The 273,368-nt window shown below is 32.2% G+C and overlaps 2 protein-coding genes across 2 annotated transcripts; both read right to left on the reverse strand.

Annotated features, from left to right (window-relative positions):
• Positions 1-24,452: 24,452 nt before the first annotated feature.
• On the reverse strand, positions 24,453-159,442 carry LOC137919753 (uncharacterized). The gene is made up of 26 exons (XM_068762933.1): positions 159,321-159,442; positions 76,902-76,966; positions 49,260-49,611; positions 47,018-47,217; positions 44,374-44,478; positions 43,615-43,697; positions 43,258-43,335; positions 42,952-43,028; positions 42,091-42,155; positions 40,230-40,407; positions 39,504-39,640; positions 37,895-38,099; positions 36,743-36,907; positions 35,184-35,377; positions 34,507-34,603; positions 34,176-34,424; positions 32,493-32,767; positions 31,655-31,803; positions 31,421-31,575; positions 30,637-30,837; positions 29,452-29,596; positions 28,816-29,017; positions 28,162-28,297; positions 27,490-27,616; positions 25,592-25,724; positions 24,453-25,141 (listed from the first exon to the last, which is right to left on the reverse strand). Exons 2-26 carry the CDS (start codon positions 76,916-76,918, stop codon positions 24,538-24,540), a joined length of 4,329 nt encoding a protein of 1,442 aa, XP_068619034.1. The 5' UTR covers positions 76,919-76,966; positions 159,321-159,442; the 3' UTR covers positions 24,453-24,537.
• A 57,240-nt stretch (positions 159,443-216,682) lies between these two features.
• LOC137920027 (uncharacterized) lies at positions 216,683-223,848 on the reverse strand. Its single transcript, XM_068763259.1, has 4 exons — positions 223,258-223,848; positions 222,610-223,108; positions 219,945-222,527; positions 216,683-216,762 (listed from the first exon to the last, which is right to left on the reverse strand). Exons 1-4 carry the CDS (start codon positions 223,846-223,848, stop codon positions 216,683-216,685), a joined length of 3,753 nt encoding a protein of 1,250 aa, XP_068619360.1.
• Between the last annotated feature and the right edge of the window lie 49,520 nt (positions 223,849-273,368).

A 273,368-nucleotide genomic window follows, 5' to 3' on the forward strand; every position in this document is an offset into this window, starting at 1 on the left:
GTTAATATTGCAAGAAAAGTGTTTCAATTCTTCATACCACCTGAACCTTCCTCGTGTCTTACTAAAAAAATAAAAAATAGCCGTATTGGTTGAGCCGTTCTCGAGGAGCTTAGCTACGTAACTAGCTTTTGAAGAGGGTGTTTTTTTTTTGGTTCTTTTGTGAATTTAAATCTGCATTGATACTTGCACTGGGACTCATCTCGACAAATTCTCGTAGTTTAAAGTATGAAGGCATTTAAAATATGTTTGTAAAACAACAAAAACCTATTTAAAAAAACATTTTCTACAAATAGCTTCAATATAAACTATACCTATTGTCGGTAATTTGGTATAACGTAACAGTTTATCCAGGGCGGGTTGGCCATTATTGCCAAACATTTCTTAGGGACGAAGCGCTATTTGTTTCTATTACTAGAGAGCGTTGCGATAAATTGCTCCGTCTTTGAAATTACACATGTCGCGTTACGTCCATTGATCTTTCGTTCAATTTACTTTTTATACTCAAAGAGCAAGGACAGTGGGTTCACCTGGTGTTAAATGAGCTTTGGAACATCTAATAAACGTGAACAGATAACATTACGACGAGAAGTCTGGAGGTCATATAAAGACAGAGGCATCTATTTTCTATCCGCGTATTCTGTTTCGTACAAGCCACTGTTTCAATTCAGTAATAACAGAGAGATTACAGAATTAAACTAAATAGGCATTAAAAAAATGAGTATAACATACACAAATATGCTAAGTCGATAATTAATCGGAACGGATAGGCAGCAACACCATCTACGTGACAACCCGCCTTCTAATCGTGGTGATTGTGTTACATACCCTCATAGATATCTTTGGAGGTGGCTTATGCCTTGTAGTGGGCATCTATTGGCTGAAACAACGAAATATAGTAATACATGCCTTAGGCAACTTGATCTGTCTTGTGCATTTCTAAATAAACGTATTTCATAAGCTGAACCATTTTATCGTTTCAACTGATTGTAAGCAATGCCTGGTTTTAGATATGAAGTTAAAAGGAAGAAATTTTTCAACCGCATTTAAATGTCATTTTTGTCAAGAGAATAAAACATGTTGTAATTAATTTCACTTAAAATAATTATGATATGTATAAATAAAAACAAGTTAAAGCAAATATTAGCAATAGATATACTCTTATGATTCTTTTACCCGCAAACCTATGTTTTCATATTCTAAAATATTCTCGGATAAAACCTCTAGTGATTCGAAATGCTGGCAGCTTTTTGTTGGTGAATGATGTATGAAAAAACATCAAATAGAACTTTTCTCTTTGTGACACAGATAGGTATTGTTTCGTAAAAGTGCTCGATAGTTCTTTTTTAATCTTCATTTTTATTCAAAGTTATGTAACGGCTTCGGTAGATTCCGATTTCTGTTTAGATATTAAAAAATATTATAACAATAGGTAAGTGTTAAGACTATTGTATGAAATACATTATAATTTACTGCGGGAAACAAATGTCAATTGTGAAACAGAATTTAAATCTACAGTAATATAGTCTTACATTATTAGAAGAGTTCATTGTTGATTGATGATTGTCCCTAAAATACAATATAGCTTAGCTAATATTAATTGTAGTCTAAAACATTTTTGTAACAACATAAAGCGATGAAACGAGTTTTAAATAAAATGGATGATAATTTATACACTTTATAATATTACTGATATAAGTGAGAATCTTAAATCCAGTAATTGAAATCTTTTATCGTCTTAAAAATCGCATCGTCAAGTTTAAATATAACAAGTCGTCTAAAATTTAAGATAGTGCGTTATAAAAATCTGCACCGAATTTAATTTTGGTTTTAAAATGTCCAGCCACATAAACGGTTAAAATAAAGTATAAATATTTTAAAATAAATTTATAAAGCTTAGAATATATAATTTATTTTGTTCAAGAAAACTGAAATCTTTATTACAAAGGACCCTGTCTGCGAAGACGAAAAGAGCTTTGATTTTTTAAAATTATTTCCAGAGGCAAAAGGGACATTGGTATGTCCCTTTAGTAAATTAGACACGGGTTTGGTTCGGAAGGTGGACAGCGTCATAATAAGATACGTGTCTGCGGAATAATTTAAAAGAATTTGCTATCCTTCGACCTCTTTCCAAGTATTTTACTTTGACAAATGTGAAAAGGCTTAATTTTTTGGGCCAAAAATCGGAGTTGTTGTAATAAAGACGTACCGGTATGTCTTCTGAATTTTAATTCACGGTTGGGGTCCTAGTTCTCGTGTTAAATCCAGTCTAGCCAAGCTGATCTAAGTTGGCGTCATGTCCAATACAAACAAGAATTTTAATTCAAGTAATGTAGACATTTTTTTCTTACTAAAAAGTCAATAAAAATTTCACAGCTTTTTTGTAAGCTACGACATTTAGTATTTCTTAACACGTTGGCCAAGTTTAGCTGACCATTGTAGCATGTCCTAATACATACAAATACAGTAGAATTACGGATAAAACTTTATCTATAGTTCTCTATACCAAAATTAAGGCTCAAAGATATTTTTGTAGCAAAATGAAAAGAATTTAATGCTTCATATATTATAATTTCAGTCGTAAGACATCCACTGCTGAACTATAGCCACCCCCATGAATTTCAAATATGATAGTTTAAAAGCATCCTGTGGTATCCGATGAAATTAAAAAGATTTTCTGTCCATCCTGTGGGAGGATATCCCACGCTGTGCTTACTGATCCGTGGTCCTCGCTACCCACAGGCCACAGTGGCTATCCGCTATGAGCGCTATGTGGCCCATGGAACTATATAATATATATATTATTAATTATATTAATATATTATATTTTCAATTTTTAAATTCTATAAATTACAATTACTTTATATTTAGTTTACAATTTTTAAAGGTTAGATAATTAAAAACCTTTATTGTACGAGCGAACGAGGAGTAAATTTACGTAATTATTTGTGAGAGCTTAACAGTGTGATATGATCCAAGATTTCGAAATTTAATCCTTACACGGTATTGAATGTCCTATTAAACTAATTATTTAATAAACAACCTTACGCTATACAAAATATGACGGATAAAAGAAGAATAGGTAAAAAATATTAAGAAGGACGCAGGACAGGTGAAAAAATTAAAAGAAAAAAAATGGAAATAAATGATTTTATGTAAGTAAGGCTATCCCTGTAAACCGAAGACAGGAGTACGACGTATGATAGAGCTCCCCAAATGCAGGGATTTAAAAAAAAAACAATATATGCTACGATGGTACCTAGACATTCTCTTTTCAAAAATCTTGAATCATGAAGTTCCCAATCCACATTTGTGACATTTATTTATTTTCCTATTAATTTATTAAAACTATTATTCACTTTATCATTTACAGCAATACACTAAAAATATATCATATGGTAAAAAAAGACCAGAAGTGTTCTTTTGTCAAGATTTTTTACACCGATAATCGAATATAAGAAGTTTCTTTGAGAATGTGTTGTATTAAGAGCGCATTGTCATCAACAAAATTATTTTAGTGATGTCGGTAAAGCTGATACCTAGCTTTTAAAAAACACTACTGAGACAATTTCTCCGACAAATGTATTACGGTATGGTATTGTATCGCGTGCCTTATTAATTTATTTATATCGTTACTAGCTGAGCATCATACAGTCGTAATTTGTATACTTCATAAGAATAATTTATTTTCTCATAGCCTATTTTGGAATAAACTGGAAAAATATTGGTATCCTTCAGCTTAAAGATAAGAAGGTTACTAATAGGCTTTGCTCTGATAAGGAACCCCAAGAGTCATATTTACATTACTTTCCATAGATAAGATAAACAATTATTTCAAATCACAATGACACAATTAAATTATATAAACAAAATTATCACAAAAATTGAAACTAAAGGCAAAAATTACAGCTACATTAGTAGCGAATATGATAAAATGACTTTAATTAAAACTTGTAATTAAAAATATATATTTCAGCATGTGTAATAGATTTGTGTCGACCTTCCTAAAGTTTATTTTTACTTAAAAATAATAAATATTAGCAAAAGAATTAATTAAAATAGTAATAAGATTTTATTTGAACTCCATAGTTACGTTTGTTCAAACAAACGTGTTACAAAGGTTACTAGAAATGTTAATTTCCGTTTACATGTTTAAGGAGATCGTTAAAAATAATTATTTAAATTTTCGCGAACAAAAATTAGGGCAAATCCTCTTATTCTCTGTTGTTACAATAAGGCGGCTTCGCTTCCGTGAACCCTGCAGGCATTACGATTTATTTAATTATATGCTAATCGAAAGTAGTCTTATTTAAATATCGTTCAATTAAAAACACACGTGATTTATATTTTCTATGAATAACAGATTATTTTTGGGAAATAAACTTTTCGTGTATGAATAAAACTAATATTCTAAGGCTTTTTTTCTTTATTTTTATATTTCTAACGTTACGAGTATTTTTTCAGTACTTATTTATCACGAGTAGAACAGAGGTGTTTTATGTCAAAAAATCACCATTAAAAGTAGTCAGCAGTCTGTGAACAAAAACTCGTAGTCGTTACTTTATAAACTTTCATAAATATCATATTCTCGTGCAAGATGTTTTCCTACAAAGGATAGATTTCAAATATAAAATAGCAGGGTGCTGTAATTAAAATACACGAAATCATTTAGACCAAAGTTATGAAACGTGTTGGTGACACCTCAATCTGTATGAAGAAATCTGCAAGAATGTAAATGCTGCGAAACAATCCAAACTTAAGGAATATAAAAGTGAAATTATCCACGACTAACTATACTTTTGTTATATTTTATTTCTCGGAATTATTGTATAGTACACATTGTTAACCATTTTACTTTAACATTCTTAATAACATTAGGCCGTTAGAACCCATGTCAAGATGAAAACCGGATCGGCCTATATTAACAGATCGTTGCTATATATTCACATACACAACAATTTATACTCACATTTTTGTTATATTAAATGAAGATTGTATATAAAATGTTATATTCATCATCGCGATTTAATAATATTGTTAATGAAATTAGTAAATGAAATTAGTCTTGTGGTTGCTAATGTATTCCCGAGTTTTAGATGACATTTTGTTTGATAAAATTACTAAAGTTTGCGATTGGATATCAATACTAACATATTTAACTTCTAAGAGCTTTAAAGCTTTGCTCTTTGTCACTTCTCCCCACCGCACAAAATTATTAAAAATAAAACTTCGGTGTACACTATCCAATTGGAAAAAACAAAATCACATGCACTCTTCTTAAAGATCTATTATGTAAGGTCTTTGTTATGTCAGAGAGATCCACCAAACATATTATGTATCTTTACAGTCATTAATAAATAATTTTATTGTAATTGCATTACATTTAGTGAAAAATAATTTAGAGATATGTAACAAGTACTTAACTGACTAAATAATAATTTTAAACCTCATGTAAGCCATTGTCATTGTTGATAATATTTGTAGTTCGAATGAAGATTTACTATGAGCCATAAAGATATTAAAGAGGCGTGAATTCTTAATATTTCATGGATTCCGCATTCGAGTGCTGGTTTCAACACGTTGTAGAAAGAGCAATGTGCTTAGAGTTGACGACACATTTAAAAGATTTATGAAGGCTCTTTGTGTTCACCATTACCGACTTGAATCCTCTTCTTACTTAATCAAATTATAGATGATTCTTCTAATTTTGGAAGCCTGTTCCTGTAGATATGGTCTGATGTTTCATCTAGACTGGTTTGCTGATATACCTCTCGCTCCACCCTTCACTGCATACAAATGAATAAAAATTTTCTACAGAAAATTTAATAAAATGGTGTACATGTGTATTTTTACATGTTAGTGTACCTTTATAATGAATAATTTTCTAAATATTAATTTACGAAAAGAAAACACAACAGATATTAGTTTGATAACAACGTTACGTCACTGCAATTTACTTTTAATACGTAATTAGCGTAACTTTATTTCACAAAATTTAAATTAAACTGCGCCGAAATAAGCCGATGAAATGTCCTTGTGATCGTTTAATTTGAATATTTTATCAGTTTATACACAAAGAGAATAAGAGCAAACTATTTATAATAATAGGTGTAGGCCAAATGAGCTTCATTTTGAATTCGTGGCTGTGTAAAGACAAAAAATCATATAAAAATAAGAAAACAAGCGAGCATAGGTTATACATGTGTATATAATAGACTTATTCATATTACTAAAAAAGGTTAGTACAAAACATAACTCATTAAAAAGTAGTAATCTTAAAATTAAAGAAGATTATAAACAAAAAAATATTAAAAAAAAAACAGTGTCATCAAAGTATCACGCAATAGACATACAAATATTATCTTAATAAATTAAAAATGGTTACAAAGAAATAAGATATTAAAAACAATTGTCATTAAGGTTTTTGTGTGACCCAATAGATAGACATATATTTTTGCAATTAATTTAAAGCTTGTATAAATAAACAAACACATTATTCAAAACAATTCATAATTAGATGTCCCACAAAACAAGTACATTTATTTTATTAATTAAGTTAAAAATTGTTATTACTAATTAAGTGATTACAAAAAATTGTCATGGTGGTGGTTTAGCACGCCACGCGTGCTGCAAAGACCGGGAACACGGTTGCACGGTATCATACAGGATATCCATGAATATTTTCGAAGTTCCGAGAATAACCATGAAGCCGTTTATATTATATACAGTCATAAGTAATTCTCTTATTAATAAAATGATGAGTATCGTTCAAAGTTCCTCCCTCTAGATAGTAAACTCAAAAATGATTCTATATTGATGTCCAAAAAATAAACAAATTTATTATCACCTTTTCCAATAGAGCAATATATCATAAGAAATCTGCCAATCGGACAAACTTGGGGTCTGTTATAACTCTACATAATAAGCGTTTATTCGAAGTGTAAAATTCGGGCTCAATTTTTTTTACATTATATTATTACATTATGCGTAACTTTTTTATTGACGCCAAGTTTAGTTAAGAATCTGTTCAGTTGGTTAATACCTCAGACCTGATAAGAACAGGAGAAAAAATGGGATTACATATATTTTTTAAATAAAATGCATTGACATGTTTATTAATATAGGTGTATATAATAATAGATGAATTTTTTTAAATCCAGCTTTCTGAATATTATCCGGGAATCTATTATAAAAACATATTAATCCATTTCTCCTCCATAATAACATCCTGTTTCCGCATTTCTTAATTTTTTTTACCTACTTTTAATCAATTACTTTATTATATAAAGAAACTAACATTAGAACTTACTACTGCCTTGTTTTATTTCAATTGTTTTTGTTGAATACTGGAGATGATAAAAAAAAATAGGCTTAAATTTAGTGTCGTAGCAGATAGAACGTTGATTTAGAACATAGAATAAATAAACACAATGTAACATAACTTAGACTAACAGAAATTTCTGCTAACCGTAACAATTCGCGTTATGCCAAAGCGATACTCTATTAAAGCGACTTGGTTATTCTTGGCCGCTACACATGTTCAAATAATATCAGTCCAGATGGTATTATTTATCTGGTGGTTTGAAAAACAATGTAGTCTCCTGTTTATAAAAAAATATATATTCATCTAGCTTTACACAATACAAGTCTATCTATTTCTTAGAATCTTTTTCTAAAAATTTAAACAATGCAACTATGATGTAACTTCGTAGGTCCTTCAATTAAGAAATAAAATATACTACTTTTTTGCTACTCGCCACCAGATTTAATACCATGATATTGGCCTGTCCCAAAATAGTTGAAAAACAAATATAAATAAAACGAATTTCAAAATAATCATTTTGTTTATTTATTTAATTACTAATAAATAACTACATGTGCGATGGTAGTCTAGCGGTATAAGACTGTGACTTGCGATTGTAAGTTGCAGGTTCGACATCCTCTGCAAACCATAGTTCCACACTCCGATCGCCTTCGTCTGCCAAACATGGTTATTATGGTTAATCCCCCAAAGATATCTTCGAGGGCGGCCTATGTCTTGCAGTGTGTATGGGCTGAAATGATGAAACAACTATATTAATAATGTATTACGATTACTTTAAACATATAATTTTCTATTTTCATTGTAATGCGTCATGGTATAAGATTTTTATTTGATTATATGATAACACGCTTTTTTAAGTTTTGTTTTAACTATTCTATACAATTTATAAGAAAAAAAACGATCGTTTTTACTATTTTATGAGATATTCCCCTCTTTTTTCTCTTTCTTTTTATCATAAGAACACTTTTTGTCCTTTGACGATATTATGTAATACGTATTATTTACTTAAAAAGGTTAAGCCGTTCCCAAGTCTTGCTCTCTACAATTGGCCATTCGTTTTTATTTGCTCGTATTAAATATAACATCAATAATTTCACTATGGCCCTCTCGAACCGGGATAAACTTAGAATGCTGTTATATAAGCATAAATATAGCATAGATGCAAGAAGTTGGAGGACCTCCCGCATATGTATCCAAAATTAAAATTATATACAACTTTGCTATTACTTAAAAATCTTTCACACTGTGATAGGATCTGTTTACAAGTTTTTGTTTAATTAACTTTCTAAATATAATCTATGAAGATCCGGGCACTACACAAAAGAATACATTTTTACAAAACAGTAAAACCGTACACGTTTGTCCACAAAAATATTCGTAATAAGTTTTGTACCTAAGAATCATAAGATATATACTAAATGTATTATAGTAGCCCTTAAGGTTAGTGTTATACCCTATAAAAGAACTATACACTACGTAACAATTCCTCACTGTAATTGGATCTAAATATCATAACTTTGCTACTCTATCTCAGTCGGTGTTATCCAAATAGATAATTCTAATTGGCGGTGACTTTTGTTTTCATCGGTTCTTTCATCAGTTTTGTAAGTATCTACCCTGTTGCAAGTCATCATCGTCACCATCATTATTCGTCTCCCAATGGTACCTATTGAATTCGTAGTAAGTTGTCTACACATAGCATCGTACGACGTACTTAACAAGATAGTCTGTCCACTTTGTGATCAAGCAACCTGCGTTGCGTTTCCGGGTCTGTGGTGGTGTGGTCTCCACTATATAACTTTAAGGCCCCAGCGGCTATCTGTTTTGCGCTATATGTGCCTTGTCCGCTGCCACTTCACCTTCTTCTTATTACCAATACGCTAGACTATCTAGGTTATTTTTTTAATTATTTCGGATATTTAAGAGTAATTGTATATATTTTTTTGATAAATATTTATGTAATATACTAAATTTAGTATATATGCTATATACGTACGTACGTATTAGAGGAATCGAAAATTAATGTCGCTTTCTAAAGTTAAGTTCACACGACTACATTTTTAACAAGTTTTTATTTCTAATCAACTATATATTCACCTTTGTTATCAATAACCTTTCGCCATCTAGTGTACAAATTTTCAACGCCGGAGCGGTAAAAATTAATCGGTTTTTGTGTAAAATATGTCGACAGAAACGTCATTACTTTCCAGTCCCTGTATATATTTGTATTTATTTATTTATTTTTTTGTATATATACACTTTAACTACCCTTTAGTTATAGTTATAATTTTTTTGCATATGGTTATCTGGAAGAAATTGCCTCGTGTAGTAAGATCGCCCATTGTTTTTATCTTTACTGTTATATATACTTATGTATTTATTTTTAGAGTGTACAATAAAGAATATTAACTAACTAATTTTTAATCGTTATTCGACCAGATTAGTAATATATTTACGACTTGATTTACCAAAAATAGATTGCTTCTTTAATACCAGTGCATTGCTCAGACGCATGTGCTTTAGATACGAATAAATAAATCGAATACTGACGCGCATCATGTCAAAAGGCCAATGACTGTTTCAATTTTGCATTCGTATTAATACATTCTTTATAAATAGAAAAGTATGTTTGCGGGAGTAAACAACTGCATACTTGTTATTGCAGTACGAGTCGCGTAATGTAAGGCTAAGTAATATATTTGTTTTCGTTTTTTGAAATACCTCACCAAGTTTACAGCATATTCGTGTACTTTAAAAGTTAATTGACATTGAAAAACAGTAGTTATTCGTAGGTAATTAGTTACAAAATATTTTGAAAGTCTACATAATAATTACACGTTGAAGTAAGCTCTAAATAACAAGACTCTTTGTGTTATATGATTTGGATATATAAAATTTATTTATTATTGAAAATTTAATGTTTGTGTTGTGTAAAAATACAATCATGGTTATAAAATCTCAATAATTACTTACTTTATTTAATTATAATACATCGAAATCTAACAATACTAGTAATTTAGTGAACTGAGAGCTAGTCGACGACAAGTCTAATACATAGTGTTTTCATTATCATCTCAGCCGTCCTTCACCCATTGCTGAACATAGGTTTTCCCCATAGATTTACAAAAAGACCTTATTAAGGTCTACTTTGTGAGTGGAAGTCGCTACGCCCACGCTAAGCATGCCGATCCATGCTCTCTACTCCAGACGTTACAATAATACTGGGTTACAAATAGTCAAATTGCCCGTTTATAGGTGATACTCAAAATATATACAGGGATAATATTTCCTCGCTAAAAGAACGGTGGTCAAAAAAGGAACTATCATGATATTTACACAATATTATAATACACAACATCATTCTAAATGAAAGTTCATATAAAACATTACGTACATATATGTGTGGACTAGAAGGTGAGGCAAGGCGCTAGTATTTAAGTTTATTTAAGATGAAGGAGACCAATCTCTACTTTAGTGTCTTTTTTTAATTAATAAAATATCGGACACGTTTCTCCCATTCGGATAAAAGAAAATTTGGTTTTTATCTAAGAAATTTCAAGAAACGAATATGATTGAAGATCTATTTTTATGAACATTTCTAATACTGGTAAATATATTTTCAAGTTGGCATTTTTGAAGGTAACTAGCAGAGTTTTAAAAGTAGGAGTTTTAAAGTTCAGAACTTCTTATAATTGAACAGAGCGTCGCTGGATGAAAATGCCAGAGGCGTTTTTATTGCTAGCAGGAAATGAAAGCCGGCAAAACAAGTCCTTTAGTTAGAAGATTTCAACGAAGGTCGATAAATTTTATTCAATAAGCATTTTTTCCTGTCACGATGGAGTAATTGAAAAATAATATTATTTATTCCAACTGTAAATAGGTCAGTGATTTTTGTTTTATGAAAATTTTTGTCCATCTCTGAAAATCCGAAGCATATCTTGTACCATCTAAGCAATATGACAAAAAAACATAACACTGTAATAATACATTAACAAGTAAATAAATTTAATAACAGCAAAAGGTGAATGATTTTTATACGACAACACAGCTTGTGAAATGGATTGCTTTAACAATTTTAAAATATTTATAAAGATGATTACAAAATATGAACCCGAATGAATTCCTATCGAATAAGGGCGCATTTAAAACTCTCGTAGCCATACTCGTATATTTTTTTTTCTTTTTATATGGTGCCCGCTATTAGGGCCTCTGGTTCTCCCATCATATTTTTGGGACATGTATATAAACTTTCACGTTTTCACCCTTTTTCTCTCATCCTTCACAATTTCTCTCTTTCATCATACGTATTTTCTATCATTCATACAGCATTTATTTACGCATCGCCTCCCATCCCTCGCGACATTTCTTGGAATTTTAATTTAAATTTGTCATTTTATACAAATTCTTTTTAAAATACATTACACAGTTTTGTTACGCTTAATTATAACACTTTTTGTAAAAAAAAAACGTTGTAAAAAAACCGCAAAAAAAGTGTGATGGCTCTCTTCCTCCTCCAAAAGGTAAGCGATGTTGTCACAAACAATGATCTTACCCATATACAGGACACCGCTGGGTCACAGATGCACGAGGCACTTTGAGCTTAAACCTATATAAACACTCTGAGAATCCCCCGTGCCCCGCGATCATTTGGACCAGACCGGTGCCCAGCTCCTTTTGTTTTAAATAAGAAAATGGTCTTTTCACACATCCTCATGACGTACACAGATAAGCACTATGAATGATTAAAATACGTATTTGAATAAATGATTAAATATTTGCATTAATAAAATAAGATTGAGCTACTTGAATACTTAATCATTGCTTTTTAATTTCATCAAGTTTTTATAGGCGTAAAAGTATTTGTCAATGCCAGCGAGGACTTTTCTTTTGCTCAATCATCAATCATAGAGTGAGCTAAATATTCATAATGTGAATTGAATTTTTATCAACTAAAATGAGATTTATTTTTGAGCGATATCTTTCTTATCTTATTTAATTATTTGGAATATTTTTTTTTACTAATGAAATTATGTATTATATTAGCATTCATCGAACGTAATATGTAATTTTTATATTAAAAGGATTTTAGAATATAATATCTTTTTCCAATATTTCATAGACTTGTGTTGTTTGGTTTCCATACAAACCAAATCTTGGCTCAAACCAATCGACGACGACTATGATCTTGCAACAATTGAATTTCTGACTAATATATATTAAAAACAGAGTCTTTATAAAGAAAATTAAGTCTAAAGCTGCCAAAAATTCGTAACGTAGTTAACGGAGTAGATAAAATGTAATAGAAAATTACTGATTTGGTTTACGTGGTCGTAGTGGATATTTAATCGATATCTTGAATTCTTTTTTTTTTTTTCATTACAGTGGTAGGTTGACAGGTTTTTTATTTTACTATTATTATATTATTAAATAAACTTGTCGTCGAAAAACCCTCAGTTGCTCAAAATCAAGTATTCCTTTTAACAACATAACAATAATAACAAGTACTTCGTTAGTAAAAGACGAGAAAAATGAACACCATTTTTCTTACAATCTGGAGTTCAAAATTTCTCCCCTATCAACAATTTCTACATAAATTCACTCCGGGTTTATTTGATTTTTCATCGCATAAAGGAAACGAATGGTAGAAGCTTAAAGATTTCTTTGAGCGGAACCGGGAATAACTTTCGGTACGCCTTTTGAATCTGATGTAAATCGATTACTCCAGTAGTTTAACCAACCTAATATCGTTCGTTATATCCTTACTGAGCTCCTTACGGTCTGAAAACTTTACGTCAATAATACGGAAAAAATGTAAAGTTCGTTTTACTTCATTATTTCTGTGCTGGCGTAAAATGTTTTAAATCATTTTGTTCAAAGAAAACATTATTGATGTATAAAGGTAAAGTCAACAATTTAGAAAAGGATAAAAACGGTGTTATAATCTGTTAAAAACATCATTTAGAAATACAAGTACTGGTTCTAATTTAAGCTATAACACGGAAGTGAAATCCAAAGGTTTCACTTCCGTGTTGGTATAGTTTTTATTAGAGAATTAATAAAATGACAAAGATTGTTGTCAATTACAACATATGACAAATTATAAACTTCTTACAGTATTACCACCAACCTAAGATAGGCTTGCAAAACTTAAGTAGTTAAAATAAAATGATTTTATATAAAAATTACCAATTTTACACACTTTACGCCAAAATGATGAGAAATATCTACACGTGAACGGGATCTACACACAAGAGATTTTTCAAAAGTGAAGAGTCCTAGCATAAAATTTGTTCAATTTAAAAAGTCAGGGAAAACTTTGCGAATACCTGTAATATCATAGAACAGCTGGGTACATAATAAAGGTAAAAAACAATATAGAGTCCAAAATTTCTTATTCCAAAGTAAGGGATGCTCTAAAAAACTAAAAACGAACGAATCAGTCGAAAAAAACATAATATTTGCTAAAGCGTTAAAAATTTTAAGACAATGTGTCCATTAAGTTCTTATTGGATCTCTGCAATCAATTTTGGAAGAATTTTAGGGCTTAAGAATAAAAAAAAAATTTAGCAGATATCATATTATTTACGTTGACGCGTAAGTTCCTGCAAAATCAAGATAATGACATCATCAACGGACAGTTGAAATGGTGTCTAACAAAGTGTAAGAGCAGAAATAAACTGGCATCAACTCTTAAGGCTTCCTAATAAATCTGAACTAAGAAAACTTTTGATTTCAATATTATAAACGCTTTACTTATATAAACCGCTTTATATATGGATAATAACATTACGTATTTACTTTTAATTAAAACTTAGTTATATACTGAAAGGAGTATCGAAAATTCTGAACAATGATTGATTTTTGGATTACCATGGAATAGAAAGCGCATTGACGCAAGCGAGCTTATAATCTCCTTAATGTAGGATTTCTACGCCGTCTGGCTAGGAGTAAATGAAGCTGTAATTGCATTTTGCATTACTATATCTAAGAGTATTAAACAAGCCAAAAAAGCAATACTTTAGTAATACACCTTTTTACTTTTAATATTTTTAAATTTGTTTTATAGAAACGTTCCGCTCGGCAAAACAAGTGAAATCTGACTTAATGACAATTTTTTTCACTTCTACCAATGGAGGTAGGTCACTAACTGGTTTCTACCTTCTAGATGTAGGAAAATAGTAGTTGACACCTGGTTACTCACAGCAAAGTTATCTAGATGACTGATCTGAGGCGATAGCTGGGTTCAGAACAGGTGGACTGCGGACCTAACGCGCGTCTGCTGCTAATAGGGTTGGAAAAGTGGTGGAAGGAGGTCGGTTTTCTTACGCCCTGCAATGAAGCGGTACCACACCGCAGTAACGGCAGCCGTGGGGATGTGACCGCTTTTCATCCTCTTTGGCCAAATTATAGTCGGCGTTGAAGCAAAGGACCGCCGCCTGGTACAGGGGGGAGCTCGTACTTGTGAGTCTTTGCTTTTTTGATCTCTTTAGCTTCTATTTTATAACTATTGTCATATCTAGAGAAATCATTAAAAACCCGATCCAGTGTTATAATATAATAAACATGAATGTGACAAAGTACAAGAAAGTCGTAAAGCTATCGTCACCTTAGGCTATGAAAAAAAATTGTAACACAAATAATAAAATGAAATGAGAATTAAAAATGTAAATAAAATAAAAATAATTGTAAATAATGTAAATGAATGTGGTGATGGATGAAGGGCCTTGTAAAGACGGAAAATGGAATGAAAGGATAAGACAGATGAAATGTAAGAAGTAAGGAAAAGAATGAAAGTAATTAAAAGAAAAATAAAAGTCCTTATCACAAACTAGTTACGAGTACGAGAGACACCATATAGAAAGAAAACAAAAAAATAAAGAGAAAAATAACAAAAATCTGGGAAACAAAAGTCAATAATAAAATTAAACAAGGCTTAAAATGAAAATAGTGGGCCTGATATATTTTAAGTTGATAAGTAAATGATAGACGATCAGGTGAAACTTTTAAAAAAATATTTGAAAGACATAACCAATGGTTGGCTAGTAATATGAAATTAAAAGTTCGGTAAGATAGCCGTAGGTAAGGATATTGAAGATAAAGGGGAAGTGTATACTCGAATAGGAATCCACAAAATAATCAACTACAATTAGTTTTTGTTTGATACGTACATGAATACTTGAATGAGTACACTTATGTCCCGAGATTCTTTTGAAAAAGCTTATGAATATGGTATTTAAACTTTACTTTTATAATACGTGCAGTTCAAGCAATAAAATCAAAGTATATAGGTATTACTCAAGTTCTTAATTTAATTTGAGAATAATATAAAAAAATTAGATCGTTTTGATATGAATAGATGTTGAGAATGCGAAGTCAGTTCACTTTATTCGTTTCGTCCAGTTTTCGTTTCGCCAAATTAATAAAACGAAATAAATACAGTCTGTCCGTATTAATGAACATTTGTCGTTTTTGCTCGGTTGAACAGCACGGAAGTTTATTACAATACTTGTTTCATTTCGGTTGAAGAGCCAATGATGGAATTGAGTTAAGAAAGTTAAAATGTTCGGGAATATCCAATACAATTTATTTCCTAATTATGAATAAATTTGTTCTTTGATAAATTAATGCAGCCATTATTATTTTCTATTTCGTGTAAGACATTTTGGGTTACTTTGAATGGAACCAATAATCTATACTAAATTTAACCCGAAATTTAGAAACGTGGTAAAGATTACTTATTTAAAAATAAACCTTCAATTTCCCCGTCGTACAATCATCTTATATTCAATTGATAATTTCACAATGAAGTCATAATTAATGTAACCATAGTATAATTGTTGACTCTTATTTAAATGTAAATATTTATAATTAAATAAAATGTCAGAGTGAATGTGCGCTATACTGCACCGGTAAAGGACTAATACTTGCAAGGCCAGAAAATCAGAGAATACATCATTTTGATTTCATTCCATTACTTTCGTTTTTTGCGCTCATGTAGAACAAAATCTATAACGTGCAGGATATTTTGACATTTTTGATTGGACATACACATTATTTTAATATAAAATTATCTACCACAACTGTGTATTTACATAAAATGTACTTTTTTTGTTTGTACTAATATTTAGTTGTACCCAGAAGATGTAATCCAGCGAGTTCGATTCCCAGAATACAATCAAAAGTATTATCATATATATAACTCACGCTTTGATCATTTATTATATAGGATTGCCACTGCTCACAAAGAAGTTAGAGGATGGGCTGCAGCATCTTTAACGCACCATAATACCACACACTGCGATCGCCAACCCGCCTGCCGAGAGTGGCGATTATGATATAACCCTCTTAGATATCTTTAGGGAAGGCCTGCGCTTTGCAATGAGCAACTATGGGCTGAAACGACCACGAGGAAGATAACAGTAATCAATATTCTCATTCTTAATCAATGCATAAAATATATATTGTATTTGATTTACAATTTGTTTTTTTCGCCTAATTAATTGCATTCTTTATTATGAAGCCACGGACAAACGATACCCTTGAGTTTGAAAATAACACAGCATTGTTATTTTGGTTACGTATAAAGTTTATTTATTGTACTACTCCTTGAGTTGTATACGTTTATGGGAACAGCGCGGAGTGATTTGTCAGCTCGCCAATTTTTTACGGCGCACAATGTGCCAAATGCCAAACGGTCGGCGTTTCTTTTGTACTTAATACGGTGCGTGAGAAAATACACAAGCGCCTCACGTCTTTATTCTTCGTCTAGTAATGATACTTCAAATTGAAGTGTTATTTTTTTTTTAAGAAAAGTGATACCTTTTGCGAATTAAACTGTTTCATGTATCCACTGCTTTTGCATAAGTATACTTGAAATATAATAAGCGTGCTCTAACGTAACTGTGCGTAACTCACTGTGCCAATTCTTCTGCCATGACTAACGTTTGACCAAGTGATACTATTCGAGTTATAGTTTTGTTAGTGATACAAGAAGCAATGGCCAAGCGTAGACAAAGGACAGTGTTGAGATCGTAGGTCGTGGGTTCGATTCCAAGGATACAATTTATATAATTCACATTTTTTTTCATTAATGAGCATTGCTCACAGAAAAGTTTCCAGAGGATGGTAGCTGCATCCTCTGAGTATCATTACCACACCACATCACCACACTGCGATCGCCAACCCGCCTGCCAAGTGTTTCGATTATGGTATATTTCACCTTAGATAACTTTTGGGGAGGAATATGCTTTAAAGTGAGCGTTCGTGGATTGAAAATAGGAATAAGAAAAGTTGATAAGTAACTTCTGCTAAAATTTATAATATACAATTAAAGAAAATAGGAAGCTTAAAAAATAAAAGAAGTAACTTGTGTTGTTAGTTTCCTAATTTTAGAAAACTCCGTTTTTAATTAAAATCTTATTTATTAAAATTATATTTAAATTATATTCATATTCAAAACGAAAGAAAATTTATATTAAGGATTACCGTTCAATGCATGTGTATTTTATTATCAATTGCTTAGGTACATAAACTGAACAAAATTATGATTGAACAATTTAAAAATTATACTAAAAATAATGTTATTTAAATTAGCTCTTTACCAATCTTTTCAGTTATATTACAGTGTTCTATTATATATTTTTGTAGATTGACAACAACTTGAATTTCAGGTTTCAGCATCACTATGGATTTAACACGTTGAAAAATTTCGTTGTCGGCTGATAAATGCCTATAAATTTTGTTGACGGCTCGAAGAATCAACGCATCGATACCGATGGAACTAGAGGTGTCAACTCACCTTTCCGCCAAATACACAAAGTGGATCTTCGAGCTTTTCGATTACGTCCAAAATAGGCGATGTCGACTTTGAAAATTTTTGATTAACATAAAAGTGGGTGTTCGTTGATCACGATGCCGCAGTAATATGCGCTGGTCTGATCAGGTTTGAACAACACGCGATAACACAGTAACTGAAGCATTACACATCGCCATTGTCTTGCATAAATGGGTGTAACATATTGCACATTTTTTTTTTCCAAAATGTGGTCACGATCCTTAGTAGCAAGGGATACGGTACTAAGAGGAATATTTATTGGTTGATTTTTTTATTATTTTCGTTACGGCATCAGCCCACCTAGCCAAACAAACAACTGGGACTTAACTAAAGCAGGTGTGGAATTTTTTATATCATTTACCTTTAAATCCAGACCATGCACCTTATTTATTCTTAAAAGTAAAGAGCAAAGTTTATGAAATAAGATCTCAAAAAGTGGCAGCTGCTTTCGTAAGTAACGTTTTTGAAGCTGTTACTTCTTGCAGTTGTAGAAAATGCCACCAAGCATAGACTATGGGTTTATACACAGTCAAATTTTTGTTTTTGTTAATTATAGCATCACGTATCTATTCGTAGTTAAATATGATTAATTATTTTAGCTTCGTTTTGGACAAATATAAATTCTTGATCTAAACACTGTTAGACCAATTTCTTGAACCGATTGTAATTTCGAGCACAAACAATTTACATGAATGGCAAATACCTTGACGGTACAAAGTTACAGCGACTGAGCGGCTGTTTCACACTTCATCACTAAAGCAATCAGTGACCGCATAGATCTTTTAAGTAAAATTTCCGGCAAAATACGTATTTTTCGTAAATGCGTTTACGTGTTTAAATAAATTAAATATTATTTTCTTCATAATATATTTAATATGAAAAATAGTCATATGAAAAGATAATAATAATTAATCATAACAAATAGGTTGGACTTGTACAAAGTAAAACCACCCCGATGATATTCCATTATTGCTGGGTCACTCCATTATCATCATCGCCCATACTCGGGAGGTGATAAATTCCCCCTTTTCAAAACAGAACAGGTTTCCTAGAATATTATTCACCTTTTCAGGTTGTTCACTTGACGCGGGTAACACCTGCCAAGTCTATCACCCAAAAGCCGTGGGAACCAAGAGAACGAGCCATTCCATATGGTCCTACTGTCACCACATTCGACCGAGCACAGTCTCGAAGTCTTGGGAGAACGGTGCATCGTAATATCTACACACTTCTATCTCTACGGTTCAACAGAAAAGACAGATGTAAGAGGTATCCACCTCTGGCCTGAACCTATTGGCTAGTCAACGAAAGGTCTTTATCTATGGCCGGTCATGTAGTTTCATTTTCATGGTCGTATAGTTGCACTGTGGATGATCAGGCTACGATTACTGAAACAAGAAAAGAACAAAGTCCAAAAGGAAAGAAAACATGGGAATATAAGTAATGTTGGTTTTTTTTAGTAACATGGACTGAAATACAACATGTTATTGGAAACATCAACATTTGTAATGTAATTCAATTTTTTATTTATTTATCGAATAAAAACTGCCGTATTTTTAAATATTGCATCATATAAATTATTCCTTTGTCGGTGCATACATTCACTTATTAGTTAAACATAATTAATATTAACGTGAAGATTAACTTACGTAAAATGAAATTTACGAAAAAAATTAATTGAAAATGAATTTTATATTTTTGGAAAAAAAATGAACCCTAAAATAGACTGTTGTCAAAAATTTGACTTGAAGTCGGTAACGTTTATAAATATTAATATTATAATTTCTAAAGAGTAATCAACAACGTGTACAACAATAACTAATGAGAATCCATCACTTAAACATTCAAATTTCAATTCAGGGAGTAAAAGCAACCGGCTTACTTTAATCGCGGTGAAAAGAGCTTCATGTTAATTAGTTCTTAGTTTCAATTTTCATTGTTCACAATGTTTTATAAATAACTCGAGGTGCTATATTTACCTTGGTCTTTTATTGAAACGCTAATGTTAATTTTTGTGCACTAGTCTGTATTGTGGACATAATTAACATTATTTTAAATTTTCATGTAAATTTTCTTTACTGCTTTATCAAAAAAATGTACTTCACTTTACGAGTGACGTTAAAATAAAATGGACACTATGTAAATAAACAACGAGAAAAAGTATGAGTTAGTTTCAAAATAGTTCGATAACTCTATGAAGACTTTTTAATATATAGCTATGCAACTTCTAAATTGTATTAATAAAATTATAATTTTAAATGGAAGGTGTATTTTTAATACTGTTAATTTTTTATATAGTAGCTTGATGAATCATTTGACACTTGCGGATGGGCAAATTGACGTAGCAGTGGGTAGATCACATAGCGTTCAGAACAAGCCGTTATGGCATTAGTGTTCTCTAGTGGAGAGCACGAAACGGGAAACGCAACGTAGAACATTCACCTAACGAGTTGATGAAAGAAAAAGACTGCATAGCCATAGAATGGCGAATTGGCGAAAGTTGAATTGGCAGACTCATTGCGTAAAAGAGATTACTGCTGTAGCCTTAAAATTCTGTATTGGATATACCACAGGAACTAAGGAAGTGCGAAGCGGACCACAAGGTAAACAAAGTCCTGGTAAATATCTTCGAAAGATAAAGGGTACGAGTCGCTTTCAACGGTCTTATTAAAAATCTGTGGAGAAGGTGAATGTTTAGCTGCGAATCTAATATTATTTTATTAAAAGAATCTTTATTTATTAAAGTCTAAAATTTAAATCTTATTTATTAAAGTTTAAAAGAATTAACGATTATTTTAATTAGACTTACACTCTTTTTTATTATATTTACAAGTAATACAAGCGCTATTTATATTATAATTTATTTTATATAACATTCACTATTAGTCGGTACCAGTTTATTTAGAATATACTTTGTCCGCTATCGAATGTTACGTAATAATAATGCCTGAATTAATTCTCAAGGAATTATTAATTATGTTTCACCGCTTTACCTAATGGATAAGTTGGGTGTGTAATTATAACGGACTTAACTGTTTACCTAAATAATTACATTAAAGTATAATTAAAATCAATTCCTTTTTTGTTAAAAATATCGATATGAAAAGATGACAGAGAATACAAAAGCAAGGCATTCTCTATCTAAGATATCCTAGAAGAAAACTGACAAATATTCTTTCGAAGTGTGTCTTACTATATTAACTTTAATATTTTAACATAAAAAATATTAATATAACATTATAATTACACGTTATTACGTATATGCATATATACATAGGCAATTTATATCACATTTATTTTTTCCCGGTCTCATTGAAATATTTAGGGAATGCCTATGTCCAACTGTGGATATCCTAAGACTTAAATGTTGATTACGAAAATGGTGATGATACTATTTATATATACCTATAGTGAACTATGACAGACACTGTCCTGGGGAAATCAGCTGTGCCAACACAGTGGTAACAAAACAAACTAATATAAGTTTGTTCTGTATCAATTATAAAGTATGAATAAATGAGAAGCAGTGTAGTTAATACTTAGTTTATTTACAGATAAAACTAATCCATACCAACTGTACCCTAAAACATACTGACGCTCTTACGAATATCTTACTCGTTTAGCAAGACGTAATCCCACATGACAGTCTTGACAACCGGCACGCAAAATGATAAATTGTTACGTTACTAAGTAAGAAACAGCGTTATGTAAATCTCTCATCATTTATAAAAGTTCATACTGGCTTATTGTAGTTTTAAATGACGTCTTAAATATAATAACATAAAGTTATAATTACATAAATAATAATACTTTAATTTTCAATACTTTTTTAAATGTGTTAAATCTTCCATATATCTTATACGATGGGTATATACCGGTTTCTTCTCTTTATTTTGTTAAAGTAAATTTGCTAACTATTATAGTTTCATATTTCTATATATCATATATATCTACAATATATAATACAGTGTTCAAAAAATAAGGTGAATAAAATGTAAATTCTCTTTTTATTCCTCCAAATCAAAATTTTTCCCCTTCAAAGTAATCGCTTTTGCCGACGCTTTTTCCAGTCCCCGACTCTGTCGGATTAGTCTTTTCCGTGCCTTCAACACTTTCTTCAAATTGGTATTTATCTCCTCGACCGTGTGAAAGCGTCCCCGCAATGGCCCTTTGAGTTTGCTAATAGCCAAAAGTCGCATTGAGCCAGGCGAATTCGGTAGTTGCGGACTGATATGAGTCGAGTTTTTCACGTTTTTTTTTCCAAAATATTCAGCTATTTTGGTACCAATCGAGATTGGTGGTTGAATTCTGAATAGGTCCGTTTGTACAAATATACAAAACGTAACGTAACATGCATACACACGCAAACATACACCCACACATACACAAGAATACCATTCCAATCGGAACAATTAAGAGAAGTATACATGTTTATGTCTATTTATTATTAGTATAGTTTTTTCTTTTATTTTTTATCTTTGTGTGTGTACTCTGATAAGTTAAATTACTGTAATTATTGAATGCAATATTCTCATAAAAATAAGTTATTTCAATAACTATAGAACGTTTTTTTGTTGTTTCAATAACTTTTCGTAAATTATAATTGCGTTAAAGGTTAGCAAATGAAACGAAATGTAAATGGTAAAAAATTTATTTGTAAATAAAAATATATTGTATTCGTTTTAACGTAAATTATAATTCGTACGTATCTTAATTATATCTACAAGATTATTTACATACAGGTGTAACTATTTAATTTATGGTCCGAAGATTTATCGTTATGGAATATGTTACAAATTTAATCATGCTTTTAAAAATGGATTGATATTAGATAAATAAAATCATATATATTTATATTTAATGACATTTAATAAGTAATCTTTATTATTACGCGTTCGACTTATTTCATACGTAGATATTCATTACACATTCAGCATAGATTTCTAATATACAATGTTTATTTTAACAGATCTCTCAGATGGATAAGTACATAGGATTGTCATATGGTTATCAATATATTTACAAAATAAAATTTTAATACTGTGAACAACAAAACAATTAACATTTGTACAGAGCCAGATAATTATGTTTAAATAATAATCTTAATTATTTAATACACATTTGTACTATGTACGAATATTACATAAAATAAATTTGACTAGATAACCATGCTAGATGTTTATAAATAATGGATAACTATTTTATAACAAAATCAAGTAAAATTAAGTTCTCTACATTTAATTATAATTATTTTAAGAAATAAGAGTCGAAATAAAATGATAGTCGTATTTAACTTTAATGAAAATAAGTACATTATTAAAAATTGTTAAATAGAAGAAAATTCAAAATTTTAATTTCAATATATGTTAAAAAATATATAACTAATATTAAGTGATGATTGTTTATTAAAAATAAGACGTGAGTATTCTGGTTATAATGTCAATCTGATATAACTTCTTTTTCTGTACATCGATATATTTATATGTTACAAGAATTAAATGTTTTAACCTATTCTTTTTTTAATGCACTCAATTAAAAAAATAAAACAGACAGTTTTGATTTCCTTCTTGCCTGGTGAAATTACGATACCAAAGAGTTTTTAATAATTTCTACACTTTATTAAAGAAAAAGCAACGTGTGCACCATCAGCACTGAATTTTAAGATTTTTTCTCATTAAATTATACGAATCATTATGATAACAATTTATGAAAACTTTTGCTTGCTTAGTAATTTACAAAATTGTAAGGATAAGACGGTTTGATATTATTATTCATGTTTTCGTTTTATTATGTCGCAAAAGCTTATTACAGAAAAAAATGAAAGCTCTGTTTGTTTTTGAAAAGATCTGTAATATTCTATAAAATGTATGAAGTAGAATACCCGACGTTATTTTACCTGGTTTTAGTTATGTTTGTTTATTTCGGAAAATATAACGCAAACTCAATCTTAAATTAATCAACTGATTAATGTAGAGACGGAGTGATAAAATCAAATAAATTGCACGGTTTTACATTTTTTTAAATTTGTACGTACTTAGTGAGTAATAGTGTAGCAATTGATAAATTTAACATTAATATCAATTTATTACAAGTTTTAACGGATATTTTATATCTTTATTTATTTACACCATTAATAAACTTCTATTTACAAATTTTTGACAGATTATGTTTGATCATAATAATGATGGTTAAATTTAAATTTTTTACAAGTGTATTTAAAACTTAAAATTAAATTTAAAAGTAAAATATTGTTTCAGTTTCTAAAGTTTACGATTGAAAACATATGTACACAAAATTTATAGTTAATGTCTTGCATAATGCACCCCTGTTTCCAAGTTTTATTACATTTATTTATTAAAACTATACTTTATTTCACAAAATCCTAAGTCGGTGCCTTTTCTATGTGATCGTTTAATGGATTTTTCTTAACTAAATTAGTCCTATTTAATAAAAAATCCAAGTCGTTAGAGATTTTACTTAGCATTTTATTGGTGTCGGGCGAATCATACGCCTTATTCCACTGTTTATTCACTTGTTCTATATCTGATTTCACTTTTGGTTCGTCACATTCCACTTCCATGGACGGGAGGGATATGCTAGAAGTGAACTCGTGATTCTTGCTGTTCTTTTTTAAACAACTCTTTATGGGCGGTGATGGTATTCTAGAAACGTCTGGATTAGATTGCACGCATATGGAGCATGACTCTTTGGATGTGTCAAATCTTTTTTCGGTGTATGGTTCGAAGTCTACGGAACATGTGAGAAGGGGCACAGGGGATTCTCTTGGTGGTGGGGTATTGACGACTCCTAGTTCAAGGCAGACACGCGCTATGTAGTCTTTCTGCGGCGGCGACTGTGGTATAAGATCGCACACAGCGTGCGTGGTTGTGATATGCCGAGACTCGAACCGGTGCGGGGTTAACATGGAGTCCTTGTACTCTACGCAACGCACTATATCTGCGCGACTGTCCGGAGTAGATAGTCTCCTGTAAGTTTTACATCATCATTACGTCATACTTTTTTTCTCATAAAATAATCCTAATAGGCCAAAATTTGCTGCTAGGAGCAACGAATGGGTTATTCTGTCCTTTTTTTTGTGTTAAAACCTTAGTCTCTCTGTGACGCAACCAAAATAAAAACGCGACAAAAACTAAACATTTCACATACTGCTGTAGTTTCAACGGTGTTACTAAGGTTCTTATTCTTTTTGACGAATCGTTATTCTGGAAAAAGGCTGCAAATTTCATTTCACATTTTATATTATTTTACGTGTATCGCTCAATCTGTTACTATTACTACTATAACTAAACCTTATCAAATTTAACAAATACATGAAGCCTTGAGAAGTGATTTATGTTCTAAGATTTTAAGAACTTTTCAAATTGCTACTGTAATTTCATCTGGTAGCATATATTTGTTTACCTTATATACTTTACCTGTGCATTCTTGCAGGGCTCTCCAAGCCCGGGGCTCGCCAGTAAGATGTGACGGGGGAGACCGGCGATGAAGATGACTCCAGAACGCCAATACCTCCTCGACTTTCCACTTCACCTCCTTGTTTAATGTACACTAAAATTTATTTGGAGTATTTTATTTCTGTCTATAATGATTGATTGTATTTTATGATGTCTCTCTGAGAAACGAAATTTATAAGGTCGACGATTCAATGAAAAATAAGCTTACAGATCTATTTTCTTTATCTTCTTTCTTTATGTTATAAATAATTATTAATTGATGATAGGAGATACATTAGTCATACAAATATCTCATTTGACAGTTAAATATTTCTAATAAAAAAAATTACATCTATATTTATTTTCTGCAATGAAATGATTATTACTCGGATAGTAAGAACTGTTTTTTTTAAGACTTGAAATATTTTTTCGCTTCAGATACAAGTCTACTATAAGAAAAATGGATAAACGCATCTATCGCAATGGTGTGGTATTTCTGAATAAGACAATCGGATATTTGTTCTCAGGTGCAATTTTCTAAGGATGCTTACATCACTATTCATGAGAAGCGGTTATGTTATGTAAATAGCACAAGTGATGCCAACTGTCGGAAGATTTTGAATGCATGCCGTTTTTTTTAATAGGTTCTATATTCCACAAATATTAGCGTCCGTGCCTTTGTTTTAGCAATAACGCCTGATATTTGCGATTTTTTGCATGTTAGAGTGTTTAAACTATATAAAACTAAGCAGATGCAGGTCGCTTGCAAGCGATCCTATTGGAAAATTATGGGGTAAGCCCATGTCTAGCAGGAGTTGATCCCCATTACTCTTGGCTACCATGGCTCTTGTCTACATTTAAGCGATTTTTGAATAAAATCTGTTTGTTCACAGGTTATTAAAAGCTAATTTTACTGAATAGTATTTACTGTAAGTTCTCTTGCGTTTTTTATTTCTGACGATTAAAAAAAGAGAAAATTACATGAGTTTAAATAGCAACTAAAGTTACGTAGCGAGAGGAGCAATAATGTATAATAATTAAAACTATAACTTGGCTGTGCTTAGGCTCTGTCAAGTTGAAGTGTACTTTAAAGACTCCTTGAAACACTTACATATAGCATTACGTTGTAGAAGAAAAAATTATACTTGACGTGGGGGTAATGCCTAACTGGCCTTTCGCAAAATAGACTTAATATAGATCAATGGGACCGGCTCTTACAGACACCCTCGAAATGCATTTTGAATGACCGCCCAAGCCGAAATCTAGTATCGTTTCGCCCGAAACCCTGACGTAGCATTCGTCTGAGCGACACATATATTTTATGGTAGACAAATGTGTATTACCAGTGATGCGCAGACGAACGAAAAAAATTTAATAGACATATCGAATTGGCGAAAGTTGTAGTCGCTGGAAACAATCGCGCAAAACAAATGACTGCTGTGACCGAACTTTAAGGTTAAGTAGTGGAAACTACGGGCCACTAAGCGCAGCGAAGGACTTTCAACCACAATGACCCTTATCAAAGTTGTCTGGAAACGCGGGAAAACTGGTCGCTTTCAACCAGTCCTACTAGAAATCTATGGAGATCTAAATCTTGTGGACGCACCACGACTGAAAACTGGCGGTGAATCCGGTGTAAATAAAAAATTTGAAGTAACCACACAATTCGAAGCTATAATAAACAAACTCATGCTTAGTCACCGTAAATATGTTAAGATTAAGAAATTTTAATGATTTCAGGGCAAACAGCATTTGAAAGACAAAAAAAATGATTAACAATTGTAAACGTACAATTCTGAGATGTTAATATTAAATAAAGAACAAAAGTTAAAATGATGAAAATAAAAACAAAACTGGTAGATTTACTCGAAATTACTGACAGCTCAGTGAAGTATCACCGGCTGGGGAATCCTCCCAGTCCCGATGCGACGGCAATGAGAGCATTCTTTTTGCAGATTGCAGGCACTCGTCGTCGTGTATCACGTAGCACACCAGCATAGCTACACCCTAGGATGTAAAAAAATTGTAAACAACAAAAATAATCATTATAAGTATAATTTAAAAGTCTATTATATTATTAACAATAAAAATTTGCATAAAAAAAAATTGCGTTGTATTTTTATTGGCTTAAGAATGTTTATATACTTAAATGTCGGTGTGACCGCATTGTAAAATCGTGTAGTAACTGAAAGTTGATTATAGCAGAGTAAACTCGTATTTTGTCAGTTTCTTGCTAGTGGATATAAATAACTACACACTGACGACATCATAAAAGAACTGTCTCGTTAAACTTTGGCGCTGTTAGTCGAATATTGGAAATTGCTCGGAATTTGTGTTATTTTCGAAGTTATTGTAATTATCGAGAGTTCTATCACCCATGTTGTTAGATGCTTTAATCGCTCAACAGATTTTGATTATGAATAATAGTTTTTGGTTTGCAATAAGTTGATTGTTTCGATCGATGTATGACATGTAACACAATCATATTGAAAATATTTGTGTTTATATCCATATCTGTTTTCCAAAAACCAGTTGAAGAAGTATAGACTTACATTGGCCAAGACGGCTGCAGAGAAAGCTGCGATTTGTGCGATGTGTCGGGCGCCCGGTTGAACGTATACCACACCCGTCGCTTGAGCAGCTGAAGTAGTGAACAAGAGCGCCAGGGTGTGGCGAATAACGCGTCGTCTGTTTTTGATATTAAAATTTAAAACACACTTTACTTAACTGATTGTAGTTTTATGGATAGCGTAGTAGATCGTAATATAGTACTGCTACGAAAATTTATTTCATAGAAAAGTGTTGTATCCTGTTAAATTATTGGATCTAAGCGCTAATAAAAATTGCTGTGCTTCACGTAATTTGGAATCTTCCCATGAAGCGTTACTTTACAAAGAACGAGTTATTCTGGACGATAATCGGACTGTAATTGCTAAAATCGAATAAAAGATCAAAATTCTAAATATCAGGGATGACTACAGCAAACTCATGTCTATTATTCTGTATCTTGCTGAACGTTTTAAACATATGTACTTTAAACTGTATTTACCAATTAAAAATAACCATAACACTGAAACAGTATATATTGGTTTATCGAATTTTTACTGTCCCCTCCCCATGCGTACTACTTAAGAACATAACTGTGTTTTGAAAAGTGACGACAAGCTTTGTTTTTATTTTAAATTGAACAATTAAAAAAAACATACCTGTCTTTAAGATAAGATCTTCTTTCTGCTGGTATTTTATGGGTAATTGTTCTAAGTCGCAGAGATGCACACAGGGCCAAAACTAAACACAGTAAAGCTAGGAGAATGCAGCCTGCTGCACACACGACCTGCGCTGCTGACCCTATTTGCAACGGTGCGCCACCCCAAAGTCGCGCAGTCAGCCAGGCAAGGGTGCATACGCCTTATAAAAACCAAAAAAATTGTTACAGTTGTATTAAGAATTTAGAAAAATAATAAGAAAATACTGTTGGAAAGCAATAGATTGAGCAAACTTGTCGTGAAATGATAAAAAACAGAACCGACTAAAAGAAGGCTTTTTTAAAACAAAATAAAAAGGCAAGATGGCTTTTTATTTTGTTTATTATTAGAATAAAAAAAAACAACGACGAATCCAAACTCGCCTAGACTTCGTTCGTTCTACTCGTCCTATATCCCTCAGTATCATAAGACAAATGTTTACGACTCATGTGTATCACCAGTGATGATTAACTTAAGCTATCACTTTCAAAATCACTCAAAGAACCATGGACAGAGCTATGGGAGGAATGTGCAGATTCACACATTCCAGTTAGAATTCTTGGAGTATTAATAAATTTGTAAAAATATTCTACATACCTGCAACTAAACCAACCGATGGTGCTCGCTGACCTCTGCCAGCCAATTCAGCTTGAAGCATCAATGGCTGTGCACATAGTGCTGCACAACCTGCACACCAGCACGCCGCACAGACCCAGCCAAGCGCTCCGGGGCACGCCTCCTCCTTCCAAATTGTATTAAAAACTTAATCATTTACTCCCGTACAATACATTTCATAGATTAGAATACGTCTTTACACAGTTCCACATGAATTTATTTTCATAATATTTAAATAAATACGCAATATTCATTTTCCGAAATATTTTTAATTCTTAATATTACGAATAAATTTACAGGTTTTAAAATACTAGCATGAAAACAAAGTATATAAAATTATTCTTGTATATACAGAATTAATTCATATATAAAGATATTAAAATTATTTATAATTTACCACATATCCCTGCACACTCTAATGCCAAAAGTAATTGGTATTGTCATTCCAATAGGAAAAATCTGTTAGTATATTATAACTCAGAGTAATTAGTTTATATTTATTAAATTTTTAATTAATTTGAAAAATTTGAATGAAAGTTGCATAGTAATTATCCCTATAAAGCTATAACACCACTAACCAATTAGCCTGTATAATGTAATTGAATTCAAATTAACTTAACACGTATCGATATTTTCTGTAAACAACAAACATTTTTTAATTATTTTAAATCATTAGTTGTTTAATCAAAATGTGTTAAATTTTAACATGTTTCTTTAAATCTATGAATATAGTTTGACTATATATTTTACACCAATCACGTATTTACAAATTACATAAAACCGCGGCTAGTGCCGTCTTGACATAAAATTTAGCGGCCATATTGATTTAGGTCAAGTTTGATGAAATATTAAATCGTGCTTGAGATCGTGACCGCTAGTTCGAGACATCTCATAACTGAAAATATGTTTTTTTAAATAACGACATTTTATTAACGAATGTGGTGTTTATGTAAGATACTACAATAATCACTTACTGCAAAAAATTTAATATTTATACTAATAGATATAATTCGAGCGAGCATATAAAGAATGTTTATTAGCACAAATTGCTAATGTAAGTTTTATGCCCAAACGCAAATTTGTTTGGTAATTTCATATGACCAATAAATATAAATCGTATGTGTGCGTATTTTAATCCTATACGTTTACTCAATGTTAAATGTTTACCTGTCGCGTATCACACTCCAGTAGTGTTAGCATTGCAGCAGAATGAGTTCCAGCAGTCGCAGCTTTTAGCAGTGCTGGCAACCTAGGTTTCCTGCCAGGAACCAGTGCCAGTAGCTGTAAGGCTGCAGCTGTGAGGCACATCGCCCCACCTAAACCCACAGTCACCTTAACCACTCCTCTTAAATCCTTTTCTACGTCAGTCTGTAAAAGATAAACTTCGTTGGCACTATTTCTTTTTTTGGTTAATATTTTTTTTATAATTAATTTCATGTATAAATGTAAATAAAATAGACATAACGTAAATATTTTCATAACTAGTCATATCCAAGTCACGTTTATCTAACGCGACTAATTTTCGTTAACAAATCGATGATAACATTTGTAAAGAGAGATTGGTCTAGGATTATATGACAAGCTATAGCCACTAGAAATTATAATTCGTGAAAATGATAAAGATAACAATAATTTATTCAACATTAGAACTTTTAACAGGGCTCTTATAGATCTTCAAGTTTTTTAAATCTATTTTTTTTACTCCACTTTGTTCCGCACGATGTTATAGTTCTGGAGATGAAGCAGAAAGATACTCCTTAATAACACACCTTTTAATAAAAGGTAACAATACCATTTATGAAAACAAAATAATCAAGTGACATCGTTGCAAAAAACTTGAGATCAGATATACGAATAGAATAAGTTAAAAGAAAGAGTTACTTAACATGATAGATAAATTACTAATAAATAAAACCGTTCCGTCTGTAGATAATATTTCTGTTATACTCACGAGTTTTGATCGGGATATCGTAAATAGCGCGAATGTACCGAAACCTCGGCACCTACAAGACACGAACGGCGACTCTGGAATACGAACTTCACACGCTTTAATATTCCACGCCCGAGGATCCGACGGGGTGCGTAATCCACATGCCAGTTTTGATGCTACATAGAATAGGAAAAGCTTTAAAAATAAATAAAAAAAAGTTCAGAAGTACGAAGAAGTACTAGAGTAAATTCTTACCAACTGCGCTATAGTTTTTCGAATGTGTGAAAAGCAAAGTGACAGAATGTTGCAAAGATTGATCCACACCGTTGCCATAAGCAGACACTTGTATTTGCTGCGACGATGGAATATATTCCAGTTCACGGCCGTTTCTTGAAAATGAGCGGCTAGAAAATAGGTTCGAATGTGGTTTAAAACTTTAATCAAGACGGCTGCTCCATTGGATTCCTAAATAAAAATCTTTTTCACCGTACCAAAAAATTAGAGCTGTTGTTTACAATTGTATAAAAAACCTCTCTATCTGGTTGATTAATTTCTTTTGTAGATTAACTAATGACAACTAAAACATACATATGCAAAATCTATCCTTGCTCTTTCATTAATCTTCCTTAGCAAACCTTAAAGATTTTCTCAGGCAATATATGTGAATATAAGAACTTAAAAAAAATTAATCACTGCAATTTAATTCATGGATATGTATATGTGCGTTTATATAATATAAAAACTTGCGCTTATGTCAACTTATATATTTATCTACGTAGACATTATGAATATCGTAATAAATCATTGTTTGGTAAAAAAGACAGATTTGTTTACTTATAAAATCAGCTTTTACCGTGCTTAAACATCTTGTAATTTGTAGCATAAATAGAATAAGCCAGCTACGTAGCTTACTTTGATTTTTTAAATATTAAACTTATTTAAAGAGAAAAATTTTAAAAATTCTTAAAACTGCCTATAACGTCAAAACTTGTTTAAAATAGGGGGAGAAAAATGCCAAACGTATTTTGAACATCAAATAAAATCTTTACGAATCGGAATATATTAAATATTAAAGAATTTCTATACAACTTACTTGAGCTCAATTGATCTCCTCAAAGAAGGAAGTCTAGAAGTTAAGTCATTATATAACACGACAACCACCGAAGCATTCCCGGAGCGTCCTATTAACTCAACACCGGCTGACGAGAGCGCCCATTCGTGATTTCCGAGGGTAGACGGAAAATTGAAGTGGGCTGCATTGTCGTCTTTTACCGATTTCGTTTGCACGGTAAATTCTTGATTCGTTATATCCACGTAATCTTTCATCCCCGCTGTTTCGACCACAGCGTTTTGGAGCTCGTATATTTTCTAAAAAACATCAGAATTAATTATTTAACTATATAAAATAATTATGATAAATGTCAGAGGTATAAATGTCGGCGTTACCACGTTGTAAAATCAGGAAAATATACGTGATACATTATTACATCGTGGTCACAGATTCGTCTCTTTGGTTCAGTTTTCACACCTATATACATATCACCTTGTTTACTTAGAATTGCTGATTTTTTATCTGCCAGGTAAGTAATTAAAGGCACTAATGGTTATTAGTTTACGATAAGTGAAAACGGATTACACTAAGTAATGGAATACGTTTGAACTCGAGGAAGAATAAACCTTCAAATTGAAATCTTAATAAGATAAAACTTGATTACTATATTAAGTTTACATCGAAAAAGTGCACCGTCATAAAAAGATCATAACGTAAAGAGGCTATAAAGTTCTCAAGAATATGTTTTTGACTTTTATTTTTAACATTAAAATCATTTTTTACTAAAGGGAAAGAATTATCTGTAGCTAAAAAGACTACAATGTTCATAAAAACAGATTCAGGCCTTTTTTCTTTATTAGCAAAATAATACATCCAATGTGATGGACGTACGTTGTTCTTTAATCTTCTCATTTCTCAACAAAGAATAAAATGCCCCTTTGCTGAAGAATAAAAATAAGTGAACTGTGTATTCGCCTACATTTTTGTGTTTTATTGTTTGCCGCTTACTGGCAGGTGAATGTCTCGACGCGTTCGTTGCACTTAAAGTTTTTAAAAAGTGAACGATGAAAAGAAATCGTTTTTGCAAGAGACTATCTGGTAGCCAACATTTATCTTTTTGATAATAAAATAACAGAATCCTATCTTAATAAATAATTTTCTAAAAAAACCATATCTTGAATATTCTCAACTTTGATATATAATGCATAAATTAGTCACTATCAGGTTTAATTAGTTAATTATCACTAGTCCTTCAATAAAGAAATTGTCATTAAAAGCAAGTGGAATATTGCAGATAAAAATACTGATTAATATTGTAGAAAACTCAACATAAAATTTAAAAACATTTAGTCTTGACTTGACACATAATCGTGCATCCCCTTGTGGTATGGCTTCTGAAGTGCTTTGGAATATAGTATCTACGTATCGTGTGGCTAATCTAATTCCATTTGTGCCGTTTGATCTGTTATCGTACGTTTGCATATAACAATATTCTACCAAAGATATTTCCATAAAGCAGCCACTCAAATTGAATCACGGCCCTCTCGGCGAAGCCAAGCTTCCATCTCAGATCCTTACCATTCAGTACCCTATAGAAGTTTAGCAGCCTACATGGTAAAATATGTAAAGTTAAATCCCAAGTTGCAGCTCCCAAGTTGGCCTTAGACCTTAATTATTGTTAACTTAAGATTTTGTCCGACACGAAATCAATACATATAGACTTACCTCTTCATCAAGGAACGCATCTGGATGTATCAGAAGAGTATCATATATCTTAAGCAAGTGTTCAATACTATCAGCTCTATCTTTTGAATTACCGGCTGCTGATAGAAGGTACTGTACCATATTGCGAGCATGCCGTAAGGGTATCGCTCCTTCACCGGGGTGTGCTGGTAGTGAACGGAGTATTGCTCCATACTGGTGTGCAATATCAGAAACATTTGACCAAGAATAACCGTAAGAAACACGAGTAAACTGAAAAAAAAAATTTATTAAAATATCACTTGGGGATTTCGTCGTTATTAATTTGAAGGTTTGAAATAAATTAAACATTTACCTGTTCGTATATGTCTCTTAATGAATCCGCAATACAACCAGAGAAATCAGGCAACATCCATTTAACACCATGCTGAGCTGTTTTTGGTTCACAAAACCTACAAAAAGTTGTTTTTATACAGGGTGATTAAGATTAAGATAAGTGTTAAAGTTTTAAAGTGTTGGCTATATAGCTTTTAAGCTTTTGCATCTATTTCCATACACTCTGTACAAACTGATCGCTCAAAAATATCACAATGTTACTTTTTTTTCTATTTGTATAAGATTGGCAAATATCATCTGTTACTACAAAGTGAGCAGGGAAAGATAGTAAACAGTAATTAATTTTTAAATGAAGTTATTTGAATTTTGAAAATTGTTTCTTTTACTATAATTTAATTTAAATTAATACTCTTTATAAAGTATAAATAGTAAAGAAACAGTTCAATGGGCGGTCTTATTACACGAAGCAATTTCTTTCAGACAACCAAAGAATGTTAACGGTAGGATAGTAAAATAATTGAAAAAATAAAAAAAATCATGCCGTTTCTTATTATTTTTAAAACTACTGATTCTTAGATAGGGTATACCAGAAATTTATTAAACATTTCACATTTAAACTTTTTATATCTGTAGCGATAAAGCTGTACAGAGATTTTCTTTAGCTTAAATGTTCATAGTAATGATATTAAACATTACCTCGTAGTTTCTCCAGCGTGTCCAGGTGGACAGGAAGCGGAAGCAAGTGCCCCAGGTGCAGTTTTCGGCCAACGGAGACCATGTGAAGCTTCAGCCGCGCATGCTTCATCTTTGACTCCAAGGGCCCACATTGTTACTCCTTTGGCATTTGTTCCCGCAACTGATGACACTTGACATCGAAATTCACTAGATTTCTGTGAAAATTTTAGCTTGTTACAGTTTTTTTTTTTAGAAACAATACAAATCTTTATAACACCAATTTGGTAGAGGACATACGCCGTCACACTGCATACGAATGTTTCTTTGTTCTCGTTGTATAGTTATAACAATAGATTAGTGGCGGTGACAAGAAACACAAGAGACTAATTATGCTATAATTACATAGCTTAGTAATAATTTTTTATCTTCAATTTGAAATCAATAATGATGTCGTCCAAACAAAAACCAGTACGAGTCTATTAAATAATGATGATTTTAGTTGAAAATATGTCTTATGGATTAATTGTTGTGTCTTATTTGTGTTAGTTATTGCAAAAAACGACTGCTTGTTGTATGCTTTTAGAACAGAACGTGTTTGAAGCCATTTTAATGCAATTCAATATACTTCTATCACTCTGACATTCTTTGTCTGAGGTACACGAGCTATCGATGTAAATAAACTATAATGGTAAATAGCTTTAAAAACCATTATAAACTTAATTTATTTTAACTTCGGAAACAACAATATGTATATTTTTAACTTGAAGTTTCTACCTGTGGTGAAAGTTGTTTATATGCATTTATATATTTTTTTCTTTATTTCGTTGAATTATTTTTCGAGTATATTTATTGTATTAACAACATTACACGGAAACACTAATTGAGTTGGCGATCAGTAGCCACCGGGTTTAAAAAAAATAATCAAATAACTGGGTCCGTTATTAAAACCAGCGCTGCGCGGGTTAAGCTATTTCGCTGTACGCAATTTTCTATAATATCTTGGTTGTAGTAATTTTAATAATTTTAGTAATTTGATGCATAATTTATATGTTATAATTGAAAGCCAATAATAACCCTAACTATACACAAGGTTAGCATCGCTTTCACTCTTTGTTAAAAAAGGTAATCAAGGACATTCGAAAGAATACCATAAAATTATGTCGCCGGTTAGGCTGGTGTGGTTCAAATCGAGCATATTCTTGAGATAAATATTCACAAAAGATAAAAGTTTTACAAAAATAATGATTTCTCCATATTTTAAAATATGAATAATCAAAGTCGAAACAAAAGATAGTACGTTTCATGCATTTCACGCACTTTTTAAACACATGTTATTTCCAAAAAAGTTGGTACAAATCATAATACTAATGCTAATTTTTACATAAGATTAGATACACAGTTATCTGTTCATTAGAACCCATATTTTTTTAATTGCGCAAACGCTAAGAAGTTGCCGGTCTATTGTATATGATTATTATGTTTTGTTCTCACACTCCTAATAATGTCTCATATATCTCTTCATGCAACATTCCTTTAACACAAGACAACCAGTCTTATTCGATACACATAATAATACTTACTTGAACGTTGTACAATTTTAATACACTGCCGGCAGGGTAAAGATCTTCCCAGACTTCTCTACCTGGAGCGAGTTTTAACAGAGTTCGTTCCCTTGCCCAACTGAAACCTAGAGCTCCGTGAACTCGACCGGCGCCAGCTAAACACGTGATGCTTACGTTATCACCCTGTTAAAACAAGAAATCTATTATAAAGACCCCATCATCATGTCCAATATCCGTATTCAAATAGATAAAATCACAGATAAATCTTAAAACGTATCTACTGTTTTATTTAATTAAAGAAGAACGATATATCACCTCTATGTTAACTAAAATTCCGCGATTTAGTAACGAATATTAAAGATAATGATAACAATCTAAAGATATCTTACTAATGAGTAGTTCATATAAATTCGCGGAATATTTAATTATTTTAGTATAATTTAGCAACAAAAAAAAATTATTTACGTTAAAAAAGTTTTAAATGTCTGCCGTAAAACTAAAAAGACAGTTATGTACAAAATCGCAAATGTTATGCTATTTGAAATTTAGAAAACGTATACCAAAAATTTCAGTACAAAATTTCGATATTCACGTTGTCATGGTGGTACTAACGCATATAAAATCCCATCCCCATCCTCTCCTCCCGAGGTTGTCATTATAGCTGTTTAAGGAAACAATATTCTCAAATGATGGGTAACAGGACCTCCTGAACATATTTTGAATTAAGGGCTGCCAAACGGCTTACCAAGTGTACCGAGAATTAGCATACGACTAAAATTAAAAAGATCAGGCCCGCAGTCCCGGCAACTCCGCTATTCCTGGCAGGAGTAGCAGCCATGGTAATGGCGGAGTAGAGGGAGCTGGGACTCTCCGACAAATTCCACTTTAATTTTTGATAGTAACATAACATACATAAACTTTATTTACAAAAAAATACGTGCAAATATCTATAGTAAACAGAAGACTTTAAAGCCAGTGTCAGCAATAGATGTTGCACAGTTGAAATGATGATAATGATAGATTTCAGATACTAGTTTTCAAGGATATTTGTTTGATAATACTACGGAAAAATATTAATAATAAATAATTTAAATTTGAATAAGAGCACGATACAAAATAGTCCAGCTGTGGACATCTTACCACTAAAATGATGATAACAATGATACTCACCTTATTAACAGTCAAAGCAGAAGGTACTAAACGTATATCAGGTGGACGGAGAACTACAAGTCTTAGAGCTCTACATCGTCGACGTCCCGCGTCATCAGCTGAACAAGACCATCTTCCGCTGTCAAGTGTTCTTGCCTCGGATACACCGAGTACTGACATACGTCTGCCTAATGCATCTTCTGCTACAGTTCGAGTCCAAATATCTCTAAAACATTAAGTATTAATTTACCCCAAAACAAAATTTATTATGTGTTAATAGTAAATTTTGTCAATGTCATGTTAATGATAATAATGTCGTCTCTGTGATTGCTTTTGAATCGACTGATGATGGACAGATGTTTAGGATGATAGGTAAAGCTTTAGATGAATGTATAGTTTATCTGTTGTATGTACACCCTATACGAAATCAATAGTTTCAAAAGTAATAAATAATACAGTAAGAAATAGCATTTTCAAAATTCGAATAACTATAATACATATTAACATTAATAATTGTTTACATTAGATACTTACAAAGCCTATCAAATTATAATAGTTTCAAAATAATCACTTTATACAAGTTTTCATGAAAAATGAGCTTGTAACTTATCACGTTGTGTTAGGTAGAGGAAGATAATTACTACTTATATATCGTTCGCTTTTAAAATTAAGTGAATTATTGACGTCTTTGCAACCCCTACCAAACAAAAATATTTTTCCTGAACAAAAGGTTGAGTTCACAGTGTCCATTTGTATGCTTTGTTTTGAACGTACAACAGTTAATCCGCTAAATTTTAACTCAAACGGACCATCAGGTAATTTATTGGAACTTTATAATTTACATTTAGGATAGGGTGTACATATATATGTTTGCTATGACTATATATATTGGACCTAAAATATGGGTCATTTCGCCGGAAATTTTTTAGTTTAGTAAAATGTTTCATCTAATGTTGTCTGTTGTATATTTATGTACAGACATGATTTCTAGTACTTACTATAAACGATTATCAACTTGGCTATAAGATTGTAGCGAAGTAGAAGTGTCTAGCATGGAGAGCCATACATTGTTCACTACTTAGTAAAAATGAACGTACTTTAAAGGTTTAAATACGGTTCATTATAGAGAAATGCCTGTCGCCTCTTTGTGATTTATTTATCCATATTTCTCTTACAATAAATAAATAAATAGATTTATTCTTTATTTAATTGTCATTTAAGCCTTAGGAGGTCCGCTGCCTGATTCCGCACAGACTTCCATTCAGACCGGTTTTTGTATATTTATGACTATATTAACATTAACTTGAGTTTAATTTTAATTTGATAAATGTTTATCGATTTTTTGAGACATTACAACATATCGTGTGTGGTTATGATAAATGTTCTAACATTTGTATGTTTATTAATCATTCCTTTTTTAAATTTTGTAATATATATATCTTGGAGGTTTTATGTAAAAAATAGCGGAATGTGATATTATGATGTTGCTAAGATGTCCAAAATTTATTTTTCGGAGATTTTCGAAACTTTTACAGTGCCATCTTATATTTATTTAGTACATTATATGCGTAATATTTTGGTTATGCGTAATATTTATTAAAAATATTTATATGTAATATGTTATACATACCTAGTTGTACCGTTGAAGTTTATTTTAACACCGTCTTTGTACCAAGTGAAATTGATATCCGGAGAGCCGTAAGCCATGCAACTGAGGATAAATTCCGAGCCTTCCCAAACCTCGGGGCGTTGGTTGACTATTAGGGCCTAAAATGTATTGGATTGCATTCGATCATAACTTACTGTGCTCGTAACGAAATTGTACAGAAGCTATGGTGGTATGAAATATATTTTACACATTTAATAAAATAAAATAATTTCAAAACCGCATCTCTTAAAAGAAGATTAAAGTTATTTACGATGTAAATTAAAATAATGATATATACTTATAGTGAAATCACATTTATAATTGAAGCTGTTCTTTTATTTTTAAATTTAATTATAACACAAACTCTTTATAATCTCACGTAAATGAATTTATGGTTTAACTATTACTATAAAAGACTAAGATATTATGACCATTTACCGATAATAAACCTAATGATAGTATTTATATAATTTATAATAAAAGACATCTATAGAGGTGATCATATCTTTTTTTATTAAAATATATTGAACCGTTGAAGTTGTCCTCGTATCATAGCATGACTAAGGGAATTAGGAATTGATTTTCATATATGTAGATGTCACTCGTTTTAATAACGCTCTCAATTGACTTTTAAAATGCTATAAATACTACTAGTAAACAAATTTGTGAAGAAAACGTATATAGCTTTAAGTAACAAGGAATACAAACGTGTAGGCTTAAAGCTGGTTGCATGTCGAAGTATAGTGTGGCGGGCAATAGTCTGAGACGATCCGTGCGTGTTCGTGTGGCTGCCAGACGTGAGAACGCTGCTCTTAGTGCGCCGGCTTCTCGACGGGCGCTCCACACCCTCAACCATACGGTTCGGGCGCCATTCGATTCTACAGAGCTAAAATAAAATTAAACACAACTTTATTAATTAATTAGCCAGTATGGAACATTCATTGTGATACCTAGTCTGATAAAAACCAGAATCAAATTTCGCTCCCCTTTGATAGCATCCTTTAACTTAAAACACTGAGACTCTGCTACAAATAGCCGCAGGCTTCTAGTTTTTTATCATGATAATTTTCACACTCATGCATTCTAAAAGATCCTTTACACTGTAATAAGGATTATTCACCGCATTTGTTAACATACTTTCAATTTTATTGCACTATAATTCAAAGGCATTTCACCAGAGTTTTATGTAACATCATACACTGTTGCCTATAACATAGTTTTTTATTGATATAATTGATACTCTCCATCGTTATATAAATATGACATGTGATTTATTAAAGGAGAGTTTTGCAGTTTATCCTTTGAGTCTCCTGCTTTATTACGTTGAAAGAAGCAAAGCGATAAAGACCCTTGACAACTCCCTCTCGTCTCGCCATGAACCTATGGCACGGTACAGTGGTGTCGGTAACTTTGTATCTCAACCTCGGTCGAGAGACCTCCTTGGATTGTGGAGTCGCCAAATTCTTCGATGGATGTATGATCTCAGAGCAGTTATAGGAGTCGTCGCACAGCCTTTTTAAAGCCTTACTACGGATCGGTAATTTAGACAGATTTGGAAGTTCGTATAACTCTAAGTTCGCTTAGGCGGACGTTCCATGAATAGACGAGTCTAAGAACTCCAATAAGGGGCCTTGAGACAGCAGAAATTTAACTCAGTTACTGTTATCGGTGTATACGCGTTCCATAGATCGTACATTTCCATAGCAATAGATGCAAGTATTCGCGCAAATACCGTTAAGGTAAATCGGTATTTGTAAAACCGGTAATTAAATCATAGTTTATATGCAAAACATATAAAATTTACATATCAATCTATAAATTTTAAAATGTATGAGTTTACACTTAACTGTTAAATTTGTCGAGTACCTCATTTAAATAAAATTAAATTATAAAATAAACTACATAATTTAGTATTAATGTTGTATAGGCCGTAATAAGTAATAATTAAAAATGTATTAATGTGGTTTGCGTTTTCCGAGCTGTACAAATATGTACGTAAACATTAAAATCTCTTAACTATTGTTTATATAATAAATTCTGTCCTTGCAGTAAATGCATTTTGAAAATGCAAACATTAATTATAATATTTAAGAGCACAAAATTATTATCATAAAATATTAAAATTAAATAAATATTCCATAAAGATAAAATGGCACAAACAAGATAAGAGTAGTAGAAGGCTATGGTTCTAAATTTTAGGCTATTTTGGGTGCAAATTACGTTTTCGAAATTGAGATCAACATTATTAAAACACTATACAAGTTTTTGGATCAGATGTATACACTAGGTTCAGTGTATTCGCCTTTCTCTGAAATATCAGATGGATCGGCATCGTGGGATTATTGCATAATTTCTTACGAGTCTCCGTATTTGTTAAATGAAAAAAGTTGATTTGATAATTAAATAAAAACTTTCTCCGAACTTTTTATACGGCAATCAAAAATATACCAAATACGTAGACTTTTTATTTACGTCTTAACTTAAGAATTACTATTATAAAAACATGAAAACAAAGAATATATTAACATAAAGTAAAAAAAATATGTAAATTGTTTCCTACACCACTTACCTCACATTTAATATTTCTATTTCGTCGTCTAAAGTGATGTTCGAAGCTCTTAAATAATTTGTTACCTGAAAAAAAGGTTTATGTTAAAAGATTAAATTTTTTTTAAAAATTATTTATAATTATTAAAATATTATAATTTTGACTCAAGTAATTAATAATAAAATATTTTATTTCATTCATCGTTTTCGGTAAATATATTTTACTAAACTTTAATATATATCGGATGCAAAAGCATGAAAACTAACATTAGCATGTACAGAACTAAATAATTAAATCATTAGTCATATTTAAATTTTAAATTCGTTTTATTTTGTTTAACTTATGTTAATCGTTTTATCGTCGTCGTCGTTTCAGCACATAGACGCCCTCTGCAAAGCTTAGGCCTCCCGCAAAGTATCTATGGGGAGATACAGCATAATCTCCATGCTTGGCAGGTCGTACGCAGAAGACGCTGCTGCCCATCCTATGGAAACTTGTTTGTGAGTAGTGACAATCCTAATTAATTGATGTACAAAGTTTGAATTAAACAAGATTGTATCTCAGAAACCGAACCCGCGATCGCAAGTCTCAGACTACTACCGCTGAGCTATCACTGCTCAATTTAAAATAAAGTTTATATTTTTAATTTACAATAATTCCACATCAACGTCATTTTATCTACAGGCCGTCCACGGCTGGACATAGACCTCCGCCTTAGATTTCTGTTAGGACCGGTGGGAAGCGGCCTGCGTCAGGAACTAAAATAATTGTTTAATAAATTGGCCAAGACCAAATTTAGAAATAAAGGATTTATCAAAAATAGTAAAACTGTTACGTCAATTTAATATAATATTAAAGTGATTACAAATTGATATACATTACCTGTCGACTAATATCTTGAGTTATATTGTTACTTCCTTGGTCTACAACCTGTAATCTTGTTTCGAAACGAGCTGACGCTAAAATAAAACGTTTTTTAATGTTTTTATTTTATTAGGAAATTATACGCTATACAAAAATAATTTCACACAACTTTAATAATAGTGTACGTTAATTTATTTATTAATTTCTCTTCTTTTAAATAACAATCATTATTGACACACTGTCAGTAATCTGGAAGCGAATTTTACACAAATAGCTCTTTGTTTTATTTAAATTAATGAATGTAACTAAATAAATGTTACTTACTGGAGTCATTTTCTCTAGGATTACAGTCGCAGCCGGTTGTTTTTTGACAACCTTCAAAACACTCCTCAATACCACATTCTAAAAAGATTTCAAGTTAGTGAATAAAAAAATATTTACCCACATTTATCCACCTATTATTTTTTAAAAATGTCTTTATAGAAAATAGATTTTAATCACTATGAAAATTATATGCTTAAAAAAACTAAAATAAATGTCATATTAAATTTATGGTTATCATTAAACAGATAGCAATGTGATTTACATGTTAAGATTCCAATAAAACATAAGATATTGTATTACGCAGTTATAAAATGGATTGATTCATAAATTCTCATAAGAAATCAGGTACATACATACCTGGAGCAGCAATCTGGGATTCGCAGAGGTCGCCTGTGTAACCAGGAGCGCAAATGCAGCTCACTGCAGCTGGACCCATCTGTCTGCGTAATGTTGTATTGTGAAGTAGATTTATTTTAATACGGATACAAATATTATATATACGGAATAAAATATTATAAAACATCTAACTATAGTTGAGAAAATAGTGAATTATCGTTTCTATTAAACTTTATTACGCCTTTTGGCTAATAACATCAAAGTAAACTAGATGAAGTAAGCCCGGCAAAATGCACGAATGCTTTTTTTGTCAATTTTTGATTGATAACAACAATTAGATACTATTTTTTGGATGTATATGCACTGTAAATAATACTTAAGGCATAACACTAAATTATTGCTTGTAAGTTAATATACCAAGGTTTCTATTTCGATCGTGGAGTCTATATCAGTCAGAAAACAGTATGAAAACTCTCTATATCTTAATTTGAAAGGCAATATAGTTAAAACATGTAACAGAGATTTACTATTTTATGTAATGTAGCCAAAAGTTGCGGCAAAAATTAAAAATACTGAGTTCCACTATTTTCTAACGTTCATTGCATCTAATCAACCATCAAGAGTACGCTAGAGCGTTGTCAAAGCGTAATTACAATAATAATATTTTTATAAGGAAACAAGTATTATTTTTGTAGTTTAGTGATATATTTAGTGAAAATTATGCCGTATATTAGCTGATAAGTCAAGACTACGACAAAACGAAATAAAAGTGCAATTTACCTGCATGTTCCACCGTTTTTGCACATATTCGAAGTTTTCGGACATAGCGGACCCATTCCGCAGTCAACTCCGGAATATCCCTCGAAGCATGAGCAGAAAAACTCCCTAATAAAAAAAACACAAATATGGAAAATTTTGTGCAAACAAAATTGAAAACGGTTTTGTAAATGTAAATATATTTTGAGCCGCATGTAGGACAGTAGCAGTCACGACATCCATTTGACTTTCTAAGCAGGTAACTATACTGACTATTTCTGATTCTAAACAACAGTATTCAAATTGTTTGCAATTTTACACGAAGACGCAGTAGACAATTCAAAAATAGTTAAGAAAGTTTACAGATCTATTTGGATTCGTATCAAAGTAAACATTATATACGATATTGAAAATCAATGAAATTCATTCCTCTTTGCATAGAATTTAAAATAATTACTACATAGTATTGGCTAAACGAAGTATTCACCAGAAAACCCACATAAGTCATTGGTTAGTAATAAATAAGGATGTGTCTATATGCATCTGTCTATTGCAACATGCGGATTTATTCTTGTATAAATTCTTGTTTATTTTATAAATCTAAGGCCCAGCAACTAAGTCGGCGCATCATTTAATTTCGTTACGCCTCCTGACGCATAACGTCAACAGTTCCGACAAGATGGCTATATTAACTCTGTCCGAAGATAAAAGCAAAATTATTTATATAATGAGGCGTGTTCACAAACATTGGAAAATCAAGGATCTCCACATTTTAATTAACATTCCAATGATTTCATCCATATACATTTATGAATATCTCAAAATCTCTTGAATGAAATATTACTTTTACCAAGTTAAGATTAGCCAAGAAAGAATCTTATAAAATTCCTACCGCGAGGGGCTTAAAAGGACTTTCATAAAAACACGCATATCTTTAAACTATAATTCTTGAATGTGTAAAACTTGGCCAGAATTTTTTTGGCATTTTAAAAATAACCAAGAACGTTTTTATGAAAATCCATCCTCATGAGGTAGCATAGGTCATATTTGTATAATTCTTTAAAAAATGAACAAGAAATATTAATAAAAGTATCGACTGTTTTTTTTATTAATTCTAATTGTGTTTTTTTTACAATATTTTTTTTTCGATTTTACTAAGCGCAGCCAGTTTGGAGAGGGTTGCCGCTATTTGATACGGATCTTTCTTCTCCCAGCTGCGAAGCACGAGAGCATTTTATAATTTTTACAATTTGTCTTACGCAAAATTCTCTTATGGGTAAACACAGCCAAAATTTATACATATTAACAATAAAATTTGTAAGTTTTACTCAATTATGTATTAATTGGTACATTATTTTATTTCAAGTCGCTGCCCAAGCGCTACAGACCGTTAAATGCCTTGAGTATCGACTGTTGATCTGAATACGGATCATAAAATAAGCTATTGCCTATAAAAAATATTTTACTGAAGATACATATTTGAATGATACAACAAAATAAAAAATTCTAAATGTTGTTACACATATATGAGGAACAAAGTTTACAGTGTGTAAATGGAGTACATTATGCATAACAAAATGCTATGGTTTCAGTTGCAATATCCAGCAATATATGTCACAATGTCATTTCCTCCCTAATTGCAGCGACGTGGGTTGCAATTTACTTGCGCTACTAAATGTCTATGTCTATAGCTAAGATAACTATACTACTATATGTCTAGAATGATAATCTAGCTATTCAAATTGTAGAAAACATCGTTTTGTTGTATAATTGTACTTATAATTGTACGATATTATCCATTTCTATTATTATTGTCGTAAGACATCTATTGCTACCCACAGATTTTGCCACAGATTTCTAATAGTCTCTTAGTTGCTTGGAAGTGGCCATCCACCGTCACTCGGCAATCTTAATAAAATCTATCCATCTAGTAAATAATTATTAATTTATTTTCGTACCAAAAAAGGATATATAACAAAAACCTCTTTTTTCATATGTAATATTATGTACTCCAAAGCATAAAATATTCATTAATTCATGCCGTGTGACATCGTCTACTATATAGGCTTCGTTAAAAGTTTTCTAAGCAAAAAAACTAGAAACTTCTTAACATTAGTAAATCTTTTGTGGGAAACAATTTACGGTTTAGAAATACACTACCGTGTAATATGTACGGATGAACAAATAATAAATTTTAAATTATGTGTTAATAATGAATAAACAATTATTAAATCATAATAAAATTTAGATGTGAAATGCTAATTATTTAACAAAAATTCTTGCAGTCCGTCCAAAGGTTGTTTGTAAGTAATATTTAAATGCAAAAATACCGCTAATATGAATAATATAGAGAATTATTATTATATTTATATATATTATATTAAATTTATTACCGTTACTATATGTTAATGAAGTCATAAACTTCGTAAAATACTAAAAACAAATTCTTAATCAAAACACTCTTAAAAACGTATCTTAAACTGTAATATTCAGATGCTTTAAGGAGCTACAAACTTTGATCTTTAATTATAAATTACATTTTAATAGTATACTTACGACACACAAGTAAACATGACGTGTTTAACGTTGTATGATAATATTTGCTTAAGTAAAAAAAGTTACAGTAAAGTATTTACTTAAAATTTAAATGATTTCAAATTTAACTTACTTATAATCATGTCGAGCGTAGCAATGTCCCAATAGTCGACACTCAATAGCGCTGCAAGATGATGGACCTGGTGGATCTTGTGGCTTTTGTACCACGTACGTCACATTGAAACCGAACACCGATAGAAGACCGAGAGCGCGCAGTTGGGTTCCTTCTAACCTGTCTAAAACTAACTCCACAACTAGAACGGGGCTTTGGACCTAAAATAAAAATACAAATTATTAAAATAAGTTTTGTTTTAAATTCATTACGTTCTGTATCCCTTAACATTGAGATCCACGAAACTTTAGAAGCCATAAAGATCACTGAACATCATCATACACCAAGAATTAAGTTATAAATTTTATTATAATTACTTAATCGTTCTCTAGATGGCTTTTTAAGGTCATCAGAAGACACTCTACGAGGCCGCTTTCAAACCGGTCCAATTTACATGCTATATGGGAGGTCTATATCCAGCTATGTCTCAAATGATGATATATATTGCTTTCGATGTTTTTCTTTTTCAGATCTGGTGACTAAACAATTTTTCTTCGAGTTCGATTAATTCTAAGCATGATTGCAAGTTCAGTTTACAGATTGGAATACGATAAATTTAGTTTTGTACTCATTGTTATCCCTAGTTCTCGATTATATGAGTATAAATAAATCCAAAAAAAAATTACTTACAATCAAACCCAAATCTTAAACTTAACCTAGAATCCGACTGATATATCTTGAGCAATTATTATGAAGTCAACCTACGGCCAGTTTGGATGGATCACATAGTCGGCCTTTAGACACATGGACACTGAATTGTCATTAATATTAAAGATATTAAAGATGAGACCGCGATATTAAATATGAAACGTAAAAACTTTTATCGCTGCATAGCTATAACAGTCAATTTACTCGTAAATAATATGACAAAAATATTAGAGATAAAAAAACATGAGTTTCAAATTTTCATTTTTAATAATTTAAAAACAAGATCTAGTAAAATCTGTCAGATTTACAATTATTATAAATGTTTGTTTAACATATGAACAAATACTACTATATCACTGCGGCCGGATGTAATTGAATTGCAAAATTATTTGAAATGTTTTAAACAAATAGAGGCGTGTATTTGTAGAGTTCATGAAAACAAATTTACTAGATAATAGTACTGGCATCAACGAACAGCCGCTTGCTGAACACACAAATGAAATTGTTTATACCGCTGATTTACCACGAATATATTGTTGAAATGAATTTAATAGACTTTTTAACAACTTATGTTTAAAATAACTACCATTTTATGATATTACAAACATAAACGGATATGAATAGTTTTAAAAGTGCTTAAAAAGAATTGTGTTCGTAATGAAATTAGATCATAATATTAACAAACATAATAACTTAATAACTTATTCTAAAGATCGTGGTATCATTTCAGATTAAGGACGTCCAATGGTACAATATAAAATATATAATGAAAACGGTAGAACGCCCTGCATACAGCGTCTTCTGACAACCTTAATAGTGTTTGTCTACGTTTTTGGTAAACTAAGTGGTGGATACGAGATATTAAGGGGGACCGGAAAGTAATTCTGTCAATATAATTTATAGAAAAAACAATTGATTTATAACGCTCCGGCATTGAAATTTTATACTCTAGATGGCAAAAGGTTGTTGGTAACGATGGTGAATATATTGGTTGATTAGAAATAAAAACTTGAAAAATGTCGTCGTGTGAATTTAACTTAAGAAAGCGGCATTACTTTCCGGTCAAACATATTAAATATATTATATACGGATATATAAAAACCAAACATTAATTAATATTATAAAATTGGTATGTATGCATTCGGTAGCATATCAGAAGGGAGTACTTTCAACATCGACAACCATCAGAAGATTATTAATGACGGTACACAGTTGACTAACTATGGAGGCCATCCTTATTACTATGTAAAAATTCTTCGTGTACACTTCCACGAGAACCTAGTCTAGGCATAAACTCTGCTACTAGCTGTTTACATAGATTTAAAAAAAACATTACTTTGAATTTCGAATAGCGATTCTAAGATTTAAAAATGGACTTCTTCCCCGCCATTATTGCATGTTTTTTTAGAAATTATCGGATATTTTATTTGTAAAAGAACTTATGGCTAGACTGGGTATATTCTTAAATAGGGCACGCATAGTCTATGCCCATTAATTAAAACTAGTATGTCGTCTTTTTTGTGAAAGTGACTTCTTATTTACTATGAATTCTTACCTGCAACCACTTAATTTTTGTAATGTTTTCCTCTGTCACTGTTAAAGCTCTTCTCTCGCCGAGTTTATAAGATTGATCGTAATACATATACTCTGTGAACGTCAAACCACTAGTGGTGTATTGCTGTGTAAAATATATTGATATGGTGCCGTTGATAACATCGTGCTCGATTACCCAACGGCACTTGATCGGCACCGGGAATGGATTTGGGAAATTAGGTGTCTGTATCGTGCCCACGTGGCCTCTTAAATGTCCGCCGCATGCTTGAGGTTGCTCCCCGCTTTCTTGTGAATAAACGCAGTTCAAGGCGATTGTTATGAGTCCAATGCTTAATATATTCTGCATCATCGACCTGTAAATAAACTATTTATTGAACTGCAATAACTAATAAATAAAAATAACGATTACGCTTTAATTTTGGAAATAGTATTATTTTTTAAACACTTGGGAACATAATATGACCAAAGTTGAAATCATCACCATCATCACCAATATTTTAGCTGTAAGATATCCCCTTTACAAAGACTTTAAATATGACCGGGTAGAAGCGGCATGCAACCAACGTCTTTCGAAAACCTTAACAAGGTCGTCTGTTCTCGTCAAAACGTTATCAATGGACGTTTTATGCTGTTCTTGTCCTTCTTCAGAAAAAAACTTATATATTTTTCTTTACACATCTTAACTACCTCGTGTGTGCGGTGGTCACTTAATAATAAATAATAATAGTTAGTAATAAAATACAAACGAACCACGTAACTCAAGAATCGAAAATAAATAATAATAAATAGCGGAACTTAAAATTAGGTGGATGTTTTCTCTTCTGTTTCTGTTTATTCTAAAAAGCAAGACTAATTTAATAGACGGTTATTTTTTTAATTAACTCTGTAAACGCCGAGCGCATTTTTTAAACATTCAAAGTACTAAGAGGTTGCTCAGTTTGTACGGCATAAAACCTTCCGGCTTTTCATTCAAAGATGTAATTCATGGTGGAATGTGCGTTATTTTAAAACGAGAATCCGCAAAACGGTTTACTCGGTTCTATTAAATATGAATAGTTTAAAAGGCCTTTGATAAATTTAAGTCTTCCGCTGATAAAATGAACGTGGAATTTTTTTTATCCTTTAAAAGAATTTATTGCTGTTAATAAAAATATAAAGCTATTTCAACCACCACTGGTTATAGAGTGCTCGGAAGTGACAGATACCGCCTTAACTTGGGATTGTGGGTCAAGGCATACGCAAGACACACGATTTTTCTTCAAATGAAATTATTCCATTTCCAAAAAAAAATGTTACTTCCTTTTACGGCTGTTATACCACTTTTTGCAAACATTTTTCTTTACTCGATTTAACTATCTCGTGTGGCCATAGTAACAATGAAAGTTTTTTAATTAAAAAAAAAACACAAATTATGTCTAGTTGTCGCTACACAATTGGGCAAACTGCCAAATGTACAACGACGCCTGCAAAAAAAAGCTAACAAGTCTATGAATTTTATATAGTGTTAATATAAAACTTAATCGTTTGAAACAACGTATTCTAAAATAAATACTTAAGTATGTTTACTTTTTTCTGTGTAGATATAATTACAATTGTTTCAGACGTGGAATCCACCATATGGGTATGTGCTAGATTTCCCCTTTATATCCCCAGCGTCTTCCTATGAATTTAATAGATTCCTCTTTAACTTTATAGGTGGATGTCCTTCGCTGCGCTTGAAGGTCCTTGGTCTCAACTCCAGAACCTTGAGGTCCCACGATCCATCTCTACACGCCATGTGGCCTACCCGCTGCCAGTTCAAATTGCCAAATCACTGGACTATGTCGATTACTTAACAAGGATGTCGCAAATATTACTTATTTATCTAGCCGTTAAATACAATTTACTAGAACGATTCAACGACCTTTGGATTTTTTATTAAGCTTAAAAGGAGGAATTTCTAATTGGCCGCCCCAAGGGTTCCGAAAAAGCTTCAGTAATATATTATTAAATTACTTGAGATATGAGAGCTCCCTGGAGAGCTTAAAACGTTCGATTATTTTTTCAAGCTTCGCAGGAAATCTTCTTTATTTTGAATTTATAAAATATACCGATCGCAATGTTTTAAATTAGTTATCGGTTTCAAGTCATGTTTGTTTGAATTTTGCCTTTTATTTTTTTTTTAATTCATTTAGTAATTTTATTTTGCAATTTCTTTTCAATTGTCTAAATGTTTAATTATTCCTTATATTCTGTTCCCAACGCAAAATCACAGCATTGTTGCTAAGTTGTGTATACCAAACCGTTTACACAAGACATGTTTTGTTTATTTCCTAACGCTTTTTTGTCCATTTCTAGTTTTTAATATAACACATTGTTGAATCATAGTAGTATCACAATTGATAGAAAGTGATCACAAAGTTTTATCTGCTCATTAAAATAGTATTAGTCAATATTTTATGGTCGTTAGTATATGGTAATAATTGTAATCGTTACGTATAGCCCTATTTTACATGCCCGAGCTATAAACGAACAAAAAGTTATTGAAATACAAAAGCCTTCGTGTATATGTACCCAAGCTTTGACCTCAAGTAGAACATGTTTTATTGCCACTTAAATTTGTCCATTTTACCATATTTAAAGACATGATTCCACTTAAATGGACTTTTATAAATTAGTGCGCTCGGAAGAGATTGCAGTTGGAAACAAGAAATTCAAAAGTAAATCAAAATATGAGTTTACAATTGCAGTTTTTAATAAAAGCATGTAACAATTATTTTTTAATACAATTTAAAATCAGACATTAGATTTCCTAGCAGATTCTCGATTTATAAGATAAAATAATGAACTTTTAAATATTTTTTACTCTTCTCGGTGACGAAACAAAAAGTGATTTTCTTTTCACAACTGATATAGATTGTCATATTTCATTAGTGTAAACACATCCTTATGTTGTTATGATTACCCAATGTAGTAATTTGCTTGTTTCCTGGTAGTACACCATGTGCATAGCTACAAAGTACGCTCCACGTTCATGTATATGATATATGATTTTGCCTATATTACTAATTGCTAACGATTTAAATAGTTTCCAAATGCTTAATAGCATTGCGATTATCATAAGAACGAACAAAAAATAATAGATTTTATATTAAAGCTACAATGATTAATTGAACTGATAGTGGTTGATGGCTAGAGTTTGCAAGTCACTCAAGATATTTATAGAAACCGCAGAAAAAACGAGTAACGAATTATGTTAACTCCGGATAATGCTGCGATTCTTGACATCGACGCGTAACCAATTTGCTTGAACCACGCTTAATTTTTCATGCAGAAAAAAACGTATTTAAAATGAAAGTTCAAGACCTTTTCACGGAAGAATTTACTCACCTTCATTCTAATTATACACTTTATGTATATGTATATTTGTTGTTTATGGATTTAGAGTGATCGGCTCTGACAAATGTCCGCAAAAACTTTTACTTTTATTGCCTTTATTTCCAATATAAAACAGGTTTGTAAAAAAAAAAACAATTTATAACTTGGGGCTGTACAGTGTGAAGGGACAGATAGTAAACAAAAATTAATTTTCATATAGTAATCCGAATTCAGGAAATATATTTGTTACGGTGTTATCGTTACTTTTTATTTCTGAAACCAATGACTTTTGGATAGGATTTACTAAATATTAAGAGAGCTAGGATATATATTTACCTATAACTATCTACCCTACATATTTTTTCAATTATTTTATATCATATTTACACATCGGTCTATTTGTTACCTCTGCATCACTCCAAGTTGACTTGTAAAATTACCCATAACGCATTAAATCCACGAGCGCATATTGTATAAAAAGAGTAATAAAACTATCCTGATAAAAGATGAAGCAATTTTTACTTGATAAATTAACAAACTTAAACAGACTTGATACTAATTAATTACAATCATTTACTCATTCTCAATATAATTCAAATACCATAATGTATTTATAGAAAACATAGTAAAGCTTTATTGAAGAACCGGAGTAACAGATGAATTCCTTTAAATTCATATATAACAATTTGTGAAAAAGTCAATTTAACTATTTTAGATTTTAATAGCTCTGTATTACTATTATTATTATCTATATTCCCATTATAGCATTACATTTTTGACTAATATGAAAGATTTTAGTGAATTCTCTATTCTTTATTAAGATAAATATTTATAGTTACCACATCTTAGACGTAGCCTATTTTTGATTTTGATAACACACTTGTATTGGTGACGATGGCATTGGTACTTTTTTCCTTGACCCCACTTCACCACCCTTTTCTAAGGCGCAGTACAACAGTTTCAGTAGCAATACAACAAGACTAATATATTCATGACAACTTTATAAGACATTAAAAGATGCGATTTGTTCTGATTATTTATTGCTACATGTATTTTTGATATGTACACATGATTATAATGATTTACTTGCAAACAACTAAAGACTGAAATCGGTAATAAATAATAATGACATTTAATTTCGTGCAAATATATAAAAAACGAGAACCGAATATCACGAGTCATTTGAGATTCGTGCTTATGATGAATCGAGACGTCAAGAAACTAAACGCCCGTCTCATTGTAAAATATCGTTTGCTACAGATATTTGTTGCTCAACCAAGCGTGTGAGTCGACTTCGTTTAAAAGACGATTTGACGCTAAATTAAACCATGGTATTACTTTTAACGGTGACATTTTTTTAGGAATTAACAAAGGAGTGTCGTACCACCAGAGTTACCTATTGGCGACGATGAATTTTTTTGAATTAATCTTATAAAAGTGTACATTTATGCTCCAAAAATAATATTCTAGTCTGCTCAGCAGATTGTCAAGTTCAAGTGTTAATGGGCAAGCCAAACAGCATACAAAATAAGTGGCTACTTAGATCTTAGCCCCACTGTCCTTCTGTTCTCTTAGCACAGCATAAGAAGTTCATCAACAAGGTGAATAGACTAGATATTGCTAAGGTCGTCTGAAAACGCCGGACGTATGCTGCATCCAACCTGGTCTATAAGGGAACATATCTATGAATGAAGCTGCGTCTAGCTGTGAACTTCCTATTAAAACCATAATGATACAGAAGACAAAAATGTTCACTATTAAAAGTTATAACTCTTACCCGGATTCACCGTGTTCCAGTTACACAGTACACCTGGAACAATTACTGGGGTCAATTTTCGTTGTAACTTTCTTGTATTATATACAAATACGATGTATTCTACAAAAGTTCTACGAAAGATGAAGGCACTTTTACTCGTGTTTCAATTATAGTTTATTAACGATACTAATTAGTTGCTCACACAGTTTGGGCACAATATTTGACCAATTAGATGATCGTAAATTAGAAAGACAGGTCCATACTTTCTAAGGGGATTATTTGGTGTAAGGAAAGAAACCTTCTGCCCTGCTTTTCAGGATATCCGTTTCAGGAGGTGATATTTCCATCAACAAAAACCTCCTCGGAAACCGCCTTATGGGCAGGTTGAGGACACTGGTAATAACATCCCTCTAGCATTATACTATTTTAAATAGCCTCTCAAGGGCTTTTTTATTCTTATTTGTATCGCTAGTGTTTTTTTTTTGCAATATTTTTTTTCGCTCTTACTAAACGCAGACAACTGGGAGAAGGTTGTTGCTATTTGATACTGATATTTCTTCTCCCAGTTGTGAGGCACGACAGCGTTTTATAATTATTTACAATTTTTCTTACACAATTTTTTGTTATGGGTAAATACAGCAACAATTTATACATATTAACAAGACAATATGGAAGTTTTACTCAATTATATATAAGTTGGTACACTATTTTATTTCAAGTCTGTGCCCAAGCGCTACAGATCGTTAAATGCATTGAGGTTTAGAACAATGTGCCGGGCCAACTCATCAACAGATTATTATAATTTAGTTAATTTTTTTTTTTGAGAAGATCCGGTAAGTTGAACGGAGGTATATTAAGGTTTTCACATAAGATCACGTGGTTACGTCTTTTGGATTCGAACCGAGAGCAGCGTCTGAGTAAGTGATGAAAAGTCTGTACTGTGACGCCGCCACATGGGCAAGTCTCGTTATCGATTATTTTAAAACAGTGCAGGTACTGCTTGCAGTACCCGTGCCCGCTTAGTAGTTGTGTGAGATGGGAAGATGTCTTGACGAGTTTTCGCAGTTTGTTTATGTCGGAGAGTTTCGAAAGGAATCCTATGGTATGTCAACCCTGAGCCGAGCTCTCGTATCGAGCCTGCCAAATTCGGCTGTGTTCAGCGCGGATTGCGCTTTTCACGAAACTCAATGGGAAGTAAACATAAGCCGCCGTAGAGTGCATTGCAGCAGCGCTCTTTGCTGCCAAGTCGGCTGCCTCGTTACCGACAATGCTTGTGTGGCTTTTGACCCAAGTAAAGTGTAATGTAGGTGACGCGCGTGCGTGTATCAGAATGTGAATTTGTGTGACGATGGGGTGGGTGTTGCTCCTATTCTGTAAGTGCGGCAATGGTCGATTGTGAGTCCGTGTGAGTAATTGTGTATGTGTTCGGGTGTGTTGAATTGGCCCACGAGCAGGCTTTCAAAATGGCGAAGAGCTCGGCTTGAAAGACCGAACAAAACGAGTGAAGTCTGTAATTTTTGGAAGCGGTGTGGCAGCCTTCCGGGAAAGCAACGAATGCCTCTCCCACGAAGGAGTCCTCCAACTTGCTTCCATCAGTGGATAGGGTGAAGTGTAATTACGATCTCTAGAAGGGGAAGTACAGAAATGGATACTCTGGTAGCGAGGTGCAATCATTTGTGTGGTGGTGTAGGGCGTTCTAGACCTGTATCACAAGGTAAAAGATGAGAGACGCCGGTAAGCTTTGTGAGTTCCAGTGCCTACACCTCCCGGACTTTAAGATTAAGAGGGGTGAGTTCTGCGAGTGCTAGAGATGCTGTGTTGGATATGGTCTTGAATGCACTTGTGATCCTGATGGCTATGCGTTGAAAGAAACTAGTCGGAGGTTAAGGGTCCCACTATTAATACCCGCGACCTCATAGTTCTCTTTCAGGGTTGGGGAACAAAAACTGGTAGGGCTTCACGATGCAGGATTTCACAATGCGGAAACGTCTCCGAGCGGGATCTGTCCTCTATTGATCCCTTTCGGCTGCCTCCATTTGGACTATAGTGGCTGATGGTCTTACTTTTATTTATCAATGTGAATATGGCTTTATATTTATCTATAGTTGTTAAATATAATATATAAGTAACGAATCTACTAATACATTGAAAACTATAATTAAGTTTTCTTAATTACTTTCATTTTTTATTCTGTATAAAAAGACACTGTACCATGCTTTAGAATCTCATATAACATTGTTATAAATCTATGACGGACAGCTTCGCTATAAAATACGCTCGAATCATATAACCAGTTTAACGAACGAAGCGCATCGGACAATGATCTTGCGCACTGCAAGAGGCGCATGAGGTGCAGAGTCCAAGGACGGGCACAAATATTAATCATCTCTTCCTGTGATAAATGCGTTTAATTTTTACATTCTTGTTTACATTTTTCGCCCAGAATTAAAAACACAAAATGTTTTGTTTTTAATGGTAGCGCGTTATTTCCATTAGGATAAAGATATATGCATATGCCTCGTAAGAGACACTATAGAACTTGACCGAGAAATGTCTTGCACATCGAGGACACAAATTTAGTATAGTCCGTAAGACTGTGATTAAAAAGTAAAATTAATCTGTTTAAAAATGTGAATTCTTTATTTATTATTCCACGTAAATTTCATCCCCAACATTGTAAAACCAGTACGATAAAACGCAGTTTTACTAACGATTTTTCCAGTCTTCGAAACAATCGGAATAGGTTTTTTCCGGCCTTTAGTACCTTCTTCGATTCGGTTTATATCTCCTCAGTAGTCTCAAAACTGCTTCCCTGTATTGGTCTTTAAAGTTTTCCGAACAGCCAAAAGTCGCACGGAGCCAAATCAGGTCCAATCAGCGATTGCGGTATAAGTCGAGTTTTTTGGAAAAAAAAGTCACAAACAACCAATGCAGTATAATATCGATCAATCGAGACTTGACGCCGTTGAGATATAAAACATCCTTCAAAATGTTTTGGGCTGAGCTAAATGATATTCCAACACTAGCAGCAAGATCTCTAATTGTCACTCGACGATTTTCAAGCACCATTTCTTTGGCCCTCGTCGGTTATAAATTAAAACTTACTTACTTTTGATACCGTATATATGATACGTAGTCAATTTATTTCTATATAGGGTACACTCAATAGGATACAGAAAATAAATGAAAATAGTATGCATCCCTAACCATGTATACACAACGTGATAGAGAAAAAACAAAATATTGTGAGTATATTATTTTATACATCATAATATTTTACAAGAAAAAATAATTCAAATTTGAGATGATTAGTTTTGGAAAGGCAACAAAATTAGGGTTAAATATATCGATTTTATTTATAATAATTACAAATAACAAGTTCTTAAGGTTAAGCACAGTATTTTGCAGCACGGTTTTAATTTTAAGTGTAAGTATTCTGTGATGAGTAAAAATGTTCTTGTTGTTGACGAATAACAATACTAGGTGATTTATTAGTAATTAAAATGTAAGAAAGTTAAAAAAATACTTTAAAATTACTCCTTAATAATTTTCATTAGAACATATATACCATCCATCAACTAAGGATCGTTTTCAATGATGACGTAACCAAAGGTTTCATAATATTCAGGAGAGCTCAATTTAATAGAAACTAGGCTTTAATCGAGCTTCCTACTAATAGTATCTTTCAACTTAAAGTTACGAAGGTTCCTAATCATCCCTTTTTTGAGAGTAAACTCTGAGAGATTTTTTTTAAATCATTTACACAAGATTTTTAAAACAGTCGTAAGTAGTTCATTTCAAAACTTTATTATCATTTAAAAACATCTTCGCAATGATGTATTGTTAGTTTATTATTTTTGTTCAATAAACAATTTTAAATTTATAACATGATAATCCAGATATATTACAAAAGAGTATATTGTAAAACTAAACAATATTTCCCGCAAAAGAGTCACTAAAGTTATAACGTTTAAAGATAGCTATAACAAGCTAAATAAAAAGTTTACAACACTTTGTCGTTTCAGTCAATAAACGCTCACCTCCAGACATAGGCCTCCAACAAAGATATCTATGGAGGGTATACCATAATCGCCACGCTTGACAGGCTATTGCATTATGGTATTATAGTTTGTAGCGGACGCTTCACCCTATCCTCTGGAAACTTGTTTGTGAACAATGCTAATTAATGGACAAAACGTGAATTACATAAATTATATATTTGTAATCGAACCCGAGTCCTACGAACAAATTTTTGGATTTCCACTACTCACAAACAAACTAGTTAGTAAGTAGTGGCAATCATATATAATTAATGTACAAAGGGTGAATTATATAAGATTGTGTCCCGGGTGTCGAACCCATTACAAACGATCACAAGTTTCGGTACTGTACCGCTGGACTACCACTGATCTTTGTTTGCCTTGTTTGTAGATTGCTACCTGTAATCAGGATTCTAATATTTTTTATTTATTTACGTAATAGCAGTCCTTTCTTAATTATTAATTTAAATATATTTATAGAAAATATTTACTTTATTGACCGAATTATTTTTTTAGAGACAGTTTTCCGTGTTTAACAAAAAATCAATGATGGTTATATGCTTTATAAATAGTAACGAAAAGTTGCTTTTTTAATGCTTTAATGCTAATTCAACATTTTCGATTTGTTGATCTTGCTATTCCGCGTCATATTTTTTTTTAACGGAACAATTTTATCGCGACCTCGTTACACTCGTGACCTTAACGTCAACACACCTCCACTACTACGCAATAAAACGAGTTTGTGCGGTGTTTTCTGATTTACGATTGTTGAGTTATGCATTCGCATATAAACCCCTCGTAATTTACGTAATTTTCTTCAAAATTTATTCGCACATTGCTAGAAACTAACAACGTCATTATCACATCAATATATCATTGACAGAACAAACAAAACAGTCGGATTATTAAAAATAAATTCAGGTTTACATGCGATATCGAAACAGTTTGTGAGAAGATCCAAGGTCATCGATAGGGCTCAAATGGCAGAGTTTTTTTTTTGGCTATAGTTTTTTGGGACTTCTCGTACTTCCTGTGTCTTGGGTACGCGGGGACTTTAATGAAAGCATTAGGAAAAAAATGAGAACGCAAAGATCATGATAAATATATATATAAATGCTTTCATTTATCACCTAACTTTCGTTGCCATCAGAATACTTTAAGTTTACATTTTGTTCTGTTGTGGTTTATATTTATTCCTTTCTTTGTTTTATTCTTACATTTATTTACCTTTTTACATCATTTGTAACTTTCCTACACTTTTAACACTACATTTATCAGAGGCATAAGTATTTATTTTGACTAATCTTAAACACCTTTAAGAGGCAGGGGTCGACGCATATCGCTCGTGAAACTGGTGGCCATTGGGGCTGAAAGTCCGCGATCACGAGTTGGGGGAGGCGGCGGTACCCCTACTGGGTAGACTGACGACGTAGTCCAGGTTGCCGGAAGCCACTGAATGCGGGCAGTGCAAAACCGATAATGATGGCGATCTTTGCGAGAGCCCTATGCTTTTCAGTAGGCGTCAATCAGCTGACGGGATTATAATGATATTATTCACAAGGTTTTACTTTCTAACACGTATTGACGAAAAACCGTGACTGTCCTACTTCATTAGAATATAAACAAATTCAGTTAACCAGATTATTTGATACGGTAAAAAACTAATAACAACTCTGATATGATAACGATGACAGGTTTTCTTGTCTACACACAATTATCTCGTAAAAATCAAATAAATCTTTCCATACTCGCATTTTTATTTAACGTGCCAAAGTATTTTTTTATTTAATATATATTTGTTATTATTAGTATTTAATATAAATGATTTGTTCTATTCGTTTAGATTTTCTCACTGGAAATCGCAATCACTCCATCTAACCACGGCCTAAAAACATATGAAACGAAAATAGAATTGCTGAATAGTGACAACAAAGTAGGACGATTGTATCTGTGACACAGATTACAATTTACATTGTATAAACAACAATACAATTGTCAATGTCATAGTTTCATTCAAATATATATATGCTGAATATTTATTTTCGATTTGTACTCAACGAGGGTAAACGTGAATCGATAAATGTATTTATCCTTTTGTTTTGACAAATCTTACATCGCGATACATACAATTCTTTTATTTTCACATACCATTTAATATTTCTAACGTAGCTCATTTTTCACCAATATTTATTTGATTTGATATAATATTATATTAAGAAGTAACAACAAGCCTCTATTAGGTAATAACGGAAAATTGGAACCCGGCAATAAAATGAATATTTTAACATAAAGAGCAACTGTCAAGTTTCTCGGCGCTATTTGCATTCCAAGCGGTAGAGTATTCGCCGTGCGAAAATCACTTTATCCAAAGTTCAACTTAGGTAAATTAATTTCTATATTATTGCGAAAAGTATTTTTGATATTAAATCGTATTCTATGAATTTACAGTACCTGAAAACCTGTAAATAAATTAATATAATATAATTTGACAATTTTTAATTTTTAACAAAAAAAATTAGGAAAGAATTTTGAAGAGATGTTTTTAATTTAAAATATTGACCATCAGCTTCTACACATTTCGTGCTTTTGGGTAATTTATGAATACCATGTCAGAAGATACACTATCTCTTGCGACAAACTATACGTAGAGCCACTTTACTACTTCTATCGTTTAATTTAAGAAGAACGAAATGGCATTTGATTCAAATTAATAGGCTTTGTACTTTTAGCTAATGTTATCTTTTAATTAAACATCTGGACGAAACAATTCAATCCTAAGCAAGATTTGTTTTGATATTCAAAATACTTCGCACTGTCATCTTCAAGCTCTTTGAATCAGATAACCGGAAACTTATGTTAAATGTAATGATTTTTTACACAGCGTGGCAGCATAAATAGACATCCCGGTAGGTGTCCTGCGGAGAGCACTGACAGAAATAGTAAACTTTTAATTATTTAAAGTTTTGTATCCTATAGATCTTATTCTAATATAAACAACTTTGGTTACAAATTAATTTCATTTTATTTATTCATTATGATGACGAACCTTCATCCAATATTTTTCTTCGCATTATTTCCTGGTTTTTCTTCATAAAAAACTGTCCAGTGCCATAATATAAAAATTAAATTTTTCCAGCCACTTTCGTTATTTAAGCTTATCTATTATTTATATAAAAAATCGACGTATATTATGGAATAATGCTTAGCAAAGCCTATTCGAAAGAATCGATATTTGTATCATTGTGTTAGAATAAGATTTTTAACATATGCCAAAAAGTATAAAACGACATAAATACATATGTATTATTTATAGCTTTATAAAAATAACAACTAAACAATGTCCATAAATGTGTAACTAAAATATTATTATTTTTCCGAACACATACAATTAAAACCGAAAAAATAAATGTTAAAAATATTGTAACAACTTGGTTCAAATACGAAATACTAACATTTCCTTGGGACAGAGATAAAAAAATATTCAACTGGCAAGAAACTTCCTTGAACATTTTTTTTTTTAATTCTTCCAATATTGATGTCGCACGTCTTGAACACCAGTAAAGTATTCCGTACAGTCTGTACGGAAGAAAAAGAAACGACATAAAACATATCGTTTCTCTAAGCATACAATAGTATACATTTTAGGATCTTTCGTCATGTGATCGAATGAATAAATTATTTAAATTTGATAAAAGTAATAAAGCAAGAATTTTATTCAATATTCCTATAACATTTTTGTAATTTATACTTTGTAATGTAATTGTAATTCACGCGCTGATAATTTTTTCATGGTTAATTAAAGACGATGTTTTATTAAACCTCATTAAAAGTCATTTCTCGCGGTGTGCAAGCGGCCTTATTTCTTTATCTGTCAATATTATGGGGACCGGAAAGTAATGTCGTTTTTTTCGACGTATTTTACTGAAAAATCATTTGATTTTTACTGCTCCAGCTTTGAAAATTTGTATAATTTTTTTTTTGAAAAAAAAAAAACAGCGAGAACTTATTCAAGGTCCTAATAGAAGAAAGTTAATGACAAAGGTGAATATATTGCTGATTAGTTATAAAAGCTTGTTCAAAATGTTGTCTTGTTATTTTAACTTAAGAGAGCGTCATTACTTTCCGGTCCCCTTAAAATTTGATTAAAATAAATGTTGGCATTTTAAAAATTTTACATGTTAAGAGTGTGTATAATACTTAAGACTTTCTTATATTCTTGTCCCCTAATTCTATTCGTAATATAGTATTTGTAAAGGCAGTTAATAATTGCAAATGCAACATTAAAGTGAAAATATGTAATCACAAACAATACGTGTAATAAAAGAATACTTTTCCATGGATCTTTGGTTAATACTGTTGACAGTTTAAAAATATATTTTATGAAATACATTATTTATATACTCTGTGCTTTCGCTCCCTTTTTCCTAGGTTTCTCGGATGGACGGGTAAATAAACCAGATTTAGGATTGATGGTTTAATGGTGCAAAGCCCTCAACTACCCTACAGAAGATAACATCCACTCGCCATTTTCCGCTACACTATCGACTGTGTTTACTACACGGACAACGGTTAGGATGCGACAGACAGATTTATCTTAAAGGCAACGTTCGCTTGTCCTGATTGTGAAATTGAGTAAAATCTCAAGTTAGCCGTAGAATAATTATTTTTTAAAAATACTAATAAGTTAGTAATTATTAGTATTTTCTTAATAATTATTTTAATAATAAATAATTCACTATAGTTAGTGGAATGGAAACGTCCTTAGTTATATATAAATGAAGATTAAAGAGCTCGTGGAGCACCGTTGACGACACATTACGAAAAAAACAGCTTTATATGACTGCGGAGAATAATAAGTGTATTAACCAAAAATAAGATGATAAATATATTATATTTACATTCAGTTCTATGTAAAGAGTAATAATAAACCGTATTTAAGAAGTACACCCTATTATAGATAAATTAAGTACTAAAAATACGTTTAGGTTATATTGTAAATGTGCTATATTCGATTATTATTGTCCTTGTTAGCCTTTCTGGATTTTACAGCTTCGTTCCGAATCCGCGAGGTAATAAATGAAAAAAACCCATGTCAAATATGACGCCTAAAGTATTGTACATGATATAAATAATCTATACCTACCCTATCAACTCCTATATTTTAATTAATTTCATATTTTAAGATAAGAATTTCATTTAAAATTAATAGATGTACAAAATATTTATTCCAATTTATTTATTACATTACTTAATTGTTACATAGTTCACAATTAACTTTACAATTACATTACAGATGTACAAATGGCAGTCTTGTGCCATTTAATGATTTTTTACAGACAATCTTTATTTATTTATTTAAACAGTTCTAATACGATATATTAATAAAGGCTTCATGTTGAAATCATTTTTTACCGGTTTATCGTTGGGGCGGTGCAGTGCTAAACTAAAGAAAGTAGGTGGAATAAGTTGTATAATATAAATATATTAATGACAATTACCAAATATAATGGTATATGAATATAATATAAACCAATTAAAATTATATGTATAATAATATGTATATGTTTGCACTCCTATGTATACTTTTTTCTATTTTCTTTTTTTAAACCCGACAGGGTTTTTATCGTATCCGTCATCTAGTTGGATTAAAAAATATCTGTATTTTAAAAAATAATTATGATGTACAGTGAATAATAAAACAATTAAACAATACACAAGGATTAAATAAATTCAACTTCATAAGGAAAATCTCTAAAACAAACTTTGTAACCATCATATTTCAAATACCGAACATTTAAACTTAGCATAAAAAATTGAGATTTTGTCACGTTTGTTATTTTGACTCTTGACACGCTCCGAGTATGTTTTATTTTTGTGGCCCCTCTGTAAGCTCTAAAGGCACGTTTATTAATTTAAAAGCTCGAGGTGCACCAATGAACAGTAAACAAGTATGACGCATCGCAGCCATTGCCCTTTTTACTTATGGTAAATGAACAACGTAAAACGAGTGTGATATGTCTCAGCCTTCTGAGAATACAATGCAGTATTGTTTCAAGCTATACCGTAGGATTTTAAGTATATTATTATTTTTAAAGCAACAAAAGTAATGTACAATTTTTTTATTACATTTACACATTTGAACACCTTAGTTTGAGTGGCAAAAAATGCCTATAAATAAACATAAATGCCTACAAAGTGCTCAAATAAAATTTGCGTATTCGTTTGAAAGGAGTCGTCTAAATTATATGAGAACATAGTCGTGTAATTCACTATAAAAATGATTAACCTTTATCTTATCTTTACAACAATTTTAAATCAATGGTAAACAACAATGATAAATGGTGCGAAAATACATTTGCTTTAATAAGTAAATTAAATACAAGAATTTGTATTTCGTATGAACTAAATTTGACATTTTAATCATTATTAATAAACCTTTATCAATGCTATCTCATGTTAAATGACTATTTAAATGCTTATCCATGCCCACGTTAGCTAAATAAAATATCAGGCAATACATAGTAATAAAAAAGAAACTAACTCATGAAAACAATTCCATGTCGACAAAATAAAATATAAATAGGGCTAATTTTAAAAATAAATGGACATTTGACAATTAATAATTAATAAGGAAGTACTTCGTGTTCTTCGCAGCGATAAGAAAAAAATGCTGATAAAAATAAACGCTGTTAACGTAACACGAGCGTTCAGTATGCAAATATTATGAAAACAAGTGATTTATCGCGCGAAAGATCCGAGTTTAGGTCCAGTAAGCGAGTTTTATCTTTCCGGCACTCGGCACTTTACCTCCAATTTGCATAAAGGCTAAACTAATAAAACTTTTCCAACTCATTGTACAAATTGTATACAAATTTTCATACGGAATGCTCATCTTTACAAACTATTTTGTCGAAAATATTCGAGGAAAGACAATTGAGAGCATACATGTACCTTTTTTTTAAATGGATAATCAAAATTATTATAATATGCAAAATCATAATTAAATACAAAAGACTTTATTGGCAATATAATTATAGATTGCTACAGAATACAAGTATCTAAATTAATAAAAATAATATAAAATTCAAGTCAGTAATATATTAACATAAATTGAAAATAATATGTAGTCTAGACCTCGCTGGCAAGCTTACAGTTGCTCAACGAGCTATGACTCTCCATCGTGCTATGTTCATGGTTTCTCTGCTAAACGAAAAGTTGTATAGACAAAAGGCAGGCCTACCTATCTATCTGCCTGTGCCCATTATAACTACAGATCACTAAAACATGCAAAGATATAAACAAATTAAAATAATGAAACTAATGATGGGATAAATAAAAATATAAACATAAAAAATTAATTAAAATCATCTTTCACGTACATTATCAAATACTCCGTTATCTGAATAGACTATGTTTTTGGTCAACCGTGGCAAATAACACATAACACAAATTACTAATATACCAAGCTCACAATGGGTGAGTATTCATCGAAGCTAGTCATATGTCGAGCAGTTGTGAATAACACGACAGACTACTGTAAAACAAGTCACCTTAAAATTGGTGTTATCAAAAGGTTCTGGACGAACAATACGCTTTTGAACGATATGCGTTATTGAGTGGAGCAGTTCGTAAACGTATCGGAGAATATATCCGACTAATATTATAAAATTAAAAATTGAATGCTGAAGCAAAAACTTTCTTTTCGTGTATGCAGTTCATAGTTATTTAAACCAGCCAAAAAGAATTATTTCTTCTCCTTGCGTCTTATTACGGAAATTAATTAAGGATTAGTTTTTAACAATAAGATTATAATAAAATGTATGTTTACTCTTCAATAATCACTTGTAAAATACATTTAAAAAAAAATCTGTTTTCGTAAAAACAGTAGAACTCGTACAAACTTGTATGAATCAAATTAATAAAAGGTGGGCGTATATGACCCGGCAACTCAACAAATATGCAGTTTCAATATATTTCGTTATCAGACCATGCACAATAACAAGTGCCAATATAGAAACTGTTTATTATAACGCGTCGTGAAATTATAGAACCAATAAACGTATGCGCATGCGGCACGTGTAGGATTACGCGAATAATGTAATGTGTTGTATTTTGTATTTATGAGGTGTGACGGCTTAGTGATTAAAAACGACGACTTTTGATCCTATATAATTAGTTCAATTCCCAAACGAAGTGGGAACATTCAGTAAGAATTATATTATATCACCATTGCTTACAAAAATGATGAAGAAAATGGTCGTTATAAATCCGCCGCTAAGAGAAACAAACATCTAAACAATATGCTACATCCACCTGTAGTTAAGCCGGTGACATTTTCTAGACCGGACTTAGTTCTATTTTCAAAGACATTTTTTTAAATTTTTCTTTCAAAAAGGCTTTGCTAAGTACATCCGAAAAGTCAACACTTTTATATAATGTATACATTTAAATATGTATATATACATATTATTATTGCTAATTTTCATTGCACTGTATCACAATCACCATTCGTTTATAAATACTGGAAATTACTGTACTATGATAAGTAAATATTAACCTAAAGTCCACGTTATTAAGGTGAACCAGAACCAGTACTACGATGTACCCGATAATATAACTAAATACAAAACTCATAGTAAATATGTATGAGATATGGGGTAGGGGTAGGTCCCCCACTATGCGGACCGCTGACATGGTCAAGGAAGTTGCTGGATGTAGGCAGCACAAAACCGATCTGATCTGACCGATTTTTGGGATAGGCGTATACCTTGCAGTGAGCGTCCACCGGCTGAAAAGAAGAACAAGATGTATGCGATACAAGTAGGAACGAGAGATAAATCAGCGGATTCTCTTTATAACCTGATGAAGGATTCAAGCCTGCCAAGACCAAACATTAGCTCACTTACAGAACTTGCTTACAAAACAGCAACTGTATTATTAAAAATTTAATTAGGAGAGAAATCTGCTCGCTAAAACTAATCAAAGAACGAAAGAAGACATCCTTAGATCTGCTAAGCGGGTCGTTAGCCTCAAGTTTCGTATCCGGCCCTCCTTACTAAACAGCTAAACCCAACCTAAAGTGCTATCAGAATCAGACACCTTTGATCATTAGGTCATCGAAATAGCATTTTATTCATCTGCAGTTTTGATAAAAATCAAAATGAAATTGAATATAACGAGCACAAAGAAAAGACCGCAAATAAATATGCTTGTTATTATTAAAACCTTGAAAAAGTAAGGTGCCAATCATGTTTTTGTTATTATTTCTCATAAAAGACATGAGTCAGTGCATTAGGAAAAAATAAATGAATCGGAGCTGTCGCCTAAAATGGTTCGATACTTTAACTGATTAATAAAACGAGGCTCAACTTTTGTTATTTATATAGTCATGCCATGTCTATAATGACTACATTATTGAAAATAAAATAAGAAAACATTAAAAGAAGGCAAGATAAACTCAAAAGATTATATCACATATGCTAAGTGACGTACACTTATAAGCTATATGAAGAAATACGAAACCTTGCACATTCTAACATTAATGCTAGCCACTAATCATTATCAATAGTAATAAAGTCATTAGTAAATAGACGTACGCCTTATATTATATAATCTTTAACTAACTAGCTTAAACTAAAATTAAATGTTCACTAAATTGAAATACAATCTTCTCATTTTAGTCACGTGGTCTTGACAAAACTTTATAATCATGGGAGATGATGCAAGGCAATTTTAAATTTCTCTCTCATTAAGATTTTATAGACGTAAGACGAAGCGTAGAAGTTCACTCCCCTAATGGACAGACAGTTAGGTTCATCAGTAGATACTAGATTCAGACCGCTTCCCACCGGTCAAATTGGAACTCTAGGAGATCTTTGCCCAGCATTGAACATCCTACGGCTTAAATAACGATGATGATAATTTTTAACCTGGAATATTTATATATACACCTTGTGTGTGTATTATGCAAAGAATGATTGTCTAGAATCGAACTCGAACCTTTTAATGTAAACCACAAACCTTATCCAGTAGACAACCATAGCTTGTAAGAAGCAGTTACAACATATATTTAATGGTATAATAAACACGTAATAACTATATTGTAAATACGCGTGATAATTTAGATTGTATCGATAGATCATATCTTATACAAACGCTTCGAACGTAAAGACGCGTATAGGTAATTTGTATCTATTAATATTAACAATGAAGCATAAACAGCCTCGGTGGTTTAGGGTACGGTCAGCAAAATAGTAAAGTTGAAGGACGTAAATCGTTATTCTGATACTATCGTGACTTCACTTTGTAATAAGAATTTATCTTGAAGTCAATAAAAAGAATAATTGTAATAAATACTTATTTTGTAGTGGCAACTTTATGGTATTTAATTTTAGTAATACAAAGCATTTAAATGAATAGAGTAATCCCATGACGATAATGGTATATGATAGATATAGGATAAAAAAAATATTGTAATAAATGGACGGAATTTTTCTTCGTCACTATCTTTTCAGCCGTACGAAGTCCACGGCTGGACATAGGCATCACTTATAGCTCTACAACCGGCTGATTGGTAGCGTAGTAGTCCAATGTCTAATGAAGACCTTGACAAGCTCGTCTGTCCATCTCTGTTCTGCGCTGTGCTTGGTCGTTGGCCGGTATGTTGTATACATCCCAGAAACTTAAGGCTCCAGCGGCATTCTTCGCGCTATGTAGCCTGTCTACTATCACTTAAGTTCAATCTGCCGGACTTTGTGAATTACTTACGTTCGTCTATACACCTCTTTATTACTGAAAGAAAAGAAATCCCAAGCATGTTCTTCTCCATGGCTAATTAAATGTTATTTCTACACATAACAATAAGTGTTTTTATAGAAACAAAATAATGTAATTTTATGTTTATGTATTCAAACGTTTTACTTAATATTTATTTTTTTATTTTTATTTAATATTCTTTATTGTACATGATAAGATACATAATATATAGATACAATAATATACAGAAAAGTACAATGGGCGGTCTTATCACACAAGGCAATCTCTTACAGACAACAATAGTAAAGAAAAGATAAAAGTACTTATAAAGGGTATTTAGCTTCGCATCAAAAGTTTTTGTAAAGAAATATATGATATGGCCTTGAAATATTATATTAAAAATAATATATTATATTTATTCTATGCTATAAATTCAAGATCTTCAACACCTTTCATTGATGTTTAACTTGCGTCATAGCGAAATAGACAAAACTAATAGTAACAAATTATATACGAATAAATAAAAATTTTGCTATAATTTACACAAACGCATACATTATTGGGGAAACTACTAATTTTCTCCCAAAAATTAAGAAAATTGTTCACAATAACTGAGATGTTTTTACTGCCACTGCAATATTAATAGCTATTTGTAACGTAACACGTACTCACTTCACTTCACGATGTTTGTACGCGTGCTGGTTAAGAATAGAACTTATCTGTACAATCACGAAACAGAACTTCCAATGAGGAGAATCGAAAATTATTACACTGAATAATTAAGGCTATTGTATTGATTTTGATAAGCTGTCGATACATTTAAGTAATACCTTCTTTTTTTAATTTCTGATAATATCTCGATGACATCTTCTAGACTGGACTTATTACTATTTTCAACAAAATTAAAGCGTATGGTACTGTCAGAATTAACCGTTACCTAACCAATATACATATATACCCAATGACCGCATAAATTAGGTGAACAAATAAAAACATTTATTCAAAAAAAATACAAATAATTTCTTAGTGAATTTAAAGAGGTAAAACAACGAAATATCTTTATAACCTGTTGAAGGATTTAGACTTATAAAGAGCATATATTTTTTTAAGAAATTGACTTCTAAAGCAGCATTTAACATTTAAAATTTTGTTAGGTTGGAGAGGACTTTGGTCGGAGAAGATGAACACCACTGCATTGTAAGGACGCTCTCTTTAACCTGCTACGTTGGTCATCAATAGCACTGTAATCGAAACCTCTCCTTGAAACGCGATGAATTCGACAACCCGTATGGTGGATCCATATAATACTGAGGAGTTAAGTCTTCTGACCGGAGTCCAAACTACAAGTTGGTTTTATTGTAAATAGGTGTTGGTTTCTGTAATTAACCGAGAGTAACATACCTGTAGCAAATAAATAACACAAACCTACTTGTTCTAACGTCAAAATAAATGCATATAAGAATTATTATAGTTAAGTATGAACTAAACCACAATACCGACCACCTTGGCGATATTAATAGCAAGCCTATGCCTTGCAGTGGGCCTCAATCGAAGAAGAAGAAGAAAGTATAAACACTCAGAGTGCCACGTTTTGATTTCGTTTTAAGATCGAAATAAAAATGAAAAGATCCGAGATTATCAAAAGTAACCAAAATAGCTCAGAAGATTTTCAAGTTGAAGCGCCAATAGGCAGGCAGTGCACTATGCACAAAACTGATGTATTCGGAGGCTTTTTGCGTTTCGATGCAGGCTGCTTTAAACCGGCCTAGTAGAAGTATGCGGTTGAGCCATATATCACGCAGTGGAAGTACTTTGGCTGTAATGATACTGATAAGATATTCAAAGTATGAAATAAAGGTAGGAATACATTCAATAGCACTCAAGACGAGTCTACGCAACAATAACGTCACATAGTGTAAATAAATTTATGCCCTTGATAAGGAATACGTTTTCCATTATATTTCATATATATGAACAAACAAGGTTTATTGTAACAATAGGTTGATAATGTGACTCGGTACATTGCACCTATTATACAAGACTCAATTATCCTCTATTTTAAACAGGTACTCATCTTCAGACGGGCGGGTTCATTCGTTTATCTTACATAGAACGCTCAGCTGTTAAAGATACCACCTTTTGGCGCAGACTCAAAAGGATTTTCTTTGACGTAACCTTTTCTTTGTACGTGTGATTTACTTGTTGCTATTTCGCCTTTCAAATGGAAGTTCTTTTATAATTATATTATGAGCCTCAAACTCCGTATCTGCTACGGCGTTTGAGGCTTCTGGAAATTTTGTAGAAGAAACAAATTTAACGCCTTTCTTTCGCAGAAAGCCTTTCGCGTCATTCACGTCAAAAGTTTTCGAGTAAGAAATCTATTGGTGTTTCGTTAACGGGTTGATGATAACGACAATGTATTATTAATTATTAATTTATAATGCGTCGGTTTATTTGTGTTATATTATTATATTACTTTTAACTTCATTTTGTAACAAGTATTATAGGTACAAAATAAAACAATAGTATTACTGTTATTATTTAATTATAATTATATTTAACCTAATGTCTATGGCAAATATTACGGTAGAAAGTCATTTTTAAAGTATAACTATAGCATGGATTAATTCGCCAATTTTCTGATTGCATACTGTAAAGTGATGTAAAAACCGAAAATCATAAACATTTTAGCGATAAGAAGTCCACCGGTGGATATAGGCATAGATATCCCAAAGTACCGAATGGAACCGGTCTGCTTCCAGCGTCTCCCGACATACTCAGGCCTACGACACGCTTGCAGAAAAGACATTAATTTAATTACATCTATGATCATAAAAGAATAAGATACGTAATGAACGTTGTGTAGGAGAAGGCACTAGAATCTTTGTTTTTTTTTTTTCTAAACGCATAATAAAAATTATTTTACTTGAGCATTGTCGAGGAACATCGGAAGAGTATTTTTGTTTTATATATTAGTAGGGTACTATTTTACACGCGTAGAATGTTTTTTATATAATGGAAATATTTAACTTCTGACCCCTAAAACACATTTCGGGGCCAGTATTTGCATTTATTACATAAAACTTTTCGACTTTGTGTACAGAAGTCCCAACATTGTGTACTTTTAATCTGGGTACAAAGGTGCCGTTAAAAAACTTCTATTGAAATATTTTTACAGAAATTTACTAACGTAACATATTTATATTGTCAAATCCAACTCAGATGGACAGCGATCGGAAATTTACTTAATATGTTAATGTCCATATTCGCTCTGTACCTTAAAGGCTGCGGCCATGCATGTCACCGATGATGATTTACGGCGCTACAACTTGGTCTCTCACTTTGTATATAATTTGCAAGGTCACTGTTACTCAACGATCAATGGAGAGGCTGCTCTCAGGACTTCTTTCGATCAGATATAGACAGATCTATAGACGAGACGAATCAATGAAGTAATCGATAGCCCAGTGAATTTGATAGTAGAAGTGGCAGTGGTCAGACCAAATAGCGCGAAGAATAGATGACCCCAATATCCACACAAAGAGGACTGCAAGCCGTTCCGACGTATTCTAAATCTATGGCGGAAGTCCAGCATCCAGCTGTAGATATGTATATTACGAATAAAAAGATGATGATGGTGAACATATTTACGTAAAAGGAATGCATAAGAAAGCAATCTCAAAACTTCACAAAAATTTGCAAATGTTTATTCTAATTTACAATATAGGAAAGTTAAGAAAAAACGATTTTGGGACTCTCTTAAATAATGATTAGAAAGAAATAACGAGGAAAAGTCCCAAAGGCGCTTTAGTGTCAACCGTCTAATGTTTTAAGTCTAAGACGAATCAAAAATGATTTTAGGGTATTTTTCGATGCACTCGGGTCAATAAATATACCCGCAAAATGTAGCCATACAAAAAACTTACTTTTACCCGTGCTATTTAATATTTTATTAGTATATTACTTTTAAAATTTCTACTCTTTCCCCTAATCTAGAAAAACTAACATTGTAATTTGGAAAACCTTGAATTTTAACGCAATATTAACATTGTAATTATCTTACTGTTGATCTACAAACCTTATCAAGAAAGATAATGTAGGTCATAATGCACGCTTACGCCTAATGTAAACAAAATATCACAATTGTTTCAAATTTTTGTTTTCATAAGGCACCTCATTGTTAACGTCATATTAATTCACCATATACGCATGTGTTAATGTTTGTACACTTTTCGAAAATAGACACTGTAATTTTTTATTAATAACAGTGATTTTATAACAGCTGAAGTCTGAAAACAAACATTATCAATTCTTAATACATTTTGTATGTAGTCATCGATAGAAATTATTCACATAAATGGTGAAGCATTTATTACATGATTGAACATTAAATGATTTCCATGTGAACAAACAGAGATTAGAGAGAGTATTATTGTTTTAATAGACATATAATCTGTACGAAAGGAGCAATGCGTACAGAAATGCGTATTCAACACTAGCTATTAATAATAACATTTAAACGAAATAGCATTTTGCGGTTGAAGACGTTACAACATTTAACGGTAATGGACAATAAAAATACCACATCCTATCGATACACAAACATCGGAATTAGGTCTGTGAATATAAATATTCGTTGTCATTTATTTATTTTTTCCAGATGCTAGTCATGGTGGTGGTTGATTAAGAGAATACCAGAAAAACCAAATTTGACACAACCTAGAATAATATTGAGCCGTCGTATTATGACATCCTTCAACTTTAAGCTACGAGGGTTCCAAATGCTCCCAGATGAGAACAACCCACAACTAACTCGGACGATTGTTTTTGTGTGGTCACTTTTCCAAAAAAATTAATACGATAGTAGAAGAACGATTCATACAGTCGGTCCACCTAGCAGGATGCCTAGTCAAAACTTTGTGAATGTATGTAATGAAAAAAGTTATCTGCTCTCACTATTTAAGTGTAGAAGATAGAATACGTAATCAAATATGTGTTTTAGAACATATTACTTCTGTAAAAACATAACTAATTTTCCTTGGAAGTGAGGTATTTACAATAAAATACAAGAAGAAATACAAGTATTGTATAACGAAGACACGACTTTATTGAATTAGTGTATCTTTCTATGAGGAGTGTATACGCTTTTATAATAGCATACCAGATTATATTTGGAAAACTTCTATTGTAACTTGATTTAACAAAAATTTTAAAGATTTTTGGAAAACATAGTCCCAATAATATTATTATCATTATTATAGCAGCCGATAGACGCGCACTGAAAGTCAAGGATCTCATCCAAAAATAGCAATGATATCCGGTATTGCTTTACTCGTATCCAGAAACCTTGACCATGTGCGTCTAACTGCTCGTGATCGCCACACATCAATCTTTCAACCCCAAATGCTATCGATTGCACGAGCAAAATTATCAGCTCTAAATTTAAATGCCATAATGGAGTATCATTAGATAAAAATAAATAGGACACCATTTACATAATAAAAAATAATGTAATTATGCAATCCAAGTTTAAAATAAGCGAATGATTCTGTGTCCGTAATAATGCGTAGAAACAAACTAGTTAGGGATTCACATTTGCTAAAACGAGAATGTGAATAAAATGTGCTAACCGTACCGTTTAATTAAAATGAAAATTGTTTAGAAGTGGCATTAATTATATTAGACGCTAGGCTCGGGTCACGAACCGGCAATTACTTAGGTAAGTGTGTTCATCGGTGGATTTGAGTGACGACAGTGTAAATATTTACAGAGCTATAAAGAGCACGAAATTATCACGGGTATAATGAAAATTACCCGAAGATGGGTTACTACAAACGTCGGGCCACACGGTTGCCACGCTACTGGGGTCGACGCAACAATAAGCCCTTGAGTGTGTTTACTGCGCGCTCTACTTTACAGCTCCGCGTTATCGTTCCAATTTACCGCTGAATTTCCATTCTATTTGAGGGTGAGAGTATTTGAAATAGAAACAAAATGTGAAAACTGTTACGAGTTATTACACCAGCTATGGATCAACGAACGCCATATAACTTACTGTTTCTATTATGTTGTAAGCGGAGTACGGTAAACCAATGACGAGAATAATAATTGAAGCGAATATTTAATACTGTTATACTCGTATTTTATTATTATTAACACTATTTTGTACACCATAGACAATAAATAGAGATATGGCACAAGAGGCGGTCTTATCGCTGGAGGCGATCTATATATCTATAGCGAATATACAACAAAAGCCTTATGCTATCCAGGAAACAGACAAGACAGCCTGATTGGATGGAGACATATGATGGTATTAAAACAGAATTCTTGATGATATGATGGTGAGTTCGTCTAGACTAGACTTATATCTTTATTCATGAACATTGAAATGTGTAGTACTAATAGGTCTTATTTCTCTCGGAAATAAAAATAAATCTATAACGAAACAAATAAGATCAATAAAAACTATATCTTGGACAGCGAAATATCAAAAATAAATTGATAGTGAATTTGTATGGAGGCAAGAGCGAGATGTATAAAAGCAAAATTTCTTATAACCTGCCAAAGGAGCTCTTAATTTTGTCAAGAACGAACATCATGTCATACCTGCGTTTCCAAAGCTAGCTAAATAGGTAGACAGAGGAGACTGGTGAGTGAAAGTAAATGCTAATGCACTGTAAGGAGACCCCTCAAGCAAGCATGTAATACTGGGATCGTGGGTTATGGATTCGGCACCGTGTCCACGTGTTTCTCATAATATCAATGAGATAAACATTACTATTTTATATATATATTTACATAACCAATTAAGAAATAGAGCAAAATCTGAATCAAAATATGAATACATAATTATGTTCCATATTCAAATTTAAAAAAAAACGATTGTTCGAAACAAATGCTTAGAAACCAACTTGGAATAAATATGTTACAAGCATTTGTTATTCCAGCCAAAGACTACGCGCTAAAAAATTTTTAAAAGATATTATACGACAACACTCAATATATTTTAAGTCGATTTTGTCTAAAAAATAGACGAATATTATCGCCTTAGATAGAAATAAAAAGAAAAAGTCTTTGTATCAATTCCTATAGGCTGTTAAAGTAGGTACTCTGCGACCTTTTTCTATCTTTACTACGGGTATAAATAAAAATAGGCTGTGTCAATAAACGGGAAGCTACACATCACATAATGAGGCCACTTCACTTGGCGTTCAGAGGAGATAACACCCTCCCATCAAGCAGTTTAATTATTTACTCTGTAAAAAACTTTATATTTACAAAATATTAACGGATATATTAATAATACTTGACAATTTATTACTAATGACAACGAACGCGAAAACCTCTACGAACTAAATAATTTTTGCATTTTATTATTTACATTTAGTCATTCCACTAGGAGCACTTAAAAACGTCATGAGAGGAATGCCTGGAGGAGCTCAATTTGACAAAAACTGGAGTCAAACATAGCAGTCTGTTATCAAAGGCCATCTTTCTCTTTTGTAATTTGTTTGTTATGTTATATGTTATATTAATCGTTAGCAAAGAAAAGTATTTCATTAATGTCTCTTAACAGGCAATGCAAGTAATTGGCTAAAGCCTTGAAGCAGGTCTGAATATAAAAGCGCCTTAAAGCCTCTTGTATTTATATATAAAAGGTACTATACATTAAGTCTTCATAATAAATCATACTTAAAATAATAATTCCAACTATACGTATTAAATTACATACCTTGTTTTTACTCCCATTGATATGATTTATTTCCAGGTCATCGGAATGATTTCTTGGAAAAAACACTGAAACAAAGAGAGGTAATCGATAGGTTAATAACGAATGAAAAATTGTGACTGACACAAAAGGTGAAACGGTAAGCATTAATTAACTTCATTGTTAAAATGTCATTTAAACTTTTTTGTTAATAACGGCAAGTTAATTTATTTTCGAGGACTTTAAATATCAATTAGACTACCCTTAATTGTTTAAAATTTTACCCAAAAAGCACATTTTTTTTTTAAGTTCCTCTCTAAATTACAGGCAACTTTATTTATTTTCTCCTAACGATCCCGTTTGGTATACACAAGGTCGTTAAATAAGAAAATGTTCTAGCTTGGTTATAGGTTTTCGTTAACTTTATGGATCGATTAAAAATACCTCTGACACTTATTACAAAATGCGATACAATACACTACGGTGTACAATATACAAAATAAATTACATTTACAATGTAAAAAAATGATTTAAAAATATTGTTAGAAATTTCATGAAAAATATAGGATAGTGTGTTTATTTCGGATATAAACTCCCCCTTTAGTGACTCTTCTCATTTCTCCTCTACGACTCCCCGTAACTGCCTTTGGCCAATCTTTTCCTGATAAGTTTCTCAGCCACTTCCGCACATGCAGTGGTAGTCATGCAACAAGGTGCACCGCCCGCCAGCCCGCTGATAAATGCGTATGCGGCAAACAACCGATGCGTATGCGGCAAACCCGCTGATAAATGCGAATCACACAACCGAGGAGATCACTAATCGGTGCAACATAACTCCTGAAGATGCCCCGTGGAGGGGTGCAACACGTGTTGAGTAATTTGGCGGTGGCGGTTGCTTAAATATTAATTTAAATAAACACATTAATAGGTAAATGGTATAGTATTCTAATATCTTATTTATAATTTCCCTATATATCTCTGTCGCTCTTTGGCCAGCCAAACTTTCTTTGCCATGTCGGTTATATCATCAGCATACAGTACTTTTGGCCGGTCTATTCCCTCGTGGTCTCTTCCATTTTGTTGCTCGTATAGTCTACTGATTGTATTTAAAACGTTTAAGGTGTCCGGCATATAGCCACTTTAGATTTAGAACATTTTTAATTTTAGTAATTTATCTAACATGACATGCTGATATTTCTTTTCATTTTGTATATAAATAAGAAACTTTTAGTATGAATGACTCCATACTTCTTTGTGTTCTTTGTTTCTTATTTTAATGCTATTTAAAAAGACCAGTAGTGTCACAGTAATAATGATATGGTTTTCTATTTATTTATTTTTTAAAAGTGTTCGAAATAATGTCCATGATATTTGCACTTCATTCAATTCTGTCTGAATTACGATGTCAAAAAAGAGTATTTATTATAATAGTGTAAATGCTTGCAGTATTTGCAAACATATTATAAAATGAAAATATAATACTTACATTCATTTTGTTTTTAATAAATTCTGTCTGTTTCATTTTTTAAATAATATAAAGAATAATCTTTACTACACGAAACGCCATATACGACGAATTAAAAATCGATTCATTAAAAAATGGTTTGAAATAAACTTAATGTATTCTGCGATCCGTTTTATCATGTCCTTAGCTGTCAGTCAGGGTGCTATGAAACGTGATATTTTTTTTGTTCTCATTGTGTTGTTTTTTCTTCTAGAACCTTATACCGTCCAATTGCAGAAGAGCTGGGAAAAAAATGTAGATGACTAAGGACTTTGTTCGCTACATTCATTGAAGGTTGTTCACCTCGCTTGCGCTTTGATATTTAATACGTTTCTTTAATGCCGTCTTGTAATAAATAGAAAACGATAAGAAATTATAAAAATTGCAATATTCAATTTGTTTAAATATATTTCTTATTATGAAATCGTATATTAAGAAATTTTAAATCTAATTGTTTCTAAAATATTTTTTTAACTTTTTATAAATTCTAAATTCAAAATAAAAAATCCTTATTCCACATAAAATGGGTTACATTTTTACTGTCGTCAACATGAGTCTACCACCTGTTCGCATGATAAATGCCTAAGATTTGAAAAGAACAGGCGAAATAAACTCTGAGTATGGGGACTATATTTCAACGTTCTTTTTCAACTTTTTTATTAAATCTTGCAATAGAAGCTTTCGGAACGTGTACACCCATAAAAAATTAAATACAATTACTTAAGTCATATTTTAGATATACATTTTCTTTGCTTCTGGTAAAATCTGTTGTGTTTTATATACATACAATACATTTTTAAACTTGAATTTTAAAAAGCTTTGTATTTTGTAGACTTAATGTGAGCGGATTGATAAAGTTTGGACTATAATAATAATTATTATTACAATAAATAAATATATATAAATCCCAATTCGGTATGGCTTTATATTATAACAGTTTCATTTATCTGGAAAACAGCTTACTTCATTCATTATGAGTAAAATACCCGCCTGTTGATTTCGAGATCAAATGTTTAAACGACGTAAAAATATTTCATTTTCAAAATGCCACGACAGCGCGGAAAGTTTGAAACATATTTCGCTTTTATAAACTCAACCTGCGTAAAAATGAGTGATCCGCAACATTGTGAAAAAAATTTTTGCTGATTTTCCAAACAGTAAAAATTTCTATTATTAACATCCAGGAGCTGGAAATACGGGCAACAGGAGCGAATTTTTAATATAAAAATACTGCTTGATTCCTGGATAACGGGTGTGAATATTCTTATTTGTTTTAAGCCATTTAATAGGATGTTTCTTTTGTTTTTGTTCACGGCCAAAATTATTACGAACTATAAAAAGACTCCTTAGGGGTTATAGTCAAAATATGGGTATTTCGCATAAAATATAATAAATATATTACTCATTAATTTAAGATTTTTTATTTTATAACTCAGAGAAAGATTAAATAATAATTCTAAATATTAGAGATTATATATATATATATATATATATATATATATATATATATATATATATATGTATATATATATATATATATATATATATATATTCACACAGATCAACCAAAAGCAGCTGAATGCTATAATAGGGTTTGTTTAATAAAAATAACATACTTTTAATTTTAGATTTAAAACTAAGAAAAGGAAGATTTTAAATACTTTATCAACTTTATTATATGTGCGAACACTCAGACCCATGAAGGATTTTTTAACTTCGCACACTGTCATCAACTTATTTTTAACAACAAAACTATATGAGAAGACAATTTAAAAATTTTCATAAAAAGGAACGAAACACTATAGCTTATGACGTTACTTTCGTTCGTATCATCGAGTACTTTAAATTAATTTCTAAAATATTTAAGATATGGTAGTAATTTATTTTATTATATAATATTAATTATTTTAATATAATTTTGTAATAAAAAAGACAATTTGGAAATTTTACTGCAGGGGTATCAAATATTAATTACGGGCGTGAAATAATCTTCTTGATTGGTATAAATTAAATAGTTTAATAAATAAATTGGTTTCTGTCGAAAGCGTCTACTTTAAAATAAACTTTCCCTTAGAGTTAGAAAGCCAGCAAAACGCTACCTGCTTTAAAAAAAGTTTCGCGATGTATTAGCGGAAAAACCGTCGTAACTTCTTTTTAAATACGTGTTACATAATATACGTATGTGTGTAATTTATGTGTATATTACATCCCATTTAAGCATGTACTATCTTAATATTTTATCATGTATATATAGTATGAACTATGTAAACAAGTTTTCTCTTAATTTTTACACCCTTGCCTTTTTTTTATCTCTGCACCTCCTTGGTTGTTTGGTAAAGAATGCCCGTATTAAACTCACTACTACACAATTTATAAAAAAGGGTATAAATAAAAATGTTTGTTCACGTATTTAATAAAATTTACATATTAATTACACTTAAAGTGAAATATTTCAAAAATGTCAATGCCTTCGAAGATAAATCGCGCGTGCTTCGTTTACAAGCCTTATCGCTACGAAAACACGCCGCGCTAGTGACGCGCGTTCCACGTACAACTTCTTAATACTCCTTTAAAATCAAATCGACTTGATCTATGATAAAAATATTAAAGAATAAGTTTATAATATAATAAAAACTTTTTAAACTTTCCATCCTTTTTGTCAAACAGTATTTCAACCGCAGAAGACCATTGCTGGACCACCCACGTTGATTTAGTATATTAAGAAGGTTATAGGACGACCACACAACCTTATGAATTTACGTTCTACCCTGGCTTGTTGAACCGTGATCTGTACTCTTAAAACTTAGGACCTCAGCAGTCTATGTGACATGCCCGCTTTCACTTCAACATGCCTGTCCACTGGGAAATGTCCTTTAAGTAGTTATATTTAAGCAAATTAAATTTATAATGCCTCATTGTTTTAGACATCGCAAAAGTTAAAAAAATTAGGATTTTCGTATCGGTATTAACTGCAAATAATGTTATCATGGATAATAAAGACTGAGACTGATTTATTCATAATTTATATATATATATATATATACGTATCATTTACAGTGAACACTCAAGAACGTCATAACAAGAATGCAAGAAAGAGCCCGTATGATAGAAATATGATTTAGATTAAGCATCCTTATTAGGGTATTCGTCAATTAAAAACCTCGAGAGTTCCGGACACGCTCTGATGTGAGAAAAGCCTACAATAAATTCAGATTTTTCTCTTTGAAGACTTGGAAGATACACCAATAACTATTCATACTAGATTACCGTATTAGAACAACACCACATCAACTATAAATCAACTATACATCAATAATACATCACCAAACATCACCACAATTTAACTTATGATAAAATATTCTCCAAGTTCACCGATAACAAAGTTACAAATGTACTGTTGATCTCTAAAACAGGGGTGCCGTACCATCACTAATTGGCCTTGGATACACATTGAATATAAATTACTATTTCACGATGGTGATATATGAAGTATTGGTCCTAATCCGCTCAATATATTCGTACCAAGGCGGCAGTATACAATTTCCTACGTATATTTATTGTATATCAAAATCTATAACACTAAAAGTTTATTACTATTTGTCAAATAATATTAATTTAGTTAAATTTTATTTCAGTTTGAATCAAAACGTTTTAACAAAATGTTTGTTTTTAATTATTAACTCGTTAATATAGCACTCCGAAATATTAAATCCTTTCAACCCATAACCGCCCGATATGTATGGGAGAATATAACATAATCACCATTCACGGCTAGAGACTTGGCGATCGCAGTGGTATTTTGGTGCTATGGTGCGGTGTTATAGAAACTTATACATGAGCAGTGGCAATTCTGTGTAATATAATGCTCGGAGTGTGAATTATGTTACTAATTTGACAGTTCGCTAGGAAGTTCGCACGTTTGACAGTTGGCGCAATGCAGTTTAATTATTGTTTAACAGCTGCATTGGTCAATATTTAAAGATTACAAAATTTATTTATTTTACATTTAATCAATAGATGAATATCATTCTACAGTATGTAATATTAATTCATTTTTTTTCTATTTTAATGCGACAGGGCAATGATTTCGGGCAGTAGAATATTTGACAGGATTGCCAGTAAAATACATATATAAACAAGAAAAGACTGTTGAGTACCTTTAAACGTGCTTTTCTTATTTAATTATTCATTAATAAATAATTTATATTTCTAATAAAACATACAATGTCGTGTGACAGGTGAATAACATTATTTTAATAAATATATCACGTGAATCCTTTACAAGAGTCGCAAATGTTCGTCACACAATCTTTCAATTAGTGACGCACTTTTAAATACAGCTGCCGGAGAATCTATTGTTACTAAGAAATTGCAAGAATGTTAATTATCTTTAACAGCTTTGTTCAAGTGAATAATTGTCGACGGCGTTCCACCGCATATCACGATTCGTGCTAAACTATTAATACTACCTATAACGCGCACTCGCGTTACGTTGTTGTTAAGGCGTGTAATCGTATACAAATACTTAACGTTTAATAATACATATAAACATATTATATTTACAATGTTTTTGCAAAATATAAAGGTATTAGAGACGCCAAGATACGAGACCAGTTAGAGATTCTCCTGATTATAAGCAGTTTTAACTTTAGTCAAGATCCAAGGAGGGTCAAGATCAGGACAAAGGCCCTTAGGTCACAATTTGGTGCGACTGGACAGGCGATCTGATCTGAACTCATCGTCGTCGTTTTTTAGCCCATAGATAGACGCCCACTAAAGAATAGACTTCCCTCAAATAAATCTCTAGGTGGATACGAGTATACCATAATCGCCACACTTGGTAGATGGGTTGGCCGACGCAGTATGATAATGGGATACACAGAGAATGCTGCCGCCAATCCTCTGGAAACTTGGAAATTCTGATTAGTTGAGAATGTGTAAATTATTTAAGACTGTATACCGGAAATCGAATCGGCAACCTACAATCACAACCCTGTTTTCTACGGCTGGGGTACCACCGCTCAATTGTGTATATTTTATATCTATATCCACCAAATCTGGTAGTAGGTGGTTTATAAACCGATCCAAGTCCCTGAAGGAGCCTTTGAGCTCACTTAGTAAGAGGTTTTAAATTAGCCTTCGGCGGAATAAGGCAAACAGTGAAAATATTATAAAGAACAACTACACGCAATCAGTATTAATTTTAGTAATATAAAACTTAATTTGGTTCATCTCACGCCGCTTATTAAAATCTATGAACGAGGTAATTGTATTTTGATATTTTCAAAAAAAAAATATTGATGCTAGTCAAATATCAAGTTGACATATGACACATTTCCTACCTCGCTGCAACTTAATATTATTAGCATGCCATATTTTGTCCAGTACTGTAGAGTAATTCATTTTCACTTATTATGAATAGAATATATAAAAATAATTGTAATATCAAAATTCTTTTTTTAAGTATAATCAGCTTTACATTAGTGTAAATAAATTATTTTTACATTGTTTTTCCCTGCATAACTAACCAAAATCTAGATCATAAAGGTCTCCGACATTATTTTTATATTAACTGGTGAACCATTTTATAATTTATTTTAACCTAAGGCCAATAGTCTTACGTCGGCAGATGCTTGATGCAGGTCGCTTTCTGCTGGTACAAAATATAATTCTGTGAGGCAGAATTATGAACAGCAGTAGACGTTCTGGAATAATAATGATGACGATGATAAATATGTTAGTTATCGTACAATTAAATAAATTGCTGTAATGTATTTGCAACCTTTATTCAGTTCGCTTGATTCATTCATTTGGCTGCCAATTTACCGAAAGCATGTGTTGTAGATAAAATTAATGAACCTTTTTGAACTGAAACTAAGCAGAATGGAAATAACTTATAAATAATCAATATTGACCTGTATTTTGCACTTTGTTTATTGATTTTAATTAACTTATTTTATCCCTATACATTGAAGTAATTTATTAATATTTTCGAGGCATGTTATTCATTCCGTCGTAGTACGAAAAATCGTTTGTTTAAAGTGGCAAGTAGGCGGAGCACACTGCCACCTGACGGCCGTTGGGGCCAAAAGTTTGTCAAAATGTGCCCACGGGTCAGATTGACTTTTATTAGGTGGATCTATAACGTTGTTAAATTAATATAAGTCGCTGAATGCGAGCTGCTTAAGATCACAGTGGAAATCTTTAAGGGAGACTTATAAGACTCCTTGCAGTGGGCGTGTATCGTATAACTAAATGATGATGGTGATGATATTATTCACAGTGGAGTCTAAAAAGTATTGTTATATCCCACTTCAAAAAAATACGTACAAAGTTGACCAGCGAGATAATAAAATATAGTCAAGAAATAACATTAAACTATGTTCATGAGCACATTTTCAGTGCACTACTATCAAAACAAACCCGAATTACTCTCAAATATCAAACGAAAAGAGAATTACATTTCTCTAAAAGCAAATTACCTAACAATTTATTTTCCGTCCAATGCGGTTAGCTGACTATTGTTCGTTGTGAAACCTCGACTGCAATGGAGCTGTAACTGAATGCAATTAGCGCCTTTTCTAAGTACGTTAATCAATACCTGCGGTGGAAGACCCGGTCCTTTGTATTTGACTATCTTCTGCGCAGAACTTTGTCTATGGAGCTTTATAGCCACAGCGTTAATAAATTAACTTAAAAGCTTGCTGGAAGGACAAAAAAATGTGGTCTACTCCGACTCTGTACAGAGTAATTGGTTATAAGTGAAGACGCTTTGAAAGGGTGAACATTTTCTATATATGCACGAACAGGCATTATTTGCCGTTAAATGAGCATATTACAAAATTATGAATCCATCATGAAATTTTTTTGAAGCTCTGGACTCTTAGTCATATTTTACAATTTTATTGTCAGATTTAAAGTTCTATATAATTTAAAAATAGATTACCTAATTTACGCCAACTCATAAACGTAAATAAACGCGCATTCTTAAAATAAATCTTTTTTTATTCAGAAAACAAAATTAATCGTTTCTAAAATCCTGTTTTTTTTTCATTCAAAGTGGTTTTTTTATTAAGCTAGCAAATTAACTTTAGATAATTGTTAACAATTTATGACCAAAAAATCATTATTATTTGCAATTTTTTTTAACGTGGGTAGATATATAGGTAATTCATGTCTGAATAATTTTAAATTTTGAAATTAATTAAATGTTTTTTAAAAAAATAATAAGGTACCAAAACCCTTGTCAAATGAATTGTTTTTCGCGTCGGCAGGTATGTGTGCGTACATACGTTCGGATTCATTAGCGCGTAATGCCTTTCATCCCTGTATTCGCTAGTATTGAAACACGGATTCCAATTAACTCGCAGCCGTATCGGCGATGAGGGTGGATCGCGATTTTCTTCGAATTATTGACATGAAATCAAAGTAAAAAGCAAAAATGTTTTTAGAAAGAATAATTAAAAGAGGAAAGAGTTTATTCGACTACTACTACAGGAAATGTACATCCGTTGAAAAATGAAATGTCTACTTGCGATTTGAAATTTAAGGACGTGAGTACGAAATCGACCCCAAGAAGATTATACAAAACAAGCCACCAAAGTTTGTTCTCATATGCAAGAGCATTTATTTCGTGGAAAAAATTATAGTCATTAAGGGTAATTTATGGACGTAGGCTGTGCGTTCGAACCCGAAAGGCACACATTAATATATAAATACCATAACACGGGCAATCAAAGCATGTTAGCAGATCTTTGCAGAAAACCACGACAGATTAAAAAATCTGGGTACACAGTCTATCTAATTGCCAAGTGTGGGTTCCTTAAAACTTATGAAACAAGGAAAAGTACCTTTGAACTTCCTACCTTGTTGTGGCGAGAGGATAAGTAGTCTTGGCTTAGTTAAAAACAGTGAAGCTAAAATGGATGAATATAGACGACTTTGAGCGGGCATGAGAGGCATATTTCAAGGCGGCTAGGCCGTCCGTTTCTCTGCTTTCGCAGCGGACAAGGCATCACGGAGAGAGAAGTTGCGACAAAGCAAGGTCGCACCGCAGGTGCACCAGTTGTAGTGGTGATGGAGAATATCATCCGCCACTGCTGAATTATATTAGGCGACGGAGCCAAAGATCGTATTCACACGGGTAGCCTTCTGTTTTTTCCTGACCTTGTTAGCACTTTGGGTTCCATTGGCATCTATGTGATGGACTCGGTTTTCCTGTTACCCATGTTAGTTAGAGAGGCCGTGATATAATGTTCTCTAGGTTTAAACGTGTCTTTATTTGAAGAGGAGACTAGATTTTGTCTCTGGCTGCTGATGTTTGAAAATTTTAGGTTCCACTATGTATTCGTTATATCGATGAAGAAACATATCTTTGCCCTGCAAGGGCAGAAATGCGAAAACATTTTCCTTTTTTTTTAAAATAAGCGTGTTAATAACAACGCTCCGGTGGCACAGGTAAAATTTGGAGATCAAACCGCCGGAACGTTCGTATCACTCAAGATGTTGTTACGCTGTTAGTCGAATATAAGATTCTCCGAAACTGTTTCATTGAACGTGGGTAATCATAAAAATAACGTTTTTGATGTAGAGTGCTCTGACATTAAGCTTTTTAAAATGCGCAAACCGATACTATAGTACTATAACAATCTGTTTTTAATTTTAACACACATTTTTACTACAATTTTGTAACTACTTACGTAATAGTGCTCGCACATGAGCCACTTCAGAATACTGCGCAAATAAATGAATAGAATAACACTGTGCTTTACCTTAAAGCACTGTCTTTGTAAACAAAATATTTCTCCCATACAACTAATACTCGATAATGGTGTTGTTGATGGCCAAAAAATAATAATTTAATTTATTGAATGGTTCCGCACATCGATCTTTAGTGAAGCTGTCATCGAATAGAGATGACTAGAAAGAATTTTAATCTTCTTTATTATTTAGACAGGAAGGGGCCGTTCTGTGGGCGCTGCGTCAAATTTTACGAGCGAGATAAGAAAAGAATCGTTAGCAAGACACGGCGATAGAGGGCATTGGCTTTATCTTCAAAGGATCCCTTTATTGCTTTTGGCTTTTATCAGATAATTAATTTTGTTTTGTTAACATAAAACATAACGTTACCACTTTTTGTTTTAACGACCAGTATGTTTTCGATGAAAAGAAAAACAAACAATCCTTACAGAAAACTATTAAGTGGAATATTATGAGGTTGATGTTATGTCGTATTACTACGAGATATTCTTCGAAGGTTAGAACAACGGAATATTTCAATATTGACATGAATTGTTCTTCAAAGAAATTTGTCATAAGATCGAAATAGATATATCTTTATAGATAGATAAGTTTTAGTAGATCGTCTTGCAAAAATCTTTTTTCATTCAACAATATGTATATGACTGAATTTAGGTACAATCCAGGATTATCTCAGCAATTATAATTATAAGATTGAATGTAAGATTAAATCCCTAATAATTTAGGTTTTGTGTTAATTATTATTTTCTCTTACCGGAACTACCTTCCTATTAGTAAATAAAAGAACATTACAAGAATGAATTGATACACATTACTATCATCAATCTGAAATATGTGACTCCGCTGGAGTCTGCGTGGTTAAATGGAACCTTTAAATAAGTTTATTTTAACAAAAAAGAACTATTGAAGAACATGAAAAACAATGAAACGAGAATGGAAAATTACGAAAATAGAAATCGTATAAGAATTAACAAGGACCAATATGTTATTAATTCAAAATAATATAATTACAAAATAATTATTAAAAATTCATAACAAAAACAAATTACGGATGGTATAATAATAAAAAAATTCTACAGACCATAAATGTAATTTACAAAATATAAATATATACTTTATTTTTTTATTGTCTCCCGATATTGGGGGCATCTCGTACTTTCCCCGTCCAGGCTACACGGGTATAACTGTTACGATCATAATTTATTTTCAAAATTTTCTTTTTTACATATTCTTCCTCCTTCTATCTTAATGTCATCTATTAAATCCTCTTTTGTTCGTCACATTTTCTTGCATTCCATTTCATTCATTGTATTCCTTTCATACCTCGCGCTACGTCGCCTTCTCTCAACGAATAACTACAGGTGGTACATTCTGTTTATTTTTTTTTTCTTTGCTTTATTATAGAATTTGTACATTTCAAATTGTGTTTATTTACTCTTTACTTTTCATCTTCTTAACACTTTATGAGAATCCTGTCTCATATTTTCTAATGTATCTATATCCATAGCTATAATTTTTTTTGTAATACTCAGTCCATTTTTTCTCTTTATACTTACTTCTTTACCTCCTGCACTCTGCAGTACTCTAGAAAGGTGTATCGTCACCTCAAGGCGTAAGTAGTAGGTACTCTGTAGTAGTAAGTATCGGTTCCAGTCAACATAAGACGCAAGCTAACCTTGTCACTGGTTTTCTATGTGCTGCGGTTCGCTCCTTCTGACGTCCACTGTATTATACAGGCCTCCCTTTGCGACCTTTGCGTCATGATAACAGATCTTGTACTCCCCGTATCCTACGACTTTTCAAGATCTTGACTAGGTTGTCGATATGTGTATAAAAAAAATAGTAACATAACAAAGACACAAAAGTCATAGACTTAAAATTCAAAACATTCAAATGCATAGATTTTGTTCGACCACACTGCGGCTGGACATGACTCATGGTTTCGCTTTTATACAGATTTATTGCCCTCCGCATACGTACTCTTCGTTTCAGGAATATTTTCATTGGGCCTTTTTAAGCGCGTCGCCGATTTATTTCCCGTTTCGAATCGATGTTTCCTACACTATTAAAGCTTACACTCCCTTTTACTAACATGAAGTGTATTGCCTTTTTTATTCATACTAAAAACCTTTTAACGGAATCAATAAGTCATGTTCTAAGTTCTAACTTGAAATCTGAAACAATGAATACAGAACTAAACAATGGCTTCTTTTATTTTGTAAGAAAGAGTATTCTTTTATCGAAAAGCTCGGTATTTCAGACACCGGAGACATACTTAATGACAGTATTACCATGAATTATAAAGGATTAAGATAAGACCCAACATCTTATTATCCTCGCAATTAATTTCCGAAAACGCTCTTGAAACTGGAACACTAAAACTAAAACATTCACATTAGTCAATAAAAATATCTGGTGTTCTAATGTTGTTTAGGAAATTGATTTAATATGTCTACAAGCACAAAAACTCAATAAAGACAATAAGCAATATACATCAATAAATCAAATGCTTGTCCCATAAATTAACGTTAAATCGAATTGAGGGTGATAGAGCTGGTAGTAGAAGTAATTATTTATAAAATGTCCCGTGGTGTGTAACACGTATGACCACTCCCTTTAATTTTTACCTGATTTTGACATGCCGTTAGTTTATGGAATGTTCTGTACAAATTCCAATATTAGTATTTACACAATTACTATGTAGGAAAAGAAAAAAAACTTCACTTGCTATCCGTAATATTTTTCTATAAGTATATACACCAATACGTCACTTTGCGTCGTGGTTACGTTCCAAAAAAAAACGACGCAAATTGAAACGCCGCAAAGTGAATTAAGATTTTCTATAGCAAACCATGTAAAGGTCGAAGATAGGTTCCACAACGACGCAACCTCGAAAATCTAACGACGCACAGTGAAAATTAGTACTAATTTAGCAGCGACGCAACTTCGAAAAAAACGCAAAACGAAACTACGCAAAGCGAGGTATTGGCATACTGTAATTTATTAAAATACGAACTACAAAATATAAAGTGGCTAATAACAAAAATTGTTATGTTCAATTATGAGATAAAACACCTATCTGAGTTATTAGCAACATAATCTTTAAAAAGAGCGCAGAGAAAAAGTAAACATGAGAGCGCGGCCAAAGCCGTGACTGATGTGTTTTAAGAATGAGTGAAATTGTTACGCGCGCTATAAAACACTTGTTCATATTGTATTTATTTAATGATATAAAAGTCGTACAGTGATTCGTTCGTTTTAATTTGTCTAAGCAGATACAATTCAATCTTGGAGAAATTATTTTAGCATTATTAAAAAGTATGTGATGAAACGATGTCAATATTTTTTGTTAAACCTAACTCCACAAATTATAATTTATACGACGTGGACTGTTAGTGAACAGCCTCTTTTTTAATTAGTGAATTCAACCGGTTATTTTAACGAATGACAGCATTTTTTACTCTTTATTAATTACAGATAGTTTTAATTACATAGATATTATGACACCCTCAGATCATTACAAAGTAAATAAAAAGGCGTTTGTTCTAATATTTACCATCATCAAAATTTATGCTGTAGGACACATTCACAGCTGAACATAGATCTCCTTTGTAGATATTCAATAGCACCGGTTGAAAGCAGCCTGTATTAAAATGTATTTAATGCCGTTCACATAGTTGGTGGATGTCTTACGCTGCCTGGTCAGGGGTCTGTGGTCTGGGTTCTCTATTCCAGAGCCTTAAACCCTTAGCGGTCATCCATTCTTCGCTTATGCTTATGCTTTTTTCTTAGCAGCAACTTTTGAACCGATATTTTGATTTGTAAAATGTTTTTATAGATTTCATGTGAGGATACATAGTTTATGCTAAAACTTAGATTTAGTGCAAAAATTGACGATGCTTTATGTGATAGAAAAATGTAACATTATACCAAACTTATATAAAAAAAATTGAATATAGATGGGAGAGTTTTTTAAAGAAATGACTTACTTTTAATATCTCAATATATTATATGTACAAGTATTATCTAATTTAATTTTTTTTAAGTATAACCTATACTAACATTAATAACCTCTATTCCTACAATAATATTTTATAAATGTAGTTTCCTTTTCGCTCATGCTTAATTAAATACGCAGTAACAAACAACTCAAAGTTTTCCCCTATCATATAAATAACTCGTCGATATGAAGAAAAGAAAGATAAGAACCTATTGATAGATACATAAGGTCGATATTAATATCGGAAAAGCAATATTCTATGAATAGTAAAAATATTGACCCTTTATGAAATGATACTTCAACATACTTCAACAATAACTTATATTATAGCTATAGGTATATTTTCAAATTGATTTGCGCAACGCACTTATAGCTTTCATTGCCTGGTCGAGTTGAGGGCAATTATCGTTGTTATTAATTACCGACATAATTTTCTACATTACCATTTACTGTGAAAATCAATCTGCACTAAATGCAAAGTTTTTGCAGAACGCCAATAATCATGTACTCGTTTAAATTCATATTCTCTTAATCAATACTTACCGCTATTGCAGCAGGGCCACGACCACCACCGCTCTACATATATAAATATATATATGTGTGTGTGTGTGTACCGCAGGGGCAGTAACAGTGACATTCACGAATTAGATTATACGGTGACGTATAAAATAAGATACACACTGAAGAAAAAAATAAAATAACGCTTAGTATTGAATTTAAGCTCTATAAGAGACAACAAATATTTAATTCTGTGTGGAAAATAAGGAAACAAAATTTTAAAACTATGGATCGCGAATGATCTTCGTTAAGGTCCAAGCTATGTACGGACCTGTGCCCTTAATGCAATTTGATAAGGTGACAGGTAGGTAACATGTAATTAATTACGTCATTTAAAGAAACGTATCTCTACGCGCCTTTTAGGGAGGAGTTAAACTTTAGAGAGCGGCAATGCAAGGCTATGACGCGACTTACAATATTTAAGTACATACATTTTTCATAACTAGAGAGTATAAAATATCTTCGTAAGCTGAGCTTTTACGGGTGATTGCCGATATTGATATAATAGTACAGTGAATGACATTTGCAAGATTTTAGTTTGCTTTCTTGTAAAAAAATTATGTAGATCTGTGGTAGGTTGCTGATGTTCTTGGTAAAACAAAACGAAATAAAATTTTAAAAAAGCTACTTATATTGCACAGTTTATTTAATATTTATATAAAAATTATATAGGATAGCTACTAACTAAAATCTTATGATGTATTTACAAATTATACATATGTTCATGTTTTTACAATTTTTTATTTTAAAATATTAGTCTACTAAAGATGATCCTGGCACTTTTCATTGAACGCTAACCTGTTCAATACGTTTTATAGTAAAGATGAAATATGACCGCCTAGACTACTGTCCATTTCAAATGTTAAATATTTTTTTATTTTTAAATTTAAAGCTAATGCAAAATTATTATCTACACAAACGTGTTTATTGTACTTTTAAATCGGAATCGAATATGGTCACCCAGGCACGAGTGTATTTTATTTCACAACTTGATGCTAGCCATGATGTTTCTTTCAATAATATTCCAATGCGATATTAATTGTATTCACGTTATTATCTGGGACAGCACACCGATGAGAAGTAAGAGATTACATGCTATTTGCAACTGTAGAACCAATGTAGAAGTGCGCTCCCTCCTTCGTCGTATTATTAAATCTTGTAATAATCTCTTTACGGACTCATATTTATTTTCTCTACGAGTTCAAAATTTAGGAAGCAAACAATGAGGTATTTTGCATCAAACGATTTGCTATTAAAAAAAAGTTCTTATTTTTTTGTTATTAACTTTACATTGAAATAAATATATATAAATTATTATATTAAATATTCATTTTAAAATTCACCTAAAACCTTTTAATTTTGTTTATATGTAACGTAAACGCCATTTTGTAATTTCCCTTGCATATTAACTAAATTAATCCATGAAATATGTTACTGATTTTATACCAATAATAAATAATTTTACTTTATATGTATCTATAATATAAGATTGCTAGTATTCTCTAGTGGAGAAAAGAAATTAAAAAACTAAAAAGTAATACAACCCCGTGAGGCCAGTGGATGTTAGTATATATTAATTAAAATAAACATTTAGTTGCATATATAAATCAATCCTATTTCAAAAAGAGTTATTAGCAAAAGAAGAGTTCAATGTTCTCTTTGTTTGATGGTCATCTGAATTTAATAACTAAGTAATTTCCTTTCTTAATACCAACTCCTGGTAAAGTTTCGCATCAGTGATTACATCTGCCACAAGTTTAAAGTAGGGCGAGTGCCAAAGCTTGATAATTGGATTTGGTAAATTCGAAATACACCGGTGACTCGATGTTGAGTGTTTAATATCTTTGTTATCTACGATTACACCCGCTTTGCGAGAGCGATACGTTTGCGAACAATAAGTACAATTTAATTTAAACTTGCTCTATTAAGCGACTTCGTTTATTTAAATTGGTTTGATGTATTTAACTGCGTTTAGTTTCATTTGTTACTAGTCTAGCTACATATAATCTTAAGGCACTAATATTTTTTTATAAGGCCCTCACTGTTTTTTTTAATATGGGCAATGCACTTATTTGAACTCTTCTTTTGAAGTCAGAGACTTTTTTTTAAATGTACAAGAGTTTAAAAAGTACATATATATTGTAATACTGTTATGGTAATAGTTTACATTGTTATAGAGTTAACAGTCATCATTAGTCATTACTTTTGGAAACTTTTGATTGGCAATATGCAGTTGCAGTGAGCAAGCCATATAGCGCATACAATTGGCAGCTCGTTGTTCTTGAGTGGAGACTTCAGAACGGCAAAAGCAGCAAAGAAAATCCACCAACAAAATGAATATAGATCTTGTTCAGGTTGTTGTTATTTGATATCCGATAGGACTAGTAAAATCGAAAGAAATCACCTATTGAACATGCTATGACAGAAATGATAATGATGATGATAAAATATCTATTACATGTATAAGTAATACAATGTACATTATGATAAATGTGTTTGTAGTGCTAGTAACATCTAACACACTATAGAGAACAAATAGCAAATAACATTTATTTTAGCAGAGTTATGATATCGATATCGAGCGGAAAACCCAACAACAATTCCCAATGAAATCGTTCATTTAAAATACTTCCGTTTGAACACATGTGGCCGCGGCGAGGGTTCAATGGGAACTGCCTACTGAAGCGTTCAATTGTGTTAGACCCCGAGTACACTCGTTTTATTACACAAGCTGTGATGCTCGTAATAAGTGGGTAAAAGGGAGTTGTGCTTAAACCGTGACACGATAACCTTAATAGGAATTTAAAATATTGCTTTTCCTTTTACAATAACTTTTAACGGAAATGTTTATTTTGCTAGGAATCTTATTATAGTGCTATGTGCTGATATTCATGTGATATTTTTGTCCAAACCCAATGTTTACTTCAAAACTTCTCGGAGGATCAGTTTATATAATTGAGGATCACAACTGCCTTTACAATTTGATGAAATAAATATTGTATTATTCTGAGAGCCCTTGTTTTTTACTATAAAGTTGCCGAGGCTATGCGCCTTGTGTGCTGTGGGCGCTTAAACCTTAATGATAAACAACATTTGTCAATCACGAAAGAAACCTATTTATTAACTTGACATCTTTGTTAAATCTCATAACTTGAAAATTGACTATGTTAAAATATCCGTTATATTTTGCAAGCTCTTGATCGATATGACTACTTGTATACATAATCAGAGGAATATCAAAAGAGCATAATAATTAGAAACGAGAATATGATTAAACTCCCCTAGCATTCTTCAACTTGAAGCAACGAGGGTACCAGGCGCCCATGTTTGAGAAGAGACAAACACAAACGGCTGTTTTATTTGTGGCTTTTATAATTTTCTTAATAAGGGTATAATATGTATAATATATTATAAACAAAAAAGAATATAAAAATTAGTACAGTGAACAGGTTTTTTTTTGGATGGGCGTGTACCACCACCTTCGTCTTCATCTACACTTTCCATCAGATGAGATGAAAGACGCCCATTCCATTATAACTATATAAAAAAAATATTAGTAGAGCAAATAATTTCCAAGTAATATTTATTATCACTCAAAAAATCTTTACACTATAATATAATTTTTAATAAACCCCATGAATTTATTACATGATAGTTTTAAGCACATTACATAGGAGTGTATTGTAATACCGTACGCTGCTGTGCACAAAAGAGTTATTAATTGAACGAAGTTACGTAAGTAATTTAAATAAAGACGGCACAAAGAGAGAGAGAGATGCCGCTTGAACCGCCAAAGCATTCGGATATCAGAAGAAGTTGCTGCGCGGTCGATTATAACAAGATTCTGTCAAACTGTATTATTTGAGATGTGTGATAATCACCAAAATTATATTAGTGATGACAGGCTATTTCTCCGTTTTATTACTTATTAGTATTGTTTAGCTTATGCTGCGTTCGATTCTCTTTAGTTTGTCGTCGCCGTTTCAACTCTTAGACGGTCAATGCAGGACATAGAGCTCTACCAAAAATATCAATGGAGAGATTTACCAAAATCGCCACACTTTGCAGGTGGTTTGGCAATCGCAGTGTAGTTTTATGGTACGTAAAGAGCGCTGCTTCCCATCCTCTGAAAACTTATTAGTGAGCAGTGGCAATCCTATGTGATTATATTATCCTATGCACAAATTGTGAATTATATATAAAAGATCGTGAATTATAAAAAAAAATATCCCGGGAATTGAACCCGCGACCTACGATCGCATGTCGAAATCCTCAACCGCTGGGCAACCGATGCTCACTTTAGTTAGTAAATTAGCATAAAAGACGAGAAAAAGGTCATGGAATAGGTCAAGGCAACGAGATTACGCTAACGGTTGCCAAAATATATTAAGTAATTAAATATATTATAAAGTGACGGAACAAGCAATCTATTTTCCTATTTGTTAGTTACCCAGGCTCTGAAATACTAAATATATTAGAGTACAGACTTGAGCTCACCGCTTTTTAGATACAGTATGTTAATTAGCCTAGTAATTTTATCAGCCACCGCGCCTTTAAAGCTGTATCACAGCGATACAGCTTACACTACTGTTTTTCGGTAGAATATTTTAAATTGGAACACTTGATAGTATCAACGCAGAGTAAACATCCTAAAAGTCTAAATGATAGTCAAACCAGATAGTTACAATTAATGAGTAACGAGGAACGGAACTTAATTAATTGAGAGAGTTTATAGATGGGGACAGAACGCGGAAGATTCTAACCCGCTAATATTATATTATATATATATATATATATATATATATATATATATATATATATATATATATATGTATATATATATATATGTACATACATATACATACATACATACATAACAAATTGACATGCTATACGTAACTGTGGTTAAACCGTGTTAAACAGTAGAACGACGACCCGCACAAGTACGCGGGTAATCGACTCATTTCCATAACTCGAACCTTACTTACTCTTAATAAGACGATAATGAATATAGAAACAGTTGTTTGCCATAAAACCACTGTATGTACTTGCCTATTTTATATAATTTATTTCATTTTTTACTTCTTGATGCACACTAAAAAGTTGCATATATTTATAAACAACATCAAGTTCGTTCATTGTTCTTATGATGACGAAGATTTTTTTATGCAGAAATTGTTTTTATTTATTTGTCTTTGTTATTATTTTGTAAAAGCACTCATGCATCCTGTCAGGTATAGCACATTCGTTGCAACTACATACAACGTATCGTTTAACTGTATTCTTAATTCAAATCAAATCAATCCTGAATCACTTTTTGAAGAAACAAACATTCAACCTACATGAATTACTCTAGTTTGTATTTTTAGCAAAGAGGACAAAATGTTACCCAATAAAAAAGGCGGCAGTGTGGATTATACGAGGCAGTATTAAATTGAATGAAATGACTACGAAATAATGACTGAAGAATGAAAGAAATACTGCTAGAGCCAATAATTTAAAGGAAAATCGTTACAGTTTCGAGATACACTAATGAATTCAAATAGAATGTCAGTGACTTTTTTTCAAAGTCTTAAACGAAAAGTATATTTTACTTTTTATTTATATTTATTTATATATATACATTTATAATTTATATTTACAACTGTCTCCCACCCGCTTCGCGTCAAATATGCAGAACTTTTACAAACTCTCCAAACACCTACCTCTCGCCACCTCAACAAGATAAATTTCGAAAAACCCGCTACTGATCTCTCTCTGATCTGAATCTGATCTCTACTCTGCGTAAGAAATGTTTCTAAATCTCTTATAATTATGTATGTAATAGACGGATACATAAACACGGAGGCGAGGGTGGTACGTTTAAAAACCGATTCGGTTGTAATTGACGTGCCGAGAGACTTAAACGGCTCATCTCGCGAGCTTATGACGTCGACACTTTTGTGTCGACAAGCTTGAATCAGGTTCGTAGTTAGCCGTCTTAATTGCCAGCCAGTTGTATGTAAGCCGATAGACGCGCTCAAAGATATCTATAAGGGCATTTATCATACTCGCCACGTTTGGCAAGCGGATTGGCAGTCCAAGTGTAGTATTATAGTACGCTGAGGACGTTGCCAATCTGCTGGAACTGTAGTAACCCTTTATAATTAATACACAAAGTTTTAATTATATAAGATTACATCCGGGGAATGAACCCATGTCGTGTTATCTCAAATATCAGTCCTCTACCACTGAGTTACTACTGCTCAATATGAAATATTGTGTCATCGACATAACGTGACATGTTACGCGAAAATAATCGGCGATGGTCAGTGGTCGAAGTCGCTGTTAATATCAATATTACTCTGATACCACCCGGCACTGCTGGATATGCCGATAAATATGTTTTTAATAACCTGTAGTTTATTTAGCCGACATTTTGATGCATAACAAATACAAAATCTATAAAAGCTAACAGCTCCTAGAATTAATCAAATATAAAGTTAAAATATGTAGAATTATTTGACCTTTTAGAAGATGTATGAAAAATGATTTTAGTTATTTGTTAAAATTGTTTCTACTGCGAGTTATAGACAAAACACACAGCTCTTCGAGAGGTTAATATCTCACGACTATATTGACCAGTGGTTTGGCGTCACTAAAACCCGATAGCGCACGCATGCTTTACAGAGAGCGGTCTGTAATTAATTATAATTAATGTTTATCTTAAAATAAAACGATTCATTAATAGATTTTTTTCTATTATATATATATATATATATATATATATATATATATATATATAATTTTACTAATATATCTATACATATATATATATATATATATATATATATATATATATATATATATATATATATATATATATATATATATATATTGACGATTGATGATTGAGAAAGACGTGCTGTCTTGGCTATGAATAATCAATAAGAACTTTAAAGCGAACTGTCAAACACGCTAAGTTAGCAAACTATCAAATGAACAGAGATGAGAACTATTAGGAAACTTATAAAAATATAAATGAAATCGATAAAGATATTTTCCATTTATACGAACAAAAACAGTGATTATTTTTTGTATTGCGTTGTATTATTATTATACGTATTAAAGGTTTTATTATTTACTAAAACACTTAATTAAATACTTTTTCATAATCTTGTTAATATACAAGTTACTAGCTTAAACCTTTGTGTTTTTTTATTTTATAGCTATAATTTATCTATGTACAACTTGATTTGAAATTACCCAAAAACATATATTTATATTCTAAGAATTTTTTGAGTAATTAAATTAAATTGAAAAACTTTTCGATATAAAATTGAATACAAGAAGAAATAATACACTTTTGATCCGAGTTTTACTAAGTAAAAGCAATAACAAACCAATTAAAAACATTCTAACTTAATTCTCGAAAACAAAATAAAACATCAACGATGACAGAAGCTTTCAGCAATAAATTTTCAACAATTATACGATTTTATTACACCGTTATGCCGACATAACTTATATATTATATGTATGTATGGTTTTCGTTGCTTCTTTTTTATAAATCCTCGACTCAAGCGAGTAGTGCTCTTCTTGTACAGTTACGTCTTGACATTATTTTTTATTAATTATAGGCAAAGAATATGAACTGTATTTCGCATGATATTAAGCGGTGACGAAGTCTACGGTGGTACATGCTTACTAATAAGGCTCAAAAGTTATATCTAGTTGGAAACAATGATGCCGGTAGATTGCTCTATTCACTGGCTGATCTCTCTATAAAAGTTGTAGCGAACGATGGAAAAAAGGAAAAGGGAGAGTCAAATTCCTCCTACGCATACTCTTCTAAATGCAGTCTATAGAACACTGATTAACTGGAAACTTTGTGCTGATGTTCCAAGCTTTGAAGATTAGCGCTTGTTAAAGCATCTTAACTCTAACTAAAGCTTTAGTAAAACTAATTGACTTTCATGGAAAATTTATATCGTGACAGATTAGTTAAAATAGTACAGGGTTGGGAAGGTTGTAAGTGTAAAACATTTAAATGGTTTAATGTATAGCTTACTTATTAGCTAAAATCTTTGAGGCTTTTAAATTTATTTCTATTGCTTTGTAATATGTTAAATTAAATAATCTGTTATGTTACAATACGACAAGCCAATGACTTCTGGCAGCATAAAGTCTGTAGAGAATGATAATAAACAATAACTATGTATATATTTTTAACATGTAGTAATCCGAATTTTAAGATGCTTTACATGGTTTACGTTAGTCATTATTTATTTGCATGCGAGCTATCTTTTCATTTAAAACTTTTACAGCTATAACTAACCACTCTTGTATACTTTTACTAAACTGTTATTCCAAATGTAAACGAATAAAATCATAATTCAAAGAAACTTTAATAAATCTTATTAAAACAATACTTACATAAAATTGCAAGTAAATGTAATGGTTCTGTTACGTATTTTTTTTTATTTTTTCGTCCATAAATAATGTACTTGTTGTTTTTATTTCATTACGAAACAAAATACTAAACGTTAGGTGTGTTTGATCAAATATTTAACATCGGCCGTTCCGTGATGTGGAGAGATATTAAGCCATTAAGATCCTAATTACGTTGTTCAGGCGGCTGTTTTTTTAATTACACGTTTGAAGTTAAGTACACCGAACAAAAAACATCTCTAATTTATATTAAAGAACGTTAATATTGTATCGTCAAAACGATTTATTACTTGTGTTATTAAACCTTAAATTAAGAAGTATTTGTGTAAAAAAATGTGCAAGGTTTATATAATTCGTAAAACTTGTTTTTGTCCCGAATATAAGTCTGTCAAATAATATATACCCGATGGAGCAAAAATGTAATTCCGTTTCGAAAATGATATTTGTGCATCCATGTTTCTTGTTAATCAAACTAACTTTATATTTATTAGTGATAGAGTTTTTTGTTTGTTTTAATACTAGTAGGAAAAGGACACAAATAAAACGATAATTCTATAAGAGCGATGGCTTCTGATATCGCCTTAATATACCTTTTTGTGAGAACTAGGTGAATAAACTATTCGAGTTGTTTCAAGGCGCTTTACTAGTAAAACGCGTTGATATTTAAAGAAATCATGATTTAAACTGACATAAAAGAACATTGCATACCTCGCATTAAGTGCCGCTAATTTATGCTGTAAACTTCTTAAAATATTGCTCACAGGTCAAGCTTATTTGAGCTACGATGATAGGCTGGGAAAGAGTTTCTTCGCATTTTTATAAAAAATTGATATATTTTGTCGAAGTTTATTTACATTTTTATATTAAGTAAGAAAAGGACTAATATATAGCTACTTCCGCTATGTAACAGTAGTCGTGCAATAAAGTGCACCGCCCGCTGATGCCACTCGGTGTTTGGCACTAAACGGTGTAACATTACTCCTGAGGATGCCCCGTGGAGGGGTGAAAACGTGTTGTGTGATGTAACGGTGGTAGTTGTGTAATTTGCATTGTTTGCCTCATGGGCATTTATCAGCGGGCTGGCGAGCGGTGTACTTTATTGCACGACTACTGCTACATAGCGGAAGTCCTTTTCTTACTTAGGATGGACTTCCTTAAAGTAACGCCTGAATCCATTAGATATTTTAATATCAACTACAGTATATAGGTGTTATTTTATTTAATCACTTTTTTACATAATATCGATAGCTATCTGATGCCATTGCAGTAAAAATTTTGGAAACCGGACAAGTAATTTTTGAAAATTCTAAAAAAGACTGAAACAGAAGGAATTCTGAAGGTGCAAGATCAGGACTATATAGCGTATACATTATCACATTCTAGGCAAAATCTATTAATTTTTTTTTGAGTGGCTAAAGATGTACCCATTGTTTTGATTAATTCCGGTCGTCTTCTCCGTAAGTTGTGTCTATAGATACGAATAGATAGCTCTGCGTGGCGGTAAAATATCGTATTAAATATTTCCATTCCAAAAGCCATTTCACATAACTATATTGCTAGTGCACCTATGTTTTATATAGCCAAAGAGATTTATTTTCAAGTTTATACATACTATTTGCAAAAATACTATTTCCCTACCCATTACTTTACTATCACAATTAGAATTGCAATTGATCGGGCTACTCTCTGGTAATGCACAAATACTACAGTTTTACATTAGATATAACACTTTTACACTGCATTTGATCGGAGCTCTTCTCCAAAAATGCAAATCATGCATATATTATACGTTACAAAAGACTTTTTATTGAGATCAGTATTTACATTATTAAAAAAATATTTAGTTAGTAAGTATTAAATGTGATTTTCACTCGTATTTTCAATTTACTTTATGTATATTTAAACTAGCTTTTTTGCATTCTTTAAAATTTTACACGTTTTACGTGATAATTGGAAATTGAATATGGGTAATGGTTTTATAGTTGTACGAGCGAGAACTCCCATCAGAGGAAAATATACCTTTTTTAAAAATTATTACAGTGTACTGTAACGACTACATAAGATTGAAATTAAACGTAGGTAGTCTAATATTAAAAAAAGTAAAAGAAACATTTCATTACGGTGTTTTCGACTGTAAGAAATTTACGAATTCCATTTTCTTACTAGAGCCTGCGTTTCTGTATAAAATTGGCACAGATGTGAATGCGAAATTCAACTGAGAATTTCACCTCAGGAGGAATAAAATAATTTGAATAAAAGTACAACTCTGTAAGATTAAAAACAGATGGGGAATTACGCTCAGTGCTGTCACTCCATTGTAAATCTGTAGAAATTACTCCATTTTAATTAAACTTCAACAAAAGGGATTAAACACGATGGAACGTTCAATGATTTGTGTCACTGTATTTTAATTTCTGCTGCAGAGAGTATTATGTTTTTATTGTTTGCTCGCACTTGAGTATCTCATCTTGTATGTCCTATCTTCAACTTCACACTTAAATACATTTTTCTTCACATTAAAGCTATAAAGAATCAAGAATTTGAAAGACTATTTTTAACTTTAAATCATTTAATATTTTAATGTATTTCCTTCATAATGTACCCAACTTTTTAATGAAAATTTGTCAAGGTACCCAAATGAGGGCTAAGGGAATATAGGGATTACTGTTATTTGCCCATTGACATTAACATTTATTCCATTGGGCTTGAGGTAGCCGAGGACGCTTGACCAAATATTGCCGAATTCACATTCAATTTCCAAAATGTTTTACATACATACGATAGCTTACATTCCTTGTTGACCTCTGGTTGATTTTTTTTTTAACTTTAAATTCTTTGAAAGCTTAAAAATTTTTACGGATCTTACAGGGATTTATTTCATTTTAAATTCCCGATACTCCGAATGTTCGATGCATCCATGATTACGAGTAGTGCTTAGATTTTTGACGACCATCATTATCAATTTTATCATTTCAATCATAAAACGTCCACGGCTGGACATAGGCCTCCCCTATTCCAATAGTGCCACCCAGCACCCAGCGTTTTCCGACGACGTCCAACGTCCATCGCTGCTCTTGCCGGTCCGTAGACATCTGTTCAGCGCACTATGCGCACATACGGATCCGCAGGGCTACGTTGGTTACATATCTAAGTTACTTACACGGGTGTTAGTTTAAGTACACCCTATTCTTAATATATACAAATTTTTATGTGAAATTTTATGGCCGACTACAGTACGAGTATTTTGTTTAATAACTAAGAAGAATTTCATAGAAGCAAACCAAGTATATAGGCGTGTACATGTTATATGGGTATCCTCATTTATTTACTTCTTCCTTCTTTTTGGTGAAAAAAATTACAAGTAACATGTGGTGTACAAAAATCGACCTAGCAAAAATCACAGCGACCATACATACATCGCCGGAATTCAAACCAGCGATCGAATTTGCGTTCAAACAAAACTTGATATTTAAGGATTAAAAAGTATTGACAGCCTTAGTGGCCAGTATTTTAAGAAACATAGTCATAAGACTAGTCAATTGCTTCATGCGATTAAAAATTTCCAAATTCACAAATCCAATTATCTTACCGACATTCACTTGGCATCGAAAATGGAGCAGATATTCGACACAATTTATGAAAGTGCCAGCGGTCGGGCTGCAGTGTGATGTCAACAGTAGAGCTTAGCAAATTCCGAGTGTGGGTTTTTAATTTCACGAAACTGTCAAAGTCGTATCGAATTTTCATTGCTGACCAAACTTCTCAAATTCAGACAACTGCGATGGTCAGATATAGCTTTAATCTCTTATTTAATATTATATATAATTTACAATATATACTGCGTATACATTACATTATATACTGTGTATATATTGTAATATTTATTTCTTCATATTATCATTTATATACTAACATTTAGAGTGACCATATTAATAGAAACTAAAATCCGAAAGAGCTCCCCTATGCTGGCATTCTTTAGCTTAAGGCTACGATTATACTTAACGCGCGCTGTCCCGAGAACAACTCATAAAAACTCGACGGATTTTTAGTTACTTTCATTACATCCTTATTACAATAGTAGAGCAATTCATTTTAAAGTGTTATTGTTACTTAATAAATCCTCCAGTGGTAAATGATTTTAACAAGTATATACTATTTATGATAATTTAAACGCATCAATATTTACAAATGGTCAAAATTACATATTGAATCTTTGAAAATGTAGTTTTAAGTTTGAAGTTCAGATGAACAAAACTGGATCCTTATCATAATAACCAATCCAGCCGTACGACATCCACTACTAGATATAAACCGGTCTAATCACACAAATTGTAAATAACATTATATAATTAGCAAATAGGTATAGATATAAGGAATAGAATAGAAAATAACTAGTATTGATAGTAATTGATAATAAACAATCCAGCAAAAAACGTACAAGCCGCGTTGGATGATGGAACAGATATACAAAAATAAAGAATATTAAATACTGATATAAATGGTAAACTAAAAATAAGTGCAAAAAAAGTAACAATAAAATAATTATTAATAAATAAAAAGTGATAGTTCTGGAACAATCTTTAAGAACTTTTCCTGAATGTATTGGATGTTACGGACTTGTTATCAATAATATAAATATATGTGCGTGTACACCGTGCGACTGTAATTTTTAAAAACCGTGTGAATAATGATATGTTATTATATTTGTAGGTTTAGAAATAAGTAAAATAATATTTTTTTTATCTGACGCCAGTCATTTAATTCTTTGATCACTTATAAGGTTTCTATGTAGTCTTAACAGCGGGTTACAAAACTTTTCTCCTGTCTTTTGTCAAATGCCAAAAGTAAATTCATGTAAATAGCTACAAAATATACTATTGAAAATAATCCTCGACCTATTCACGAGTTGTGTCAAAGCTACAAATCTATCAGTGACTAAATGTCAGAGATAGCCTCAAGGGACCCATTGTTTGTAGAAAACTTATTTCATCGTAAAGTTTGGTATGAAATAATAAGCAATTGATATAGAAATAGATAGGGTGTACGAATGAATTTTGTCGGTTCTATCATCATTGATGTTTTATTATGTTCTCTAGAATAAAGGTGGAATGTTTCAAAATTAATTTGTGATTGTTGTTTTAACTTAGTTAAACTTAGATCAAAAGAGATCGTTTTTAAAATATCGATAATACGTTTTTGAGTATTTTAAGTTATAAATAAACATATAAATTGTATCTTAACAATACACAGCGTTTTCTGATAGATTTAAAAGATTATCACTCCACGATGTAATCGGGCGTCCAGCGGTGCGATGAGGATTCACGAACACGTATGAACCTTTCGACCAGCGATTCTACGCCCTTTGTGCCTATCACTGTCACTTCAACTTGCAAACCAAAAACATTAAACAAACGAAAACATAAAATATATCCCTGTCCAAAAATAAGACAGGGGAACGAGTGGCCTCTAACAACGGGGGCTATAAAAAGTTGAAATAAAACCTGTTTGGCTATGACGATTATTTTCTTTTATCTACGGACTATTTCATTCCCGAATCAATCTATATTAAATAAATATAGATTATAAAAATACGGATTTAAGTTAATTATGAGTTTTAACTATTTTTAAATCAACCGGATCGCTAAAACATTTTTACAGAAATGTCGCACAATTTTTTAAAAAGCTTTGTTATGCTTGTTTGTGTGGTTGCTGTCGATAACAACAGACCAAATACTTACGAAACAGTCTTAATGTCACTCGATTACTATCGAAGATGTATGAACCCAAGTTTGATTCCGAAATTATTCAGTATCAATACCCAATTCACATAAGCCTTATCGGGAGAATGGCAAACTTGCAAAGTAAAGTCTTCCTTCTTGTTAAGGATTTTTAAGTCCTCCATAAGTTTACATGAATTGTTTAAGAAGGGATGGCGAAAAACCCGTCGTCATGGCGATCTTTGGAGGAGCCTAAGTCTTGCATTGGGCGTCTGTCTGCTAATATGATGATGATATGTGAATTAATACTCGTACTAACTTTTAAATATGTAATTATGACCTGGAAAATTTTGAAGTGTTATTACCGTCGACTTGCTACAGGCAAAAGTCCGTCGTTGCTGTCAAAATCCTAACACTTTATTTCTAGAACACTACTACTACCATAGTAATAGTTCTACCAAAATACCTGTACAGATTTTTGAATAGAATGTACAGCACATTAATTATGAGGAAATTAGCTATACCTTTTTAATTCTTTTACACGTACAACCAAACAATCTATATTTTATTTCAACTTTTAGAAAACTAAATATTATTCTGTAAAGCTCTATATTAAAGATAATTTATTTGGTTCGCAAGCCATAAAATATTCCTTTTGTCTTAAAATCTCTTGAGGTTATTTCGACAATCTATGAAATTCCTAATTTCAAAAACAAATCCACTAAGTCAGGGGTGTCAAACTTAAATGCTATAACTAGGGCCAAATAAAAAATGCTTCATTTTATGACGACCGCAAAAAATCATTGTTTACGTAAAAAAATATTTTTGTTTGATTAGTATACTGTAATAAACATATATAAAGTTAAATTATTGTTTACCTCCTAGTACTTCACATCTCTTCTCTGATATTATTTTACCTTTTTCGGGGATATTTATTTTGCTTCATCGCATTTAAAAATGTTCATCACGAACAAATTTACCCCTGCCCTTGAGGAAAATTAAAGTCTACAGGGACAAGACTTTCAAGTCAATGCGTATGCTGAACGCAGCGTTTTAAAATCAAACCATTCATTCACAACAGTTCATTAAAAAATATCATGATAGGTCCAGTTTTAGAGAGCTGTATTGGCTAACATCAAGTTCGCTTTCTACGTCTTGATAGTCTAAGGTGCAGAGTCCTACTTGAAGGAAATGTTTTAACCTCTTCGGTGTGACGTCATCTAAATCTAGAAAGAAATTGTTATAACAGAACTTTTAAATTTGGAACGACACTAGGTGAAAAACAGACAGACATTTATAATATCTTTTTTTCTTATTATTTATTTCGGCCGTTTAATATCTGTTTATTTCTTGGTTTATTAAAAATAATTTATAAAAATTATATTTATTAGTCTATAGAGATATGTAATAAAAACACAAGAACCATTTTCATCTCACAATATTTAAACGAAGCGTATCTCTATTTTATGTACAAAATAACGGCTGCTCGAATGTGCTGAATAGAGCAAAAACAAAATTTATTAACATGAACGCTATCTGCTTAAACCCCTGGAGCCGGAAGCACATTTTTGTGTTCTGTTGTCCCTTTATTCTAGTTTTGTTTGCCTTATATCAAATAAATGCTGTTAAAGAACATTTTATGTAATACAAAATTAAAAAAAAATGCATTATTTTTTTATTTTGTATTATATTCAAAATGTATTTAATTACTATTATATTCAAAAGGTGTATATATATTTATGTTATTATACATACACACATATTTTTTTAATTTTGTTCCCTCTTTTAGATACATAGGGGTAATTTTGACTTAAAAAAAATTCTACGTTTATTCTTACTCACTCTTTTTATATATATCTAAATATCTTTTACTCATTTTTTTCTTTTTTCTTTACTGTTCCAGCGGACTGCTATTTTCAAAATTTATTTTGTTTCTCTATGTATTTAACGTTTTACAATTGTTTGATTTCTTATTTTTATCACATAATTTCTTAATCATAATTTATAATTTATCTCCTTTTTTCCCTTTATTATTTTTGATTACTTTCCCGTATAACCTTTCGGCAGTTATCCAGAAAGAACTGACAAGTTGGCAAGTTTAAATGACTGTGGGTGAGATTACTAGTGCACAGAAAAGATTGTCACTGGGACCTTAAAGTTTCTGGAATGGAGACCATAACGCAGAAACTCTAACGTAGAACGACCATTTTCTAGGTAGATAGTTACCTTATAAAAGTTGTCGGAAGGCGCTGTCTATGTGTCACATGTTAGTGGTGATTTGTTGGAAATTTATGAGAGATGCCTTTGTGCGAGTACTGTACGATCTACAGTAGAAATAATGATGATGGTTATATTATATCTTATACTAATAAAATTAAGTAAGTCTTAAGTAATTTAGACACTAATGCTGGTTATGGCAAATATTTCTAGTCTTTTGTTGTGCGTATTAAATACAAAGAAACAATAAATAAAATAAAAAATTGTTTAGGAAGAAATGTACCCACGTAGTCTTAACATCCGGTGATAAGAACAGTCGAACTAAATAATGCACTATTGATTATCGGTATAAATAAATATCGATGGTTCCAAACAAGTGGCTGTGATAAGCTCTACGTTACTATCAACAATTATTTCACCTTCAACGACCGTTAAGGTATCTAAACCAAACAAACTTGCTTGGCATTTCATACATATTGTAATTAGGTACTTCAAAAGACTTACTCGCCTTGAAACACATAATCACAACATAATCTCGCACATGCGTAAGTTCAAATTGACACCTACAATGTGTATATTGCAATAGTAACAATGTCGAAGGTATAGACCTTGATAATGTTCAAATGTACTTATTAAATAAAAGTGTTTTGATCAAAACCATGTCTATAAAAGCTCGTGCACCATTATTTTTATCTCTTGGGAACATTGTAAGACCAACGATAGGAATAAATGACGGATCCCTACGGGCTTAATCCACAGTCTTCTTTAATGCCTATTATCAATACTATGGAATTACTTCGCATTCTACTATAATTGCTACGGGTGTGGCCCCACCGTACCCAATATACCGCAGGTCGAGAACAGACGGATTATTTCGAACCTGCCCCTAAAGCTGTGCTAAAGGTGTTAGTGATAGGTGTGTTTTATCCGACGTCCAGGTCACCCGCTACCGATAAGGAGCTCTGAAACTCTTCCTCTTTCTCTCCACAACCTCCTCTTGGTAATAATAGCTCAGAGGAATATCCAAAAACATAATTAACTAGTCGTCTGTATTTCTTACTAGAGTTATACGAATAAATATATTAGATTGACACGCGCTAGTTATGCATATTTAAATTGTAAGCTTTTAATTGAAACAAAATTTATGCATTCAAATAAAAATGTATAGTCAAATATGTCGCTAAGCGCTACACTTGAAATCGGCACGTACGGTTTGGCTATTTTTTTACGTTCAAAAAGACACAAGAAAAGTTCATAAGGAAGGAAAAACAAAAAACGCTAGTAAAAAGTAAGAATTTAAAAAAATAAGTAAATTCACTAAAAACTTACAGGATGCTATATTTTCGTAAGTATTTTTTCATTACCTTCGACTCTTTGAGTTTTAGTTTTTGGTCATTAGTGTTAGTTGTGTTAAGTTTTTAGCACATTGAGAGCATTGAGTTATGTTTGTTATTTGGCTACTTTATTACACAGAGTGATTGTTAAAAAGTATAAAAAATTTGCTTTAGAATAAATCATATAATTAAATACTATAAGCTACATACCTTCTCTGTACATCTTATATATCTATTCACTAAACTTATAAGAACATAACTGTAATTTCATGTAGAATTTGAAGAGAATGTTTGTGTAACGTTATCTGAATTCAAGGTTCACTTTAAGAACCTGTAACAGGAAATCGATTAAGATCTACAGTGAGAAAAAACTACTCGAAGTTTTTTGGTTGAAGTAGACGTCAAACAAGCAAGCCACTTGTCAAACTTTTGATATCTCAGCGAAGATGAATAAAAATAAAATTAATTTACATAATTCCCATAAGATGGACAGACGACTGGTAAAGTTATCGGAAGTCGCTGGACGCTAGCCACTTCCAACTGGTCTTATTGAATGTCTTGGGAGCCAAAATTTCCAGCTGGATATAAGCGAAGGCTCATAGGCCTGGATATATTCCGAACTGGACGTCCTATAGTTGAAGTGATATGATGATTTTGAATAAATACAAAAAACAAATACAATGCATGAAATAAATAAACACTTGAATGTGTTATAAAATAGAAGTGAAATTCTCATTATCTGAAAGAAAATGTTTTCCGCCTTTCACACCCTTTATTTTAAGGTGTTTCAACAACAATAAAATAAACGATCCATTAAGGGAACTGCACAGCACCCTTGATAACAAAGACTAAGAGGTCCGGTACTGTGCGGGCGAGTTAATATTTTTTTTTTTTTGTTCCGAATGATAGAATGTTTGAGAAACAAGAAATATATGCGTGGGCGATGTATTCGATGTAATCTAGTTCTGCAATTCGTTGCGTTATAATTGATTATATCTATTAATATTAGCATACGAGCTGTCAATTAGTATATTACTAATGATCTACGAAAATAACATATCTAAATAATCTATCAAAATATCAAAGTTATCATGTCATCGTCTAAGACTAAATTTTAATTCATAACATTTATTAACTTAATGTGTCGTGAGAAGAATATTAAAGAGCCCGATTTGACATAAACTAGAATGAAAGCTCCTTTATCTATCTCTTTGTATCCCTCAACTTAAAGATAGGTAGTACAGTACAGTACGAAATACTACAACAGGATCCACGACAACATTTTTGAAACACATTCAAAAACCTTGAAATTTGTTCAAAAAAATTTTCTATTAAGATATTTTTAAGCTGTTTTATTTTTATTTTTCAACTTTGTCTTAAAAAATTGAATATGTTGTAATGTATCTAGAAAACGTCTTTAATTAACTTTAATAAAATGTGTTATTATTTATGTTGCGCTTTGACAGCAACCAGGTTAATTATTTCTATTAGCTGGTTGTGAAAACCTACTTCATTCTTAGATCCCTTCCTAGGCCAAATCTTTGATATTGACATAACTCGAAATTCCGCTTAAAGCATCGGAAAACAACAGAAAGCCAAACCGATTGAAATTCTACTCATATCCATGAACGAAATATTATTTCTCTTTGAAAAATACGTCCAGATAAATTTTACCTCGACGCCACTTTTGAATCGAGCGCCGGCGTTGGAAAATTGAATTTGTGATTTTATATCACGAAATATGTCAGAGGCCCGCCGGTGTTCCGCTCTTATTGGAAGTCAAAATGATACGACAGTTCACAATGGCGTGTAGTATCTTTTAAAGGAACGTTAACACATTCACAATAACGTATACATCATTTTGGCGAATAATTTTCTATGCGATATTTGTAAAAAAAAATATATGGTGATTATAACCGTCTTGTGTAACATTTGAAGTCAAAAGCTCATATTCAGGATAGATGAAAATACCCAACAAGAATTATAGACAGGTATACTTTTCCAGTGTGCTAACTAGCGACAAAGAGTAGCATATTGAATATGAAACTTACTCAATCAAATTCATCAAATTCAAATCAAAAGGTAATTAAATCTTCCAAAAGATATATACACTCGTCATACCTCCTCTGACGCGTTCTATCTGACTGCAGACCTGCTGAAAGGAAGGTAAGTGCCTGGCCGAATATATCCCAGAAGCACAGAATCATAACAACCTAAAGGAAAAATCCGACCCATCTATAAAACTTGGATAAAGAAGTAGATAGGTTAACCACAGCAAAGACGTATCCATAACAACCTACAAGCAAAATCCGACCCACCTATAAAACTTGCATAAAGAAATAAAGTAAATAGAAGTTTAACCACAGCAAAGACTATCTAATAAGTAACGATCAGTGCTGGCAAATCTTTCTAAACTTTTGTAAATACATAGTAAAAAATGCAGTGAGTCCTAGTAAGATAGTGAGTCCTAATAAGACCTATTTTACCTGTAGTATGAGTAAAGTAATAGTATAAGTTAAATAGTACGTACAACAAATAAGATAAGATTATTATTAAAAAAATAAAGAAATTGAATAAAAATACCAAAAATATAAATGTAAATTAAGATAAAAATATATAACAAAATTGAGGTGAAGAATGGGAGAAGACGAAAGAGAGGAATATAATGAATCATAAAGAGTAAGAGACTTTTTGATAGGCGGCAGTTAAGCGAGTGAAAGACCATCCAAAGTATGAAAAAAGAAATTAAGAATATGAAAAACCTATTTTGTAATAAAAAATCCTTAACTTTTAACATGTTAGAGGAACGACAATGAAAGAGTTAATATGACAATAACTGTGAGGCCAGAGAGCCCAACAGGATCATCAAATGAATAGTAATTACATAAATAATGTAACCAAACTTCTCCTTGGTAATATGGTTCAGGCTATAATATCATTCACTTACAAATCCTGCTCCCCGATGGATTATTTTTTTTTTAAATGGCAAACACTAACACGAGTTTATAAAAATCATCTTCTATACTGATTTCGTTATGAACCTGGAAATGAGAATTGAAAGTATAACTAAAGAATTCATAAATATTACGTATTAATCAAGTTTAAAGTTATGCTATAAAATTCAAAAGCAATGTTCCTAGTGTACCCATCCTATTAAAAAACTGCTGTTGTACCCATCCTATTAAAAAACTGCAGGTATGACAAGCCTCATTTAGATAGAGTATGAGCCGTAATCGATTTTGATTTGATGAATCATATTTTGTTTCTGAATTTTACGGGTTGTAAACAGAGATGAAAATGTATAATTTACAACAACTCTACGCTTGTCAGGAATCGAATCCATAACCTAAAATCGAATGTTGCAATTTTAAAACATAAACAAAAACGAAAGTAAAAGTGACGTTCTAAAATTAAATACAAATTAAATTAATAATTATGCCTGGAGCCGGAAAGTTCAAAGAGGACGTAATTAGAAACGCCACAACAGCTTTAGTCCGTGACGTCGCGAATGTTTCATAACTAAACTTTTAATGCGCTTTTCGTAAAAACTCCCATTATGGTCTTAATCACAACAATTATTTCCTAAAAGGTTTATTTAAGGAGTTTTCAAGCGTAACTAATTGTGGGCGAAACGCTAAATCATAACCATCTTAGCCGTACCTGTTACTTTGCGTAACCAAAGACGCGGCTTTTGCCGACAGGGTTATCTATTAAACAGCGAAAGGTAAATAGCTACTGACCTTTTCAAATTATATTGAAGTAAAACTTAAAATTTTAAATACAATTCTACAAAACTTACAAATTCACATAAAACTTCATATTCAAAATATAATATGATGTATCCCAAAATCTTGGATCTAGTGTGTAATAAGATATGTATCTAAAGTTTAAATCAACATTTTAATTAGTTCTGAAATGTATCGACTTGATGTGGGAGAGAATTTGTATTTTGTTTATTTAAAATAAAAAGATTTATTCCTACTATATCATTGGAATCTGTATTAGTTAAAAACTGTGTTACTGCTATCAATGTCTGTCTCCTGAAATAAAGAAATAATTATATAATTCAAATGGGCTACATAAAAAAAAATAAAGATGAAAGCTGTTACCCCATATACAACTAGTATTCATTTAAACGATAATGTGTATGTGTTTGTGAAGTTGTGTTACTATCATTGAAATAAATTGTGTCAAAGTTGATTGTATGTATTTAAAGTAGCTGTGTTTTAAAAATATATAAATGTAAAACAAGGTTAGATTCGAACCTTGAAAAATTGTACTTTAATCTTTTAAGGCCTAATTAGTGTGTATATATTATTTATACTGGTATATACTTTCTACGAAACTCATACATTTATAACTTTTCACATTAGCCACAGCGAAATCGTGTACAATAATATATAATAAAAAACACATTGACCAACTTTGCCTGCCCCAGTGACGTATAAAAAGTTTGATCAAATAAACTTCTGAAGAAAAGATCTCGAAACTTCTTCCGCTTCAAAAGAAATACATTAAGATTTTTACTTACTATACATTAAGCAAAAAAAAACATTATATCATTGATAAAAATAAATAATTATACTCCTTATCATCACATATAACAAACAAAAGAAATGTTTACAAAGGGCGGTCTTATAGCAAAACTGTAGTTAGCTAATAAAATAGAATAATATTTTATATAAAAAAAATTTATTCAAGTAATCAATTTACGTTTTTGAGATTGTTTTTAAATACGCCAAAAGAAAGAAATTAAAATGTTATTTAAACTTTTTAAAGTAACTCTGTTACATTTTTTTGAGTCATCTGCGCAACTGTGCAAATACCGTAAGCATACATTTCCCATAGAAATGTTTACTAACATGAAGTCTTAGGTATGCAAATTTTTTTATCTCTCGTTTATACATTCATATCACCTGAAAATGATGTACCAATGTTGCCGAGATCACAAGACGTAGCGTTGAAATTTTGGTTAACGATATATATTCTAGACACTCTTACTATTGGAGATTCAGGCCTGTTCTCCACAGCACGTTTCACGTTTACAAAAACGTGGAAGTTTATACATAGTACGGTAAAGCTACCGCTCGAGACACCGGTCAAGTGCCGCTCAGTTGGGACTTTTCTGCGTTATGCTCCAAACGACCTTAACATGAATTTTTACAAGAATCAGATTATCCTAACATAATTATATCTAGAAAAGAATCTCACTGTTTTTATCAAAATTTACATCTCTTTAATTTTTTCTCTTAAAGACACTTTACGACTGAAATGATTAATTGCAAAAGTAGCACTTTTCTGTGTTTTTAAATAACAACTATTAAATTTTTGTAAAACATAATTGAAATTTAAAACGTTTAAAAATAATGCCGATGCCAACTAAAATAAATTTAATTTTCAACTTATTTTTTATATGTACAGAAATTTTCATCATTTTCATGAGAGCTTGAAATCCAAACGTGTACTCTGGAGAGCATTTATTCCGACGACAGTTTCGTGACTCTGTAAGCACGTCCGTATTTCTTTTTGGACAAATCTGTTTGTCAACTGCCGCTGTAAAAGTTTCGGGATTGAAACAAATTTGTTCTCGGAGCAACCGCGAGTTTCTTTAATCTAGCGCACGTAGCGTTCGTAACGAATCTCTATAAAGAGCAGTTTAAAGTAATCGTTTAAAAATGTTGCAGTATTTTAGAGATGTTATTTTTATTTGTAAAGATACAACGTACTAGAAACAGAAATGTTAAAAGTAGTAAAGTTATAAACAATTAAAAATTCTTAAGTACCTGCTAGTTAAAGGTGTGGACGTTTACGATATTTGATACACAACAACCAAAAATATAGCAGGCTAGTACCTAATGATTATATATATTTATATATAAATTGCAAAAGAATACAAAAATAAAACGAGTATAATAATATATTGTATAAATGAATATACAATGGTGTCAACGTAAAGATATACTATGAAAGAATTAGTCCTCTTTTCCTCAGCATGTTTTTTTTAATCGTAGTATAGCCGTAAGGTTAAGAAAACATAAATGTTTGTACATGGCATGGCAAAGCTACGAGTCGAGACAACAGCCAAGTGCCATTCAGTTGGTATTTACTGGCTTTTCCTTACAAGAAAAATATAACCCTTGCATACTATGTATAAAGATAACTCAAAAAATTAAGAGAAAAAGACATCGCTTGCCAAAGGACAGGCACGGCGTATGCACCTTCGGCTTTATCAAATTTTACCGCTATATATGTCAATAACCTTCCATAGTGATTCACACAATACTGATAACCGTACATAAGGCAAATTAACTGTCAATTTTTATAGACAATAATGCGTGTACAATGAACCTTAAGATTTATGTTGGTACATCAGCAAATGTTTTTCTTCTATTGTGTATTCTGTCTAAAACATCCAACCAGTTAAAATGGATTTAAATTTAATCTGTATCATTAAAGGCAATTATTCATTCAGCCTTATTTACGTAATCTAGATAGATTGTTACACCCATAAACAGCTAAATCTGTAGGCCATTTTTAATAAACAAAGAGAGTTTCCTCTGTTCCTAACTTAGGTGATCATTTTATAATACAATTTTTGTTGAATTAAATATTATAAAACGATCAATGTGTTAAACTAATCTAAAACTTGCTTAAGATGGTTTCAGATGATAGTTGAAGATATAATCTGTTATTTAATTTACTCTCTCGTTAAACTTAATCTTTCATTTGATCTTGCTACATTGTTGTGTAGATTATATACAATTTATCTGTAAACTAGATAGTGTCTAGATTAATCTAGATACATATATTTTAACGTCAAAAATTGTATTAGTTTTTCATTTAATATTGTTTGTTACACACACACTTAATTGCATGTTTTTATTCATTGCTTTATTAATAATTAACTATTTTAGAGCATTTATTTTTAAGTTATATAAATAAATGTAAATATATATATGTATTGGATTCAACCTGTTATTATTTATAAGTGGAATAAATAAATAAACAAATAACAATTAATATTAAGTTCTTCGGTGTAATAGAACGCATAATTTTATTTCAAACATTACTACAATCCTTTTTTCCTTGTCGTTGTTAATAATAGAATATGTATTTGTTACTTTCACAGCGTAGTGTCCTCCTACTAATCGACCCCTGGCTAATGCTCTACCTTGTATACGATTAAGAGCTTACCGTATAGTGCTGAAGTGAACGGTAACGCGCTTAATTGAACTGCATAGGGGTTTCTAAACACAGATAAACCCATCGCAGACATGCCATATTATTTTATACCTACAACACAGGTTTACAGTTCTGGATGCCTTCACGAGTGGAGAATGTGTGTTGAAATATATCTTGAATCGGTAAATGCACCCATTTTTTCTAGTGAACAATAAACAAAAACAATTCTGTTGCCGTCAACACAAAATGGTGCAAGAAAAAGAATCCAAGTCAAGATAAACTCGAAGAATGTACCGTTTTGATGCGCATACTAACATTTGCATACATATCTTAAACATAAACAATGCTATTGTCAAGGTAAAACGTTAAATGTAAGTTATAATTAATTCTGTTCAAGTTGTGCAACAACTATTATTAACAGTGGAATTTTAAAATTGTTTTAAAGATATTCTTAAATTAAACTGCAAAATGCAACTGAAGTCTTTTACAGGTAGATTTTGCAAATAAAGCATCAAGACGACAAAATGACGCTAATATGTTAAGTAAATAAGCGACTTTGTAATGAACACTAACTATATTGATGCGTGCGGTTAGAATTGGTTAATGTTCGCAGCACGCGGACTAGGCCGGATTGTCCTTCAAGCGTAGCGATGGTGCTACCTTTCTGAACGACGGTGAAACGATATCTGATAGCTTAAAATATTAATTTTGATAGATTAATACTCTAGTATTATAGCCTGTATTTCACTGTGCTAATTTCGTCAAATATCTTTTGGATTTCTTGTGCAAGATTATGTAGGTTTCAGCATGTTTTTCCGTTTCATAATTTCATTGTCATACAATTTATGACATTGAAATATCTTTTATACAAAGTATACTGCTCCCTAGAATTTGTAAATATAACTGCAATTATAAGACTGTTAATGCATTTTGTGGTAACAACTACTCTTCCAGAGCTCACTATCAGGCTGTAGAACCTAATGCACGGTACAGCGGTTTTGGTTAGACTACATTAGTTCAGTTTATTCCTTTCAATATTTTTTAAGTAAAATTTAGTTGTTAAAATTTTCGATGAATGATTTTGAGATCAAACAAAACTATTGTTATACTAAAGATTGGTTGATTAACTATATATCGCTCTAGGCTAAAATGCGTTGCAATTATTTCGGAGTATTGTAAAATAAATAATTTTGGATGTCAGCCAATATTCAGTAGCAACGTTTACAAAGATACTAACACCTAATTAATTATATCAAAATGTAGCGGCAGTCCTTAAATAGACCTCGGAGCTCCCGCGTCACGCTGACTAATATTAATTACGCATGACTTTTTTATACACAAAGCTCAAAAGAGAAGGTTACAGCCCACAACGCACCTGATGGATGATTCTCTACGCCTATGTACCTACAACAAGGAAATTAATGTTGATCCTTTTGCCAAGATAATAAAGTTAAAATACCTTATTACTATGTTTCCTTTATCTTACCAACGAAAGTTTTTTTTTATATTCTCATACTTAATCCACGTAATACGAAACCCATGTTTACGCCATGCTAAGACCGAACAATTAGTCGTTCATTCTGTCCGTTTCAACAAATAAAATCGTAGCATTATCATAAAATTGCTCTTTAGAACCTAATTTGAATAATCTGCGAGTGAGTTTGTAATCAAGAACAGTCCGAGGATGCACGGGAAGATGTTCGATATGCATTATTTAAGACCACCCAGAGAAGGCGAGCCTTTAAGAGTGCATGAATATTTCATTATTGGGATTTAGGACGTAGTAACAACTGACTTTACTCCCATGGTCTTCCGTATGCGGTGATACGGTTTTTTTTTTCGGCTTCTATTTTTATACCGCAGTTTACGAGGGCTGGCAAACTTTATGTTCCGAAAGCAAATGTCAATGGCAACGACATGTTTTGTTGAATTGTATTTTATTTGAAGGTGTCAAACATCCATTACTATTTCGACATCAAACGTTGTATTATCTCTAATAATTGTTAAATTTTGTAATTATCTTTGTGAATTCTATAGCGGATACCCCAAGGCGAATCATATAACCTCTGTTGTGTGCCGTCATTATTGTTTAATCAAATAGAAATTTTCCCTTTATTACAATTTTTTCGGAAGCTTTTATCGTGCACGCTGACCATTGCGTTTTAAATTGTTTGCATATATATAGTGTACATAAAATTTATAGTTATCAACTCTTCTTTCTTTTTTTTAAGCTAACGTTTTCCTTATTCAAGCTGAGATTTGTTAAAGCTATGGACATATTCAATGTGAATTTACTACGGCATGAAAATTATTTTTATCGAATCAAAGAAACAAAAAATACACTGTACATTTCAAACAGAGATCAATAAATCTTCGTATAAATCATCATCATTTCAGCTGTAAGATATCCACTTCTGAACATTCACCTCTACTATAAATTTCCAAAGAGGTCCTAGTCGAAATCTTTTGTGTTGTTAGAGATTTGGAAACGTTAAAATTTATAAAAAGGTTCGTAATAAATCATGCTGATCTACACTATATTCGCGGGGTAGATAACGGCTCATATTTATTCTAAATAACCATCATCATCATAATTGCAGGCTTCCCTCGTCGATTTCTTATACGTCTGGTTGGAAGAGGCCTCCATCCATCATCTTTCGATGACCTTAACAAGGTCGTATTTCAGCCTTGTTAGTAATCGTCCCACTAATACAATATTTAGCTATAACTGCATTATATAATATCCTTTCTATAATTCACCAAATACATATAAAGCTTCACACCTGTCATAACTAATCTTTACTCAAACAGTATCTCAAAATAGAGCCTTAATCCTAAAGGAATAAATTTTAATAGGTAGTTACTATAATTGGATTCTCTGTAACCTAACGTAGTTGAACCTTCATAAATCTTGAAATTGGCGTTGACGCGAATTGGACGCTGGTCTGAGAGAGAACTATGTACTCGCAGAGCAAATTACTGTAAAATAACAATTTACTACCACAATATCGAAGTGGAGACCAATACAGGCTTAGTGATTAAGAATCGTAACTTATGACAGTATGGTACAAGACAAGTACACATTTTCTACAAATTATTGCAGTACTGCTTTGTCATAGCCTTTTGTGAGTTTTTGGGATGGACTTGTGGAGGTCTAAACTGTTGGATTTTGTGTTCTGGAACATTCCTTACAATGTTCAACACGACATTAAATTTCATCATATTATCTGTTACAACGTGGTCTTATGTTTTGTTATATTATGTTCCAGCTGCCTTCCTATAATACAATTTATTCTATAACCTAAATAAAAACAAATCATTAAAGAGGTACAAAGTAGGAAGATTCCAATTAGCAGACGGAGATAAAAGAAGAGTAGTGTATTTTTTACTATTAGTATATAAAACGCAACAAAATTAAAATAACAAATTTGTGGCGCCTGTAGACCCCCGTTACGTTACGTTGTTATATATTTATGTTTTGTATATAATGGTGTGCATATCTAGGGTGTTTGAATGTAATAATTAACTAATAAGTAGGAAGTTAGACGTATTTTTAAGTCCAACGCAATCATTACATGGAGAATGGATGTAACGTTGTACATTAACGTCTCATAATCTTAGTTAAAATCTGAACGAAAAAAATATAAGCACCAGAAACGTCTCATAAATCGCAATACAGCAAAAAATTGTTCAATCCTAGGCGAGGAACGGTACATCTGAAGTGGCGTGGGATCGTGGAAGCGTGCTATTGGTTCAGCGGATCTTTGTTGTTATAACAAACATTCCAATGCACCCGCGCACCAGCCACAGCAGTTTACATTCATTGCCCGGAAGAAGGACCCTGGCCTCGGTCGCGTTCCCTAGCTAGGTAACGTCTCACGCACCGACGCACTCTCTTTGTTTCGGTTGCATTCACCAGCTACGTGACGTCTCACGCGCCGGGGCCAATTCGAATTTACGTTATAAATTCACGAGATGCGAGTTTTATATTAAAAATAACCTACGATTATTGAGGTTGAATTTATCACCATGCACCGGAACGAACACATCCTGTGAACAACCAGCGCTCCCTGATCTCTACCTGCTGCCACCTGACCAGTCCTGGGAGATCATACGGCTGGCTACAACCACCATTAGGGGAGTAAGCAAGTTCATTGTAGTGGTGTCAACTTATTTCTATAAGATTGTAAGTTACGTAGCAACTAACTTGTCTAGTTTGTATAAAATAGTCAATGAATTGCGTCAAGAAAGCTGCTGTCATACAGGATGATTGTAAATAGACATAAGCTTTGAAGGGCGAATCCATGGTTCATTTGCTGTAAATAAATTTATATTACGCTCTATCTAAAATGCAATAGTTTCATAAATAACAACTAACGTAATGACAATATGGTAAAAAAATGTTATCGAAATTCGTATTAAAAATAATTATTGCTCACTATCTATCCCTGTAGATTTTATACTGCCAGAAGTTAAGGACCTGTCGCAATCTAACAAAAAAAATCATATTTCAAAGAAATCACTTTATGCATAATGATTGAAAACAAGTGTAAAAGCTTTTTCCTCTCGAAAGAGCTATATATTACACCTATAACCAATAAAACTGTATTCTTAATATACAACACACAATACTACGTACATGTACTAAAACGATCTGATTTTTAATTCAGTAAATAAGAAAAAAAGAGACATCGTGTAAATTTCTTAGAATACATTACAGAAGTGTACATATACGAGAAATCACAAACGCATTTCCCGGTTTTCGTATTCTTGTCGTTGTCGATAACGTTTGAGATAAGAATGGGGAATCGGGAGTGTTTCGCTAAGAACGTTTCTCACTAAAAAGCTCTTGAAAGTATTTCGCAGTACATTTATAGTTTCAGAGAGTTTTAAAGTGAGTTTTCTAAAAGTCTTAAACTTGGTTTTTGTGAGTGAAGAATAAGCTATATTTTATACAATAATATGTCAATATCTTTATGTATGAGTTGTTAGAATAAAAAAGTTATGTAATTTAAAAAAAAAATACCCTTTATTACGTAATGCAAATTTTTATTATAATGATCCGTTCAATATACTTTTTTACTGTAAATTAATTTAAATTATAAAAACAGTAAAAATAATATTGACAGATTTCTTATACCATAACATTAGCGACAAAAGAATAAGGAAAAACCCACAATTGTTTTGAAACAAATCATATTTGATAAACAATTGAGACATTTCAAGTATTTGAATAACGGTAAACTTTTGAATGGTACTGGCAAAAACAAACATGTTAGGTTTGTTGTATAAGTATTTATATATATTTTAAAAAAACAGCTATAGAGAGAATTAAATATATGAAGAATGTAAGTAGTGTATAAAGTAGTATAAAGCAACTAGCTAAGACCCCTTGCCTAAGGCGATTTCTTGTAGCGATACTAAAGCATTTTGGTCGCATTTACAAAGCGCTACTGCATCGCAACGTACGAATAGAACATCAGTGCAAATTTTTAACTATTTTATACATTGTAACACTATGTCCACCAAATAATCTATAATCATCAGCAATCACACATAAAAGTGCATCAAACACTGACGTTGCTTTCGTTGTTTACCCTTAGGCTACTTACGCAATAGCAGCAACAAACACAACGTAACTTATAATGATGCCTCAAGAGAATCCATATTGCAAATCTAGCGACCGCAGGTATTTTAATAGAAGCGCGGCAGTATCGATACAAATACGCACCAGCATATCTACTGCATTGCTACAAAAAGTCGCCGTGAGCAAGGGTCTTACAAGCATTGCTTGTAATGGGAAACGTGTCTACGTGCTACTAATATAAATAAAAGATTTTTAACGAAATCTATATTTCAAAATATGTAAAAGAGACGGATATACCACAATTCTTAAACCCAAGCAGCACATTTACAGCCGCTTCTTTAGGTCAATTCTACACCACAAACCGCCCGTAAAGATTTCTTTTACCTTCACCGTGGATCACCTCGAGACTTCAATTAAGGTGGAGAGCTCCTCGATTATATTGGATTTAGTTCGGGTAAGTACAACGAATACTTCATAAAGCTTTTTGAATCTGTGCACAAAGGAATTACCTGACTGTATCAAAAGTTTCCAAAAAAATATATTTACTACGAAAACATAAAAAAGAAATCGTTTTATCACTAAAACAATTGTAATATTCCCTGGTTATAGGACATTAATAATGTTCTTAATCGCCTAATGCTTATTCATCGTCATTATCATTGCAGCAGTAGGTCGACCAAAGCTGGACATAGGCCTCCCCGTAGATTTCCAATAAAATCTTAGCGGCGTGCTTAAATTGTTTTAAATGTGTACTATAATGATGGTCATAAAATCCCTCATAAATTAATATAAAAATAATCCAATTTTCTTTATAAGAATATCGACAAAGTAACAATACTAATTAGGCATTAATCCCTCTTCAAATTATTCTATTACCGCAAAAATTTTCTACCCAAGCCAGAGGCAAAAATAATTTTAATAAAATTCCTAATTAAAATACTGATATTGAGGGTAAGAAAGATAGTGTATTTTAGAAAATCTATTTCACTGAGTAACAACCGGTACGGTGCTTTATAAAGTTTGTTACGAATTCGCGAAACTTCGATGGACACAACAGCCGTGACTCGGCTACACCCTTCGCATATAATGACATGCACTATTCAAGTCGTAGACTATTCAAGCTTAAATTAAATTAAGTTTTTAGTAAGTTCACTAAACTTGACTTACCAACAAGAAGAATTGTCCGGTTCAGCCAGCAAATTACGATGTATAAATTATTAGATGTTAAGTATTTATCAGTAGTTTACTGATCTGTATTATAGAAGAAAAGAAAAAACAAAAGTATTCAGGAGTGATGACTGTATTTAATCATTTAATATCGAAACAATGAACAAGAATTACTGTTACAGATGTAAGTAATAATATGAACATATGTTCATAGTGATGACTAATGGAACAAGATGATTTTATTTAATAACGTAACCGCTTTTTTGTTTTGATTGACATCAAATGTTTGACCGGTGGTAAATAAATTTTTATAATTTACGAAACGTTGTATTTACTATTTTCTTTATAATTTTCTTTATTTTCCTGTTCTATTTTGTTATAAAACAATCTAGACAATCTGCAGTATTGTACGTTTGTACAATAATATGTAATTGTTTTGCGGCTTCGTAGAATACATTGTCATAGCCAGAGTTACTTCGGAAATTTCATTAAAACTTAGGTACAACTGTGATGAGCTAGACGTGCCCAGACACTTACTTGATAGTGTATTCATATTTCCAATATTCGCTATTGTTTTCATGTCGTAAATTTTGTACGGAACCTTAAAATTTTACTTATTATAAACGAGACGATGACTCTAACGTTACTACGATAGCATGGTTAACTACAGGGTCCCAAAACTCTGATAAACGTTAGTATGATCTTAATTGTGATATGCTATGTATGCAGGTTAAATTTATGACAGATAACGATGAACTTTTATGACGTAAATAATAATAATGCTTCATTTCAGACCCATGATCCATATTACAAAATCAGTAAATTAATAAGTTAAAAATAAATTTAAATAAAAATCTGTAAAAGTCCGGCGGCCTCTTTCACCTATCGTCAGTACTTGTCATCATCAGCCAGACGCAAAACAATGGTTTCCTTACACAAAAAACTCAAGACCTTTTGTTTATACCTTGGCATTCTATAAACGGCGTTAAATGTGACAAAAAACTCCAACGTCCATAAACATTCGAGTAGCGTTAAATTGCGTTTGATGCCATAATATGACTTAAAAATATTTTTGTAGATATCTTATGCTACAATTGAACAGACGCGTATAGAATGGTTTGTAAAATTATCTAAAAATTATTATTTTATATCACGTGTTATCAACACAATAGAACTTCTTTGCCATCTATGTGTTAACAAATTACTCAATGCCGTCGTACAAGTTTTCATCGTAACCTTAGTTGAATGTAACCATACGATCAATGTACAATTTTTTTTTTTGACTATTTTATAGGCTGATTATGACATTGAATATAATTATTCTCTATAGCAACGAGAAATTTGATGTTAATGTGTTGATGATAATGCGCGCACAACTATGAAGAGGGCTATAGGAATTTCTCTACGACTTCGAATCGGAATGGAGAAGATCCGTAGATGAACTAAAGTTGCCGCCAGTGAATTGGCAAATTTAAGTGTCAATTGGCAGGTCATATAAAGTTCAGAACAGATAGTTGCTGGGGTCTTAAGATTCTATACGTGAAACCACAGACTGGCAAACACAACGTAAAATTCAAAAGGTTAATACGACTTTCATCCACCTTGACCAGACCATCAGAAAACAATGAACGCAGGCTTCAAACCTATGAACTTATGTCCAGAAGTCTGTATCAATCAGAGGATCTACTAAAATGGTGATGGTTTATTGCGCTAAGTTTAGTTTATATATTACATTAACAGAGCAAAAAAAATTTAAACCTAAGCTAGCAAAAAGTTTATGCTACTGAAAATGACATTCAACGTGAGCATGGCTCGTCAAATTAATGTAGAAATCGTGAAATAACTTCTCAAGTGAGTACATTATTCAAACATTCGGAAATATTGCGTCCGAGATCTGTCCAGCGAGATATTAATATTTAAAGTGGTACGTAGTGCAGAATTTGTCTATGCTCAATTTGCTCGTTGGATATTCCGTGCGACTAGAATGTTCACTGCAAAAAGTAAAATAACCACGGAATCTATAATTTAAAACTATAACGGGTTGACGATAAATAAATGTTACTTGATTTTATCTTTAAAATTACAGTTTACTATTTAGTATAATAAATTAATATTCATTATAAATTCCCATTATTTTCAATTAAATCTTTTTGAATGAGTTCCTAATTTTATTGAGCCTTGACAAAAGAGTAATAAGCTTTTTCTTATTTCTAATGCTAATCTTTTGTACCAGTACTTTTTATACAGTGGTCATAATTCTTTTAAATATATATAAAATTGTCGCTTATATAGTATACAGTAACAAAAACCTCGTTCGTGACATCCATCAACGCCTATATATTAATGAATGAGCACATTATAAGTCTAATGAACCAAAAAAAAACCACGAATCAAAATCACATTTGTGTGTTATTAGATAGCGAGTTATACGGGTGGCAATCTCTCATTGGTAAGCACTAGGCGATCCCACGCTAAACGGAACGATGAACTTTGCAAGTTGACAATAAGTCAATAGATGCACAGAGATAAGACTCGTTATTCTACGTAATCACAAAAGGCCTATATCCATCTTTTAATTTTTTTCATTCGTACTTATATACAGGTAGTCGAAAGTTAACTGTTTAACATTAATACTTTACACATAAATAAAATATGTACGTATATATGTTGATTAGTTATAGGTGTAAAAGGTTGAAATGAGTAAACGTATTGAACATTTTTAGCAATAAAAAAGTTTACTACTACACCTATTTCCAATCACCCTGTACAAAGTAATCACTTTAAAAAATGTTACATTATTTATTTATCTATTGGAATGCGACATGTCAATAATTTCCAGCAATTCAAAGTCTGTTAGATAGTAAACAATAATTTATTACATTATCTGTTAATTCTAATTTTGAAAACGCTTTCTTTGCATTACGTTGTTTATTATTTCTGAAATCCTTGATTTTTGGATAAGGTGTACCAAACATTAATTAGCAGCAAATGAGTCGCTCACTGCAGGACATAGACCTCCTCCATGAGTTTCCAATGGAACAATTGCCTGTCCTGTATCTGACGTCTCCCGATGACCTAAATAAGGTCGTCTATGCACCTTGTGGGTGGTGGACGTTGTACGTTATGCTTGCCGATCAATGGTCTCCACAAAACCTTAAGGCTAATAGCATGCAGAAGAAATGGGCTGTGGCCATTTCTTCTGCATGCTATTAGCCTTTTCTTAACTTTCTTAAACCAATTAAATAATAATAAAACTCCAGAACAATGCATTGTATTTAATTGTGTAGTCTATGTACTAGGATTTTTGTAATAAAATTTTTGTCTAAGGTTTTTGTGACGCGTACGAATTGCCAGCGCAGAGATCGGAATGGAGGCTTTCTTTGTGGACAGCTTCACACTTTTCCATGGTTTATTTAAATAAAATTGGTGTGTTTCCAACATAACTGACAAGTCGGACATGATGACACGGTATGTTAATTAAAATACTCGTTATTGACTTTGTGCCAGTTCAGTAATGAAATATATTTATTTAAATTTCAACGATTATTTCAATGTGTTGTAATCATGCTACACAACAGGCTTGCTGAATAAGAAAACTTTAAATATTAGGGCGCAAATTAATCTCGCATTATAAATTGGTGACACCGAAAGCTTTTAGAATTGGCCTGTTGAAAAAAATACATTTTAAATTCGTAAATAGAACTCATTAGTAATGTTCTCACGCATATTCAGTCATTTCATTCTGACATTTATTTAATGGCAACAATTAAAAATTACATATCATCGTCATAATGGTTTTAACATGTAAAAATTATAGTCAGCCAAAAAATCATGAGAGACTCTAGCTATCGGTGATGAAGCTCTATCTCATGTTTTTGTTTACAATTTGTTTAACGTGCTCAAATGTGGTCATACTAATCCCAGTGATGGAAGCCCTTTAACTGGGACTACTGCAACTAACATTAAGGTTGTACATAATAGGTTACCTACCGACAATTTAGAGCATGCTTGGGCTATGGTATGAGTGTAATTTCAAATTTTTTACAAAGCCATTTAGGCGTTAGGAAGCTTTATGTTAAAAATGCTGGCGCATTAGTTACTGCCGTAAAATGATATTAAAAGGGTAGGGATTCAAATACTTATTTTGATTTTGTTGAATCAAACTTGAATCTCCATAGACTATAACATATCTATTAATGAAACTAAAACGAAGAGACATCTTCACTGTGAAAGTGTTTTCTTTAGAAAGATTGCGTAAAAATTGAGAGAGAAAGAAGCGTAAATAAAAAGTTGACCGTCTTTGGCCGAGCAGGCTTCAGTTATTCTCGAAAAATTTCCAGAGTTCTCTTTAATCGGAACAACGCATCAGTATTCTTGGCCAAACCAATATCCAGATATTTGTCGTCCTTCATACAGTTCAGAAACAGAAATGTTTTATTGATTCAATAAGACACGTCGTGAATCTTTGTCTTAATCAGTTGTTGAATAAAGCAATTCGTCAAAGAATTTGGAAATAGGCACATATGGGTTGATGCCAAGAATTGCGGTAACGTTATGAAAAGAGAGCAACGCGACTTGGTTCCAAATTCGTAGGCGACGATGAAACATGGATCTGTCAACAAAATCCGGATTCTAACGGAAACGTAGTGGGTAAAGAATGTGCTGAAATCAACAGTGTTGCAAAACATTGGCTACATTCACCATAGCTCTTTTTATCGTGAAGCATACATATTCCACAAAAGATTAATTTTCAAAGTTCCTCGCCAGAGAAATTAGGAGAATTTTTTTGTTACGGATCAAAAGTATAGTTTTTCCATTAGGCATTTAAAACTTCACGGGGTTTTTGTAGTAAAGGGCCGAAAACACTCAACATAATAATAAAAAAGCTCTTTTCAATCGGAAAACACGAGGATTCAAATGATATTTTATTATATGGCCCCTGTTATTGGCAGCCTATTGCTCCCCCGTCTTATTTTTGGGTCACGGACATGCTTTACAAAGACTTTTATTTTACAGACTTTCATTTTTCACCATCTCTATTTCATCCTTCACAATTTCGCTCTGTCTTACTTCTTTCATCCTTCATATTTTCTATAATTCTCACAGCATTCATTAACATTACATTCACACATTGCCTCCCATTCCTCGTTACTTGAAATTTTAATTATTTACATTTACAATTGATTATTTTTATTTCCTTTAATTTTTATCTGTTATGTGTTATTTTATTCAATACTATTATAACTTCCTCATTTACTTCAACAAAATTTCCTATATCTCAAAATTTTAAGTAAATCATTTTGATACAATGTCTTCTTACATCTTATAACAATACCGCAAGAAAGTGTGCCGGCTCTTTTCTTCCAAAAGGAGAGCGGTGTTGCTGCAAATAATGTTCTTACCTATTCTAATTCTAAAGATATTATCATCACCATATTTGTAGACCACTAATCTCTTACGTCATTTATGCGGGAGATCCACAACAATATGGATGTGAGCACGGGTCTCTGAGAGAGGAACTCTGCTACCACTAGGGATCCGCTTAGCATTCTAATTTCAAAATAATCGAAAGAGCCACTCCACAGCTCGGTTGTATGATTACGAGCTTAAAACAAGACGCAATACTTCATGTAATCATTCATAATTATCTCAGTCGTAGAACGTTCACTGCTAGAAATAGATCACCCATACGATCAGCATAGACAATAGGGCCGGCAGGAAGCCATTCTACACTATGTGACTTGAGCACTGCCACTTTAAATTGCCAACCAGTTATACTATTTCACTTACTTTAATTCATCTTCGGATGTCTTCATTTATTTGATAATAAATATGTAATTGTTACGACGAAACTAACGTGCGGCGTCGCTACTTATGATCAGAAATAAACGAGACACTCCTCCGTTAAGTTTTATTTATGTTTACAGTAGCTCATGGAATAATTATGAAATAAAAATAAATTTAAAACGATAATGCTTTAGTTAATATGCTCAATAATATTATCATTTCTCTACACAAGTTTAATTTCACAGAAGTATTTATTTCATTAAAAATTTAAAAAATCTTGTGACGTGTGTGAAGAATTATCACGTAATAAATGTAAGAAATTTACTATCAGAAAAACTTTATAAAAATATCAGTATATTCCTTGTAGGTTTGAAGGATGCAATTATAGAAGAGTATAATCCGATTCTTGTTTCTAGCAAATTGGTCTCTTCTTACATTCTTCTAATAACCTATGCAAGTGGTGTAAGTGATTCTAATTAGATGATAAAATAAAAATGTTATCAAATTTATAGTAACGCGGGATGATAAACTAGTCTTACGTAAAAACAAATATAATGTTCCTCAAATGAAACATATAAAACTTCTAATTTTACAAATTAATTTGTGTCGGTAATAAAAAGTTTTCTGGGAACGCGGATGGTCTTTTTTACGAGTCCCGTCCATGCTTTGAGGCAGTTTAATTGCTTGTTATTAATCTTGTAATGATCTATTGAGGTACAAGATAGCACAACGCGACCCTGTCCTGTTAGATGAATTCTTTATATCGTTAACTCCTAGATAGAGATTCTCCTAGATTAAGTCCTAGAATATACAGGTTACCTCGCAATTTTTTTTTATCTTTCGAGAAATTAATCTTCATAATTTATCATATAAGCTATTTGCAACTTAAAAAACTTAAGATTTCCCGTAATTTTTTTTTAAACAAAATGATATTCTAACCGGTACTTCGCAATACATTTTTTATGACATTATTTATGCGCCATAGTTAATAAAATACTTCCAAGCAGTTGATCCGGGTTCTATTCCCGGCCAACGCACATTTTTTATTGAGTAAAACTTACAACTTTTATTGTTAATATGTATAAATTTTAGCTGTATTTACCCATAAGAGAAAATTGTGTAAGAAAAAATTGTAAAAATTATAAAATGCTGTTGTGCCTCGCAGCTGGGAGAATAGCGGCAACCCTCTCCCAATTGTCTGCACTTAGTAAAAGCGAAAAAAAATATTGAAAAAAAAAAAAACACTAGCGATACAAATTAGAATTAATAAAAAAAATATAGTAAAATAGGGACAGACACATGATAAATACAAGATATAAAAGTACATTCGTAACGCCTAAATTTCTCCTTCAGCTAAAAGTTAGCAAACCCTTCATGGGCACGGGTGTATTCATATATAATAAAGTTCCACAGATATGTCTAGAGACCTTCCGTTTCTTAGTGTCAAATCTACAATTAAAAGTATGTTATGATATACATTTTATTAAGGCATTCAAGAGTTTTTAGTTAATAGAAATGTTCACTTTGGGAGAGAAAAGAGAGTATATACCTAGCTGAATAAAGATATTTTGAATTGAACCTGATAAGGCCTATTTGTTGCCATGGATTTCTATCTGTCGTCTGATACGATGATGACAACAAACACAGCGTAGGGTCCACCCACAAGGACCTCCCAGACCTTCGGAAGCTTTTTGTACTCAGATGCTGCATGAAGCAACCACCTAAGTGAACTAAGGCTTTATTAATCCGGTGAAATAAAAAATGTGACGGTCTTAGCTGAAAAAAATAATTAGTCATATATCACTGCTAAATGATCTTACCAATGGTTCACAAGGACGTTTTAAAAAAGAGCTGATATTCACTCTTGGCTAACTCCTAACTCCACCATATATAAATTTAAGATATATTTATTTCTAGTTAATACCTCACCAAAGTCATAGTACTTGTTTAACTTAGTTGTAAGGGGTTTAGATATATTCGTTTACCACAGTTATGACTCCAAAAATACTTAAAGAAATTAAAACGTTAAGAAATAATATATTTTAACGATAAAATAAAATGGATCGGAAATTATTTGCAATAAATACCAAAATCGCATTTAATTATCTATCGCTTGTTATGTTTAGGACGTCCGCATTTTAAAGTCTATTATTTTTATTCAACAAGACAGTTAAGATTTAAACTGTTGATAATTTTACTGAACGGGTGGTGTAAGTAAACGTGCTTGTGTTACCTAATTATGTTGTTTAATCGTTCCATGACCAACAAGTTGTAAACTTTTATTGAATATTAAAACATTTTTAAACAATAAAGTAAATTTTTTAATATTACCTACACTAATCAGTTATTTTAGTTGTGATGAACTAATAGAAAAACAATGAAATTCTTCATAGAATTTCGTATGACAAAATCTTACGTCCTCCAAAAACTGCACTACTTTGAAACTATAGACATATAAAACAACTTTTATAAATTGTACATCATTTACTTGATAGTTACACTGTTATTTACACGTCGTCGTCGTTTCAGCTCGTAGGTTCCCAATATAAGGTAAAGGTCTCTCCAAAATATATATGGGGGGTAAGAAAAGTACCAATATTTAGCCACTTCCGCACATGCAGTGGTAGTCGTGCAATAAAGTGCACCGCCCGCCAGCCCGCTGATAAATTCATACTCGTATGCGGCAAACGATGCGTATGCGAATTACGCAACTGCCACCGTCAAATCACTCAACACGTGTTTCACCCCTCTACTGGGCATCTCAGTAGTTATGTTACGCCGATTAGTGCCAAACACAGAGTCTCTCTCTGTGTGCACTCCGCATCTGCGGAAGTGGTTAAATATTGGTCCTTTTCTTACTTAGGATGGACTTCCGCAAGGAAACGCCTGATTCCATTAAATATATATGGGGGGATATACAATAATCGCCACGCTTGGCAGCCGGGTTGGCGATTACAGTGTGATATTACGGTACGCCGAGGCCGCTGCTGCTCATCCTATTGAAACTTCTTTGAGACCAGTGACAATGTTTTATAATTAATACACAATGTGTGAATTACATAATATTTTACCTGGGAAACGAACTCAGGACCCGCGATCGCAAACCTCAAACCTATACCGCTAGGCTACCACTATATATATGTCAGGGAAATAACTTCAGTATTATTTTAAGAGTGTATAATATCGCTTTACCGACCTCATTAATATAATTTGGGTAATTATAATGAACTTCCAATATACGAGTAACAAAACATCGGAGAATTTCTGTACATACGACTAACAACCTAACGTTTTGAGATTTCCGAACGCTTTTACCTTTCAAATTATTTCCTTTACTTCTTACACGTGCCTTTTAAAAATCAGGTATAGTAGAATACAAACTATGTATTTAATCAACGTTCCAATGTGACAAATTAAATACAAATAGAAAGATACGATATCACAAGGCTGTTAACATCACTGTCATCAAATATTCATTCGTATGTCATTAAAGGAAAATAGTTAGTATTTTTAAGCTATTAAGAAATAGCTCGAAATAATTTAGAGCTATGACTTCAGCTTGAAATGGAATAAATAAAATTATTAGACTATATAATTTGTGTAAATAAATAATTCTTAAGTGATGTTTAAAATTTATTATACTAATAAATTTTAGAACATTTACATAATTTAAATAAATTAAAAACAAACTTAATTAAGGAATAATGAAACCGAAAATACTACGAATTAACTTAGCAGGCAAAAAAAAAGTACACAGAACCTTTTCCTAAAAATATTATTTTATACAAGCTGTATTTTGAATAAGCCCAAAGTAAAAGAAGTAAAGCATTCATTTTGCCAACGGTTATGCCGGACAGAAAAGTCGAAAAAGTGTAAAAACGACGTAATTAAAAGGCAAAACACATTTCTAGAATTAAAGGGCTTTTATAGCGTTGGAACGAATTTCGTTTACTAAACTTTCTAGTACTGTTGTGTAAATACCTAGTTTTGCTCTTAAACGTTGGCTTCACTTTCTATGCTAGCTAACAGGAAAAGATTTATTACAAATATTTACAAAAAGGGTACTTCGAAATTTGAAGGTTCAACAATTTAGTCTTAACCCTGGCCACGCTACAAAGCTCTTAACGACGAAAATATGACGAAAAAATCCAAGTTCAATCCTGGCGCGGAATAACATCAAACAAACGGCTCACCAAGATTAAAAATCCTAGATATAAGATATTTAGCAATTGTCTCAACCCGTATGATGGATAGCTATCTACAGAAAGGTGCCCGTACCCGTTATTCATATGTCCTTACAATAGATAAATGTTGATTACATCGATTTCCAACAAGAGCGCTAACGCTCTAGTGGGAGCTGAAGTTCTTCATAGGGGCGGTAACGCGTCCAAACTTAATAATTATTTTTAACTATATGTAATGTATATATATAGCACGCACAACAGGTCGCTTGGGCCTTATGGTTCTGAAGCGGAAACTACTAACCAGCAAGCGCAGCGAATGACGTCACCTATCCACCCACACGGTGGACGAATGACGAGACCAATATCTACCAGAGGACGTCTTACAGCTAAAATGATGATGTTAATCATGAGATTCTATAACAAGGTCAACAATTTTTATAAAACTATTTTTTATTATTATTAATAACCTTTAAAATAAGATATTTAAGCCTCAAGAAGGAACTGCAAATACGTTTACACCGTGTACCACCACGTGACCACGATAATGCATTATTAGTATTTGAAACTTTGATATTAAAACAGAACATTGTTTGCTTTGAAGCAAACACTCTTGTCTAGTCAATCAATTGATAATTTATTGTCTGTTCATTTCATGTGTCCAATGTATAACACCACACATACTATATTTATGATATTTATCTTTGGATACAGCATAGAGTGAATCATAAAACCGTTGCCCGTCATGACTTTGAATTAAGTTTATTGTATTAAAACCTTTGTTATATATTCAAATGATTTTAAATATTATTACCTTTTCTTAAGTATTTGACGTTAATTGTATTTTTAAATCAAAAAAAATTGTGTTGATTTGTCTAATTAACTCATAAAAATAAGTTAAATATTAAAAGCTTTTAACAACACTTACAAAAGCTTTCAAACCTGTCCCGTAGTATCTCTATAACTTAGAAGCATAAACGTAATCAGCAGGTAATATGAACTTCCTAGAATTTCCGCGATGCATAGCAGTTCAAACACTTCCGCTACTATAGATTGATAAAGTGCACTTGAGAGTTGGGCGAACTACAACGCGGCTTAAGGTACTTAGAAATTTATTTAACACTCGGCACCCAGCCACGCGATGCTGTCGCTTTTCTGGTTAAGTGAGCCGGAAAGAAAAGAGAAAGAGAAAATCTTCCGCTGATTGCTTTAAATTTTTCCACAAGTTGCATTCGTATCCGCAATATTTTTATTGATTTCTTTCTCTTCTACTTTTTTTTCCTAATTACTTATGATCGGAATTAGCTTTCAATGCTCTTTCTCTCTAACGTATTGCGTTTTTTTTATTTTTTATTTAGCAGTCATTATTGTACAAGCTAGGATACGTTTATATATTTTCATAATAATAAACAAAAGAGTACAATGAGCGTTCTTATCACACAAGGCCATCTCTTACAAACAACGATAGTATGGACGTGTATAAAACACACACACACACATATATATAAACATACATAACCATACAAACCTAATAATATAAAATATCAAACTGATCTGGATAGCAGAAGAATAAAAAGAAATAAATTAACAGATAAATATTCATAAGTCTAGTAAATAGTTCTTAACCATTTCCTAAAAATAGGTAGTGACATAGCACGTCTTATATTCAGCGGTAAATTATTCCACAATGGAAAGGTGTGTGTGGTAAATAATTTGGCCATAAATGAAGAAAGGTGTTTTATTTATATATACATATGATTTTTCTTCTTAGACCACTCAATTATATGGATATGTATGGAATGAAATGTATGCCAGAAGAGCCCTGTTTGATAAACATGAATAAAATTGTGCTCCTCGCAATGACTACTTTCAACTTAAATAAAAGTACGGGAACATTTTTTTATAGTTTAACGCTGCAATACTGAATATGCCATAATCGCTACGCTTGGCAGGCGGGTAGACGATCGCAGTGTGGTATTGTGATACGTAAAGGCCATTGCTGTTCATCATCTGGAAACATATTTGTAAGCAGTGGCAATTCTACATCATTAATGCATAAAGTGTGAACTATAAAAATTGTATCTCGGGAAACGAACTTGTAAACGAAGATCTCTGGTCTATCAGTGCTCATGTGGATAATATTTATATATTGATAGTTACATACACGTGCATCATTCCATCGGGTGAACGTCCTGTTTCTTTACAAATAAAAACGCTTATCAAAACGTGGCTAAGTTAATTGTTATCAGCGAGGATTTCCTTTTGCGATCGGCTACATGCCAGCCGTAAAAACATGAAGTGTTTATTTTATAATGATTCACTGTATGATTATCGCGTTGCTCAACGGTGAATAATACAAAAACAAATGATCCGTTCCATATGCCTTTGATAAATTTCCCTTTACTCATTAACATTGTTTTCATTTGGTATAATAGAAATAATATGTATATTTGGATTCATAACTGGAAATCATATGACATATTTGTTACCTGTTAGGTTATTATTAATAGATGAACGTGATACTAAAAATCATCTATCAATTGTTCGAAAGCCTAATGAGTTCTACGGTAAATGTTACCTATGTATAAAAATCAGAAAATAAAACGTATAAACATTTATCTTTCTGTACTTATTTATTACGGGCACGGGTACTGCAAGCAGTACCTGCACCGTTTTAAAATAATTGATAATGAGACTTGCCCATGTGACGACCCCACAGTACAGACTTTTGATCACTTACTCAGACACTGCTCCCGATTCGCATCCAAAAGACGTAACCACGTGACCTTGTGTGAAACCTTAATATACCTCCGTTCAACTTACCGGACCTTCTCAAGAAAAAATCTACAGCAGAATCTTTTGATGAGTTGGCCCGGCACATTGTCCTAAATCTCAAGGCATTTAACGGTCTGTAACGCTTGGGCAGCGACTTATAAAATAATGTACCAACTAATATATAATTGAGTATTCAAAATTGTATTGTTAATATGTATAAATTTTAACTGGTAAATACCCATAAGAGAAAATTGTGTAAGAAAAATTGAAAAAATTATAAAACGCTGTCGTGCCTCGCAGCTGGGAGAAGAAAGATCCGTATCAAATAGCGGCAACCCTCTCCCAAACTGTCTGCGTTTAGTTGAAGCGAAAAATAAATATTGTAAAAAAAACACTAGCGATACAAATTAGAATTAATAAAAGAAAGTACTTATTTATTTGATGAACAGTGTTAGCCCTGCAGTAGACCACTAAGACTTGCGATCGAAGGCCTCGGATACAATTTTAAATAATTTATATTTTTAACATTAATTATACTGGATTGTTACTGCTCACAAACGAATTTTTAGAGTATGGGCAGCAGCATCCTCTGTGTATCATAATATCACAATGTGATCGCCAACTGTCTGCCAATCGTGGCGTTTACCATATATCCCCCATAGGTGTCTTTGGGGGAGGCCTGTGCCTTTCAGTGGTTGTCTATGAGCAGAAACGACGACGATTTATATAAGAAGCAATAACAAATATCATTTGTAAATACATACAACTATTGAAAAAAATTGTTGTTTGTTGAATTTGTTGTTATTGGCTAGACGGTTTTCTAGATATAAGGAGTAAATTTAAACCATCAAGGTATTCGTTTTTAAGTACTTTTATTTCAGATTGATAGATACATCATTAATTACTGCATGTGAATTCATTGTAATATTTCCAACATTTTTAATACTATCGCAATATCTAAAAGTAATCTATTTTCTCTTGTATAGTAATAAATTTTGTATTAAAATGTTTTGCGTGCTATCCCACTTGTACTGATCAAAAAGGTGAAGTTAAATCTTGTCAGATTACCAACTAAGATTCCATTTTTAATATCGTGTAAAAAAATAACTTTATCATGATGTTCGACTGCACTATTTTGTGCATCTATTTCTCTGCAATTAAGTTTCGACGGGTTCGGATATATTCCTATCAACTACATTCACAATCCAAAGCATTTAACGATATATATAAGCATATAAATATCCAACGAACGGGATTTAAATAAAGGCCTGCAATTTTTACTGTCTTAGCTTATACACTGAAGCATTTTCTTTGTTGTAATTTTCTAGAACAAAATTTTTTGGCTCTGAAAATAGGAAAACTCGAATATTTTCCCGCGTAGTGTCTCGACAAAGCCGGGGATTTCTCGGTCCTTAATTTTTTTGGACACTCATTAAGATAATGCTCCGTCGATAACCTTGTAGCCTCAAATCTTTATTTATGTCTCTTTTGACCCAAATTGGGGTCATCACTTGCTTTCAGATGGAACTTTATTGGAATCATGCCTACGTTGGATTGAAAGGTGTTCAATGACCGTAACATAGTCGTACGGAGAAGAGCCGTTTTTGTTACGGTTTCCAAAAGTCATACAATACGTCAATTAATTATCAGACGTATTAACTTTTGCAATTGTTCAAGTCTTTAATGGCTCGTCCATGTTTACAAATAAAAAAATAATTTTATTTAAATAGGCGTAAAAGCATCTTATTTTAAATTATTTTCGGACACAATATTTCTGGACAGTGTTCGAAATTTTAAATTTAAAATATATCCATAAAGATAAAAAGTAAAATTCGTTAATTCAATATTAGAACTTTTAACGAAAGTCTTATTGATCGATAACTTTTTAATATATTTATTTTTTAATCTGTTTTAGTTTTGATTGTGTTTTACAAAGTGTTGTTATAGTTGTGGAGAAAAAGCAGGAAGAAACACCACAACAACACAACTTCAAAGAAAGTTTTACACAGATTTATACTTTTACACTTTATCAGACATATCCAAAACGGAATCAAAATAATCAGGCGACATCAGTGCAAAGATTCTTATCATTTAAATATTTGTTTATAAGCTTATTCCGTTAATTTATTCCTAATTTGCGTTTTGCATTTTGTTAATGGTAGTCCAACTATGTTTTGCGACATTTTATTAAAAAAACTGATACCATTTATTCCAATAAGAATTTGAATATAGCAGAACTTAATAACCTATGATGCCTTTAAAGTATTATATTTAATATATTGTGTCTTTGATAACATATTATAAAGTATTATTATGAATATCATATCTCATTAGATATATTTATATTATTTCTAACAATGACGTTTGTTTATTTCTTCCGTTATAAACACTGTATTATAGATGTTAATTAAATACTTAACGTACTGTAGTCGAAGAGAAAAACACATTTTAAATGTGAAAAATTCGAAAATGGAAAGCTCCCTTAATTATTTTATTTACTAAAAATGAATCTAACACTAGCAAAGGAAATAGTACGTTATCACAATTAAAGGTGACTAGAAATTTTTAATTTCGTTATTACGTTTTGTCGTTACGCTAGCTGAGCATATGAAGCCAAATTTAATGAGCACAGATCTTATTACCAGGTTCGTTCTAGACTATGTTTAAGTGTAATCTTTACGTTTTGTAATCATCGTAAACAAATCTATCTACACTCCTGATTTTACGTTATATTTAACTGAACAGTTTATTTTTAACTAACGTCGTCAGTGTTTGGCAACGATGCGGTTACACAACATAAGCAACGCACGTACTTTTATCTCCGCTGCCGTCTTAGCTTACTGTTCATTTCTACGATTCTTTTTTGTCTTTCGGTACAGAATATATATACTTTTGGCAGGTATTATGTTTACAACATTTCTAAGTATTTATATACAATAAATAAATATTCATACATAGAATCTATAGAGTCGGGAAGCAATTACTTTGGAGACACACGAAATATGTAGAGCGAGAGGGATGCGCCGGAGGGGCATGTACTTCGTCGTGTATCTGGGGCTACAGAAATCCCGTTTGCCTCGTATCGATGGCCTGATATCAAGGTATATATACTACCTGCCACCATCAGCTTCACGTGATCCGCAATGCTTTTTCTTGGAGTTATTTTATAATTCGTTCTAAGTCATTTTTAACAATAAATATTCTTATATTTGACATACATGATCTATAGTTTAATAATATGCATATGTAATAAAGGTTATTTAACCTCTTTCGGATGGAATTTTGAAAGTTCTTGGCTGACTTCTACTCAGCGAAAGAATAATTCCTTCGAAATCTCTTTAGGCGTTATTCCAGAGATGTCAAGAAGAGTATTGGGAATAAGTTTGTATATACTCATAATTTGAAATAAACTTTGAAAGTAAACATAAATTTTTTTGACACTCGTAAGGCATAAAAATATATAAGTATTATATGCAAATTAAGTTCTCCTTAATTTAATGATCAATGGTGAGTAATGTCATGTCGCTGGTAAAAACACGTTTCCTATCTAACTTTATATAGCGCAGATAAGCATCAAAGGTAACGGATGGTGTATAATTAGCATTCAATGTGAAGGCAGCTTTTCGTTCACAGGTAACAACAGGAATAAATGATAAACTAAGTTCTACCAAGTACCTGAGCGGAAAGTGATAATCATCACTACTGTTTTTGCAACGAACGTTTTGATACTACACCATAAGGCTATGTAGATACGTTGATCATACGGTGTTTTAGTATTTGGTCAACGGTTTAAGTAATTCTCACAAAGTTAAACCAGAACCGAAACCGCTAGTTAACAACAGTAACATACAATCTTTAACTATTTAGCGTGATTGGTGATACGTTTAAACGGTTTGAATGGATAATATATAGCTTATTTGTAAGTAAAAATCTTTTATATTTATTTATTTTCAACCACACTGTATATAGTGATCACTTTGAAATGTGTTACATTAATGTATTATTTAATGGAATGCAACAGACCACTACTTTCTAGGTGTATAAAAACTGCAGAGACATAACGTAAACAATATTTAATTTTAATACGTAGTAATCGCAACTTTGAAAAAACTTTTTCTCAAGTTATCATGATTTATATAAATATTATGTGATATTGTTGCTGAAACCATTGATTTTTGTATAGGTACCATACTTTATTTGACAGTAATTACATAATACAGCCACCTTTTAAAGTTTTTAAACCTATTAAAAATTATACTGTAAAATCTCGATTTGTATACTGCTTGAAATCCACACAGGTTGATTTGGTTCTGATCTAAACAATATTCTTGAAGTACGTCACTCTCGGTACAATGTACGACACAGAATATACAACGCATGATACATGTGCGTGGACGCTACAAGTCACTAGTATGACAGAGGGCTATGTAGTAATCATTTTGAAATGTTTTACATTTAAATTATTATTTCTTTTGGAATGCGGCAGGCTAATAACTTTGAAATATACAGTCTGAAAATAGGCATAGGGAACAATAATTAATTTTTAGAAATGTAGTGATACGCATTTTGAAAACGCTTTTTCGTACAAAATTTATCATTATTTTATTTATTTTTGAGAATATTCATTTTTTGTAGATGGTGTATTTGCAGCATTTACTTAAAGCTTTTACTTCTGCAATCAATCATTCTGGATACATACGTAGAGATATTTTTTAACTTAGAATTCCAATGATTTATTTCTTTCAGTCAGAATATTAAAGCTCTAAGAGGTGTTTTCTTTCAACTCTCAGCTTAGGCTTAAAAAATGCAGTTCCGCTACCAACCTACCAACACAGCTTTCTAATATAAAAGAAACGTATATCCTTTTATTTTCTTTTAAAACCCCTCACAGAAACAAGTAATGTTTGCTTCACACAATCTTTTTCCATTGCAACAATAAGCGCTCAAGCCCTTTGTAATTTGTCAAGTATAATTTATTTATTGCTTTACAAAAAAAACAGCAAAAGCTTGAATAAAGAAAATGCAAGGCTTTGGTAGAAACTTTTTCTTCTCATGCCTACATTATACTATGCGTATATAATAACTTGAACCTCAATAAGCTAAAATATTAAAGAACGTCACGAAAGTTTGCGAAGAGTTTCTTAATAAAAAACGTCTTTTATTAAAAAAACGTCGCGGGATATATGAAAAACTTTGTACAATTCGATATTGGATTTATAAATTTGTCATTTTTTTAGAGACATAGGTACAGCTTGGTGATTATGGTCTGTAATATGTCAATGTAAGGCGCTTGTTTGATGGATGAAATGATAAATATTATACAGGTTGATTGATTGTAGGTATAAAATATTTAAACGGGTAAATGTATTGCACATTTGCTGACAATTTTTGAAACCCTTCGAAAAACTTAACAAATTAGAGTTAATGATTGTTTACTATACATTTCTGCAGACTTTGTACTGACAGAACTTATTGGCTTATCGCATTCCAATGTAAAATAAATTAATGAAACATGTCTCAAAGTTAACACTCCATACAGGGTGATAAATAATACAATCACCCTTTAAAAACTTTTACACTTAAAATCGATCAATCTGGATGTGAACATTTATAATGCTCAATAGATAATGCTTAATGGTAAAAAAAATTACAATAGGAAAGTCAACAAATCCTGTAAGCAAAAATCCAAAAGATATATCATAAGAAAAAGACAGCTCGCATGACAACACACAACACAAATTTCCTCATATATCGCATTTAAAGATTATCCGATGTAATGCTCAACACGTGACTTATGTATGTCTAATATTTATTCTGTGTTTATTAAAACAAACTAATCGATTAAGTTAATAGTAAAAGCTTGAAATGTTTATACTTTTTCATTTAAATGTAAAACTTAGGATTAAAATAGAAAAAAATAATTTTAAATGTGTTAGGGGGACCGGAAAGTAATGTCGTTTCTCTCGACGCATTTTACAAAAAAAAAACGATTGGTTTTTACCGCTCCGGCATTGAAAATTTGTGTACTATATGGCATAAGGTTGTTGATAACGAAGATGAATATATTGTTGATTAGAAATAAAAACTTGTTGTAGTCGTGTGAATTCAACTTCAGAATGCGACATTACTTTCCGGCTCCCCTAATGTTTTGGAATTGAGTTCTATTTTGTAAAATAAACATATCAGTTTGATACACACGTTTAAATGTAAATAATGTAAGACATGATATATTCTTGCACCACCCATAGTTGATGGCATTTGCCTTTATGATTTCGATTTTTGGCACTCATCGTCCCAAGCCAATATTTGTATAAACTGCGCACAATTTTCTTGTCTAAATCAAATCTACAGTGACTGATTATGTTGAAAATATTTATGAGTTTATTGTATATGTCATAAATATAATAAAGAAATATTACAATAACAATACACAATAGCGATGTACGATTACTTACAAAAAAGATTTGTATTTCAAAAGAGATTTTAATACTGTTATGTAAATGAATCATGTAATGTAAAGAAAAAACGTTGGCTTCTAGAGTAAATTTAACACATAATGTACAAAATAATTAACAATTAAAAACGTACGAAAAATTCAAGAGAAATAAAAAAAGTAATAATACATCTTCTACTGATTTCAAACCGATAGACGCCCACTGCCAGGCATAGGTCTCTCGCAAATGTCGCCATGATAACTTGTCTTGCGCTGCACGCTTCCATTGACTTTCCACGACCTTAACTATGACTACAGTTCACCAAGTGGATGACGGACCCTGGCTGCGTCTTCCGGCGCATGGTCACCACCAGCTAACCTTTTGACCCCACTTGAGACGAGCTACTTCGAGTCTCATTCCTAAATCAATCATACCTACCAGCATAATATATAAGCGTATAAGCATACCTCTTTTACTTTGCACTCTGGATGACCTTGAGCCTTCTCATAAGGCCCACCCTTCTAATATATATACACTAAATATTTCTCTGCGTGAACGTTAGCTTGCTGCGCAAGAATGTTCACTGCACCATTCGCAGACGTTCCCACAGGCGTGTCCGATATATGATTATCATACCTGTAACTAATGAGCGACGATGATGACGACGACGACGGACGATACGTGTAATCCTTTCACATTTGATTCATAAATAAATAAATAAAAAAACATAAAAAAAATTCAAAAGTGTTACAGACTTCGAAAATAGAAAAAGACAATAACAAATTATGCTTCTTAATAAAATTTAAGAGATTTGGGTCGCCTTATTGACAATTCATTAAATTACTTGCTGAGAAACTATGTACGAATTTCTAGCTCAACACTTTCATATGGACATGTTAATTGGCAATTGGTGCTATGCGGCATAAAACGCTGTAATATCTATTGATTTTTTTTAAATATTTAATAAACATTTGAAGAAATAGACATTTTTTAGATTGCTTCATTTAGTTCATTATGATAGCTCTAAACCACGAGTAATTAAAGTTACTATTTATTTTTGTAAGTTAATAGACGCGACTAGAACTATTGCGGTTGAATTTGGAACGGTTTTAATTGAATAAGTTAAAACCATATGGCATATGAGTCAGTACGTTTGTAACTTAGTTGAACATGTAACAATTTGCATACCAACGTTCGGTCACAAATGCATTCGGACATCTGTGCATACATTATTTTACTCAAACATACAAAGAAAACATATGAGCATCTCGTAAAAAAACAATCGTTTTAATTAAACTTTATTTCGCAACCACCATATTAAACAAATAGTTTAATTTTTAGTTAATTTTAATACTTGATACTTTTATTGTACACTTATTAAAAATTGTTGTCTTAAACGTTTTTGACTTTCTTCTTCGTGTGTAAAAAATAAATTTTAATAGATTTTGTTTCAAATACTTGTTTGTTTGATGAACATTAATATCTATTTCCATATTTTATTTTATAGCCTGGTCTAAAATATTTATCTGAATCATTCGATGCTTGAATTTTGAATCATTTAGAATACCCCAAATAATAGCGAACTTGGCGATGATAAACAGCAAAGTAGCTCTAGAAATAAAAAATTCTGGAACCTGACCAGCACCAGCTTCTGTAAAGTCGATGACACATCGTTCAGGAGGCACAGGGACAGAAGGACAATCATGTACGAATAATAAAAAAAATAAAAAAAAAATAATTCCATTACAAAGTGCACCATGTCATAATTGCCATATTTCTTGCCACAATATCAACCATGTTTACTTCACGGACGACGATAACACCAAGATAAGAAGTTTTATTGAAAAGGTAATGCTCACTTTTTTGAAATACAAGGAAAATCTTAAATTGTAATGATAATACACCATAAAAGCAGCGGACGTGATATTACTAACGAATATGTATTGTATTATTTAATAAGGGAATTGACTAACCTAATGTAAGTCTAGAATAGGCAACCCAAGGCCTTGAGATAAAGTCAGTATTGAAAATATATAATATAAATCATTTAATCACAAAAAAAACAGATTGTAGGGATTGAGCCGAGACTCCTAAAAAATTCTCAGGCTTCGCTATTAAAAACGAGGTTCATGCTAAACGCCATCCTCTGGTTCCTCAAACGCATGAAATATATAAATGCCAATAAGGCCGTCCACTGTCGATCATGCGACAAAATAAAATATTAATCATCATCATTTCAGAAAAACAACGTCCACTACTGGGCATAGGCCCCTCCCAAAGATTTCTAAGTGGACCAGGAAACGGCCTGCATGTAGCATCTTCAAACTACTTTAGCAAGGTTTGTTCACATTGTAGGTGAACGTCCCACGTCGCACTTACAAGTCCGTGGTCACCACTGCGAAACGCTTAAAAAATATTAAAGTTATCATAACGTCAAAATTTTTGTAAAAAAAAGTTTTACGAATTGTTTTCACATAACATGCGAAAAAATATTAGCTTTAAATCACATTATTTTAAAAAATGTTAATCATGAAGTATTTGGTGATTATATGTCGCTACTAGTTCACATTCCGAAGTACCAAAAACACTATCTTAACTATTTACCTGCTCAATTACAATACGTGCGAAGATGGAAAACCGCAGCTCTCGACGCACTAGGTGACGCGACCACTGCCACTTGTACGGCGTAATCGTAAATAAATTACTTTCATTTCTTTAAAGTTTCTGCCACAGCACTTAAAAATAGAACGCGCAACCTTCGCTGTACTTTTGTAATAAGGCTTAATATGTAGGTCAACATTGTTTTCGTTTTTTTTTACGTAGTAATATCGTAAAATAATTATAAAGCGGTTACGTAATACGCAGTGAGTCTGTATGAAACGGGAGAAAATTTAAATATCCGTCGACAATTCTTTTCGTAGTCACCCGAGCTTTCGTTGCGGCTTATAGGTTCTCAGGGAGAATCGTGGTGACAACTTAATGAAACGCGCTTGTCTGCTTATCGTATCGTCGCAGTGCTAGTAGATTCTATTCTACGCAGATAACAAATAATTACGCATTTCTCATACTTTAGCAACGAGGTCATCTCTGACTAAAATAATAGTGTGTTATAAATACATATTGTGTAACAAGATAATATACGTTCGAAATTGCCAACGACAAATATTAAAAAAAAAACGGGAAGAGTTTTTCTTGGAAACGTTAAAAACCTGGGTTAAACATGACATGTGAAAAACATATGTCTGTCATTCAAGCATAAATATTTATTTTACGCCAGTATATTTAGTTATCGTTTGTTAAACAAATATTTTGTACTAAGTTTATTTTTATATAATCTTTATTAAAAAATACAGCCTACTTATTTACGACACCTATTATCATCGTCACTTTACGACGTCTACGTAAGTACGTCTAGACACAAGCCTTCCTCAAATATTTTCTATAGGAGCAATTGAAAGTGAACAACTTCAATTGTCCTCCGACGACCTTAACAAGGCCGCCTGTCCACTTTGTTGCTGGACGTCTTACGCAGCGCTTGCCGGTTTGTAAACTCCACTCCACAACCTTAAAATCACAATTGTTATCTGTTCTCTGCACTATGTGGCCTGCGCACTAAGTTGAACACTTGCCAATCCGCTGGCTTATGTAATACACTTTCGTTTCTGATTAGACCTCGCAGAAATCAAATCACTACCTATACGTACCAACAATTATTTGTATGAAGAGTCATCTTGAAACATTTGTGCGACAAAAAATGGCAAACAAAATCAGCAACATACAAAAACTACATTTTGTGCTCAGTTAAAAACAAAAACAACATCATTAATTACGTAAAATGTAAACAAGATACCTGCGCTTTGATCACAAGCATTCGCGCTCAACCCGATGTTTCTTATCTTGCATGTGGTCACACGTTCGAAATACAATAACATTTTTTATTACTTCCTCAACTTTAAGAACGCAATAAAATGACACAGGCATATAGTTCATTTTTTTTTCAATTCGTCTTTTTTTGTTACATTATGGTTATGGCACGCAAAAAGTTTTTAACAGCGGAAGGAAATAGTAAATTTTAAGATGAAACAGTAAAAACAACACTTTTCTTTCCACAAACAAGACATAGAGTCATACAAAGCACTCGCTCCTTGCTGCCAAAATTACGACGTAAATGTAAACAAAAAATTAAGTTGTTAAGATTAGGTACTTAAACTTAGCAACGCATACTGTATTTCTGATTTTAAGTAACAAGTTCCAAGTTGTGATCCAAATAAATAAGGTCTTATTACGTAACTGAAAACTTATCTATGTAAAGTTATATATATATATATATGTGTGTATAGTAAATACTGGCTGCGTAAGATCGGTCATTGTGGCTATTTTTGGGAGAGGCCTATGCCTTATCTTATATTATCTTTCGGCTCACGTGATGAAGCAAGAATCCGGTTTAAATTAAACTTTAAGCATATTTAAATTAAATCATAATTTGTAGCACTGGTCATTTTCAATATAAAATACAATTCGAAAACCAGTTAGTTTTAAAAATGGAAAACGAAAGTGTGACCTTGTACGTTAGTGGTCTCGAAGTGACGCAACACATGCGGGTCGTTATTTACTGCAAGTTAGTAAAGAATGTTACGAGTACACTTTAAACTATACAACAACCTAAATATAGGCTTAGATTCTTATTGTCTTCGAGAACACATTTTAAAATTTTTAACAAAAATTATTATTATACAGAATGATTGATAATAGGTGTGAAAGAGTGAATATTGTAACTCATTTGCACACGATTTATATATCAATGTGCGCCTTATCCAAAATTTTATGTTGACAGAAATAATGCAAAGATATTTAATTTATATAGATATTTAATATATAATAAAATTAATTAATGTTTACTAACTGTCAGACTATATGTCAAAAGTTATTAGCCTGCCACAGTTTGAGAGAAAAAGTAAATTAATGTGACATATTTCAGAATGATTATTCTATACAGGTGATTAAAAAATGATCTGTGTGAATAAACTGAGCTATATATTCGCTTTAAGCCTGTTACACGTATAACACCCTGTATTCACCCAATGTGTTCGATCCGCGCTTGTTTTTCGCGAATGTGACTACACTGCATAAAGAGAAGGTCGCTTAGCAGGCTATATGACACTTTACCACTTTTTGCACAGTTGCAAAAAAAAAATCGATGTGGTTAAACTGTTTGTAAGTCAATATCGACCTTGAAATATATAGTCAATAGCGTCAACCGCGATCTAAATGTAGGGGCCGAGGGAAAACATCGCGCTGCGAAATTCTGAGGTAAAAATGGATCAACCACTGCAGAAACTTATGTTTCTCTGGATTATTACCTCGGGTACAATCAGGTTGGAGATATAACGTTGATAAGTGGACTACTTAGTAAATTTCTAATAGATTCAGGCGTTACCTTGCGAAACACCATCCTAACTAAGAAAGGGACTAATATATAGCTATTTCTGCTATGCAGCAGTAGTCGTGCAATGAAGTGCACCGCCCGCCAACCCACTGATAAATGCGCGTGCGGCAAACTATGCGAAATACAACTACCACCGTCAATTCACTCAACACCTGTTTCAGCCCTCCACGGGCATCCTCAGGAGATGTTACACCGACCAGTGGTCGGTAGCGCACTTCATTGCATGACTACTGCTGCATAGTGGAAGTAGCTATATATTAGTCCCTTTCTTAGTTACTTAGTAAAATGTTAACCATCCAAAGAACGGAATTGTTAAGGTAGACATATGACCTTTTTAAGGTCGTCGAAAAACGCTGGATGCAGGCCGCTGCCAACCGGTTCTATTGAGAAGCGTTTCAGATGAGAAAGACCTATGTCTAATAGCAGACGCGTTAATCTTTAAATGATGATTCTGGTAATGAATTTAATAAAAAAAACTTCCTAAAATTTACTCATCAATATTTGATTCTAAAATATAATACAAAAATGTAATTATTTTTGTATTATTTTTTAGATAATAACAAAGCAAATTATAAAGGAAATCTTAATGTAAATACCGAAATATCTACAGGTGTTCGCACGTCTTTATAGGACAGCGGCAGGGTACATCGCTTAAGAAAGTTCTGAGTCAGCGGGCCACAAAGAGGGCAATGCTCGATGTTTCTCTGCACAATTTAATAGCGGACCGGCACGACCACAATAGAACGAAAGTAGTCTCTCACTTGTATGGCGCAACGGCATATAGCATAGCATAGATGTTGATACTCGAACTAGAGATTTATAGCACCTAACTACACCAAATATAAATTATTTGTAATGATCTATTTAAAACAAAAATTATGTACGGCTAATGTAAAACTAAAATTAATACATGCGTCAAAGAAATAACCGGAGTCATGTTTTTAAAAATGTGTTGTTGGCATCTGTAGCAACAGTAACAATATTTCTGGGGTTACAACAAAGTTCTAATAAAATAGTTACAGAAAATCTCCTTATATTTGACTAACAATCTGTGAAAAAGTCTTAAAAGATCTGAAATTTGTTGTAGATACATTGTTAAATATCTACCTGTCTAGCAACAGACACACACAATCAACAGTTATAGTAAATATTAGAAGCAAGTTACCTATTTTTTTCCAGATTCGATAATATTTTATCAGATGTTTATAAAATGTACGCCATTTATCGGTCGGTCACACCAACATGTATGTATATTAGTCTTGTGGACTTTATGAATCAAAATTAAATATAAGGTGTTATAAAACCTTTTTTTCAATATGAAGAATGAAAAGAGATGTTTTTTGATGTATAATATTTGACGTTGATGTATTAAGTTGGGATGTACTTATAAAATGTTTAAATAAAGTGATTATTGATTGCCAATAAGAACTAGTTCTGTTATATAATAATCTAACATACTACTGTATTACAATAGTATTATATTAGATATACAGTCATTTCTTTATTAATCATCAAATATTTAAAATATACTAAAACAATTATCTACAATGGTACAATTTATCACACAAACTTTCGTACAAATTATCTACACACACTACACAAACGTACAAATTATCTACAATATGTTTCCAAGAAACAATCTGGTGTGAATGGTAAATAAACACATAAAACTGGTCTCGTAGGTTCACTCGTTCTAAAAATATTTCAGGCAGCACTCCAACCCATTTGACTACATACATAACACGAGTAATTGGTAGATTAAAAATACTTTAAAAGAGTTTTTAAAACCGCACTTGACATAGTAACCGACGAGAAAAATTACACATAAAAATACCAATTTTAATATAAAATCAAATGTCACTATCCTCTTTATCTAAATTTTTAGTATTTTTAATATTTAAATTTATTCTTTTGTTTGATGATATTGTATCTCAATTTTTACTAGAAAATATTCACAATCAAATTAAAAAAATATGGAAAAAATTACAAATAAAATAATGACACATTACGCTAATAATAATGCGGTGCCTTATATAAATATATCTACTACTTAAGACACTGTCACGTACAAAGCAGGTTTACTAATAAAGCGTTGCTGGAATTTCTTCCGCCACTTCACCTAGCGCTAACGTAACAAATTGGAACAATGTTTTCGATGGAAGTTGTTCTGATACTCCGATAATACCAACCTTCAAGTCTAAGTATTGTCCTCTAGAATACCGTTGAACCTGAACGCTGAACAGTGTACTTTTTTGAAAAAGACATCACTGTTAGACGTCACTTTCAGCCTATATCCGAAAGCTGCAAGACATAGGCCTTTCACGAAGATATCTATGGGAGATATACTATAATCGCCACTTTTAGAAGGCGGGTTCTTCCCCTGGGAACTTGTTTGTGAGCTGTGATAATCCTATATGAAGTATTGGATTGCATATCGGGAACCGAACCCGCGACCTGCATTCGCAAAACACAGTCCTCTACTACTGAGCTCGAATTTCTCGGCACACTTACATAAGCATAACATAGCTTCTTGAAAGAAAACTACAAATATCCATAAAATAAATATTTGTGTAATATAATTTATATTTACTTTTTATCTATAGCTTTTCAATCTTTACAGTTAACGGTCATTTAAATGATGTTCATAAACATTTAAGCAAAGTTAAATACAATTATTTGTTAATAATTTAAAACCTAGATTTCATCAACCCATGTTTAAAAGAGCAAACAGAAATAAACTTCCAAATTTATCATTTAAAAATGTTTAACCACTCAAAAGCAAGATCTCTTCAATATTTTAAAAATACTACTCGTAAAAGTACAGTATAAATATTGAAATAGCTTTATATATTTGAACACTGAGTATATAACAATTAAATGTATTGAAATACACATATAACTAAGTGTACAGGGTGATTAAATATGGGTATAAAGGCTTTAAGTCGGTAAAAGTATAGCTCATTTGCTGTTAATTAATGTATGATGCAGCCTATCCTAAAATCAATGGTTTCAGAAATAATAAATCGTCATCATCATTGTCCGATGACCAGTTTTGCACTGTCTGCTTCCAGAAACTTCGCATGACCTTAAAAAATTGTCTGTCGACCAAGTCGTGCCCACCACGCCACGTCTACTGTCTATCCTAAAATCAATAGTTTCAGAAATAATAAATCGACATCATCATTGTCCGATGACCAGTTTTGCGCTGCCTGCTTCCAGAAACTTCGCATGACCTTGAAAAAATTGTCTGTCGACCTAGTCGTGCTCACCACGCCACGTCTACTGACTTGTTGTCCCCACAAAGGCACTCAACCTTTAAACTTCAGCATCCGTCGGTTCCATCAGTGATGAGCCCCGTCCACTGTCACTTCGAACCAGCAATTCTTTGAGCTTCAGCAGCTACTTGGGTCCCTACAGGTCTGCTCATTAAATCGCAGGTTTCTCCAGATAACCTTGAGCATATGATAATACAATACGTAGAGGCATCTTCAAAATTCTGGTTACTGCATATTATATTAACTATGATTAATTTGTCCCTGCCGGCTTCTACCAGAAGTAATTGATTTGTTGAATTGCAATATAGAATATAAATTAATGTAACATCTTCAAAAGCAAACCCTCTATACAGGTTTTGAAATAGGTGTAAATTATTTAAAACTATGCTAACGAATGTTCAACCCATTACAGCTTCTATACCTGTAATTAATAAATGTATATACATGCTTTAAATAAACATTTTCAACAACAATCAAGCAATTGGTAGTAAATTACAATAATAAATTACAATTTTCCACTCAACTGTGACATTATTCAATAATAAACATCGAAAAAAATTAAATTGACTTCGACACTAAATACAAAGTAAAGAAAAAAAAACCTATCAATTAAACTTCGATGCAAAACACGGCACTATTAAAATAAAAGCATTCAATAAAGTGATAAACCTTTTAGTATTTATGAATGAGCTTTATTTAGGTACAAACCGCATACCGATATAGAGAGCTCGTGTATAATATTATTGCGTCGGCGGATTCTGTGAGCGGTGATAATGACCTACGGCATTTACATCGTATCTGAAGGATCCATCCACCCCAGAATTCCTTACAACTCACCCACGACTATTCACCGCATAATTTAGTGAAAGATATTTTATATTCAACACTTAACCTTTGTAGATCTATTTTGTATCTTAGTTTAATATCTTTTTATATCATGATATGATTTTATTCAAAAATAAATGAAGTATAGAGAATTATCTTAGTTTAGTAAAGTAGACTGCAGACGTATATCCTGTGGTCGAAGTTGTTAATTGTTTTACAATTTTCTGTGTACTGCGTTTCTGAACCTGAGATGAGGGAAGCTCCGAAACCTTTTCTCGTCCAAAATACCGCAATTTTTCTGATGATGACACACAGATCCGAGACGTAATCACTTACGAAAGGCTGCATAAGTAGGCTCAAGGTGACCTAGGGAGCAGAGGGCTAAGAATATCACCGACGGAGCACATCACTCGTGCAACCAATAACTTTGGGGGCGAAAGGCTATTGAGTGGCAACCAAGAACCAGTAGATACTGCGTAGTGACACCCCCCACTAGGTAGACCGATCCCATAGTTATGGTCTGGAGGCCTGTGCCTTGCAGTGGGCATCACTTGGCTGTAAAGAAGAAAAAGAAAGGATCCTTTCGATCTTACACCCATTTTTTTCATAACAAAAATACGGAATTCATCATCATTTTTTCAGCCACAGAACATGGACATTTTAATATGTTGTAGTAACCCTTTAATATGTAGTAATAAAGCGTTTTCAAAATAGGAAAACGTATTTTTATACTATGTTATAAATTCTTTGTTTATTATTTTTGAAACCATTGACTTCCAATGCGGCCGGATTGAAGCCTGCATCGAGCTTTTTCCGACAACTATGTTACAAACATATAAGACACTGTATGGTTTGTTGAACCTTTGAATCCTTGAATTTTTTGATTTTTAGAATTATCATAGGAAAAAACCTAGTGCTTGAAGTACTATTAAAATATGATAAAAAGTTTACATAGATCTATTAACATCATGTGCGTTGCGTATCCATCTGGTTTCCGTTTCAGTCCAAAAAAGTAATACGTACTAAAAAGCCTCTAACACTTTCCCGCATTGCAAAATGATCTAGTACGATAAAAAAAATGATAAATGCCGGCATCGTGCAAAACAAACGACTGCCCATGTTACCCTTGATCGTTGTGTAGCTTTTTATGGAGTATCGGTTGTTAAACAGCGAATGCATTAGTTCAGAAAACTGGTTTTGTGAATTAAAAATCTAAGATGTTTTTGGTTCCCCGGTAATCGAGATTAGGTTGTAATAACGCAACACGGGCCTGCCTTTAATTTAATTGTTTTTAATAACTCTACCTTCATTATAATTTCTATCGTGTTCGAACGAAGAGATACAAAATTTTAGAAATTTTAGTCATTGCAATCAAATTCATTGTTTTATATAGATAATATTTGTAATAATCCTAACGTAATCATTTAAGCTTCATTGGTAAGCACACAGTCGTTTAACGAGCAATGGAAAAGGCTATGCTCAGGATTTCTTTATGAAATCGAAACAAGAATCAAGAGTTCTGTAGTAAGTGGATATAACCGACTTTACCCAGCGAATGGACAGGTTGAAGTTGCAGCGGGCCATCCATATAACATTTCGAAGTTAAGATCGACAAGCGCATAATGGGACAGTCAATCTCAAGGTGAATAGACGACCTTCTGAAGGTCGTAGGGAGATGATGCATATAGTTCACTTCAAATCAGTCCTGTCCGTGTCCTGCCCTGACAGTATTTTTGTCTATAAATAGGCTACAATTTTTAATAAAAATTTTACTAAATTAAACTAGGAACAGGCTTAAGATCTTCTGAAGACACTGGGAGCAAGCCAATTTCAACCAGTGCTATTGGAAATCTATGTGGGATGCGGATAGCTGAGATAATGATGAAGATGAAACAAATACTATATATATAATAATTAAGAATTAACAATTATATTATACTTTTATTCCTAATTATCAACTTGGATCGTTTATAATAATAACTATTAAACTATTTCTAAGAGTACCAGACAGGTCTAGTTTTATTAAAACTTGAATAAAATTACGCTCATTCAACTTAAAATACATGGGTTCTAAACGTGCGCTGTTCTGAGAATAGCCCTCAATTAAATCAGTCGTGTAACAGTTTTATTGAAGCATTATTTATTCCTTTTAAATATAATTGTGAGAACCCTGACTCTCATAACACTAGTCTAGTTAAAAAACTAAAAAGAAACCGCAAATTATTTTTAAAAAAATTCCACTTTATATCCAAAACAGTAAACAACTTTCTGTTTCATCATTTATAGCGCCACCTACTTAATTTTAAACAAACATTGCGACAAAGAAAAATTACTGGTAATATAATATAATGTTACGAAAAAAAAATAATACGCAATCGGTGAAGGTACGCGGCGTCTAAAACTGCGACAGCACAGTGCGAAGGCAGCACAATGTTAAAACAGGTTTCCAGAATAACACCGGCATGCGTGCAATGTGGCTCCACGAGGGAGCATAACGATTCAATGACAGTTTCCAATTAGTTATGTCAATTCTTGAATGCCAAGAAACTACTTGTCGGTGTTTATCAAAGTATTATTCTAAAAACCAAAAGTTGGTAAACAATCAGAATACACTTTAAAACGATTCTCACTTTGATAAACACCATTACAAAGATAATAACGAAGACTGTCTTCCACAAGAACTTAATTAGATCATAAAAACAAAAAACTTAAAACAATCGATTTACTAGCATTTGGAAGCAATGTTCTATAACTATATATTTAATCCAATTTTGTCTCGAGTTCGACGCAGGACATTTATCTTATGGCAACATAAATGGTGCTCTAAGCCTTTGATGATTCTAAATTTAAAAATTTTAATTTTCCATTCCTTCTTTACAGGGTGATTGATAATAGACATAAAATTTATGAAGATTTTAATGCGTAGCTCATTTGTCATCAATTTTTTTTTAAATACTTACTCCTATTTCCAATTATTCCGTATAAAGTTACCAATTTATTTTAATGCAAGAATCTTAAACTCATTTATATTTCCATTCGAATGCGACAGGCCACTTACTTCCAGCAATAAATATAGCTAATAGCTGCAGAGACAGATAGTAAACAATAATAAATCTTAATATGTAGTAATCCGCATTTTAAAAGCTTTTTATTACGTTATGTTATTTATTATTTCTGAAAGGATTGATTTTTGGATTTTGTAGTAAATATTAATTAACAATAAATATAATATGACCAATCACTCTGTATATGCTTAGTTAAATATAAAATACTGTAATACTGGCACAATCGTGTGCTCAATGTACAAATCTTAATATAGCCTAGACGATGCCGGTCGCAAGCTCGGATGCGAAAGGAGGAAGGTTGATTAGGTGGTACTGTACCTTAAAAGGTCAACGCCGTTTCTCAGGCGGCGAAATAACCTGATACTAAAACGGTAAGCTACTAGGTCCCAGTAACAGTAAGTAACCCTTTAAAATATCTGATCTAGTACGTGGGAGAGCGTTATTATCAATTTCCTGGAAAACTGCGCCCATACGACGACCCTCAGAATTAAGTAGAACGACGCCAAAAGTATAGTCACCTCGGCCAATGAACGTAAAGGATAACATGATCAAGAATAACTAATGTCAAAGTTAATACTTGGATTTTATTTTATTTTAACGTTCATAAATAAGGCATATACTTTTGTGAGTCCTTTCCTTAATCAATATAACATATCACAAGTTCTGTAACACCACACAAAGGATTCAATATGGTATTAAGAACAAAGGAAACAACTTTAATGTAATGCGAATATCTTTTTCTTAAAATAGAAACTACGTGATCGACGCTAATGCGTGAGAGAATATTCCATAAAAAGAAGCGATAAAAATAAGACGGTAATAGAATAAACGAGAAACGCTAAAATATGACGGGAAAGTTGACGTGCAGGTTGACATTCACACAACACGGTGTTGTTTATTTATATATAACCTACGGAAAGGTTTTGCTATTAATAAATAAATAAATAAATAAAAATGTTGCATTTGATGGTAAAAACATTAGCTTTTTTGGGGTTTCGTTCAAGAAATTCTTACTTACGATCTGTTTCCCGACATGCACTGTACAAAGAGAGAAACACAAGACCGAAATTTTCGTCATCATCATCTTTATTTCAGCTGTAAGATGTCCACGACTGGACATATACCTCTTCCATAGATTTCCGATAGGACAGGTAAGAAAATTTTAGCTTATTTCAATAACTTTAATATGATCGTCTGTTTACTAAGAAATTTTCGTACTCACTAAAATCCTGTCTTAGGAAATCCTGGGTTCTTTAACGGACTACCAGGTTCTCCCAAGTATGGAACTGGTGATGTTGTGCCAAGAGGCCTAGTCGATTCATTCATTTGTCGCAGACGTAAATTTTCTGTTACAATGATTATCACTGTTTTAGGCTATTCTCAGGACGAGTTTGAAACTCGTAGTTTTAAAATAAAGCATACCATTATAGAGAAGCTTAATCTGCTTTTAGTTTATATCAAAGTATGCTCTTCTGGTATTTTTTCAATAAGATCTTAAGCGTATGGTATTATTAATTAATTAATTTAAACCACCCATATTTAATAATTTTTTACATTCTTTGTATGAGAAGATTTTTTTCTATTTTAAAAAAAATATTACAAGTTATAAGTGCAATCTGAAATAAAATCCTGACCTATTAAGAGGCAATATGCACTTTAATTTAATAACGGTATAACTTAGCATCGTTATCTCTAATTAAGTTTTTGATATCAGAAAACAAAGACGAATTAACACAGAAATACTGGGCAAGGTTAATTATTCCTTTTCCAGTTTTATGTTTATCGCATGTAAACGCATTGTTTTAGTTCAAAAAACGTGTTAATTACATCACTTTTAAATTCTTCGATTACTTTTAAAAGACACTTTTATCAAATTTTTATTAAAAATGTATTTTGTCTTTTGTTTAACGTAATGATCATTTCTGAACGTAAATGAGTGTAAGATCTTTTCGTCCCCTTCCGTCGTACCTGGGATTTGGTTTTGTCTCCTACAACGTCTAATGTTACTGTAGTGCAAACTCTACCACATATCCGATACTTTCATCATCATTTATTTATTTATGAGTTTATTTATTTCTTTAAGGGTTAAATACAGTAATAAAAGTAAAGTTTTAAGTTAAAATAAATAAGTATATACACTTATTACATGTTCCCGCCGAACAAAAGATTTTATGTAAGTCGCCAAAATCAACGACTACGATTATATTATATGTAAAGAATTATAATAATAGAGTAATATTTCTAACAGAATTAATTACGCGATTGAGCAAAACAATTCTGAACCGCAACATAAGTAATCTGACAATCAGAGAAATCCTCTTTGATGAAGTCACGAGCTACCGCAAAGCATCGTAATGCTTTACCTTGTACGACGTACATAACAATTTATTTTTAATACAAACCTCGGTACCAAACAAGCCACAATAGCTGCGCAATGCGTTTTACATTTAATACAAGCAGCATATAATGGACGGCTTCGTTAGTAGTTATATTTTAGAGCTAGTGCGAAGCATGCATTGTACCTCTGCCAACAAGGAACTTGCTATTGACCGACATTTTATAATCATTTGTTAAATTGTTGCTACAAGGTTCGCTAGATGACGCCCTTTGTAAATAAATATGACCTTTACTTGCCTTTGTTATTCATTTACATTGTTTTTACCTTTTGCTCGAAATAATCTATATGGCAGAGCCTAGATATTTCTTGATATTCTACATATTTAAAATTCAAAATTATTTTTGTACAAAAAAATTTGAACGTTGAGGAAATTTGGTTTTCTCTATATCAGATTAAGTTCGACATTTCGCCTTTTTTACAGCTTTATCTAATTTGGAATTCCTCGTGACCCTAAATCTGCTAAAAAATTGTGATGACCACCTTTTAATTACAACAATGTATGTCGTTGTAATATATACATATAATTATTTATTGAAGTATACAAGAAATATTTTTTGCACAATTACCTTATCGAAACATAATGCAATATTTTTTTTAAAAATTTTCTTTAAGTAATAAAAAATGTTATTATGAAATTAATTTGATTTGAATACGAAGCCTTTTCCTTTGGTCAAGCCATATCTTGAAAACGACTACTGATTCCATTAATATTTTAACTAATTTCATAATATTTTGTAGGAGTTATAGTTCATAGTTTTTTCTTTAGAAAAAGGTTGCATAGAAACCTGACAAAATTCATAAAATATAATAACCATCGAATCTTTGCACATTTAATTCGTTATGATTTTTTTTACATTTTACGCGATTAACATTAACATTAATTATAACTGCCGCATTGATTAGTATTAATCAGAAAAAATTATTTTTTTTTTAGACATTTAATTTATAAACAAATTGATCAATTTGATAGATGGTACATTAATTTTTTTAGTATTTCAGGAGAGCTAGTTACATATAAATATAACACCACGATGTATAGCAGAAAAAATTAATGCGAATAAATCAATTTTTATTATGAATTCACATCATAAATATTCAATAATCAATTAGTATTATTGAAAACATCAAAGACAATGAAAGACTGCCGACGTAATGTTTATATAATCATTGTAATAAATAAATAGTTGTGGCACAGAAAATATTTTTTAAACAATATATCATTATCGTATATTCCACTCGTAATGGTTGTAACTGTAAATAGTGATTATACATAGATGTGTCACGCTTCGGGACTGACAGTCTGAAATTAGTTACGCTGTCAATACGTTTATAGCAATAATATATCAAGTTCCATGTTATATCTGCCATAACTGCTTTGATTTTCGCAGGAATATTTATTTTCAAATATTATTACAAAATAATTAAATAATTTTATGATAGTCATTAATTATTATAATTTTTAATATGTTGATGATGAAATTATAATAAGTTGATGAAGATTGAAACTAATGATATATGTAAATAATAATAAAATATCAGTAATTACTAACACAGATATTAATAATAAAAACATATGATTATTTTTTTTTGATTAACTAAAAATAATAATTTAATTTACATAACTGTCATTAAAAATTTATATTTCTGCAGTACATTATGAGTTAGAATTTTTTTTAGGTTTTTCAATATTAAAATAATTATATTAAGTACTTTGTTAATCATTGACTAAAGGTATAAAACAAAGTTCGAAGACAACGTAAAACAGTTCTGTATCGCACAAAAAAGGAAAAAAAACACTTACAATGCTTGGATAATCGCCAATTGTGGCTAGCTGATTAGATAGCTGGAACCTAGAACGAAACTACATGCACTAAGTTCAAAATTCACAAAACAAGCACAAATTTAATCACGACACTTAACATCGTAAAATCCTTCCACTCGCATCACTGAGCCAATAGCACACGACACGTCCACCGACGACCGCCGTTGGTGAGGCACTGAATCTGCACTCATTCTACAGCCAAAAGCTAAGTACGAACGACCAAAGGACAACAGTATCTTGTTTTTCTCGCACGCAGATTTTCGCCACTTTTCGTGATAACTCTCATCTCTCTAACTTATTTTTTTTTTGTAGAAAATGTCTTGGATTGCACTTTTTACATTTTTTAACGATAACTCATAGCAGATAATCTCAGCAGAGATAAACAACTATTAAACTTAATATGTAATAATTCTAATTTTGTAAACGCTTTTTCTTAGCATATCTTCGTTGTACTATTTGTTACATCTAAAAGTATTAATTTTTAGATAGGTTGTGCAAAATGACTGCATTTGAGCTATATGTTTACCGCTTTAAATCTTTTAGATCTATAATCAATCACCCTGTAGATATAATAAACAAAATACAATGGTTTACTAAATTATCAGCAGAAAATTAAAATTATGCTGTAATGAATGCATAAAAAGAGTATCCCGTGGCCTGTATCGCTAAGCCCGGCACTGTCGCTGGCTTTGAATAATTATCAGAAACGATTCGTTCGCTCGCTTTTTTAAGACGCCCGCCGATGTTATCCAAAGTCTTTGTTAAGTCCATTAATCTACTCCTGCCGGAATAATTGATCTGCTCTCGTTCATTTAACTTAGTTCATGACGTCATTTAACGTTTTAAGCTTAATTACTTTTAAAAGTATTATAATTTAAATGAGAATGATTTTTTGTTAATAATAAGCATCAAAAAGAAACACAATTTGTCACAGAATTTTGTAGTAATTAAACTACACCTACACTTCTGCTAATATATGTTGTATTATGTAAACATTTGTATGTTGGGTTTTAGGTGCTACGTAATATATTTATTTAATGTAATATATATATATATATATATATATATATATATATATAAAACCTTAGTGTGTGTATATAAATATATATATACACACACACAAAATTTGACGAATAACGTTTTCGACGCAATTCTAATTCCGTGGTTTAAATAAGATGGTGCAGCTATGGTTCGTGACATCGTCCTTGAAAAATTTATAAGAATAAAATTTATGTCGTTTTGGTGACATCCCCTTACCCTTTTGCAGCGAGTGGTACGAAATACCGAGTCCAGATACCAAAAGTATGCCCTACGTGATTGTTCGGCATTTAAACAACATAATTACCAAAAAATAAAACCAAAAAAGAATTCTCTTTACTTTTCATTGAAATAGTTTTAGTAATAATTTAATTGTAGTATTTTTTTTATTTAAATTCGGAATTCCTCCATCCGACACCCTATATTTACCTGTTATAAAAACTTTATAATCTGTAAAATTTTATAATCTGCAAAAAATATGTACACTAATTTCCATCAGCTTTTAACACTTGGTAACCTTGTGAAAAAAGTCACCATTTGCGATTGGGTAACCATTTGTACTTCATTTCTTGTCTGTTTGGTCGGATTTCTTTTTATCTTCCATAAACATTAATTAAGTAAACTTTATATAATACCACGTGTGTGATTAGGACCTTGGCTTTTAAAAAGATGTGTTTGAATAGTCAAGTACACTGTTGATAATTAGATAAAAGAAACCAATCTATTCACGATTCCGCTTTCAAGCACCTTTGAACAGGAATGCAAACGGGCATGAGTCACAGCTCAAGTCGAAGTCCTCTCGGAGATTCTTTGCGCCAAGGCACTCAACGAAAATCCAAGGGACCTCTTAATGTATGCCTCATCAAGCCAGAGTCAGCTGTTAATGCTACTAGACAAAGGAAAATGCTTCAAAAACTCATTGTTTTTAATAATTTTCAATACATTATATAAATGTTATTGACAAATTTCCGGATTAGCGTCGATTTTTGGGACGACGTGTGTTTATACAAAAACTGTAAACATAGTTGCGTTCAAATAAAGCAGTTAATATTATCGAATAAAGTATTTGATTGATTTGATTACAATAAATAATGCATTTAAATCTCTGTAGTCGAAAGAAAAAATCAAATATCAAATTTTTTTTCTCGACAGCAGTTTAAATTTTTGCGACAGTTATCAACTGGGTAATCGGAATAAAAACTTTATTAATTAATGTGCAGAGAAAATCTCTGAACACTTTGCGGTTGTTTTGGAAATTCGTTTCGTAATTTATTCCCGAACGAACTTTGAATATAGTAAGTAAACACAATGAAAGTTCACATTAAATGTGGTCAAGATTGAAATGTAACTAAAAAATAAATATGATTTTTTAAAATATTTATGCGTTTTGTATGACATATACTTATTTACAATGTAATATGTTATTCAATGTTCACACAGAATAAATAATCTCTTGCTTAAGATATTATTCAATCATTTATTTTATCAGATAACATACGTTTATAGTACACATAGCAGCACATCTATAACAAAAAAAAATTCTGAAGAATTTAACTTAAACTTTAAATTTGACTCGTGGTAACGTACACTCGCAATGACAAAACTTACAGAAATTTTCTGGTACGTCATTCATTGTCAATCTCATGTCGCAAAACTTTAATGTTAGTATCAACAGTTATTGTTCATGCACTTTCTTCACCTGAACATCTCCAAGATAAGAATTGACCACGTTTAATTAGTATCAAGAAATAGTTTCGACGCCAAAAGCGAATCGAAGTCTACACCACACGAAAAATTGTAAAAAATCGTACAACGACAACTTCCGCCTGTTAACCCCATAACGAGGTTGGAAAGTAATTTTGAAGTTTCTACCAGTGTGTAAACATCAATGACAAAAAGATGTAATATACGAGAATAGATCATTTTCGAAAACATAATTTTGATTTTTTTTTTATTTAATGTTAGTTTTAATCCGGATGGATCTAGAAACTTTATGTCAACCTCAAAACATAAAGTGACGAGCCGAGTAATTGATGATACACATCTTGTTATTAATAGAGCTTATCGGCATTCTTATGTGAGATATTCCGTAGATTTCCACATTCACACTTGTCACGACGAAACTTCTGATAAGGCCTTATTACTTCTGATTAGGCTTGTAATTTTGATAGCTTCTAAAATTTAAAATTGAATAAAGACAGAATATTGTACAGCAGTAAATGCGAGAAAAAGGCGAGATTAATAGGGGAAAAAATGCTATAAAAACGCACGGAAACTGTGAGAAGCTGACGTTTTATCCTAGGCCATTATAAAGACCTACGAAGTAGATGTATCTTTTATATAACTGTAATAGCGAGTATATAGAGCTCAGAGCTCGCAAAATGACATCAACAGGAAGAGGAAGTTATGTTTCTCCCTGAGGGGTGCTTGTACGCAGTACATTAGTCCGAAAATCTCGGAGATATTCCTAAAGTAGTGAAAGTACCCTCCTGGAATTTTTTAATGGGAAGAATACTTCATCACCGTAATTATGGATTTGCGGGCTAGATAATACAAAATTATATTTAGCCACAAAATTTTGCTACTCGACCGTAAATATTTTGATGACATACAGATAAAAAAATTAAATACGCCTTTTTATTCTGTCGAACTATGTGTTGAATACTAAATTTTATACTTAAGTTTGAAAACATATCTGCCACCTTAGCTAACCACATATGTTAGTTCAGAATATTTTAAATATACAAACGTATTCGCATACGCACTCGCAAATATAATACATATAAAATTACTTAGATCTGTATAAGTACATATATTAATAAATGTATATCAATAAAAATATATGAAACATAGATACGTTGGAGAATGTAATAATATTAAAATTTCATCTAACTTTAACATCGATTGAAAAGGCTATTAAATGGCATTTAAATTGATATCACAGTTTAATAAGTTTCGTCAATAAGTGCCGTAATATATATTATCTCTTTGACGCTTTGCTGTTGATGTTTTTATATCTGAATACCTAAAACCGCACGATGTTTACGCAAAAGTATGTAAAAAAGTCCTCGCAGCGTAATTGTCTTTCCCCACGACAATACCGCCACACTCCGCTAAATTACCAACAGGGTTTCTGAAAATATGACAAGTCGTGTGACGCACCCTCCCACCTCCCAGATCTCAATGACGGCGCCCTTGTTTTGTTTCCTAAAATCAAGTATATTCTGAGAGGAATGAAGAGTACCATATAAGCGTACTTGCGTCATTAAAAATGTCTAGGAGTATACCTCATATCATTTATCATACAACCTTATTTTGTTCTGATTATTGAGGTACTTTACAAAAATAAATAATTTTATACTTTTGCAGAGAGAGCTACGCTCGAGATTTCTCTTAGATATCGAAATAGGAATAGGGATATACGTAGACGAACGAAAGTAACCGAAATAGTCCAGTGGATTAGCATTTTGAAGTTGCAGTGAGCAGGTGAAAAAGCGCGGATAAATAACGCCCTCTAAGGCTTAATGGTTTTGGAGTAAAACAACGAACTAGCAATCGGAAAGGTGCATGTCCACCTAAAAGATAGGCAGATGAACGTAGAAAGATCTTCGGAAGAAGCTGGATGCTTGCCACTTCCAACTGGCCCTTTTGAAAATTGAGAAGAATATGACTATCAGTCCGGCGGCTAAAACGATGATGGTTAAGGTATTTTTCTAAAATACTTCTAGTTCTACACAGATAATATCTGAATGATTTAGGGCTACGATAAATGACATCCAGCTCTCCTCAGCAATTCGAGAATTGCATAGTTTACACTGTCGCAGTTTGCTTATTATAGCAATTGTACATAATCCAAAAGTGATGTACCGTGTTTTTTTGAAGACTCAATCTTTTCACTATTGAATCCCAAGCCACCTTAAGCTAGAACATCGCATTCACATTCTTTCAATTTTTTGCTGATTTCTAACAACATGTTTTTAACAATTTATTACTGGAAGTGATGTTATACAAGGTGCCACAATAACAAAAGCCTTAAAGAGGTAAATGCAGCGCTCACCAACAAAAATATTTAAAGCTTTTACACATATTTCCAATCATTCTGTATAAGTAACCACTCTTAGACTATATTGAAAAGCGCGAACCTGGCAGAAATATGCAGCATAAATTTTTAGACATTGAGTATTATACATTATTTATTCAGACAGTTAGTGAGCTATACGTTAACTTTTTAAGGCTTTTACATTTATAACTAATCAACCTATGTAAATTAAAAGTATAAAGTTAGCCGGGCGGTATTCGAACCCGTGGTCTACATTTTTGACTCATTATTAGCAATAGACTACCACAGCTTTAAATTTCAGTGTAAGTAAAATTACTTTTAAAATTTAACCTTACTATAAGCAGGATCGAGCTTAGTGCTAAAGAACAAGTGATTAATTTTAATCAGAATACACATGCAAAGCTCAGTATAAATAGACGAATTAACAGTGTGTATGCACATATGTCCGCCGACCGTTTGCCGCTCCGTTTGAACGCGTACGTAAATTGCAATTTGTTCCAGAAAGCAACCTATTCGTGATACTGGCATTTAGATGGTTATAAATAGCCAATCCTTCGCTCGGCATATAAATAGCATATGCTATCTCTATCTATCCCAATTAAAGTTAGCCGTGTGAAAGCGATGCATGAATATTCTCAATTAACATCCAATTCATAGTTGGTATTACGTGCTGAAAGAAGGGAAGTTATTATTTAGTCATTTATTACATTTTTTAATTATACATACAAGGGGCGGACTCAAAATACTTTACCTATTAACTTTGGAAATCGTAAACTTAAAGACGGATGTATAAATTTACATAATATATATATGTACATCTATATATATATATATATATATATATATATATATATATATATATATATATATATATTTATATATATATATATATGCATACATGTATATATATGTATATATTATAACACAATAATAAAACAAAATTAAAAAGTCACACTCTAGATAATGCTTTTAAAGAAACTTTGAAAAAAAACTTTAGTGCCTTTTTTGTAAGACGGTTGAGGAATTCCAGAGTGATGCAGCTCTAAAACTATTAAATAATAACAACAAATCAAGCACTAAAAATAAAGGTAAGCTTTTGATACCTTTCTTAGGGTTTATAGTAACAATTTTGTGTGCAACTGTGTACGGTGTCTCTGGATTATCTTGTAACGAATTTATTAAGTTTATTAAACCGTGATACGCATTCTTCTTCGTTTATGGCCAAATCTTTTACTAAACATGCCGTTCGATTGTGGAGTGATTTACCTTTAAATGGAATAAAATGGTTAGGAACTGTTTACTACACCTATGAATCATCCGTGAATTAATTTCTTCTTTCTTATCTTTCTTTGTTTCTTTATTTTTTCTGAGGCAAGTGCGATACAAACCAGAGAAACAGATTAGCTGAGAGTTGATATAATAACGGTTTTAGGCGATTTTTCATCTCTTCATCTGAAGTAAAGGTTTCAGCGTTCTAGAAACAAAACAGTTATCGGAATAAGTAATATTCCGAAGGTGCCATATCTGGAAAATATGAAAAATAAAGACACCTCGTCCGCCGCGAGCATTGACGGTATGCTGACTGAAAGATTGACTCCTTCCCCTTCCCCTGTCTCGTCGCGCAAATACCTAAGGCGCGGTACAGCGGTTAAAGTAGCGCTATAATAAGACGACGCATGAGACGCCTCAATATGAAGAAAGCATATGTATTAAACATGAAATTACGTTACATCATTTATACACACTTCGCTAACGACGATTAATTACCATCTGGTGAACACTCCATCCCACGCGTCGATGCGAATCGCTAACTAGTATAAAAAATATGTAACGATAATGGTAAAATTACCGTTATATCTATTTCTACCACCACTGGATCTAAAAGTGTAATTAATTATTTAAAATTTCAGTTTATGTAACAGCGTAGTGAATAAAGTTACACAACGGGTGATGATCGCTGCTATTTAGACATTGTATTGTTACGGCCTTATGTTATTGGATTTAAGGAAAGCTCTTTTCCTCAAATGATTTTTTAAGAGCATACGGAAAGGTCTCCTGAGCTACGAGTCACGCTAACTCCTCAATGTTCGCTGTAATAATATCTCGACACGGACGTCATACGTTTAAATGCTTGCCGCGTTGACTTACTTAACGCTTTAATATTTAAGTGAGGAAAACATAAAATCAAAAACTGAAGAGAAATTAAAATACTAACAATTAACACATAAATCGTCTTAGGTATTACATTACCGTTTAACAACAACTGGTAACCAGCATTGGTTTGTAAAAAAAAAAAAAACAAGTTTAATTTAGCATAATTGTCGTAAAAGATAAATTCACGAAGTGGTTGTTAGTAGCAAAAAAACAGTAACCATTGCTTTATAAGAATGTAGAAAACATAGAAGCACTGAGTTTATAAAGAATAGTTTTGTTGATCTGTAAGTACTTAAGGACATGCAGTTTTCTGAATTAAAAAATCAGAACGGATTCTTTGATATCTCCAATATTGTATATTTTTAGGAAAACGTAGACATTTATTTTATTTTAAAGAATATATCGCTCATTTGTCAATAAAAGAGCCTTAAAAAGTTTTCATCCATTTATAATCACATTGTAAAGATCACTGTAAAACATGTTAAATTTGTTTATTTTTTCTATTGTAATGTGGCAGGCTAATAAATTCCGGCAGTAACTATTCTGCAGGGATAGATAATATGCAATAATTCATCTGCAGATATATATTACTGTATGTTTTTGTACTATATTTACATTGCTGTAAATAAATCATAAATTTAAAAAAACCATTGATTTTTGAACAAGGTGTACTATTAATGAAATAACAGCAAATGACTTATTTATTCACTCTTTAATGACTTATACACCTGTAATCAATCATCCTGTAAAACTAACGTCTGTCTAAACGAGGATTACATTACAAGCAGGTGTTATTCGTGATCTCATAACCGACAGTTAATAGGCTACATGCTTAAGCGCCGTGTAGCATATTCAATAACGTTGTACTAGTACTTAAAATGCTTTACTTTACCTTTAATATGTCACAGACTGATTGATCTTTGCCTTATCAAAGCTGAAAATAAGCGGTATAATAAAAGTGATTTATGGCTTCGTTAATGTCTTTCCGACGTCTACGTGAAATAGTATAAAAACTAATTCACTTATAATTTGTTTTTTATTTATGTTATGTATTCGAACGTTAAGACTTTTTTGGCGAAATTTTGTTAGTTTATTTTATTTTGTTATGATAGATAATGTATCACAGAACAATATATATCCAAAATAAAACGATAATACTTGAAGATTATTGGCACAAAATTTTATTGACTGCGGGAATTACATGATAATACAAAACCCAACTATTAGTCACCGACTAGGCGGGCCAGCAACATAGCTCTAACTCGTGCGAGTCGTGGGAATGCGGGCAGTGCAACTGGTCATCGTTACGTTTTTTGGGGGAGGCCTGTACTTTGCAGAGGGCGTCAATCTAGCAATATAATGAGATTGGGGATGAAGGTAACATATGTAATCCGTAAATAATTTTATTAAAACGTTAATAGGTTATTTGTGTATAATTTATATATTTTAATTACATGAATGTATCAAAGCTGCCTTTGAGTAAAAATTTTTTTTTTCAACACTAAATATTTGTGTTCGTAGCCGGAGCTAATAAAAAATACATGTCTGAAGTAGTTGCCCTACTTATTTTTTTTCTTCTATGATTTAAATAAATAATTTCTATCTATTATTGTCTTTTAACGATATGTGATCAATATAATTATAAATTGCTTTTTAAAACACAAAACTATCCTTTACTTATTATTTTAACGAATACGGTCTGCACGATTTTGTTAAACAATAAAATTAAAACTAATGGTTTTGGTTATTTATATTTACAATACGTTCTAAAAATAATTTTATTCAATTACAATAGCAATGTTTTAGGGAAACTCGTATATGTAATATGAAACAGACGGAGTATAATAAAGGGTGTGCCAAGAATTCTTTAACGAGTTTTTTGCAATTTCGCTGATTTAATTTGCTGGCTACAATCGCAACACATGATTTCAGCCCAATTGAGCCACTTGTCACACATCCTTCTGACCTCTATGGGTGATCAAAGAAATTTTTCCGAAAAAGCTTATTTCCAGACGTGGCGTCATCCCCAGCAAACTTCTTTTTATGAGGAATTTAAAAAGTCATGTCTTTATCGATAAGCCAAATACGCTACGTCAACTAAAAGAAAAAAATAGGGAAGAGATGTCGACGATGTTGCGGTGTCTTTGCCGACGAGTATTTGAAAATTTCCACACTTACAGAAAGGCCAAAATTGAATGAAATGATGGTCCTTTAGATGTTAAAATTTTATGTAATAAATTTCGAATCACCTTTTCTGTATATATATAAACAAATGGTATCATAATAGAAAGTAATAATATATATATATATATATATATATATATATATATATATATATATATATATATATATATATAGATAAAAAAAAGACTGGTTTTGTTGATTTTAAAATGGTTTAAAAAGTATAAATAACTACAATGTTTTTTGTTGTTTCATTATCTTTTCACACAGATAGCGTATTAAATTCTGAATAACGTTCTTTTTTTTACATAGAGTAAAAATAAAAGTGACAACTTTCCCCGATTTTATTTGTTGTGGAACGGTTAATTCGATTGATTTTCCTTTCACTCATTTCCTCGGATTAAAAAAGGCTTTTGAGTAATGGATGGCGTTAAGTGCTTTTTAATGTTGGTTACATTAAAAAGCGACCTCTGGGTCAATGTTTCGGAAGTTTAAAATAAATGACACCGTTTACTTAGTCAAATATTAAATAACTTCGTCAAGGAACAAAGTTGTCTATCCCCAAAAATTTCATATATTTTTAACATATTTTATATATAAAGTTATTGAAAAAGTAAACAAGTTATAAAAAAATTATATAATAAGGAACAAAAACTCTACATCAATGTTATCTACTTAAAAGAAACTGAAGCAGAAAATTGTAGTTTTTGTTTTCAAATGTACAAGGAAGATTACAACGCTTGTGTTTTGCAAAACAAAAACAATCGGCAGGTATCGGAATGTTGTATATAATGATGTTCTTTGTAAAAACTGAACGAGAATAAGCAAAATTAATTCGCTTTTTCTAACGTACTTCAATAAAGATACGCGCATGCATCGTTCGCGCGGCTTTTTTGCCTTATGACTTGTAAGTTCATGTTTTTTCTTTGTGCATTGTTTCTGGAACAGCAAAAAGTTTTAACTTGAATTTAAATGGATGATTATAAACTTATTTTTTTATTAATATTAAATCAGATCGCAAATAAATGCATAACATAACGCCCACGGGGTTTAGGAGCACAAACTTGTTAAAGTTTAGTAAGACATCCACTGCTAGATATAAGTCTCCCTCGTTGATTTCCAAAAGGGCTGGTTGAAGCGGGCCTATATCTGGTGTTGTCGGAAGATCTTAACAAGGTTGTATGTATATATGGGGGTGGTGTCTTGCCGATCTGTGTGATCTGTCTTCAAAATATTAAGGCCCCCACGATCATCACAGAACTGTGCGTGCTATGAAATGGTAACTGCCACTTGAACTTGCCAATCCGCAGATGCTCATATTAAAATGTTAGTTAAAGACGTGTATATAAATATCAAATATAATAATGTAAAATGCATTAAATTATTTAAAATGCAAATATCTGAAACAAATGTGTTGTGGGAGTCGTATATATACTGATGTGATGTCTGAATGAATAATAGGTGTAAGATTTTGTGGGCGAGCGTAGCCGACGGGCGAACTTAGTGTGCCGAATTAGTGCAGCGGGCACATGCACGCACCGGTGACGCGGGCGCAGACCTTTTGTTACTTTTGTTTCTTTTGTTTCTTTTGCGCCTTTGTTCTATTGCCCGCTTTCACTCGGTCGCAGAGGACATTGCGCCCCAGAGTCCTACGACGAATGCACGTCCTTTTTGCTCGCACTCAAGCGCTAATAAAAATTTGTTCGTGTGTTAAATAAATTGATAAAGTGTTACAAATATCTTTTAATAAGCCACTAACTCCTTAGTGTAAATAACTGTGATGATATGATGATGATAACCAATAAAAATTGTGATCTGAAAATGAAGATGAGGGAAGGAAGGCGAAGCATATGGAAGATGTAGTTAAATTTAAGTAAAGAAAAGTAGATTTTGTAAAGTGTAAAAGGATTACAAAAAAGAATATTTGAATGAAGGAAAGAGAATGTGGAATAAAAAAATAAATATGAAAAACTTACTTACCGGAATCTGTAACGTCCCTGCCCCAAACATTGCATTGGGAAAGAGAGATCCCCAAATAGGGGGCCTTTAAAAATCTTTTTCCCGTCTCCGCATCTCCTCATTCACGATTCGATTTCTTTAGCCACAAGCCGTCTCCATGGCTCGTTGAACTAATGTGAGCCATGAGTGTTTATATCTAAAAATACATGTCAGTTTAAACTTTAAACCTTACAATATTAATTGTAATATAGCGCACTCCGTGGTTAGAGTGTAATTTTAAAACTAGTTACCCCTTATCACAATCCTCGTACCTCACGAAGCGCAACAATGCTTTTGTCTTGTGCAATACACGGCTTGCAAGTAAACTCATTAGTTATAACTTTTACTTTGTGGCTTGCGCTCCTTGTTCTGGGGAAACAAGCAATCTAATTCTGTTTATTAAGAAGTATATTTAACTATCAATTATATGTCGTTTAATGTTAAATAAGATAAATACTTTTTTAAATATATTGGTTAACAACGATTACAATAATATATACATGTTTACAATACATAAATTCATTTGTTTATGCAAAATGGTGAAAATTAATACACATTAGTCGCATCATAACGTAGAAACTATTTTTTCAACTATTCATTTATATATTTTTCTGTCCCAATATTCTACAGAAGATTCTTATGAAAAAAAATGGTGTCAAATACACAATAAAACGTTAGGTAATAAATCGATAAATAGATCTAAAGTTATAAATCTCGAGCGTCATTCTCGTGAATTAAATTTTTTTACAATTGAACATTAATAAAGGAGCAGTAGAGGACTGAGACTTGCGATAGTCGCGGGTCCGATTCTCTGGATGCAATCTTAAGTAATTCAAACTTTCTGCATTCATTATATAGAATAGCCACTGCTCACAAACAAGTTTTCAGAGGGAGGGCATCAGTGTCCTCTGCGTAACATGATACCACACCGCGATCGCCAACAACCTGCCTGACAGTTAAGATCCATAGAAATCTTCGGGCCTATGCTTTGCTTATTATATATTTACGTACAAGAAAAGCAATATTGTGTATCAAAAAACATTATAAGAATTACAACTCAATTTTTTGAATAAGGAATTTTAGTTTTAATTAAAGTTGGTCGAGTCAGGTTACACACCTAAATAACGTATATCAATATATACTGAGTTAATTTTTTCGATTTTTTTAGTATTACGAAAAGTTACGTTCTTGTTCTCTCTACTTAAATGGCTAGGATACCTAGCCATTTCTACAAGCACACTAGCCGCTTTCATTTCCTTATACAAAATCTAGCTTTCGGCTTGTTGCTTGTTGTTTCGGCTTATTTCATTTGAGTTTTGCTCATTGAACATATATTAAAAATCAAAAACAAGGCACAAAAATAAATACACATACTTTGAAAAAAAAAGGGAATTAAAATTACAATTTGTCAGTCGTTCCGAACGGAATAGTGACCATGTGTGAGCGAATTTAAAATGTATATTTATCAACACTACAAAACTATTTAATACATTAAAGTGCAATGTCCTTAAATTATCAAATTATTAAAGTTAGTTAAATTAATTAAGCAAACTCCGGTAAAAAGGCTTAATACAGTGTAAAGTTTTTTTAAGTGAAAATAAAGCTTGCGAATGGATTGTTTTCAGTTTTTTTTGCTTTCTTTTTTTTTCGATTGATCACTTTCATATTATATTTTCACAATAACATTCATATTATGTCAGTGATCACAAAAACACATCTGAGTTTGTTGTAGACTCTCCTCAGATGAGAGTTCGTTTATTTGTTTAACCATTGTGTTTTTTTGTTGTAGAATGCCATTATAAGGGAGCGAGAGAAGATGATTCCAGTTTCTATAAAATCGAGATTTTCCAGCATTCTTCCCATGACGTAAACAAGTATCCACTATAAATTTATTTAAGCAGATGATAATAAGAATAAATGAAAAAAAAAAACTAGCCGGGGTATCACTCTCTGGCTCTCTCATATAATACACGCGTTCGAATAACATCCCAAACCGTGGCCTATCCCTCGGCTGTCCATACGCCCAATTCAGTATTCTGTTTAATCTGTTTCTAGTTTCTACCCAGAAGAGTACCATGAGAAGTGTGCTAGAAGAACCCTTCTCCCCGGCATACTTCTTATGACATACAAAAGTGGTCACTGTGGATAATCTTAATAGATAATATTAATATTTCTAAATGTAGTTTATTTTTGTACGTTCAACTTAACCGCATATTTCTTCAAAATTATATTTACATTACAATATTTTAAAAATAATTGATCCATTACTAAATACAGCTCTTTATCAATGCCTTTCACGGGTTTTTTTTTCAATGAAATTATTATTAAATAATAATTTAGCTGACAACTAATTTCGAAACGAAATTAAAAAAAAATATATTTTAAAACTCGTTACTAATATTACGTAGTAACGTTTTATTCTGGGAAATATTAAATCGTTTTAAAAATGTAATGGTGGAATTGCATTCACTGCTATCCCAACACGTTCGTTTGAGCTTCAAATTTTAAACTTCACGTCCAAATGAATTACTCCCCTATTACTATTCATTGCATTCAAAAATACGAAATCATGCTTGAACTATTTCATTACTTCAAATAAAAAATTCCCTTTCTAAGGATGAAATCATCAAAGGTAACCCCTAATTTTTCATAATATAGCTCTTTGCTATTTGTAAGGGTAAATATCAATTAATCAATACATTGTACGTAAATTGTGTTGAAAACTCTTTTAAATCTTACAAATAATAAAAATGCATGTAAGATTTTTTTATATGCGGAGATTTAGGGTTATCAACAAAACAGAAATATTAGATTCTGTAGTATATTTTATTCAACAAGGTGCTACCGGAATTGCTAGTTTTAGACAGATTACGAGTACGAAATGTATCCGCTAGTATCCGATCTCAGCAGAATGAATGTTTGAAGTGGCAGTGGCCAGGGCATATGGGGCTAAACGGCTAAACAGGCCGCTGGAGCCTCAAAAGACCTTAAGTGAAGACTGCCGACTGACAAGTACAGCATGGGAGCGTTTACCCAAAAGGTGAACAGACGACATGATAAGATTGTATTATTGGAAATCTGTGGGGCAGGCCTATGCTCGACATTAAACTCTCTACAGCTGAAATTAAGACCGTAATTTTTAAAAAGGGTCGGCGGAATTTATTCTGATTGTTTTTATTTTTTTGTTTTTATCAATTTAATAAAATATGCCAGTTTCCATACACTAATTTCTTTCACTATTTATAAATAGCAGTATTGCTAAAATATTCATAGTCAAAATAAATGAACATGCGAATGTAAACAGGTGTCATTATCGACTAGGCAACCATTTCCATTCTTCATAGAATTATTAATCAACCGTATAAAAAGAAAGAAGATTCGTCAGAAATGATAACACTAGTTCCATTTTTCACAGAAGATATAATGCAACGACAAAGTTACATAAAAGTAAGTGAACAAACAAATCGTCAACACATATGTCAGCTCGAACCATGAATTCACAGAGAGTAGCCGCACTGACAGAATGACTAATCACTTCCTCCGATACGCTTTGGTACGAACAACCTACCCTCGGGCAGTAAATGTGTTCAACGTTATTCAAAAAATTTGTCAAGGCTGTGTCACTTAGAATAACTGGATTCGAGTTCATAATCTAAAGTTAATTAGGATTAAAAACTGTTATTTTAATGTTCAATAAAAAATGAGTCATTTTATGTCTTATACAATTTCTGAGCATTAAACTAGAACAGCTAAATCAGTTCGACAAAAAATATTTTAATATCTTCGTTGGAGCACGAAGAAGTAATTTTATATTTTTTTCACAGCATGAATTAAGAGGAACAAGGAAGGATTGCAAAGAAACTACTAGAACCAACATTTTTCTTATCCCAAACACAGAGTAAAAAACAGCTGTCAAATGTCCATTACCATCATCATGCCAGCCGTACTATACTCATTACAAGGCATAGGCATCCTCAAAAGATCGCCACGATGACCAGGATGGTGCTGCCTTATACAACAACATCCCACAACCGTGGCCATATCTTCGATCCACCTGGTCCACCTTCCTACACCGCGTCTACCGGCACGGGTACTAAAGAACCTTTAATCCCCAACCAGCGACGGTTGCCGGACTATCTGTTCCGCCTACAGCCACTCCAGGTGAGCTATTCTCCGAGCTACGTTTGTGACCTTGGTTCTTCTATAGATCTCTGTTTCTGATTCGATCTCGTAGCGAAGCTCCGAGCTAGCCCTCTCCATGGCTCTCTTAGTTTTTTTGACATACTGGTCAAAGGACTCAGTCTTTAAACATTAAGGTATTCTGAACAAGAAGATATTAAGTAAGAAAAGGACAGTGCCAAACACAGAGTCACTAATCGGTGTAACGTAACTCCTGAAGATGCCCCGAGGAGGGGTGAAACACGTGTTGAGTGATTTAACGGTGGCAGTTGTGTAATTCGCATTGTTTGCCGCATACGCATTTATCAGCGGGCTGGCGGGCGGTGCACTTTATTGCACGACTACCACTGCATGTGCGGAAGTGGCTAAATATTGGTCCTTTTCTTACTTAGGATGGACTTCCGCAAGGTATCGCCTGATTCCATTAAATAAGAAGATATTAAACATTCATCATTAGTCAATAAAAATAGTGTTCTTGGATATAATTGAAAACTATTGAAAATGTATCGTTTCATGGTTAATTTTGTTGATTTATATACGTTAAATCAATAAATATAGTGATAACTCTGAATAAGACATTTTATTACTGGAACACAGTTAAGTTCACCTATAATCTATATCCTTGACAGAGTATTAGATGTTAGTTTATATTTTAATGAAAATGATTTCTGCTATACAACACGACTGTCAAAATCTATTGACATTAAAAAATGAAATATAAATTGGTGGATTGTGCAACCAAGTAATAATACCACCAAATTGGTATAAATGGATAGTAAAGTGAATGACAGTTCGTTTGACGTTACGTCGTAGACCTATCGTGCTCAATGTTTGGTTTTTTAGGTCATAATCATTACGCGCTATTATATTGTAACATCAAGTAACGTCAAGTTTTTTGTCTGAAACATGCCACTCATTCCATTTTAAGTTATTAGTGCTACAATGATTATAAATTAAGATATGTGATTTTCAAATATTTTTAGAGAGGAATAAATATGGTATATTAAGATGCAAAAAATACTTTGAAAAAAGAAAGAAATAAAAAATTAAATTTCATCGATTTGATTTCGAATGAGTTTCATTGTTGTGTCTTTGAAATGACACTACAATGAAACGAAACAATGACTGACAAATATATAAAATGATGTTTGAAATATATAATGAAAATAAAGTAATTAATACTTTAACTTATTATTGTTTTAAAATAAAAAGTTTTTCATTCAATTTACTCAAATTTTTTATTTTGTAAAATCACAGCCAGTTTTTTTGAAAATATTCACGTTTTTATTTATATTTCAGCGCGAATACCATTACTTTGTGTGTCAATCAAGTTTCTTTTTCCACCCCATAGTAATTCCAGCCATTTTCAAAAACATTCATATTTTATTTTTATTTTTCATAAACATAAACAATAAAATATAATATTACATTCAGTAACATAAACAATAAATACTTAATTTTCAGCCGGTATTACAAATATGTTATACTAGATTTTAATACGCTTGTTAATTTTGTAACAAAAAATTGTCAAAAGTACCATTGTTACTGTTTACAACGTTACGATAGCTTATAAAAAAAACAAGAGCTTTAATTTCAGTTAATTGGTATAAATCCAAACGAACATGACATCAAGTTGGCCCTGAAGTTAAAACGTGATCATCATAGCTATGTCAAATGAACATGATTGTTTCACGCCTCGGTAATCATTTTAAGTTGAGCGCCAAAAGGTCAATAACTTCAACAGTACACATGTCTGTTTTCTATTGATAACTGGGTTCGGTACATATAACTTGAACTAATAAACATCGCTTAGCTTCAAAACGGGCGAAATAAAATTTTTGTAGACAATTATAGTTCGCGATTATTATTATAACTTAATAATAAATAATATAATATTGCGAATAAATTATTCGCAAAATTCGTAAGTATGTAAGTATTCATGTGACATTTTTGGTTCGTAAGTTAAATGTTTGTATGTGTGTGACCTATGGCGTTCAGAGGCTTTTCTGCGTTTTCGATAATGATGATGATGTATTTTACTCTGTAGCCGCTTTGTAAAATCACATAATTATTAAAAATTGTTACCAGGGCAGACACATCTACAAATATTATGTATAAAACTCTCGTGTCTCAGGTAACCGAAACACTCCGAAACATATACGTATCTATAAAAGTATACGTGCTTGTTAATATCGTACATTTCTGTTTTGGGAGCAAAGAAAAGCTATTCTATTTTTTTAAATGAACTGGTAGTGATTACGCGCGGCTTATTGCGTATGGTAATATGTTCCATGACCTGACAGCGACGAAAATCTTCATCTTCGATTTCAAGTCCTTCAATGATCTGAGCGACTTGTCAAACAAGAATTTATATTTAGGATAAGCGAGAGTATATAATTTAGTTTTCATTAACTATTAATAAAAAAAATATTTTTCTTTTTGTAAGAACCAATACAATTTTTTTTTAAATATAACAGAGTAAAAAAAATTATTTATTTATCTAAATTTTTTATTACAGTATTAGCTTATTTTTATTTTATTGGTTAAATATTAACAATGACATGAACTGTTTTTACATATCACATCAACTGTTATTTTTCTATAGAATACTGAAATTATGTTTGCGTGTTACCAAGGTATATCAATTAAGAGTTATATCTGGTAGTTAACATAGAATAATTACATATAAACATGTCAGTTAAAACGTATGGCGAAAAACATATTAAACACTAGTTTAGATATAAGATTTTAAAGAGTGAATATAATGAAAAAGATATGAATATTCTAGGCAAAAATACATTGTTTATTATGCTTAATTTTGTAATGTTTACGGATTATTAATTTATTGTTAATGGATAACAAATGGCCGTTGGGGCCGAAAGATTCTCGGGTGTCGACCACAAACTGGTTGACGCGGCGTGTGTAGGCCTCCCACTATGTAAACCGATGTCATAATTAAGATCAGGGGAAGTCGATGGATGCGAGCAGCGCAAGAATGGTCATCGTGGAGATCTTTGGGGGAGGTCTGTGCCTTACAGTGGTTTTCTGTTACCTGAAAATAAAAAAAAGATTTAAAAATAAAAATAACGTCGTAAACATTTGAAAAAAAAATAAATATTCTTACGACTATTAAAAAGTGCTATGTTAGCGAAAACATATTTTTTGAGTGTAATATATATTTTAAAATAGTGTAAAACTCCTGTACTGATTTTTAGTAAAAATAAACCAAATTCAAATAGATATAGCTATCCTTTTTGACACATAACTCATTCCGCAAATGAGCAGCATGTACAAAATATGACTTTCTAAGGAATTGTGAGCTGTGTTTCGGAATTTCTAACTCGTGTTTTTTGATGATATTAGTGACCGGGAGTGTATGCTATTCGAGAAGTAGAAGTGTTCTTTTAAATAAAAACGTGAAGTAGGGAGATATAAATTCTGAGACATTATCAAACTAACGTAATCCAAATGTGTTACTTTAAAACAACACATAATAAATTATGTTAAGCACATCGAAGTAAAGGTTTTACAGAAAGTACAAAAAATACTTTTACTGGGTGCAGTCAACGATACAATTCTCAATGTAACAATGGTTCAAAACAAATTTCGATAGATGAATGAATAGAATTTATTGACCGTTGAGCTTGACCGTTTATTTGTTCACATTCTTCTCTAAGTGAATGACTTCCTTAACCTAAATTACTTGACTTAATGTTTTGTAATTATTCACACTATTATTATAATTATTATTGAGAAAACTGTGTGTTTTAATAATTTCTTTTGTAACGTCTTCATTCTTGCGTATACATACGATGGCGCTTAATAAATATATTTTTTAAATGGCCCCCGCTATTGGGGACTGCTGGTTTTACCCCCAATTTATTTGAGAACAGGAATTTGTTGGGGCGATATTTTTTTCGTTTGTTCTTTTTACTAATAATCTTTTTTATCATCTTTCATTCTTTAACATTTATACTTAATTTTGTTTAACATTTTATTTATTCCATTTTTCCGTCACCTTTTCGTATATATATCACAGTTTTACAGTTTAATTATTAAATTATACATAATTTTCACAGTTTTTTATCTTTGGTTCTATTATTTAAATTTTTTACCCTTTTACCTTTTGTTCTTTTGTTTTATTTCTATTTTTGATAATTTACTCGTATTTACATTTTAACAGAACGTTTTTAAGACTGGGACTGCTTAATAAATATTACAGCTTCAACACTCTTTTAAAAATATGGTGGATGCATTTACAATGAACTTTATTAAGTATATTGATTTGTAAATTAGAAGAACTTCGTTGAATTATTAAACTATCTACGAATAAATTGAATTTGATTAAACTCATCCATCAGGATGATTGATGTCTTATAAACTTATGGAGATACGTAAGCACGAGAAGCTTCAAGATAACTTATATCTCTAACTAGCCAGCGGTACTGGTTTAATTTGCTGTGGTTATAGATTCTATGAAATTACACCTACAAAAGGCAGTCCGGGCCACGCGAACCGAGCTAGGGATAGCTAATATTATTTTAAAATCATTATTAACTTAGTGCCAATTGCAAAATAAGCCATTTAATTTTAATCATTAATTGAATGCATGATATTGCTGCGTGATATTTCGATTTGACTATATATAGCTTTTTTAAAAAATAGCACATAGCCTAATCGCGTCAGCTGCGTAAACAAATCAGTGTATTTATTTATATTTTTTTTATGCGAACCAAAAATCAATTCCAAAACAAGAACAATACTAATAATAATAGTAATTTAAATTGTTTCAGTGAAGCTTGTGGACATTAATAATGTGTTTTATACAAGATAAATACGAGAAATAAAAATAAACCCATAAGGCTTAGATTTCGTCTTCAAACGTTAACAAATCCTTCATGGGTCTGAGTGTACACACGTATAATATAGTGTCAAAAGATATTTTAAGCCAACCTTTTCTAAGTTATAAATATTAAATTATAAGTATGTTATTAAATATTTCATATTATAGTCTTCAAGGGTTTTTGGTTGATCGATTTGCGGGGTCAATACTATAATGTATATATCAAAAATTATAACTTTCGTCATATTTCATTTAAAAAGAGCGATTGTTGGGTTTCTAACCGGTTCTTCTTAACAGATTAGCATTTTAAGCCCGTGGTAGCTTACTCACGGACTATATTGCATAATGTTAAAAATAATTGACCATTCACTATTGTGTGTAAATACCGACTTGAATAAAGATATTAGAATTTGAATATGATATTACCCACTGAGGTCAAAAAATATTACAACTGTATAAAATCTTACATGAATTTACACAGCATACATTCGTATAGAGAACACATCTGATATTGTTTTTAGGTATTCCAGGGTCCGCATCAAATGATCTTTCATTCAACGTGTACCAAATACTTACGTGGTTTTGTTCATTCGCACACGTGTTCATTTCAATGCCTTTTTGTGTGTTCTATTCCTGCTGTTCACAGATTGTAAAACAGTAAACGTGTCGCGAACTACAAAAAAAATCTCGCTTCATCTTTTAAGTTCCAAAACCTAACCAGTTAATAAAGTAACATTTCTGTTTTTTTTTCTTAATAATTTAAAAGCATAAAAGATGTCCAAAATATCACTCGTATATTATACGTACTAAAACAAACACACAGGAACCACCGTAACTTTCAAAAGTGACATTAAATAAGAAGTCAATGTAATTTTAATTTCCATCAAATAGAATTCCTCTGTTATTCTTCTTTTAATATATACAAATGATAAAGGCACAATGAACACGATTGGATAGATATTTACACACATTTTAGCATATTAACAAAATTTATAAATGAACTTAAACCTTTAAACAAATTCAGTGCATACGTTCAAGATTCTAGAAGATCATCATTCGGAATATTGACATATTAGAGCTCTTCCATGTGGAAGCCTTCTAAATTTTAGGAACCTACATCTATTAAATAGCGCTTTAACTTACCGGTTATTCTGTTTAAGCGCGTATATATATTATAGTTACTGGGTTAATCACACGTATTATTTCAAGTGTCAAAGTAATAATAACATAGAAGTATCTGTGTATTCTTCTATCGGACAACAAGACAAATGGATTTATGACATCCACAGACGGTTGAAATCCCTTCAATCCGCACTAAGCGTTTTGAAAATATTTTATAGTGCTAACAGTCAAGGTATGAAACAACTAACGGTGGTTGTTTCCAGCTAACTACAACTTTTCTTTTCTCAACGGCCTCCGTTTTTGGGGACCTTCCGGTCATTCCTACGACGGTAAAGCAGGGATTATTTATACAATAAATAAGTCTTCACAGAATATTTACTGCTAATTATAACTTGGAAATCTTCAAGTGAAGAGTGAATTAGTTTCTTCCAGGCAGCGTCTAGCATTGTAGACCTCATCATCACTTAACATCAGGCGAGGCAAAGGTCAAGTGCTTTGCGTATAGTAAATAAAAAAAACTGTGGTAGAATTTTTATAGTTTTTACAAAAACCATTTGTTATAGTAGCAACATTTACCACAAAGTAAATGCCCTTATCGTCTCTTAAAAACAGTAAAAATCTGTAGCTTTTTTAAGTTTTCTAGCGTTATTGTGTTTTGGTTACTAGCGACGTTGTCTTGTGAAGACATACTAAATTGTATTCCTAATGTTTTGGTTTTGAACTAAAGTTATCCACTGTTGAAAAATATTGTCGATAATATTTCTTGCGGTACTACAAACTGTTATATTTTATACGTACAATAATATTTACAATATAAGGTGATTGGTTAAAGGTATAAAAGCTTCAAGGCTTGAATGCATACCAGATCTACAATCGTTTAAAAATAATTAAACATTTTAATAATCTGTATTCTACAAATAAAAATAATTATTGTTTACTATCTACGCAGACCTTGTTATGCCAAAAGTTATTAGACTGTCTCATTATAAAAAAAAAAAATTTCAGAATTTAACAAAAAATTCGAGTAGTGGCAACTCAACGGTAGAGGACAGAGACTTGCAGTCGTTGGTCTTGGATTTGACTTCTAGAATTAGTGCATAGAGTGTGATTACATAATTAAAACTATGTTTATTAATTAAAAAGGATTGCCACTGTTCACAAACAAGTTTCCGGAGGATAGGCTGCAGTGTCCTTTGCGTACCATAATACCACATTTCGACTGCCAAACCGCTTGCCAAGCGTGGCCATTATAGTATTTTATAATGGCCACACCATATTGCAGTGGGCATCTGTGGGCTAAAATGGCGACGAAGACAATTTCAGATTTACCACTTTATACGAAAAAAACAGAAAAAGTTTTTTTTACGTTCATACCTTTAAAACTTTTACAGCTATAACCAAACGCCCTGTACATATCTATGTTTGTATACATAAAACACTCTTAAAATTGTTCACATACAATTAATGAAGCATATTTCATATGAAACCATCCCCGAAATTCGAAAGATATTCTTATTACATAAGACGAAATTTCCAGTTAACAAAATTTCTTTACATGCGATATTGAACATTAAAAAATGTTGCTATTGTTTTAAGGATATACAATAATGAGAGCCGCTTATATTCATGCCGTTCCCGAGTATTAAATTTCATCGTTTTAATAAATGATAATGTTATAACACTGAAAAGCTCTTATATTCCGCTCTTAGCGGTTATTCGGATCTAAACCGAATTATTTGTTCAGGCAACCTTACCTCTAATATTCATTGGGTATTATTTTCACATTAAGAATAATTTTATAAATCAAAAGCTACTAACGTAAGGATTTTGTAATACTCGTATTTCTTTATATTATCATATGTATGGATCACAAAAAAAAAACAGTAGGACTATTTGTGCAATTTTTAATATGAGAGCTAGAGACTCGCTTGAATAAAGTTCCGTGAATAAAATATTATAAAGGTACGTAGTCCTAATAAAAATGACAAACTGATATATTAGTATACACTTGATAATAAATATAAGAAAAATAGCTATGTACATAACGTTAGTACTAGAATAGAAAGAAGAAAAAAAAGATTTACATCTATTCCTATTTATATGCATAGGCTTCATAAATAACAAAAATATCTCGAAAATATCTCTCAAAAATATCTCGTACACAAGTGCCCAAAAAGAGTTATCTTTTTGGGCACTTGTGTACGAGATACCGTGTTAACGATATATATTCCCAAGACAAAAACTAGATTTAAGAATTTTTGAATCGTAATATAGCTTGAGAATGAATAATCTACTACTATATACTAAGGATATTGATTGTAAGTGGCCACAAAAAACCCATCAGAATTTGTCGTGGGCTCTTCCGTAACCAGGACGGGTTTGGAACCCATGTAGTTTTAACCTGTAAGATGCCATAATAGGGTAGATTTACCTAACTCTAGTTTGTTGCAAATTTAGGTCTTCTGGCAATCTCCTCACGATGAACACAAGTATTCGATGTAAATAATACTATGTGGATAAACATTTGAATAGAATAGAATAAATTTAAAATATTAATGAACATTTTTAAAACCTTAATACTAGAGATTCTTATATAATTAAAGAATTATATAATAATAATAATAACTCGTAAAACAATCCTCGTCGCCCTTCTAGACGCCCGCTGCAAGGCATAGGTCTGCTCCAAAGAAATCAACGGGCAGTGGCAATCCTATATAATTAATGCTCCAAATATTAGACCTAAAAGATTTTTTGGGTAGGGAACTCACAACCTACTAAAGCAAGTTTCAAGTCGTAACTTTAAGTTGATGAACATTTTTAAACCATTATACTAGAGATTCATTATTATTTTACTCCCCAAGTTACGTGTACTATGAATTTTCCTATGTACGAAACAAAGAAAATGTAGAAAGAAAATGATTGTGGTTCTTTGCTAAAGGGATCGTTGAGTCTGTTTCTACTAAAATTATCGCAGTTTATGGGTGTTCAAAATGCAATAATTAATCATTAATTAGCCATTCTACTAAGAAATATGTCTTGAACTGGTCGCAAAAATATTATTTTTCTAATTAAGAATTAAATTGGTAAGGGGGCGTGGTTAAGCTGACAAACAATGTTGTTTCATTAGATTGTTGACGCGAACGTATTGCAGAGAGATTTCTTGACTACTAAGATGCTTTATTTTACTTTAGGGTTACTAATTCACATTTGGTAGAAGTAATATTTTAAGTTATTTTTCGTTACCCGGGCGCAAACATCATTAGTTTTAAACCAAACGCAATTAATTGGCGGTACATTCACATTTATAACAAACATTCTTTTTTGGTAATACCATTTTTTTAAGTATGCATTAACCTAATGATTCTGATCGTATGTTGCAATCTTTGGCAATAAACCTTTTTCTTGGAACAAAAAGACATTACTTCCTTTTCAGTTCTAGCTTTTCTATAAATAATAAGAATTAAGAAAAAAAGAGAAATTGATCGTGTATATGTACTTTTGGATTAATTCAGAAAACTAAGCCAAGGCTCCAAACAAACATACCCTTTATGATTGTAAGAAATTTTCGTGAAATCGCCTCTACTTTGGTAAGAAGATGATATTTATTTTTTAATAAATTTTACACTAACATTTCTTTCAATCTAGCTTGTATGAACGTTTCAGTTTATGGAAATAATATTTCAATTTTAGTTGGAATCCAATTTAAAACTTAGGCAATACGTTATGTAAAGTTGGTTGGTTGTTTGTGAACTGTACCCAAGCCGCCGTGATGTTGATATTGTTCCCAACAACAGGTGAACCGGTATATTAGACAAGTTAGTCAAGTAGAATCTCGACCGCTTTGAAATTATCACAGAAAACAAAAGTCTATGACTGACCGCTGTGATAAAATACTTTCAAAGGCCATTTACAATTAGTTCAAATGTTTTTGAACTTGTATTTTAAATAAAGTTAACATAGATACTATAGTATTAACAAACAAGTAAATATAGTGCCTTTTGAAACTTTTTTGTTTTGTAAAAAAAAGTAAAGCGGACAGATGATTTAAAAAGTCATTGATTTTAAAGACGAATTTACATGCGCCTACTTTTTTAAAAGTTTTATACAAAATAATTTATATATTTGTTTGTCATTGTCTTCTCGATTGACGGTTTTTCGTTAAATGTAAATGTAAAATAGTCTTATACTTTTTTTTAATTAAAATTAAGGCGACAGTAATGACTGATGAAAATGATGTATAAGACTGACGTTCAACAGACGGAAGACGACGCCGATAATAGGATACTATACTTGTTTTTGTATCGACTTTTATTATATTTTAAAAAATAATCAGATAATGTTTTTTGTGTTATACTCCATCCAAGACAATACCTTAAAAATATCTCAAGATGGGTAAACATAAACAACCCCTCTAATAATAAAACGCCTTGAGCCTAGCAAATAAACATTAAAGAAAAGATAAGTGTAAACAAATCCTTAGCTCGTTTTGATAAACCTAAATAATAAATATTACTAACTGTGAACATAAACTTCATTTTAACCTGTAGATTTCCAATTACGAAATATTTACGTTGTTTTGTAAAATATTTTTTAGTATATTATTGTAATACTGTAACTAAAACTTTGGTATGTTTGATAGTAAATGACTTATGGTGGACTATACAGGTTGGTTGGTTATGAGTGTAAAAACATTAAAGGGCTGAATTTGCAGCTTATATGCAGTTTGCTAATGCATATTACATCTTATTCAAAAATTAAAGATTTCAGATATAATAGATAAAGTAATTGTAAAAAAGCGTCTTCAAAATTCAAGTAACTACATATTAAAATTAATTATTAATTATTTTTGCAGACGTTGTACTGCTTGAGGTTTTTACCAAAAATAACTAATCTATATATTCAGAGTGACTGGAACAGCTTTAAAGCATTTTGCTAATAAATAATCTATACATGTGTGGTACGTGTATAACTTTTACGCCTATTAACAATCATCCGTATAAACGCAACAACAACAACAAAGCACGAAATATGAAATGACTTCTAAACTGTGGCATTATAAATATTTATAAAGAATCACAATCAATTCGTACACCATAAATAACAACAAATATAAATACAGTAAGGATGAAAATCAGATTAAAGTCCTTACGAAAGCTCCCGAGAAGCGGAATTGTATTTCCTAACCCACGCGCAGTTAATAAATTTTCCTTGCTGCACTAGAATAAAGCATTTTAAGGATATAAATTCAACCGTCAGAATAAATTTTAAATAACATAAAACATATTAAGAACATGGAATAAAACAAACATGTCATTTTTAACGTACAACAAATCGTATTGTTATTGTTTTAGTATTTTAATGTTTAGAGCTTTGTGTCACTTTTAAACCCATAGTCGCTTATCAAGCTACGTCTCTCTATGCTTAGAATTTCTCTAAATAATCCATTAAAAATGACGGGATCCATAGACAAAGGTCTAGCGGATTGGCAAGTTAAAAGACACACAGCGCTCAGAATAAGTAGCTGCATGACTCTTAAGGATGATGGAAAACAGTTGATTTACCGTGCCTCAAAGTAATCCTGTTGTAAAGCGTGAACGTTTTATGGCGAAAATAATGATCACTGATCTTCCAAAGAGGTTTAATATACTTTATTCGAATAGGCTATGACGATCACTTTCGAATCGTCAATCAACATAAAATGTTATTGAAAAGATATTAACAAAACTTATCAAAATTAGAATTAATTATTTAACTTCAAAAATTTACAGCAATAATTATTATCGGTTAGATTTCGCAAATGACCGTGTTAATGTTTTCCTAAATGATTTTCTTAAGAACCTTCGTAGCACATAATACGGAATGTTTTATATAAGCTACAAAAAGTATTTTTCCATATTATAAAGGTCGATTGGTTAAAGATGCAATAATATGCTTTAAGGGTTCAATGTACAGCTCATTTGCTAACATATTAATTAAAACAGAGTTTTTATAGTACCCGTTATTAGGGACCTTTCGTACTCCCTATCTTGTTGGACAGGGTTTGATATTCTTCAATAATTTTTTCACCTTTATTTTCTTTCATTTCTGTACTCTTCTTTCATTCTACAATTTTCTACCATTCTTTTTCTTACTTATTTCCGTCCGTTCATCGCTTCACTTCGCTCGTTCCTCCAATTTCACAGATCCGGTTTATATCACGTTTACGAGTAGACACAATATCACGTTTCTTTACTTTGATTTATATTTATTTTGTGCTACTTTACTTATCTAATATGCTAATTTATTAAGAACTATCACAATTTATTACTGTTTCCAGTTTTTATTTTGTTTACCTAACACTGTAGCGATCTTTGGCGACTGGTATGATAATGATAATGAATGTATGAAGCACTTTATCTAAAAATCTATACCATCAGAAATAAATAATGACCTAATAATAATATAATAAGAAATAGCGTTTTCAAACTTCGAATACATAAAATACATATTTAGATTAATTGTTGTTTACTTTCTGTCTTTCCAGACTTTGTATTGTGTAGAAAAATTAACTAATGTTACATATTTCAGAATGATCACATCGTACAGTAGATTGGAAATAGGTTTAAAAGCATTTTCCTGACAAATGAAGCATACGTGGTGAATGTATGAATTTATAGCTTTTACACCTTAATCCTGTGTGTAATAATATTGAAAATTAAAAATGTTGGTTTTGATCATTTATAATCAGATTTTAATTTTCATTTCTTAACTTGTTAGGAGATTGTATAACTCTAATTGAAATAATAAGCTCCAAGCTATAGTTTTGAGCAAAAAAAATGAGTAGACACAATACCATAATTGAGAAAATAACATAATATAATGTTCAGTAATTTTGCAAACCAGAGCGCCTGCTAGTAATGTTGCGTATTATTGCGTTGCTACAATTCTGTCGTAGAGATTATTGCTGTGAAATGTATTCACCTACAATTTTAATTTAGTTCATCTTACATAAAAATGTGTAAAAAATAAAATGATTCAATTATTGCAACAATTAAAACAATTTCAAAAATTTTACTCTTGTATAATATTTTCTAGTATTCGTACATTGTAATTTATATCGAAGATTGTAAATATTATACACCAAACGAAACGTTGTTTCACTTCGGACCTTTTTGGCAAGCACTCGTCAAACCGTGGTGAGTGCTATGCTCGGAATTTCTCTAAGAGATAGAACCAAGTGTGAGGAGATCCATAAACGATCAAAAGTAACAGCAATGTCACAGCAGAGTAGCAAGCTTAATTTGCAATAGGCGGCCCACATAGCCCGCAGAACTAATGGCCGCTAGGATCTTAAGGTTTTAGAGCGTCCAAGAGATGGACTGACACAAACGAGCAACACGTTATTAAAATCGTACAAAACTCTGCTTGCAAGAAGCTTCCAACCATTCCTATCGGAATACTATGAAGAAGGCTTGTGTCCAGCAACGAAGGTTAAGTGATGATGATTATGACGATGATGATTAATTTACCATCATCGTCATCTTCATAATTAACATTTCTGATCCGCATAGAGTATAGAACGAACTGCCAAATTCTTTCGTCACTTTAGCCCATAGATGCCCACTGCAAGGCAGAGGCCTCTCTAAATATATAGTAATCGCCACGCTTGGCAGGTGTGTTGACGATCGCAGTGTTGTATGATACGTGGACACTACTGCCATCCTCTGGAAACTTGTTCATGAGCAGTGGCAATCCTATATAATCAATGCCAAATTGTAATGTATATATAAGATTGTATCAAAGGGATCACACCCCTGATAGTGACAGCAAGTAATGGTCTACCACTGGCCGTGTTTCATCTTCGACCACATCGTTTTCTATCATGCAAATTGGTGTTTAAGTGCGGACAAGTAAGCGTTAAAAACATTCTGATATTAAAAACAACATAACATAATGTGCTCGTGTAAAAATAACAATAAAAATAATACCAATGTAATCTTTATTTAAATACAAACAATTTTATAAATCAAACATTTTTATCATTGCTAATCTTATAAAAAGATGAATTAAAAAAGAAGTTATACAAATAATTACCCAGAAAATTAGATACGTCCAGAAAACATTACAAAAATATCATCTGTTTTCCAATTCTATTATTAAAAAGCAAGTTTAACACCGTCACAGATTTGGAGATAATTTATTTTCGAATCACGTGTCGAGAAAAATCCAACGTCCCGATAATGTGATGTAATTAAAGATAGATAGAGCAATTTCCTACCTTTGATGAATTTGAATATTATTTAAAATATAACACTTGAATTGATCGCTACTAAAGCATTATCATATTACTAATTCATTTCAACAAACATATTTATTAATCAATAATAAAACTGATGTATATACTAAAATATTCAGCAAACATAAGACAATTATTGTCATCTACTTGAAAAAACTCACAGAGATCTGGAAAGATCGCAGAATAACCAGAAGCACAAAGGCTCGATCATGAGAAGCCTGGCCTTTCTAATATTTCTATACACACAATACAAAATTGACTCCCTGAAAATGTGGCGCAACAAACTCAGTCATTTAATCTTAAAAACTAAACTTTCAATCAACATGTATAAAGTGATCATTCTGTAATGGGTGACTTTATTTTTTATCGAAATGTCACAAGCTAATTACTTCTGACAGTACAAAACCTATAGAAACCAATAGTAAACAATAATAAATTTTAATTTGTCGTAATTCGAATTTTAGAAACTCTTTAACAATTTATATTCTCTGTTAGTATTTATATATTATACTCTTTCTCTTACTATATTGTCTATGTTTGTTATTTCTGAAACCAATAATTTATGTAAAGAGTAACTTCTTCTTCTTAAAGTGCCATCTTCTTTCGATAGACAGATTATACCATGCGTTAATTAACAGCAAATGAGCTGTACATTTGCTTTTATAAAACTTTAATGCCTATAACCAATCATCCTATATAAGTATGTTCATTATTCTTGGTTCTTCAGGAAGTATGGTTAAAGGGTGAAGGGAAAAGAGTGAAGAAATAAGAGCTCTAGTCATAAATGGGGGTTCTATAATTATATCGAATCTAAACCTCTCACGTTCTGCGGAAGCATGCCATCCGCCATTATCGCGACGGCTGTGAATGCATGAGTATTTTAAAGTAAGAAATGTGTTCAACCGTGACATTTTTGAAATTAAACTTTTATATTTCTTAATATTGAAACGATAAATCAATTAAATGTTTAATATTTTCTCATCTAACTTTTTACTTTGTCATATTTTTTTTTCTTAACTTTTAACGAGGTTTCTACGAGCTATGTATAAGAATTTTCGGGATTTTCCTACAATTTGAAATCAGTTATGAGAAAATCCGTAAAAGAGCGATTGTAACCGACCTATGTAGCCCAGCAATCCGCTGGCTGGCAAGTTGTGGAGTCAACAGAGTACAATACAAATTGGCGAAACATGGAGCTTTAAAATTCTGCACTAGAAACCACGGACTGACAAGGACAGCGTTGGACGTCTACCTAAAAGATAGACAAACAACTTAGAAAAGGTCGACAGAAGATACTGTATACAAGTTCCCTAATAAGTTCTATTGAAAATCTATTGAGGAGGGCTATGTCCAGTGGTGGGTCTCACACAAGTGTTATTATGATGATGAATTTTTGCCTCCAAAACCTACCAAACGATAGTTAGGATCAAATACTTACAAAAGTAAATATTAAAGTGTTTTTACACTTTGTCGACATTCCTTCGGCATTCATTGTAAATTTTTTCAAACCTTATTATATTTTTTGTTCCCTCAGTCGAAATAGAAAAGTCAATTTATATGAGCGGAGTTTTTAGTCATAGCAAATTTTTTTCCGTATAAATTATAATAATTTTCTTTTCACTTAGAAAAAACAAAAACGACAACATATCTTGAAAGAAAATACAGCTAAAAAGCAAAATGTACGTTTATATGTAATAAAAAGCATCCATAACTTTACCCACATATATTATATATGCACCATAATTAAACGTTTACAAAATTTTATAGGAACAAATTAAATCCCTCAGGATGCTATTCAAAATCTTGATTTCCGAATACCAGGCAATTAAGAACCTTTCGACTTTGTCTAACATCTTGTTTTCAGATCATACCTATTTTCTTTTTTATCTCTTATATTAATATATATACTAGTGATTATTTTTTAACAGATTATGACAAAGTCTGTATAGATGAAAGATATTACCCACATTTTTATATCACCTCTTATATAAATACATACTACTACTCTTATATACATACATAAAAGTTTTATTGTAATATAAAAAAAATTTCAAATTTGCGTATAAATAGCCATTATTTACATCATATTAATTTATAAAAACTTAAAAATCAATTCTATTAAAACAAATCGCATATTTTACGTAGCATACGTACAAAATATTACATTACCATTTATTACATATTATTGTTACAATTACAATTTATCTTTAAAATGAAACTAAAATGCGTTCTCACGTAAAAATTTTGGTAAACCCTAAAATTCCCATTTTAAAAATCATCTCGTTGTTATAACGATAGTTTCAATTTCATAAAGCTGTAAATGAATTTACCATCCAGTTTAAAATAATCTTTACCGCGTTATGTATAAGATTGAAATTCAGCAAAATAAACATCGACTCTTACAAGTTATAGATTTTAATCGTACCTTCTAACATGAATTTAAAGGATATTAAAAGTAAATCCCGTTTTATTCCCAGCATAGAAATTCTATTTAAAAATTAAAACTATGTGTTAAAATATATTTTCAAGTGATGTTTTTCTTTTAATTACTAATACTTCCTCTGCAAATCAATGAAATCAAATCATCCAGTTACTGATAAAGATGTACTACACTTTGTTTATTATTTAAACCATTTACAATGTTCCAAGTCAGGCAACAACAGTTATAGTTTCTCAGACAAGCTTAGAGTTTAGTCAGACCTTTAAACAAAACTAAATATTTTTGTCTAACTTTAAACAGGTTAATAACGTATATTATTATATAAAAAAATTTTTGGAACTGATTTCCAGGACCGTGACTCGCGTGTATGTTTGTCTATCGAATACCTTTTCGTGGCTCTTTCGAGAAATCTAAGTTTTGATACTAACTTTACTTTCCTAGTTAAAGCGAGTTCATCGATGAAAGAGAAATACTTAAAATTTAAGTTAAGCGCCTTTTTTAACTTTTTAACCATGTCTTGTCTTTTTCCTACCTCTGCGTATGGATTTTGGTTAAAATAAATATTGTCTAAACACTATTAACCAAATATGATGTACGTCCATTTTCATTTGAACTGTTCCGTTAGGAAAGATGCAACATAGTATGTATGTACAGACTAGTTTATGAATTAGAAGGTCATTGCCTCAAATATTTTCTTAACATATCTAGTTAGCTTTATTTATTTGTATTTTAAAAATATTACATTGAATTATTTTCTTCTTTGTATTTAATTAATTTCGCAAGTTTTGATGACAAATTAGTAGTTTTAAAATTAATATTTATTGAAAAATAATTTTAATTTATTTTTCATTCATTGTACCATCGATTTTAGTATCGATCTAATTTTATTTCCAATACATATTTAAAAACAGATAGGTGGTTAAATAATTTAGAGCATTTATACAGATAAAAATTGGTTATTTTACGGATAAAAATTAAAAAAAAAATAATAAATTCTTTTACAATGTTCAAATTTAAACGTAAAAATATGTTCTCATGGAGCAGTTGTCATACTCAAGTGACGAACAAAAAACCTTAGTATACACCTTGTCAGAATAGGCTTGATGACTGTTTAATTGTGTAAATTTACTCATACTTTATAGTAAAAAAAAAATATTAAAGCAAGGTGAATATAATTATATCCGGATATTCCTCTCTTCAGGCTAGCGGCATAAAGCATGTAATTAAAATAGTTCCTTGACGGTTATTATGCGATTAATCTCAAACCCCGAATTACTGAATGTAATGGTCGACACTAAATTAAAATACACCGCGACATTCTCTACTTTGGTAGAAATATAGGTGTGCAAAAAACTATTTTCAAATTTATAAAAAAAAATTACTATCTTTACAAATGAAGCAGTTTAGAAGTGAAAAGGTCAAACTCCCAATTATGAGACCAGATATCAAAAAACTGAAAATAATTTCATTCATCACAATTACTTCAGCTATACGTTTAAAACGGAAAACTATCGATAAAGTCACCTGGGTGATGGAATCAAAAGAAATCATAATTTTCTGTAGTGAATGTACCAAAGAGATATGTAGAAGTTTCTTTTTAATCGTATCCTTGTAAAAATTTAGCTCCAAATTAGAGATAGAAAACTTCTACAATTGTTTTTTTATGTTACTTATATCTACCACTCTGCGCTATGGTCCCCATGACTGAAGATCGAGATCTCCTGCACGCTTCTTTAATATTTTATCTTTCATCTTCACTTAATTTTTTTTTTCATTAAGCTTCACCGTCTTGTACTTATGGAGTCGAGAAGCGCAACATGAAGGTTGGTTTTAAGAGACGAATGGATTTAAACCGTTCAATTATTGGGACTCAGGCCTATTGGACTTTTACCCTCGATCTTTCCATCCACCACCAGTTGTTTCAGATTTTGGCCTTTCTTTTTGACTATGTGGCCGAACAATTCAAGTGGAGGCACATTGCGATTACACAGAATGTACTCTATTTTTTATTGAAAACAGTCTATGAGATTTGTAACATCTACATCAAAAACATGATCTCGATTGGCCTTCTTCAAGGTCCACGTTACTGACCCATAATTGGGGACCAAAGAATTTTATTAGTTTAGTATTTCCATGATATTTACAATTACGCGTATAATAACAAAGCAGCTGGAGCAGTAGTAACACAGTAGTTGTTGGTAGCGAAGGTGAATATATTGTTAATTAGAAATGAAAAACTTGTTAAAAAGTAGTCGTGTGAATTTAAGTTAAGAAAGCGACGTTACTTTCCGGTCTCCGGTATATATAATATATGTTATATATTATATTATCCGATATATATAATAAATATTAGTTTTTATTACTTATTTATTATTATCAGAATGTTATTCATTATAAATATTTTTCAAAACAGTTATAATTTTAAGTTGTTGTTGAATAAATTTATAAAATTCTATAATTTATATTTAGAAAGTATGTGTAATCTAGTGATTACTAGTGATTTACTATTAAGATTTACTAGTGTAAATCTTGGTAAAATTTAACTTTAACTAACCAAAAAACTAATAATTCTCTTACTTCATTTAAATTATGTTTACCTATCTAGAAACATTTTATTATAAAACTACTACAAGCAAACGCATGGCTTTGTTGGGCACTATGTTTAAAATCCTCTTAAACTAGGTAAATAAGTATAAGACTTCAAACCTTGTACAGAGAGAGATTTACATATGTTTGCAGTTTGAAATATTTTCCTAACATAAACTAAGCTCTACAAAATAAAGGATTTAAAATACACAAAATATCTTTATTACATTTAATCTGCTGCTTCCATTGAGTAAATATATCTATTGTTTATTTTAATAATAAAATAACGTCACATTAACCACACTGTGTACAAAAAATAAATACTATTAAGATCGGTACTCAGTTTCAAAAACAACTAAAACTTTCCCAATAAGAATATAAAAGGAACTAAGTTTGAACTGCTATTGCGTCTTTCTCCAGTGAAAACAATCGTTAAAAGTTAAGCCAGTGCAGTTGCATTAATTCTCAAACGCTTCGACACTTCCTGCTGCACTTTAACCTTTGTGATTCAGGAACAGCCGAAGTAACAACCATCGGATATACCGTACGTTATACGATTTTTTTAACTTCTAATTTTGATATTTAACCTGCAGATTTCTTGTAATTGGCTTGTGTTCAATCGATTACACGCACCAGCTGATCCTTTCACCCATGACCATTAAGTTTCACTTTGACAGTAATGGAAATATTAGCATACCTAGTTGCATAAATCAGAAGGCTTTGAAACAAATTTTCATAATGTAACTTTGACGGTCTTACTGAAATGCCATAAAGAAACCGAAAGTTTATCACCGTTATCATTTTGATATCTGACATCCACTACTGCACTTAGACCTTCACATAGATAACCAAAATTATTCGATTTTGTACAGAATTCGTCAAAGGACTCAAGAATGCCGAAAAGATTTAAAATACTAAATTGAGGGACGATGGACAGGTGAGATTCAATATTTGCCATATATTTACAACTAAAACATTCACCAAACTAAGCTCGAGTCAAAATTAAACTCTTGTACGTTTAACCGCAATGAAGATGTTGCAATAGCTATGCGGTGCAACAGTACTCGATAAGATCTGCAACGAATACATTCGCGGCAATCTCAGTATATCGTCTATATATTCCAAAAAGGTTGCGGTGGTACAGACACGAATAACATCTACCACACAACTAAAGCGAACAAAAGACCTTTTAGATCAAGGTTCACAAGTCGAGGTGAAGATTTCGATCATTCGTGGCTTTTGCAACTCCGACGAAGTCAAAGTCGAGGACCCAGACACTATAAAGTGTAGAGCTACAATAGTTGGACGGTATTAAAGAATTTGAATATTCTACTATATACTATATATACACATATATGTATGGGTGTAGTACATACCAATCTTTAACGTATATTTTAGTTTTATCTTATACGCCTAATACAAGGTACTTAGCTTGTTGCATAGAAAAATTAAATTTTGATAACTATAATGGGTCTTCTTGATTGTTTATATATTAACAATACAGATATAGACATATTTATTTTTCCTACATCTACAGTGCATAACTATTCAGTAGTGAGAGTGATTACAAAATGTATTGAAAAATAAAGGTCTTGCTTGGTTCTTGGTAAAGGGATCTCAAGTGTGTATTTTATTTTATTATTATTAACCAGTATTCATGTTTAGTTATATATATTCATAAAAAATTTTAGATCTAGCATATTGGAGATACACGATCAGATATTTATGAAATATTCCACTTTAATAAATTTCATTGTATGAATAACGTAGAATCAGTTTTTATTTCGAAACAATAATGAACATATTTTTTATGCTAAATTACATGAGGTTATCATAAAATTAGAAACTTCACTGCAAGACAACAGTTATATAAAATTTGAATAAACTACACGGTCATAGTTCTATCTTTGTAAATAACAAATTCCAAAATGGCGTAAAATCTGCTGGGACCAGCTGCTGTCTGACAATTTCATCTTCATCTAAATTCACATACAGATAAATTATATTTCGAAATCCACCAGAGATTTATAAATCATAGCTTTAACTTTAGGTATTATATTTAAAATATTACTGAAACATATTATTTTCGCTTATCCTTGTTGGTTTCTTAGAAATTATTCCCTATTGGTCCCGCAACACATTCAATGATATTTTTACAAATTAAAAATCTTTTTCTAGAAAAAAAAAAACTTCTTATTTTGGGTCCAACAACGTGCTAAAAGTAACGTTATTGTTTCACCCGCATAGCATCACAAGCTAGTTTACACTTATGGTGTTTTGCACGAAAATCATTTACTACAAATTAAATATTTATTACGTATTTGTTATGTGGGGTAATAGACAACATGTACGAACATTTACGAGGTTTTTCTTTTATTATGAGTTTGAAGCTTATTTATTTATATGAATATCCACATAGGATCATTTACACTAATCATTTGTGTACGACATGAGAAAAATGCCAGAAACGCTTTTTTACAAAAACTACAATTTGATTAAACTTCGATTTAATTGCATCCTTTAACTTAAAGCTACAAGGGTTCCAAAGACGGCTTGATCTGAGAAGAGTCCAGAACACTCAGACAAATTTTTTTTACTGTGGTCATTTTTCCAATATTTTTTTAGCAATTTATATCCAAATGGAGAACGTGTATTCCTCTATGTTTAAGAGACAGTCGTACTGTACCTGGCTACACATGATTGCCAATCCGATTTGGCCCCGCATACCGAGCATTGCCTAAAGATTAATTGCAATACAGTTTCGTTTATGTATATAGTTAAAAACTGGTAACAATATACACGAAGTACCTTATATTATGGTTTGTATGGGTAGTTCGTAAAAGTCTTTCGCTGAGAGACCACAAAGCTTAATTATCGCTTACAAATCTATAACGCTATAAGGGTTTTATTTAGTGCACTTCTGAAATTATTTCAAGATAATTTAGACATTACATGGGCGTGTACTGTAATACCGTACACAGTTGTCAAAAAAAGTGTTAATAATTCTATGTAAAAATAAATTATGTTTGTATGTTTATGGAATAAATAAACTATTAATGCAGGTTGGAATTGGAACAGTTTGACAATTTTGTTAGTACATAGAACATATTTCGAAATTCATTAAAATTGGTGATCAATAACAAATGTATTTAAGAGAGTCCGGAGATATAGTACAGGATTGCTCTACTGGTGCGTTTCGGAGAACGTTGCAAATGTAGTGATCGTATGTAAAAGAATTATTAATAGTGAAATTAATCAGACTGTATAAAAATAATCAAAAACATTTGATTGATGAGATAGAATTAGAAGTCACAGTCAAAGTCACGATTAGATCGAAGGATTGCTCGTCTGAATTCGAAAAAAATCTCGCAGGAGATGTACCAAAAGAGAGTGATGAGTATGCAGTGGGCGTTTTTCGGCTGAGAAAAACAGAAGAAACAATTGCAATTATTAATGAAAGTGTAATACTAACAGTAGTTCACAATTATTCCTTCCCGGTAAGCCGGCGCATTGAAAGACACAGAGCCAAGAATAGTAAATTAGTCCAAGAGATTGCATGTTTTTGTTGTTAATTATATATGGAAAATACAATAAAAAAAATTGTAAGTCCCGGTTTGTGTGGAGAATCGCATATCTTTGACACAGTGTAACTGTGACGTCATCCGTTATCAGTCTAACCTGTTTCCAGTAAAACAACATTTCTCACCGTTGTCAATTGTGACGACGTCTGTATAAATTGGAAAAATGATGACAGGGAAAATGATGTCAATTTAAATTCTGTTCAAGTTTCGCGCTGTCACGAAAATAGGTCGAAGATAATTTAACGCGATCGTCGACTTTTTAAATATTCGCGGAGTAAGTTTCGACACGGACCTCATTAAGTTTTTATAATTGATATCTAGAGATTTATTTTTGCACCTTAATAAATGTATCAATGACAATTCATAGAAAAAAAATATTTGTCCCGAACAAAGAGCTGTTTGTAATAAAATATTTAACTAAATTACAGGGTGATTGGTTATTGATACTAAAACTTGAAAGGATAGAGTGTATAGCTCGTTTGATGTCAATTAGTGCATGAAACACTTTGTCCAAAAATCAATAGTTTCAGAAATCATAAAAAAGGCAATGACAAGACAGTAAAAAAAACGTTTCCGAATTTTATTTTTGTTTACTATCTGTTTCAACAGATTATGTATTGCCAGAAGTTATTGGTCTATCAAAAAATCATTGACGTAACTGTAAATACAAATGTAAATAAATGATGGTTCAAAATAGGTGTAAGATCTTTTGAGTTTTTGCTAACAAATAAGCAATACGTAGGGATAAATCCCTTTAAAAATTTTACAACCCTAACTAATCACCCTCCATATTGTTAATTTAACGTAAGGAATTTTTAGAATTCGCACAGAGGTGCTTCACTTGGGTATCAAAGGCACTTGTCCGAACCGTCAACGATATGCCACCATTGTGGTAGCGATGAGGATACAGCTTAGCACACGCTTGAAGAGCTGCGCGGAGAACTCATCGACATTGTGGGGTATGACCTCTAGTTCCTAGGCTTTGTTAAGGTGATGGTACAGAACGAGCAGTCATGAACCACTGTTGTAACCTTCTGCGAATAAGTGATGTCGCAGAAGGAGGCTGCGGAGAGAGAAAAAGAGAAAGAACAACTGAGCTCTCCATCCACAGTCGGAGACCTGGATGTCGGATGTTATACAGAGTCTTTCTCCAACCCCCTATGCCAAGTAAGAAGTCGAGGCACTAGGCCACCGCCGTTGAAACTACGGTAGTATGTGATAGCGTTCCCGTAGTTTCAACAAAAGGCGTTCGATAAGACCGTGGGGTTTTGGCAACATGATTGGATTGCAGGATTTCCCCACGGGTAAAAATGGGGCGGAGCGTCACTTGAATTTCCAGAGCGCCATAGATCCTCAGAAAGATCTTGGTTGAACAAAAGATTTACCAAAACTGTGTATTATTGGAAATATGTTGTTATCAAAAAAGTTATAATGGTGATGTCGGAAAAGCTGACACTGCATTAGGAAAATAGAAATACTATAAAATATATATGTAATACAGCTAACTAATGTTCATAACCTTAATACCTTGATATTGCTTCCTGATCCAGGAACCTCATACATGATAATAAATATACTGTTTCAGATTACAAAGCTGCGGTTTGTTCTACAAAATTGCTTTGACCGAAGAGTAACGATGTGAATTCTTTATTATGAGAGCCAAATTTACACAAGCGTGCTTGAACTTATACAGTTTTCCCGTATGTATAAATAAATTTTATAAATTAAATTTTTTCATGATTATCATCATCTCTCCAGCCATAAGACATCCACTGCTGGGCAAACGACATAAGTCAAAGCAAGAAAAGGACCGAGTCATATTGACTCTGTGTTTGGCACTAATCGGTGTAACATAACTCCTGAAGATGCCCCGTGAAGGGGTGAAACACGTGTTGAGTGATTTGGTGGTGGTGGTTGTGTGATTCGCATTGTTTGCCTCATACGCATTTATCAGCGGGCTGGCGGGCGGTGCATTTCATTGCACGACTAACACTGCATGTGCGGAAGTGGCAAAATATTGGTCCTTTTCTTGCTTAGGATGGACTTCCGCGAGGTAACGCCTGATTCCATTAAATACATAGGTCAAACTCTTATATTTCCAATAAGACCGGTTGGTAGCGGCCTGCATCCAGCGTCTTTTAACGTCTGTCCACCTTGTGGAGTGACATCCTACAATTTTTTAATATGGTCCCCGTTATTGGGTACATCTCGTACTCCCCCGTCTAATTTTCGGACCGGGCTTTTACACTTTTTTTTATTAGTTTCTTTTCACATTCTTTTTTTACTTCTTTACTCTTTTTTTTTCGTTATATGATCTAACTCTTCTCTTCCTTCATTCTATAACTATCCAGCATTTCTCTACATACTAATTTGCTTTCATGCATCGCCTCTCTTCCTTCACCTCGTTACTCAAATATCACAGGTTTAGGTAACTATCACATTTTTTTCACTATAAGTTTTATTTTTATGTAATAATATTTTATACTTACCCGACCTGTTTTATTTATCGGTTATGTTTATTTTAATAGTTTCCTCGAGTAATGTCCTGCAGCATTTAACGAACGCCGGTCTGTCTTGATCATCGAATGACACCCTACATTCAAAACCACAGCTGTCATCGGTCTTTCTCGCCAAGTCTCCTGTCTACTGCCTGTCCTGTCTTTCAACTAACCAATCCGCAGGGCTGTATCAGCTACGCTCGTTCGCTTACGGATCTCCTCATTCCTTATTCGATTTCAGAACTATCCCGATCTCCATTTTCCGCTAAGAGACCGTCAGCTTACCGTTGATGCCCAAAGTGAGAGATCACGTTTGACGGCTGTAAGTATAATGACTGGTGGCACACATAGCTCGTAGACCTTCACCTCGTAGACGTCCATTACTTCAATTTGACAATCCGCAGGACAATTAAATCTGTTAACCGCTCTTAATTGACAAAGAAAATTGTATTTATTTTCAAAATACGTAACTTTGTATAAATCACTAGACTGAAATAAACAGTGAAATATTTCAACCTCTGAATATAAAATAACATGTCTAGATCTTTAACCTTTCACTAATCGACAATCATTTCACGCAGTATAGTGTAGACCAATTAACTTCTATAATTGCTTCCAGATGAATGTATGAGACTATTGAACAGTTTACAATTAAACTGTAATTTGTTCTTTACTCGACTTAAAGGTCACAAGTATTAATATTTATAATGATTAAAAACATTATTTATTCAAGTATTGTAATATTAAGTAAGGAAATTTTAATTTATTATTTTAATAAAAAATAACTAATGATTTACTAATATTTAAATTACATTTACGCTCATATTTTAAAAATATTTGAAGTACAAGCGTAACTTCAGCAAAGAGTCATTTTATTTTTGCGTAATTTTAGCAAATTTTTAGTACTCGGTGTTTGATATAGCACACCGGAAAAGTAATACAATGATCAACTATGTTCAGTTTGGTTTAACGATTTTGTTTATTCCACAGTACTCTGACAGCTTGATGATTGCGAAGATACTTTACAAAATCGAATATATTGCTCTTGTTTCCGACGTGTCAAAGTGCCGGGTACTATTCTCTACTAATGAGGCGGGAATCATTTGTATTACAGTTATATATAACAGAAATAGACATATAAATCTTCCAATTTGTTTAGTAGTTGGAAATATTTTCAATATATGGCCAAATCCTCGAGATGGTGTAAATAAAGGGCATCCAAAATAAGAGTTACTCTTCTAATTTGTTTTGGGTTGTCTAGAATTTAACTAAAAATAGTAAAAATCATCTGAATATTAGAAAGACTAGACCTTAAGTTAGATAAAACTTAATTCAAATTTGTTGAAAATTTTGCGAAAATTCTAGAAAGGTTTCTAAGTAAATATTTCTTCTATTCATGAATTTTAGAAATTCGGAGAAATAACTAAAGCGATAGATGAAATTAAATGAGATATAAATCAAACTGTAGTAAAAATTATTATACACCGAATAAAAAATATTCTTTGAGAAGTAATAACATTATAAATAGTAAAAAATGTCTTGGTTTTATAATAAAGTAAACAGCGACCTCTTATGAACAGCTTTAAATGACACTTCAAAATTTTAAAACGTATCACCCTAACGAACGAAACTCGTTTAAAATTATTTTATTGACATTATTTTTTTATTTAAAAACTGTTTTTAGCGACCATTATTATACACAACGACTTTTTGATAACATTTTAAAAGACATTTCGCAGACAATTGGTAGGCAAAAAAATGAGCGATGCGTCATTTTGGCGATTATTAAATTCAGATTTACTATTTCTAATATTAATGCAAGTAATGGATTCCGCTACAATTGTACGAAATAAAATTTAGTTATTACAAAAAATAACCTAACCTAACGAAACTTTTATATTTTGTTTTCGACACGTCCTTCGCCGAAAAGTTACGTCAATGATGTGATTGTTTTCTGTGTTTCTCGGTATAAGAGACATTTCTTGGCCCATTGTTTAGTTTTATATATGTATTTAAGTAAGGTTTAAGCTAAATCCGTGTAGCGTAACTACCTAATCTGAATTAAAGAATCTCAAAATGTTAAAATCTTTAAAGATGTAAATGTAGGTTGAGAAACGGCATTCGTCAAATGTAAAAGTTGCCTTCAGTGATAAGACTGTCGTTTTCACTTATGTTATTATAGTTCTGTGTTTTTCTTTTTTATGATACAAGTATTATGAAGAGTATTTTTTTTTAATGACCCCCGCTATTGGGGGCCTCTCGTACCCCTATTTGTGGTGGAATAGGGACTTTATTAGCATTTAATTTTTTCACATTATCTTTTATTTTCTCTCTATTCAAATAACTCTACTTAGAACACCGAAGTAATAATTGCAAATATGACACTATCTTCAGTAGCACCACATTGCTATGAACGGACCTATCACTAACCATTAAGCTATGATACCTACTATCTACCTAAAATATTTATCTGTCATTATAAAAAGGTAACATTTTGTCCGACTCAAATCCTTTTCTAGAGATACAAAATATCTTTCGCCTTTTGTGTCTGTGAGTTCATACAAATGAGTATTGCCTAAATAACGTCTTTTCTTTGAAATTAAAATCTGTCACGAACCATGTTTCAGACATAAAAACATCTTTTTACTTTCGTGCCTGTAAGATCAAGCAAAATGGCAATGGCCTATAAATTTCTATTCTTTGAAAGTTGTATCTGTTGCAGATCATACTTTGAAGCTTAAAAATATCTTACGATTTTAGTTTTTATAAAATCGTCATCACAATCCATCACTTTAACGTATAACATCTACTGTTAGATATATGCCTCTCCCATAGTCTTCACATAGGATTAGCTGAAAGTTGCCTGCATCAGAAGACAGTAGCAATCTACCGAAGACTTAATGCGATCAACTCTCCATTTTTAGGTAAAATTCATACGCTACACTTGCCGGTCCGTTACATCCGCTCCAAAACTTAAAGACCACATCGGCCATATGGTCAATAAGCTATGTACCTGCCCACTGCTATCTCAACTTGCCAACCCTAGTCTTTATCGGTTATTTATGTCCGTCTACGGATCTGCTCATTTCTGTATCGATCTCCCAGTAAAATAATAGCCCTGTTCGTGGCTCATTGAGCGACTAGGAGCTTGCTAATAACCGAAACAGGAGACCACGTATCAATACCGTAAGACATCACTGATCACAAAAATTGATCGTAGAGTTTCATTTTAAATCATTGAAGGATATTGGGCGATGTATCGTAATTTTCCGAACGCTGCCCAACCGAATTGGATTCGACCATTCGATGCATTCAGCTTATCTATTTTTACTATTTGTCTCAAGTAAAAGTACGAGCCAACAATTCCATGTACTCGAAATTTTTAACGTTTTTAAATTAACACAAGTGTAAAAACAGGAACGTAAAAATAATTTCATCATTTCATCAAGCATTCCCGGAAATTTGTTTTACCAATTCTACTTAAAAACTCAGTTCGAAATATAAATTCAATTAAGCGGAAAATAATATTCCCTTCCATCATTTGCCAATTGTAAACTTCGAGTTAATTTAATTACTCAATTCAAAAAAAATTGGTTTCTTACTAACATAAGCAAATTTTTTGAATATATAGTTGCGGATGTTGTAACAACTCTCATAATTTATTTTAGCTACTTTCACAGTATTAGGTGTCGTGGCGTAATACTGTGACGTCGTAATGCCACTGAAATAAAGATCGTTCTTTGTATAGCAAAAAAGAGTTATTTTTGTTTTTGAGTCTAAATTATCTTTAAGACACGTATTTAATGAAATCGAAATATTTATTGTTGGTTCCTAATACATGTGTAAAGAAGTCTACAAAAAAATTACTGATTATCCCAGAAAGTGTAACATTCAGTGCAAGGCATTGGTCTCTCCCAAAGACATATATAGGGGGATGTAACATAATCGCCACGGTTCATATCCGGGTTGACGATCCCTGTATACGGTACGCAGACCACACTGCTGCTCATCATCTGGAAACTTGTTTGTGAGCAGTGTTAATCTTATATCTATTAATTATGCACAAAGTTTAAATGATATTAGATAGTATCCCGGGAATCAAATCCACGATATACGATCGCAGGTTTTGGTCCTATATCCTTGGATTACCACTGATATTTATTGACCGAGAAGTCAGTTACAATAGGATCCCAGATAATGATAATTCAAAAGCTTCTATTAGCGTTTATTTGAAATTAGCTATTTGAAAGTAGCTTCTATTAGCGTTTATTTGAAAAAATGTCAAATAATTTTTTGTGTAGTAAGGGTTACTACACTGTAAATGACTTCATACAACATAGCACAAGTGGGGAATGATTTGCTCGCCTCCAGGCTATTTCAATGTTTATTAAATATGTAATTTTATTTTCTTTTACATCTCCCTCTGTGTCTTGTGAGAACTCTGTCCTATGATCAACACTAAAGAATATTTCTTTAATTATTTATTTATTATTTTATTCAAATTTTAATATTCTAAGCAGTAACCATATTTAACTGGAATATCTATTACCGTAACCCAATAGTTGCATATCATAGACATGTGTCAACGGAATAGTACATTAAAAAATCCATCATTTAAATTTTTTTAAATTATTCGTATCTAAGATATAACATTAAGGATCGTAGCATTTTTTCTGAGTGTACAACAAAAATCACGTAGTTAGCAGCACAAAAACTTTCTCACGATATTTAAAGAAATGTTAGTATTTTAAGAAGTACGAAATCTGTTCATTCGTAACTTTATAATAGTGAAGGTAAAAGTCGATGACCCCTTTTGTTCATTTATTTTGACGCTCACATTGTACCTTGTTTTTTTTTGTAATTTGAATTCAATATTTTACCTGTGTACTATTTAATTTACTTACTCCTTATTACACACGAATCGAAAAGTAATATACATGTATTCGTATAAATTAAAAAAATTACCATGGACGATCTTATCTTATATAGAAAAAGAAAAAGGACATAGCGAATAATCGACGTGTTCATATAAACATATACATATGATTAATAATCAATAAACAATTTTTTTAATTAAAATTTTATTAATCCAAGGCTTTCATATACCGGGTGTTATATAAAGATGTAACCTTCGATAGCAGCGAACTAGCCTGTTCGTTATTTAAAGATGTTTACGTCAGATTTAGGCGGAAAAACTAATTTCGCCGAAATATTTTAATCTTATTTATGGATATGCGGATTACTTTGTCCAAATCTAGTGTCCTCAACATAAGGATATATCCAAAAAAAGCCTGACAGTAAATAGTAACCTAGTCTTTTTGCTAAGAAACTAAACAAATGAATAAAAATTTTGCTTTGTCACATATCCTTATACAGTGATTAATTTAAATTATCCATTTTCACTAATTCTTGCAAGTAAATCATGCACAAATATAATATTTGTAACTAATGATATGTTTAGGTACATTTACACCGCTCAATATTATTAGTTTTCACGTATAAAATGAACCTGTAATGTATTGTAAAATCTTAAACCAAATAGAAGTTCCAAGTTTTTTATGACATTTTATTATTTATGCCACGAATTGTTTTTAAGACTTCAGTGGCGTTACAGTTATATCGTTTTTCTAGTAATTTACAAAGAAAAATGTTGAGGTAAATACGAGAATTCCGAGGACAATTTACCAACATTGATTTACTTCAGCTCGATTTTCGATCAAACAAAGTCCCATCGGCGTCAATCAATGTTTACACGAACATTGATACAGTGTGGGTGCGTTTTATTTTCTTAGTTGTACGAAATAATGAACGCGTCGAACTCGTACACGTCAAATAGCACTGGACGTAAAACAATATGTGTGTTCTGTCCAATTTTCGAGCGTAATGATGTTTTCTTTAGCCTTCAGATCATGTATGTACATACAAAGTTCATGGAAAATCGGTCCGATAATTTGATTTATATTCGTTATTGTAGACAGGAAGATGGATACGAAAACATTGCGAAATTATTTGTTGCACGAAAATATCAAATTTACATATTCCACGATAAGAAGACACGCTTGAGAATATCCTAAGAAACAATTCATTTCAGCTAGGTCGGGTCACGTCGCCGGTGCCATCAATAGACCTCATCTGACCCCGTTCAGTAGGAACATTCACATCATTTCCCTAGATCCACCACAAAAGCGAACGGCTTAAAAATTCATGAAACGTCCCACTTTTCGTACATCTTTTTAAAATCGCCGCAACGATATAAAACCTCTTTCCAATATCTTCATGTCGAATATCCATAATGTGTATTGTGAAATCAGATCTTACGCAACAACACTTGAGGTTCAAAACCGTACCGCCCTTTGCTCTTAGTACAGCTCTTATAATCGCGACACACCTCCGGAATGAGACCTCAGTGAACATTCGACGCTCTTTTTAAGTAAATAGTGGTGCAAAAATGTCTAGTGCGTCTGGTATGAGACTACACAATAGTTGGTTGCGTCTCCTTAGGGGCATATCAGAAAGGATATTTTTAGATATTTTACGCCTTTGAAATTAGGTTTCATTACAAACTTTACTTATATACTAACTTTTTATTCATTGGTAGTTCATTAAATGTAAAGCGTAAAGGCTCCCCTGTCTCTCAGTGACTTAAGATGACTTACGGCAATCCAACATGATCTCATCAGGTTAGAGTTGCTCAACGATCAATGGAGAGGGATTGGCTATTTTTCTACATAATCGAATTAGGGATAAAAAGACCCGTAGCCGAATGAAAGGATCCGATATAGCCTATCAAATTGGCATAAAGGCGCTGGGACCTTAAGGTTTTGGAGCGGAGACAACGGACTGGCGACTACATCGCAGGATCTCTACTAACGAGGTAGAGAACCTACTTCGTTAAGGTCGCTAGAGGATGGTGGATGCAGGCCGCTTTTAACCGGTCCTGTTTTAGAACAATAGATAGGGCCTACGTTGAGAAGAGGACGTTCTTCGGCTGAAATGATAATTATGATGAGGTCGCAACAGACTGTAGATACAAAACGAGTGCTAGTAAAATAACCTTGAAGAGTTAATATACTTTGTTTTTTTGTTTTTTGTTGTGATGGACTTTTTACTGCCAGAAGTTATTGGCCTGTTGCATTCCAATTTTAAAAAAAATATTTGTCGATTTTTAACGGATAGACGACCTCTGCAAGGCATAAGCATCCCTCAAAGATACGTTGAACAATGAAAAAATAAATTAATGGACGATTATAATAATCATTTTATCTATTAATTAAATACCTAAAGTAAAATAGTAGAAAGATAGTGCATACATAATATTGTAATTTAATTTCGGTATACATGAGAGATAAATGTTGACTGATATAGCTGTTAAACTATTGGTCAAACGCGCGAAACTTCAGTTTCAGAAGTCTCTATATTTTCAGAAATATCTCAAGTTTTTGCATAGTTCCTTTTACAATGGGAACCTTCTTATAAAGTCTTAGGAAACTTATTACAATGAAAACCTCTAGAGATTTCTTGAGTTATAGTGTGACAAAGGGAAACAGAAATTAATTTATGTATATATAAACAGATGAATACAGCTTAATTACAGCAATCATGTAACTAAGATTTTTTTTGGTTTCAGTATATATTTAGAATATGTTTACAGTTAAGTTTTTACAAAAATTAACATGTCAATTGAAACTATACGAATTATAAAAAATATAAGCAAGTTTATAATTAATAATATTTTGGCACTATATTAAATAAGAAAAAATAATATTTTAATTATTACATGTTAAATTACAAGTTTAATTACAAACTTTCTTTACGCCGTATTTATACGATTTTTTATGAGACCCATTAACCAAGATGCCATGTCTTCAGCTTTGTATTTTTATGAATTACAATTACGTCCTTAATAACGAAATCTGAAACTTTATTATGTTTCTACTTATTTGCGGCAGAAAACCATGGAAGATTCGGCAATACAACGGTAAATAAATACGTTACATCCTTTTTTTCATGCAATCATACTTTACTCGATTTTGCATGTTATATAATCCTTCTAATTTTTCGTTAATTTATTCTTTATTATACACGAACAGAATTCAAAAGAGATTTTTTTGCCGGTAACCATTAGATCGCAAACCTGCCTGTCAAGCGTGGCAATTATAGTAAATGCCCCCAATGACGGCACTTCTTTACCTGACCCGTGCGGTAGCGGATTATGCGTGCAGCCGAAGATCAGTCATCGTGACTATATTTGTGGGAGGTCAATACGCTGCAGTAGACGTCTATTGCCTGAAAAGAAAAGGAACCATGACAAATAGGCTGTTAATAAAGAAAAATAGAAAGTAAAGGGAGTCCTATTTACGGTTAACCCATTTATGAACTTAAATAAAAAATCGATTGAACTAACAACTCATTAAAAAGGATTAAATCAACGTAATTCGTCATTACCTCGATTCCTGCACTCAAAGCGAATTTAATTGTCTCGCGCAGAAACTCGGCCGTGGTTCCACTTTTTATCAAAGCAAACAGTGATGCGATCGTTTAAAGTACGATAATTGCTGGGAGATGAAAGCCCAAACAATCGCTAGATATAAGAAAATTACATTCAAAGTGTAATTTAAACTGCTGCACAATTTACTGGAGTGCTTTTTCCGTTTTTCAAAATGTTTTTGTTTTTCAATTCTATGGCTGTAATATCAATTACAGCTATATTTTCTGTAAAATCGGTTAGAAGTTTATTACCATTTATCAGGTTTAATTATGTTATTCGTATTGTTTAATGATCAAGTAGCACTGATGTTGTTACGTTATTCGTAATTTATACATGCTTAGGATGGTAAGCGATTAGGTTCATGTGAAACGTGTTTTTCATCTTTAATTGCAACAAATATAATTGATAAGTCCACATTGCTATGCGTCGTTATAGATCTCTTTGTAACATTAACTTCACAATATTTTACATTTTCAAGTTGTGAACAGCGGCAGCCCTGGCCGAGACTTGTAATCGTGCATTAATTATAAAGAATTTGTCCCTTTCCAACAAGTATCCAGAGGATAGGCCGCAGCGTCCTCTGCATACCACAATATTACACTGCGATCGCCAATCCACCTGCAAAACGTAGCAATTATGATATATCCACTCGTAAATATCTTTGGTGTAGGCCTACGCTTTGTAGTTGGCAACTATAGGATGAAAGGTTGAATTAAAATGAGAACGTATTGCTGTTTTAAAACCAACGACATTCCTAATTTTAAAATTTATTCTAGCACCCTTTATTACAATTATGTTGGGTTCCGTCACGCCTAAAAGATTAAAACATTCTCTACAAAAAGATCGTTACAATCTAGTCTAGTCTGTAAGAGACCAATCACTAATAACATTTAAACCAAATATGTTATCAATTACTTAATCTTAACGACTCAATAGATAAGAATACGACACGAAATAACATTTAAGATGTCTGTTTATTATTCCAGGTAATGAAGTTGCGTACCGCTTTTAGTACGCTAGGTACTGTGTTAAATTTTACATCTAAACCAAGATACCTTAGTTCGACATCGTAAAAAGTTACGACCAAAGAAAATAGTATTCAAGAGCTACGGCAACAAGGTCAGATTTGTTCTCACGTGAGGCTTTACAAGAATTAAAAATCCCCACACGTAACAATATATAAATACAACGATAAGTAGTTATTTGAAAGGCATTACCAGCGATTTTCTTATCGGTGTTACCAGGTTGACTGCGGAACGCGAATAAAATTTTATTCTTTGCTATCGAGTGTATTTTCATACTCTAATAATATGATTCACGTAACTCCGAACCGACGTTACGTAACCGGATGATATCTTAAATATATTAATAAAAAAAGAAATCATGTTTATTTAAAATTTAAACTGAAGAAATTTATTTGTTCATATAATATATCTCAAAATATACAAGGTTATTCGTTATAGATGCAAAAGTTTTAAAGGGGTGAATGTATAGCTCGTTTGACAGCAAAAATTCTTATACACATATTTACAATTATCTTGCATAAAATGATCGCTGAAATATCTTACATTAATTATTGTTTTCATTTGAACTCGATAGTTCATTTATTTCTGACAGTACAACGTGTACAGGAAGAGTTATTATTTATTATTTTATGAAGTAATCTTGATTTTGAACATTATTTTTCTTGCTGAATTATATATATGCAATAATAATTACTGAAAGCAATAATTTTTGAAAAAAGTGTACAATACCGTATATTTACCAACGGCAAATAAGTTATACATTAGGCCCTTTACAGCTTTTACATCGTCAAAAAATAAATCTCCGTCCAACGTTTGTGTTGAATAATGGGAGGTCCAATTATAAAAGTCAATAAAATATAAATTACCAATGAAAGAACAAATTACGGAAATTATCTAATTACTTGATATTATCGACACAAAGGATTTTTCTCCGCGCGTGACCCGAAATCAAAATAGAATAAAGTCTTTGTATTCCGTCTATCTTCCATTCGTGTACCTTATCGGGACTTTCTCGTCAATTATTTGACGTTGTTTAGGTGGCATACGTCTATTGAAAAGAAGAATGGTTAGCATTCATATATCATTTTATTAACAACAGCTCTGTTCAGTCAGATTAGTGGTAGCATAGCGGCTGAGGACTGAGACTTGCGCTTACGAGCGCTTTTATATATATATATAAATATATATATATATATATATATATATATATATATATATATATATATATATATATATATATATATATATATATATATATAAATATTAATGTTTCAGTTGCTGCAAATTAGTATAAGTGGATAGGTTAATGCAACGTATTTCTAGAAGCCATTAATTTTATAAACGAATAGACGCCCACTGCAAGGCATAGACTCTCTCCCAAGAAATTTTTGAGGAGATATACCATAATCGCTACGCTTGGCAGATGCGTTGGTGATCGCAGTGTGGTATTATTTTACGTTCAGCCGGCTATAACTTGGTAGTCTTCAAGTCAAGAAGTAAATAGATATTTTCAAGGTAAGCAAGTACCATCGTAGATATTTTTGTAACCAAAAAAAGAGAAAGGAATGGCTGCTCATCCTCTGGAACTTGTTTGTGAACAGTGGCAATTCCATATAAATAATGCACAAATCTGAATCATATATGAGATTTTAACCAGATATCAAATAAAGCCAGTCAGTTGTTCAAAGTTTGTTAAGAACTAGAGGAAATTAATTAAAATTAATATCTTAATTAAATAAAAATTAAAGAACATAAGAAACATTTCAATTAATTAAATACGCCATTGGGAAATTGAAAATAGTGAAATAATACCGTGAACACCTCATTGCTTCGTTATGAAAGCGCTCCAGTTACACAGAGACGATCCCCGAGAGAATGCAAATGCAAAATCGTGTGCAACCTCGATTTACCATTTTATTTGTTATTACTTTTCTTACATTATTAATTTATATTTTAACAAAGACCCAAGTAGCTCTTGCTAATCTAGATATTCCTTTGTGAAGCCATCAAACGAAGACGTGCTGACTAGTGGCTATCTAGTTCACGGACCCTTCCGCTCCGTGAACTCAGTACCGACGATGCTGTAAAAGCCTTAAGGCTAACAGCGTTAACATCTTCAGAAACAATACAAGACGAGCTGACAAACGCTGACTAAGTAAAATCATAATCCTTACTAGTAATAAAGAAGACTGAAAAGAGATTTTATTTAGAATACATGTATATATATATATATATATATATATATATATATATATATATATATATATATATGTATATATATTTACAATTTATTGCTGGATCAAAAACTACACTAGAAGACTTTTAGTTACAGAAGAAAAGAGTCGATGCAAGACCATTTAGATTTACAAAGTTTAAATGGCATCACATTTAAAATTAATTCAAAGACACCTGGATTAAACAAAAGTTGTGTATGATTTTTCGATTTTTGTATAAAAGAAAAATATCATAAATATCAATCCGCGATTTTATAGATTTTATAATTATTCTCGTCGGTTAAATTACTCAAACCATATGAGTGTTATAATACGTATGTACGTATTATAATTCAGGTACTTTAAAAAAATATTTGGTCATTGTTCACGGTTTTTACAAAAGAAAGCGCTGACTTGCATAATGTGAATGAATTCGAATAAAATAAAGACAAAGAATAGAGCCTACATTAATAATACACCGACTTTTATATTTTAATTATTAATAATCTTCCAATCCTCTACTGAATCAAACAAGAAGCAGTTTCTTTATTTAATCCCATTCTAAAATCCTTACATAAAATTATTCGATTTCCTTTTTACTTAATATAATTATTTAAATGGCTGCTCTCTCTGTCCCGGAACTTTTGAGTTGCAGCTAATTACTTTAAAACTGCAAAAGATTACGGCTTCAATAATTCTCCGCGCAAATTTTTTTTTCTATTTTTTTCTGCTAACAGAAGGGAGGATCAGTGAACTGTTGCCATAATTTCTAATTTCTTTTTGATTATAATTGAGTAGCTTTTAAAAAATTGCTATGTAAATCTTTCCTTAATTTAATTCATGTACTTTAATTTGTTTTTATATCTCAAAGTGGCACGCCAGCGGCTATACGGATTGTCCGAGATTATTTACAGAATTATATTAGATGAACAAAATTATAAAGAAAATTCATTTTGGCAAAAATATTATTGTGATTGGAATTTGAGTAGCAATATTCATCTTTTCAAATCTATTGAACCCCGCCGCAAGTTCCATAGTCAAATAAGGGATATACTGTACTTGCCAAGCTTGGCAGGAGGGCTGGCGATCGCATGTATGGAGAAGCCTATGCTCAATGATTTCTCAACGAGATCGAAATAGACATAAGGAGAGAGGAAAATAATTGACATAAAACAATCGCATGTCAAATAGCTGTGGGCAGCCTTGGGATAAACATAACTGGATGCTTCCACCCACAAGGTAGACAGATGACCTTGATAAGGTTGACAGATGACTTGGTAAGGCAGACAGATGATGCTGGATCAGGCCCTTTTAAAAATCTTCCCTCATAGATTGAACTAAATCCAAAAGAGGAGTCCTACGACTAAAATGGTGATAATAACACGGTGATACAAACTAAATTACTAAAGGTGAACGAATTTAATTTTTGAGTGGTTTGTTTGTGAATATTAACAATGCACCAAGCAACAAAGAGAGATACTCTCGTTGAGGAATAATGCCTTAAAATCTTATTGGCCTCTTGTTATAATTAGGATGCGATTCATTATTTACTTAGTAAACGTAAAAGGCATTGGCCTTCGTACTTCAGCGTATGACGGCTTCGTAATAATATTTGCCTTCACCGTTTTTGATGATGATGATATAAAAACTTTCATTAAACTACCTTTACAGATGCGGATATATAACATGGGTTTTTTATATAATAATAACAATAAATAACAATTTTTTTATTTAATTTGTCAGTCTCCGACTTCTTACTGCACCAGCCAATTATAATCATATCTTGGTCTACAGTACAATTATTTAAATTATGTATGTTCATAATTTTTGGCTGTGAGTATGCATGTTTGGGCTACAATTGACTTCAATATATTCATTGACAAAAAAATATAAATGTTTATTAATAAAAACAGGTCTGGCGACTCAATAAAGTCGGACAAATGTAATAATTATCAGTTTGATAAAAACTTTAAAGCTTATTCATTATCTCGACAATTCGTTGTATGTAAAACGGCGTGTTGCGCGTAATTTACAAATTTGTGATTCGCACGGTTTATTCGTGTTATCTTGGTGGCCTCGTAAACAAATTGTCAACGTAAATCGTTCCGTAACATCAGGTACAGCTGCGTAAATAGATTCCGTAGCGGCTGTTTCTGTTTTACGCAGACCTTTATTACGCTAATATTGTTCAAAAAAGGCGGCGAACTGTACCCTTTATGCTGACTGATTACTTTTCGGTGCGTGTGTGTTTATGTGTAAGTGGTGACCTCTATGAATCGTGGAAAATGTTATATTATACAGAATACACTATAATTACATGGATATGAACGAAAACTCATTAATAAGTTCACAGTCATTCATTGAGACAAGGAGTTGGCTACACTCGGGATTTCTTTATGATATCGAATCAGGATTGACGAGATCTATACACCAGCACAAATGATCGACAGAGCCGAGCGGATTGGCAAGTTGAAACGGCAGTAGACAAGCCACATAGCGTGCGGTATAGATAGTTGTAGACTTAAGCGTCTGCGCAGCGTAGAACGTTCACTGACGAGGTGAAGGTACGACTTCATAACGGTCGTCGGAAGCTGTTAGTTACAGCCCACTTCCGACAGTTCCTACAAAAAATCTAAAAGGAAGGCCTATGCCTAACAGTGGAGACCTTTGACTTAAACAAAAGCACTCAAACATATCAAAACTAAAATTATTTCCTTTTTATTTAATTTTTTGATGATTATTTTTATTTTATCTAAGTTAATTGATAATTTATTTTATAGTTAAGCTAAGAACACTTTTTAATAAAGATAAATTTAGCAGTATTACGGTATATTAAATATGGATAAATAAAAATGGTTTGAATAAATTTAATGTATGGTTTAAGCAAGCATGCACAACGTTGTATAACATTATATTAAAACTTTATGCTCCCAGAGTTTGTGCTCTGTGCGTTACAAGACTTGCATGAAGTTATGAGACCATTATTAATGCAAAATTTTGAAACTATTCGTAGAAAAGCAAAAAAAAAGTTTACGGAATTTATAATGATAACATAAAAAAGATATTCGAAATTTTCGATTGTAACATGCGACTTTGAAAGTTTTAAAAAAAGGATATATTGAAAACGAGGCCACAATTTAAAAGAAGTCAATACAATTAAATAATATATAAAATAAATAATAAAATTAAAAGACTGGGTCCATCCGCTTTACAACGCATTTTAGCACACTCATTACTTCTTCTCAAAAGTTAAATATAAGTTAGAGATAAGATATATTTCACCGTCAGATGCGCACACTCGGTTCGAAAAGCCGCTGAGGAAGTGTTTATTTATTGCCTAAGACAATCTCTGACAGACCTCGAGGGTTAAAGATATATGGTAATAAAAGTAGTTGAAATAAATAACAAATCAATGTATCATTATATGTACCTGTAAGAAATACCAGTTGCAGATAAGAAATTTTGTTTTGAAAATTGGTTCAAAGGCATGACACTGATATAGAATTTTATTAAAATAGTAAATAATAAGACAAGATAATAACATTTAACAACAACTACAAACCATCTTATGAAAATTATTTATCAATGTCTAAAATAACCGAGCGATGACAAAAATTCTAACAGAGAATAAAGTCGGCTCCGAAAATTAATTTGTAACTTTTTACTATCCCTTTTAATGTACTATTCGACGGTCTTATGGGCCTTAAAAGTTTAATGCGGGGTCGCGGAAATTTAGACATACACTTTGTCTACACTTTGTTTTAATAACTTTATATTAAATTCTACGCTTTGAAGAATTATTTGAATAATCATTTAAATTTTAATAGATTATATGGCGACTAATAACAACGCCAAAAACGCCACTTTTCTTTTTGTTTTACAATGAAATCTTAAAATGTGCAATAAATGTGAATGAATGCCCTCTAAACGTTGAATAGGCCTATATCCGATTTCTACCAATTTAAAACCCCATCGGTGTGTTAAATGGATTGAAATCGCTGCTCTCCCCGCTGGTAAGGAACTGTTGTAACTTCGATCAGAACGCGTCGCAGTTTTGCGCCGTACTAGTTTGAATAGCTCGTAGTAATGTATGCGTTGTTCACGTAACTAACGAAATTAAATTGGCTCTATCTTTCTCTCTCCTGCATCTCATTTCAGACCATAAAACTCCATCGTCTGCCGCTAAAGGTAGTGGAAGTTCAGGGCCCTGAAAAATCCGCGACAACGATGGCGCTTCATGATGTTCTCTGGCGATTCCGTTTAGCTGCGTCTTTTAGGACCGTGACGGTTTCACAGAAGCATACCTCAGCCCATGTAGCTGATGCGCTCTTTGCACTCAGCATGGGCGACATGATTGAGAACATCCAATCTTACATAGATAATTACCGAATCGAACGTGATCGTGTCTAAGAAGATACAGTAAAAAAATTGTGATGAATGATATGAGAAAACGCTAAAAGAAATACTGAAAAATTATTTGAAACCTAACTCCCTGCGGCGTTCCCGTCATTGGACCACCTCGAGTACTCCGTCTGGCTTATTATCGCTGGCCTGGCGGAGGATGCGAGTTTGGGAGTTCATAATTCTAAATGTTATCGAGCTATCTATATCTGCTATGCCATATGGATGATGTAGATCGTATTCCTACAGACTGGAGTGGCTAGCCTCCTTTCCCACATGGATACTCTGTACAAACATACCAATCATACGAGCTTCGCATAGTGACGGGGAACTTCCTTCCTGAAACCCAAGAGTTTTGTCAGCATTTTTTGCATGGTTCTCGCTATCTTATCAATACGAAATATGAGGCATTCGATGTGCTCTTCGAAACTACCGTGACAATCTAGAGAAACACCGAACCCAAATGATTAATAAATACTTGAAGAATTTATAATCACATGTCAATGTCATATTGACCAATTGTGGCAGTAACGGACAGACAGAAGATATTTCACTAAAAGACCTTCCGTGCTACGCCAGACACACCTTTTCATGAAAAGTCGCAGTAATTGGACAGTGTTAGTCATAACCCTACCTTTTACGGACTAACTAAAACTAAAAGAATGAAGAAAGTAACGTAAGATACGATATCCGAACGATGTCTTATACTAAGCTTTTAAACGAAGGTATCAAAGAGATTCTTGAACTTCGTAAATACAAAGTGTTTCCGAGAGTTAAGAACTTCCGGCGAAGCTAGATGTTCGCGGTTTAATCTGCACATTGGACGGGTAGCGTTTGAAAATAACATCGACTGTAGTATCCGATGCAGTTATATGAACTTTTAACTAATTTTTTATTGATGAAATTAATCAAAGATTTCACAATCAAGTTAGACATAAATAAAGACATTCATTTATTTTTATACAATGTATATGATTGCTGCGTTCCCTTCCGACTGGTTGTCGCCGAATTATAGTGACTTGACAACAGTAGCAATGGCCTGTTCACCATTAAAAACCTATGTAGCTGGATGAAAGGGAGAGCGTGAATATAAAAATGAAAATGAAAAAATATTAATAATATTAGTCCTGTCCCTAAAATAAAGTGGAACTAGGTAAATATAGAAAAACGAGAAGCCGCCAATAACTAGGGTTTTTAAAAAAACTACATAACTGGAATGCGGCGTAAGGTTATACTGAGGCTTACTCTGAGTGGACATTGATTCACCTCGGAGATGTGCAAGGCCGCCACGCAGAGATGGATATGTCTGCCTCTGCTTTCTGTCAAGGAGGAGGAGAAGGGCCTGTATTGTGATGTACTGCTCTATCTATACTAATTAACCTCGCAGCATTTGGTGTAAAGGCTGTGAGAAATAGTCATCTTTTACGGCTGAATATTGGTTGGCAGTGGAGCCACCCACGACTAGATTCTGGCAGTATGTTGTTAACAGTCGCTGGCGGCGATCATGTTTTTATTCATCTACTCTCATTATCCGCCTTTTTCAATACAGTAGTTTTAATAGCATTAAAGTCCTATTTGTTTCGCATAACGTAGAAAATTTTTTGGTTTAAGTTTCAGTTCTATACTTCATAGTACCAAAATATGCTGGAAAATATTCATAAAATTATATGTAATAATTCATTTAATATTTATCCTCGTAATTCTTAATTGCTCTTTGTTCTCTGTGGCGCAAGTTCAAGCTTTTGAATCAAAGAACAAAGCTAGCTTAAATAATAGTATTTTTAATCCTTCTGCAACATAATTACTGCTGTTCCTTTTCAATGGAGTAATTTCATTACGTGAATTCTACTTGCGTTTCCTTTTGCGGAAAATGCACCATCTCGTGTATAATTTGATTGTGATGTCTTGTCTATGTATATGTAGTTTCAAAAAATTATAACTGTACAAAATGTTGAATAATTTCATCCATAACATAAATCTTTTTCACTACATTATACATACAAATACTTTTGTTAAGAAATGTACAATAATTCAACAAAAACCTCAATTTTCAACTGAAAATATTGAACAAGTACGTAAACTTTATACTGTTTCTCATCTAAACAAAAACATTATTTACTTAAATATTAGTTGTTCCACTCTCGATTAAATTGTTTATTTGATGACTTTGAATCTCATTTAGATGTCAAATGTCACATTGGCGCCCAAAATAGTTATTATTAAGTGAATGTGATTTACTGTACCCGGCGAAAAATATTGCATTTCGACCTTTGGAAAGAGACAATTGGCTAATTTGGCTTCGTAGAGCGTTATCTCTGCCCCACACTACATATGTGACGTTTTGTCAGTCGTGCAACAGTGATAACGCTCAACGAAGTCGAATTAGCGGATTGTCTCTTTCCAAAAGTCGATGTGCAATATTCATCGCCGAGTATTGCAATTTTAATATACATTCATAGACAACAAAGGAGCTATATATATACAAAACTCCTGGAATCACTGTATTTATAAAAATTAATCCCTAGTTGATCACTTCATATTTGGAGAAACATTTCACCGTTTTTTTTTACAATAAACTTGAACAATTTAATAAAAAGTATTGACTAAAATTATTAATTTTTTTTTTTCTAGCTGACCCGGCGAACTTTGTTCCGCTTTAATGGCAATAAATAAGCAGATTGTGTTTTTTTTTTGGAAAAATTACAAAAAAAAATTAAATAACTACATTAATCATTCATTATTATTTCTGTATTTTAGTACATAGGTTGCTCTTCACTTAAGTACCTTGTGATACACGACATTTTTTGTTTTATTATCAGGCGCAAAAACAAACAACGCAGATGGTCTTCCGACCCGTGAACATGCCACGTATAATTGACCATGTGAAAAACATGAATGTTCTAGATTTAAACCACAAACTTTTAAGGATTGGCCTTGTGATTTGTTGATGGTCATGGCGAATGCAAGACGTATCGGAAATTGAAGTCTTTTAAATTCAAACGGCATATCGGTTGGGATCATCGGGATCCTCGGAATGAGAACTTCCTCACCTTTGAATTTTCCTATCATTATCGTAGCGTAAATTACATTGTTCATCAATTTACTAACTACCAAACGCGTACCGTTGCACAGTTTTGGTTGGTTTATGTTTCGAAGCATGATTACTACGGAGCCAACCTTTAGGCGTAAATTGTGCGGTGGTAAGCCAGGCACGTCCAAAGAGTATAAAAATTCAATTGGATAGTTGGTGGCTTCATCTTCATTTGTGACGCAGTCAATAGATTTGAATGAATGCATTGTTCCAATGATCTTATTTTGAATTATGTAGTTCAGGTCATCTACATCTTTATTCTTAGCCGCTAAAATTGCTCGCTCACTCAACCATTCATTATTTTTGTAGTTAGAAATAATATTTGGAAATACATTGTTGATAAGTTCGTCTTTTGATGAGACAAAATTACAGAAATTATTTGGAAATGATATTAATCCGCTCGATTCATCGACAGGTACTTGACCATTACCGATAGTCAGCAATTGCTCCGAGAAATCTTCAGCAGATGTATCATTAAGCAATGTAACTCTCATGTTTGTTGTCAGCTGCAGTTTCTTCACATAGCGCCATAGATTTGACGATTTGAGGCAAGCGTTTATTTCATCGGCAGCCGTAGATCTTGGAATTACTGGCAGTATTTGGCGGAAATCGCCAGACAGTAAAATCATTGCTCCTCCAAAACATCTCGAGTCATTGCGTAAATCTTTTAATGTTCGGTTAAGTGCTTCTAATGCACGTTTATGCGCCATTGTGCATTCGTCCGAGATGATGATTTTCGATGCTGCTAAAACTTTGGCCATTGCTGAGTGTTTTGCAATATTACACGTTGGTTCTTCGATAGTTTGAAGATTTAACGGTAATTTGAATGCTGAATGAGCCGTACGGCATCCTTCTAACAATGTGGCTGCTATTCCAGAAGAAGCAACTGCAACCGCTATGTTGGATCTCGCCCGAACAGTTGCTAAAACTAATGACATAAGGAATGTCTTGCCAGTTCCACCAGGGGCATCTAGGAAATATAAACCACCATTTTCATCAGCGATTGCCTTCATTAAAGTATCATAAACTTCCTTTTGTTGGTAATTTAACAGGGGTACATTCCTTTGAACTACTAAATCTAATTCCTGGTGATCATATTCACGTTCCCGTTCCAATTCTCGATTAAATGCGTCATTCATTTCACGATTTGGCGCTGGCATTCCTAACCTGATTAATAAATTACCGCACATGAGGTAACACATATCTTCGATCAAGAGTAAAGCACGATTATGTATCTCCTCATTCATCTTAATATCGTGATTTCTGGAACTGACACGACTTTGATGTAAAATATCTTCTGACATACTATCCTTGTATTTGTGCCACAGGTTACATGGGTTTGATGGAAAACATGTCGAAATTATGATAGCGAATAATGTGCGTATCTGACTTGGAGATGCAGAGATAATGGCTTCAGCGATTGTCGTATCCCAATGGGTATCGTTTTCTAATAAGTTCAATTCTTCACATGCAGCACGATATGTTGGGAATATTACACCATTAACAGTTCGTAGTGTCTCAAATGAAGTTGGCCCACGCACATTTACCAGCAACAACCGCAAATAGAAACATTCATCATTCTTTGGATGAACTGTATACATACGACCAAGAGCATCAGTAGAACGCACATCTGGATACCCAGGAACCGTATCACCTTGCTTCCGTCTTTGAAAATTCTTGGATGAAGCATTCCAAGTATAATAACGTGGCATCTCCGAGTAAAGCAAAGTTTGTGCAAACTGATCGCTTTGGCAGATTGCAAAAAAACTGGTCAATGTAGTTGCTGGAGGTGTTTCAGCACGTTGCGTAGCATTCGAAGCCGTGAAATATACTTGTTGACCATTCTCCAGATGCACCGCCAAATGTATAACAGTAGGATGACGTTCGTGAATTGGAAATGCGAATATACGCCAAATCGCTTCATTACAGTTCACATAACGACCAACTTGATAGCGTGAAATTTCATCGTTGGTATTTGAGGATTGCAATCCAAAAACCGCCATATCACTGCCTTTCGTAACATATTTGCAAATATATTTTATGGACTTAACTGAATTGCAGTATTCAACGTTGCAATGTGTTTTGAACGTTTTAGAAATAAGTGGCGAATATGGAACAATCCAACTGTTGTCGACAACGAAATCCATTCTTTTCACTTTCGTTGTGACAGTTCGACCGTTGCTATCTGGTGATCGACGCCGATACAGCGGATACCCATCGTTGCCAGTGACAGTCTCCGCCGTTAATTTCCGTGGATATCGTTTAGAGCACTTTCCATCGACCATGCAAGGTGATTGGGGATTGATGGCACCACACGGTCCATGAATCATATTAGTAGTAACAACATCATGTAGGTCTGGATCGACTTTATGATCAGGAATCTCGGCACATATGATATCATCTATTTGGTCAGGCTGAATTCTTTCCACTAACCAAATAAGAATGTGTGCGTGCGGCAGGCCTCGCTTTTGCCATTCGATTGAATACATCCAGCATCGAGTATCTCCAAAGACGCGTTGTTTAACAATAAAGTTCATCAGGGACCGAATTTTTTGCCTGAATATACGTGCTGTGATGTCGTGTCTATCATTTGATGTTTGTCCGGGAAGAAGCAATTGAGTAATTTCTATCCATTTTGGATTACAGGTAAAAGTAATAAAGAGATCTGGCCGGCCGTAGTGACGAACATAAGTCATTGCATCTTGTGCGTAGTCATGCATATGACGTGGGCTACCAATGTACGTCGCCGGCAGAATAGTTAATCGACCAATATTAGCTGCATTTCCTTCAGTACTAACTGCATCACGTAAATGGATGTACTCCACTGAACGCAGTCTAGCTTGGTTCAACCTAATAAATATTAAACGTTCCGTTTCTATTTTTACATACATGTCAACGCAATACTGCTGAAACAATCGACGAAACCGCAGCAAATAGTTGTCAGCATTTTGACGAATCGTCAAACGATATGCATAATAATTCATTGAGCTAACTTTCTTTGTAGTTTCTTCACCTGAAATTCAAAATTTGATAATTAACCATTTCAAAGACAAATAATACAGACATTAACCATTATTAAGATACTGATACTTTACCATTCAATGGATTTATCATTTTAATATTAAAATAATATCCATCTTCTCCTTGCCAATTCATCAGTGGGTTTTGCAATGCGTCATATGATCGATGAGTTTCAGATATTTGTTGCAGTTGCCCAGTATCGCGACGTGTAAGCACAATATCGCGTTTTTCCAATTGTTCACCAACAATCAGGATGGCAACTTCGTCTACTGTTGGAGCATTAAATGTGCGTTCGTGTGTTCCAGATGGCCGTTTATCTGCTTTGATGACAACTTTATAGTCATCATTTGGCATTTGCTCTAAAGCACTCTTAAACAACCTGACCAATGCATGATGTTCATGAAGCAGACACTGCAAGTCTTGAATAATTGCTCGCTTCATTCCTGCATTGATCCCTAGGCGTCGATCAAGTTGTTCTTCCATGTTGCCCATGAAATATATTTGTAAAAATTTATTCTGTGTATCTTCGAAAGGTAGTAATGATCCAATTCGATGGTGGATCTGTCCTTGTATCTACAAAATAAAAACCAGACAGTATTAACTGGGTTATAAACACTTTTACTGTGGGAGAGTAGAGTTCAGTATTAGCAAATATAATACATACCAATAGATAAAGTAAGTTATTCTTTAACTACATTCTATATAAGTACAAAAATAAATACTTTAAAAGTCGGATTAAATCCTCCTTCTTCGATAATGTCTGCCCCAAATGACGTCATTTGGAAACAACTATTGTACTTTCGAGTATTTGCAAGAAAGTGGCGTGATTCTTGTGTTTCGCCACGAAGCAATGAATACAATGGCTCATGTGGCGGAGTCAACACTGGCAATTTCACTTTACCATTAAGGCAGCATAATCCAGGCGTTTCTCCGGAAAACTTTAATGCACCACAATACTCGCAAACAACGTCCATTTGCCCAATGCAAACGCTAGGATGCAAGCTGTAATCATTGCTGCAATCGTATCGAAACGCTGCTCGATTCAAATCAGCTAAATATCTTGTTCTGCGTCGCACATTATCTATTTGTTGCCTTCTGTTGTTCGCTCGACGATTCTGCATTGCCAACCGAGCTGTTTCACGGGCTGCTTCACTTTGCTCTCGTGATTGAGAAGCACGAAGTCGAGCCATACTATCGCGGCGCTGTTCACGTGCAATTTCTTGTTCTTCTTCAGTCCTTTCATTTGCAGTATTTTGTATTCTTCTTGCATTACGGCTTTGTCGGGAAAGATTCGATCGTCTTGGTCGCGGCATTATTAATTAAACTTCACTTCACTTCGATCCACTTGTTAATTATTTATTTAATAGAAATAGTTTTAATATTGATTTCTTACAAATATCAAATTGTCATCCATACGTCAATACATAGCTGTCATTTTACGTCAATTACATAGCTGTCATTTGCGTTTTGTTATTCCAAGTCTGATTCTTTTTTGTTACACCACGTTTTATAGTGACTGACGTTTCATGTCAAGTCACACGGGAACGCTGTCAAACGGGATAAAAAGTATCCTATGTCCATCTCCTGGCTCTAAGCTACCTCCCTACCAATTTTCAGCCGAATCTGTTCTGCCGTTCTTGAGTTATAAGTGGTGTAACTAAAACGACTTTCTTTTATATATATAAGATTGAAACTTCGCTTTGACAGTTCACGCGCTGCAAATTTATTTTGTCGTGTACAGCTGAATCGGTTAGTATCTATCGATTATAAAATTTGTTTATTTATAATCTAATTAATCAACAAATACAGTCAATACTTTCTGATATATGTCACGTTAAGTTACAGGAATATGACGGGCCAGTAATTTCAGGTTGTGAGATATATAAAAGTATTAAGCATGTTTCATTTCTAAAAATGAAAGGGAAATCAGGTAAAATAGAAATCTTTTTCATTAATTAGCTTTATGAAAAGAACAACATTGCTGAAAAGAAAATCCGTGTTTCTTTCTAAGTGCGCAGTTTCTCGAAATGTTTTTTTTTTTAAATGAGTTCAAGTTTGAAAATTAGTATTGGAAATGGAGCAAGACTTAGGGAAATCAACAATTTTCGAGTAGCCAGTAACTTCTGACACCACAAAGTATGTCGGGATCGATCATCATCATCATCGACGTTCACTTCTGGACACAGGCCTCCTCTTATAGATTTGCAACTAGAACGGTCGGAAGCGGTTAAAACTATAAGAATATAAATAATTACATTTTCACTAATATTCTAAAATAATTGACGGTATTATATCAAATTAATTAATGGAAGCAAAATCGCTAACGGATTTTATGCAAAACAAGAGTTTCACTTCAATGAAAATTGTTAGCCGAACAAACAACTAACGAGCTTGCGATAACTGAGGTCAACGGCTTAATGTAATCCGAAGTGCGAAATCGTTTATCCAACTCACGGATTTTTTTAACATCATGCTATTTTAAAAACAAATCAAATGTTATTCGGTTTGTTATCATTGTCTTTTCCACTGTTACTTCTCTATATATTTTTATTATCCAATTGTCGATCTTATGATGGATTATATTTATCCAACGTAGCCTAGTATTGCAGAAAAGTATGAACAAATATGTGATGTCGTAAATATCTATAGGTTACGTCATTATAATCCTACATCAGTTTTTTATAACACTTTAGTGAATAAAACCCTGTTAAACTGTAACAAATGTATTTCACACTTTTTTCACATAATTATGTGCCTATGGATTTAATTGTCAAAGATAAAATTCATCTATTCAACATAGGAACTTTTAACAAACATCGTATCGACCATCAACTCATGTACATATTTTTAAACCTGTTTTATTTTTGACTCTACTCTCCTTCGCGAGGTGTCATAGTTGTGAAGAAGAAGCAGTGAGAAGCTCCAGTATAGAATATTTACCCTAAAAAATTTTCATCACATAATCAAAATTACCTCACAAGTACATAACCATCATTTCAGGCGTACGACATCCAATAGTAAACACAGGTCTCCCCTATAGATTTTCAATAAGACCGGTTGAAAGTGGTCTACATCCAAAGTCTTTCAACGACTTTAACAAAGCCGTCTCTCTACTTTTTAAGTTACACCCTACGCTGCTCTTGCCGGTCCGTAATTTCCACACTAGAAGTAAAAGATCTCAGCGACCGCCCGATCTGCGCGCTGTGTGCTCTGCCCACTGCTCCTTCAACTAGCTAATCCTTCAAGCATGTGCTCCTTTTGAAAATAACCTATTTTTATTTGTCGTCGGATCTCCTTATTCGTGATTCAAATGCGTAGCTCTTTGAGTCACAGTAAGATTGCCAAGAGAGTAATAGAGAGGTGCAAAGTGAGAAACCACGTTTCAGTGCCAAAAGTTACCACAGATAGCTTATATTGATAATTTTTTTTTTTAGAGATGTGGTTCCAACTCTACCAAAATTTTGATATATAGTTCAGAAGATATCTAAAACTTCGTTTAATATATGTTATGAAATATATCCGACATAATTATTTTTTTTTTAATTTCGCTGAAAGCCAAGGTTTTTTTATTTTAAATTTTATGTATAAAAAAAATTAAGCCATATAGCAACAACAAATATTTTAGCATTTAAGTACATACTTTAAAATTAATCAAACATCAACAAAATTTATAATAGAAAATAAACTGGTCAGAAAATTAATTTGTAACATTTTACAATCCCATTTAATGTACGATTTGACGATCTTATGGAGACTTAAAAGTTTTATACCGGATCTTGGAAATTTAGACGTACACTTCGTGTACAATTTATTCCAACAACGATATTAAATATAGTGTTCAAAATAATCTTATTAACCATTACTAGAATTATTATCACATCTGTCGTAAACTTGTATGTCTCATCTCAAAAATAAAACACGGACTTAATTGGTCGTAGGCCCTTCTCAGACCACAGCGCATTTGGAGCTCTAGTAGTTTAATTCTAAGATACCTTTGCAGGGGACCTCTGTTTCATTCTAGTTTTTACACAATTCAACTCTTTTGGCTTGATCCGGATCCCCCTTCGGCTCACCTGTGGTCCACGCAGCCGTCCCAACCCGCAAGCACACTCCAGCAAATACCCCGTCGAAGCTCTACCGCGAAGAGCCTTAACAACGTGCGAGCGTCCCCGTGAAACTGGTAGGCGCCCTACCAGCTTTAATTTTTAGTATTTTTAAATCTAGTTCACGGACCCTTCTGCTCCGTGAACTCAGAACCGATGAGGCTGTAAAAGCCCTAGGGCTAACAGCTTTAACATCAACCGAGAAAAAGCAAAAAAGCAAAGCCAATCCGGAAATACAGTAGAAGAGTTTGTGTAATCACAATCATCAATCATCCCACAAATCCCCCAAATTGCAAATATCACTTGCCACTGGCAATTGTGTCTAGACCAATAAAATAAATAAACGGCATAAACTTATTTTAAAATAACAAGTCTTCTTCAGACAACATTCTGGAGCGACAAACATGAAGTTATGTGAATTATTCAATAAAAATCATAGCTCTTATAACGATTATTTACGAAATACCTTAGCATACCTTAAGATAGAATAGTAATATTAATAAAAATGTAGAGTAGTATTATTAAACAAAAACACCCAACAGCAAAAAAAAAACAGAAAACTACACAATGTTAGTAAAGAGAAATCTGAAAATAATGAATAATACGTTAAGATAATACAGCACCAAACTAAGTGATATTCCGCGCCGGCGCTGCTAAAAGCACTCCCATAATGACGCCCCGCTTGCAATCTGCCGTATAAACGTTTTACTTCTTGATGCATTCGCTTTCGAGCTGCGAACGTATCACTTTTAACTCTAAAAAGCCTCCCGATGCTTACTGCGACAGTCTCCGCCCGGAATGCACATCGCAAACACTACTAGAGTAAAGCGAATAATATTCATTCCTTTCCATGATTTATATTGGAAGAATGAATTTTTAAAAAAGTTAATTACGAAATTCAAAAAGAGGTATACAATAAGCCAAACCGAAACGTAATAATTTGAATTTATCATAACGAATTCTGTGACAAGATTGCTATGGTGTATCACATTCATAAAAATGCTTTACTGACAGATAACTTGATTAATCATAAACAATACATATCACACCGACAAACAATTAAAGCACACAAATAAGTAAAGTATCTGCCACCAAATGTGATAAAGTAACATAGCAGTGCTAGTCTTTAAATTAAATTTATTTGTATGTTCATATCAAGCTGAGGTAGCCCAGCGATAGATGGCTACGACTTGCGATCTAAGTCCCGAGTTCTATCTCTGGGATACAATTTTATGTAATTCATACCATGTGCTTCAATTATATACGAATAACACTGCTCACAAGCAAACTTCCAGTGCAGCAGCGTCCTCGACGTACCATAATACCTACACTGCGATCGTCAACTTGCCTACCAAGCATGGCGATTATGGTATATTCCCTCATAAAAATCTCTGGCGGAAGCCTATGACTTGCAGTGGATGTATATGTGCTGAAACGGTGAAAATACTTAGGAAGATGATTTTGGAAAGTGGATAGTCATCGTTTTTAGCCAATACAATTTCACGTATCTTTGAACCGGTACCAGTTCAATACAGATTTATATTTATATTCTAGACAATTTCATTGGCTAAAAAAGAACAGACGAAATAATTCTAAACACAATTTTCCAATATGGTGGTGGAAAAGCTTTCTCACGACGTAGATAACCAAGAAATCACAAACAAAAATTCTTATATGTGACATCATTTTTAACTTAAATATCCGTTTATTCCTTAAGTAACGTAAGTATAAATCTCAACGACGTAGATGCAAGAGCGCTTAAAAGGAAATTGCGGTGCACTCGTGTTCATAACCAAACCCGCTGTTTGCTTGGCTTTATTTAGTTTACGATCACTTTAGAAACGCGTTCCTCTAATACTTTTACTAGTATTTTTATGAAGCCTATATTTTATTATCTTTTAAAAACATTTTTGCTTTAACATCGTATTTATTTAAAAAATAAATCGATTGCCCTGAAGTTAAGAGCTCAATGTCAAAAGCAAATTTTTACAAACAAGTAATTTATCAAAAAGCTAATTTTGTAGCTGAGAGCATAATGTCGTTGGAATCACTTATCGTTTCAGCTCGTAGACACCCCTACTGTAAGGTATAGGTCTCCCTAGGAGATATCTATGGGGGGATTTACCATAATTGCCACGCATAGCAGACGGGTTGGCAATCGCAGTGTGGTATTATGGTACGCAGAGGACGCTGCTGCCTACTCTCTGGATACTTATTTGTGAGCAGTGGCAATCTCGTGTAATTAATGCACAAAGTGTGAATTATGTGAGACTGTATCCCAGGAATCGAACCTTTGATCAACGATCGCAATCGTTCTCTACCGCTGAGCTACTACTGCTTGTGTAGCTGTTATTGATATCGTATTTAAGAATATAAACGTCAATTTTCGTTCAGTTTATTCTACTATTGGTAATCATTATCATTATTTCAGCTGTAAGATGTCTACAGCTAGAAATACGCCTATTTATTAGATTTCTCGGGGTTTTAGATTAAGTGTCCTTTACGTCCTGTTCCTTCGTATTCACGTAATCTGCAAATGCTACTTAGACAGCAGTGTAAGTTTGGCAAAAAATATATAGATTCCCAGTAGAAGGTGGTCTGCATCAAGAGTCTTACGAGGACCTTAAAAAGGTCGTTAGTCCACCTTGTCATGTGCTATGTTGCTATATTATCAAAGTAATATTTTAATCGACTATAATACGAAATATAACGAATAAAACGTTAATAATGTCAAACCAATACGTTTTAAAAACTTTCGAGGAACTTTATTGTAATGGTTTGTTATTGGAATCTCATACAACACGTAGGTATTGTACAAACCGTACAGTTATTTCGACTCCGCACAAATTACATTTCGAGTAAACAGACGATACAATTATACAGCAGTTAAACGGAAGTAAACAGTTTATTCGATTTTTTATATAAAGGATAGTAAACTCCATTTTCGTGATTCATATTTTTAATTTAATACTTTGTGGATTAATAATTACACTTATAACTTATATTAACAAATTCATTTTCATTCATTATGTGTAAAAAGAAATAATAATATGTTTTGTAAACCAAAATTTAAAAATTTATATCATAGGAGTGTAGGATACACTTTCGTTAAACATTTAATTTCATTTGTTAATAAAGGAATACACCGTGAAATGTATAATACGTAAATGAAATGTTACTAATTCCAACCATAATTTCCCTGGAGAATGTAATCTTTAATTAAAATTCTGTTCCTTGTAATTTTTAACAACTAAGTAACTTTATATAGAGATAAATGCAACACCTAATGTAGCTAGTTACATATTATATATTGAACGGTACACTATGAATAAATTTTACTACGGAAGTTAAGTTATATTATCATAATATTCACACATATTTAAACAAATTATTTTTGAAACTCCCATGTATAACTTAAATCTGGTCTAGCTGCTGGCGTTTGAGTCTTTATTTGTTGTTAAATTAGTTTTACTGGTTATTAACAGCTAGTTAAAATTCCGTTTATAAAATAATTATTTGCTATAAATATATGATAGCAGTCTAGAGCAGTTATTTGGATTAGACGTCGTGAAACAGTGTTTGCCTAAAGATCGATTTTTCTAAGCAATATATATTTTTTCTCTTTCTTTCTCAAATATATATATATATATATATATATATATATATATCTCAGCCCATCAAGCACATACCATTATTTCAACCGTAGGATGCCCACTGCTAGACGGAAGCCTCCCCCGTAAATCTCCAAAAGGTCCGGTTGGAAGCGGATTATCTAGTCTTCCGATTACCTTTACAAAGTTGCCTGTCTAACTCCCACCCATGGTGAACGACAGACGCTGCGCTTACAAGTCTGTGATCTCCGCTCCAGAACCTTGAAGGTCTAGGTCTTTGAGGTTGTATTGTTACCGGGTTGTCGCTAGCAGCCATCTGTACATATATATAATTTATAAATGAACCAGCGTCCATCTGTTGGTACATCTGGTGTTGTAAATTATAAGGTATACCTTCGGGAAGGTTTTTGAAAAATTGTATTTTTACTAGTTTTTTATATTTGGTATAAAAATCTGCATTTTTGTTCAGATTTTTAATTTCATGCATAACACTGCAACAAGTGAATGGATACACCTAGTTAAAAAGATACGTAAATAAAAGTAGTAATCATCATTTTAATAACTCGTTATATGAAAAATGCATTTACATTTTAAATCTTTTATAAAATTCAACTTCATGACAAGATAAAATTTTAATATCGTATTCGCAGAGGCGTAGGGGTATTACATGATCTAAATATTTAATCTCATGCCGGGTTCAGCTTTCTTTTCTTTTGTTCGAAAACACATTCCATAAAATGTTGCTAATAAAAATTACAATATTTATGTATTTAAAAATCTGACACTTGCTAACAAATTTTCGATCAAGCAAGTCTCGAAAGCCAAAGACGATATAGATACAAGACTAATAAAACACACTATCTTATTCACACCAATCCATAAGCCTACAAAAATTAAACACATTAATAAAATTTTAAATCCCACAAAATTTTGATTAAGCAAGGGATTCAAACGATTTTCCACAATAGCTATTCTTGACAGGTGACACTTTAAATTACGTTAAATTCTTCTATTACGTCTGTCAGGTCAGCTGTTAATAAATAAATTTTAACACAAAATTAAATTAAAGTAATTACTCTCTCAAATAGTTCTATAGAAGCGTACAATACGGTCACATTTCTTTCGATGATAGAAAATACATTCTGTTGAATGTACTCAAGTCAGTATAAAGGACATACGTTCAATTAAATAAATAAGCTTTGGAGCAAGCAACACGTTACAAATAACCTTTCAGCTCCTCCATTACTATTGAAGCGATGGGCAAACGTGCGCGCCGGTTGAAGTTCTGTCTATACAGTCGTTGCCGGGTATACGACAAGCTTCTGTGTACGTGTGTGTGAATGTAAACATTCGTTTGACATTGATTTATGGACTCTCTTTAGGAAGACGTGACCGCAGTTCTAAATATACTTATGTTTCAAATTATTGTTTAAAATACACTCAAAAGATATGATAGTATCACCTAGATTTTTTTTCTCTTTTCATTCCATTCATCCTAGTCGTTTCAGCCTATTTACGTACAATCCAAGATGTAGGTCTATCTCAATGATATATGAAGGGATATACTAAAATCACCACGTTCGGCAGGCAGGTTGGAGATCAAAGTATGGTATTATGGTACGCAGAGGACGCTGCTGCCCATCTTCTGGAAACTTGTTTGTGAACAGTAACAATTCTATGTAATTTATGCACAAATTGTGAATAATATATAATTCATGACCTTCGATTGCAAGTCTCATTCCTCTACCGCTAAGCGCGTTTAGTATTTAATACACTAGGCAGGTTTCCTAAAGGTCCAATTCATATTTGTCTAACATGCTGCATATTTTTTTATTTATTTATACTTTTTAGATATCATACAATGGTGTATTTAAAGCCTTATGGCATTCTCTACCAATCAACAGAAACTGGTGCAGTGTTAATCACTCAGTTAAATAAGTCGTAATAGTAAAACGAGCAATATTTTCATTTAAAATACTATATATACGTAATACACACCAATTATCTTAATACTAAACTAATAATTAGGAGATTACTATATACACATAAGTAATATACGTAAGGAAAAGTGAAGACAATTAAGCTGATTCTTCTGGCAATAAACCTTCTATTTGAACTTAGAATGATTTGCTGATTCATAAATATATAGTTAGCATTAAACGGAAGAAAAGTACTCGTATATAACTTAACGCATTTTGAGTCCAAAAACTGTAGCTATTAATAACACTCAAGTAAAATTATTTATCAGTTACAAAATATCTGTGGATTATGCTACTATTCAACATTAGTATCATATTTTACACTACGCTAGTCGGACAATTTTAAAGCGTATAATGTAATACTTGATTTATTTACTAAAAATTAGAACTTAAAACTAACAATAAAAACTGTAAGAATTTCACGGAAATAAGGTTTCCGCATTAATTCCTTCCTTTTACGAGCTCTCAATCCACGCAGTTCTGTAACATATTAAAAATCCATTCAATAGATATAAAGACTTTTTCACACAATTGATTTCAAAGGTCTACTTTGATAAAAAGGAGCGTGGGCTTACTTTGCGTAAGTAGCGGTTCAAACTTAGCTTCATATCAAACAGTTTGTATTATCTATTTACATCTTAAACTGTTATGTTAATTTGGAATATTCTATTTTTGGCTAGATTCTCTATTGCTAGTCACCTCTTGTGGTATGCGAACGGCAAAACAGAGAGGTAGCGAAACGCCAAACCGTTTATTCTAAAGTATCTCGTGTGCGTCTAGTAAATCGTGCTCTTTTCCGTGTCACCGCTCATACACCTTAGGCGGTGATTAAAAGTTTTGCGCACACTGTAACTATGAAACACTGGCAGTGGAATTTGAAAAAATTTCAACCAATGTGTATTATTTATTTTCAGTAGTGTCTTATTTCAAGTCTTGACTTTTCGAAGGGGCTAATCAAATCCTATAAAAACAAATATTTGTTTCATTTTTTCCATGACATGATATTTTTGGACAAAAAATGAAATCTGACAGACAATCGCAATCCTTTGAAATATGCATTGCTTTTTAATTAGCTTTTTAATGATCTCTGGGACATGAGCCTCAGATCAATCAAGCTCAGTACAGATATTGAAAAAATTCACTGTCTTTTTGGTATTTTACGAATACGTAAATTCGATCATTATGCAAGTTTTCTTTAGGATCGAATCGATATTTTCAACGTATTAATAAAAATAAAGAGAAACAAGAGGCGGATACATTTTTTCATATAAAGTATCAATAGGATACATAATCATATGCAGTAAAACGGTAATGTATGATTTTTAAATTTATCATGTTATTTATGAATTTTACTTTTAATAAATTCCAGAAGAGTCCTATTTGATACTTTTATAAAATATAATGAAATTTTGGTTTCTGTCTTTAATTATCATTTTCACGGATATCCTTAATCGTAAAAGTAACTAGATGAATTCATTTCCAAGTTGTATTATCACTTGAGAATCCCTTAACCTGTAATGGAACATTTTTACAAGCTTACTCAAATTCTCTCCTGGATAAACCTATCCTATACATTCCCTAAAGACCGTTCGAAAGCGACAAGCGACAGCGACTTTAACAAGTTCGTCAGTCCAACCTGTGGGTGGATGTCCCACTCGGCATTTACCCATCCAGTGCAACGTAATTTTAGGCATACTCTAAAATGGTAATCTGTAAATAATCATTTATTTATATTATTATCCATTTGTGGCGATCTTTAGTAACGCAAAGATCGCGCCTACAATACGCGAGTGTTTATAGCCTGCGCTGGCGCATCAGGCAACTTCATTTATCTCTGCGCTGGCTACCGCTAACCATTGTTAGCCATGCTCAGGCACTATACGCATGCTTCTTGGTATCGCAACTTTTGTGCAACGTAATAAGCCTAACATTATATTCTTTCGGTTTGCCGTAAATAGTATTTCTGAAATTTATTGTTTTTCACTCCGGCTATAATTAGTTTATATCTCTTCCTATCTGTACTGCGCTAAATTCTAAATTAAACTTTTGATAGTGAACTTTATTCTTTGTGCTTTCTCAACCAAACATCGAACTTATTAGGCAGTGAACAAACAGACATTAACTACACACTCGAGATAATTAAATTTATTTTTATGATATTCCGTTTCATTTTCATATTTTTGATAAAATACAATCAAATTTAGGTACTGTGTAATTTTGTGATGTAAGCATTTTTCAACTTAAACTATGAGGCTGCGTGGTCTTTTGTTCTTGATGATCACTTTTACAAACATCCTTAATGCTAATAGTTAGAGCAATTTATTTCCAAGATCTATTATCAATTAATAAACCATTTCTCTGTTATAAAATATTTCCACGAATTTTAGTTTCATTATCGTCACTATTTCAGCACACATAGGTATCCTCTATATATTTACAAATAGGATTGTTAAGAAACGCCTTACATTTAACGTCTTCTAAAGATCTTCACAAGATCGTCAACGAGCAAACGACCTACGCTGTGCTTGCCGAACTTGGTGAACTATATACCGCAAAACTAACTGTCATTTATTATAATGTTTCAATAAAAACAAAATAATCACGTAGCTCAAGAACTTGTGAATTTGTGAACCTGCGAATCTTGTTGAAAAGATTCGTGTTTCGCGTGTTTGGACCCCGAATTAGTCACTGGCCAGAGGTAGTTTATAATTAGGAGTGCTTAAAGGTGCTCTGATGTAAAATATCGTATCGACGTGTACCGGGGAACAATTTCTACTAACATAAAACTAAACTTGAAGGTGTTTTGTTTTAGGGAGTTCTTTTTCAAACATCCTGTAGTTTCCGTATAAATTTTTTAGTACGTGTTTGGTGCTGTTCAAATGTATCCAGTAGAAAGCTCGATCATTTGGAAGTATCGCGGGAACATTTATTATTACACAGTGCCTGGAGAATGGAACGGAAGCGCTTAACTTTAATCTATTGAGCAACACAGAGCGGAGAATTTGTAAATTACTTTAAAACACTATTTGGTTGAATAAACATTTTGAACAGAAAATTCACGTCAAATTCTTCGACTCTTTTACCTATTACATGAACAAAATTAATCAAGTATTTAATCTATATAGGGTGATCGGTTATGGGCGTAAAAGTTTTAAATCTTTAATACATATTTCAAATAAATTAATTGTTAGAAATTCTAATAAATTTATTGACATCATAAAATGTAAGACCTGCAAATGTACATAGACTAAAACTTTAAATTTTATTTCTATTTAAATTTATATTTACCTTTACCTTTTTTTTATTCATTTTATTTAATTAGGCCTGTTAACAGTTTTCACAATTTACTGTAATATAAAGCGTTCTTATATATATTTATCTTCACCAAATATAAACAATTTTAGACCATAGACGAGCGGAAATATGTTACGTATTGGTGAGTATAAAGAGCGACGCACAAGGCAGACGAAAAGAGTTGTCCTTGCTTCTGTCAACGTTGTTACGCTGTCAGTCGAATATAAGAAGTTTTTCCAAAACTTTATTGTACTGAAAGTATGTGAAAACTTCAAAATTGTACCAATGATATGAATAAATTTATGAAAAGATTACTTGGTAAATAAAATGAAACATAAGGTTTGAAGAGCGATGAGTTATTATTTTCTTCTCATGTGCGGTAATTTTTTACGACGGTACATATTTTAGATAATCAGAATCCTAACAAACTTTGTTGTAGAATTTTGTACATATTCAAAACGATGCGGGGTTTATGTGCGCTTTCTTTTGTTTTATATAACATAGAGTAAATAAAACATGACAAATTTTTATTACGCAGCTCTCGTGTTAATACTGTCACATATATCACGATCCTTTTATGAGTTCCCGGTTCATAAAATTTTGTACCACGTTAGATATACGTAATCGCTTTTACATATTTTTATATTTTTACGTCTTTGTTCAATTTTAATATGTAATTTATTAAGTTATAGTCGTTTTTTACCTCTTTCGTAGCCTTTGCAACGAAAAGGTTGTGTCAGAGTCATACCGGGAACGCTTTTACATACTACAGTAGTATCGTGCCTCAACGTCTTAGGTTAGATCTAGTGATATCTACCCGTTATAACATAGACACGAGGAGATTGAGCTTAACGCTCCACTTTAGATCAGGATCACAGCAGATCACCCAAAATCAGCGCCACGACCTTGCTATAGGAATTTCAAGAAGGCTAGACACTAAGGCTTCGGAAGCCTCCTCTAGCTGCGCATAAGGTAGTAGTACAGATGGTCTTCCTCTCTCTTTCATCAAGTTATGATGAAAAGGTTACTGCATACCGTTTTAAACTATAGGTAATAGATGTGAATATAACGTTATAATAATATTTTATCATCATCATAATAGCTAGAAGTCGACCACATCTAGACAAAAACCTCCTCCTAGTTTTCCAATAACACCGGTTAAAATGTTTGAAACATCCAATGACTTCTATCAATATAAACAAGGTTGTCCGTCCACCTTGGTCTCCCCTTCAAAATCTTAAGCCCAGAGCGACCGTTTTTTCTGCCTGTTACGTGGCCTATCAACTGCCAATTCTATTTGCCAATCTAATGAGCATATCGGTTCATCTAATTCGACTTTCAATCTCGTAGCGAAATCTCGAGCATAGTTCTCTTTATAGCTCGTAGAGAAATTGTGAGCCATTGAAGCCTGAAGTGAGACCCCCACATTTCAGTGCCTCGATTCGTCACTAGTAACATATATCGATCGCAGGATGACCAACATAGATATAACAAAAGAAAACGTTATGTACACCAACCACCCGAACGATCACTAGATTACGATAGTAGCAAGAAACTTCCTAATCCGCTAAAGAACTACACGGCGGATTGCACGAACTCGTTTTAGTTGTAAATACTTTTCAGTACTTTCGCTGTAGTAAAACCTCCTATGCTTTTTTCGCTGTCAAAGTTTTTGTTTCATCTATCACTATTTAAAATTAAACTTATAATTATAATAGGCACTCTCAGAAAATTAATAAAATTAGGTGAGCACATATGTCTACCTAAATTAATATTTTTTTTGGTTTTGGTGGGATTGGTAAATGTTCTAGATACATATATATATGCCTATACATATACATCTTGCCTGCTAGGAAAAGGACAAGGTAATATTGGATTCCTTACTACTAATCCAATTTAGCAATTAATTCATCGTTCAAACATCGAAACAACATCCGCTTACCATTTATACATATCTGGAATCATTTTCACCATATGCCCGGATAATGTTACAGTAACATAACCGTTATTTTATACCACCATATTATATGATTATAATGAGTCTAGTCTAAAATATGTGTAACCACTTGAATAGGGGGCCAGAGGGAGTCCCTATGCTAAGCAAGCCTGAGGACTCACTCTAGTTCTTCTTCTAGCCAGAAAACGGAATATAAAAATTTAAAAGATATACTTTTTAAAATATTTAAAAAAGTTCAATAAACAATTTCAGCCGGGCAACAAAACATAACGTTTTCGTTTAAAAAAATAATGAAAACAGATTTTATTGAACAGAACAACGATGGCAGATACATGAATGCGAACGATACATCAAAATGAGCTGTTTGAAAAATCTGCACGGTAAAATATTATCCCACAAATCTTTATATCACGTCGTACTCGTATATCCCGTTGATTGGTGGAGCGCTGTAATGATGAAATATATCATTACGTTTTAGAGATTTACTGGATTTTATGACAGATGGGATTTGCCACTATTGAGCTACGCTTACCATTGGTTGTAATTTTCTTCGTTTATTTCAAAATAAGAGTAGTAAATTGATTTTCATAGTAATACTAAAGAGAGATTTTAATAGAAGACTGAATCTTATTGTTGAGGACATTACTGACATATTTATTAACAATAATAATAATAAATACCTTTACATAATTTAGTAATTAAATATTCTTTACCATATATATTTTTACATGTATGTTGGTTGCCATTGATTCTTTTTTATTTATTAATAAATAGACTATTGTTTAAAAAAACTAATACTATGCCAAATAGACATAAATCCTTAATTTAATACAGTTACATACACCAAATGCTTACTGAATTTGATGCAAGTAAACACAAAAGATCGTATTGCTTTTGTGAAATTAAAATCACAATTTTCTAATTTCAAATTTAAACCAATACACTGTATTTTTAAAAAAATAAAGTATATATTATTTAGATCATCAATTTTTATGTTTATATCATCAATTATTCTTTACCAAACTCTGAAAAGTTTTATAAGCTATCACATAAACTAGTTGAGCGTCTTTTGGTCGTTAAGCAAAAATTTAATTTCGTACTCCCAGGGTTGCTTCAGGGAATTAATGTGAAATACCGCAGCCTCCGTGAGGTACCGGGCCAAGACAAAAGGTACATTACACGAGCAAAAACGAAAGAATAATGAGAGAAAAAATTACGTATCCATCGTTAACTGCGTTTTTTTTTATTTACGTCCAAACTTTTAGGCTTGATATTATTATGATAAATGCGTTTTTTATTAGATATTAATAATAGTTAACATCGTTTTTATTTTTTAATAATTACGATTAAATTTAAATCGAAATAAATAAACAATTAACTAGTAATTTATTTTTATACAATTTTTTCCTAAACTTTATAAAACGTTAGAAAGAAGTGAATATTCGCAACATTTAATAAACATTAACTAAATTTTTCAATTTACAATTTTGCTGACAATATTTCTACAATTATATATGATATTATATAATATTAACATATTTAGACATGTTGTAAAATTTAAACAAGACAAGCATTCACAAATATTTATTTATGGTTATTTGAGATTAAAATCGATTCGGCCATATCGATGTCTGATTTAACCAATTATAATCGCAACCATAAAACGACCTGCAGGCCTTTAAACACAAACAATTTTTTGTTAAATATTTTCTTACTATTTAAATGGAAGACTCGACCCTTGCCTCACCTCTCTCTTAGTGAATGATTAAGCGAAAATAGAAGTGGATAAGGGTCTCTCCTATGAATTTCAAATAAGTGCTCGGGCACAAGAAGGGATCTGATAGGAAATAACTGTATAATAACACCATTGTTATATATTAACAGTTGTTATGTAACATTTTTTCAATAACCATAGTGGGCCAAAATAAAAAAAAACTCGGTGATAAATTTATATACTTTATGATGACCGCCCACAAAGTGGACAGACTAACTTGTCAAGGTAGTCTAAAGAACAAGAATGCTTGCCGCGTTATATCGTTCTCATTAAAAACTTACTGGAGGATATAGCCTATATCCCTATATCCAGCTCTGAACCTCCTATGGTTGAAATGATGATGATGGTGATATACAAATTCTATTATTTTCTTTATGAATTTGTTATATGACATTACGGTTAATCCTAACACATCGCCACAGCTTCAAATAGCCGCTACGGTGTCGCTGTAGTAAAAAGTTTACCGAGAAAACGTGAAATACTTTATTAACCGAATTTTGGCACTTTTTCTTTATTCGGCTTCATATTCTTATTATATACTTCATATTCTCAAATCGAAATGTCTTCACGTTAATTTTAGATACATTAATTTTTAGATTTATTAGTTAGTTTTTAATTAGTTTTTTTTAATCTTCAACAGCAGTCTAAGGTAATTAAATCATAGATATAAAACAAGGCTTACTTGCCGTACTAATTTTAGAATATTAGTAAAAACAACACATGAGAGTGTTACAAAATTAAATAAACAAATTTTACATTTATTTCATGAATATCATCATTTTTAGGACGTCCCTTACTCGACACAGGCTCCTTCATAGACTTCCAATAGAACCGCTTGGAAACCACTTACCTCCTCCGACGTCTGACTATGTTACGGGCGGATGCCCCATGCAGCGTTTGCCGGTCCTCAATCTTCCCTGCGGAACCTAAAAGTTGCAATAATCATCTGTTCTGAGCGATATCTAGCAATTATTATTAAAAATACCAATCATCTCCCCCTTAGGGAAGATTTGTGGCCCTAATAATAGGAACATTACAATGCAAATCAATTACCTCCCTGCTCGAAGCTCAAAGCTCGCGAATATTAAAAATGCTAAAGGGATCACATTTCATGGCTGCTGGTACGATGTATTTTAGTTATAAAGACCCTAACTTATTCTCAGGGAACCCTTCCAGCGGAAAAATATTTTCTTTACAAAAGATTAAGCCGAGGGTGCTATCGTTATATTGTTAAGAATTTTAAAATGATCTCATGGTTTTTCACAATAGCTCCGTAGTTTGTTCAACCGATGAATGTTCAATGGTTTGTTAAAAATTACGAGGTTGTTTGAACTTTCTAAAAACGATTAGTGCTGGTTTAAAGTTAAAAAAAAAGCGTATTTACAGATTACAGAGATTTCTGTGCTATTTTATATTAAACTCACAACAGTTTTTTTTTTAATAATAATTCTGAGATTTCTATAAATTTAAAAATCATATCAAATACAAACTAGAAAAACCTACTATAGTGTAAATTAGTTTTAAATAATAATATATCTTGAAAATAATTTTTTCTAGGTACTGCACTGAAGGTATTTGTGATGACATGAAAAAACCTAACTGTGGCTATTATGGGATTTTAGAACTAAGTGTGTAAAGTTAAAGATGCCATCCAATTATCATCATTTCAAACATCCAACATCCACTGCTGATCATAAGCCTCCCCCATTAACTGGTATAGGACCGTTGGGAAGCGTTCAACATCTTCTGACGATCTTAGTGTGGATGAGGTGGAGTGAAGGCGTCCTAATTCGTGCTTTCTGACCCTCTTTCAACCTCAAGGCCCCAGCGATCATCGCTTCGGCGTGCTATATTTCTGTGGGAAAACTCAATTTGATTCAAATTTCGATATATTATATATAAAAATGGTCCCGTCTATCATTTTACACGTCTTGAATAAGTAACTAATATTAATGTTCAAAATTATATAACATCATAGATTAATTAAAAAAATCAATGAACACTATATTAATACATACATTAACATTCATATAAGCAGACACAACCATAATACATACGGATGAACATTACTAAAATACAAATAGATAATGTATACACAGAATATATAACATCAACGATGTGTATTATAGAGATAGCATTTTATGATACACAATACACAACATCCGTTTTAATCTGACACATGTTTTGGCAGTAATACAAGTTTTTGCAGTATGGTCACGTCTCCCCGTCTCGGTTCACGTAAAGCAAGTTCGAAGTTATTACAAAACTATGTGGGGACCCTTCATAAAAGGCCCGTCCTGAATTTAGCACCCGCATAATTCCTTAAACTTGGCGACACTAAAAACTTTGACATCGCTTCGTGAAAACAGTAATAAATGGCACAGAAGATAATTTTTACAGCCATTATCACGTATCGCTAGTAAAAAAATAATTATAGCATATCTGACTTGTGAACTACGTTCCGCCTAAAAGTCAATGAATGAGTATAAATAATAATACAATGAATATTTTACATACTTTCTAGCCTATCCTGGGCGAAGACAAATTCAAAAACACAAAAAATTTGAAAACTGTTTATGCTGTTTTTGAGTTATAAATGTTATACGAGTCTATCTGTCCTTCATGAGTCTTAGTGAACGTATATATAATAAGGTTTCTCAACGTATCTTAGACCTTTCTTTCCTTAATTTTAAATCTAAAATTATATGTATGTCATTAAATAAACTGTTACTAAAACTCAGTAAATGAATGAGCTACATGGCGACGCGTAGCCAGAGGAAAGGGAGCAACAAAACCGTCCACGGCATGACCACGACTGACTGTGGACAACTGAGCAGAATTAAATAAAACTTATCACAGTATTCAACAGTTTTTAATACATCTTAAAATGTGGATTTTGTTTTGTTGACTTTTTTACATGGTCGACATTATATTGTATATGAAACATTGTTCAACTTCATTTAAAAAGAGCAACTGCTGAGTTTCTGGCCGGTTCTTCACAGCAGAAAAATGTTGGCGAGCATGTTGACTGTATAAACTGATTAAATAAATGAAAATGATTGTGGTAAATTAAATATAATTTTACAAAACTAAGTAACAGTAAAATAATACGTAACAATAGAGAGACAGAACAAACAAACAAGCAAAACTGCATCGCGAGAGAAACTGTAAATATGAAAATTATAAAAAACAAATAAAAATTTAAATAGGTTTTTAGTGGCCCAGACAGTCGCCAACAGCATTAAATAATCGATGATTCAAAACTATGCATAAATGCTTAATTGATCAAAGATATTTTGGACTTAAAATTTAATCTGTATCTAACATGACTTTATTTTATAAATAGTAAACGCCAAAAAGTCCTCGTAACTGAAATTTTATTTTATCATGACCTAGTTTTTAAATGATTTGTTATCAAGCAATCAAAAATAAATTTTAAATTTTATTAATACACCGAGTTATTTATTTCAACGAGTAATGTAAAATAAACATACAAATTACTGGATACAGAAAAGATAAAATCAACCGATCTGATTAAATGTCCGTGTACGTATTTAATATTGAAAGCAATACGGTTTTAAGAGCGTATGACAAAACAGAATCCAAGCCGTAAACGAATTAGGCTTCAATCGATTCGAACAAAAGCTTCTCCAGTGCACAGATTGGCATTAAATGAGTAACAAGATAAAGAGAGGAAGCGAAATAAAAGCGACGTTGGAAGAGCACAATGTAACAATGAATGGAAAGCAAACATAATTATAGAGATGAAATTCTCTCGCAAATTCTTGAACAAGTATTTTTACAATTTGTGAAATTTTAGTCTATTTTTTTCCGATGCATTAATGAATGAAATGCTTTAAAGGATCTAAACAAAATATCGTGTCTCATTGCCGTGAAACAAGTTCCTGTTGTTCGTAAACAACCGTAACATGTTAATGTTCTTATTGTTTTTACGAATGTGATCGGATTGGTACAAGATCTTAAATTCCTGGAGAGAACAAAGCATCCTTGCCATGTTACCGTTTATCAAAATTCTTCACATCGTATAAATAAGAGAACAAACTTAATAATACCTACACTGTATTTCTCTCGCAATAAAACAATTACGAATATCTTCCTCGGCGAAATTAATGGCACCGCTATTATTATTCTATTGCCGGGCGATTGTATCTGTTATTAAATTACATAAATATCGCAAAACCCTTTATAATTGAAGAGATAGGATTGTTAAATGATAATAATAGTCATATAGATAATAGCCTCTAAGTTAAGAAATACTAGAAAAAAAGAAAAAATAGGTACACAAAGATCGTTTCAAATTGAAGAAGCGCTAATGTTCACAATATCGATTTTCAAACTCGAACTTTTGCTTATTTCGTCACTTTAAAGATTTATAGACATGTATATCACATGAGCTCTATTGGACTCTAGAGTTACTCGCACACAAGTGTTAAAGAATAAAAAATAACGACAATAAATAGATTAAATAGAATATATAATAAAAAAACTTAAATTCTAGTTTTTTTATGACACATTTTAATTCTACACTAAGGATAAAAACACGTCTGGATATGAGTTCTGGATTAATTCAGAAAGGTGTAAAGAAAGTGCGTATATACCAAATCCGATTCCAAGTTGTTAACTCTATTACAGTAGATTGCGTCTTTGGAAACTGAATAGCACAATAGTATCATACGAACTGAATAGCCTCTTACTAAATGGAAATTATGCAAATGTACGGCAATTTGCATGATATTGGAATAAACAATTGAATTGGATGGATTGACAGAAAGAATACCGAATTGTTTTTACCTTGTAACGTAATAAGATTATTTTGTATTAGGGAATAAAAATAGCAATTTTATTTTGGACAAAAGGAAATGTTACGTTGTTTGTACATTACAGTGGTTTCAACTTACGTAACTTTTATAAACCTATGCTTGTTTTAAACCCTTCTCCATTGATATACTTTTGGAATCATCGATTCCTCTTCCTCTCATCGTTGCTGAGGGACGTGATCCTGGACATGGAGTAATCTTTATCTCCATTGTGCTGTACCATCTGTTCTATTTTCGGCATCAAAAAGCATAGCGTGAATATTGAGGTCAAGACACAAACGGATTTAATAAAGCGACAAACTAATGGGACATATGTTCATTAAAGCCTTGAAGTACTACTGTGGAAACCACAAACCAGCAAGCCCGGCATAGAACATCTACAAGTGACCTTGTTAAGGTCGTCGGAAGAAGCTGGATGAAAGACGCATCCAAGCGGTTCTAAATGCGAGGCATACGACGAGCAGACGACATCAAAGGCTGAAATGATGATGATAAGGAAGTGATGGGACTATGTCCTTTAAGAAGTTAATTTCAGCAATCACATTTCCTTGAATACAATAAAGATGTCTTTTCAAAGAAGCCGTCTGAATCCAAGCTTGGTGCCCATTTCTCCAAATAAAAAAGTCCTAACTGCATTGTGTCTCGGTCTGAAAATCTAGAATAAAACAAAAAATAATACACAGCGCACTCATCAAAGATAATTATCTTTTATTGTCTGCTATAAGATAATATTTGATTAAACTTCAAAATGGCATCGACAAAATACCAAATCTATGCGCCCACTCGTAGCATTCATCCGTCGCATTGAATTATCTGTAATGAGTTTGCACGTTTAAGGCGATTCGGTAATTACATTACATTATCTCGGCGTTGGATACCTGCCGGGCGTGACCCGCAATCTGATTATCCAGACTTATTTCATCACTTTTTTTGCTTACAGTATTGCTTAAAATTTGCAACGCATCCTTTTGTACGTAAAGTGTAATTGGTTCTAGACGAAAAAGCTTAAAAGCGGTGAATGTACAACTTATTTATTGTAAATTATTGTATGGTACACCATACAAAAATTCATATTTTCAGAATAATAAATAACGTAATGATAATGTAAGAAGAAAAAAAATGTTTACAAAATTTGAATTACAAAATAATAAAATGAATTATTGTTTACTATATCTACTATGTCACTCTAGACTTTGTACTGCCAAAAATTAGTGGCCTGTCGCATACCAATAGCGCTTCAGAGTGATCACTCTATTGGAAAAAGGTATACAAACTTAAAATTTTTTGAAGCTATACTTCTTTGGGCGTGTTATTAAAAATGTTGAGAGCGAAATTTTAAAATGCACGGGCATCACTGTAACACATCGTAACACAAGTCGCTTGTTTTTTCATACACGCGCGAATTATTTATATGCTACTAAATAATATTCACTAGGGATTTAAATTTAATATTTTGATTAATATTATTTACTATTCGTAAATATTAATAAAAAAGATGTGCATATAGTTTTTCAAGTGTTCCAAAATAATCTAACTGATAAATTAGCTGTCCATTCACCCCTTTAAAACTTCTAGACCATATAAAAATCTCTCTGTATTTAGTTTATGTAAAAAAGACTACATCTAAATTTACATCACGAAAACACCATGTCAAAAAGAGTAACGTTTCTTAAAGTAATTTGTCATTACTAAGGTGAGAATTGGGTTGATGAAGTATTTCAAGTTTTTTACACTAAGTTGCTGCTTGATAACGTCAAAGTGGCGACTACCTGGCGTTCAGGCGATGTGTCAGGAACTGCCATGTACTTTCGGTATGCAACAAATATTAGGGCGACCGGAAAGTAATGTCGCTTTCTTAAGTTAAATGCACACGACTAAACTTCAAACAAGTTTCTAATTCTAATTAACAATATATTCACCTTCGTTATCAACAACCTTTTGCCACCTTGTACACAAATTTTCAATGCCCATTTTTCTGTAAAATATGTGGATAGAAACGACATTACTTTCCGGCCCCCCTAATAAATTACTAATGGTTAAAAAATACGCAAAACACGTAGGGCTAATTTCACCAAATCCACAATGCACAGCGGAAGTTTTCATCGAGCGTTCGAACGAAAGACATTGGTTATTTGATCCCAACGGATAAACAATTGCAAGCACTTATCATTTATTTATAATTTCATATGAAACTATCCAATGAACTTTGTCGCTTATTTTCATATCAAATAACATTCAAATAACATGAAGTATATTTTACAAAATAATAAAAGGTCTTCACAATAAACAAGTCTTAATAGTTGTATCATTATTATCATCATCATTTGAGCTAGTTGAGAACCTACGTCTCCTTCTTAGTTTTCCGATAGAACTGGTTGGAAACGGCCTGTTTACTGCGCCTTTTGACGACTTTATCAAAGTCCTTTGTCCACCTTGTAGGAGGACAACCGTCGTTGTCTTTGCCAGTCTGTGGTCTTCACGCCAGAATCCTAAGGACCAGGCGCCATCTGTTGTGCACACTATAACAACAGCTGTCCACTAACACTTCAATATACCAATCCGCTGGGCTAAGTAGGTTACTTTCCATCGTACAAAGATCTCATCATTGCTGGTCTCGTATCTGGCTGGTTTGGTCTCGTAGTGAAATCTCTAGTGAAGCCATATCCATGGTAAACTATTTATTATTTAATAAATCTTCGTTCGTAATAAACAAATAATAAACTCCGAAATCAAGTAAACACTCAAAGTAAATTATTAAAGACAAGGTCGGTTAGCAATACGCGAACTCATACCGGAAACAGCCATTAATCAAAACTCACTTCACGCGTTCTCCAAGTTTTCGGCATTCAAATAAATTTTATTTCGCTTATAGCAAAAATTGTGTACAAAATATAGAATATATCGAATGATATTATTATTACAGATAGACGAATTATTAACACGGGTACTTATGTCACAAAATAAATGGATAATGTAATTTTATGTGTAATTTCGGAAATTCTTATATATTCGATCAACGGCATAACGTCTTCAAGAAAATAAATGCTTAGGTGATAAAACTTTTTATTGTGGGGTGCATCGTTATTATTTTAATTAATCAGCTGTTTACATATCATGTTAAACGTTAAGAAATCAACAATTTATTAAATAATCAAGCGATTTTACAATGCAATCACGACTTATTAAATAATTTATTATTACTAGTAATCATATTGCGACGCTTTGGCGGGCAAAGGATCCAGCTATTCTTATACTATACTTATACACGATCCAGCTATTCGAAAAAAAATGTGCTTAATCGTTTTTATTCACATTTCCCCAACTAGCTTCATCTAGTTGAAAACTGTCTTACGACTTTTTACATTTACATAAATATTACTCATGATTAAAAATAATTCATGTCTTGTTATATTTCGACTAATTTTACGATAAATACGTTTCTAGTAATATGGAACATCTATTGTAATCGGGGAGAACTATATTGTTGTAAGTACACATGTAATAGTTATTCCGAGATAAATTTTAAAATACCACGCTAACGATTAAAACTGAACCATCATTTTTTTTTCATTTATGAAGAAAATCTATCAAAATGAGGAAATCCTTAGACGAAATCATCCGACATAGGCCAATGGTTTAGCAGATTGAAATGGAAGAGGGTGTACCACATATCGCGAAGAACAGATGGCAGCTTAGCCTTAAGATTAAACGTCTACGGGGTTAAAGCACGTAGCACGGCCGCTCACAATGTAGGCAGACTCTGAATGAAAGTCACTTCCAACAAAACCTATTAGAAATTTGAGAGAGAGGTCTTTGTCCAGCAGTGATATTGATAAACGTGCACTAGTAGAGATGTTTAGATGTTATTAAAAATCGATGTGTCTGACAAATGAAGAAATTCTCAACTTACTAATTAAATGTTTATTCGTTTATTCCGCTCCGTAACTGAAATATTCGTGTTTGAATTTGCGGGAAAAATCGAGCTTCAAAATTGCTTGCGTTTCCGTCCCCTGTAGTTACATCGGGCTCCACCAATCTCGTTTTTATTTCGCTTCCACTCTTTATCTTGTTACTCATTTAACGCCAATCTGTGCACCGGAAAAGCTTTTGCCCGAATCGATTGGAATCTAATTCGTTTACCGTCCGTATTCCTTCAGTCATGTCCCCGTCAACGCTCCTTTATTTGGAAATAAACTTATATGAATGAAATCAATTTGTCGCTTTCCTTTTACTGAAATTAATGTGGTGTATTAGCTTTTTCTATCGGTTCAGTACAGAGATAGCCTTCGTTTCTATTAGTCCTATTATTAAACCATCTTTATATATTATAAGTTATAGGTGTAATTGATATAAGGTGTAAATGTATAATTAAAATTCAACGGTTTCAGAAATAAAAAGTCGTTATAAGAATATATTTTAGTAAGAAAAAGCGTTTACAGAATTCAGATTACTCAATATTTAAATTATTTATGGTTTACTGCTAGAAGTTATTGGCCTGTCGCAATTTAATCAAAAAAATATATATGTTACCTGTTTCTAAGTTATCACTTTATACAACTCACCCTTTTGAAAATAGGCTCTTAACGTTTTTGTTGACAAATTAGTTACACATTCGCCTCTTTGAAGCTTTTGTATCTTTATCCATATTATCTCGTATAGACTTATATCCTTTGGCCACGCCTTAACTTGAGAACGACTTTACCGATTTCATTCATGTTTTTGTTACGAGTTTCCTAATACTTTGTAAATGATTCTCAAAAAAATTCAAATGCCGTTACGTTTTAAATTTTGAATGCTGATAAATAAATTGCATAAGCAAACTTTGTGGGAGACATCAATCTTCAAAATACATATTTTTTCTCACAGTCAATTATATAGTGCCTTTTACCCTGTTGGAAAACATCAACATTTTTATTGACACACAAAAAATATTATTATGTAGCGTTTCAAAAAAAAACATTAAGCTTTCGAATTTATTATTGATGGTTTTGACAAGACAACTTTTACCAAGTCAATTAGTATTGCAAAAAAATGCTTTTAGTGATTTTTACATAGAAATATTTTCGTCTGGTTCGTCTTATCTGTAATAAATATTGTATTAACTGCTGCATTGTATGATATAAAGCAATCGTATCGCAATATTTTTTTTATAAAAAATACTGTGTCATCATGCCCAGAACTAAATGTTTGTTACCTTGAAATTGGATAGTTCCTCCCAATAGCTAGATTAACTACGAAGCTCTTAACAATAAAACACCGCATGGCAGGGAATAGACAAAGCGGTATCTTATCCACCACTCACAAGAGAAGCCTACCTATAACAAATAAACGTAATATATATGGCGACATATTTATGTACATTAATTGTAGATACGGTATAAACTTTATTTAGGCACGCCAACAGCAAAATCCAATGTATATTCTCATAAATTTCATACAATATTTTTACTTTTTTTTAATAAATGTTTAATTATATCTTTGTTCTTTTGCTCTATGGTGATTGCCAAGTCAGCGTTGATTGAATTTTCGAAAGAAGTGTAGATAACATAATTCCATTATGTGTTTTATTTTTGTCCCCACCAAGCTGGAATGTTGAAGAAGACATACGAACTGCAAGATCCCGAATCAGTCGATCAATTTGTTTTCTGCGGTTCCCTTACATTTAATGGAGATTGTGATGCTGAAGTAATACAGAAACCACAAATTTCTAAAATTCAAGTTTGGAGAAAGTATGTAGAAATAAAGGGATACACAAGAGTACCAAATTGAAACTAATGCACGCTTGCGAAACCTGGATGCTTTAATCTCATACAAATCGCGTTCAATGAGTTCTAAAAAATCTCACTTATTTCGGCCAATTTGCACAATAATACTTGTTGACAATGTAGAGTACAAAATGGCTTTCACAAAATAGAACAGTCTGGGGAAAAACGGTTGTGGAGACTGTTTTTTTTGGTCACGACGCTTAGTCATGAGGAAGTGGCTAAGAAAAAGATTATTATTTCATCTTGTTCGTGTTTCGAAAATGATTAATGAATAAATATTTGCTTATAGTAGGCGTACAAAGCCCTTGCCATAATTACGCTAGCTACAGCCTTAAAGTAAATGTTAATAAATTATTTAACCAAAAATAATAAAACGGCTCTCTAAATAAATAAAAGCGTTTCATACAATTAATTTTAAATTAATTATAAACAAAACGATGTAAGCTAATAAGTAAAAGCATTTTACATAAATTATTGTGATATTATAGATAAATAACAAAATGGTTATATTTCTTTTATAAAGAAGCTAACAATACTGAACATCGTTTGAGAAATTTTCAGAATATTTAACAACCAAACTTAGTTGTAAAATGTAAAAATATCGCTCCGGCGCTGAATTATAGTGACTGCTTTAGTGTTCATATGTTACATACGGTTAACACTAGTTCCACACAGTTTTCGGTTAACTTATTCAATTTATAACCATTTTCTTGGGATATTTTACATTTATATAGTATATTGCAACGTTATAAAGTTGCCTTATTCAATTTCGAAGCGATTCTAAATAGCATTGTGAACTTTACTAAAATGTTACGACGTTATGAAACGTGATTGTGTTGCAGAAAGATGCGACACAGCGCAAACATTCATCAAATTAAAGCGAGTCTGGAATTGTTCCTTTTAATCCAATATTATGGCTCCAGCACCGCTAATATAAAATAATAAACCCTTTTATTTTTTATGATAAAACGACAGAGCAAAAAAATACCATGTACGCCCTATATACCTACAAGTATATAGGCGAAACCGTTTTGTATCGGCCTGCTCTTATCCTGTTAGATATATAAGGAAGACCGGAAAGTAATGTTGCTATCTTAAGTTAAATTCACACGACTACATTTTTAACAAGTTTTATTTCTAATTAATAATATATTAAACGTTATTAATAGCCTTTTGTCATCTATTATACAAATTTTTAATGTGGGAGCAGTAAAAATCAATCGGTTTTTCTGTACAATATTCGACAGAAACGACATTACTTTTCAATCCCCCCAAATAGAAAGAGTCGTCACCGGAGTTTTTTCTTCCATTCCTTCTCTTAGCGCTAAAGCTTTCTGGTAAAAATTTTAGCTAGGCAGTAGCCAACAGCCGAGTCCGGTTTAGCCATGTCAGACATCCTTAAGTTAGAATAATAAATGCGTATAGTGGCAACCGAAGGCTAGGTCTCGCGGGAGTTCTTACACCTGGTCAAGGAGTGTCCGCCCAAGCTACTTAAAAACTTAGGTATCTTCCTATGCGATAATAGCTTTGTGTGATAGACGAATCGTGGCTGTCGAGAGAGGCCTCGGATTATACCCATATATGTCCCAGCTTTCTTGATATCTCACGAACCATAAGACATAGAAACTTGACATTTGATAAGGAAAATCTTTACGCCGAGCTCAGATAAGCTAAATATTTAAGGTAATTACGAAATTTCCATAATTGAACTCAAATCATTGGCTTTCCTTAAAAATAATCATATTTTCTTATAGTTATAAAATTTAGCTGGTGGTTTTTTTTTAGGTTTGTTACCAAGAATTGATTTTATGATATTACATCCACAAAAGGCAGTGCGGGCTAATGTAACATAAAATATTTTAATGGACATTCAAACAAACGGAATATTTACAAAATACATCATTTTTTTCATATTTTAGAACCATGACCTTCAGTTTATTATACTTCAATGATAAGCACGCTCATCGTATACCTTTCAGTTGAAGCACAATCCTTAATATATTCAAGATAATAGAAATTTCACCCGAGGCAACCCGTAGGTAATCCTGGAAAAGTTTTTAAGTTAGATGAAGCTCTTATTATCTATATATGTGTGAGTTGATTTAATTATTTACTTTTTAACTAAGCTTCGTTTTTAATTAAACTTATATAAAAACCTTTAATAACGTGAAGGATTTATTAAACGATAACAATACTTAAAAATTAAATGCTCTACTGCTGTTTTAACAATGTTCTAGATAAAGGCACTTTTCTTCGAATTCGATATAAGTTTCATCTAATTGGACTCTTTTAGCATCCTGTCGTTGATTTACCTAAGTTAGTCCGTAATTTTTTTTCAGTCATTCGGACGCTGTATTGTATATTCCTATGAATATACAATATGCTTCCGCACTATTTCCTTTTCGCTATAATAGAACTAAATAAACTAAATTAAAGCCACCATAATCAGCAAGATGATGACACACATGGTCATCAGAAATTCTTTAAAAAAGAAATAATATGCGCATACTCAAGTAGATAAGTTTTTCTTGGATATTTGTTCTTATTATAAATTGTAATGTTCGTAATATTTTCTGAAATTTGATCGGTTATTTAAAAATTTTTATGACATTCTTCTCTACAAATATCAGTAAATCGTCTTCTAGCTATATCGTAACTAAGATTATTAAGCAGTAATTATTGACAGTGGAGAAATATATGTACCTTTCTTGGTGTTAAGCATATATCACTAAGCACCGACCGCACAAGAGGATAGTCTCTGACGATATTATTACGCTGTTAGCCAAGCATAACACGATTCTACAAATTGAGTTGTATAGGTGTGTTGTTATAACCTAAATAATATTAGTGATATCACCAGAGCTGACATCACACACACTTTTAAAACACTACGGATGCGGTTTCTGTAACATGTAACATGCATGTACATGAAAAATATATACTCGTACATATACAAGAAACGAAAATTTTTACACTAATCATAAAAAACATTTATTTTTCACAAAGTATTTTTACTAACACACCTTACTTCTCTTGCACTTAACCGCTAATAATTGTGATTATTTCGCTAACGAATGAAATCAAATTGAATTATTGATTCACTGACAATAATTTAAAAAACGTTACCTAAAGTACACCTTGTATGAGCTCGAGCAAAATGCCAACATTTTCTTTATTATATTGAAATCATTGATAAAATGTTGGCATTTATGAGATAGAGGATTATATATGGCATTTATGATATAGAAGGTTTAGGAGTGGAGGGAGAGAAATAGTTACTTCGTAAGCCAGCATTGACAAGGATCCGCTTTTACTCCTTGCCGTCGGTTAACGATATTTAGTATACAGTGATGAAGCAAATAAAGAAATCAAATCAAGACAATAACTGAAACATGTCTATTTATAGGATACCACGGGCTGGCAAGCGCAGCCTAGGCCGTCCACCCATAAGGTTGACAGATGACATTGTTAAGGTTGTCAATCTTAATGTATTATTAGAAATCTTTGGGAGAGACTTACGTCCAACAGTCGTCGTTCTGCGGCTGAAATCATGTTGATATCTTCCACCTTATCTATCTACTTATTTCAATTAACACGCTTTATTTCGAAACAATTTACAAATACACCACTTTCTTTTTCATTAAGAAATGATTAATGCATTATAAAATATAAGATAACATACTGTAATATCAATCATAAATAAATATATAATTTGATAGTGCTTTTTATTTATAGACTTATAAAAAATACTCTTACACAAAAACCAGTTAAATGCCAACCCAAGTCTAGTCATAAATTGAATTATGGCACTTAACTGGTCACCGCCCTCGCCGATATAAATCACGGGCTATTTGCGGAAGCAGTATTTTTGTTTATTCATTTCTAAGTTTATCACTATAAAACAGTGCGGCCGTTTGCATATAACAAAACATTCGCACAAGACATCATGGTGAATAAGCAGATATTAGCTTACAAACAAACAATAGTAGTAAAATATATAAAATGTTTTTGTTTGTAATGTCATTGTTGCCTTACTTGTATTTACAGATTCCGCGCGTTTAAAATGATTTGTAGACTACCAAAAGAATATGACATAATTCAAAGTAAGAAAATAATAAATAACGGCAATTTAAATAGCAGTGGGTAAGCTAAGCGTACCACGTAGGACAGATAGCAGCTAAGGCTATGAACCGGCCACTGCAACGTAGACATCCACCAAAATAGTGGATTGATGACCTTGGTACGGTCATCGGAGAACGCATGATACTGCCGGAGCGCAGAGAACGCTTAGCTCAAACCTCATTTTAGGAGGCAATGCTCGAGGGTTCCCATAGGAACTTAGACTCTGGCTGGTACGTAATATTTTCATTACCGGATTTATAGACAATACTTTGGTTTTTACTTGGCAATCATTGATCCGCTTTGCCCATTACAGTGTCACCATGAGATATACTTGTTGCTTAGTTATAGGTTAAAAGCCAAAAATGGTTAATATATAGCAGGATTCGTGCAGCGCAGGACCGGTCTTCATAGCGATCCTTGGGAGAGTCGTATGCTTTGCAATGGGCGTCCATCGGGTGAAAAGAAGATATAGCTTAATTGTTAGTAAAAAGATTTAGAGTTGTAGAAAGTGATGTCTCAAATATGTTTCATTGATTAATTTCTTTTAACCCTTTCTTATAATCTGTTGTTTTTATGAGCATATAATATGAAAAAAACAATTCATTGTTCTAACGCAACGTTATTACAGCTCGCCTATCTACTTTCACTTGAGTACTCATTTACAATTCATAGAATGAACGCATCGCTATTTTTAATCATTCAGTAAGATTCAGCCGCAAAGTTTGGCGGAAGCGGTTCGTAATTAAAATGTCGGTGGAAAGCTTTACCACGGGAAATGTTTAATTCAAATATTATGCATTTATATACTTGGAGCTTCGCTGTTAAGATCGAATCAGAGATGAAAATTACCTCAGAAAAACAAAGGTTCCCAGTCATAGCTTGAACAGTTTCTTGTCAGGAGAGGCAGGTGGTGGGACAATTCGCTCGTTCAAGGGACGGCTATTGGAGCCAAAATGTTCTCGTGTGGCATACGGCGTGAGTAGATTTTCCATTAGGAGGACTAACGACTTACTCAAGGTCGCCGGTAGGCTGGATACAGGCAAAATAGACCGCTCATTGCGACGATATGTAGAGGAATCCCATGCCTTGCATTAGACGTCTATCCGCTGATATGATGATGATCAGGTAAGGTAAGGCAGTGTCTACCGGCAGTCAGAGCGACTTTTTATACCAGCTTTATATTCCATTTAATACATTTTAAAACAAACGTAACGATGGACGAATACGTTATGAGTAATTATATCTTTTAACTAGCAAACCATAGGAATAAAGTAAAAAAACGGTAAAATGTTAAATAATCTATGTTATTAATAAACTGTCAATATTTGTACGAAATGACATTAATCACAAAATTTGAAAAAAACGAGTTAAAAATGTACTTCTTGGAATATATAAATCTCCAATAAAATATACATAATACACAATACATACATACATACATAATAATTACACATTATTTAAATTCATTTAAATACTTTTTCACATTTTATGTATAACGGCGAATTTTGTGTCGAAGGTTTTCGCATTGTTTGGTGCAGATATATATATATATATATTTTTATATATATATATATATATAATTATATATATATATATATATATATATATATATATATATATATATAGATAGATAATTCCTTCAGCCCGTTAAGCCCATTACCATTACTTCAACCGTAGGATGCCCACTGCTAGACTGAAGCCTCCCCCATAGACCCAAAAGATTGGAAGCGGACTGCGAACAGCGTCTTCCGATGACCTTTACAAAGTTGTCTGTCCAACCCATAGGTGAACAACCGACGCTGCGCTTACCGGTCTGTGATCTCCACTCCAGAACCTTAAATGTAAAGGGGCTTTGAGGTTGTGCTGTTACCGAGTTGTCGCTAGCGGCCATCGCTATGGATGCGCTATGGCCTACGCACTGCTTCTTCAACTTGCCCATCCGCTAAGCCATGTCGATTATTTTCATTCCTCTACGGATCTCCTCCTTCCTGGTACAAAATCCAACATGCAATTGATATTTATTCCCGCCAAAAACAAAGTTATCTTTAGACTTGAACTTGATGTTAATATTTCATGTACAATTTACGTCTAAACAGCCTAACTCAAAACAGACCAATCACTAGTTACCTACCGCCTAATTGCCACAAACACACGTCTGAAATTTTTGTTTGACTTCTAGCGTCGCGGGTTCAATTAAGTCGTGGCGCACGTGTGTTGGGATGAACGTAATTATATTAACAAAAGTTAGAAACTTTTACGACTTTCAGGAAATACAGAGTTCCGAAAGTTAATTTCGTCGCGGATATTTTTAACCTCTAAAATGTACTTTTTTATGACATCAGTGAAACGTCTTTTTTAGATCATTTACAAATGCTATTTGCTCGATGGGTTTGTGGCTGCAGAAGACTGAAAGCGCTTGGCCTAAATATTTCCCTTATATCGAAGTTTCTGGACTCTTTGGGAGCTCAGGCTAGTTCTATTTCCTAGTTACATTTGATATTCCGCTAGCTTTTACGTCGTACATGCTTCAATGATTCGGACAAAGACTAATTTTAAATTCTTTGTTGAGAATATCACTTTATACACGTTAAACATATCAAAACGAGGATGCTGAAAAGATAGAACCACTATTGATGGATTACCATACGGAACCTTATACCATAAGGAATTATCCTTATCATCATTTCATAGTAGGAGGTCTACTATTGGACAAAGGCATCGCCATAGATTCCCATAGCACTGGTATGTAACGACCGGCTTCCAGCGTCTTCCGGAAACTTTTGTGAGTACTACGCTGCGCTTGCTGGTCGATGGTCTCCACTCCAGAACCTTAAGGCTCCAGCGGCCATTTGTTTTACGAGCTACATTTAGTAATACTAATAATACTTAACAATCCAAAGAGCTATGATGGTTACTTTTGTTCGTCTACGAATCTCCTCTTTTCAAATTGGATCTCAGCAGAGAAACCCCGCGCATAGGTGTCTCTTTGAACGATTGTGGGCTTGTCAATGACGCCCGAATTAAAATATAACGTAGCATATTTATTAATTCAAAATATTATGCAATTGTTATATAAATCTTCCCTCCACCTTTAAACAGTTTTCTGTAGAACGGGTTCCAATAAACGTAATAGCGACTGGTTGATCAAAAACTGTAACAAAATAAACAAAATTTTGATACTTTAAATTCATTACCAATCCTCGCTCTAAACGCTCGCTCAAGTGTATCGAATTCAAATCCGAAATTTAATCACGCAGATTAGTTAGTTTCACTCACAATCGAAGAGCTTTAATATGATTCGAAATAAATTACAAAATACAGATAATTACTTTTCATGAATTTTGCCAAAACTATTCGTTATATTGTTCATAAGTGAATTTGGACGGTTATAAATTATAAAAAACATACAGAAATAACAGATTTGCTAGATACATTTTAATTTTTTAATTTAATCCGCTGTATGTTAATGAAATATTTTGAGTAAGTTAAATGAATTAAAAACCTTTTTTATTTTAGTATTATGTTGTATATACTTTAGTGCTATCGAAACTACTGTACTGCCTTCCGCCGATCTTTAGAGTAAGGCGCGTATAACAGGTACAATAGCAGTTTTAATAGTACTATCAGTTTTTAATAAAGAAAATTTATTATTAACTAAATGCTAAAGCTTAAATTTAGAAACGCAAACAGCAAAAAAATAACACCAAAATTAAAGACAGAAAAAAATAATTGCAGAAAAAAATTAAAACTTAGCGGAAACTTAACAAACAAAAATCAAGACCAAACTACATGTCCAAAATAATTATATCACATAATGTGATGACTTACTTCCCTTTCTAGCACCATTTTCAAATCGCTATAGATGATATTTCTAATCGATGAAGGTATGTGAGGAAGATCAGTTTTTATCGTGTGAAATTGTGCATATATAATATAGAATTTTAAGAGCCTTACATAAAATTGCTAATGTTTACAAATTCAAAAACATAAAATATACCGTGATTATTTTTTTGATATTTAAGTTGTAATATAAACATACATTTTTAATCTGTTAATAAATTATTAATATCAAATTTAATCATATAATCGGCCATATGACGTACCGATAAAATGAACGCGAAACAGAATTTATTATCTGACAAAAGCAGTATTTAATAAATTTCAGATATTTCATATACAGTCAATACCATTGATCGTAATTTTTAAATTATCCGCCGCATTGCGAAGCATTTCTTGTATTTTCATTCTTCAGTATAGTTTTGATTGTTGTTGAATTCAACGTTAGTTTAATACGTTTTGTTAATTAACTAAATATTTTAACATAAAATTGCGATTCTGATTTTTGCTCTCTCATAAACTTTGTTTTCAAATAATTGATTCTCTCTTGTGACGACTTGACTTGACAAGTGACAACTTGCATAGGCTAAGATTATCTTCACGATACACTGATTTACATAAAACCATTACCATTATTTACACATAAAATATATTATTTTATTCATCAACTTGTATCATATAACACAAAAAGAATAGTTTTAAAATATCTACGCAGATAATATATTAGTTGAATTGGTGTGATGTTGTTATAGCGTAAATTTATCACCTCTGCCTTATGATTCTAGAGCAAAGACCGCGCAACGTTGGACGACAAAATGGACAGACGGAAGATAATTGATGATGAATTTTTTCCTTCGGTTACAAACTACAAATCTGTAATTGTGGTCTCTGTTTCATATCAAAACCAGAGCTCAATTTAACATACCATATACGCCAAGCTGTAATCAATTTATATTTATATCATAGAAATTTTATTTAAAACTTGAAATAACAAATGGTTTAAGGTGGTATTAGCCTTTTAATATAACTAACATAAGACTGTGATTTAAGGGGACCCAACCACGCCACAGTTATAGGACCTATTATTATACCTAGAAATTTATAACGTATTTATTCAAGTCCGAAACTATTGTTGCTACAACAATATTTCAGGTATTATAACAATTTAAATGATTTAATAAGCATTAAAGATTTATATTTTGAAATATATTAAAATAACAATATTTTTTTCGGATTTAATTTAAATGTAGGAAATTAATGCTGGAAGGCAAGAAAAAGACAATATTTTCCAAGACCGGATGCAATATGAAACTCGAAATAAATCGTGAGAGCGCCCTTAAAGAAAAAACAATAATATCCTATTGCTTTCACAATTTATATCATGTATACGCTCGACAATTTCATTCTTTTCTATTCCTTTATAGAAATGTTTTACTCATAAATTATATTTAACTGTAATTAAACTAACATACACCTAGAAAATTTCACTTTTATTCTTTATGCAAAATAATTTGAACAATGCTATACACTAAAAAGAATTCAATATATTTTTAACGCGCAAAAGCTATTTCGTTAAATAATAAAAAAGGGTGTACAACTACAGAAAAAATATGGCTTATTTTTATAGGTAACGTGGGTTAATGTTTACATTGTCTAAATGAGCCCGTTGTCTCTGAATTTTGTTCTCGGCGAAATTTTTCTAGAAAAACATTTGCAAAAGGAGCTAAATGTTACGCTTGTTACTAAATTACACTGTGTTATAATAACAAAATTAAGCCCGGCCTTGTACAAAGAGAACGAAGCAAATAAGGTATTTTTATATGTTTTTTTTATATACTATATAGTAACAAAAGTAAATTCGTAATTAACCATCTTCGTCCTTTTAACCATAGAACTCCCGCTATTAAACTTAACCCTTCCCCCATAGAATTTACAACAGGACCGGCTGGAAGCGGCCTGCGTCCAACGTCTTCCAACAACATTAACAAGTCGTTTGTCCGACTTGTGAATGGACGTCTTACGCTGGGTTTGTTGATCCATGTCCTGGAATTCATCAATTTCAGAACTTTAAGAATCCGGCGGCCATCTTTTTACGCTCTATGAGGCCTACCCACTGCAGTTTCGACATGCCAACCCGCTAGGTTATTTCGCTTACTTTGATTTGTCTACAGATCTCCTCAACTTGATTCGATCTCGTAAAGGAATCCCCAACAATGGCTAGTTGAGCGATTGTGGCCGAATTTTCTATTATTACACGTGGTTTTTAAGATTCTACATGAGCAGAAAACAGTGCCATTACCGTGATCATCTTTAGACAGGATATGGCCTTGGGTACCGAGAGAACCAGGACGCACCTCATAATTTCAGTACAGTTCAATACCTTACTTACTTAATACAGGATATAAAAATGATGCGGATGAAATTGTCAAAAGATGCAAAATGCGGTCAAATTGCATGTGTTGTTCTAGATATGGTAATTTGCCTAGCCACCAGAACTGCAAGATGGAGACTACTCATGGTAAAGACGGCCTCAAGATAGCGTGATCCACCGAAAAGGAAAATAAATTTGGCAAATAAATGATTGTATTATTATTTATAATTTTGCAACCGAAATCAATGCTCAATTTTCATGCTAAAATATTAATTTTAACTATTGAAATATAATGACTGTGAATTATTTGAGGCTCCAGATTATTGATAGAACAAAAACTCTTATCGACAAAGACAATACACTGATCGTGCTACAAACTTTTATAATTTTTAACGCCATCTATAAAATTATTATGACACTAGCATTCAATATTTAGTTAAGTCATTACTTAACATAAATATTATTACAAAAGCTTGAATTACTATTTAGTTTTATGTAGTACATCTGCTAATATTAAGAAGATGTATCTACAATTATTTTGTAATGTTAACTCCTATTAATTCAATTGCTCATCGTTTATAAGCATGTAAAATAACTTATATTTGTACGTTTTGTAGGTAATTATTTAAGTTAAATTAAACCTTATTATTATCACAGATAATAAAAATTTCGTGGTGACATAAAGCTCATTATTTTCTTTCTAAGAAAATAATGTTACATTCATGAGCGGTTTTTTAATAAAACGCTGAACTGCTTCCAGCATGAGACCGTAATAAACGCGGGAGTGTTACATACGAGGGATTATTACATTTTATTACGTTTGCAACATTTCACCGAAAAAAAAAAGTTATATTTAACAAATTTGTGATATTGAGCTCATAATAATGGCAGACATGCTCATTTCTCAATAAAAGGCTTTAATGCTTCTACAACCTATTTCCAATAACCCTGTATAAACTGATCACTCTGAAATTGGTAACATTAATATATTTATTCTATTTGAAATCCATAGATCCATGACTTCCGATAACAAAGTCTGCTGAGACAGGTGTAAATAATAATTAATTTCAATATGTTTTAATCCGAATTTTGCAAACTCTTTTTCTTACTATAAAATCATTATGTTATTTATTATTTCTGAAACCACTGATTTTTGCATAGGATAAAAAATATCCTTATTTACAAAGAGCTATGTATTCTAAAATTTTTACACCTGTAACCTTATATATCTGAAATAAATCTCGCGGAATATTTTCAAAATTAATGTTGTCAGAGTTTCTGATATCACGTACATAATTATGTTGTTAACTTGAAAATTATTATTGTTTCGGACAATATACGGAGTCAGCATATCAACGTCTTTAAAAATCAACAATGAACGACAATGAGTCTGTGTGTTTTCGCTTTTGAAGAGAAGTTCCTGTGTTATATTTTCGTATTTACAAATACAGCGGGATTAAGGGCAAGGCGCAAAAGACGTTTAGCCAAAAATATACATCAGTTTTCTAATTAACCGGTAAAATTATTTTAAAATTATATGATTTTGGATATTTACTCACAGATGTAATGTACAGGGCTTTTTTATACGTGCACATTGCGACACGCAGTGCACAAAGGTTATTTGGAAAATATCGAAATGTTGCGATAAAAACTAACACAATTAAGAATAATTAAAAAAAAACATTCTGGTACCGATTACAAAAAAAATATTAAATAGGTCAAAATTATTTCATTTTAACTTTATTTCCAATGATGTAATGCTGTTATACTATAAAAAAATAATTTACTTAATTTATTCTTCAAAACAAAGTGGCCAGGAGTTTCCAGAATTAGCGAGCTCATAAAAAAGAATAGGTAAAAAATCCGACATATATTTGGATAAAACATATGTGACAAATGCAATAGCGAACGAAGTCAAATAGATGATTGTAATAAATTTAAAATTATATTCCGTTGGAACGCAATAGATTTTCTGAAACCACAAGTAGATTCAATTATATAATATATATTTTTGTCCACAACATAGTTTTGGATTATAACTTTAATTGCTTATAAAAGCATATACGAGTATAAAAGCTCAAATGTTTCACTTCTAAGATTGTGACTTATACTGCCACTAATAATAATAACTGCCGCTATATCCTCGCATTAATACCCTGGTCACGTGATTCCGTAGACGGCTACGTGTTTTAATCCACACCTGAACACTACACACAAATTTAGTTCTACAAGTAAAGTTATGAGGATTATATTCTTGAAGTGGTTTATTTTTTTATAGTAAAGAGAAATGCAATTGACTTATCATACAGTTTAAGCTACTGTACAAGACCTCTGAGTAACTATAGAAATTGAAAGCTTGACATTAAGGAAACCATAAATTACAAATATGTGGGGAAATAAAAAAAAATTTACACTTTGTATGTAATACAAGTTAGTCATGATTTTAACACTTCGTATTAACACATGTTTAAATGTAGAACAATATTAATTTATAAAACGACACCTCATTTTTAGTTTAAAATTTCTCGGCAGAAAAGTTACGCTTTTTATGGTACTTTGTCATAATCATAATTACAGTCGTAGTACGTTCACAGCTGTACACAGGCCCACACTGTAGATTTCCAAAAGGACCGGTTGCTAGCGGCCGACAGTTAAAAGTTGAAATCAATTATGTTAATCAATGTACACCATGCTATACAAAAAAGAAATTGTATTATACACAGCGGCAGTGTTTATACAAGTCTTCAATACTAATAGAAGCAAAAGAAACGTAATACAAGTAATTCTATACAGTTTCTTCGTATACGCTTAATGGAGTGTTTTCTTTCAATCTCTAAATAGCTTAAATGTTCGAAGCATGCAACGTCTTTATATTTTTCCTCGTTACGCTCAAGACTTTAGAATAAGTTTGCTTAACACGAATGTACACACCCTCTTCATCTTCACATTATACAACCTGCTTGTTGATGTAGCTTAATTTAGTGACATTTCAATATTTTTAATGTTAAACTTATGTATTTTTTTTATTTTTAAGTACATACATTAATATCTTGTATTTAAATTGACAATACGGAATTATAGTTTCATATATTAAATCAGCAACATTAATTAAGCAGTGGTAGCGCAGCGGTAGAAAATTGAGATTTGCTACCTAGATCGCAAGTTCGATTCCCGGGATACAATCTTATATAATTCACAATTTGTGCATTAATTATGTAGGATTGCCACTGCTCATAAACAAGTTTCCGGAAGATAGACAGCAGCATCTTTAGCGTACCATAATACCACACTGAGATCACCAACCCGCCTGTCAAGCATGGCGATTATGGTATTTTCCACAATTTGAGAGAGATCTATGCCCTACAATTGGTGTCTCATTATCGTCTGATACTCTTTCCTACTGTTGGTATGCACATTTTTTCTAATAAAGAAAGATTGTGCAGACCGTTCAATCGCGAGAATATTTTTCACACAAATTTACAATGTATTCTTTCAGTTTGCTTGCAAAGATCTTATATAATTCATAAAATGTATCCTGCTTGTAGAGGAAAAGAGAAGTCAATATTTCTGTAACTGAAGAAATCCGTTTACGAACAAAAGTTACCGACATAGCCCAACGAAGTGGCAGTTGAAGTGACCGTGGGCAGACCATAGCGGGCATAAGAGATGGTTACTAGAGAATTAAGGTTCAGGAGAAGAGACCACGGGTGGACAAGTGCAGTGTACAACCTCCACTCTTGAGGTAGACAGACGACATTGTCACGGTGATCGGAAGACGTTGGGTACATGCCGTTCTACGGCTGAAAAGATGATGGTGATGAATTGTTTCAGAGTTGCAAATTGCTAACATATATTCGTGGGTCAAGTTTCATAACCTTACCACAGTTATATATAACATACCAAATGTGGCCAGTAACAATATCTATATCATTAAAAAATTGCCTAACGCTAAACTAAAACGCTTAACTATACACTACCACCATTTAAGTGCAAAATTGATAGAAAACCTGTGTAAATGAGAGATGTACATATTTTATATACATGTCATTGTTTCTAGGCGTAAAAACTTAATAGAAGTGATAGGAAGCTTTGAAGCATTTAACCTTATCACTTTGTATAACGTAATTATCTGAAATATTACTTAATTTTTGTTAGAATGCAACAGGCTAATTACGTCATGCAGTACGGTCTCCAGGACCTGTAGTAAATAATAATTAATTTTAATATATAATAATGTGATTATGTAAACAATTTTTCTTATGATGTAATTACGTTATTTTTTATAATGTATATTAGCAAATGACCAATACATTCATGCCTTTAAAGCTTTAACATCTATAGTCAATCTCTCTATATAATAGAACGTCTCATAAATCCAATAACTTAACTAACTTGAGAGCAATTCCAATTGAAACACCTTAATATTTACACACTATTGGCAATACTACGACAACCTCATACTAACGAGACAATCCAGCAGCTAATAATTTTGAATATATTCAAAACAAGAAATTTTCATACCAGAAAAAATTTCTCAATTACTATTATTTATCTGTTTAATTATATACTGTTTATGATTTTTAATCTACCAGGTCACTTAGGAAGTAGCGAAAAAAAAGACATGTTAAACGCTGTCGAATCATAAATAAATTCTATAATTCGATTTTTTAAAAATAAAAATTTTGTTCAAAATATAAAATTTTCCACTAACTTTTTTTTAAAATAGCATGAGACTATGTGAGCAGGCCACATAGCGCCCAGAATATTTGGTCGGTAGGGAATAAAGATTCTGGAGTGGAGACTGCGAACCGAAAAGCACAACTTTTTTATAAGGACCCTCCTATTGGGGGCCGCTCGTACTTTTCCTGTCCTGGGTACACGAGGATAACAGCTACAATAATGATTAATTCACTAAATTTTTTCTTTCCATACTTTTGTTCCTTGCGTCTTAATGTCATCCATTCGTTCCTCTTTTGTTCGTCACAATTTTTCGCATTCCACTTCATTCCTTGTATTCCTTTCACACCTCGCTTCACTTACTCCGCTTTCCCTCAACGAATAACTACAAGTAGTACATTTTGTTTATTTGGTACATTTTAATTTCTTCACTTTATTGTAGAATTTATAATTTTTAAATTGTGTTTATTTGTTTCTTATTTTTTATTATCTTAACTGCTTCATCACATGTTTTCTAATTTATCACAATTCTTCCTATATATATTTTGTTATACAAATAAAAGGCAGCACCGCTTAGGATAGATCATTTTATTAGGGTCGTCACAAGACGCTGAATGCAAACCTATTTCGAAAGGCCCAACTGGGAATATGGGGGAGGCCTGTGTCCAGCTGTGGACTTCCTACAGGTTAAATCAAGATGACCGCGAGTAATAGGAAAATTCATAAAATCTATGTTAGAGAAACTTAAGTGCTTCTATGGAGAAGACATTTTCTGAATCGTTTATTAATTAATGTCACTTTATTTATTTCTTTCCACGACATGTGTCTTATATTTCAGTAATTTATCTCTGTATCCAATAATATTACATGTGGTTAAAAACGTATAAATAAATAAAATCAATGTATAATTTTAAGAAACTAAATGGCTGTTCTAGGAATTTTTCAGTTCAAGAATTCTTCGTGTTTATGATGTTTTAAACCTTTGCGTAAGGGTAATTACGCCTGGTAATCCACGACCTCTACAACACTCCTGCGCACTCCGCGATCAAGGCGTTAGTCTTTTTATATTCTAAAATTTAAAACTAATTCAACGGGGTCTAATTTTCTCCCCGAGAACGCTCTCTACGTTGGTTGGGGTGCGTGAAAGGAAGCTATGAGTTCTTTGGAAAGATTTAAAAAAATATTTTTTTTTCAGAACTTTCTACGTACCCCACGTATGTAAATAGTAAATACAAGTAGTGGCGAAAACATTTCAGTTCACAATTTTTTACTTCCATGCAACTATTATATCGTAAACTTGTTGCATGAAAGATTTAACAGCCGGTTGGCTCAAGCACTGCACCTGCTACCGCTCCCTGGTGCATTTTATTTAAGATGCACATAGCCCGTGTCATCGTACATTGGTCCTAACAATGAAAATTCCTTTAAAACATAAACTATGCCTAGAGTATTTATACGAATTAAGTCATAAACGTATTTTTTTTTCAAATATTTATAATTATAAAGATATTTAACTGTGAAAAGTGAAATTGTAATTTTAAATTTCCAGGCATTATTATAAAAAGTAGTTGGAATATCATTCGGTTCAGCCCAAATCATTTTAAAGGAGGTTTTGTATTTAAAATGTATCAAGTCTAAATAAGTGCCAAAATCAATTTTATTTAGAATAAAAAGCGTCAAAAACTCGACACATATCGTTCCGAAACCACCATATTCACCTGATTGGGCTCCACGCGGCTTCTCGCAATTCTACAAACTTAAAAGACCAATAACGTAACGCTGTTTTGTCTCGATTGAGGGGATAAAAACCGAATCAAATATTTCTTGAAGACTATATCGGAAAAAGACTATTCCGGCTGTTTAAAGGACTGAAAAAAGCGTTAGTTAAAGTGTGTTTTATCAGCCGGAGATTACTTTGAAGGGGATGAAATTGATTTGGAAGAATTATAAACAATTTTCAATTTTTAAACAAATTTTCCAAACTTATAATCATAGAATTTTATAATATTATTTGATCTTTGTGTTTATTTATTTTTCTCTAAGCAAAACAAGATAACATGTAACCTTCATCAGAGCGGTGAGGGAAACGCCGCGGTCGAATTTTTTGACTTTGACCTGTTCAGAATCATAAAAGTGTTTTTAAAAAAGTAATAATTATTTATGTTAACTTTGAACTGTATTTTTATCCCTATGTTTTTCTAAAAAAAAAAAAATAATTTACTTAGATGTAGCTATAATTTGAAAACGACTAAGCATTTCATTCATCCTTTTTCTTAAGAATCTTCTACTTTGTAGAAGATTCTGGTAAATTATTTAAAAAAATTGCGAAGAAAATTGTGAACATTTCAAAATATTTTGTCTATTGAAACTTTGCAGGTTAGGTCTTCGCGAGTTTGACACTGTGGTGGACTCTGCGTTGGGAAAAAATTAAATCGTATTAGCTACTGTCGTGTGGCCGGGAGACAAAGATCTAACAGTGCCTCTTATTTTGACGTATTTAAATTAAAATCCTGCAATTGTTCCATAAAATTTGCGTCTTAGTATTTCACCAATCCGAGAGCGGCACGACACCGGTACTTTGACCAAAACCTTTATCTACTGCTCCAACAGACACTTCAGTTTCAACTTCGAACCTTTAAAAGTTTGTCTTAAACTCGCGCGTTTGACAAATCACTATTCAACATGCAACTCCATTAATCGATCACCAAAATATAATATTTATTCCACATTTCATCAAAATATAAAGTAATCATTCTAAAAATATTTTACATTATTCAAAATTTGCTATGGAAATGCGCCAGGCAAATAACAAAGCCTATTGGGAAAGCTAGATTTAAATATAATTAATAGTTCACGATGTGACGAGACAGAAAAGGTGTGTAATTTAATATTATTGATCTAAATGAAAATTTTGCAAAAATTACTTTTAAAGACACTGATTAATAGGGAAAGATTTTCTAAAAGATTTCAATTAAAACGTTGAATTCGTTAACAAAGACATTTTGGATATTCTGAATAACGATGTCAATCAGTCAATTTATAATCAACTTGTGTAAAGCTGACGTCTAGACGAATGAAGAGTATATTAAATTAGCTTGTAAGCCAATTTATTCCAATGTTTAAATATGTAAAACGAGATAATTGTGTTAAATTTTATACTCGCTATTAAAAATAGGTTTTAATTACATCGGAAAACAAAGAAATCAATTTCAATAACGCCTGCGATATCAGACTAGATACCATATATATAAACAATAGATGTTTCACATATTATTAGATCGATCATCGTCACCATGATCATTTCAGTCGTAATACATGCACTGCTGAAAATAGACCTCCATAGATTTCTAATAAAACCGGTGAAAAGCAGCCTACGTCTAACGTCTTTCGATGATCTTAACAAAGTTGTTTGTCCAACTTATGGGGGACGTCCAACGCTGGACTTGCAATCCATAGATGCCCCTCCAGAATCTTCAGGCCGAGACTATCTTTTATGTATTACAACCTTATGAATGTTTAATTATAGCAAAAAATTTAGTTCTGTAAATTAAACTATAATATTCATTTTCAACCATATTTCTAGACTTTGTGAATACAAGATAATAAATAAAAAAACTGTAAATAAGTTTAAACAAACAGAACCAATTCAAGAACCTATAAGCTAACGTGCATCTAGCTGTGGTTTAATTAGAATTAAATAAATGTAAATCAAATAAAACATGGAAGTCAGTAAAAAAAAATAGTAGTCCTTATGACGAATTATTTTGTCTGAAATATGGTGAAATAATCTGTTGTCCTTGTTATAAAGTTCAATCAAATTATACAGAAAAAGTCCAAAAGAAATGTTTTCATGCAGCTAGCTTCACATTGGAAAGGCAATAATCCCTTTTCACCGGAATAGAGACTTCATGTTTTTGGTATAAGATTTGTGAGAGGCGTCTAAAACTAAACCTGATCTATTTTCACAAAACACTTCACTATTCTTCTAATTCGCCAACATTATTATCATCGCCTAAAATCAATATGCAAGCCTTCGCAAAGATTTGTGAAACTAATACATATATTTTAATCCTATTTTTAGAATGTGTCGTCTTTACAATAACCTCATTTTAGTGTTATTGTATTGTAATACATCGAGAACAGTTAAAGACTAACACTGCTGATGACTAATGCTACATTTCATATTAGTATAAGGAAATATGGGTTCCTAATCTTTAAAATGACAATTTTTTTCTCGTTATTTGGGACCTCTCGTAATCCTACGGAAATAATTTCCTGGGTGTTTTTCCTACTTGGAAAGAAACTAAAGATCTCCACAAATGATATACAAGTTTTATTAGTAAGTAGTATTAGAGTCGTGACGCGTGCAACACGCATTTAACGCTGGAAAGTATAGCCGACAAGGAATGCGAACCCGCGCAGAGCCGGCAGAGCCGGCAGAAAGCTGCGCGTGAACCGGTGGCGGCGCAGGCGCAGGGCCGTACTCGACACAGGGCCGCACTGAGCAGTCTCCACATCACCTTCCTGGGAGAGTTTTGGTTGAATATAAAAATATATTTTCATCTGATTTTGGGACAGGACATTTACATTTTTTTTAATAATTATTTTCACGTTATTTCTTTACTCTACATTTATTTCTTTACTATTCTTTTATGCGTCATATGATTTAAATTTCCTCTTATTTCATTCTATTATTCTGTGGTATTCCTCTACATACTAATATCCTTTCGCGTACCGCCTCTCTTCCTTCGCATCGTTCCTTAAGTATCACTATTTTATAATTATCACTTTTTTTCGCATTTAGCTTTATTTTTATGCTATACTATTTTGTATTCTTATTTCTTATACTTTTTAACACAGGCCATCACATTTTTTCACAGATATGATTTTCAGTTTATTGACATTACTTTTGTTTTAATTAAACCACCGTATTTAGTTAGTTGTTTCTTTATTTTTTTCTTTTCATTACCTCCTATTTATTTAATTACTTACCCGACTTATTTTATTTGTCTGTTTTGTTTCTTTTAATTGCTTTCTCATTTGAGTAACGCTGGCTTGCCTTGATCATCGTTAATTAATTTATGACTACTTAAGTCACCGTCTAAAATATTAAGGACTAATTTCATAAATATTCATTCAATTACGTATAGATGTAGAAATCGTAACGTTATAATGTTACCTTGGTTCGAGAATGTCTAGACAAATAATAAGATAGAGAAAATTAAAGAGGTGCTTCAAAAGTATTTCGATCAACCCAACAATTACATTGTTGTTAAAGTATCTTAGACGAGCAAAATAATCCATTGTTATTCTATACAGAGTTTAGACGAAACAATAATTAGGGGCTCAATTTGACAATTATATTCTTCTAGATAGGGCCGGAAAAGCTAGTTCGTGAACTGCATACGGTTCTTTCACACCTGGGATACAGCTCTATTACGAAATATGTAGTCCAGCTAAAAAGTGGTAATGCAACAATATTTTTCAAATTAGTGAATTACTTGCGTTTTTAAAGGAATGATCTTTATAATATTTACCATTTTTAATGACTATCCGTCGCCTTACTGACGTTGTTCTGTCTTAATCTATGAATCAATCAATACAGACCTCAAAACTTACTATCAAAAGCGCTATGTTTATAGCACACTGTTATATGCCCGAAATTCTTATAGTCATTACATTTCTATAAAGAAATAATTTTTACAATTATGTCTTAGAAAATGTAAAAAAAAACATGAATGAAAACGATAGGACCAAGAGAAAACGGGTTTCATTTTATATTTACGTAAAATAGAAAGATATTTTATGTATTCATGTATGGTTTTCCATAATACAAGATGTGCAATGCTAGATCAAAGACTTCCGTCTTCTTTCAACTACCTTAACAATATCATTTGTCCAACTCGTGGGTGGACGTCCCACACTGCGTTTTCCGGCCCTGCGGCTCTACTTCAGAACCTCAAAGCCTTAGCGGCTATATGGGTTGCCAACTGCTATTTTAACTTGCTAATAGCGGATTAGCAATTTAAAGTCAATGTCGGTTACTTTCGTACGTAATTTAACACAAGTTAAAATCGGGTGAAAGAAACTCCTTTCCAAGCTCTTGAAAAATAACAATTGGTTAGCAAACTGCTATTTTATTTTTAAATCACACTATTGCAGAATAAATTTGTCTAAAGCAGGGATGTGCAACACGCAGCCCGCGGGCCACTTGCGGCCCGCTAAACATGTTTATGTAGCGCGCAAAGTATTTCTAAAATTTAATTTATGTTATCGACTCTCTTTCATCGATATATTGTTATAAAATTAATTATAATAAAATTAGTGGTACATGCTAAACTGAAACAATTCATTAATAATAACGACTGATCAAAACTGACTTATGCACGAATAGAATACGTTTAATATATACGCTTGAATTGCAAACACGGTGCAAAATTTCTCACAAAAATTTTCATGTATCTTCTTGTTCTTATATTTTGCACTTTAGTTTATACATTGTTATTATAATTTTTATTAAAAATTAAGTATGTTTCTTGTTTTAGTACAGATCTTTAATGTTTAGTTTTATCAATTGTTTCATATATATAATTAAGTGTATAACGAATGTTACTCTTATTTGTTGGTCTTTTTCGTTGGATGAATATGACATTAGCTTCTGGTATAAACGCAAAACACGAAATAATATTATCTCGCAAAAAATCCGACATTAAATTTAATATTTAGATCATGTAAGCGCCGCCAAGCCGAGCGGGTGGCATATTAAAATTCTACTTTATCACAAAACCGCCCCTTTACGGACTTGACCTTTGTAATACGTTTCTGATAAGATGGAGAGGGCTACCCCATTATTACTTTAATTAAAAAATATTTCATGTTAATAAATGCTTTGGATAACAATAGATTTATTTGAAAAACATTATCGACTGAAAGTAAACAATTTCAATAAATATTAGCTATAATAATAAAGAAGTAAAGAACATATATATATATATACATATTATATATGTGTGCGTGTATATATATATATATATATATATTAGAAAAAAGCCTTAGTAGTGTTTTTGAAAAGAGTGATGACTGCCTTGCCGACTTAAACCAACACAATTTCGAAGATTCTTGTTATATTCGTTAAATAACGTAACAATGTCTTAAAAGATCCAACTTATTCTCTGTTTATGCTAATAATGCTAGCCCGAAGGCTCTTTCAGCTTCAACCGAGCTGATTTCACGGAGCAAAAGGAAGGGTCCGTGAACTTAAAAACTAAGAGAGCCAGTAGGGCGCGTACCTAGTGCATGAAGACGTTCTCACGTAGCAAAGCGCTCTACCTGTGTAGAGTTGTGTATAGATTCTGTTGATGTTGTGTGCATGCGGGACGGCAGGAAGGATTCAGACCCAGTTCCAACCACAGTTCGCCCACGCTGTTAGCGGTTATTCTGCGGGCGGCCACTCTAAAAACGGGTGTTGAGGCGTGGTGAGTAGTGTTTGGTTCTCTTGTGAACGATCCAAATGCACCGACGGTTCAAGCGATAATTCTCTCTTTGTACCGTCAATGCATCATTATTCCACCCTTAACAATTTCTTTTCAACAATAAGGTGAACCTTAATTAATAAAAAAGTTATGTCTAGAATTTAGTGTTATTGTTATGGTTTTTGATACCCGATATTATTACTTCTGTATTCTGGTGAGTAAATAATGTTAAAAGTTCACACAGGAATGAGTGACATACAAGTAACCAAGTAATAAACATGGATGTACAAGATTGGTGTCACAAAAACTCAACGACTACTTTTGTACTTTATTAGTCAAAATTGCAAATGCAAGTCGTAACGAAAATTTCATTTTTCCTCTATTAAAACCTACTACGTAATATTAAAAAATGTAAACGAATTCGGTAAAGACGTTCTCAAGTTATAGCTTGATCTAAGAAAAAGACTTTTTTTATATTTACTTTAAAAAACACGAATTTTACTTAATATAAAATATATTTATGAATTCGTGCATTATCATATATAGTTAGTCAAAAGCTAAGGCATATGACTCACTACATATTACGATAAAGAACAATAAACAATTTTATTCCATTACAATATTAATGACCAACATGGCTAGTGTTTATTTAAGGCAGTGAAACCTGGTCTCTCACTCTAGGCGTCATGACTCACAGTCGTTTAGCGAGCCATGCTTTGGATTTCTCTACGAAAACGAATCAGAGATTGACTAAAGAATTAACAACTTGAAGTGGCAGTGTAGATAACGGCTGGAGCTTCAAGGTTTTGGAGTAGTTCCCACGAACCGGCAAGCGCGACGATGAGTAGACGACCTTGTCTACATTGTCGGAGGATCTAGGTCGTTACCAACCGTTCCTACTAGAAATCGAGGGCGGAAGGCCAATGACGTGGACAACAAATAGAGAAATAATAAATTTTAACGATCCTATTTGATTTATATGCAATTTAATGTTAAAATAACTTAAAGAAAATCATGTCTTTCGCTGGAATAT

The sequence above is a fragment of the Battus philenor genome, unplaced genomic scaffold, assembly GCF_028537555.1.
Source record: "Battus philenor isolate CCGP_79_NKW_IND1 unplaced genomic scaffold, ilBatPhil1.0.hap1 SCAF_17, whole genome shotgun sequence".
Lineage (NCBI taxonomy): Eukaryota > Metazoa > Arthropoda > Insecta > Lepidoptera > Papilionidae > Battus > Battus philenor.

What these genes read in the sequence shown, in the direction of transcription:
- LOC137919753 (XM_068762933.1), bottom strand. An exon ending in AACTTCAACGGTACAACTAG is followed by an intron (nt 38,100 to 39,503) that starts GTATGTATAACA and finishes TTAATGTTTTAG; the next exon opens with AGATATTTGGACTCGAACTG. An exon ending in TAAGAGACATATACGAACAG is followed by an intron (nt 34,425 to 34,506) that starts GTAAATGTTTAA and finishes TTTTTTTTTCAG; the next exon opens with TTTACTCGTGTTTCTTACGG.
- LOC137920027 (XM_068763259.1), bottom strand. Translation starts at nt 223,848, where the DNA reads ATGCCGCGACCAAGACGATCGAATCTTTCCCGACAAAGCCGTAATGCA. An exon ending in GATTTAATCCGACTTTTAAA is followed by an intron (nt 223,109 to 223,257) that starts GTATTTATTTTT and finishes TTTATTTTGTAG; the next exon opens with ATACAAGGACAGATCCACCA. An exon ending in AATGATAAATCCATTGAATG is followed by an intron (nt 222,528 to 222,609) that starts GTAAAGTATCAG and finishes TTTGAATTTCAG; the next exon opens with GTGAAGAAACTACAAAGAAA.